Source organism: Ylistrum balloti, unplaced genomic scaffold, assembly GCF_031769215.1.
Source record: "Ylistrum balloti isolate Yb309-2 unplaced genomic scaffold, AGI_CSIRO_Ybal_v1 Utg369700, whole genome shotgun sequence".
Classification (NCBI taxonomy): Eukaryota; Metazoa; Mollusca; class Bivalvia; order Pectinida; family Pectinidae; genus Ylistrum; species Ylistrum balloti.
In genome coordinates, this window is record NW_026781931.1 from 50957 (window position 1) to 270347 (window position 219391).

The 219391-nt window shown below is 35.5% G+C and overlaps 9 protein-coding genes across 12 annotated transcripts in view; 5 read left to right on the forward strand and 4 right to left on the reverse strand.

The window, feature by feature from the left end:
* LOC132565182 (serine/threonine-protein kinase 40-like) overlaps positions 1-1891 on the forward strand; it is an 8217-nt gene extending 6326 nt beyond the window's left edge. Inside the window, exons 7-8 of the mRNA XM_060229812.1 lie at positions 1074-1193; positions 1457-1891. Of these exons, the coding sequence (XP_060085795.1) occupies positions 1074-1193; positions 1457-1775 (439 nt within the window). The 3' untranslated portion in view covers positions 1776-1891. The remainder of the gene's footprint in view (positions 1-1073; positions 1194-1456) is intronic.
* A 9979-nt stretch (positions 1892-11870) lies between these two features.
* LOC132565187 (large ribosomal subunit protein uL1-like) lies at positions 11871-15659 on the reverse strand (the record flags this gene model as incomplete). The annotated part of the gene is given in 6 exon segments (XM_060229817.1): positions 11871-12080; positions 12632-12804; positions 13132-13280; positions 14002-14154; positions 15573-15631; positions 15633-15659. Coding segments are annotated over 6 exon segments (732 nt in total), but the record flags the coding sequence as incomplete, so codon positions are not given.
* A 19-nt stretch (positions 15660-15678) lies between these two features.
* LOC132565174 (ubiquitin carboxyl-terminal hydrolase 47-like) lies at positions 15679-45306 on the forward strand. Of its 2 annotated transcripts, none has more exons than XM_060229801.1 (32): positions 15679-15800; positions 19278-19484; positions 20249-20374; positions 21174-21363; positions 22072-22168; positions 22382-22460; positions 22845-22911; positions 23465-23604; positions 23799-23888; positions 24120-24215; positions 24465-24562; positions 24946-25076; positions 26126-26268; positions 26651-26782; positions 28127-28203; positions 28531-28586; positions 28748-28860; positions 30721-30825; positions 31495-31702; positions 31916-32031; positions 32890-33009; positions 33823-33946; positions 34552-35349; positions 35644-35735; positions 35990-36070; positions 36967-37047; positions 38051-38166; positions 38969-39087; positions 39220-39350; positions 40035-40213; positions 40473-40544; positions 41363-45306. In XM_060229801.1, the coding sequence occupies exons 1-32, from the start codon at positions 15762-15764 to the stop codon at positions 41466-41468; spliced, it is 4329 nt and encodes a 1442-aa protein (XP_060085784.1). In that variant the 5' UTR covers positions 15679-15761; the 3' UTR covers positions 41469-45306. The 2 variants fall into 2 exon arrangements, with proteins under 2 accessions (XP_060085784.1, XP_060085785.1); XM_060229802.1 differs by having other exon boundaries at positions 26150-26268.
* A 260-nt stretch (positions 45307-45566) lies between these two features.
* On the reverse strand, positions 45567-73905 carry LOC132565172 (uncharacterized). Its single transcript, XM_060229799.1, has 20 exons — positions 73837-73905; positions 70863-71293; positions 70596-70664; positions 69855-69929; positions 69404-69521; positions 68967-69082; positions 68434-68647; positions 67377-67455; positions 62471-62646; positions 62079-62155; positions 61277-61419; positions 58963-59059; positions 58441-58645; positions 57896-58010; positions 57376-57523; positions 56675-56819; positions 52463-52602; positions 51290-51446; positions 50015-50161; positions 45567-48585 (listed from the first exon to the last, which is right to left on the reverse strand). The coding sequence occupies exons 2-20, from the start codon at positions 71240-71242 to the stop codon at positions 48151-48153; spliced, it is 3036 nt and encodes a 1011-aa protein (XP_060085782.1). The 5' UTR covers positions 71243-71293; positions 73837-73905; the 3' UTR covers positions 45567-48150.
* Positions 73906-74005: 100 nt separating this feature from the next.
* LOC132565183 (zinc finger protein aebp2-like) lies at positions 74006-138581 on the forward strand. Its single transcript, XM_060229813.1, has 6 exons — positions 74006-74334; positions 121389-121472; positions 126592-127148; positions 135974-136098; positions 137288-137355; positions 138412-138581. Exons 1-6 carry the CDS (start codon positions 74006-74008, stop codon positions 138557-138559), a joined length of 1311 nt encoding a protein of 436 aa, XP_060085796.1. The 3' UTR covers positions 138560-138581.
* Positions 138582-153121: 14540 nt separating this feature from the next.
* On the reverse strand, positions 153122-171722 carry LOC132565188 (protein piccolo-like). Its single transcript, XM_060229818.1, has 22 exons — positions 171713-171722; positions 170509-170573; positions 170135-170269; positions 169563-169654; positions 168799-168967; positions 168439-168569; positions 166786-166909; positions 165857-166015; positions 165381-165578; positions 164978-165044; positions 163940-163951; positions 161490-161538; positions 161017-161179; positions 159869-160190; positions 158744-159006; positions 158276-158355; positions 157517-157819; positions 155551-155671; positions 155012-155171; positions 154518-154601; positions 154309-154376; positions 153122-153370 (listed from the first exon to the last, which is right to left on the reverse strand). The coding sequence occupies exons 1-22, from the start codon at positions 171720-171722 to the stop codon at positions 153122-153124; spliced, it is 3024 nt and encodes a 1007-aa protein (XP_060085801.1).
* A 2551-nt stretch (positions 171723-174273) lies between these two features.
* Positions 174274-181895, reverse strand: LOC132565197 (charged multivesicular body protein 2a-like). Of its 2 annotated transcripts, none has more exons than XM_060229827.1 (6): positions 181807-181895; positions 179489-179687; positions 179031-179210; positions 178592-178722; positions 177909-177970; positions 174274-177542 (listed from the first exon to the last, which is right to left on the reverse strand). In XM_060229827.1, the coding sequence occupies exons 2-6, from the start codon at positions 179660-179662 to the stop codon at positions 177415-177417; spliced, it is 675 nt and encodes a 224-aa protein (XP_060085810.1). In that variant the 5' UTR covers positions 179663-179687; positions 181807-181895; the 3' UTR covers positions 174274-177414. The 2 variants fall into 2 exon arrangements, with proteins under 2 accessions (XP_060085810.1, XP_060085809.1); XM_060229826.1 differs by having other exon boundaries at positions 179489-179683; positions 181807-181856.
* Positions 181896-182086: 191 nt separating this feature from the next.
* Positions 182087-196484, forward strand: LOC132565178 (cold shock domain-containing protein E1-like). 2 transcript variants are annotated; one of them, XM_060229805.1, is made up of 15 exons: positions 182087-182141; positions 183157-183385; positions 183819-184053; positions 184394-184554; positions 184931-185094; positions 185321-185537; positions 185707-185870; positions 186018-186192; positions 186465-186608; positions 187757-187892; positions 189250-189371; positions 191026-191198; positions 192292-192715; positions 193658-193824; positions 194908-196484. In XM_060229805.1, exons 2-15 carry the CDS (start codon positions 183347-183349, stop codon positions 195056-195058), a joined length of 2472 nt encoding a protein of 823 aa, XP_060085788.1. In that variant the 5' UTR covers positions 182087-182141; positions 183157-183346; the 3' UTR covers positions 195059-196484. The 2 variants fall into 2 exon arrangements, with proteins under 2 accessions (XP_060085788.1, XP_060085790.1); XM_060229807.1 differs by having other exon boundaries at positions 187757-187865.
* A 3584-nt stretch (positions 196485-200068) lies between these two features.
* On the forward strand, positions 200069-211752 carry LOC132565189 (protein arginine N-methyltransferase 3-like). Its single transcript, XM_060229820.1, has 11 exons — positions 200069-200123; positions 201717-201964; positions 202208-202316; positions 202618-202816; positions 203064-203205; positions 204066-204253; positions 205049-205227; positions 206097-206284; positions 207464-207601; positions 208016-208103; positions 209037-211752. Exons 1-11 carry the CDS (start codon positions 200069-200071, stop codon positions 209144-209146), a joined length of 1644 nt encoding a protein of 547 aa, XP_060085803.1. The 3' UTR covers positions 209147-211752.
* Positions 211753-219391: the final 7639 nt, after the last annotated feature.

A 219391-nucleotide genomic window follows, 5' to 3' on the forward strand; every position in this document is an offset into this window, starting at 1 on the left:
TACTATCATAGATCAACTATTGTTTTGTGTACACCGTACTGGAGTAAGTCACCAGCAACATTGTACAAATACTATCATAGATCAACTATTGTTTTGGGCACTGATTGGATTCAAAAAAGAGTACATTGAATTTTATTTCTCTTGTTAGATATTTGTGTTCTGTCAGACTAATCAGACAAGTATTAGTTTCTGTTCTTCCTATTATTATAAATATTACAATTTATTGATTCCACACTCTATCTTGGTAAAGGATTTGTACACGATACAATATAATGTTATTCTTAGACAGTAGATGATGTTTCTCTGGGAAATGAACATAAACATTTATAATCACATGTGCTTAACAACTAAGCAGAATGGTGTGTGATGTGCTATATATGCACACAGTGATGAGCATTATGACATCAGTATTTAAGGCATAGAAATAACATTGGTTCACCAGAGTGGCAATAACTGTTCCATACTGAAAACTTCAGTTTAAATCAAGTTATTATAGACATATCTGGCATTAGCATGGATCAGGGTCCATATTCTCGAAACCGTTCTTATCCTCAACCATGAATTTTGTGCTCAAGCCTTATGTCTTATTTTAGTTAAAAATTAATGAATAAGGCTGATTTTGTCAAAGATTTAAAAAAAAATTGTAAGGACTTCAAGTCAAAGTTATAATCAGTGTTTATATTTGACGTTTGTATTGCTTTATATGATTTGGACGAATTGTAAAAAAGTTTGCTTGAGCACAAAATTTATGCTTGAGCATGAGAATGGTTTCATGAATATGGGTGCAGGAATGTACACATAAGCATTAAGTGATGCACAATATGATATGTTTGTCTGTAACTTCTTGTCATTTATAAAGGCTATAAATGTCATAGCAAGAGAGTTCAATCCTGACCTTCAAAAACATGCTTCAATCTGAAGTTATGCTTTTTAATTATGAAAGTTTGTGCAGTCAATGTGTAAACAATGAATTTTCACATATTGCAAACTGATGCATTATATTCATGACTTTGTCCCCAATTTCAAGGTCATGGAATTGGTGTTTGTAAAATTTGAATTGTTGTTTTTTATAGTGATGGGCGGGTGTCTCAGGATACAATAATAGTTATCCGAAACCTGATGGTGCTTACCCCAGAAACTAGAATGACAGCTACACAAGTGATGTCAGCCCTGCAATCTGTCATATCAAAATGGTAGGACAGCTTTCATATCTATTCTCTGGATTAAATAACCTTTCCTGTATTGAAGTCATGAAAAAAAATGTGTTTCAGTACTTGATTAAGAGTAATTGTTTTCTTGGTTTCTTTATAACATCAGACATCATACTCAGCTTACTGTACATTTTACTTAGGGCAGTTTATCAGATAGAGAAATTTAAGTTGTTTTGATCAGATAGAGAAAGTTAAGTCGTTTTAATCAGATATGAAATTGTATCAAAACCTGATCTTGTTTAAAGGCGTGCCATGTCCAGTATGTCAGGGCAGATACAGGTAGTTCCTGATATTGACACCTGTCAAGCAGTGGAAGAAGATAATGGTTCATCCAGTGCAGGACCCTCCTCAGCTACATCACAGGCCAGCGAACTGGAGCAAAGACTGAATCACATACACTCAGCTCACCAAGAATCCTCAAAACCCCCTCCTAAGACTCATCTCAGTCGACGTCGCACACCAAACACACATCCCCCTGTACGGCGGCTTAACACGGACGCCCAGCCTCTCACTCACACTGAGGCCATGTCTCATCACCAGCTCCTGTCACAACATACAACCTGACCCACTACACACCGACAGACAATAGCACACAACCTGACTCCACTACACACATACTACAACACATAACCTGACCCAATACAAGGGGAAGTAATAGGTCAGTCTGTTAGGGTGTTAACATAGCCCCTGGTGTAGATCTGACATGTGTAGTCCTACCCATGGTGGTTTGTATTTTACAGTCTATGCAGTCATTGTTGGGTAACACACTTTACAGTGTTTGCTCTGGTTAGCATGTAACTGGTCTTCCTTTCATTGTTCAGTGAAGTGACTACCAGCCACTACAAAGTGAACCCACCTCAAAATGTTTCTAGCTGCTCATGGTGTGATACACCCAGATTACAAAGAGACAACCTGACCCACTACATCTATAAACATATTGATCCTCCACCCCCATTCCCAGACACACTCACTCACTACCACTCCCCACTCATACTTACCTACTAAATGTTATTGTACACATCTCTAAACCTCTTCCCCACACATGTATCCTATATTTTGCAAGGTATATCTAAACAATACCTACCAGTACATTGTGATATGTCAGAGTATGTTTTCTGTCAAATTTGTAGACTTTTGTGCTTATATACATTGAAAAATGTGTTTTTTGAAACCAATGTGATAACTTTAATATTAAGTGAGATAATTGTATACTAGTGCATGAAATAGGTTTACATATATACAGGCTAGCTAACTTGTGATGTTGCAACCTTAGTAAGAAAACCTTGTCAATATCACATGTGTGATGTTGGAAATTTCTGTATTGGTTGTATTGTTGTGTTAAAGACTGCCAGTTCAGTGCTACTGTAATCTAATATGCTACAGAGTTTCTCTCTATGAGAGCAATCTGATGTGTTTCCATTGATCTGTCAACCATTTGGCAATATTGCTTAACTATGTGACATGGATATTATTTATTTCTTTGGTAAGTAACCATTGTATTGATTCCATGTTCAATGATCACTGTATCGGTGAATAAAAGGTAAATAGAGAGTAAACGTTTATTTTTACATGTTTTGTGAGAGGTCCAGACTCATATTTGACAGATTCAGACAAACATTGTTCCATTAATCAAAAATTATAAATACCTAGATCTGTAGTCTCGTTATGGACTGTAACATCTTGTTTAAATTAAATCATTGAGTGCTTTGTGATAATCTGGATATAGTAAACAGTGAATTATAAAAATTTCTGCACCAAGGTGGAGGTGATAGGTTGTATTCATGTTTTAACATATTGACTTCTACTTTCCTTTTTTGGGTCACATCTACCCACATCTACATTTGTTTTGGTTTGGTCACATCTACTGCATTTTGTTTGGTCATATTTACTTCCTTGTGTTTGGTCACATCTTCTTCCTTTTGTTTGGTCATACCTACTTCCTTTTGTTTGGTCACATCTACTTCCTTTTGTTTGGTCACATATACTTCCTTTTGTTTGGTCACATATACTTACTTGTGTTTGGTCACATATACTTCCTTATGTTTGGTCACACCTACTTCCTTTTGTTTGGTCACACCTACTTCCTTTTGTTTGGTCACATCTACTTCCTTTTGTTAGGTCACATATACTTCCTTTTGTTTGGTCACATATACTTCCTTGTGTTTGGTCACATATACTTCCTCATGTTTGGTCACACCTACTTCCTTGTGTTTGGTCACATATACTTCCTCATGTTTGGTCACACCTACTTCCTTTTGTTTGGTCACACCTACTTCCTTTTGTTAGGTCACATATACTTCCTTTTGTTTGGTCATGTTTACCAACATATGCTTCCTTTGGTTTGGTTACATCTAACCACAGAAACTTTTCATTTTAACCCTGTCAGTAGAAGCTGTGATACTTAGTTAATAGAATGTTGGACTACATAATCTAAAGTGTGGATTAGATTGGTCGGTTGTGGTTGTGTCCTTGGGTGAAACATTTTGACCTATTTGGATAGTATGTGACAGGCCGCCTGTATGTCATTAAGTGAGGTAGTCATCAGCTGTATTCTGGCTGTTCACAAGGCAGTAAATGCAGCAAACGAACTGTTCCCTTTGTTTGGTCACATCTATAAATGTAAACTCCCGGGTACTTATGGTTATCCCATTGTCTGAATAATTTGACCTCTTTAGATGTCTGATTTTTTTATTTTGTGTCTGATATCACGGCATGCTATGGGTTTAGCTGTCACAAAGACTTTACATATGGACTTTGCCTAACTGAGTAATGATCTTTAAGAAAATGGCAATTGTGCAAGGGAGATAATTTTTCTTGTTGTCACTACACTCCTTTGAAGGTATTTTCCTAGATGGTGGTCAGATTCATGAAAGAGGACTTCCTGGATGGTGAGCTCTTTGTTTTTGAGTATCTCAAGGATGGCAGACCTAGAGGAGGTTAGGCGATGAGCCCCTCGTAAGCTTATAGGATTTTGTGGTGAGGCACAATTGATGGTGCCCTATTACTAGGTTGTTATGAATTGTTATATCCATCATAATATTTATCTCAAGAACTCATGCATGCCGATGTGCTGCTCATTATAGTAATATCCTGATTAATGTTAATTTTATTCTGATAGTGAAATAAGTTACATTAAATTAGATAGATTTATCTTTGGGTGTTTATTACTCTGTATATTGGAAACATTACTCTGTATATTGGAAAATCCAGTGTTGATGAATCCACAGAACTACCGTATATGATGTTTGTTTTTAAAAAATTGAAGCACATATACTGTTTATTCATAGAAAAACTTTAAACTGTAAATTAATTTCCACCATATATTATTTTTGATCCTGAATGTCAACTTTTTACTTTTCCAAAATACAATTGTTTATATGTGCTATCACAGCTTAATTGCAGTTATCAGGGTGCATGAATATACATGTATATGTGTTACTACATTTCAACAGTTTGAAGAGGAGATGAGTCTGCATTCTGATTGGTTAATATTTTCTGTACACAATAACTTAATAATTAACTTATGATACAGTAATCATACTCTTCCTATAAAATATAGCATTTTTAAGGACATATTAATACATTAGTTTTTTTTTGCCTTTTTACCACATCTTTGAAATAATTCTACTATGTTGTTATATCTGTATTTAGACAACAGAGGGTTACAGGACATGGGAGAGATGTATCTACTATGTTGTTATATCTGTATTTAGACAACAGAGGGTTACAGGACATGGGAGAGATGTATAGTGTTCTGCACTTGCAGTTCTTCTTGTTTGTTTTAAAAGCTTATGATTCTCCTTCAATACAACTGATCTCCACATAAAGACTGTTTACAAAAACATGGATGTCATCCAAAATTCACTGTCGCCAATACAGTTTACTGTTATTTCTGAAGAACTAGAGGCAGAATCAATATGCATGCTACGTTTTAAAATGTGTCACATATTTCAGATGGCTGCCAGGAGCCATATTGAATTTTGACATTTAGGTGTGCACATGTTATTATTTATTATCTTGTTCTTTCAACTACAGGGCCATGTCTAGTTATCTTGTGACATGAAAGCCACAATTTAATCTTGATCATAATTTCAATACAGCCATCACTGCCATTTTTTCCACTAAATCTTTTTGATGAAAGGATGTTGATGAAAATGTGGGACATGCCATATTTCAAACTTGATAGAACTATTGAAACCCCAGGTTATTTTGCACTTGAGCCATTATACACAAATTTGCCATTGTTATTATTTTGCCCCCTTAGGATTACATAAAGGGTTATATAAGTGTAACAAATTTTCACCACCATCTGAAATTGGCCCTCCTTGCTCCAGGACGAAAAGGTGAAAATTAAACAGGGCAAGAACTTCCCTGTACACAGTAGTGTTTTTAAGGGCTATCTCTTTTTTAAATTCATGTTAAGTATTATGGAAGATATAGGTTTAATGAAAGGACATTGTTATATATGATTTTGATTTTTGCAGTAGGTTATAGGTCAATCTCTCAGGTAAAATTGTGGGTACCATTGGAACCACAAATCTCTTTTATTCTGATAATATTTTGTATACATATCACTGATGTTCATATGTAATTGTAACTTACATATATAATCAAAAACACAATTTCTTGTAATGGTGTTCTGGATTTATGTGCTGAAATCATTACAACCCTGATTTACTTGTAAAAAAGTATTTTCTTAATTAAAAACCTTAGGCGACCAGATTTAAATATTGCTTGAAGAAAGTAAATGTGCTAAAGACTCCTTAACTGTGTTTGTATATTATACTATACTAGGTAGATAATACATGTATGCACCTTCAACAAAGATTGTCATGGAGATAGGGCAATTATCTAACTATAGGGCAAGTTTTAATTGTGTATTAAACAACAGCATGTTGTAGGGGCCAGTGATGTACTGTTTTCTGTGTACAACCTTTGTATGATATTTTTTTTACCTTACTTTACCTAAAAATGTGCAATAGAATACCTGGTAGTATATGTGCCAATATTGTGTACACACAAGAATAGGTCTGCATGCACAAAAATACAATGGAAAGCAGAAGCCATTTACTGATATGTACAGGTAGTAGCAATTAAGATTTTTACTGAAGTAATTTACTGTTCCTTTACAAACAATGAGCCTAAAATTTGGAAAAAAACAAGAACAAGACAAAAACAATCATTGGTTTAGTTTTTTACCAATGGATGCATTCACTTTAATTCTTTTCATAGTTGTTAATCTTGTAATTTAAGAATTATGTATTTATGTATTTAAGTTTTTGTTACAGTCTGACAATTTTTAGAGAGTTTTCACAGCATTACATTCAAAATGTTCAGTCAATGTATATATTACAATGTGCATATCAAGTTGCATGTCACCAAAGAGATTATCAGTTGATTTATAAAAATTGTGTTTTACTCCAAATTATGAGTTCAAATTTCATGTTATTTTTAGGTTACCTGAGACAAATGACCTATTGCGATCACCTTCGGCGTTGTGTGTCCATAATTTTATGATCCCATCCCAAAGGGGCCTGACGATAGGGCCAAATAGACTCAGATTTCAAAAATCTTCTCAACACTCCGATTTGGTAGGACCAAATACTCCTCATGGAAGGAAGCATCTTAGATGATTTACCAAAATTAGGAATTTCATGGCCCAAGGGCATCACATTTTCCCGTAGGGATGGGGGTAAAGTTTACTACAGTTTATATAAGAAAAATAAATTTTTGAGCATAATTTTAGTAATTTCTGTTGGAAATATTTTAAACTTGGTTAGAATTGAGTGAAGGATGATGACTTGATATGCCCATGGTGATCCTGACTGACCTCAAGAGGGCTGATGGGCAGGGCCAGAGGAGATCAAATTGACTTACATTTCAAAAATCTTCTTCTCAACTCCCAGGTATTGTAGAATCAAATGCTCTTCATGGATGGAAGTGTCTTAAGGTACTTCAATTACCAAAATGGGTCTCACATTTCTTCCTGGGAAGGAGATTAACGTTACTATAATTTTTATAGAAAAATCACATTTTTGAGCATAATGTTGTTTATTTCCCATTGGAAATAACTTTCTAAGAATACATGACAGTTTTGATGGTATGCATGTATTGACACTGACTTACTACCATCAATGTCACAATTTTTTTTCATGATGGTTTAAAGCTATCTACCCTTTAACCTTTAAAATCAATATTGCTTATCTCAGGTGACCGTCAAGGCTGCTAGGCCTCTGGATTATGATAAACATGTATTATATATATCATAATTGCATGTGTACAAGTTTACACCATATATTGTATATATTCCATAGAACCATACTTATAAATGCAGATTAGAAATATGTAGTAAATTTGCGATATACAGTTTGTGTTTAATCTTTGGTAATATGACATCCCTGTGTATAATATATGGAAACATACATACAACCTGTGTAAACTTGTTATCTATCATTGAGACGTCTCAGGTTTTGATGATCAATCATGTTATGTTGCTATATAGAATATTTTATTTACTTGTTGCCATACACCATCTGTTTATGTATCTTACTTTGACCTCAACAGAATAAATTTACTAATGATAATAATGATGAAAATGTTACTTTATGTTCTTAGAATGAACCAGTAAAGGACAGAAATTGTGATATCTTTATTTCAATCAGTCAAAGAAATAGAAGATTCCAGACCTGTTCCTTCAAATTCACACCACATTTGATCCAAAATAGGATACAATGAAAAAAATGTGATCCGAAAACTTTTTGATGAAGGGAGACAACTGGAGTCTGCATGACCATACTTCAGCAAAACATTTATCACTCAGATATTGGGTGCCCGTGATTATGTAATGTATCAATATCCCCAACAATAATTAGAATGACATATAAATATGATCATCTTTCTGAAAGTGCTGTTTCATTTGGTTGTTTTGCCCTTTAGTCATAGCATTGACCAAATATGCATTACACAAAAGCATCACAAATGATCTGCACTTGTATATGCTGTACAATTTGCCATATATTCAGCATTTGTTGATGTTAAATCTGTGTGAGATAATAAATAAACTGGCATCACCTTTATTTATTGTTGACTTATTAATATCATTGTTGACGCATCAATCTGTTTTATGAATTTTTCGACTTGATTCAAATTTATCAGAAGCATCCTTGATGTCACACTCAGTATCATGAAGTCCTCAAAATGCTACAGCAGTCTATGACCCATGTTTTTTGACATAGCTTCATTTTATACAAATATATATATGTATGTAAATCATTATATCAAAATTTTGGACAAAAAATGGTCTTGAATAAGATGATCTAGATATCAGTATATTAATGCAGCTGATGAAATTTACTGAGAGCCTGTATAGCTGTTGCTGATTTGTCTGATTTGACCTCCCTTGAAGAAAAGCAAGGTAAATGAGTGTTATATTTCTTCACAAATATTGATCATTATTTTTATCTTGATGACTGGCAACGAAAGTTGGTTGATTCCATACCATCTAGTACACTACATGTTATCAAGACGTCACTCTTTAATCTGCTACTGGTTGCGTTATACAAGAACTTCCATTCACACATCTCTGGCACAATACATGTCAATATCTACACATCGCTTTGATCACAGCTAGTTAGTTTGCCCACCCAATTTTATTCATTTCTCGCCCACGATTACAAATGAAGATTGCTACCGTACAAAGTCGACTAGACTGGTAAAGTATAGTTCTCTTTAAAAAAAAGCTTTTATCATCTTTTATTGTCATAATGCATTTTTCAGTTTTGAAAAGTTGTTTATCTACTTGATACATCGTGTAAGTAACTAGCTCCTGAAGACCCAGTGCATGGTGGTGTCACTACAATGTAAACTAAAATACACAATTCAGTTTTTAAAACATGGTCTAATCCATTGCCTTATGAATAATTGTATATCATCTTGCCAACACTGCCATTTTTCCAAAGAACAAAAGTGATACAAGCCATTATTGTACAAACTAGCATGTATGAAACTTTGAATGGTTGGACGATGGGAGGCAACTCGAATTGCAAATGAAAGTCCAACCATTTTCTCTTCGACTGCAAATGGGCTTACAAGATGTGCATTGAAGTGGTCTTTAATTCTCACATATGGAATATGTTATTTAACAAGATATTCACATTTTCTTTCTTATTTTTTTAATATCATATACATTTATTTTGCAAAATGACAGCATCACATACTTCGTGAAAAAATTTCAGAACTTTTTATCCCTTGGGAGGTAGATGTGTTGGGGTTTTTTTTTTGGTGAAAAATGAGGTTCCAGGTTATAAACTAGTGAGGACTATTGATGCTCAGTGTCTATAACAAATATTCATCACACTTCCCAGTCAGTATTTGCATCCTTAATCGATGTTTAGTTGTTTTGCTTAGTATCATCAAGACATTACGACTGATCTTAGGTGTCCACTACCATATTTATTGTGCATCAGTGAGCTCCCTTTCATCATCTCGATATGCTGCACAAGAAAACCAGTACAAAACTCCATGAAGAAGTTAAGGTGAAAATTAAGTCAAACTGTCCATCTACAGCTCTGTTTAGACACACCCCGTGGACCATACCAGTAAGACAAGACTAGTTTGTTGACGTACCTCTTTTAGACTTGCCCTAATTTCTCATATTTCCCTTTATATATTTTTTTTATTCTGGCATAGATCAAGATAAACGTAACTGTGACTTACATTTAATCTAGAGTAGTAGGGAGAGTTATTTTTATCATGGATGGCCGACTTTCTTCCATTCTAAAAATCAAAATGGCACAAATAGGCAACCACCTATTCCTCAAGATATATAACTTTCAATTGCAAATGGCCATATATTAGCCTTTTCGTTGTTCTGACAAGTCAAAAAAATAAATGGGACACAACTTGCAACAATGTGAATCTACAGATAAAATTTGTGGACAATCAATCCCGAAAGTAAAGAAAAATTATCACATTTTCATTGTAAAAATCATAGATGGCAGTCTGTTGACCTTTTTGTAATAAAGAGACCCCAATTCCAATTGATACAACTAGGGACCTCATCTGAAATTTGGTAAAGATTCATCCAGTACATAATATCTCCAGAAATGAAGTGGTTAAAGTGTTAAAAAGAATATTCTAAAAAAAAAAAAAAAAAAGTGGCTTAAGCTTCAACCCCACCTCGAAACTCCAAACTGACAATAGGATATTAGATCTTTTTACCAGCGTGTGATGTTGAGCAAGGTTTTCTTTCCCGGTTATGTTGACATGCATTCAACACAAATTGCTACAAGTAATGTTAAATCCACATCAATTTTTGCAAGGGGAACAACTGAATGGGTAATTGTTGACAACTGGTGGTAAGTAGTGTTACTACCGATGAAGGGAAGGTGTGAACGACACACTTACTATAGTATTGAACAAAGTATTGATACTATTGTATTGAAGTATTCAAATAATCGAGTCAAGTATACAACGACCTCTGTAATTGGTCGGGGGCGGAGTTTAGACAACCTGAATAGTTGATCTGACACCCAATTTGTTCCGGTAGGCGGAGTTAATGTACACTATCAGTTACATAACAATTACTAAGTAATCGCTGGAAAAATGTCCGACGACGGCAACAGTACGCAAAATTTTCGACGAAATTATGTCCGATACGAACGGTATGGGGAATCCTGTTTTTGTACAAGGCGATGTGGTTGTGATGGATAATTGTGGATTCCATCACCATAGACAGGGAGAGCGCATTTTAAGAAATATGCTGAAAGAATATGGCGTGTCCCTGGTTTTTCAGCCGCTTTATTCCCCGGAATACAACGTAACTGAATATGTATTCAATGTCATGAGACAGAGGCTTCGTGCAAATACCCGACTTGTGTCAGAATTTCTGGAACTTGCAGTAGTAAATGCTCTAGATATTCCGCCCAACCAACTTCAAAGTTTTTTCACATGTTGCAGATATGTATAATTTTCGATGGAAAGATAAAAAATAAAATAAAAAATATATGGGACCACAGAATTCCTTTATTTTTTAATGCAGTATGAATTATCGGCATATATCAGGAGGTCCCAGGTAATTCGTAATTCTTTGTTACATATAATAGAGCTTGGGCTTAAACCGAAATATTTTGAGCCAACCTCCCCCCCCACCCTTTCAAAAAAAAAATAAATAAAACTAGTACAGAATGACTATATGAACTGTTAAGATGTTATGAATTCTCCGGTCCCAGTGATCTAACCAGTTGATATATATTTTGCACGCAAATTAGTTTAGTACCGAGTAACTTTCGTTTTCTCGTTGTACCATTGATGGAAAAGCAAGGTATCATTGGGTGTAGAACGAAACAAATGGGACAACCCAATTAGGTCTGATCTGAAGCCACCTGTGACTTGGACTCTTCCAATTAACCTCTCGCGACAGTAGAGTGTTTGTAAAATGCCGATGTCTGCACAGTATTTTTTCACCTGGCTCCACCCACAATCGATCTAGACTTGGCTCTGCCAATCAGAGAGCTTGTTGCATAAATTTAAGGAATTCGATTGGTGAAGTACTTCAGTACAATACTATCAATACTTTGTTCAGTACTACAGTACTTGAAACGTTCACACCTTCCCTTCATCGGTAGTAATAATTACTTAATAAAAACCCTCAACACAAAATTTGCCATCACAGTAGTTACTTTATTAGGACAACAGTCTTTAGTAAATTCTCTGAGAAGGCGTCATGCTTCCCTTGATATAGAGAGCACGGACATTCTGCCAGTTCTTCTTCAACAGCGACACCAGGAAGTTGATGGACAGTGTGATGTTGGAATACAGATCATCTGCACCCATTTCGACATGTCCAACACAAACAGCCAGACACAATACCTGTGGAAATAATGTCAAAATATCAAACTAATGTTGTAAACTATTATAACAAGATTAGTACTGGTAACCTCAACTGCCTTTGCAAATGTATATGACTGTGTTGATAATCTAAGCCACTTATTGGCCACAAAATTTTACCACCTGGCAATATTTCTGCAATTATTGGTTTGTAGGCTCTGGATTTGGTATACAACACATTCTCTTAGTATGACTGATGTAAACATTAAGGTATGCTCCAGAGACAAAATTTTAACAAAAGGTGTTAATTCTGTAATTAAGGGATTGCTGGCCCTAACATTGTGGTACTGCACACTGCCTTCATATGATCAATATATAAACCCCGAGTTTCATTATCCTACCCTAAATACAGCAAAGGTAAACTTCAAACAAGAAATTTCCATCAAAGGGAAATAATGTATTCATCAAGTTTCATGATCATTGTTAAACTGTGGGCAAAGTTATGCTTCAGATATTAAAGTTGCTGGGGAGCATGAAAAAAATATCCATAAAGTGAAGTGTTACATCATACCCATGAAAAACTGAAAACTAACCTTTTTCAACTGGAATTTGATGGTTGCTTTTGTTTCCTCAATTTTGGACAACAGAGACTCGTTGTGTGTGACCTGGGTGGGGAACTTTCCTGCTCTGTTCAAGCCTGGTCCCAAGATCCTAGGGATTGTCTTGATCAGCGAGTCAGAAGCAAGGAAGGCATCATACTTCTTGGCTGAAAGAAAGTTTTTTAAAATGAAACACTGGTTTTCACACAATACTTGCAATTATGTTTAGAAAGAATTCCTGCCTCAGTCTTATTCTCGTCATGGTTAATAAGACAATACATGCAAAATATTTGATCATCATAAGCAGGAATGACATGCTCGGCTTTTGCGTATAGCCAATTAATTTGCCATTTGTTACATACAGAAGGAACATGTGAAAGTCATAACAGCTAGAAACTGTTCCCTTCTTCTCTCTACATTACTTTACTATTGGGGGCAAACAAACTTTGATAACACCAACCCTGTAAATTCTCAGTTAATCAAATCAACCTTACCCAGCTTTTTCACTAGCTTCTTGTCCTTGTTTAGTTTCTTTAAAGAGTCAGAGTCCATACAAGGGATGTTGTTGGCGTTGGCCTGGTCACAGTGCACTTGATCTCCAAGAACACAGACCCTCATCTTGGGACGTGGCACATGCCTCAGTCTGTAAATGAACGAACCCAACATAATGAAAACATAAAAGATATACCAATACATAAATAGATGGACCCTTCAACTGCAATAGCTAATCCCTGTATCTAAAGAATCTTTTCTGATATACCAGTCCACAAAGGCTTGTCAACTTAATAAAAAGTATGAATCCATGGAGTGATTTGATGCAGGTCACACGACTGCTGTAGGCACAACACGTGAAGGAAAATCTTATTTGAACAGGCAAACAAAAGTTTTTTTCTGATAAATGAAGAAAAATATAAACATCTGTTATTCAACCTTGGACTTCTTAAATTTAAGTAGTAAAACTAAATCATTCTAATTCAACTGACCCTTAAAGCTGTCAACAAATCTGAAGTGACAATGCTTTCATGATAGGTAATGTATCAGTTTAAGCTTACATACCAAACCTCAAGCAGAAACACTTGTTCTGTCCAGCCTGTGTCAGAAGTCACAGAGACGGAATTCTCATATTAGTGGTGCATACATCAATGATCGGCCAAGAGGTAAACAATAGTACCAACAAAGCCTTCCCAGTTCTTTAAAGACCCTGGGTGGGGGTCAGTTTTAGAGAGGGTAAACATTAAGAGCATCAATTGTCGGTATTAAATCATTAACACCTTCCCAGTTATTTTGTGACCCAGGGTGGAGGTCCTAGACCTTGACAAGTTTGTTTTCCTTCTCACTAAAGTCATGATGGGGATAATGCATACTTGACAGTTCCAGAGAAACGCTTGTCCTTTTGAGGATCGTAGTTCTTCAAAACAATCTGAAGCTCAACAGACTGTGTGAACTTCCTCTTCTTCTCCTGTGAGGAAGTGAGGACCGCATTGATGGCCTCGTAAAGGTTGTCCCTTGATATCTTGCTGAAATAAAAAAGTCCCCTTTTGTTAAAGTTAAGTTCTCATTATTCAATTCTAGTGATGTGATTCGGAATGGAAATTTACAATCGATCAATCGGAAGGAGTACTTTGAACGTATATAGTATCTATCCTCACTACTTTTGGTCCAGCTCATTATCATCCGCCATTTTGACAACATGCTCTTACGCTATATTTTCGTACTTGTGTTTAAAAGTTGAAATCTTAAGTTTTCTTGATTTATGAATATACTTTCCTTTTCTAAAAACAAATGAAATCCAAAATTTTAATTTCCTACTGTAGATTCGCGTCAGTTTTTATTATAAATACTGAATGAAAACTATGAAACGTATGCCACATACCGGTTGCTTTTAGTACTGATACACTCCATTCATTATAATTGATAACCTGCACATGAACATGGAGGACAATATTTTCCCTCGTAAAGATGAGAAACCGTTTAGGTTTTTGACAATTATTACGATACAGAAGCTCTTCCGAGGTTCTTTAAATGTACCATACATCTAAAATGGGTTTCTCTAGACAAGTGGTTGGTGTGTTTTAAGTACAGGCTACCTTACCAGAAATTTCCCTTTAGATGAGTGGTAGTGTCCAGGTAGAGACCCAAGGGTTGCTAGTTCAACCCCCTCCCGCCAAAAAAAAAAAAAAAAACCAGGGTGTTTTTCATTACTTGTACACATCCCCCTCCCTTCCATTATAGTTAACAAGTAGTTAAGCAATTGTGAGCCATACACATCTTGTGGGAGATTTGCAACAGTAATCTGAATTGATAAATGCAACTTGGGCAAAAAAGGGGCTAATTTGAAGTGGTTACAGCTATTTCTAGAAATAAATCCATACCCAAATTGATAAGCCATGGGCTAGTTTGCGTTTGATACGAAAATAGAATTTCTCTGAAGGGAAATTCTTTATACTGCATGTTACATTAAATGCTTACATTATGTTATTTCTCACGTAAGTGATATTCTTTTTCACTCAAGTTATAAAAATATTCCCAAAGGAGAAACTGGGATTTTTAAAACGGCTTGCCATGCAAAGTTAAGAGTTGAAACAATTTAAACAATATTTAGCACCACTTTCATATACCAATTACATCTTTAATTCGCCAAACGCATTTTTTAACGTCATTGTTATTGTCATAAAGTTAACCATTGAAGTTAAGTGTGACTCTGTATTCTTGAATGCGTGTGGTGCAATGCACGTTAACCTATTTTATGGTACAACTATCTGGGCCTGTTCTGAAAATATTATCTTTTTTCTCAGCTTTAAAAACATCATAATCAACCATTAACATGATAAAGTAGAACATAAATATGTGTATTTTCAGAGAGTTCACTTTTTGATTATTTTCTTTATAAAGTAACCACGATTATTTCGGATTTGATCTCCGGTAAAATTTTCACCTCATGTTCGTCTGGAGCACCAACCGGAAAGGATCTTTAGGATCACGTTTGTGCTCACGTCACAGGCGAGATCGCGAGATTTCCTCTATTTCGGCAGCCATTACTTCTAATATCAATCGGGTAATGCTGTATAATCACGAATGATTTAAGAGGAAATGGTAAAATAAAGAGAAATAGGTACCATTCAAGATGGTAACTGGAGAAAACACTCAAGTCGTGCCCATAGAGGTAAGAAGAATGGCTTTATCTTGAATAAGAAAGTCTAGTACCTCTAGTAATATTCACTAAGAATATTTTAGTCATCTCTCACCATATTCTCATTGCACCATGTCATTGTTATTGTTGTGAAATAATGGTACAAGTTTGCTTCGAAAACTAGTTTACTTTTCTTTCCTGTTGCAAAAAATGTATTTAACTCAGCAAATTAGCTTTAATATGGTATCTAATTATTTCTGTCATGGATTCACGTCTTCAATATTTATTTTCGTGTGACACCTGAACTGAAGCACATGTGTACCCTGTGGATCTTATATTGTGATAGGTATTACATTGTAGTCTTCACCTGATACACCTGATCTTCGGTCTGCATTAGAAAAAACAAGCTTCTACACTACATTGATTTTCCCTTGTTTTTATCGTTGGTTGTGCATGACGATATCTCTGAGCTAATCTGTCATTTTTTTTAATCACTTTCACATATTTCGAAATAAATCTCTGCATTGACGTCAATGTTTACTTTCAAAATCTTATGTATATATACTTCCATGACTTCTATTCTCACAGTAGATAGTTCCTTACTACTAACAAACTGAACTTTTATATTTAGTCCTTTCCAATGGTTGTTTATCCTTGATTTAAATACATTCAACGTTGTTGTACTAATGATGTAATCTCTTCATTTGGCAAATGGTTCCAGCTTCTTACCACTCTCAATTCGAATGAGTGCCTCCCAAAGTCTTGTCTTGAGTGTTTCCACTAGATTTTGAAGTTATGCCTCCTTGTTCTGTGGCTGTCAATAATTTCAAACATTCTTTGTCCTGTTTCTTCAATTTCATTAAGGGTTAAACAGATTTATTGTAATGTTGTGAATCTGAGTTGAAGTAGCCTGTCTAGATGTGGTGCCAATGTAACAGAGGTCATTATTTATTTCAATGCCTCTGCTAGGAATCGAATTCGGAACCCCTGGCTTACTAGTCTGACGCTCTACCTTTCGAGCTAAAGAGAAGTCTCTAGTCGAGTGGTATATTGAGGCTAATATTTTACCAGGGTTACAATAAGTCCTTTAAAGATCTAACAAACTTAGTGGCACTTCTTTCATGTTTTCGATTGCTCCAACGTCTGCTTTAACAGCGGATTCCATGCAGGTACAAGATACTCAAGGTGTGGTCTAATGAGTGCCTTATAAAGTGTAATAAACATTTCTTTGTCTACTCGCTACATGTATACTGTACTTGAAATTAGTGTCTCCTAGAATTTTTTTCTAATCTCCTTGTTGTATTTCCTCACCATCCATAGTGTATCTGTGCCTTTGTTGTTGTGTCCAAAATGTAAAAATTTACATTTCCCAGAACTGAATTTCAGCTGCCACTTTTTAGACCAATTTCCTATGATGTCTAAGTCAATTGACATATGCTGTTATTGTTGTTACTTGTTCCATATAACCTGATATCATCCGCAAACAATTCATATCTGCCAACTTTCCCGATTCAGTCAGGAGTTTCATGATTTTCATTTCCCATCTCCCCTCGCAATCATCTGAATCAAAATTGTGGTAATCTCCCAATTTAAGAGATCCTGCTAGGTAGGTAATAATTAACCTTGCTATGGTTGTCAAATTTGTAAGGCTGACCACCTGGCCACATCATCAAGGCCTAGCTAGGTGAGTACACTCCCAATTATCTAGTTAGTGTCACCAAATTCCAGTTAATCCTAATTGACTGCTACGCTTGAAAGCACACTTGTACATGCCTGATTGTTCCGTACCTAATAAACATTAGACCATTGGTCAGAACTCATGGGTGGGCCCTTGTAAATGTTTGATTAAGACAAAATCGTTCTACAGATAATTAAGAAGTTATTGTGATGTTTATACTACCTATTCGGCCAAATAACATATTCAATAAGAAAATGGTTTGAAAAATGATCTTTATGATGTAACAATGAGCAAGCATACCTCAATCAATACCAATATTTCAACCACATCAGTCCTTAACAGACAACTAAGTTTGCACCATAAGTTAAAAAATCAGATCAAACAAATATTTCACTCACTGAAAAGTTAACTAAAAATTCAAGCATGTTTGGTTTTCCACAAAAACGTGATACTGATTAAACAGGAAGTAGTTACACTTTTGCAAAACAGGAACAACCAAATTTTAGGATTTGTAAGTGGCTACAGTTATTTTATAAATATATATTTCACAGTAAATACAAAACTTCAAATATCATGAACCATTAGATCTAGATTAAAACATTTTGAATTTTATGAAAAAAATCATTTAATTATCTTTTTTTGTCTATTTCTATTTTAATAAAATAACAGCTTAAAGTTTCATGAGTTGATTAACATTATTTTTTCCTTATTTAAATTGAACAAATTCTTTCACAGGCATCATATTTGGAAATACTATCCTTACTAACAACTAAACAGATAATTATCAATCTTAATATCTTTTATATTGTGTGAGTTAAATGAATACTGAGAATTTAAATGAATAAATTCAAATTTGAACCTTACTTGCGAAAAAAGCAGATACTTTTTCATTGTTATAGTCTAGTAGAGAGTGCGCTTTATCAACTTAAAGTTATATGTGTTGATTAAATATACATTAATTTTTCCTTTGAGTCAAATGTCGCAATGGGCAATATCATGGCAAGTCAGATATGTAGTTCATGCACTTTTCTCCCCCACGAGAATTGTGAAAAGTTGACAAGTATGACAAATTTGTCGTGAATTTAATAATTTTTGGTAGGTCATTGATACATAAAAAATTAACAAAGGTCCTAGGACACTCCCCTGGGGGACCCATCTGGTTACATTATGGAAAGAGAAGAAAGAAAACAAAGATGAAACATCATTATGTGATAGTAGGCTTATAGCAATTCATTACAATTTCACGATTGTCTGTCCAGAACACAAAAAACTAATTATACTGCATTAATTAGTCAAGTGATCCACAAGGGCTCACTGCTTATCACTCTAATAAATTAGCATAGTCTTATTCAGTTTAAGCAATTCTTAAAATTGTTTTATTCAACAATATCACAATCTGTGTGTCAAGTGCCCAAGCAGACATTTTGATTCAGCAATGTATGTTTCAGACATCAGACAGCCTGACATACAACAATATTCCACTCAAAAAGTTTTGGAGTGCTGATAAACTGATCTGTTGTGGCAACTTATCATTATTTAGAAGTGAAAGGGGTTGAATGATATAGTTGTATACATGCATAACTCTCCTGGGATTTAAGAGGGAGGGGAGCTTTTTATTTTTACTAAAATACACTATGATCTTGTTATGGTTTGCACTGGATAAATATGTTACAAAATGTGTATGAAACAATTTGTTTCGACAGTCTTATTTGATAAAATGTGATTGAGCTTGTATAAAATGTATTTTCAAAGCAATTTAAATGTTAAGAATTTTTTCCCTGTGAGCTAAGAGGATATCTCTCATATATGCATGTACACTTTTGATTTACCAGAATGTGTGCGTGGCAGATGAACAGAAGATCCTGTGTGTGGTCCGTGACATGGTGGATGTCAATTGCGCAGGCATCAAACACACACTTAACCTGCCTGCATCAACACCTGTGGCAAGACTTATTTCGGACCTGGCAGAAAAATTCTCTTATTTAGCAGAAACAATTTCAGTTCACTATGAAAAACAAGTTGGAACAGAAATAGAAGAGGTAAATAGAGAAATTTGATTATTTTTTCCCTTGTTTTTCTTTGAATTTCAATTGTAGCCCAGAAATTGCTATGTTAGACTGGTAAAGACTAAATCATGACAAACATATATTCAGTATAATTTGCGGAAGGTATGGCAAGTAGATGCAAAATAGCTGCCCTTTTCCCTTCTGTCTCTTTTTATTTGATAATATCAAACAAAGTGACGAAAAAAGCTAGATGAATTTATTTTTTCTCTGTCAGTAAAATGTAAAAGAATTAAATACTTGAAAAATTTCAATAGTCCAATGTTAAGAATCATTAGATTTTCAATTTTGAAAGAAACAAGTACAGTTGTTAATGGCAAGTGATTGACTTGTTGATGATGCTTTAGGGGAAGAGACACACTTAACTGATATTAACCTCTTGTTCAGGTTTTCTGAAAGAACTTGACCAAATTTTCACAGTATATGAAGTCATTTCTGCCACATTGAAGATGAAGCTCATTAACTATCAGTAGCTTTTGGTGTATTATATATATTTGTCATGCAATTTTGAATTTTCGTCAGGCAGTTATGTCTATGTAACTTGTTTGTGTTTTAGCTTCAAATTATACCTTTTTCATATTTTCTTCCAAGTTTATTTCTTATTGGCATTTCAGGTAAATACAGTTTCAACTAGATTGTGATCTCATTGTTAAACATTGTCAACTTCTATCTGTAATGGTGAAAAACTACCCCTTCAATCTTTATAGCTTGTTGTTTATTACCATATTTTCCTTTCCTAGATGCCTTTGGAGCACTTTCTGAACAGAACTGTATCTGATGTGTGTGTGGTAGGAGTGAGACGCCATGACTTTACTATTAACGAACGAGAAGGAATTACTGCCCGTAAAGTGGAAGCTTCACAACCGGTAAATTATATTGATCAGAGTTAAATTCCTGGGATTTTTAATTGAAGCATTTGAAGATTAAGGATGGTTTGTGGGCTATTGTAGTATGATGGGTCACAGTTGTATCCCAATTCAAGTTTCAAGTATTCTAGCAAGAAGTGTAATGTTGAGTCACTACAGTCATGAAGCTTTGTTTATTTGTTTTATTGTAGAAGTGTAGCTATGATAGAAAGTGTTATCAATATGTTTAAACCATATTTTTCATGTTTATGAGACCAAAAGGTTTAGAGAACTTTCCAAATAGTACTGGCTGTCAATATTCATAGAGATGCTGATCACTGAAGCTTCATTATGGAATACAAACATATACAAAGCCATACTTTTGTATACATATTTGGCTCAAAAGGGGATAAATGGTTAAACTTTTCCATAAAGTTTACATTATCCTAACCTGTTTCTTTATGGATTTTAGGGGCCAATAGCTCAGCATGGTTTCCATTTAGTAGATTCTGTAAAGTAGTGCATTAATTAACTGACATACTATTTCATTTCTGAAGTGAATACAGATTATAATGGACCATATTTAGTGATGTAGGTATGTAATATGATTTTTTTCTATCATTACTTACATAAGATATATTGTTAAAAGGTGAGTTATGTTGTTCTCCAATGACAGTTCTAGCTATTGTTTTAGAGTAACTATACACTGAAAAAAATCCCAACAAATAGTAATTGGCTTAAAACAAAAGTTAATTCATATGGCCATCAATCCATTTGAGAGAATGAATATAATATTCAACTACCATGCTTTCTCCTGCAGCAACAGTGTGTAGCCACATGTGCTACGGAAGCAGAATCTGAGGTTGCAGGCTCTTCAGAGGTAGTGGCCTCCTCTTCAGGCTACTATAGTGGTGGGGCCAGTGGCACTAGTTCGGGTGATGTGTATACATTTTCAACCTATTCAGACAGTTCCTACAGTTATTCTGCCGCTCTCATGAAGTCTGATACAGGTAAGTAATGGCTGTGATATTCAAACAATGTCTACAGCTATTCTGTTACTCTGATGAAGTCTGACATGATAAGTTATGACTGCAATTCTCCAATAATTTCACAGGTACCCTGTCTCTCATGATGTCTGATACAAGTAAATGTAGCTCTGATTTTCAAACAATATGTACAGCTACACTATTGCAGTCAAATGACGGCTGATACAAGTAAGTATGGGTTTGAATGATATGCAATATCTGTGGGTAGAGCTCTGCCACACTGATAAATTGTAGGAAAATTGGTTGATATAGGTGACATTTCCTGTAGATGTAGCCACTTGCTTCGAAAACTTCTCTGTCACTGTCATAAAGTCTAAAATATTAGGTGGTTAGCACAATAGTAAAATTCTTCACTACTTTACCACTCTAAATAAGTATTGTATGACAATAATCCTGGTGTGTTGTATTAGGTTTTCATACAGAAGACAGGTCACAGAAAATGCACATAAATTAAGTTAATAGAAAAGCCTTCATCAGTTTTATATAGCATTGAATTACATATGGTCTTCATGACATCATGCTTAGAAGTAGAAGTAGAAATAAGCTGAAATATTACATGGAGTATCATTTTTCTCACATAATTGTACTTTTAGCAGAAAGAGTCGAGGTTAGTAAAAAGATAGTTAACTGTTGCCCATTGGAGATGCTACAACACATGATTGTCTTTTTCAGGCTATGTTGGACTTGTTAACCAAGCGATGACCTGCTACCTCAACAGCCTTTTACAGACACTGTATATGACCCCAGAATTCCGTAATGCTTTGTACAGGTAAGTACAACACACATGAAAATGGTATTGAATACTTAAGCTTTATTTGAACCATTCTGGTGGAATACACATGTATTCTGGATCCACGTTTGATCAATATCTATCTTCATTTGTCCACTTCTATAAAACCTTTGAAGCTGGTGATAATGGAAATTCTACAATGATATTGCTTTTGAAATAAAGTGTTTTTTAAAACTTTTACTGTTCTTGTAGGTGGGAGTTTGATGGAGCACATGAAGAATCAGAAAAGAATATTCCATACCAGCTACAAAAGCTATTTTTACAATTACAAGTAAGTATATTTTGAATGACATTGCATGTATTTTTGTCTTTAGCCTCATCTTTAAAAATATCAGCTGGTGTCCTCATAGGTTATGTACAGAAGAATGTGTTCATGGGTTTAAAACTCATTTGATATGATACAGGATTTTTTTATTCAGTTGAACCCTGAACTCCATTTCCAAAATTCTGATGATTCCTATTTCTTAGAGATATAGAGAGTTCTCAAAATTCTGGTGAGTCCTCAAGGAAAAGCATGAGTCCCTGTGTCAAATAACTGAATTCCAATAATTACTGTATCTACTTCGATATTTCATTATATTAAAGAATCAGAAAAACTTTGATAAGCACACTTTGATTTGTTATGTTGATAGCAGGGTATTGTTTCTCTTGACAGACTAGTCAAAAGCGTGCTGCTGAAACCACAGACTTAACCAAAAGTTTTGGTTGGGATAGCAGTGAAGGTAAGATGGTATTTCAAATGTTTTGTTATCCCAGTCCCTTTATGTTCCTAGTGTTTCTCCATCTTATCATTGAACATGTGTCACACTTACCCATATCTATCTTTGTAACACGGGACTGTGTTCAACTTTAATGATGGCTTACTAGTTGCAATCTACCCGTGCGTTACATAACATATCAAAGGAAGAAAATTGTGTAAGTGAGAATCACAAGGTCTGGAAAGGAACATTAGCTTGGGAACCTAAGGCAACAATATAAACTAATTTGTACCGTGGTAATTTGATAAACATATGTAAAACTAAATGCACACTTAGGGCATCTTTGTGTCGGAGGAAACCAAATAATCCGGAGAAAAACCCACATGGTCAAGCTGTTGATCCTATACTATTATTACATACAATCTTGGATTGAAAGTCAATATTCCAAATAGATGCTTCCATGTTGTAATGTAAGAAAACATGTATGACATATACAGAGGTTTGTTGTTACTGTAAGAAAAAATTGATAGAGGTTGTGTATCTGTAGCTGGTCTTATGAATATATGTCTGCTTACAGTTTGGCAACAACATGACGTACAAGAGCTGTGTAGAGTGATGTTTGATGCTTTAGAACTAAAGTGGAGAAACACAAACCAAGCCAATCTTATTAACCAACTTTATCAGGGAAAGATGAAAGATTACGTCAAGTGTTTGGAGGTATTCAGTCAACTTTTAATATTTATTATAAAGATATTTTATAACCTAGAATTGCAAAAAAAAAAAAAAAATAATAAAGATAAGAAACTACCCTAAAAAATTGCCATAAATTATTTACAGATATTTATAAGTAGAGCATGTTGTATTGGAAGTAATGATATTACCTGTTTATCCTGCATGTGTCCTGGTTTCAGTGTACTAATGAGAGTGCCAGGGTTGACTCCTATCTGGATATTCCACTTGTCATCAGGCCGTTTGGGGCAACTACAGCCTATGGTAGTGTGGTGAGTACAGTATACCGGTATACAGGAAAACTACAATAAAAAGTCACACTTTGAAGAAATGTTTAAAATTTTCACCAGCCACGACTTAACCAGGTACCAATTGAAGGTAGGAGGAATTTACACCCCTACATTGTCTTTTAAAATGTGATCAAATTTCTGTTAAGAAATCAGAAACATTTAATGACACGTGTTTCATGTTCACTGTCAACAAGTCCATTTTTTTTTTGACAGGAAGAGGCATTAAATGCATTTGTTCAGCCAGAAACATTAGATGGAAGTAACCAGTACTTTTGTGAAAAGTGTAACAAAAAGTGTGATGCTCATAAGGTAGGGTATACATTACTGGAAATCACGGGCTCATATAGTTGTCTAAAGAATATGTCATAATTTTGATACTTATATACAGAAAACATAACCAATTATTTTTATATTTATAAGCAAAGAACAAATTTATTTTTTTGAATTTCTCTTTGAAATATGTTGTTAATGAAGTGTTTGAATTAAAAAGAGGAGCAAAGTAAATAATGATTGGTAGATAAGATTTTGTGACTCACTGTATCATTATTTCTTCAACAGGGCCTCAAATTCCTGTCCTTTCCATACCTCCTTACACTGCAGTTAAAGCGTTTTGACTTTGACTACACTACAATGCACAGAATAAAACTCAATGATAGGTAATGGTACACTGATATATTTGTCCATGATGATATGTGAAATAAAACATTTATTAAGTTATAGCTGATGAGACCAGTCTGTGATCTTTAGAGTCGGGGAAGTGTCAAGAGATGGGCTCTCATGACATTATTAAGGTTTTACAAGTGATTAAAATCTGTATATAACAAAATGTCCTCAACATCTCAAAGACAGGATGAAGTTAATATCTGACAAAAAAAGTTTATTGAACTTTTGTTTGGTTTTGCTCCTGTTATTTTATTTTTTGACTAGTCTCTGGAAAAAGCACACACCCCTTCTTTGACTTTGGTTATAGAATGACTTTTCAGGAAGTTTTGAATTTTTATGTGTCTATTTTGACTTGGCTTTCTTCCTCTGGTCATAGAATGACTTTCCAGGAAGTGCTGAATTTGAACCACATGGTAGAAAACCCAGAAAAAGATGAAGAGGACTTGATACCAGCAGCAACAGGAGGGAAAGTGTCAGATGGACCATTGGAAGATAGTAGTGATGAAGGTTTGTGCACACCAGTGGCCTCTAAACCAAGTTTTAATTTCAATTGGAAAGAATTCTGGTGATATTATTAGCAAAATTTTAGGTACAAATTGTATACTACATTACAACAAGCCCTTTTGAACACTCACTTTGTAAATACCATTATTAGGTAACCAAAATACTGATGTATTAAAATGCATTCATTAAATACCAAAACAAATAATGTAATCTATCGTCTATATGAAACATCAATTCCTGGCTTTTTTGCTTTTTACAGTAATTTTGTGAATCTCGAATATTTTTACCTGGGTTAGGGTAACACAATTTATGATTCTCTATTATATTTTTACCTGGGTTAGGGTAACACAATTTATGATTCTCTATTATATTTACCCGGGTTAGGGTAACGCAATTTGTGATTCTCCATTCAAATAACACTTTAATATATTTACCCAGGTTAGGGTAACACAATTTGTGATTCTCCATTCAAATACCACTTGAATATATTTACCTGGGTTAGGATAACACAATTTGTGGTTCTCCATTCAAATAGCACTTGAATATATTTACCCGGGTTAGGGTAACACAATTTGTGATTCTCCATTCAAATAGCGTTTGAATATATTTACCTGGGTTAGGGTAACACAATTTGTGATTCTCCATTCAAATAGCACTTGAATATATTTACCCGGGTTAGGGTAACACAATTTGTGATTCTCCATTCAAACAAAACTTGAATATATTTACCCGGGTTAGGGTAACACAATTTGTGATTCTCCATTCAAATACCACTTGAATATATTTACCCGGGTTAGGGTAACACAATTTGTGATTCTCTATTCAAATAGCACTTGAATATATTTACCTGTGTTAAGGTACCACAATTGGTGATTCTCCCTTCAAATAGCACTTGAATATATTTAACTGTGTTAAGGTAACATAATTTGTGATTCTCCCTTCAAATAGCACTTGAATATATTTACCCGGGTTAGGGTAACACAATTTGTGATTGAGTAAATCATCAATACTTCTGCCTATTGTTTTGAATAGAATATGGTTATACAATTCAGCTAGAACTTGCGGCGTGTTCACAGGCATTGATGTAGGAGCCGAGAGTGAGCTGGGATCTGTCCAAACACCATCTGATAACCAACAAAATCTTTCAAGTGAGGCTGCTGCAAACACGAAAAATGCCAAGGAGTCAGAGTGCACGGTATATCAAAGATTGGATCATTGTTGTTTGTAAAAAGAGTAATGTTTTTTTATGTTTATGTAAAGTAAAACATGCCTGCCAGTCTATGAGCTAGTATCTGTCGGTATTAATAATGATCTAAGGCATACACAGGTAGACAGTTTATTTATTAGAGTGATGTATAAAACCAAAATGTTCTTGCTCTGTAGACAAGGATAAGGATGAGTTTTACTTTAATGGTTTGTCATGTGTTTGTAGGGTCTGTATGTATTCTTGAAACAACTTTAATATCTCAAGAAAGATTGTCTGTAGGGTCCATATGTATACAGATATGATATATTTATGTGACTGCAAGGTCCGTACATTTATGTGTAACTAATATAGTATAATTGTTTGTGTGTAGGGTCCTTACGTGTACGAGCTGTTCTCCATCATGATCCATTCGGGCAGTGCAGCAGGTGGACACTACTACGCCTACATCAAATCATTTGTAGACGGACAGTGGTACAGCTTTAATGACCAGCATGTTTCCAAGGTGAGTTGAGACAAGTTGGGTGACATCTGTGTAAGGATATGCAGGTGTGAGTGTGAGCTTTATATTCATCATCAGATTAAGTTATACTGTATAGAGATTATTTGTGTGAGTGTGTGACCTTTATAATTATTCAACTTGCCACATCAGATTAAATCATGCTGTACCATGTTTGATTGTGTGAGTGTTAGCTTTTTTATATCAAACTTTCATCATCAGAATAATTAAGTAGTACAATGTATGTATGTGTGAGTGTTATATCAAACTTTCATCATCAGAATAATTAAGTAGTACAATGTATGTATGTGTGAGTTTGATTTTTATATCAAACTTTCATCATCAGAATAATTAAGTAGTACAATGTATGTATGTGTGAGTTTGATTTTTATATCAAACTTTCATCATCAGAATAATTAAGTAGTACAATGTATGTATGTGTGAGTTTGATTTTTATATCAAACTTTCATCATCAGAATAATTAAGTAGTACAATGTATGTATGTGTGAATTTGATTTTTATATCAAACTTTCATCATCAGAATAATTAAGTAGTATAATGTATGTATGTGTATATGTGAGTGTTATATCAAACTTTCATCATCAGAATGATTAAGTAGTACAATGTATGTATGTGTATATGTGAGTTTTATATCAAACTTTCATCATCAGAATAATTAAGTAGTACAATGTATGTATGTGTGAGTTTGATTTTTATATCAAACTTTCATCATCAGAATAATTAAGTAGTACAATGTATGTATGTGTGAGTTTGATTTTTATATCAAACTTTCATCATCAGAATAATTCAGTAGTACAATGTATGTATGTGTGAGTTTGATTTTTATATCAAACTTTCATCATCAGAATAATTCAGAAGTACAATGTATGTATGTGTGAATTTGATTTTTATATCAAACTTTCATCATCAGATTAAATCATGTTGTACCATGTATGTATGTGTGTACGTGAGCATTATATCCAACTTTTATTAGCAGATTACATCATGTTGTACAGTATATGTGTGTGTGTGAGTGAGAGGTTTTTACCTAAGAATTCCAGAGTAAACCTTGTATTATGTGTTTGTGTTTTGTATTTTATGAGGAGTTTGCTTAAAGTCTAATCCTTTGAATGAGTGCTGTGTTAATTTCATTATAATTAACTAAATATTACTTTACAGGCATAGACTAAGGTCAATGTCAGATTTTTTTCTTTCATCATCAGATTAAATCATGTTGTACCATGTTAAAATTCGCTGACTCTAATTAACTGTCTTGCTTTACTAATTGATGATAGTTTGACTTCTGTGGGTTAAATGTGTTCTAACATACACAGTGTGCTTTGTTAACAGATAGGATATGACGAGATCACAAAGATATATGGTGGTGCCTCTGTATCCCGAGGCTATTACTCAGCCACATATAGCAGGTAATTATGAATTTCTGTGTTAACAAATCATTACCCAGGTGGAGGATAATTTCTATTGGTCATAATCTTTAGTAAAACTTGACTTGATCCTAGGAGAGATTAGCTTATATGATAGAGTGTGATAGTGTTTAAGGCAATAACTTTGTAAAATATAAAGTCTTTCATGGCTTTGAGTCATATTGAATTTTACACGTCTTTAAGTCTGTTGTTGGTGAACACAGGGTTGAACTTAAAGACATATGCTATAATGAAAAGAATTTTTTGTTGACTGCAAAGTAAGTTTCCAAATGATTGAAACATGCTTTATTCTGTGCTCATTTGTTTCAGTTCTACGAATGCATACATGTTGATGTATCGTCAGATCGATAAACAGAGAAATGCTGGTGAGGAAAGACATTTTTTACTTAATGACATAAAATCATTTCATATCTAATTTTTAAAATTATCTTGTATTAGAAGAGTCTAGCATGAATGCTAGGTTATGCATTTTTTCCAACTGGCCCATAAACTATGTATTTAAGGTGCTGATGGTTGTTTCTTTTAGATTTTGTTCAACCAGATAATTTCCCAGATCATATTAGACAACAACTTCAACATCTAAAGGATAAAGATGAAGCAGAACAACGCCAAAAAGAACTTGATAAATCTACATGCAAGGTATTCTTACAGACACCTGTCTGACATTACACTGTTTGATAAATCTACCTGTAAGGTTTTCTTACAGACACCTATCTGACATTACACTGTCTGATAAATCTACCTGTAAGGTATTCTTACAGACACCTGTCTGACATTACACTGTCTGATAAATCTACTTGTAAGGTATTCTTACAGACACCTTTCTGACATTACACTGTTTGATAAATCTACCTGTAAGGTATTCTTACAGACACCTGTCTGACATTACACTGTCTGATAAATCTACCTTTAAGGTATAAAACATTACACTGTTTGATAAATCTACCTGTAAGGTTTATGTACCACCAACAGTTTGATTAAACATTACACTGTAAGGTATATATACCACCAACAGTCTGATAAAACACTACACTGTTTGATAAATCTACCTGTAAGGTATATGTACCATCACCAGTCTGATAAAACATTACACTGTCTGATAAATCTACCTGTAAGGTATATGTACCATCACCAGTCTGATAAAACACTACACTGTTTGATAAATCTACCTGTAAGGTATATGTATCATCACCAGTCTGATAAAATATTACACTGTCTGATAAATCTACCTGTAAGGTATATGTACCATCACCAGTCTGATAAAACACTACACTATTTGATAAATCTACCTGTAAGGTATTCTTACAGACACCTGTCTGACATTACACTGTCTGATAAATCTACCTTTAAGGTATAAAACATTACACTGTTTGATAAATCTACCTGTAAGGTTTATGTACCACCAACAGTTTGATTAAACATTACACTGTAAGGTATATATACCACCAACAGTCTGATAAAACACTACACTGTTTGATAAATCTACCTGTAAGGTATATGTACCATCACCAGTCTGATAAAACATTACACTGTCTGATAAATCTACCTGTAAGGTATATGTACCATCACCAGTCTGATAAAACACTACACTGTTTGATAAATCTACCTGTAAGGTATATGTATCATCACCAGTCTGATAAAACATTACACTGTTTGATAAATCTACCTGTAAGGTATATGTACCATCACCAGTCTGATAAAACACTACACTGTTTGATAAATCTACCTGTAAGGTATATGTACCATCACCAGTCTGATAAAATATTACACTGTCTGATAAATCTACCTGTAAGGTATATGTACCATCACCAGTCTGATAAAATATTACACTGTTTGATAAATTTACCTGTAAGGTATATGTACCATCACCAGTCTGATAAAACACTACACTATTTGATAAATCTACCTGTAAGGTATATGTACCATCACCAGTCTGATAAAACACTACACTATTTGATAAATCTACCTGTAAGGTATATGTACCATCACCAGTCTGATAAAACATTACACTGTTTGATAAATCTACCTGTAAGGTATAAAACATTACACTGTTTGATAAATCTACCTGTAAGGTATAAAACATTACACTGTTTGATAAATCTACCTGTAAGGTATATGTACCATCACCAGTCTGATAAAACATTACACTGTTTGATAAATCTACATGTAAGGTATATGTACCATCACCAGTCTGATAAAACACTACACTGATTGATAAATCTACCTGTAAGGTATATGTATCATCACCAGTCTGATAAAACATTACACTGATTGATAAATCTACCTGTAAGGTATAAAACATTACACTGATTGATAAATCTACCTGTACATGTATTTATTATTTTTAGATACAGTATTTGTGGGAAACTTTCAAACAGTTATTTCTCTTTTAGAATCATATCTGAATGTAAATGCAGCTTTTGAAATTGATATTTGATAGACAAAACCAATTGTAACATTTCATTTTTTTTTCAATATATGTTTTGATGTTATTTCCAGATAAAGACATTCTGCTACCATCCAGTTTTAAAGAAGAAACAAGAACAGCGACTAGAAGTACACAAAGACAAAACATTAGCCGAGGCCACAGAGATGGTTTACCATGTAGGTTGCTTTTGGTACACATTTCTAGGTGTTCATTTGTTCTGCAATCATATGTATTTACAAAATGGCCACTTTAGTGTAACCTGGCTGAAACAGTCCAAGTGGCAAAGAATTTTTCCATGATAAAACAAATTCACCTGAACCAGATTTTAGAATTGTGATATATAAAGCTCAAAATGCACAGTTTTGGAATTTCTTGTCAAACATAAAATAATTGACAAATAATGAAATATTTTCCATTTTAATCTGTACTGAATGTCATAACATTTCTAGAAATATATGTGTGCAGGGACCCTGTTTTATGCATAAATTTTCAAAACTGATAATATTCATTTAGTTGATTTCAGACAGGTACAGATGGACCTCCTCAAACTGTACAAATAATCTGTAGTCTGGCCTTGGTCCCAATTTGTGTGTTGATTTCTTTTGCAGGTTCAGCCAGTTAAAAAATTTTCAATTGCTTACTTACAAAAAGCCTTTGTTTCTAATCTTGAGGGTTGACTTCAATAGTGATAAAAACTTGAAATTATTTCTACATTTTAAACAAAATCTGAGATATTAACTATCAGTGATTGTTAATACAACCCTATCCACCAGTTAACCTTCTACATACAAAGGCACTCCTAGGTACACAGAGTAATGTGACCTTACTCTAATGTCCTCTTTCAGCTGTTTGAGTTAAGGAGTGCTCTACCATTGGATTGCTGTCGTCTTGTAAAGTATGATGAATATCAGGATACATTGGAACGCTCGTTTGAAGGGGAGGAGGATGTTCCTATAGGTCAACTCCTGGGAGGTGTCAAACAGACATACAACTTCGATCTTCTACTGGAGACCAAACGACCTGACCAGCAGTTTCACGAGTACAAACCTGGTGGTAAGCTGCTTTAAAGCTGATTACTCAATTTGATATGGCCAGGAGTGCTTTACTAGTAGTCATGAATGATTGTATCAATGAAAACAACATTCAGTATTCTATGAACATTCATTATGTTTGATTTTATTGTTATAAATTTCTGTGTAAGTGGAATGTTCGGACTTTATATATATCATGAGATTGCCTGAAATATGTCTTATCCATACTTTTCAGGAGTCACTGTGAAAGTGTTTGTAGTGGACATGGATTTAGAGGTCATACAGGAGCCTATCAGTGTTCGTGCCTATAGCCCACAAACTGTTGCTGAATTTAAGGACATTGTTTCTGAGGTAAGATCATTAATGTAAATACCAAGAAAATGTGTTACACATATTTGAAATGTTAACAGATATTCTTTTCTACATTATTTCCATTGATAACTTTTAACAGCTTGTTAATCCTCTACTCTTGTCTGATTAGGATTGATAGAATGCTATTTAAAGGTTAAAAGGGGAAAAAACATTCTTTCAAAATAAGGTGTCACTGAAAATTCCTGATCGTAAGTTGTGACTGGATTCCATACATTGTTTACATTGGAAGGTAGAGTTAGTTAATTGCCCCTACTCATTGTTGAGGATAAAGAGATATTTATATATAATTGTTTATTGTTGCCTCTCTTTGGAGCAGAGTGTCACTGTTCTGTTGAGGAAACTGTGCAAAATTTCATCTAATTCCTCTATGTATAAAATGGATGGGAAAAAAACCAAAATGACCAGTGTCAGGGTTTCCTGTCTTCTACATAATGAACCATTGATATATATATTGATATATATTTGAATTTACATTTTTCATCTAGAATCTAGAAAAGCAGAATTAAGTGGTTTAGGTTTAGAATAAGCATAACTGTACCCCTCAATCTGTGAGTTCCAAATTTCTCAAGAGATCAGTCTTGGTTCTAGTGTTTACTCACTGCTCTCTTTCAGATCCAACCAACTGAAATAGACCAGAAACTAGGTAGTGTGAATACAGCCAATGTCTTCTCAATTTCCATCAGGCTGTGATATCTCATGATCTTTATTTAGTCTATCAAAGTGGGTTTATTATTTATTTATTTTGTTAATTTTCAGTCACTTCAATATCAAAGACAACAGATACAGACCAGTATGGCCTCTTGATCTGATGCACTATTGCATTTTTTTTTACTGTAGGTGTTGGATGTACCTGTGACAAATATGAGATGTGTTTTGGAGCGGTTTCACAATGATCTTCGTTATCTGTGGATGCCACACAAAACTCTCAAGGCTGAAGGTTTCTTCAAGAGTAATAAGGTGAGTAGAATGAATAACTGAAGTGAGGGAAGTGTTAGTAAATGTTCAGTATTTAGCGTAATGTTTCTTTCCAAGTATTGTTTTAAACACAATATTTCAAAGATGTGTAAAAGCACTAGTTTCAGTTACTTGTGTTGAAAAGAGAATGGATTCTTTGATTGTAATGTACTGAACCTCAGGTTTATTCCTAAACTATGTACCTTTCTACCATTTCCCTCTGGTTTATTTCTAAACTATGTACCTTTCTACCATTTCCCTCTGGTTTATTTCTAAACTATGTACCTTTCTACCATTTCCCTCTGGTTTATTCCTAAACTATGTACCTTTCTACCATTTCCCTCTGGTTTATTCCTTAAATATGTACCTTTCTACCATTTCTCTCTGGTTTATTCCTAAACTATGTACCTTTCTACCATTTCCCTCTGGTTTATTCCTTAACTATGTACCTTTCTACCATTTCCCTCTGGTTCATTTTAGTAACATATACTGGTTTATTCCTTACAATTAACCTTTCTACCATTTCTCTCTGTGATTTATTCCTAAACTATGTACCTTTCCTACATTTCCCTCTGGTTTTCTATGTACCTTTCTACCATTTCCCTCTGGTTCATTTTAGTAACATATTTGTTTACAATTAATTGTGTCATGTTGAAGTCTTCTGCTAAGCTCTACATTGAACGTAATTTTTCACATTGTCCATGTTTGTTTAATCTTGATGATATGGAGAAATGAAGACGTGTGACAAGTAATTACTTTATACAATTTACTTTAAGTTTATTTTTTTAATATTTACCTTTCTACAAATCACCACAGGTTTACATTGAGTACTCTGGATTGGAGGATCCCAGTGCAGATCATTTTGTCAACAGTCGTTTCTACAATCTGTTGGATCGCCATCAGAATACTATCCGGATACACGTCAGCTTGCCATCTGTTGGTATGTCTTCTGAAAAATAAACCCAGTTACTCGTAGGAAACATGTCAGCTTGGCATTCCTGATAAATAAACAAGGTACACACAGGATATGTCTCGGCCTGCCTTGTGTCAGTATGTCTTTTGATAAATAAACCAAGGTTCACACAGGATATGTCTCGGCCTGCCTTGTGTCAGTATGTCTTCTGATAAATAAACCCAGATACACACAGGATACATGTGAGCTTGCCATCTGTCAGTATGTCTCCTGATAAATAAACCCAGATACACACAGGATACATGTGAGCTTGCCATCTGTCAGTATGTCTCCTGATAAATAAACCCAGATACACACAGGATACATGTGAGCTTGCCATCTGTCAGTATGTCTCCTGATAAATAAACCCAGTTTCTCATGCTAGATGTTACAACATTACCAGATAAGTGTATTTAACTGAAGACTTGATTTTTTCATAAATGTCCTTCAGATCTTAAAGCTTTTTGAATGTGGAATTGATTTTAGTCTGAAAATAATTTCAATATGATTATCAAGAATGATTATTTATATTTATATTGCTTCTTTATAATGATGCTGATTTGTTTTAAATATCTTCATCGTTTTGTTTTAAGCTGAGGTGACTGAGTTCATAAAGATAAGTCTGAGGCATTCTCATTTAATGGAGAGGGCTGTGAATTGTGGAACTGCCACCAAAAGCCTGGAGAACTTAACAGGTGATGGGGTAACGCCCAAATACACAGGAGGTCATGACCCCCTGGACATTGATGAAGGAATCAGTGATCGTGGCAGTGATAGTGAAGTAGACTTCAGGGTGAAATCCCTCACTTTAAAACAGTCAAAAAGTGATCCCTCCATATACCACAACAGTTGTCCAGTGGATGAACAGTATATGCAGCCACAGCGAAGTCTCGCACCTGGTCAAACTCGAACACTTAGTCTAACAGAACCAGGGTCTGAAGCTCGGGCCTGTAGTCCCATACTGGTACAAAATATAGAAACCGGGCCAATCACAAGGCTTAGTCCAACAGTGTCTGAGGGTCGGACTAGTAGTCCGGTCAACGGGCAGAGCAATAGTAGTCAGGACACCAGTACTAGTGCAGAATTCAGTTTGAACACAAATTTCAGTTCAGTAGCAGAGTTTGACTGTGGACGAGAAGCTGTAGAGCACAGTAACAGTGATTCAGAGCAAGTAGAGCCTCCATCACCAGGTGAACGCACCATCAGTGATATAGACTTTAAAAAGGAATCAGGTGAGGATGTATGTAGTGCCACAGAGAACTGGGATGCAGAAACACTGGATGTAACACCTTCGGATGAAACACCAGATGTGATGGTCATCAATGAGGACAATGTCAGGCGGTACTTCTTTGTGGTCAGTCAGGAGGAAGACATGCTGTCCAGACAGAGACGTAAGTCACTATTGTTTCCTGTTTTCCCTGCTTGTAATTGTGCAGAAGGTTTTGTTTAGGTGCTTGATTAACACAGAACAAGTATTCAATGGTAGTAAATTATTTACTTTTATTTCTTATACACACACTTGTGTGGTGTCTACAAGGAAGTCATATATTGGTGACTTGTCAGATTGTTTTATCATGTTTTAGATAATTCTGAAATTTGCCTTCTACGCTTAACGAGAGGGAAATGTACTTTTGAAAAAGTGGAATTGAACCTTTGTTATTGTGTGTTCTTTTTCTCTTTTTCAGATCTGACCGTGAGGGTGGACAAGAGAATAACCTTGGGAGCATTTAAAAAAGAACTAGAACCATACGTTGAAACAACAGTAGATAACTTTAAGGTAATTTATTGGAACACACTCATTATTAAGCAGTGTACAGAAATTATTTGAATTGATTCTGATCTTATTCTGACTTTTGGATAACTTAAAACTAATAACTGAAAAACCTAATTAGTTAATATATCACCTTTTCAGATTGTTACTTCAGGTTGTAATTAAGATCAATTTATCTGACTGAAAATGAAGATGATCTTATCCTACAATTGATAGTTTTTAATTAGAAATCCATATATGGTTATGTTTCAACATTTCAGGTGTACAGGGTTTATTCTAATAATCAAGAGTTTGAGAGTATACGGCTATCAGAAACAATGAGTTTCTTTGAAGATGGAAAGGTAAGTTATTTTGCAAACAGATCTGCAGTTCATATACAAAAAATCACATAAGCAAGACTATGGTGTCACTTTTCTGGCTTTGTTGTCATCAACATTTCACATTTTTGTGTTTAGATCTGTTTCTCAAAAACAGGCGTTCAAATTCAGCCGAACTTCTTATATAGCTAGATATCACATATTGGACACCTCAAGGCATTCCTTATTTACAAAATATTTTCCAGATTTTATAGACTGGCAACTCTAAATTAGGGATGCTGAGAAGCTGAATTTAATTGCATTTAGCTCAGTTTCTCATCCAGTACAAGTACTATTCAAATCCAATCTGAACTACAGTAGTACTGTAGTATAGATATCTAAACCCATCAATAAGATACATGAATCTTTGCTATTGTCTGTCACTGGTTGTTGTGCTTTGAACTTCTCCATCTTCTGTAAATTTTTGAAATTTCCAGTTTCTTAAGAACCACTGGGCTGATTCAAAGAAAACATAGTCACTAGCATGAATACCTGAAAGGACAAATTGTAGAGGCCTTATGTGTATTTTTTAGGTGTGTTTTTGGGACAAAAATGATTTTGAGAAATAAATACAAATTTTCTAGGGTTCTTTTCACTTCAGATTTAATTTAGTTATATTGAACAATTACTATAATATATCCTCTTTCTGCTTTGGAAGGGTGATGTTTTTGGGGTAAAAATGCTGTATTTGAGTGAATTTTTGGGGTTTGATGAATTTGCGAAGTTTTCGTGGTGTTTACATAATAAAGATTAACATGGACATTCAGTATTTTGGTTGGGAAGACATAATTTAAAAGTATTTTGCATTTTACCAACAAAGTGAGACAGACATATGATTATGTATAATTCTTGTGATGGTTGCTAAATTTATCTCATTACAGCTAAATATCAAGCTTGGACGAGCTCTGAAGCCAGGAGAATACAGAGTGAAAGTTTATCAGCTGCAGATCAATGAATCCGAGGTAGGTCTGAGCTACTGATCATTACATTTTTCTGTAAATCATTGAATATTGATTATAAATGTAATCAGTATCAGATTATTGTTAATGTGATGTACCGGTACTTTAATAATGTACTTTTTGTTATCAATTTGCAAACAAACTTTTATGCTCAATAAGATACAATGGTCATATACTCTGTCCATAAAATTTGTCTACCAGATATTTCATTATTTTTAGTTAGACTGTGTTAAGGTCTTGAAAACATTTTTCACATCTTGGGTTTTAGGATGATTCGGGTGCAGGTTCATGTTAAAACTTGGTGGATCTTAAAATAACTTGTATGATTAATTCCTAAATTAACTTGTATGATTAATTCCTAAAGTAACTTGTATGATTAATTCCTAAAGTAACTTGTATGATTAATTCCTAAATTAACTTGTATGATTAATTCCTAAATTAACTTGTATGATTAATTCCTAAATTAACTTGTATGATTAATTCCTAAATTAACTTGTATGATTAATTCCTAAAGTAACTTGTATGATTAATTCCTAAATTAACTTGTATGATTAATTCCTAAATTAACTTGTATGATTAATTCCTAAATTAATTTGTATGATTAATTCCTAAATTAACTTGTATGATTAATTCCTAACTTGTATGATTAATTGTAACTTGTATGATTAATTCCTGTAAGATTAACTTGTATGATTAATTCCTAAAGTAACTTGTATGATTAATTCCTAAAGTAACTTGTATGATTAATTCCTAAATTAACTTGTATGATTGATAGCCTGTTTTATCTGCATTTACATAAAAGTGAAAGAGAGAGCATATACCACTGTATATATGTATACATTTGTAGGTGGGAAATGTCTGAGTGTGAATATTCATTAACATAACATTAATCATCTGTAAGTGATTTGTAGTATTTTATTTATATGTAAAACACATACTTGTGATAATGAGGACTATAATAAATTTATTGTTTTTTTTATATAGTCAAATATTTATTCTCTTGCAGCCGAGTAAATTTTTGATTGATACAATATTTGCCAAAGGAATGTCGGTGCTGGAATCCAAGAAGTTGATTATTCCAGAAATTAAAGAACAATGCAGTATCGACCTTCCTCTTGACAGGTAAAGTTCAATGTCTTCTACCTGATGACATATCGGACCATATTCATTGCATTGTCATAAAATACACAGGGTGTAAGACATTTACAATATCGTAAACAAAGTGTCTACTTAGACCCCTACCATCCCCTCACCACACCTGTTGATTGTCAGGACCCTAAAAGACCCCTACAATCCTCCTTACCACACCTGTTGATTGTCAGGACCCGAAAAGACCCCTACAATCCTCCTTACCACACCTGTTGATTGTCAGGACCCGAAAAGACCCCTACAATCCTCCTTACCACACCTGTTGATTGTCAGGACCCGAAAAGATGCCTACAATCCTTTCTACCACATCTGTTGATTGTCAGGACCCGAAAAGACGCCTACAATCCTCCTTACCACACCTGTTGATTGTCAGGACCCGAAAAGACCCCTACAATCCTCCTTACCACGCCTGTTGATTGTCAGGACCCGAAAAGACCCCTACAATCCTCCTTACCACACTGTTGATTGTCAGGACCCGAAAAGACCCCTACAATCCTCCTTACCACACCTGTTGATTGTCAGGACCCGAAAAGACCCCTACAATCCTCCTTACCACACCTGTTGATTGTCAGGACCCGAAAAGACCCCTACAATCCTCCTTACCACACTGTTGATTGTCAGGACCCGAAAAGACCTCTACAATCCTCCTTACCATACCTGGTGATTGTCAGGACCCTAAAACACCTCAGATCAAGAAAGTTTTATGTTGATCACTTAGATTTATTATTAGACTTGTTTTCATGGGCAGATTTTGGGCATCTTGTGTATTTTTTAGATGTCGATTGCGTAAAAAGACATGGAAGAATCCTGGGACTGTGTATACTGATTCCCAAGTATACGAAGATGATTTACCTATCTTTGCCAACTGGGAGGTCTTTTTACAAATTCTTGATGGTAAGTAACACTTTCACAGAGTCAGTTTTACTCTAGTAAAATGATTTTGTTTGTGAAATTTACATTTTTAGATAGATAAGACCCAACATACATGAAAAGGTTATGATGCCTCTTTTGTTTCCCTCTTTCTAGGCCCGGAGTTAATGGTATCTACTTCACAGTTGTCAATCTTTGTTCGGAGATGGAAACCATCGGCCTATGAATTTGGTCCATTTGAGGAGATTATACTATGTCAGCAGACACTAGAGGAACTGAAGGAGAAGGTATACCTTTTTAGTGTTATTACGGTTTTTGGCTCACATTGACATAGTTTTATTATATCTCCATTTATCTAACAATATGTATTCTAGACCAATGCAGATAACCATACTTGAATGACTACTACATCCCAGTTTGTGTATTAGATACAAGTTGTGGTGTATTTGTTTCCGTTGACTTATTGTTAGAGCACCATTTTCAATGTGACCTTCTGCATTTACCTGTGTGTTATGTGATGTATATAAAAATTCCTAGACAAATTCAATTTTCATCAAACAATGCCAGTTTTATGGTAGTTTTAGCACTGTAAAAACAGTTAATTTGTGTGTTGATTTCAACATGTACTTGTTTTAGACCTTAGCGCTACCATTAATACTTTTGAATCGTGACCTTACTTGTTTGACGACATTTTACGTAAAGTTGATAGTCACACAATTCCACAGAAGTCTTGATTGATTTTACAAAACAAAAATTTTAATGTCACAAGAATCAACCTGTAAAATAAAATAGAAACTATTCTCTATATTATCAAATTATTGATTATAATAGCTTCTTTAGAATTCAATATCTTCTTTAACAAAAATGGCTTGATCTTTTAAAATAGAATTAAATTTTATTTATGTTGTGAAAATAATTCTATGTATTGGGTATATTATCACTGAAGAAATTTTGACTGTTTTCCTGTACAGCTTTCCGAGGTCAGCGGGATAGATTTGGAGAATGTGGAGTATGCTAAGGGGCGTGGCACATTCCCATGTGATATATCATTACTAGAAGTGCACACAGACCTGGACTGGAACCCTTATGTCACCACTCTCAACTCCTGGCCACTCTACATCTGTGATGATGGCAATGTCCTCTACTACAGGTCAGAGGCAATCAAACTTTTCATTTTAGTCTTGTTTCATTTCAGCAACTTGTGTTATGATCCTGTAACACACATTGCTTTTCTTGAAAGTTCAATAAAGCTTGGTAATGATGGTTTAATATGTTACTTACCGAGGTGCACCAGCAAATAAGTATGTAATGTAGACAGATGGCAGGAACTGTTTTGTGAATTAGTTAATTATTTGTTGGTAGGATAAATGCAGTAATGATCATAGAAAAATTGTTGTCATCTATTACAGAGACAAAACTGAGAAACTAATGAAACTGTCAGATGAGAGGAGAAAGGAATTACAAAACAAAGAAAATGCCAGGTGAGAAATAGTTATTTATTTAGTACATTTCCGAACTTTCCATGTAGGTAACCTGTTGATTTTAGGATACAACAGCCAAACTTTCCGTGTAGGTAACCTGTTGATTGCAGGATACGACAGCCAAACTTTCCATGTAGGTAACCTGTTGATTGCAGGATACGACAGCCAAACTTTCCATGTAAGTAACCTGTTGATTGCAGGATACAACAGCCAAACTTTCCATGTAGGTAACCTGTTGATTGCAGGATACGACAGCCAAACTTTCCATGTAGGTAACCTGTTGATTGCAGGATACGACAGCCAAACTTTCCATGAAAGTAACTTGTTACTGGCAGGATACGACAGCCAAACTTTCCACAAAAGTAACTTGTTACTGGCAGGAAATAATTGCCAAACTTTCCATGAAAGTAACTTGTTATTTGCAGGATTTGAGTGCCAAACTTTCCATGTAGTGAACTTGTTACTGGTAGGGTATGACTGCAAAACTTTCCATCAGAGTAACCTGTTACTTGCAGGATTTGAGTGTCAAAATTTCCTTGTTGGTAACCTGTTTATGGTAAAGTCTTCAGTACTAAAATTGTGTTTCAAGCCTTTAGATACACAAAGTTGTAGCAGTGCTCTTTCATTTTCGGAACATGAAGTTGCCTTCAGTTGTGAAATTTGTATGTGATTTCCAGTGGTAAGGCACTTCAGGATGCTTGTCTCCTACTGATATTGTTCATTTTGTTTTATGATGTAGGGAGTTACTGTCCTACGTTCATTTTTTATATCAAAATACTTGGGCAATTATGTAGCAGTTGTTTTGTTGCATGTTTCAGGTTGTCAAGAGGTTGTGGAAAGAGCACCTATTCACCACGAAAGGAAAAAGCCCTGAAAATCTACACTGACGACCCTCCAGTCAAGCAGTCCCAGGATTTGGATTAAAGTCAGTTACACTCCAATCCCGTACCTGGACTGAAGTGTGTTGTTATACAGATGACAAGGTGATTCAAGGATCTGGAAGTCCCAACAAAATGCGGTTGTAATTATTATACAAGTAACACATTAGTTCCACGATCATGACTAAGTGTATTGTTTCAAGCATCACCCTAACTTCAGGATTTATACTGAATAAGATCATATAACACAACAGTACCAGCAGCTTAACTTTAGGTGCCATGAGTACAAATAATTCCAGTATCTAGACTTAATTTTTATTATACAGGCAAACATCCTGCCACTATCAGGATCTTTACTGAAAGGTGTTGCTAACTCAAACAACATGTCAATCCAAAGATCTAGACGGAAATGGTTAATCTGTGATGTGACAATGATAAATTTCGGGTAATTGTTTAATATTTCTGTAAAATGAATTTTCAAACTTAGGCTTAAATGGAAAACTATGAAACCCTGAATATTGATGCCTTGTCATTTGTTTGGAAGTTTCAAAGTTATGGACATTAGTGAATGTGGACTTAGAAGTGACTGAATGTGAAGGAGGATTATTGAAGACCTGTTTTATATAATACAAACATGTCTTCTACATGAAACGTTTAGACATCACTGTTCTCTCTGGCTTGTGTATGTATGTGATGCTTGTGTATAAGTGTAAATGGACAGGTTGTATTTCTATTTTGTAGTGAAACACTAGTACCAGTATGTCAGATATATGATGCTTAAGATATCGTTTGAGTGGCTGAAGTTATTTCATTTATATGTGTATACAATACAGAAGTGTGATAAGAAACAAATTTAAAAGTCTTTCAAAAGATTGTATAATTAATTTGTCAGAGTGTTGCATATTTACTGTTTATTGCTAATAGCTTCATGGGAGATGTGTCCTTACATCAGCGTTTTACCTTCTTTTGTATGGAAGTCTGTGAAATGACCTGAGAATGTGTACAAAGTCATATACAAGTAACTTCATCAGGGAGCTATTTATTTCTATAGTGATTATATGTCTCATACTATTGTTTGTTCGGAAAGTATTACCGATGTGAAGTTTTTAAATGGATTTCAGATACATCAGATTAAAAATAATATTGTAAAATAGACTTTATAAAGGAGGTTAGGTGTCAACATTAATATCTTGGTAATATTCTGTAAATTTCATTGAGAATTTTATATGACCTGTGTTTCAAAGTGTATTGCATTGCAGTTTTTTACATGTTGAAGAAATAAAGTGAAAAATTTCCCAAAATTGAATTTTTATTGGTCTTACTCTTATGCTTTCACAAAAGACCAAAGATTTTGGAATTACGGAAAGAGATTTTGTTCTGATGTGAAAGAGTCAATGAAAAAATGGAGAGAATTTCACTTTTGACCTTAACTTTTTAATGGGTTTCATTTTCATGTCAGGTTGAAACTATGTTTGAAATCAAAATACTAGTTTACTATTTTCAAGGATAATGCTTCAACTTGGAAAAAAAATTATACAAATTTTACAGCAAATACCTACTATAGGATATTGGTATTTCAGTGTGACAAATTTTCAATCCATTGCCTGTGGACTATGTCGGCACTGATATGGACACAACTGTTATTAGTTTTTTTTTCTTGATTTGATGTTAAAAAAATTTTATCTGTTAAATATATCCAAAATTACTAATGATAAGCACTTAATGTTTGTGGAGATGTGATAGTACATGTGAATCTTGTACAGATTCTTTCCAGGTTAGCTACACATGTGAATGTGTAAAGGGACATAGTTTAACAATTCATCATAAATCAGGTCTCAAGAATTGAATGTTCACTGGTATCTAATGTGTAAATTAGTTTTGAAATTACTTTTGAATTAAAAATGGCTTTCCAAGACATTTGTGAGTGGACGAGTCCTGTAACTGATAACTGGTTAATACTGGTTTGTTTTGTCTGTTTAATAGAAGTCTTTTAGATATATAAAGTTATCATAATGTATACCATTGTTAAATGTATTTTTTAAGATTTATGATAAAAAATAGTCTCAATTCTAAGATCTTAGATTATTTAATTATAAAATGTGTTAACTAAAACCATTGCGTCCAACTACAGAAATATACTACTCCTTCATGTAGAATATTTGAATGCATGTTAATATTAAGATCACTCTGTAAAATTTATGACATATATTGCAGTTGTTGTTTCAAAGCATTGACAGATCCTCAGTTTAGGTTTTGTTACATAACTACTTGGTTGAGGATAAAAGAGAGGATTTCATTGGATGAAATTGTTTTTTGAAACATAAAACATTTATGTATTGGCTTGAAAACATTCTTTGACATTTGTAAACAATGTGACATCGATCACAGCAATCATTTTCATATATCATACATATATGATAATCTGTAATGTCTATTGTTGAGGTTTCTTTTCTAAATTGTTTCCATTGGTACAAAAAGTGAATGTAAATATATTCCAATGTCAAGCTGATACTGCTAGAATGTTGTTGATATGTTGCTCAGTGTAATCAACAAGATAGAGACTGTCCAAACCAAGTGTGTGATAGTGTCTACCATCCTGGTCTGTTCATCACCACTTTTCTTGGGTGACCTTTATCAGTAGACATTTTGTATGATCTAATAGGAATCCTTAAAGAATTGTACTGAATTTGTATGACAGCTTCATTTTCACGAATTATTGATCTTCAATCAATTTTTCTTATTTTAAGCTAAGGAAGATTCGTGAAATAGAAGCCCAGTTCATTTCTCTTCACATAGGCAGATACAGAAATACAGCACATATCGTCAGATCATCGAATTAACAGTATTTTCTTCTACATTGTTTTCATAATTTCACATGTAAATAAGATGTGAAGAAAAATTCTGAGCAAATACTACAGTGCAATAATTGCTTCTTTAGGTTCAACGTTGTGCGTGTCATTTATTTGAGTAGACACGAATTGATTGGGATTAAAGAGAATATACATTAATGACTGGATTGTAATCAATTTAAAAAGAAAAGTTATTTGCCTGAATGTATGTATTGCACCAAAATAGAAGGTGTTATGCTACCTGTGATTCTGAAAGTACTGCATAAGTAGATAGTATATAATAAATAGGTTATAAAAGACAGTAGATTTAAATATCTTTAGCCGACCACCCTACATGGAGACATCCTTCAAGGATAGTATCAACTGCCTAGTTTTGTATTCGTTGATCTTGATGTTCTATAAGGATAGCAGCGGTAGACAAATGTAGTGTGGATTGATCAAATATAGCTAATGGACAATTGACTGGATTTCTACAATCCTGATAATCAAGGATTTCTAATTCTCTTGGTGTTTATGTTATCTTGTCATTGTCTTCAAATACATGGAAAGATGATACCATTATTGAATATTTTTGAAAGTAGTAACAAATAACATTTATTTGTCCTGTCCCTTAATTAATAGGTCAAAAGTTGTTTGAATTTTAAGATAATGTAGATATTAGACTTGTAGGACTTGGAAAATGGTATTTTCCGTGTCACAGCTGAGTGAATATTATTACCAGGTTCGATGGTAGTGTTTTGAAGTGTTCTTCAACATAAATGTTGAAACAGGTGCTTTGCAAATGCTTTTTGTATATTGATTTTTTAAAATCTTCTGTTCATCAGAGTGCAAAATACCGGTCATGCTGATTAATGTGTTTCTGTAGAGATTTATGTATATGTACTGATGGTAAACAAATGTGGCGCTCAAAGTGTTACTGTATGTGGTTATTTTATCACTTTCATTTTATGTAATCCAAGTGCTGCAACAAAATACACAAAAGTGCTCCAACAACATTCAGAATACATTGATTTTTCAATAAAACCATACAATCAAGGTTTGCCTTTTGTATTTTGTTGCTGATCTAACAAAAAAATTGACTTTTTCTATAAAAAAAAAATTAAATTTTGCTGAGAGAAAATGTTATGGTGTGATGTCTGTTTACTGAGAATATTTTTTCAGGGATCTCTCTTCCTATAGATTTTTACTTGAATTCATATGTAAACAAGTGTAGCATTTCTTGTTAATGTAGTTGTTTTTATAGATATTAGTATGCTTTGTGCTGCATTATGAGGTTATAGAAAAACAAAATGATCAGCAGTTCAGTGTGTTTTATTTTCATAGAAAAATGTCAAATACATCCCCTTAACATGACATAAAAATGACGACAAAACTCATGAGAAGAAACAATCAAGAAACAACTAGGTCCAGTTCATGTCACAAATCACTGTACAGATACATTAACCGTGAAATCTCTGTCCTTTCGCCTTACAAAACAAGTTGGCCTTGTTCTTCATTACAGTTTTTGCTAAATGTTTACCTGTTTTCATAATAATGCAACATTGCAATAAAGGTGTGACACAAATTGGCCAATATAAAACTGTCAAGTTTAGACTAGACCAGTGAATCTGTTACATATTCCAGGTGTTCATCCTGCTGATAACAATGTTAAGGGCATTAAAAAGAGGAAGCAAATACAAAATGGGAAACACTTACCTAGAAAAGTTCTACTCCAGAGAATTACGAGTGCAGTGGATAAAAGTTTTTTCAAAAATTATTAACAAAAAAAATCTGTGATTACGTTAAAACTGGAATAGCATGCTATTCACTGACACAGCATGTGACTTATTCATCGCTAGCTAAAACACCACAATACACAGTATACACAGATCAAAAGGCAATTATGTTTTGAAAAAGCTGTTATAGGCAGTATGTTTCAGTATCGGCACCAAATTATTGCTGAAAACCACACTGAAGGTCTGATTCACAATAGAAAATCTGCCACACTGACACATTTACAAAACAACATGTTATTAACACATAACCTTGAAACACTATCAATAAAAGGCACCATAATGACAAGAGAACACTCGTACCTCTGATAATAAAGGGCAATTTGTTATCAATACCAGAGTCGACAAATCATTCCCTCGATAACTTCTTAACCAGAGCACACATCATTCTAACAACATCATTAACATTTATAAAGATAGCAACACTTACAGCTATACTATGACCCTATTACTGAAACAATTGACATGTACAGGTGTACAAATGACCCTATTACTGAAACAACTGACATGTACAGGTGTACAAATAACCCTATTACTGGAACAATTGACATGTAGAAATGACCCTATTACTGAAAAAAATTGACATGAACAATGTACAAATGACCCTTTTACTGAAACAATTGAAATGTACAGGTGTATAAATTACGCTATTACAAAAACATTTGACATGAACAGGTGTACAAATTACGCTATTAATGAAGAATTGGGAAGTAAAGCATGAACAATTAGTTTGAATTCCATGTTTGTATATTGACTTCTAAATTTTTCTAAGCAAGTGTCTGTAATTCTTGAAGAGGCAAGAGTTCAAAGATATAAACAGTCAAAAAATAATAAAAAAAAAAGCATTCAAGGTCTTGTACAGAAGAGGCCCAGCTCTAATTTACATGTTACCTTATCAGACCAAGGGTTGGCATGACAACAAAAAGAGTGTCATACAACAAGAGGCCAAATGGGCCTGCAGTGCTCGCCTTGTGTATATATATATCACTTAAATACCATGTCTCTAGACCGTTTAGTTCCGGATGAGTTGTTTAAATGAGTGCCATACCAATTAACAAATGGTGATTCTAGTGGTAATTATGACTTCAAACTGTGGATTTCTATCATATCTAGTTCCTCCACTACGTACCTTATAGTGACTGACAACAAAAATAAACAAGTTTTGTTACTTCATGATTGAGGTTTCTGAAAGAAGATATGAAAAAAAAAAGCAAGACACACCATGAAATGTCAGCAAGAAAACTGCTTGATAATAATGAAATGTGAAAACTTCCCACAGATTAACGAAAAGTGAAAACTTCCCACAGATTAATGAAAAGTGAAAACTTCCCACAGATTAATGAAAAGTGAAAACTTCCCACAGATTAATGAAAAGTGAAAACTTCCCACAGATTAACGAAAAGTGAAAACTTCCCACAGATTAATGAAAAGTGAAAACTTCCCACAGATTAACGAAAAGTGAAAACTTCCCACAGATTAACGAAAAGTGAAAACTTCCCACAGATTAATGAAAAGTGAAAACTTCCCACAGATTAATGAAAAGTGAAAACTTCCCACAGATAAATGAAAAGTGAAAACTTCCCACAGATTAATGAAAAGTGAAAACTTCCCACAGATTAATGAAAAGTGAAAACTTCCCACAGATTAACGAAAAGTGAAAACTTCCCACAGATTAATGAAAAGTGAAAACTTCCCACAGATTAACGAAAAGTGAAAACTTCCCACAGATTAATGAAAAGTGAAAACTTCCCACAGATTAATGAAAAGTGAAAACTTCCCACAGATTAACGAAAAGTGAAAACTTCCCACAGATAAATGAAAAGTGAAAACTTCCCACAGATAAATGAAAAGTGAAAACTTCCCACAGATTTATGACCTCTAAGCATTTTAATGGTCTTTAATAACCTGCAGTTAATCAGGAATTTAAATATGACAAAGTTAAGCTTTGATTCTTCGTTACTTCAAACAATACATTAAATATCCATGAGTCCTGACAACAAGACGATGACAGCTTCCAGTAGAGGATTTAAATTCCAGACCACAATCTTCAACTCATTATTATGACCTTTGATTTTATGACGCATGTTTGTGTGATAATGACACATTATCAGTGCCTGAAACGTCTGTGTGGAGGTTGATATGGTTTTAGTGGTAGGATGTTGGACATCATCCACAGAGAGGTGACAATCCCTGTCGTGGCCATGGCCCAACTGGTATAGCTGGTTCCATACAGAATCAGGGGAAGGTTCAAGGGCAACAAGAAAACAACCACCTGCTCTGATAGGAGCACTTTATTCTTCCACAGCACGCCTGACAATATGTACAAGACTGGCAGGTAGGCCAGCACCAGGCAGATCTCCATTACACATCGTAGAATGGTGATCCCATGAGCATCCCAGATCCTTGTCCTGAAGATGGTAGCTATCAACAACACCACAATAGCAGCTAATTTGGTTGGGACTGTCTGGTTCTCTTCTTTCAAACTGACCAGTATCTGTGTGTCCTTTTGTAGACATACCAAAACAAGACTCGCACCACAGCACTATAAGTAAAACAAGAGTATCAGTGAAACTGATGAATGCTCCCTGAAAAGGAGATTGTTGCACACAAGGGCAATAATTCTGTAATCAAAGGGATTGCAGGCCCTGAATTTCATTTACTTCACATATTCTTAGCATTACCAATGTTTAAGTTACGTTTCATTATCCTAGTTTAAATGCAGACCAGGTTATGCTCTAATCACAAATTTTGACAAAGGGCAATAACTCTGTAATTCAGGGCCTGCAGACAATGAACATTGGTGCACTGCACCTTGTCTTTGTGTGATCAATGTATCCATTATCCTAGTTTTAATGCAAGCAAAGCCATGCTCTGGACAAAGAACATTTAACAAACAAGAGGCCCAAGGTGCCTTAACAGTCACCGGAGGAATATATGTCAATAATCTGGGGATTTTAAAATGTTGCAAAAATGTAACAACATTTGTGCAGGACCAAGTGTTAAACATCTGTACCAAGTTTGAACATGACCTACCCAATGGTTCTTGAGAGGAAGTCCATAATGTCTTAGCCAAACAGAGGCCAGGGTGGCCATCTTGGATTTTGAATCGCCCCAAAAAGTTAAAACACTTGCCAGGACCTCGTGTAGAACATTCATATCAAGTTTCCCCTTTTCCCCACTCCTGGGGCCCCTATTGGGGCCAGGCCCTTTTTCTTTGCACACTTTAAGCAGCTTCTCATGGGGATGCTTTGTGCCAAGTTTGGTAAAAATCCATCCACTGGTTCTTGAGAAGTAGTCATTTAATGACGGTTTTTACATATGGCCCCTTTTACACCCCTTATGGGCCCCAAAGGAGACATAATCACTTTTTTCAATGTAATTTCATATGTCCTTCACTAAGGGATGCTGTCTACCAAATTTGGTTGAAATCGGTCAAAGTTGAATTTTCGACCCTTTTGAGCACCCCCTAGTGGGGCCATTTCTGACCCAATTTTTTTTTCATTTGCAAACTTTGTAGACCTTGCTATAAGGACCCTAAATATAAAATATGAATTTAATCTGACTGTTGGTTCATGAGAAGAAGATTTTTAAAGATTTACCTAATTTTACCCCCTTTTCCCCCCTCCTGCAGCCCCTATTTGGGCCACACCCTTTTTCTTTGCAAACTTGGAACGGCTTCCCATGGGGATGCTTTGTGCCAAGTTTGGTCAAAATCCATCCAATGGTTCTTGAGAAGAAGTCATTTAAAGAAGGTTTTTACATATGGCCCCTTTTACACCCCTTATGGGACCTAAAGGGGACATAATCACTTTTTTCAACATAATTTCATATGTCCTTCACTATGGGATGCTTTCTACCAAATCGGGTTGAAATCGGTCAAAGTTGAAATTTTGAAGAGCCCTCCATCTGATGATAATGACCTTAAAAGTTACCATTCAAATTGAAGTTGTTCTAACATACAATACACCTACCCAGACGTCGTGTAAGAATCCAGATGCTGGGGCTAACAGACAGATCAGTAAGAAAGACATGACAGTAGCTGCATTGCCAGCCATAGGTAACAGTGAAGCTTGTTTCTTCTCACCCTTATCTGTTGTCAGCGGTATTATCTCCTTATACTGCAAAACATACAAGTTCTTATCAAACATACAAGTATGTCTTCTTATCAATCATAGAAGTATGTCTTCTTATCAATCATAGAAGTATGTCTTCTTATCAAATAGACAAGTTTACCTTCTCATACTATCAAACACAGAAGCAAATCTCCTTATACTGTAAAATATACAAGTATGTCTTCTTATCAATCATAGTATTAAATCTCCTTATACAGCTGTATAATCAAACATTCAAATGTATCATCTTATACTGTCAACTGGTCTTACCTTCTGTAGAGACAGAATCTTGAGACACACACTGATAGTGGGACAAACACTGATAGTGAGGCTGTCTTACCTTCTGTAGAGACAGAATCTTGAGACGAACACTGATCGTGGGACAAACACTGATAGTGAGGTTGTCTTACCTTCTGTAGAGACAGAATCTTGAGACACACACTGAGAGTGAGGATGTTTTACCTTCTGTAGAGACAGAATCTTGAGACACACACTGATAGTGAGGATGTTTTACCTTCTGTAGAGACAGAATCTTGAGACACACTGATAGTGGGACAAACACTGATAGTGAGGCTGTCTTACCTTCTGTAGAGACAGAATCTTGAGACACACACTGATAATGGGATAAACACTGATAGTGAGGTTGTCTTACCTTCTGTAGAGACAGAATCTTGAGGCACACACTGATAGTGGGACAAACACTGATAGTGAGGTTATCTTACCTTCTGTAGAGACAGAATCTTGAGACACACACTGATAGTGAGGATGTTTTACCTTCTGTAGACAGAATCTTGAGACACACACTGATAGTGAGGATGTTTTACCTTCTGTAGACAGAATCTTGAGACACACTGATAGTGGGACAAACACTGATTGTAAGGATGTTTTACCTTCTGTAGAGACAGAATCTCGAGACACACACTGATAGTGGGATAAACACTGAGAGTGAGGTTGTCTTACCTTCTGTAGAGACAGAATCTCGAGACACACACTGATAGTGGGACAAACACTGATAGTGAGGTTATCTTACCTTCTGTAGAGACAGAATCTGGAGACAAACACTGATAGTGAGGTTATCTTACCTTCTGTAGAGACAGAATCTGGAGACAAACACTGATAGTTAAGTTGTCTTACCTTTTGTAGAGACAGAATCTTCAGACAAACACTGATAGTGAGGTTGGCTGCTAGAAAAAGCTTCCAGGCAGGGACAGCGAGGATTGGTTCTTTTTTATCTTTGGTGATGAGATCTGTTATCAGGGATACCTGAGACAGCACCATAAGTACAACACACCTGTAAATATGTAAATAAATCACACAACTGTAAGTGTAGCAAACATATATACCTGTTTAGATATCATACTTGTATATGTGTACACACCTGTAAATGTATCACACACCTGTTAATTTATCATACACCTGTAAATATATCACACTTAAAAACCGGAGGTTCATAGGTCTTTATGGTCATCTGAATACAAAACCTTTCAGCAGGGAGAAGACTTCTACTTTGAATGAAATCTTACCGAGAAGCTGTTTTCCATGCCGCAAATGATAGTTTTGGTGAGAAGTAGGTAACTGTAACAAGTGTTGCATATTTTTTTACAGTAAAGTTGGAGCTCATTCCAACTGGTGAAACTTGATAAAGTTTGAAATAGGTGTTGCAGAGGAAAACCATGCTTGTGCAATCATGTTACAAAATGGCCTCCCTGGCTGCTGTATCAAAGTTTCCTTAATCTTTCCTTAACATTCCCACCAATTTTTAGCTCATTGGCACTAGTGAAACTGGAGAAGAAGTTTAAAATATGTTTTTTAAGATGGTGGCCATGGTGGCCATCTTGTATTTCAGACATACCCTGAAAATAACAACACTTGGTCAGGACCATCTCAGGATCATTTCATGAAATATCAAAAGCTTATGCACGGTGGACAGCGCACGGCTGATGACGGCTATAGATCATCATGACTCGTTTGGTCAGATGACCTAAAAAGATTTAAAGGTGTCATACACAATATGTATATGTAATACACACCTGTAAGTTAATAACACACCTGTAAATGTATCACACACCTGTAAATGTATCAAACACCTGTAAATGTAACACAAACCTGTAAATGTATCACACACCTGTAAATGTATCACACACCTGTAAATGTATCACACACCTGTGGATGTAACACACACCTGTAAATGTATCACAAACCTGTAAATGTATCACACACCTGTGAATGTAACACAAACTTGAAAATACATCACACACTATTTAATGTATCACTGACAGTCTAACAAACATAAACAAATTTACTTACAATCTGATCATGTGCTGCTCAAATGAATATCCAAGATGGTTGGCTTTGAAGAAACATAGGATAGCACATGTGATGAACAATGAAGTCACAACAAACATGGCTGCTTTCATAAGTGGAATCTCCTCCTCTTCTTGGTAAAGCTTGAAAAAGAAAGTAGACATACATAGAAAGATTAGACAACACAGTAGACAGACATAGAAAGATTAGACAACACAGTAGACATACATAGAAAGATTAGACAACACAGTAGACATACATAGACAACACAGTAGACATACATAGACAACACAGTAGACATACATAGACAACACAGTAGACATACATAGAAAGATTAGACAACACAGTAGACATACATAGACAACACAGTAGACATACATAGACAACACAGTAGACATACATAGACAACACATGACAGCACAGTAGACATACATAGACAACACAATAGACATACATAGAAAGATTAGACAACACAGTAGACATACATAGACAACACAGTAGACATAGACAACACAGTAGACATACATAGAAAGATTAGACAACACAGTAGACATACATAGAAAGATTAGACAACACAGTAGACATACATAGAAAGATTAGACAACACAGTAGACATACATAGACAACACAGTAGACATACATAGACAACACAGTAGACATACATAGAAAGATTAGACAACACAGTAGACATACATAGAAAGATTAGACAACACAGTAGACATACATAGAAAGATTAGACAACACAGTAGACATACATAGAAAGATTAGACAACACAGTAGACATACATAGAAAGATTAGACAACACAGTAGACATACATAGAAAGATTAGACAACACAGTAGACATACATAGAAAGATTAGACAACACAGTAGACATACATAGAAAGATTAGACAACACAGTAGACATACATAGAAAGATTAGACAACACAGTAGACATACATAGACAACACAGTAGACATACATACACAACACAGTAGACATACATAGAAAGATTAGACAACACAGTAGACATACATAGAAAGATTAGACAACACAGTAGACATACATAGAAAGATTAGACAACACAGTAGACATACATAGAAAGATTAGACAACACAGTAGACATACATAGAAAGATTAGACAACACAGTAGACATACATAGAAAGATATGACAACACAGTAGACATACATAGAAAGATTAGACAACACAGTAGACAGACATAGAAAGATTAGACAGCACAAAAGACAGACATAGAAAGATAAGACAGCACAAAAGACAGACATAGAAAGATTAGACAACACAGAAGACAGACATAGAAAGATTAGACAACACAGTAGACATACATAGAAAGATTAGACAACACAGTAGACATACATAGAAAGATTAGACAACACAGTAGACATACATAGAAAGATTAGACAACACAGAAGACATACATAGAAAGATTAGACAACACAGTAGACATACATAGAAAGATTAGACAACACAGAAGACGGACAGGTAAAGATAAGACAACACAGTAGACATACATAGAAAGATTAGACAACACAGTAGACATACATAGAAAGATTAGACAACACAGTAGACATACATAGAAAGATTAGACAACACAGTAGACAACACAGTAGACATACATAGAAAGATTAGACAACACAGTAGACATACATAGAAAGATTAGACAACACAGTAGACATACATAGAAAGATTAGACAACACAGTAGACATACAGTAGACAACACAGACATACATAGAAAGATAGACAACACAGTAGACATAAAGATTAGACAACACAGTAGACATACATAGAAAGATTAGACAACACAGTAGACATACATAGAAAGATTAGACAACACAGTAGACATACATAGAAAGATTAGACAACACAGTAGACATACATAGAAAGATTAGACAACACAGTAGACATACATAGACAACACAGTAGACATACATAGAAAACACAGTAGACATACATAGAAAGATTAGACAACACAGTAGACATACATAGAAAGATTAGACAACACAGTAGACATACATAGAAAGATTAGACAACACAGTAGACATACATAGAAAGATTAGACAACACAAGATACATAGACAACACAGTAGACAACACATACATAGAAAGATTAGACAACACAGTAGACATAGACAACACAGTAGACATACATAGAAAGATTAGACAACACAGACATACATAGAAACATTAGACAACACAGTACATAGACAACACAGTAGACATACATAGAAAGATTAGACAACACAGTAGACATACATAGAAAGATTAGACAACACAGTAGACATACATAGACAACACAGTAGACATACATAGACAACACAGTAGACATACATAGAAAGATTAGACAACACAGTAGACATACATAGAAAGATTAGACAACACAGTACATACATAGAAAGATTAGACAACACAGTAGACATACATAGAAAGAGACAACACAGTAGACATACAGATTAGACAACACAGTAGACATACATAGAAAGAGACAACACAGAAAGATAGAAAGATAGACAACACAGTAGACAACACAGATTAGACATACATAGAAAGATTAGACAACACAGTAGACATACATAGATAGATTAGACAACACAGTAGACATACATAGAAAGATATGACAACACAGTAGACATACATAGAAAGATTAGACAACACAGTAGACATACATAGAAAGATTAGACAACACAGTAGACATACATAGAAAGATTAGACAACACAGTAGACATACATAGACAACACAGTAGACATACATAGACAACACAGTAGACATACATAGAAAGATTAGACAGCACAAAAGACAGACATAGAAAGATTAGACAACACAGTAGACATACATAGAAAGATTAGACAACACAGTAGACATACATAGAAAGATTAGACAACACAGTAGACATACATAGACAACACAGTAGACATACATAGAAAGATTAGACAACACAGTAGACATACATAGAAAGATTAGACAGCACAGTAGACATACATAGAAAGATTAGACAACACAGTAGACATACATAGAAAGATTAGACAACACAGTAGACATACATAGAAAGATTAGACAACACAGTAGACATACATAGAAAGATTAGACAACACAGTAGACATACATAGACAACACAGTAGACATAGATAGACAACACAGTAGACATACATAGAAAGATTAGACAACACAGTAGACATACATAGAAAGATTAGACAACACAGTAGACATACATAGAAAGATTAGACAACACAGTAGACATACATAGAAAGATTAGACAACACAGTAGACATACATAGACAACACAGTAGACATACATAGAAAGATTAGACAACACAGTAGACATACATAGAAAGATTAGACAACACAGTAGACATACATAGACAACACAGTAGACATACATAGAAAGATTAGACAACACAGTAGACATACATAGACAACACAGTAGACATACATAGAAAGATTAGACAACACAGTAGACATACATAGAAAGATTAGACAGCACAGTAGACATACATAGACAACACAGTAGACATACATAGAAAGATTAGACAACACAGTAGACATACATAGAAAGATTAGACAACACAGTAGACATACATAGAAAGATTAGACAACACAGTAGACATACATAGACAACACAGTAGACATACATAGAAAGATTAGACAACACAGTAGACATACATAGAAAGATTAGACAACACAGTAGACATACATAGAAAGATTAGACAACACAGTAGACATACATAGAAAGATTAGACAACACAGTAGACATACATAGAAAGATTAGACAACACAGTAGACATACATAGACAACACAGTAGACATACATAGAAAGATTAGAGAACACAGTAGACATACATAGAAAGATTAGACAACACAGTAGACATACATAGAAAGATTAGAGAACACAGAAGACAGACATAGAAAGATTAGACAGCACAAAAGACAGACATAGAAAGATTAGACAACACAGTAGACATACATAGAAAGATAAGACAACACAGTAGACATACATAGAAAGATTAGACAACACAGTAGACATACATAGAAAGATTAGACAGCACAAAAGACAGACATAGAAAGATTAAATATCACAAAATTAAAGATTTAAGAACCAAGCAGACATTTATCCTCGGCACTAATGCATATTCCAAATAAGCAATAGTGTGATTTTCACCTCAAGTCGAGGATCAGTTAAGATAAAAGAACATAACAGACAAACAAGTAAAGACCTACCATGAGTAAAGCTCTCACTCCAGGACAGACACCAAGTACTACAGAACACACAGCTATCTGGTAAAATTTATGAACAAAGTCTGTTCCTATGACAACAGCTGTCAGTAGGATACTGACCATCTCCATCCATTGGAACACACAATACCTGTCAACATTACAAGAATTAAAATACCAGTAAGATTATGTCTGAACAGTAGCACAAATCTGAATGGGCCTGCTGAAACTGGTCAAATGAATTATTACAGCTTCAGGTTGATTAAACAGTCCTACGTATATAACTACTATACTTTTACTTACAATAAAATAAGGATATGTTATTGACTTTCAGACCAAGTGACCTTATGGCATCTATCGTCTGTCAACTTTTTCTATAAAATTCACCGCTAGTCATGAACAGCTTGTGGGTAACAGATTTCCATCTTTGTTCAGAAACATCCTTAGAATTAAGAGTAACCAAGTTTGTATAATTGATGGGTCTCCACTCCCTGGAGCCTGCAAAGCAGGAGTGGGGCCCCCTAGGATATATAAACCAATTTTATTTTATAAAATCCCCCTCCTATAGCACAGACATTTCTCTGATTCAGTATCCTTGTTGAAGGGAACATAATTTTGTGTTAATCTATGGTATGGGCCCTTTCTTTAAATTTATGGTTTTAGTGATATAATTATCATGAATAGTGATAGAATTCCTTGTTACTGACCCTGTAAGTTCAGCACCTGGCTGTAACATGAGTATAAATAGGCCAATCATGATGGCCACAATGCCCATATGTCTGATGCTGACATTCCCCGACAAGTGAAGGGAGCCGACAGCAATCACCAAAATACCACAGATGATGAAACCAATGCCTGTAAAATATAAAACATATCTATATAAACAGAAAATGATGGGTGCCTGGGGGTCTATAAGTATAATTTACTGATATCTGACAAAGTGGGCGTGTCTGAAGTACAGGACTAAACCTCTACCCCAACCCCTAGCTGGGTATACTAACCTTCTGGTTTATCAGGCCTATAAATATAACCTGTATTAACTTGTATGTCCTGTAAAACTTTTACAAATAAAGTTGTGTTTTGAACATGTATCAAATCAGATTATCAATGTTTGTAGATAAAGTACTGTAACAAAATATCCCGAACTTGTGTGAAAATGTGTAGTGGAGGACATAGTGAAGAATTCTAAATAAAAGCATATGAGAAATAAGATCTATGCCTTTTTACCTGTAGCATCAGCACCACTGGCATTCTCCTGGAACAGGTAGGAGGCTAGGATCAAGAGCATGGGTTTGACATTGGCCATCACAGACAGGGACAACAAGGCCAGGTTTGTGAGGATCTAAGGGAGAACCAGTTCATGTTATCAAAGAAATACTCAACACCATGCCTACGTTACTTTATAAGTTCATGTTTGAATCATACAGAAAAAGGTATAAGTAGTTGTTTTATAGCAGGAAGCCTTCACATCTTAACACTAATCACTCTACCTATCATAAAGTTGTGCCTACTGACTCCTTTTGGTAATTGCACAAAACTAGTCAGTTTATTTCTTTGTTTTGTTTTCGTTTGGAAATCTGTGTTATTATTGCTTTATGATTCAACAGATTTATATTTACACTTTTAATTTTAAGATTTATACCACATACATTATAATGTAAAACTTACGAGGTTCCAAATTGATATTTTTTCATCCTTGTGACTGAGATACTGGTACATGGATACCAAGAACTGTTCTTAATTAAACACTGTAAACATGTATTAATACTGACCTCTTTGACAGGAGTATCAGGGCGCATCTCATTGACAAACACACGTGTGACCATGAAGATGAAACAGAATAGTGAGACACAGCTGATTGCTGATATTTGTTGGTACTGGACAAATATTGTGAGAAGGACAGCCAGACCCTTGGAGATGTGTGCAGACATACAGAAACAGGCCAGGTTCTGTGGCAGCCTTCGAGAAACTTGTAACCTAGAGTCAAACATATAAGACACACATGAATTCTGGTATAAAACAGGCCAGGTTCTGTGGCAGCCTTCGAGAAACTTGTAACCTAGAGTCAAACATATGAGACACACAAGAATTCTGGTATAAAAAAGGCCAGGTTCAGGGGCAGTCTCTGCGACACATGTAACCAAAAGTCCTATCATATCATGGAAATTCAGATTAAAAAATGATAATGTATAATGATAGATCTCTAATTTTAATTAATGTGAAGATTGTACAGAATATTTTCAGTTGTGATTCAGGAATATTCCTTTCATATTTGAAGAAACAAAGATATTTACCTCTGGATGGTGTAGGAAGTTGCGGTCATGGTAACAATAAACAAAGGCCAACCATACAGGTTGGCACTGAACAGGACCAGCTCACATTTTATAAATACTGTAACAACAAGAAGGCACATCCTACAATTTGTCTCAAGAACATGAAATAATCAAATGACATTGTCTAATTTTATATCAGGTTAAAAATATGTACATGAACATCCTGTTGTACAAACTTCTACTGTAAATGTACAATGTTTAACAGTATTCAGTTGTACAAACTTCTACTGTAAATGTACAATGTTTAACAGTATTCAGAATATCTTGTTGTACAAACTTCTACTGTAAATGTACAATGTTTAACAGTATTCAGTTGTACAAACTTCTACTGTAAATGTACAATGTTTAACAGTATTCAGTTGTACAAACTTCTACTGTAAATGTACAATGTTTAACAGTATTCAGTTGTACAAACTTCTACTGTAAATGTACAATGTTTAACAGTATTCAGTTGTACAAACTTCTACTGTAAATGTACAATGTTTAACAGTATTCAGAACATCTTGTTGTACAAACTTCTACTGTAAATGTACAATGTTTAACAGTATTCAGTTGTACAAACTTCTACTGTAAATGTACAATGTTTAACAGTATTCAGTTGTACAAACTTCTACTGTAAATGTACAATGTTTAACAGTATTCAGAACATCTTGTTGTACAAACTTCTACTGTAAATGTACAATGTTTAACAGTATTCAGAATATCTTGTTGTACAAACTTCTACTGTAAATGTACAATGTTTGACAGTATTCAGTTGTACAAACTTCTACTGTAAATGTACAATGTTTAACAGTATTCAGTTGTACAAACTTCTACTGTAAATGTACAATGTTTAACAGTATTCAGAATATCTTGTTGTACAAACTTCTACTGTAAATGTACAATGTTTGACAGTATTCAGTTGTACAAACTTCTACTGTAAATGTACAATGTTTAACAGTATTCTGTTGTACAAACTTCTACTGTAAATGTACAATGTTTAACAGTATTCAGAATATCTTGTTGTACAAACTTCTACTGTAAATGTACAATGTTTAACAGTATTCAGTTGTACAAACTTCTACTGTAAATGTACAATGTTTAACAGTATTCAGTTGTACAAACTTCTACTGTAAATGTACAATGTTTAACAGTATTCAGTTGTACAAACTTCTACTGTAAATGTACAATGTTTAACAGTATTCAGTTGTACAAACTTCTACTGTAAATGTACAATGTTTAACAGTATTCTGTTGTACAAACTTCTACTGTAAATGTACAATGTTTAACAGTATTCAGAACATCTTGTTGTACAAACTTCTACTGTAAATGTACAATGTTTAACAGTATTCAGAATATCTTGTTGTACAAACTTCTACTGTAAATGTACAATGTTTGACAGTATTCAGTTGTACAAACTTCTACTGTAAATGTACAATGTTTAACAGTATTCAGTTGTACAAACTTCTACTGTAAATGTACAATGTTTAACAGTATTCAGAATATCTTGTTGTACAAACTTCTACTGTAAATGTACAATGTTTGACAGTATTCAGTTGTACAAACTTCTACTGTAAATGTACAATGTTTGACAGTATTCAGTTGTACAAACTTCTACTGTAAATGTACAATGTTTAACAGTATTCAGAACATCTTGTTGTACAAACTTCTACTGTAAATGTACAATGTTTAACAGTATTCAGTTGTACAAACTTCTACTGTAAATGTACAATGTTTAACAGTATTCAGTTGTACAAACTTCTACTGTAAATGTACAATGTTTAACAGTATTCAGAACATCTTGTTGTACAAACTTCTACTGTAAATGTACAATGTTTAACAGTATTCAGAATATCTTGTTGTACAAACTTCTACTGTAAATGTACAATGTTTGACAGTATTCAGTTGTACAAACTTCTACTGTAAATGTACAATGTTTAACAGTATTCAGTTGTACAAACTTCTACTGTAAATGTACAATGTTTAACAGTATTCAGTTGTACAAACTTCTACTGTAAATGTATTCAGTTGTACAAACTTCTACTGTAAATGTACAATGTTTAACAGTATTCAGAACATCCTGTTGTACAAACTTCTACTGTAAATGTACAATGTTTAACAGTATTCAGAACATCTTGTTGTACAAACTTCTACTGTAAATGTACAATGTTTAACAGTATTCAGAATATCTTGGTGTACAAACTTCTACTGTAAATGTACTATGTTTAACAGTATTCAGAACATCCTGTTGTGCAAACTGCTACCGTAAATGTACAACATATTTTAATGATCTTACCAAAGGTCTGAAGAGTAATTAGGACACTGAAGATCTCCTGGCGACCATGAGTGGCTACATACGCAGTGGCCAAACACAAACAGGAGTTGACCAGTAGGAGTATATATATACTGGTCAGGGGTAAGCCAAATAAAAAATTAAATGTACATAATGTTAAGGAAACATTATACAGTGAAAAATTAACTTCTGCATTTTGTCACAGAATTTGTTTACCAGCAATGTTTCAAACACTTATTTTCGTTACTAAGTCCTACACTCTGACACCGTCAAATTTAACCATATCTGGATATCCTTAGATCATTGAACTTCATACCTTAGTTCAGGCATTCATCAGTCTTTCGAAGTAACATCCAAAGATGAAAGAGGAAAAGAAATACAGAGTTTCACAATTAATCAATTAGCTCTAGACTGCTACATGGTCAAAATAGCTAGCAAACAGTTCTGCAGTTCTTTCTCAAAAATACAGATTAATCATGAAATACAGTTAAACCTCACATGACATACCACCTATCTATTAATTTGATAGCTTTGTTCTGAACATGTCCTTATACGTCCGTTCTTATTCAACCCCCAATTCCTCAGGCCGTTATAGACACTGGGCGTTCATGGACATTAGGTGTTCTTGTATAATTGCTACCTGACAGTGTATGCTCAGCATCTGATTACTTGAATACCTCATATTCTTGGCCAGGCTTTACTGTACTCCTGTATGTGATAAAATACTCTTGAAATTTCACCAAAATCATCTGTAATTATCAATTATACAAGGAAATTTTGTCACTAATTCCGAAGTAAAGGATATGTGAGTTTCCATGGTAATTTGGCAGGCCAGACCAAAGAAAATATCAGTACAAGTCCAAAACATACAGAGGCGGCTGTCTGGAAAATAGAGTGATAGGAAATGATGAGTATGTCATTTACAGATGTCAACAGATTCCACATACTGCAACACTTATAATACATACATGTAGTTTATTGTTGTGGTTTATTAATAAAAGTGTCTTAAAGATAATTTCCAAATTACATGAATCATTAATTTTTAAAAATTGTGAAATTTGATTCTGACTAAATGTATGGATCAGCTTGTCATATCAAAATATCTTGTGAAATAACAGTAAAATTGACATTACATTAACTTTTACCGTGATATCCAGCATGTATACTTCCTTTGTATTATTATACTGCTTTGCTTACTTTGTATTTTTTGTAGCTGAGCAGTGCACCAAAAGAGGAATACATGGCAATGGCTGCTGGTAGCCAAGGCAGGAAGTGTGAAGAGATTCCAAGGTTTAGGAGAGCAGGATAACAGAGGATTGTAGCTACAGCACCACTGACCCACCGTACCTTTATAACATGGCTGTAGTTCATACCTAGGGAAAACCAAAGTTATATCACTGATCTGGACTACAATAATGAGCAATAAAAAAAAAAGACAGAAGGCACTTTACCTCCTGCAGTAGTAACAGTAGTAAAGCATCATGATGAGAAAACAGACCCCTAACAAGTCTTCAGGAAATCCCCCTCCCCACCTCTAATTTTACAGATCTGACAAACCTCTAACAGTACAGATCTGACAAACCTCTAACAGTACAGATCTGACAAACCTCTAACAGTACAGATCTGACAAACCTCTAACAGTACAGATCTGACAAACCTCAGATCTGACAAACCGCTAACAGTACAGATCTGACAAACCTCTAACAGTACAGGTATGACAAACCTCTAACAGTACAGATCTGACAAACCTCTAACAGTACAGATCTGACAAACCTCTAACAGTACAGATCTGACAAACCTCTAACAGTACAGATCTGACAAACCTCTAACAGTACAGATCTGACAAACCTCTAACAGTACAGATCTGACAAACCTCTAACAGTACAGATCTGTCAAACCTCTAACAGTACAGATCTGACAAACCTCTAACAGTACAGATCTGACAAACCTCTAAACCTCTAACAGTACAGATCTGACAAACCTCTAACAGTACAGATCTGTCAAACCTCTAACAGTACAGATCTGACAAACCTCTAACAGTACAGATCTGACAAACCTCTAACAGTACAGATCTGACAAACCTCTAACAGTACAGATCTGACAAACCTCTAACAGTACAGATCTGACAAACCTCTAACAGTACAGATCTGACAAACCTCTAACAGTACAGATCTGACAAACCTCTAACAGTACAGATCTGACAAACCTCTAACAGTACAGATCTGACAAACCTCTAACAGTACAGATCTGACAAACCTCTAACAGTACAGATCTGACAAACCTCTAACAGTACAGATCTGACAAACCTCTAACAGTACAGATCTGACAAACCTCTAACAGTACAGATCTGACAAACCTCTAAACCTCTAACAGTACAGATCTGACAAAATTCTAACAGTACAGATCTGACAAACCTCTAACAGTACAGATCTGACAAACCTCTAACAGTACTCTAAACCTCTAACAGTACAGATCTGACAAACCTCTAAACCTCTAACAGTACAGATCTGACAAACCTCTAACAGTACAGATCTGACAAACCTCTAACAGTACAGATCTGACAAACCTCTAACAGTACAGATCTGACAAACCTCTAACAGTACAGATCTGACAAAATTCTAACAGTACAGATCTGACAAACCTCTAACAGTACAGATCTGACAAACCTCTAACAGTACAGATCTGACAAACCTCTAACAGTACAGATCTGACAAACCTCTAACAGTACAGATCTGACAAACCTCTAACAGTACAGATCTGACAAACCTCTAACAGTACAGATCTGACAAACCTCTAACAGTACAGATCTGACAAACCTCTAACAGTACAGATCTGACAAACCTCTAACAGTACAGATCTGACAAACCTCTAACAGTACAGATCTGACAAAATTCTAACAGTACAGATCTGACACACCTTTATCAGTTCAGTTCTGACAAACCTCTAACAGTACAGATCTGACAAACCTCTAACAGTACAGATCTGACAAACCTCAGATCTGACAAACCTCTAACAGTACAGATCTGACAAACCTCTAACAGTACAGATCTGACAAACCTCTAACAGTACAGATCTGACAAACCTCTAACAGTACAGATCTGACAAACCTCTAAACCTCTAACAGTACAGATCTGACAAACCTCTAACAGTACAGATCTGACAAACCTCTAACAGTACAGATCTGACAAACCTCTAACAGTACAGATCTGACAAACCTCTAACAGTACAGATCTGACAAACCTCTAACAGTACAGATCTGACAAAAACCTCTAACAGTACAGATCTGACAAACCTCTAACAGTACAGATCTGACAAACCTCTAACAGTACAGATCTGACAAACCTCTAACAGTACAGATCTGACAAACCTCTAACAGTACAGATCTGACAAACCTCTAACAGTACAGATCTGACAAAATTCTAACAGTACAGATCTGACAAACCTCTAACAGTACAGATCTGACAAACCTCTAACAGTACAGATCTGACAAACCTCTAACAGTACAGATCTGACAAACCTCTAACAGTACAGATCTGACAAACCTCTAACAGTACAGATCTGACAAAAACCTCTAACAGTACAGATCTGACAAAAACCATTCTAACAGTACAGATCTGACAAACCTCTAACAGTACAGATCTGACAAACCTCTAACAGTAAACCTCTAACAGTACAGACAAACCTCTAACAGTACAAACCTCTAACAGTACAGATCTGACAAACAGTACAGATCTGACAAACCTCTAACAGTACAGATCTGACAAACCTCTAACAGTACAGATCTGACAAACCTCTAACCCTAAAAAACTGCAGATCATAAAAAACTCTAACAGTACAGATCTGACAAACCTCTAACAGTACAGATCTGACAAACCTCTAACAGTACAGATCTGACAAACCTCTAACAGTACAGATCTGACAAACCTCTAACAGTACAGATCTGACAAACCTCTAACAGTACAGATCTGACAAACCTCTAAACCTCTAACAGTACAGATCTGACAAACCTCTAAACCTCTAACAGTACAGATCTGACAAACCTCTAACAGTACAGATCTGACAAACCTCTAACAGTACAGATCTGACAAACCTCTAACAGTACAGATCTGACAAACCTCTAACAGTACAGATCTGACAAACCTCTAACAGTACAGATCTGACAAACCTCTAACAGTACAGATCTGACAAACCTCTAACAGTACAGATCTGACAAACCTCTAACAGTACAGATCTGACAAACCTCTAACAGTACAGATCTGACAAACCTCTAACAGTACAGATCTGACAAACCTCTAACAGTACAGATCTGACAAACCTCTAACAGTACAGATCTGACAAACCTCTAACAGTACAGATCTGACAAACCTCTAACAGTACAGATCTGACAAACCTCTAACAGTACAGATCTGACAAACCTCTAACAGTACAGATCTGACAAACCTCTAACAGTACAGATCTGACAAACCTCTAACAGTACAGATCTGACAAACCTCTAACAGTACAGATCTGACAAACCTCTAACAGTACAGATCTGACAAACCTCTAACAGTACAGATCTGACAAACTTCTAACAGTACAGATCTGACAAACCTCTAACAGTACAGATCTGACAAACCTCTAACAGTACAGATCTGACAAACCTCTAACAGTACAGATCTGACAAACCTCTAACAGTACAGATCTGACAAACCTCTAACAGTACAGGTATGACAAACCTCTAACAGTACAGATCTGACAAACCTCTAACAGTACAGATCTGACAAACCTCTAACAGTACAGATCTGACAAACCTCTAACAGTACAGATCTGACAAACCTCTAACAGTACAGATCTGACAAAAACCTCTAACAGTACAGATCTGACAAACCTCTAACAGTACAGATCTGACAAACCTCTAAACATCTAACAGTAAAGATCATAAAAAATTCTATCAGTACAGATCTGACAAACCTCTAACAGTACAGATCTGACAAACCTCTAACAGTACAGATCTGACAAACCTCTAACAGTACAGATCTGACAAACCTCTAACAGTACAGATCTGACAAAATTCTAACAGTACAGATCTGACAAACCTCTAACAGTACAGATCTGACAAACCTCTAACAGTACAGATCTGACAAACCTCTAACAGTACAGATCTGTACAGATCTGACAAACCTCTAACAGTACAGATCTGACAAACCTCTAACAGTACAGATCTGACAAACCTCTAACAGTACAGATCTGACAAACCTCTAACAGTACAGATCTGTCAAACCTCAGATCTGACAAACCTTTAACAGTACAGGTCTGACAAACCTCTAACAGTACAGATCTGACAAACCTCTAACAGTACAGATCTGACAAACCTCTAACAGTACAGATCTGACAAACCTCTAACAGTACAGATCTGACAAACCTCTAACAGTACAGATCTGACAAACCTCTAACAGTACAGATCTGACAAACCTCTAACAGTACAGATCTGACAAACCTCTAACAGTACAGATCTGACAAACCTCTAACAGTACAGATCTGACAAAATTCTAACAGTACAGATCTGACAAACCTCTAACAGTACAGATCTGACAAACCTCTAACAGTACAGATCTGACAAACCTCTAACAGTACAGATCTGACAAACCTCTAACAGTACAGATCTGACAAACCTCTAAAAGTACAGATCTGACAAAATTCTAACAGTACAGATATAACAAACTTCTAACAGTACAGATCTGACAAACCTCTAACAGTACAGATCTGACAAAATTCTATCAGTAAAAAGACATGGTAATCTTTAGGGAAAACCCTTTTCCCTTTCCCAAGAGTGTTCAGATCTGACAAATCTTGACCAAAGTTCCCATGAAAAATCAAACCCAACATATCTCTAGGAAAGCCTCTCCCACTCATCTAAATCCTTTGTTTGTACACCCCTAGCAAGTCTTCAAGAAAGTTTCCCCACTTCACATCCTCTGCATGTACAGACCTGACTGGTCTTCAAGAAAGCAAAACCATGCCCTACAATCTCCTTCTCTGAGTGTACAGATCTGACAATGGTTGACATGACCATCTTTACCACTCGGTAGTCTACAGAGATACTGGTATAAAGGTAGTAACTTACCTATAGATTCTATAACAGAACGAATACTCATTAATGTGGTGAGGAAGAAGGAGACAGCCAACAGAAACACTACATCTACCTGTAAACAGGTCAAAAACATAGTATAAACAAATGTGAATTTTTTTAGACTTTTGAGCAAAAAATTGTAAATTTAAAAACTAAACTTCATCAATGACTTCAGGATCTTGATAAATTACTACTGTTGCTTTAAAGATAACAGCGTCAATATCAAAATTTTTGAGAAAAGAAGATGTATACGAAGATAAAAGGATAAGAGATATGAGAATATATATATATATATATAATATATATTAATATATTTCTTGTTTCTGGTGTGTATATACTCTTGTCAGATTAACATCTGCGTTACTAACATCAGGGAATATTATTTAACTTACACATCTATCAAGACATAAAAGAAAGCGAAATCAAATCGAGATGACCATCCTCATTTCACTTGGTCCAACTGATAATGGAAAGCAACCTTGTGATTTTCATCATCAAATATCTGACAATCTATTTGGGTTAGAGTTGTCCCCCTTATACATTATTCACGTAATTGTGATCAAGTTTTCTCCTTTACATATCATACTTGTAATCATATGGTTTCAATGTAACATAAAGATTTCTGACAGAATTTTAAAAGTGAACTTAGGAAACCATTTCAAAGTAAAGTAGCATAGCTCCTTGAAGACCGTGTTGAATTACCAAAGACCAAATGTGAAATTTACAAGATCAGCAAGTACACTGAGAGATAACCATGTACACTGAGAGATAACCATGTACACTGAGAGATAACCAAGTACACTGAGAGATAACCATGTACACTGAGAGATAACCAAGTACACTGAGAGATAACCATGTACACTGAGAGATAACCATGTACACTGAGAGATAACCAAGTACACTGAGAGATAACCAAGTACACTGAGAGATAACCAAGTACACTGAGAGATAACGAAGTACACTGAGAGATAACCAAGTACACTGAGAGGTAACCATGTACACTGAGAGATAACCATGTACACTGAGAGATAACCAAGTACACAAGACTTACCATAAACCAAATATGAAATATACCAGTAGTGCTGAGCTGGTAAAGACCTATCATTATTTGAACTACAGTAGGTAACAAACAATACACTGTAGCTATGGCAGCCAACATCAAATGGTCAACAATATTTTTAATTGGTTCGTCATCCTTCACATCTGGTGGTTGTAGTTTAAAAGATGAATTTGTTGGTGTCATGAAAAGTTGTAAAAATATGAACCTGTGGAAAGAAATAAGAAAAGTTTGGATTTTTTTCTCTGCGTTTTTTTCAAATCCTAATGATTCATCATTCAAAAAGTTCAAGAAGTTCAAAGGTTAATTATTTGTAGACTAACAAAACTAGTGGATCACATCCAATGTATGATTGTTTAAATGAGTGTAATCCTCTATATATAGTGCTGTTTGTCTGTTATAAGGCTGGTTTTCATACTGAAATTAGTAGAAACAAAATAAAGTAACGAAAATAATTACAGCCATGTTTTGACTTCATCATTCATACTTCCAGTCCAGGATAAAGGTGAGATAAGTTTAATATTTACCCAATAGCTGTCAGCACAAAGGGTGTAAACTTGAGAGGAATGACTGTGGCTACTGCCCAAGTAAGAAGGCATGCTGACAGGCCAGGGTAGGCTGAGAACAAGAGCTTTTCTGTGACCTTGAGGAAAAAAAACTTTTATAAGACAAGGATGTGTTTTATCTGAAAAAAAATAGTTTCCGCAAACACCAACACTATCAAGTTAAGTATAACACCTTACTCTTCAAAACATATACCTAAACATAAAATGGTCCATTATCCTTGCATCTGTCAAATAATAAACTTGTAGTTCATTCTTATTTTCAGTTTTTGTTTATTTGTATAGATATTGGATCAGCAGATTTTCATCACATCATGTGATGGTTTTTTGATGATACTAAACATGTTGTGAAATGCCATTTTTCCTAAAAACATATTATCAGCATGAGGGACTTAACTCACCACACACATTTCAGCTTCCTGTTTGCGGAATATCGTGAACTGAATGATCATCCATGCCCCTGTCAGTAGGACGAAAGCATTGATGAGAGCCATCAACAGCATGCTCATAATGGACACCCTGACAAGAGAAGTAAACATGCATTTCTAATCCAACTTTTAACGAAATTTTACTATGGTTTCAGCTGATTTCCAACTTACTCTAACAAGAACATTCTATGAAGGCTTTGATTCACAGGTGAAGTTATCAGGTGTGTGGAAATATTTATTTTGAAACTAAGCTTTCTACTTCAACTTGAACATGTTAGCTAATGAACTTGATTTGTAACTATGTAATCAATATTGGCAGTGCCACATTTCATGCAAACACATGACAATGTTTTAGTGACTTTGGTCACAGACAAACGGTAACACCTATCACACTACATCAGCGCCATCTATACCTCCTACTTACCATAGAAGTGGAATGAAGGAGTACAGCACAAGGATATGACAAGGTATGAAGAGCACCATGAATATCACAACCGTTCTGTAATCAGAGTCAAATCTGTAAGCTCTGCATGGTATCGAGTGATGGACTTGACAACATTATGAACACATCACTCAATTTAAAATGAGAAATCAAGCTGGGACATGAGGTAAGTAAAATGACGCTCCAGACATAAAGATAAAATTTCAAATTAAACTTAATATCTGTGTGATCTAACCCTAAATACTGGTTTATGTTTTTTTTTATTTTTTCTGAAAATTTTTAAAACTAAAAACTCCCTGGTGCATTCTTACTGATTTTACAATATTATATTGTCCAACAAACTCCACGGTACGAATATGAGTTGTCATTCAGGAAAAGTAAGACTCATTTATCAAATGGCTTCATTTTTGCTGTATATCAAATTGGCCCACCTTATTTTTATGTCTTACCACTGTGACTCCAGGGGTGAAATCACAAAGCCCAATGACTTTTCAGAACAAATACACTAAAGATATGTCAAATCTTCAGAAAGACTCTGATCATTGAGTCAGCAACTTACTTCCTGACTCTTTCATCTTTATTTATACAAAAATCGGCACTTTTTTTCTTTGTGTAAAATGACTAGTTTACTGATATTTCTGTTAATATCTTTACCACTGATATAGACTAACACAAGAAGATTTGTTCATAAATGTGTGACTTGAACAGATAATTGATAAATACCTTTGGTTTTGTCCTCCATGGTCAATGGAAAGTAGTAATGCCACGCCAAAACTTGCAATGACTAACAACCTACAAAACAGTTTATAAGGTAATAGTAGTAGCTGTATACATAAAATTGAAACATCACATGAAAAAGAATCAAATGAATTATGGTTTTAGTTCCTTGAAGAAATTGCAAAGAAATCAACCTTCAAAACCTGATTTTTTTTTTAAATATTCATCTTCATTATCTTTAAGACCATTTCTCTTGACCTTGAATTAACTTACATTTCTCCACACACTGCTAATAATATCAGTAGGCATGGTATGGCAGCCACGCACACCTTTCTGTTGTAACGAAAATGTCCTGGATCATAGAATACTCTGTGTCTATGAGGTATTTCTTCATTATCCTCTGCATCAGCAGCATAATCGTCATCGTTTATATCATCGTCTTCCAAACTGATATCATAGTTGTCTTGGTAACCAGACCTCTGATGTACATCAGAGTTGTAGTCTGTTGCGCTCCTGGAGTTGTAGTCTTCTGCATTACTGGAAATGTAATCCTGTGTCTCGTACTGATCTGAGTTGTAATACATTGAGTCACCTCCGAAGTCTGCTTCATAGTCAGTGATGTCATCTCTCAAACTTAGATCTGGGTCCATCATGTCCTTTCAGGTGACACTGTACTGTATCAACATCAAGTTGAACACTCCAAGCTGATAAATAGAAAGTATACACTAATATCAATGCTGTCAGCTTCCCAGTCTTGCAATTTCATAGATTGCTTTCAATCACTGTTTTCATTTTATGTGCTTTGCTCTCCAAAGTGATCATTCAAATATAACTATCTTTCTTTTTAAGTTATGACATGTTATCATCAGGAATTAAACTGCCTTACTCTAACCAGAGATCAAGTACAAAAAGGCAAACTAGGCGGACATTGCACAACAAGCATGGAACTTGGAACAGAGCTAGACTTTTGATTACTGAAATTATTCTTATTTTGTATCTAACATTGTTTTGGTCAGTGTTGTTTCTTTATGAAGAAAATCTTTAGCATCAGTAGTTCTTAAAGTTTTGGCTGTGACTTTCCACAATGCCGTATTTCAGGCTAAAATAATGCAATTATAAATAGTGTATAAAGTCCCTGGTATCCCATCTTTCTTTGCACACAGATGCCAATGAAAGCTGGTCATTTCCTTTTAGCTTTGTCTGGTGAATATGCATATTTTGAATGTGAAACAAGGTCATGTGACACATGATGTGACAAGTGTTACTTTGGTGATAGTGATACGCTATTTACCTAATAAAACACCACTTCACAGGTCACACTTACATTTATTTACAAACGTTCAAAATAATTTAGAAGTAAAAACCTATTCTGTATAAGAAAAATAATGTGCTTTTTACTTTGTTTTTAATCTCTTTTGAAAGGGAAGCCATCACTGGACATGGCTATATGCAGTTGTGTGAACGGCCTTGTCCGAAATGATTGATAGCCCATATATAGAATACCTACACTTAATTGTTACTTTTAACTAGATTTTTACATGGATGATGGTGTGAAATTTAGTGATAACAAATGTTATAAAATGCCACAACCGATCATTATGTAACATACATTGTGCCACAGCATTCCACATGCCAATATACATTTGTTAACAATACCTCAGAATCAAACAGATGACCAAATCCAAATGAAAATAACTAAATTTTGTCATATTTCGATATATTCTCACTTACAATCAGAGTGACCAAATGAAACTGATTTTCATTTATCATAATATTTGGAGTAGTGGGAAAAGGGATAACCAGAGACGTCTCTAGTCAAACACACCTCTCAAGACATAGTATGCAAATGCTATCATAACATTTCTGTATGTACCACCGGTCAAAGCATGTACTTGATACAGACATTCATAATGAAAAAAGTACAGGAATCTCAATGCTCAAAATTCTTCAAGTCATTGAGTTTATATGCTTTTACTGCTGAATTGTCACTGGATTCAATCATCAATTAGATATCTCCATAACTCTTTTGTTTCTGTTATAATTGTTGACACACATGCACATGTATGGCACTGAGCACATGTGTCATGTGTACATACGTAAATACCTCTGTCACAAAACAATGTTATACCTCCATAATTCACGGGCCAAAATCACCAAACAAATATTGAACATTTGTTTAATCATAGGTAAAATTGAATATCACCGACACACAATCCTTTGATATGAATTTCCCACTAATTTGCTTTTATTTAAATAGTTTCATTTTCTCAGCTTTTTGTATAAGGATATATAGTGTTAAGTTAAGTTGGTGGTGCTATGTAGATTTTGATGCACCAGAATTTAACAAAAAGAAAATTCTGTGGCCAAAACAATCGTGCAGTAGAGATAGAAGTCCTATGACTAGTTTACAATAATGCTTACATGGGACATCTGATATCTATTGATGCTAGATTGTTAAGCCAGAATGAGGTATTCATTATTTCCTCACTTAAATGAATTTGTTAGCCCACTAAGCCCCAACTTAGGAGAGTGGGGCTGCTACATATCTACTACATCCTCCCTTTGACCACCTTGTTGTTGTAAATGTCAGTGCAAAACAAATCAGTAGACAAAGACAAAATTCAGTGTGAAAATGGGATTCTCATCATATGTTTCAGTGCTTTAAGTAACTGTTCAGAGCTTCTTGGGACTAGGCAGTTGAATATGAGACACTATAAGCAACTGAGCTGACTGACCAGTGTTAATTGACCCAGTAAGTCCAGATTTATCTTGCTATTACCTATTTATCCTCACAACTGCCAGTAAACACAACAATATTTACAACACCCCTCAACCAGAAGCAGGTACAACACTAGTCTAATGTGATGATGACTGAGTCACTGGTGAATGGCTAAATTGATATCCTCTACACCTTTTAAGAGTCTCTACCCATACTCCAGCCCCTCCCCGTAACTGTAAAATCCATACAAACACGCAATAAACTATGCTGTTTCTACATAGTCATCCGTCTTCATATTATAAAGCATGAGATCATAGGTGTATTCTTACATATTTACATCATTCATCTGAAATACTGTACATTTTGTGCCGGTGGAAGGGAAAAACACTAAGGGCATTTACGACAGTGAGATGTCACGGCCGAAATGCAAAATGTTGTAATTGTCGCGATTTCCGGCGTAAAAATGTGCATTATAGTGATTTGTTATCTGGAAGACATATCGGTGATATGTAGCGCTACCATGCTTACGTCATTTTGTCCTTGCAAGCTCACTATGCTTCATTATTTGTAGAAACGAGATTCAGGTGATCTGGGAAACCTGCCATGTTGGGGAAACCCTCTAAATGACGTCACTTTGCACGTGCGAAAAAGGAAATCCGCGCATGTTTTGGTGACGTCATGATGGAAGGTGTACAAGATGGCGGCTGTCGGGTGCATGGAAAATAGTGGGGATAATAACAGTGAAGAAAGACAGGACAACTGTGTCTCTGATCTACGTGAAATGTGCAAGAAAAATGGGTTGAATCACAAATTAAATTATGAAGATAAAACAGGTGATTGTATGAATGCAAAGGAGATAATTTTGGAGAAACTTACAAGGATCAACGGTACCAACAAACACAATTCATTCACGAAACCATCGATTCCAACACTTCGGTCGCGTGGGGAGAGAGTGTCCGGGGGGCAGGATTCGCCCCGGCGGACAAGGAGGTTGTCCAAGCAGGATCAGACTGAGCCACGAGTCACGTAAGTTATTCAAAAGCTTGTATATACGAGCAACCCCTCCTCGAGTTGCATGGCTTCCCTGGACAAAGGGGCTTCATTGGGGCACCTCCACGGGGTAATCAATTTTCCTGAGTAAATTTTGTTTATTTGTTGCTTCGCAACAGCATCATACAGTCGTCATGATTATGACAATATGTAACTGCAGACCTGATTAATATTTGTAGCTTTTGTTATTGTTGTTGTTACCTCTGATTTGTTATTTGCCAATTCAGTCGCTCCCTTTAGAAACCATGTTTGCTAATGTCACCGTGACCAGCTGTTAAAAAATGTGATTTATAAGAATAATTTTACAAATTCTGACCATCATTTAGGATTTATGATTTCTTTTGAAAAAGCTCTGTCAGTAGTGATAAGAAATGAAACTAAATTCAACACATACTGTTTTGCATATCAAAAATTTGATTTCATTGGTTTTTTTTCTTCCCCAATTTGAAATTTGATAAATGAAAACATGTGTCAACAGTCATTTTAACTTACAATTCATTTATAATATAATACAGCATTGAAATCTCTGTGTGAAGAAGTCTAATTTTCTTTTACATTGAAGAAATATAGGTTTCTGACATTTACATAAACATTTAAAACAATGTCAGTAAGGAATGATAATACCTTCTCTATAAATACCATTAAGAAAAAGTAAGATAAAAAGAATTGCCGACCAACTTTACATTTTATTTTTTCCATGGTTGTGGAAAAAGTAGTATTCTTATTAGGCCTAATCAGTATTTTAAATACCGTATACAGAAACGGTGAATGTAAAATTTAATTCAGTGATCAATAATCTACTATACAGCTAATTAAGATGAAACCAGTGAATGTTTTTGCTCTGTCGTAAAGAAATTAACATAGAAATGGTTAGCACCATAGACTCTTCAAATTTACTATATATACAAGATTTTTGCAATTATTAACAGTTAATAAAATTTAATTCTTTATATAAACCACCAAAGTTGAATCAAAGTACAGTGTGTAGGAGTATTTTAGGATTTTTTAGCTGGTGTCAGTGTCATGACCTCTGTGGTTTAACACAGGTTTAAAGGTGTGTCTGGTCTCAATAGGGGCTCACCTTTCACTGTTTCTCATTTATCATTTACACATGGTTCCGGTTGGCTGATTTAGTAACAACTTTTAACTTTCTGGCTAACTTTTGTATGAAAAATAGGATTTGCAAGGAAACGGAGAAAGAGATTTCAATTTCATCGTAATAGTGTCAAGGAAACTATAAAGCTTTGTCCCAATAAAGGGCACCACAGGAATTTGTGTGTATAGTGACTCATGATATTGAAATTATTTTATATAGTGTATGTCTCTTGAATTTGATGAATTTGATGGGGAATTTTACAAGTCATATTTCCTTATAGTTACAGTCTGTCTCATCCCATAAAGTTATGATAAAGCCAGATTAAATAACTGTTTATTAATTAAATAGAAAATCGGTAATTTTCTTTCATGCTATTATTTGTGATCATTACCATTGGAAAATTGAAAACATGTATAATGGTAAAAAGTATGTGGGAAATACAATACCATTAGAATATTTCATATTATCACTCAGGTATTTTTCATTTACCACCTAAAGTCCTCCACATTCAGATGTGAAATATTCTTAATAATAATAAATAGTAGAATTTATTTTTTTTACTGCATTTTTACTTAAAAGGAAGCTAAAATTTTAGAGTCTTTAAACTCATAAAGTTACCAATGATTATTGGGACTCAGAGTTCTGGTCATGACTTGCATTTTTCCTATGGGATTCACCTACATTTTCAAAGTTTATTATAAGTTAAGACTTTGATGATTTCTATCACACGACGGTCAGTTCAGGTGTATATGAAGCTCCATATACTGATTCTCTAGTATTACTTTATCTTTTCTCTACTTAAACATTAATTGGACAATTTTGATAGGTAATGGCCAGTAGACATGGTGTGGTAATTTGTTGTCACCTCAGGACACACGGTGTTGAAATTATTTCATTAAAATTGTTTAATTGCCAGGGATTTTCTAAGCATTTTGTAATGTTTTAAATATTTGTATTTGCAAATGGTGTGGAAATGTTTTTTAAGATATATTGTGCAAAATTTCTATGTGTAATCTAATTTCCTCCCCAAATATTGTATTATTAAGATTGATTAAAAATGTCTTCTTCTTTCTCTCTATAACAGGACACATTACTATGTTTTACAATCTTTAAATTATAATTCTGCTTTGCTTTACATGTATAACAGTATGAGTATATGCTAAGAAATACAATATCTCATGTTTTGAAAATGGAATATCAAAGATAAGAATTTTTGTGCTGCTGTAAAAATTGCAAAATAGAATAAAATACAAAAAAGAAAGATTGACTACAATGCTAAATTTGTACTGATAATACCAGCCAGGTAGATAGAGTATTAATGCTAGTATGTTAACATGCCATGGCCATATTAAGTTCACCATATGTAAAAAATTAGTTATGAATACACAATATAGATAATACTAGTATGGTATATGAAAATGTCATATGAATTAATGTTACATGCTGTATAGTTGTTTAATTTCATGGAAGATATATTTCGCAACTGTCTGGTTTTGGTTTCTTCACAGGCATTTAATTTCATGTTTATCAATTGGTATGAATGTATACCGAAAGAACGAACATTTTCTGAGATTTTAATTCACTATAAAATGTTTACTGCATATTGATTTCATGTTATGTTTCCTAACTGCAAGTATAGCAAAATTAAAACCCCATTAAATATTACCAACAGTACAGATAAGAGATAGAACATCAATCATCACCTCGGATTCTATAAACCTTTAGATTCCTACATATGGATTGACTTGCACACTATCATGATTTTCTAGAAAAACCAAAGATTTGATACCTGGAGGTTTAGTTATTAACTTCCTGAATAGTATTTCTACTGCCGTTATCACTATGTGGTAGACATGACATAACTTGTACCTACATATAACGATACTTATATTATATCTATGCATATCAATTAATTTCCTGGTCCATGTTGAAACAGTACTTTTAGATATGAATATCAAGCCCTGTTAAAAGAATTGTTGGACACATAGTTGTGAATGTTTCTTGGTAACATAAAAGAAAATGGAGGTTTTCAAAGAAAATAATTCATGAACGTTACTTTGTCAAGTTTCTACATACCAACTAGAATGATATTAAACGGTTGATTGGATTCTGTCTGATTCCAATTTCTTTATAAACCAGAATGTTTTTTAACATGTGATTGACTCCACCAGGGTGATGTTAGATAAATGACTCCTGTCCTGTTCCTATTTCTGCATAAACCAGAGTAATGTTAAACATTCTACTGACTCCTGTCCAATTCATATTCCTATATAAACTAGAGTAATGTTAAACATTCTACTGACTCCTGTCCAATTCATATTCCTATATAAACTAGAGTGATGTTAAACATTCTACTGACTCCTGTCCAATTCATATTCCTATATAAACTAGAGTGATGTTAAACATTCTACTGACTCCTGTCCAATTCATATTCCTATATAAACTAGAGTGATGTTAAACATTCTACTGACTCCTGTCCAATTCATATCCCTATATAAACTAGAGTGATGTTAAACATTCTACTGACTCCTGTCCAATTCATATCCCTATATAAACTAGAGTGATGTTAAACATTCTACTGACTCCTGTCCAATTCATATCCCTATATAAACTAGAGTGATGTTAAACATTCTACTGACTCCTGTCCAATTCATATCCCTATATAAACTAGAGTGATGTTAAACATTCTACTGACTCCTGTCCAATTCATATTCCTATATAAACTAGAGTGATGTTAAACATTCTACTGACTCCTGTCCAATTCATATTCCTATATAAACTAGAGTGATGTTAAACATTCTACTGACTCCTGTCCAATTCATATTCCTATATAAACTAGAGTGATGTTCCTGTCCAATTCATATTCCTATATAAACTAGAGTGATGTTAAACATTCTACTGACTATATCCTGTCCAATTCATATTCCTATATAAACTAGAGTGATGTTAAACATTCTACTGACTCCTGTCCAATTCATATTCCTATATAAACTAGAGTGATGTTAAACATTCTACTGACTCCTGTCCAATTCATATTCCTATATAAACTAGAGTGATGTTAAACATTCTACTGACTCCTGTCCAATTCATATCCCTATATAAACTAGAGTGATGTTAAACATTCTACTGACTCCTGTCCAATTCATATTCCTATATAAACTAGAGTGATGTTAAACATTCTACTGACTCCTGTCCAATTCATATCCCTATATAAACTAGAGTGATGTTAAACATTCTACTGACTCCTGTCAGATTACTATTTCTTTATAAACCAGGGTGATGCTAAACATTCTACTGACTCCTGTCAGATTCCTATTTGATTTAACAGTCACAATGGATTGTATCAACGAAAAGGAACACTGTTATACAGTCTATAGTCACACTCTCAATAGATAATTATCTTCAATTTGATGCCAATTGATCCACGACTCAATGGCGCAGACAACGTCAACCTGCCAGCAGCGTGGAGCCTTGTTGTTTTGTAAGATATGCCTAATGAAGATATGGATGTGTCTTGAATCTAAACTCATCAATATTTCTTGGACATGTTTTCCCCGAGTAAAGTGAATTGATAAAAGTGCACATTGAGATATTTCCTGTGTATCATGTTAAAATTGTTACCCATTAAATATTGTCCCACTTTTCACAGGCATAGATTTATGCATTTTCCATTGAAATCACTTTTTCATAGCTAAAGACTTGGCGACCTTATTTAGACAAATATAAAAAAGTACATATGTCACAAAGGTAATCATGTCTTCTCAAAGTGTTTTGAAGACAATGGGAAGATGTTTAGCCTTCTAATTAGCTTTGTTGTTGTAAGTTTAATAGACCAGCTGCTGCCTGATTGAGATGACCACACTGTATGGCTGTGGTGAGATTATACTTATATTATCACAGTGTATAGTCAGTCATCTTTTACACCATTTGTATAAGGAAATCTAGAATGGAATTTATATATCTAGCTTGTAGTTTACTTATGTGGAGCAAAATTAACATTTTATACATCAAACTGTTTTCATGAAAATAGATTGATTCAGGGACAGTAGGAAACTTTATCTTTTAATCTTTAGAATCTTACATGTAAAAAAATAGCCAGTTGGTGATTTATGTATTAGTGTAGATATTGTTTATTCTGCCTGTAAATGTATATTAGCCTGATAATTTACCATACATATGTAGTGATCACACACACGAGACAGTGCGATACATTGTGTCTAGACTGTCAAGTCCAATAACCTTTATTGATGCAGACCTATAATTGTAAGTGTATGCAGTCAGTCTCGTACGTACAATGTATGTCTTTTTCTTCGATCTTTTGTCTGCTTCCTCAGATACCCAGATCAAGCTGTCGGCAAAGAAATTGTTTGTTGATGCGCATTCATTTTAATATGAACCAATAAAAAAATAGTCGCGTCTTCAAGGCTGTTACAAGGTATGCTCGAGAGGTATAGTACAGATTGCAGGAATGGATATCCTACAGTGTCAATCCTGCCAAACACTCACTTTTCAAAACATTAATGAGGTAGCTAGGGAGGCATTAAAGGATATGATAGATCACTTGTTGGCATTTTTACTGAAACTGCTAAGGGTGGGCTTATTGCTGGATAAATACGGTCATATAACTTTTAACTATGTGGATCACTTGATCATCACATGATTGTGATGTTTTTTAATTAATGCTATCACATGATTGTCATGTTATTCAGTCAATGCTATCACATGATTGCCATGTTTTTCAGTCAATGCTATCACATGATTGTCATGTTATTCAGTCCATGCTATCACATGATTGTCATGTTATTCAGTCAATAATATCACATGATTGTCATGCTATTCAGTCAATGTTCCAATGTCATATTACATATTGCACTGTGTACTTGTAAAATATTACATTTCTTGACATTATTTAGTACTAGAATGGAAGTTTGTTAGACAATTCACTAGGCACATCAATGAAGATAGACATAAAGCAAAGAAGATTTTAAAAGTGATGTTGGGAAGTGTGTTCTTTTTCATATTTGCAAATAATTTTGATTGTGTAATAAAAAGGATGTTAAGTGTGTTTGATAGGAGCTTTATGGCACTTGTCGCAGTTTTTCAAACTGAAACAAATTTTCATCTCATTTGATAAGGTATCCTTTGAACTTGAGTTTATTAGATCCTATATATTCAGCTAGGTAAACATTAATCTTAAAAACCTACGATTTCTATTATATAAATCATTTACATGTAAATCATGTTTATCAATGGAACAAGAGGTCACTAACTGGGAATTATTTTTATTTGGTTTGATATTATATTGAAACAAATCCCCAAAATGCCACATTCAACAACTAGGATGAATATTGTTTTCCCCTCTCCCTATCCCCCACCCCTCTCCCCATCCCCAACCCCTCTCCCCATCCCCACCCCTCTCCCCATCCCCCACCCCTCTCCCCATCCCTCGTCCCTCTCCCCATCCCTCTCCCCATCCCCCACCCCTCTCCCCATCCCCCACCCCTCTCCCCATCCCTCATCCCTCTCCCCATCCCCCACCCCTCTCCCCATTCCCCACCCCTCTCCCCATCCCTCACCCCTCTCCCCATCCCCCACCCATCTCCCCATCCCCCAACCCTACCAAAAAAAAAATAATGAAACCAACCCAAAAGTGAAATTTTTGGTTTTACTGCTGGTCCTGATTGCTCTCAGATTACAGGACGATGGGGTTACTGAGGTTGCCAGAGGTAGTGATGTAGGTCTTTACTTGATTAATGGGCTGATTGTATTTTATTTACAGGTAGTACCTCTACCTGTTGATTATCGTAAAATTACACATAGACACGATAATCCAACAGAATTCCCACATGGAAACATTAACATGTCAAGTTAATAGGCTGCTCTCTGCTCCATATAACGTCTTGCATGCAACATCTATTTTAAATCAGTATCGACCATGCATAAATCTATACGTATTGGCTGACAGTGGAGATTGTGCCAGATAAAACAGTATCAGGATGATGCTTGTCTGAGGCAATATATAGTGTTTCTATAATGGTTTTCCATATGTTGAAAGTCTGTTTGATGTCAAAATGATGGCCTTTTGGGAAAATAAATGTTGCAGTCTATTAATTTATACTGCTTGTCCTGTCAGATAGATAGTCATGTTTCACAATAATTGTGTCTTAGATATTTTTAAGGAATACTTAATACAGTTGCTAGTCATCATATAGCAAATGCTTGTATCTTTTGTTGTATTCCTTGGCCACCATATTGAAGCCCGCAGTATGCTCAGCCTTGCTTGACTTTCGAGTTGTTTGCTGTGGTAGTTTTTGTTTGTCACAGGTGTTTACTAAAACTTTATAGACTTGCAGACTTGTAGATTTACTGTTGATAATCTGGGGTTCTGTTAATCACAATGTGAACATGTGCATATATATAATTGTGAGGCTTCTAGTTAATTGGTGGGATTCCTTTTCTCTAATTAAGTTCTGAAAGCAACACAAAAAGGTTGTGTACGTAAATAAAAGCAATGGATGAAATTCAGTTAACATTTGATTCTCCTAAATAGACGTTTATTCACATAGACACGGTTCCTTTTAAAAAGCTGTAGTGAAAAATAAAACCTCTACACAGCATACTCAAAATTGATTTTTATTCTAAAAATAAAACAGTTAATCGTAATTGACTTACTTTCAATGATTCCAAAACATGTTGATGGAATTTGAGATTATTGAAAAACATCTACATGAAATTATTTTTTGTCTAAACTTGTATATATAATCTTGTAGCATCAGGCATTAACTGTAATTTGAAGCTGATAAAAGAGAAATTTATAAAAGTTGCATGTGTATACTGTGGAACTCCTGCAACACCATTTTGTTCCCCCTGTATCAAATCTGATATACATGATATTTGTGTTACCTGTATTGAGCAGATCATATCACGATACTTTAAAGTTAAAATGTATTCTATGTACAAGATATTGATATTAACTGTACCAAGCAGACACACCCTGATACCTTAAAGTTAAAATGTATTCTATGTACAAGATATTAATATTAACTGTACCAAGCAGACACACCCTGATACCTTAAAGTTAAAATGTATTCTATGTACAAGATATTAATATTAACTGTACCAAGCAGACACACCCTGATACCTTGAAGTTAAAATGTATTCTATGTACAAGATATTAATATTAACTGTACCAAGCAGACACACCCTGATACCTTGAAGTTAAAATGTATTCTATGTACAAGATATTAATATTAACTGTACCAAGCAGACACACCCTGATACCTTAAAGTTAAAATGTATTCTATGTACAAGATATTAATATTAACTGTACCAAGCAGACACACCCTGATACCTTGAAGTTAAAATGTATTCTATGTACAAGATATTAATATTAACTGTACCAAGCAGACACACCCTGATACCTTGAAGTTAAAATGTATTCTATGTACAAGATATTAATATTAACTGTACCAAGCAGACACACCCTGATACCTTGAAGTTAAAATGTATTCTATGTACAAGATATTAATATTAACTGTACCAAGCAGACACACCCTGATACCTTGAAGTTAAAATGTATTCTATGTACAAGATATTAATATTAACTGTACCAAGCAGACACACCCTGATACCTTGAAGTTAAAATGTATTCTATGTACAAGATATTAATATTAACTGTACCAAGCAGACACACCCTGATACCTTGAAGTTAAAATGTATTCTATGTACAAGATATTAATATTAACTGTACCAAGCAGACACACCCTGATACCTTGAAGTTAAAATGTATTCTATGTACAAGATATTGATATTAACTGTACCAAGCAGACACACACTTGAAGTTAAAATGTATTCTATGTACAAGATATTGATATTAACTGTACCAAGCAGACACACCCTGATACCTTGAAGTTAAAATGTATTCTATGTACAAGATATTGATATTAACTGTACCAAGCAGACACACCCTGATACCTTGAAGTTAAAATGTATTCTATGTACAAGATATTGATATTAACTGTACCAAGCAGACACACCCTGATACCTTGAAGTTAAAAATTCTATGTAAATATTGATATTAACTGTACCAAGCAGACACACCCTGATACCTTGAAGTTAAAATGTATTCTATGTACAAGATATTGATATTAACTGTACCAAGCAGACACACCCTGATACCTTGAAGTTAAAATGTATTCTATGTACAAGATATTGATATTAACTGTACCAAGCAGACACACCCTGATACCTTGAAGTTAAAATGTATTCTATGTACAAGATATTAATATTAACTGTACCAAGCAGACACACCCTGATACCTTGAAGTTAAAATGTATTCTATGTACAAGATATTGATATTAACTGTACCAAGCAGACACACCCTGATACCTTGAAGTTAAAATGTATTCTATGTACAAGATATTGATATTAACTGTACCAAGCAGACACACCCTGATACCTTGAAGTTAAAATGTATTCTATGTACAAGATATTGATATTAACTGTACCAAGCAGACACACCCTGATACCTTGAAGTTAAAATGTATTCTATGTACAAGATATTAATATTAACTGTACCAAGCAGACACACCCTGATACCTTGAAGTTAAAATGTATTCTATGTACAAGATATTGATATTAACTGTACCAAGCAGACACACCCTGATACCTTGAAGTTAAAATGTATTCTATGTACAAGATATTGATATTAATGATACCTTGAAGTTAAAAATTCTGTACAAGATATTAATATTAACTGTACCAAGCAGACACACCCTGATACCTTGAAGTTAAAATGTATTCTATGTACAAGATATTAATATTAACTGTACCAAGCAGACACACCCTGATACCTTGAATGTTTTCCATTAAGTATTCCAAATTTCTCATTATCATCAACTTTAGAAATTGTTTAAATATCTGTCTAATCTGTTGAATTAAGTTTCAGTCATAGACTTTCTGTACCTGATATTCCAAATTCACTATGGTACATACTGAGATAGGAAATTCTGTAACAGCATGGCGGTGATCACTAATTCACTATGGTACATACTGAGATAGGAAATTCTGTAACAGCATGGCGGTGATCACAAATTCACTATGGTACATACTGAGATAGGAAATTCTGTAACAGCATGGCGGTGATCACTAATTCACTATGGTACATACTGAGATAGGAAATTCTGTAACAGCATGGCGGTGATCACAAATTCACTATGGTACATACTGAGATAGGAAATTCTGTAACAGCATGGCGGTGATCACTAATTCACTATGGTACATACTGAGATAGGAAATTCTGTAACAGCATGGCGGTGATCACTAATTCACCATGGTACATACTGAGATAGGAAATTCTGTAACAGCATGGCGGTGATCACTAATTCACTATGGTACATACTGAGATAGGAAATTCTGTAACAGCATGGCGGTGATCACAAATTCACTATGGTACATACTGAGATAGGAAATTCTGTAACAGCATGGCGGTGATCACTAATTCACTATGGTACATACTGAGATAGGAAATTCTGTAACAGCATGGCGGTGATCACAAATTCACTATGGTACATACTGAGATAGGAAATTCTGTAACAGCATGGCGGTGATCACTAATTCACTATGGTACATACTGAGATAGGAAATTCTGTAACAGCATGGCGGTGATCACTGATAGACTAATCACAAATTCACTATGGTACATACTGAGATAGGAAATTCTGTAACAGCATGGCGGTGATCACTAATTCACTATGGTACATACTGAGATAGGAAATTCTGTAACAGCATGGCGGTGATCACTGATAGACTAATCACAAATTCACTATGGTACATACTGAGATAGGAAATTCTGTAACAGCATGGCGGTGATCACTAATTCACTATGGTACATACTGAGATAGGAAATTCTGTAACAGCATGGCGGTGATCACTAATTCACTATGGTACATACTGAGATAGGAAATTCTGTAACAGCATGGCGGTGATCACTGATAGACTAATCACAAATTCACTATGGTACATACTGAGATAGGAAATTCTGTAACAGCATGGCGGTGATCACTGATAGACTAATCACAAATTCACTATGGTACATACTGAGATAGGAAATTCTGTAACAGCATGGCGGTGATCACTGATAGACTAATCACAAATTCACTATGGTACATACTGAGATAGGAAATTCTGTAACAGCATGGCGGTGATCACTGATAGACTAATCACAAATTCACTATGGTACATACTGAGATAGGAAATTCTGTAACAGCAAGGCGGTGATCACTAATGGACTGATCACAAATTCCATTTTTAACGACTGTACGTTCACCCAAACACATACTGTATTTTGGAAATCAAGATAATGACCACTTCAAACTTGTGTTGTATGTTACTATCTTGAATATACGTCAGTCTTTGTAATCCTTTCGCATGCTTTATATACATTACTGTAACACCAACGGATTTATAATTTATGAATAATGTAAAGTGAAAATTAACTGTGACAAATGTTTTTGTTTCCTATAAATTGGACTAAAAAAATTGAGCCTTTGTTTAAACATTTTTCTATGTTTTATAACTGTATACAGATGTTGTTTTAAATGTAATGATTTTCCATAAATTGCATTCAAAATGCTGTGAAGTGTGGACTGTCATTACAGTGGATGAACACATACCTAAACATTCTGAATGATATAAAAATTCATTGCATTCATACCACTGTAATTGCAACTAAAATGCTGAGGAACTTGTTGTACTAGCTTGATACTGGTAGTTTCTTGTAGTCATTTTATAAGAAGGAGTCATTTCCAATCATTTAATAACAAGGTGACGAAAAAAAATGTGTTTATGATAAAGTTATAAATCTTGAACCTCATCTTCAAACTTTCCATTTGCCTTGAACTTGATGTAAACCAGCAGAGATTTAGTGTAAACTATTAGAAAACCATTTAACCCAGTTCTAAATATTTTATCTTTCTTTTCTTTGCTGTTACCTACTGAAATACCAAATATGTGAACAAGATTTGGAAAAGGGAAGTGCTTGCAGCAACAAAATGTGGTATGGTTTGAAGCTAACTTTTAAAGTGAAATCCAGCTGGTTTGTGGCCTTGTAGGGAGTCTGTGTAAGTTATACCAGAGAGTCGCACAATCCTGGAATAATGAAGGATCACAAATTTTTCTTCTAAGTACAAGCATGGTAGCTCCTAGCATAGAAATATAGGACAAGAATCCACCTAGTCTGTCCAATGTCAACCAAGAAACATAATATTTTCTGTATAATTGGTTTCTCTAAATACGATTGAGATTGGGAAATGCAAGGCCTAATTTTATTCATATGAAGAAGACCAGAAATGAGAGATTAACAGATTGATACCATCCATTGTTTCATTATTCATACTTGTGTTAGGCTGTTAGTATTGTTAGATCAGAAGAACCAAGCATATTAGATTTTGACCGTCTCTTCACCTTGGTGGAAAACTCAACTATCTACCTCCTGCATATTTACGTTCTGGGTACACAAGATTTCAATGACATAAAGACTTATGTTTGATTTAACGATAAGTGTTACCATGGAGATGCTGTTGACATTGAATGATGACCTCTGTTACTTCATCCGCTAACAATAACAAAGTAAGTCAAATGTTCTGTTTTCTCTCTCACTCTTTTTTTTGTGGTCAGATGGAATGAGGCGAAAAATCACAGGAAGTTTTTTTTTTTATTCTTGTGTCAAAATCCTAGATAACTCTCATTAACCTGAACTGCATACATGTTTAATTTACTGTTTTCTTCTGTAACTATACACAGCACTGAAAGTCCTGGATCATTATTTAGATGAGGAAGGATGAGGATGTTATTAGGATCTAAGATTACCTTTTGTTTTGTCTTGATCTTGGTATGTGAACTGTTATCATTTTGTCTGTTTAGTTCAATATTTCCTACACATTTTCTAGAACCCAAGACGAGGGCAGAGGTAATACTTGTTTGTAAGTTCATATCAAAAACTGCTCAAGTGCATACTCAGGCAACATGTACTGTGCTTTGCAGTAAACATAGAAATATCGGGGTAAGTGTGTGCAATCCTTTCCTGTGTGGGACACACCATTGACTCCAGAGTGGTTTAGTCACGATACACCAAGCAGAAAATCAAGATAGCCCAATTAGATCTTACATGTTAGGTTAGTGGAACAATGTCTCCAGTCTGACTACTACCAGGGAGCCATTCCTTTTGTCTCTAGGCTTTTCTCAGTTGTTTTTTTAACAGGTGGAGTGAGGCGGAATCTGATACAAAAATTACCTGGAAAATATAACCATCTTCATTCAGGACAAGTTTAAGTTCACAGAAAGGGGAATACATCTATACATGGCAGGTGGAGTTAGAGTTGTGTCGATGAGGTGCAGACCTGAGGGGGATTTAGGTACAAAAGCCTGTCTGTCCAGGCTAACTACAGGCCTTGCCAGTATTTGCTTGCCTCACTGACCCAATCACATTGACATAGAGTATCAAAAATGATAGTCTTGGTGAAATTACAATAGGTCACCCAATGCAATGTGTCAGACCTTATTCACATGTTAAAGCAAATTACAAGTTATCCATATAAGTAAACCTTCATATCAGCACAACATACGTGAAATGTATGTTGAACAGTTTAGAAGTTTGCATTGTTAATTAAACATGCATGTATTCGTTATTTTGGAAAACTTTTGACAAGTTTATAACCACAAGGGTACTTGAGTTGAAACCTCAGTTGACACCTGTGTTGGTGTAGTGTGCACTGATTGCCACAGGCATGTGCATCAAATTGTCAACAGACTTATTGGGTGGTAGTCGGTGCTGTTAGATAACACTGCTTCGGGATCACACAAACAAGTACTTGCTTTTCACACTCCTACTTTGATATCACCACAAGTGTGTGTTGAACATAAGAAATAACATATAATATTAGAACACTTTTGATTCCTGCAGAATATGAATTAGTTTCTTCGGCCTGTCTGTAATGTTTGTAGCAGATGTCTGCTACTGCTAACACCAGACAGACTTCATTAAGAAAGTCACATGTATTGAAGAAGAATCAAGCCCTGCTAATAATATGTTGAAGTACAAATATTGAACCCTGTAGATGCAGACAGAATTATCTGCATCAAATATTAGTGAAATATGATAAGTATACTTCTAATTCAGGCATGCCGTCTAGATAAAATTCTGGTTTATTGTTATTTATCAAACATCTTTTAAAACTTATTTACTTCCTTGTCATCAGAGAAATGTTGAATATGTTTAGTTGTATGGCTAAATTGTTGTTTTTGGATTAATATAAATGTTGTTGTCCACAATGTTACACAAACAGTTCTGTTTGTTTCAAGTTACAGTAACATAATATATACCTTGTACAATATATATATTAACCTCAGCAGTCTTACTGGCAAGCATATTTTTCCAGCCACAATGATAACTGAAGTAAAGTATGATATCCCACCATTGCTGATGCTTGCAGTGTGAGACAAAGACTGAGATTGTCAAACCTAGTATGATCACAAGTGTCCTTGCATTGTGTCCTCAACTCTGGGCCAATAAAGCCGGATTAGGGAAGCAATTTAATGTTGCTCTGCTCTTGCACACTGCTCACATATCACTATGCAGAATAACCCTGTACAGATGGGAGCTCTATCTCAGGGTTTTCTTTGTCGGAGAGAAGTCATTTGTTTGTCCCTAAACTGTCAAATGGCAGGCTAAGGGTTAAAAACAAATGATCCAAGTTTTCAATGCTAATTGCATGCTCCTTGGGCAAATCTTTTGCTTCTGTGTTTCATATATAAACATTCGAAGAGAGTGGAGTAGGACGAAAGAATGTCGTAATGTTTCAGAAACGGACATTTATTGTCTTCCTCACTCACTTATATATACATTTTAAATTATTCACATTTGCCCTATCCCCGCTTTTACCTGTGTTTAGGACTGTTTCTTTGTCAGCTGTAACAAGGGAATCATATTTGGCTTTTTCACAGCCATTTATGAATTGTTACATTTACAATGGTAAATGCATACTATTTGTTTATCCTTAATATTGATATTTACAAATTCTAGTTCTATAATTTGTGTGTGACTGAGTTAAGTGCCTCAGGTAATTAAACTTCTATATCATCTGAGGATGGTGGTATGTTTTTAAAAATTACACAGATATTTCATGCTTTTCCATCCATGGTCAAAAGTATTTGACCCAGGCACTGGCAAGGTATTTACCATGTGTTATATTGCACCAAGCCAAATGCCTGTTATTTAACACATGCACTGATATAACATAAGCACTGATATAACACAAGCACTGATATAACACGTGCACTGATATAACACAAGCACTGATATAACACAAGCACTGATATAACACAAGCACTGATATAACACAAGCACTGATATAACACATGCACTGATATAACACAAGCACTGATATAACATGTGCACTGATATAACACAAGCACTGATATAACACAAGCACTGATAAAACACAAGCACTGATATAACACATGCACTGATATAACACAAGCACTGATATAACACGTGCACTGATATAACACAAGCACTGATATAACACAAGCACTGATAAAACACAAGCACTGATATAACACATGCACTGATATAACACAAGCACTGATGGTAAGATATTTTCTATTGTTAAGTAATGCACTGCGAGAAGACATTAAATTAGATTTTATTTTTACATAATTATGTCGTGAAAATAAAAAATCCACACAAACTATCACAACGGGTTGTCCAAGTTTTGCTGCCTTATAGTTCAGGAATCCTAATTTAACACTTTCCAGTGGATTTTACTGTAATATACTGCTTAGAAATGTTTTAATCTTCTGCAGTAATGCAAAACAGATTTCCTGACAATTCTGTAGCCAGCAGAGGACAGGGTATTGAACATTTTCAATCAAAATATATACATTCAGTATTTAGTTCTGCCAGTATGTGGACATCTATTTTTATCGTGCCTGGAAGGTTATGTTCTGTTGTTCATTTCTCATTTCAATTTGCTGTTTCTACACCAAACAACTTAAAAATGCTTAGTTGCCTTTTGGTCCTAGATCAGATGAGGTCAGGGATGGATTTGCTGATTAAAGTGTTGGCCTTGAAAACCTTGAATTTCTGAATCCTCTGCAAATCATTAATTGTCTCGGTGTTAATTTGTGTGTTACTTGTACTAAACTGAAAACGTACATTGAATCAGTTAAGATGGTGACATCATGATCTGTGTCAGTGACATTATGAAGAACTAATGTTGTAGTGTTAGATCTATATTCTGGCTTGTTTTAATATTATAGGTACACTGTATTAGCTAGTGTAGACAGTCTTTTAAATGTATAAAAGTTATGTCCATAAGGTCAACTGCAGAGTTGGATAACATTTTTTTTAACTTGAAATGCAATTGAAACTATTAAACTGGCCATTGTCAGTGTATATAACATCACAACTGATAACACAACCGTTCCTTCAATCAATTCTTGTCATTCAACATCTGCCTTACAACCTGTCGCTATCCAGCATCTTTTTTCACTAAAGTAACTACTAATGATGTATATTTTGTATTTGTAATTGTCAATCAGCTGTCTAGTTATTAGCATAGAAGGGTTTAGAAAAGGAAGGTTATTGACACAGATGTATTGTTCAAACAGATATATGCAATGTATCACTTTACATATATTAATTACAGTATTTTGTGGCTTATAAGCTACATCTGTATTTAAGCTGCAGAGCCAATCTTTACTGATTTTCTCAATTTGATCCACATATAAACTGCACCTTATGTTACGCAGTGGTAACATTTTCGTTGAGTTTGTTGATATAACAGACAAAGGAGGGCAATTTATCAAGATTATCGGTGAAATATTTGATAGCTTATGCAAATGAATTATACACAGATAATCATTTATTTTGTTGATGTTTTTCAAAAAAAGTAAAATAGAAAATATCAATCTCATTTGGCTTTGGTGCCATCACAGATTGACTACACACAGATAAATGGCCTGATGTAATGTACGGTTTACTAAACAATCTCTCCATCGGTGTCTGTACGCTAAATATTAATGGAGGCCCTTGCATGCTTACCAAATTCTTATAGTCCCATATTACATGTATTTCTTCTTGTAAGTTACACAGAGCCATTCATATTGTAAACAAGCATGGATTCTAGAATTTGACCTATATCCCGATGACCTATCAATCCCAGAATGCAAAAGGCAAAAAACTTCCAGTATGGCTTTGAAGCTACCGTGAAAGTCCAGAAGATGGTAATTGTGATTCATATTAAAAAGGTATGATTAATTAAATTCGTCCACATAAAAGTCACACCTGTATATAAGCTGCACACCTGACTCATAAAGGGTGTGGCTTATAATCATGAAAATATAACATTTTCATAGAATCCTGTCATGTTGAAATCTTCAAGATTTTTTCTGGATGCAAGATGGATGTTGCCACTTAGATATAGAGCTTATATATGCTTTTCATACTTTGAGCTGCATCACATGCGTTAAACAAGATGCTTATAAGTTGCTGGGTCTTCCATGCATCTGACAGAATGAGTTTTTGTGAGCTCAGATGTTATCAAAAGCAACACGCCAAGTCAGACAAGGTTTCCTCACAGCATGCTACATTTCATTTCTATCTGGAAGTGTTCCGCATATGCCAGTAAAGCGCCCAATCCTGCTATGAGAGGGTGTATAACAGACATTCCTGCTATCAGAATCTGTGCGTTGTGTCTATACAAACTTATGATAGTGTGGGGATGGTGTCGCAATCATAGTGCCAGGAAATTATTGGGGTCCGTTAAAATTTAACCTCAGCAATTATACACAAGGAATTGCCTTATTGAAAGCCTTCTCTTGATTCTGGACTGTTTTACCTGTAGTAGGTTTGGTATTGTAGCATTCTGGAGAGATTTTAACATGGTAGCTGGGATCGATGATAAAAGATGTGACATATGTTATGACAGAGGGTCAAACGGTTGATATTGTGGCTGTGATATTGGGTCAAAGCTAAGGTATTGTGGCTGTGATAGAGGGTCAAAGCTATGGTATTGTAGCTGAGAGTGGGTCAAAGCTATGGTATTGTGGCTGTGATAGAGGGTTAAAGATTTGATATTGTGGCTGTGATAGAGGATTAAAGATTCGATATTGTGGCTGTGATAGTGGGTCAAATCTATGGTATTGTAGCTGTGATAGTGGGTCAAAGCTATGGTATTGTGGCTGTGATAGTGGGTCAAAGCTATGGTATTGTGGCTGTGATAGAGGGTTAAAGATTTGGTATTGTGGCTGTGATAGTGGGTCAAAGCTATGGTATTGTAGCTGAGAGTGGGTCAAAGCTATGGTATTGTGGCTGTGATAGAGGGTTAAAGATTTGATATTGTGGCTGTGATAGAGGATTAAAGATTCGATATTGTGGCTGTGATAGTGGGTCAAATCTATGGTATTGTAGCTGTGATAGTGGGTCAAAGCTATGGTATTGTAGCTGTGATAGTGGGTCAAAGCTATGGTATTGTGGCTGTGATAGAGGGTTAAAGATTTGGTATTGTGGCTGTGATAGTGGGTCAAAGCTATGGTATTGTGGCTGTGATAGTGGGTCAAAGCTATGGTATTGTGGCTGTGATAGAGGGTTAAAGATTTGGTATTGTGGCTGTGATAGAGGGTTAAAGATTTGGTATTGTGGCTGTGATAGAGGGTTAAAGATTTGGTATTGTGGCTGTGATAGAGGGTTAAAGATTTGGTATTGTGGCTGTGATAGAGGGTTAAAGATTGGCTGGTATTGTGGCTGTGATAGAGGGTTAAAGATTTGGTATTGTGGCTGTGATAGAGGGTTAAAGATTTGGTATTGTGGCTGTGATAGAGGGTTAAAGATTTGGTATTGTGGCTGTGATAGAGGGTTAAAGCTATGGTATTGTGGCTGTGATAGAGGGTCAAAGCTATGGTATTGTGGCTGTGATAGAGGGTCAAAGCTATGGTATTGTGGCTGTGATAGAGGGTTAAAGATTTGGTATTGTGGCTGTGATAGAGGGTCAAAGCTATGGTATTGTGGCTGTGATAGAGGGTCAAAGCTATGGTATTGTGGCTGTGATAGAGGGTTAAAGATTTGGTATTGTGGCTGTGATAGAGGGTTAAAGATTTGGTATTGTGGCTGTGATAGAGGGTTAAAGATTTGGTATTGTGGCTGTGATAGAGGGTTAAAGATTTGGTATTGTGGCTGTGATAGTGGGTCAAAGCTATGGTATTGTGGCTGTGATAGAGGGTCAAAGCTATGGTATTGTGGCTGTGATAGAGGGTCAAAGCTATGGTATTTTGGCTGTGATAGAGGGTTAAAGATTTGGTATTGTGGCTGTGATAGAGGGTTAAAGATTTGGTGTTTTGACTGTGATTGTGGGTCATCTATCCCAATATGAATTTGAAAATTTGTGGGATTTCAGGTCCTTGTTTTGAAAAAATGTTTGATTTAGAGGATTTTTCTGACAGTGAATGTGACTAAGGATAAATATGAGCTAGTTATAACATCAAGTTGTCTGTTCCTATATCAGACAACCTCTAACAGGACTTCCTAATGCAGGATCATTTAGCTACAAGGCTACAGTTATTTTTTCTGGATAAAATTTAGAGGATTCTTTTTGTCTGTTCCTGTTTGATGGATTGTAGACAACCTCTAAAAGGACTTCCTACTGCAGGATCATTTAGCTACAAGGCTGTAGTTATTTTTTCTGAAAATTTAGAGGATTTTTTTATTTTAATTTTCCCAAGTGAGACCGAATTCTCTGAGGGAGGTAATAAATATGTATTACACTGTGGATTGACCTTTAGTTTTAATTTGTCTGACTTGTAAAACATTACTGGTAGATTGGCATATTGAAAAATGTACAAGATTATTGTGTCAAGGAGAAGTACAGGCAAGTAATGAATCTCTAACAATTGGAAAATGGAGTATAAAACCTGAATCCTCATTAGCTAAGTGAGCGTTAGCGCTTTTATCAGTTTGTAGAACTTAGATATTTGAATACTAGACTCATGCTTTCCTACTCGGAGAAAAAAAAAATGTTCAGAATGCTTCCGAGACCATCCCTCTATGCTAACAATATCTTCTGGCTGTTATATCTAAGGAAGTGGCAGACATTTTAGTCCAAGCCTTGCTTGGAAATGTATACAGTCATCCAAGGGAATAAAAGGCCTGCAACCTGTCAAAGTGGTTATCATTGTTTCAATGGCGGTACAACGCCACTAATAGGTACATTGCATGAGATCATTTACTTGCTTCCTTATTTTTCTTCTGAATGACTGAATAACCTGGAAATAAACGTTTAACACATATTTATGATAAACAGAAACAATATTTGTCATATTACAGAAATACACATTTATGTTAGGATTTCTTGAGCTGGGCATTCTTGAGGGAAAAACATATAACATATAAAGAAATAAAGAAATATGACAAGCCCTACCTTCCAGAGTACTGGCACAAATTCCTGTGTAATAAGCTTTACTATTTTTAATTATTTCCCTAAAAAAAAAAAAGAGTTCACTAGCCAAATTTTAGACAATCTACGACAGGTCAGCACTTTGCACAGGTTTTACTAGTCAAGCATTTACACGACCAAGATTGAGAAAACATCAACAAATTAAAGTCATATGTTATACAGCAGTTTCCAAGCGCTTCAGTGACTTAGTAAAATTTGCCCTGTCCAGAGTTTGGTGCACATGCACATGTTGCGGGATATCCAATGAACTGCAATGAGTTTCCGCTTTTTTCAGTTTTATTATCTTTTTAACATATTTTTTGATAGCTGAGAAGTACTTAGCGTTGTGCAACTTCAAAGTCTTCAGGTGAGTGCACTCTTTTCGGGTCACGTATATGTGTAATCATGTCACATAAAGGCGAGTTTCATTTAGGGCGGTCAATGTTGAAATGGAAACTGACAGGTTGCAAGGCTTTTTTACCCTGGGATGCCCATACTCATTTCCAAGCAAGGCTTGGACTACAATAATGGTCTCTTTCATAGAGATGCTGACTGGAAGATATTATTATCATAGGGTGTCTATCCGAAGCAGCTGGGAAAACAAAACTTTTTTGTTTATCTCAAAATTAATTCTTTTTAACATGCATTGTCAGCTATAAGAAATGGGATTATGTAAATTTGTCAATTTTGAAATGATTTTTCATGTACTGAAAAAGTTCTAGACAGTCCATACTGCTACAGGTTATTCTTGCTTTATGACATTGGTATAGCACCCTAACCTTTCTTCTGTATCTAGCTTCCTGGATCATACAGGCTATAAAAAGGACCTAAAATCAAATAACAGATTTGAAAAGCCCTGAAAAAGATAAAAAGGCCCTAAATTTAACAAAAATGCATTGATATTATCAAAACAAGTCTTGGCTTTGACTTAATGATCATAAAACAGTGTTTGCATATACTTTGTACGTGGTTTTTTCTTTCTGATTGTTGTTATGAAGTGATATTGTCTCTGGTTCTGAATTTGAGACAGCTGTTGCTTATATCATACTTTTGTAAAGGGTTGAACCCAGTACATGTAGACTGCAGTAATATATCTCTATAATGTTGATTTATGATTGTTGGATTCATGTTTGTCTTGGTAGAGAGACTAGGCCAAGAACTAAAAAGGAAGAGTAAAGAGTCTATGGTAGGTCAGAGGTCATACACACGTGACCCCCTTTATTAACATCACAATATATGTTTGCCCACATTTAGAGTAATTTAGAAGGAAATGTTGTTACTTGAGTGTGCTGATGAAGCCCACAGTTCTGGGTGAAACCTGTTGACAATACATAATTAAGGAAAATTAACTTACTCCAAGCTTGTTGTGATTGTCATCCTACTCAGTAAAGAAAATTAAATGTTTTAGTTGATATTAATGTGCATAAACTTAGATGAGGATTTTTTGGTTACTAGAGATCTTTTTGTCATCTATTTAAAAATCAGATTCCGGAAAATATGTTATGTATTGTTTCTCCTTATTCCTTGAGAAGGAAATTGAAGTATTAGATAAAATAATCAAAGTATAGGGCATCTTTTACATGGCGAGAAATGATGCAGTGTAGTTACAGCAACAATGTGATGTAATCAGGTGTTACTTATGCTATTTTCTGTCATCTTAGCAGCACTGTAGGTAATTTTTAGTATTTATAGTGTATTACATGGCATTAGTTAGTTTTATAGCCTGTAAAAGGAGATTACGTGATAAAGCATGTTTCATGACCAAAGTCCTTGCTTTCTTGAAACATCAAAGTTTTCGCTATCTTTAACCAGTGTTATGCCATTTCATTGGGATCTTCTATGTAAAAATCTGGATATTTAGCTTAAATGCTTGACTTGTTTTTCATTTTATGGTGACTTGGGAAGAAATGTGTATCGGTGACATTAATTTGTATCTATGCAGACTGGCCTAAGTAGCAGTTGGTTTTGTTGTGCAAATCAATACTGACATGAGCTACTGTCACAGACAGGAGCAGACGACACTCATTTTGTAAAACCCAGATTTCTCTTTCTTCTCAAATTTCAAGAAATTTTTGCTTGAAGATGAATTATTACTATGGCATGGCTGTTATTTTGTTGTTTCTATATTCTCGGGTTACACTTACATTGTCTTGTCTTTGAATTTCATTGTCTGGTCGTTGTATGAAACAGTTTGTTTTCTAGTTATCTTCTGGAAATGTGTTGAGGTTATTTTCTGTAAACATACATATTTCAGCTAATTACAAACAATGTAGTAATTGTTGTGCTAAATTGCCAAAAAGTGATTAACTTTGATTGTGTGAAATGAAGTATGTTTACAATTACACTGAATATAAACAAGAATTATATAATATACTTAAAATACATGCAGCAACTCAGTGAGATGCTGTTAAAGGTAGAAATAGAAACTCCAAATGCCATAACATGATAAAACAGCTATAGATGCAATAGTGATGCTGATAATTCTCTATTTCAAAACATAACCAGACAGTGTGTAGACATAGTCTACGTCTGTGGGCCTCTATGTAGTACACCTTGGTGACCCAGTAATCAGCTGACTACATGTGTCTAACTGGGTCATGTCTTTTTATAGATCTGTTTACCTACACAGATTTGTATATAAATAGAGAAGGAAAAGTTTACACCAATACACATCACACCGTTACATCAGCAGTATAAATACAGGTTACATGTGTAGTTCTAGGCAAGGAGTTTTCACAATTAAGAATATGTCAGACACCCTGTTAAGATATTATCTCAACTAGAGAGAATATCTCTGTAGATTATTACTATTGTGGTGTCTCACCTAGAGAGAATATCTCTGTAGATTATTATTATTGTGGTGTCTCACCTAGAGAGAATATCTCTGTAGATTATTATTATTGTGGTGTCTCACCTAGAGAGAATATCTAGGTAGATTATTATTATTGTGGTGTCTCACCTAGAGAGAATATCTCTGTAGATTATTATTATTGTGGTGTCTCAAAGTTAGAGAGAATATCTAGGTAGATTATTATTATTGTGGTGTCTCACCTAGAGAGAATATCTCTGTAGATTATTATTATTGTGGTGTCTCACCTAGAGAGAATATCTAGGTAGATTATTATTATTGTGGTGTCTCACCTAGAGAGAATATCTCTGTAGATTATTATTATTGTGGTGTCTCACCTAGAGAGAATATCTAGGTAGATTATTATTATTGTGGTGTCTCACCTAGAGAGAATATCTCTGTAGATTATTATTATTGTGGTGTCTCACCTAGAGAGAATATCTAGGTAGATTATTATTATTGTGGTGTCTCACCTAGAGAGAATATCTCTGTAGATTATTATTATTGTGGTGTCTCACCTAGAGAGAATATCTAGGTAGATTATTATTATTGTGGTGTCTCACCTAGAGAGAATATCTCTGTAGATTATTATTATTGTGGTGTCTCACCTAGAGAGAATATCTAGGTAGATTATTATTTATTAACAATGACTGTTACATGCATGTGCTGTCATCATTTTCAACATTTGTGGATTCCAGACTCCTCCTTTCTCTCTCGGTGTGTTTCTGATATAGATCTATCAGGTGACAAATAAACTGTCCTTAGAAAATATAAATATATGTGTCCTCGCAGTATCCTTAATTCAGTGATTCAAAATCCAGTTGAACATATGTTATGATTTTTGTAGGTGTAGTTGAACTACAGGGTTCAGTTTATTTGTTAGACAATCCAGAGGCTATTTAAACTAGTTAAAGTTATTAAAGACAAAGTGATAGGTGCTATACACCAGTAAAATAGACACTCCTGAAGTAAACTTAGAAAAACATATTACTTGGTAAGTATTACATCAGAACCCAAATCTGCCTTGTCATTACATTTAAAGTCAGACTTACTTAAACCATACAAACTCCTTTATTGGAGGGGGAGGGACATTAGGCACCAACTGCAAAATATACCATTAATGTTAGTGCTAGTGTTACTCCATTGCCTTTCAAATGTTTGCTGTCAGTGTCATTGCTGATGATCTACTGTTTTGAAGCGAAGGTTAAATGATGTTTTGACATTTTTGTCAACATGCATAAAGAAGCTAGCTTTGTTGTCTACATACAGGTAGCTATTCCACTGCCCTACTGACATTTCAGCTGAGCATGTGACCTTTTTAGGAATGAAACCACTTCCCAGCCAGTTCTTTCTACACATTCAGTCTGTTTACTTGAAAGCATATTTTTCTAATACAGTCATATAAGAGGAATTTTTCTTTTTTCACAAAGGGTTCAGATTCTCTATGACGTTAGAAGCTAGAACGTACTTTTCATTTCGTGTAGAATTGTAAAAGGTTTTATGTTTCTCCAATGCTTTTGACGGAGGTTTACATCTCTGCTGATGTTATGCCTGGATGCTAGGAGTTGGTTTTGAGGTTTTCCTGTTAAGCTATGCCAGGGCTATACTTCTACAGAAAGATATAAATGTACCAAAGTGATGATGCTGTAACATTAGTAGCATTGTTTTAGTACCTGTTATAAGAGAAATTCATTCATTACATCAAGTTATGATGATTGTTATATGTATTAATTGTATATATAAGAACAATACAACTATAGAACAGTCACATATCTTTGATGTGCAATTAATTCTATCTGAAGTGTGTTGGGAAAGCATGTCCATTTTGGCAAGAAATTATTTTTTCTGCCATGCTTTTTTGCATTTCTTCCTTGTCATTGCCAAACGATATGAAGGGAATTTGTTTTTCTTTGTCAGTTTTAGTCTTAAAGGTATCACATATAGATAATAGAATATCATTTCATTTTTGAAAAATTGTAAGCAAAATGAAAAAATTACAGTAGAAAAATTGTAGCCAACTAACAGATAAAGGACTGACAGTAGAAAAATTGTAGCCAACTAACAGATAAAGGACTTTGACAGTAGAAAAATTGTAGCCAACTAACAGATAAAGGACTTTAGCCAACTAACAGATAAAGGACTTTAAAGACCATTTGGCTTGTTGTATTGATTGTGAATATGTGTAAGTTTAAATTGGTTACAATTTTGGACTGAAGAACCTGTTAGTACATGCTTTGGACAATGTTCTTTATATGTAAGGTCTAGAGTTCATGGCTTGGTTGTTGAGCTAGGTATATATAGATATATGATTGCATGTTACAGGCATATTAACAATTGTCATGATTGTTACTCATGTAATATCCTTCCGGTTGGCTAGTACACTGAAAAATCAAGCATAAGGTTACACACAGTTTCAGGTGAAAAAGTGTGGTAAACGTTCTGGAAATTCATTTGCGTGGCTGTATAGTTCTATATATATTTTATGTCTGGATGAAATACATGTATGTCAAATATCTGAGTAAAACAATGTGATGTTTCTTTGAAAAGAATTGATTACATGTCATTTTTTTCATTTAATTCTTTTAGTTATAACTTGTTCACTGATAATTTATGTTATAAATGATAAACTTGATTTGAGAATATTTACCGTACAGATAAGAACATTATATTAGGATATATATGATATATATCTTAATAATGCATGTTACGCTGATCTATACGGACAAAGTGCACTGGTCACCACTTATAAGTCCTACCAAAAACATGCTGACTTATACATATGTATATATTTTATATTTGATGACCGTTCAACCAGAAGTCTGATGACAAGATTACAAATTTCCAATTACAACCTCATTACGTCAGCTTCAATGATTTAAATGGTATGATATGCTGTTTATGAAACACACTATTGCATGTTTTAAGGTAGAAAATTGATATGGTATGTATATGGAAATATTCCCATTACCAAACATGTATAAGGAATTAACATTGACACCTGTTTCTGGTAGTACAGCTGCAGCATATATTAGAGACAGCCATCGCTACTTTAATTCTGAAATCCATTTAGAGCTAAATTAATTACGGTGTCAACTTAATTTGTAACCCTGGGAAGTTAAACCAGTCAGGGCACTTTAAAATAATTTTGGCCTGGATTAAGGAGATATAGAATGATGTACGAATGTGAATCCTCCTGCAAATATTATTGTCAAAGAACAGTAATAAGTTCTGATAAATTGTTTATATACAATAAATATTATTTAGGCCTGCTGGAGAAATTTTAACAATTCTGATAAATGATTAAATGTATGATATTTCTGATGTATAATGAAATTCAGAATTAAAGATAATTTTGAATCGCTCATTATCTTGATTACCGCTTCCAATAGATTTTTAAAACCAACACAAATAATGTACTGATGTTATATATCATATGTTATTGTGAACATTATTCTAGATATCTGATCGGATCAATTTTATTGATTCTTATGGGAAGTCTTTCCAACATCAAATCTTTTGTCAAGACAGCAATCAAGAACTTCTGAGCAACCATACTTAATTTTATAGGTCAGTGGTTGTATGGTAATCAATAAATCAGTGATTTAAGTATCCATGATGATGGCTTTTCCATACATTGATAAATAATGGTACATGCAGGTAGACGAAAAATCTTGCATCCAGAAAACATCTTGCAGTGTTCCAAGTTAAAGATGTGTTTAAACCTGCATTGTCATTGTTTGAAAGATTTTAAATCCCACTAGATACTGGTAAAATTTCCTTTGCCATTTCTGCATGAGAATTAATCAATCATTTCTCGTTTATCTTGTGATCGATAATAATTCAACAAAATTTTAAAGCTCATGTTTTTTGTAACTTTTGAAAAATAACTAACTCGAGCTGAATAAATTCAATATACAATGACCACTCGTTGTGTAACCTCTATTTATACAAAACATTCTCACAAGTTGTCTGCATTGTAACATTGATAAAGACAGAAACTAGAGCCAGAATTGTAATGACACAAGTGTCCACTCGAAGAATCATTGGTTAGTGGGTGGTAACTTACCACTAAAGAAATTAATATGCTGAGGTATGTTGCTGACCAGTTGTATGCTGGACTACTGACCACTAAGGAAATTACTACGCTAGGGTATGTTGTTGCTGACCAGTTGTATGCTGGACTACTGACCACTAAGGAAATTACTACACTGGGGTATGTTGCTGACCAGTTGTATGCTGGACTACTGACCACTAAGGAAATTACTACACTAGGGTATGTTGTTGCTGACCAGTTGTATGCTGGACTACTGACCACTAAGGAAATTACTACACTGGGGTATGTTGCTGACCAGTTGTATGCTGGACAGCTGACCACTCAGGAAATTAATACGCTAGGGTATGTTGGAGGCCAATTGTATGCTGGAAGGCTGTTTCATTGTCTTCCTTTGTGTTTGAGTTCATTGGATGTGTGCTACATGGAGCTAGGATCATTGTACAACCGACCGGTCATTGCTATTGGGTATCACCATTATTGATCAGATTCAATTCAAACCTCTTCTTGATGACTTATCAGTCATTCTCTGTATTTAGGTAGGTGTCTTTTGTCTTATAGAAATAATCTTCTTTACATGCAATTTTATCCTGTTGAAAATAAGATATGAATTACAAAGATTGTTATGTGGAAAAGATAGCACGTAAAGATGAATGAATTAATATTGTGATAATACAAATTACAGTTGAGTGATAGAGGTCAAGACAGAAAATAACAGTAAAACTGTAAGTAAAGAGATGTAAATAGAAGTGAAAGGTGAAGGTCAGGATAGTAAGGAATGAGTTATCAAACATCGTTAAAAGAATTCAGAATGACACTTTCCATAAGGATACTGCATGGATATGTGATACTGGGTAAAACAGAGGTAGTATCCTGGCTCTACATCATAAATACTTTCAAGTTCCCTTTCACATTTTTTTCCTGTTTCTTTGGATGCTATCAAGTTAACATGAAGATCTTTATCTTTTGTCTGGCAGGAAAGATTGTGGATTTTTCACAGTTATGAGCAGGATTGATTAGTGCCAAATGGTCCTGGGTTTTCAGAGCAATTTAACCCCTGTCAGAACCTCAATCATTTCATACAGGAAAACATGGACTGGTTTTGATGGGGGTAATCATTTAATTCATATTAAAAATTTGTTGGAAATTTAATTTCTTTATGTGTTAATTAGTACATGTAATATGAAATGTGGAAAGAGATTTTATGGTACGTGTTTTAAACAGATGAGTATTTGACTAGTTGTCCTTTTGATGCTTGACGCCACTAATTAGATATCCTTAGAAATGTGGAGGACTGGAAATCATCAAAACTAAGCCAGTCTGGCATGTAGACTGACCTCTCTGCCACTGACCAGTGGCCTTAGAGGCACTTACAGCCAGACCTATATAGATGTACAGATTACCTTCAGATATATCAGGACAGCAATGTGGTCATTGAGAGGTATTCTAACTATGGATGTGAGGCTGGAATATGGCAGAGGAACAGGTTTACTATAAATACAAACATGGACTTTTGTGGTTTTCCTGAAGTCAGTTCTTCCCGTTGTGCCCCTCCAATAAACATGTGCAAGTCCTTTTTATGTGGTGTTATTAGCATGAACTTGCCTTTTTTAATGCTTATTTCCATGATGTTTTTCAGATATTAGCTGGCATTTACTACTCCGAATTAGGCACCTGATCTTACTTCGACTGACTGGTCGATCCTTTTCTTCTCAAACAGGTCTGAGAGCAACAGAGCTGTTTTCATCTTAGTAGTTGTTGATCTACAAGTTACTGTATTTATTCTGCAGTAGGCCCAGGCACCAAAACCTATCTCTTACAGTAACATATATGGATGGGCTTATTACCAGGCATGGGCTTATTGTCAGAAATAAATATGGTAGGTTACTTTTAGACTAATTTTGATTGCCATACATTATTTATAAAGACTGTTGAATGATTTTTTTGTAGATTCTGAAGATTATGTTTAAGGGTGTTTCAAATTCGTGACACCCTTGTTTCATATCATATCATTTATTTACCGAGTTGAGCCCACCTGTCTTGTATCATAGAGAGAGAGTAAGATGTGGCCTTGATAAAATTACTTCTCTGTTTTGATTCATATGCCATAAATAAACCTCAAGAATTATTCATAATTTTCATTTAAGAATTTAATATTACTAATGAAATATCATGAACATGTAAAGATTGGTTACTTATCACATGAACTAAATAGTTATGTGGAATTGCTTTCAAACTTGTTTATCTAAATAAAAAAAAATCACTTGTATCAATTTCAAAGAATTTCTTACCTATGAAACATGTGAAGCCATTATTTACATTAAGTTTTCCCTGCCTAGTGTGTCTGGTGGTATATATCAGACTAGTAGTTTTATTATTCCCTGTGGCTAAGTAAGGGATGGCTTACTCCGAAAACCAAGGCTACCATGCCAGAAAGTTTGCTTGATTTGTAATTGTCATAAAAAAACCCTATCATCATCTTAATATACTGATAGAATGTTCACACTGGCAGCATAGTATAGTATCCTGAACACTTCTAATGTCCTGTGGAGATAATGCATGTGCTTTAATACAACTGCTTTAATGAAAACTAAACTGCGATACAGTGACAGATATCATAGACACGTTGATGTGCTGAAAATCTGGAAATGCACTGAAGGTGTTATTTGTTGCTTGATTCATTTTGCCTGCAAAATCTAGGCCTATATTTCTGGACCAGACGTTTTAGTCCTGTGGGACCAAGTAACTATGTTTTGCGATCGCAGCTCATGTTCTTTGGTGTGTGATATGGATCCATCAGATTTTTGTGCCTAATGGCGATTATGGTGGCCTAAGGGAGCTGTGAATCTGGCTTGATAACTTCTCTCACATTGCCTAAGATCACTCCATACAGAATCCTAGAGGTCCTTGATGCTGTTCTTTTGATGGTTCATTTTCATACATAGTCCTAAGGTCCTTGATGCTCTGCAGTGGCTGGTTCTGCTCTGAAATCTCTGAATTGATGTCGCTAAAGCTGCTATGCCTCAAATAGGTCCACTAAAATACAGAATTGATGTCTTCAGACTCTTTCTTTGATTTAAACACAAAATTCTGAAAAATTATTGCTAGTTGTGGTCATGTTGCTGTTCCATAGTTAGAAACTGTACTAAGCTCAGGGCTTTACACCCTATTTGTGGTCTTGTTGCTGCTCCATAGTTAGAAACTGTACTAAGCAGTGGGCTTTACACCCTAGTTGTGGTCTTGTTGCTGCTTCATAGTTAGAAACTGTACTAAGCTCAGGGCTTTACACCCTATTTGTGGTCTTGCTGCTGTTCCATAGTTAGAAACTGTACTAAGCTCAGGGCTTTACATTCTTGACTCTGTACCACAAATAGTCCCACATGGTTGGTTGTTCTCAGACGATAGAGCTTCTTCCTGGCTCATTTTATAGTGTCATTTGGCTGAATCATGTCATAACCTGGACATAATATCCCACCTAGTGACATTTCACTGACAATTGGCTATCAGTAGGCCCATTGGTTTCTATTATCAACTTATCTGAAGCTGACTGTAAGGCAGAGAACTTAAGTACAGTTTCATACACTTCCAAAGACTTTGTCTGAGGAAGGGGACAGAACCTGTAACCTTCTTTATGTGGGAGTTCATATGCAATTTTCATATGGATCTAGACTTTTGTTTCTATACACTGTCTTTATGTCTCAAAATGTGGTCTTAGGATAATCTCCAGGTTTTGTTGACGAGGATTGGTCTTCAGGTACTCTCAAGTCTGTTGATCAGAATTGGTCTTAAGATAATTTCAAGACTGTACATCAGTGTTAGTATCAAGATAATCTCAATACTCTGTATTTTAGAGTTAGTCTTAGAAAATCTCAACACTGTGTTTCTATGTGTAATAGTTATGATACTCACTAGAATCTGATGGTCATGGTCAGTCTTATGATGGTTAGGAACCCAGTACTAGTCTGAAGGCTATGATCAGTATATAACTTCGCTTTCTATTGTCCTAGTCAGTTATAATGAAAATCGTCTTTCAATATAATATATTCTAAAAATAAACATTATTATTGAATGACATCTGTGAAAGTCGTTACTGTTTATTTTTTTCTGTATTGATCAGCATGGTCAATCTGATGTTTCCTGAATTTCGTTTTTACTGAGATGACATTTAAGAAATGGAAATTGTTTTGTTGTGAATGGTAATTAGATCCGGTACATTTTCAATGATAATCCCAGTATGGTTGAGTTAATCTTTTGATGCAGATTACTCAATAGCTGCTTGTTTGCTTTAAATGCTTCTTCTGTATTGATATCTACATATTTGATGTCGCCGCCAGGCAACATGGTTGATAAATCATTGAAGACATCAAGACAATTTTTACACAAATTTGAATGTTCATTTGTTTATGATAGATAATTGAAAGCCTCATATATGGCATGTAGCACATCTTTTCATTTTAGCGGTTGCTTTGTTCTTTTAACCAAACACACATCTAAAGATCACTTTTGAATAATTATCAGAACAAAGATTTTCAAACATGTTCAATAAGTGTCACATGCTTATCCAAGATGTCTTCCCCTTTCAATATGACGACCAGATATGCAAGATCTCAATGTGAGGTACATAGTTCAGACATTTAGATAAATGTCTGCATTGGCCATTAAATCTATTTTACTTGAATAATAACTCTTTAAGTATAAAATAAATCATTTTATTTTCTTTGTTGTCCATGGAGAATGGTGGGAAGGACTTACCTGGGTGCACAGGTGTTCGATACCTGAATGAACTACGTGACCCTTGAGTGGCCTGGTCGTGGTACACATGGTATCTGTTGTAGACAGAGCACCATTAAAGGGGTGGTAGGCTATCTGAGGGAGCAGATAATGACAGACCTAAATATAACTGGATTCCAGATTTTATTGTACTGCTGTACAAATTGACACTAGATGAAAAAAAAAATGAAACAGATAGGTGAAAAAAAGTATGAGGGAAAAAAAATTGTATATCTGACAGGTCGCCTTTAGAAGGCTTTTATCAGTATTGTAGGATGTCAGTGTGTAGTCAATCAATATCTCTTGTTTGATTTATTGTGAGATGGCAAATTTTCTGCTGCTGTCTGCTGACTGGAGGTGTTGAGCTGGCTATCATAGCTACAACAGGCCCTGTACACGTCTGCTTACAGCAGCACTTGGACCATTGCAATGCATCAGTTTGTTTAGAACATATCAACTTTGTGTTATAAACTAATTACATACATTGTTGCCTTCCACATATATGTGTGTAACCTTTGTTAGTGTCAGTCTCTAGGACACAGTACATCGCAATAAGGTGTGGGCAGGGTATGGCAGTCTCTAGGACAGTACATCACACTAAGGTATGAACAGGGTATGGCAGTCTCTAGGACAGTACATCACACTAAGGTATGAACAGGGTATGGCGGTCTCTAGGACAGTACATCACACTAAGGTATGAACAGGGTATGGCAGTCTCTAGGACAGTACATCACACTAAGGTATGAACAGGGTATGGCGGTCTCTAGGATACTACATCTCACTAAGGTATGAACAGGGTATGGCAGTCTCTAGGACAGTACATCACACTAAGGTATGAACAGGGTATGGCGGTCTCTAGGACAGTACATCACACTAAGGTATGAACAGGGTATGGCGGTCTCTAGGACAGTACATCACACTAAGGTATGAACAGGGTATGGCATTCTCTGGGATAGTATGTCACTGTAAAATATATGGACAGTGTAAGATGGTGTGTGAGCCGTGTACATCACTGTGAAGTATGCATGATGTATAACGGTCTTTGAGACAGTACATCACACTAAGGTATTGGCAGTGCATGACATTCTCTGAGATAGTACGTCACTGTAAACTATATGGACAGTGTAAGACAGTCTGAGAAAGTAGAATATGGACAGTGTATTCGTTACCATGTCACACATTGATAATGACGACACAACTCACACTAGATTAACATGGTCATTTTGTGTAGTGTTACCTGGTTTCAAATTGATAAGAACATGATTTTCAAGGCATATTTCCAGGGACAGTGATGATGACATAATGAATAGGCTGCACAACAATTTACAATTTGTTACTTTTAAATATGCGAGTCAAAATAATCAAACACGAGTCTGTTTTAGGGACAAGGGTATTTCAACCCTTGTGTAAGGGATTTGCTGCTGCATAACAGTTGAGATATCCATGTTCACTGGACAAACTCATGTAAAATTCTATTATTCCATAACACACATCTTCATGTGAAACAATCAAACCTTCAGACTTGTTCAGTGAGGAGTCCAGTTTTAAACAGAATCTGTGATATATCTTGATTACATCTGAAAATATCGGCTTACTTCAAAGTTCTCGAGAAAAATGAACAAAGTTTAATGTATAAGAAAAGCAAGTAATAATAAATTTTAATATGATCTGATCATTAGCAGAGAAATGAGATTTTAACTATGGATTAAAACTCAAAATCGTGAGGCTGAAGCTTATTGTTTGTGTTCAGGGATTTATTTACAACTGGTATGTGCCATGTTAACTTCACAATTCAATATAATGGTATCTCATCTACATGTTTAAAATCTGCCTCCCTAGACTCTGAAAGTGTCACTGTAGTTCAACTGCAACAATAATATCCTTTCTGTTCTCTCAAATATCGATGTGTCTTGGAATTGTATACATTAATATTGGTTTTCACATCTTTCCACTTGCAGTACAGTATTGTAATCTTTGTTTTAGGGTTGATTCTATGTTTTACAACGAGTCTATGTCTATAGTTGTTTCCCTATTACTATCAATTATGACAAATTACTCTATATGAGAAGCTTTATGAAAAGACGGTGTTGTAGATTTGCTGAGCTGCTAATTCCAGTGGGATATTTATAGCGATGTGGCCATGCTTTCATTTCCAGGTCACCCTTAGTGCAGCTGACGACTTACTGGGTCAGCGTTGGGTTACAGTTACCAGTATATGTTATGGATTGGCGTATTACCTGTGTAGGGATATGATTTTTAGTGTGTGTAATAAGTTATTATGCTGTGGATATGTTGCAAGACTGCTGTCTGTGATCGACAGACACTTACTCATGTCTCCGATGGTAGGAAGCTTAGGTAAGTGTCATCTGTGCTTCAAACGTAAAGTATGTGGCCAGTGACATCAGTCACTACACTACTCTTATACTACACTGATACTACATAGGCACATGTCTTACAGGTGTATCTAAGCGAAGCGTTCTCTATGATACAGGTATTAAAAGCACATATAACACTATTATAATGTAAAAATGTTTACATCAAACTTTACATAATTCAGAACTGATGACGATGAACTACGAGATACTTAATATCATGAAAACTCACAAAACAACTGATGCTGGGAATACAGGAAAGTGAGATCTGTATGATTTAATCTTAAACATGGGACGACAAAGAAGTATAGGACATGTTATACCATTTCTGGGATAGAGCCTCTTTTGACCACTAACAGCTGTATTGTTAGTCACTAATCACACATAAAGGTACTCAAGTGTGGGCTAATCAGGATCCACAGCACTCCTATACAGAGGATTACAGATTAAAAAGTAATCAAGACCAGCAGCATTTAGAGGTCCTAACCAGCCTTACCCCACTTCCTGCATTCCTTGCCATGCCTTTGTTGGAGGGCTTTATTGAAAATCCATCCAGGATAAAGATCATGAATAAATAAAATGTCAGTAAAGGTGTATTTATACAATAGTTAATGGAAAAGAAATAAATTCCTTTGTGGAAAGTATTGTGGAGGGGCTGTTGATATAGTCAGTAAAATTATCTATGTTCTTTTCTATCTTCTAGACTTTTTATCAGATTTTTACGAAGAGAATTTCTTAAATACATAGGAGTATATGCAGCCATGCATCTAAGAGAAAGACTTCGACAACTTAGGCCATTTTTGACTAGAACAAATTGTGCGACCATTTATTCCTCATGTAGCTTGGACTGTCATCCTTGTAGCATCGTGACTGTTGGTGCCATCACAGGCTGTGGTTTAAGATGAAAGGCCCACTATGGGATAAGGAGTCATTTTTGGTGTTTCACGGTCAATGTATGGTGCTCTTTATCAGAAACAATTTACATCAAAGAGACGAGAGTAAAACTCAGAAATTTTTTCTGGATCTCTTTGTAGAGCTGTTGATCAATGCTCTGTAATCATAAATATTTGATTATCGGTTATGGTTTCATAATTTGTAATATGATCATGATAATTAAGTTCTATGCAATAAAACATTATTGAATGTGTGATTGTTTGTCTGTAGTGTAAAGGTGAAACTTGTTGCTAAGATTGTCATCATCGTAATTCAGTGTCAGACTTTTGCAGGTCGCTATTATGAATTTTTATAATGTCAATCATCTGTCTCGTCATGCAAAATGTACACCATATATTGACTAAACATCAGAATGGTGGTCATGTTATCGGCCATTCATATACATATCAGTGATTAGATCTTGAAAATTATGCAATTAAAAATGTGTTATATTACTGTTATTATAGAATGTACTGTATTGAACTGTTATAGTTCTTAATGCTTATTCATCTTATTTGTTGAAGTACTTACACAGCTTGTGTGAAAGGGAACATGCCCAGGTTTAGTGTGGGTAAAATATAGTAATATATTGACTCTTGTAGCCTATCTGAACTTCTGGGTTGAAACAGAATAATGAGAGTTACACATGTTGACAGGCCTTCCCAGCAAAAGGGCATTAGCTTACCCAACTTACACAGGAAGTTCAAACATCTGGCTGAAGTGTTAAAACGACCCCTTAGAGTAGAAGTGTGAAATTGTATCCCACAACATATTGTAAGGCTTGTATTTACTCCTCTAATATCAAGATTAGTGTATCTATATGGATGTGGGGAGAACCAGGCCTGTGGTGGTCAGACTGACTAGGTAAGGGAAGAGAGGGGCCTGTGGTGGTCAGACTGACTAGGTAAGGGAAGAGAGGGGCCTGTGGTGGTCAGACTGACTAGGTAAGGGAAGAGAGGGGTCTGTGGTGGTCAGACTGACTAGGTAAGGGAAGAGAGAGGCCTGTGGTGGTCAGACTGACTTGGTAAGGGAAGAGAGGGGTCTGTGGTGGTCAGACTGACTAGGTAAGGGAAGAGAGGGGTCTGTGAGGATCAGACAAACTATAGGTGAGGGAAGAGATTGGTCTGTGAGGATCAGAAATAATATAGGTGAGGGAAGAGATTGGTCTGTGAGGATCAGAAATAATATAGGTGAGGGAAGAGATTGGCCTATGAGGATCAGACGTACTAGAGGTGAGGAAAGAGATTGGTCTGTGAGGATCAGAAATGATACAGGTGAGGAAAGAGATTGGTCTGTGAGGATCAGAAATAATATAGGTGAGGAAAAAGATTGGTCTGTGAGGATCAGAAATACTATAGGTGAAGGAAGAGATGGACTTGCATAGGTATGGGCCTAAGATTACTGGGATTCATCTGAGAAAAATCTGTACACTATTTATTTTTAAGTTGTGGGGATGAACAAAAATTGACTCCACCTGTATGTCTCTGAGTGTTTGATTGAATGCTTTTTTAATTAACAAGGTAGGTAGAGGTCTTGAGATTATAGGTTTTCACCTGACAGTTTGTACTGTATATATAGAGCATTTGTTTCTGTAGTTGATGTCAGGCAGCAACGAGACAAGCTGTCAGCAGGAATTAAGATGAAGAAATTCACTTTGATATAATTCTCAACTGAAAGATGAAATGCCTAAAGCATCTGCTCTATCTTTTGATAACATTGAGGCATTCTTTCTGGGTGTCCATTCTCTTCACTATTCAGAAGCTTAAGGACTTCTGGGGTTAATTCTGATAAAGATCTTTGATAAAAACCAGCACGGAATGTTTTAGCTATTATGTTACTTGAGACTTTCTACAGCTTTTTGTGTTTCAGATTCAAGGTCATTTGAGATCAATATTACATTTTAGATCCATTGTTGAATATATCTCATCACAGCTCTGAAACCTTTCAGTATAGGCTAACGGAGATGTAATCAGGGTTGAAAACCGACTGCTGTACAACACATGTTCATTAGGTATACTGCATGCGTTATGTATAATGTAATGAACAAAATAAGTGACAACATTATAAGAAAGTACAGGGATTCATATAGTTTATAATATCAGGAGTAAAGTAGAGGGATTCATATAGTTTATAATATCAGGAACAAAGGACAGGGATTCATATAGTTTATAATATCAGGAACAAAGGACAGGGATTCATATAGTTTATAATATCAGGAACAAAGGACAGGGATTCATATAGTTTATAATATCAGGAACAAAGGACAGGGATTCATATAGTTTGTAATATCAGGAGTAAAGTAGAGGGATTCATATAGTTTATAATATCAGGAGCAAAATAGAGAGATTCATATAGTTTACAATATCAGGAGTAAAGTAGAGAGATTCATATAGTTTATAATATCAGGAACAAAGGACAGGGATTCATATAGTTTATAATATCAGGAGTAAAGTAGAGAGATTCATATAGTTTACAATATCAGGAGTAAAGTGGAGGGATTCATATAGTTTACAATATCAGGAACAAAGAACAGGGATTCATATAGTTTATAATATCAGGAACAAAGGACAGGGATTCATATAGTTTATAATATCAGGAGTAAAGTAGAGGGATTCATATAGTTTACAATATCAGGAACAAAGGACAGGGATTCATATAGTTTATAATATCAGGAACAAAGGACAGGTATTCATATAGTTTATAATATCAGGAGTAAAGTAGAGGGATTCATATAGTTTACAATATCAGGAGTAAAGTAGAGAGATTCATATAGTTTCTAATATCAGGAGTAAAGTAGAGGGATTCATATAGTTTACAATATCAGGAGTAAAGTAGAGAGATTCATATAGTTTCTAATATCAGGAGTAAAGTAGAGGGATTCATATAGTTAATAATATCAGGAACAAAGGACAGGAATTCATATAGTTTATAATATCAGGAGTAAAGTAGAGAGATTCATATAGTTTACAATATCAGGAGTAAAGTAGAGGGATTCATATAGTTTACAATATCAGGAACAAAGGACAGGGATTCATATAGTTTATAATATCAGGAACAAAGGACAGGGATTCATATAGTTTATAATATCAGGAACAAAGGACAGGAATTCATATAGTTTATAATATCAGGAGTAAAGTAGAGAGATTCATATAGTTTCTAATATCAGGAGTAAAGTAGAGGGATTCATATAGTTTACAATATCAGGAGTAAAGTAGAGGGATTCATATAGTTTACAACATCAGGAACAAAGGACAGGGATTCATATAGTTTACAATATCAGGAACAAAGGACAGGGATTCATATAGTTTACAATATCAGGAACAAAGGACAGGGATTCATATAGTTTATAATATCAGGAGCAAAGGACAGGGATTCATATAGTTAATAATATCAGGAACAAAGGACAGGAATTCATATAGTTTATAATATCAGGAGTAAAGTAGAGAGATTCATATAGTTTCTAATATCAGGAGTAAAGTAGAGGGATTCATATAGTTTACAATATCAGGAGTAAAGTAGAGGGATTCATATAGTTTACAACATCAGGAACAAAGGACAGGGATTCATATAGTTTACAATATCAGGAACAAAGGACAGGGATTCATATAGTTTATAATATCAGGAACAAAGGACAGGGATTGATATAGTTTATAATATCAGGAACAAAGGACAGGGATTCATATAGTTTATAATATCAGGAACAAAGGACAGGAATTCATATAGTTTATAATATCAGGAACAAAGGACAGGAATTCATATAGTTTATAATATCAGGAACAAAGGACAGGGATTGATATAGTTTATAATATCAGGAACAAAGGACAGGGATTGATATAGTTTATAATATCAAGAGTTAAGTAGAGGGATTTACCATATCTTCGGGGTTATAAGCCACACCAGTCTATAAGCTGCAGGGCCAGTTTTTTTTAGATTTGATTCACGTATAAATCGCACTGGATTATAAGTCACACCCTTTCTTATAAAGTGGTAATCATTACATTGACCAAAGTTGGTTGATATAACAGACAACAGAGGCCAATTTATGAACATTGTCAGTGAAACATTTGATTAGGATTGCAAATATTTTATGCACAGATAATAAATCAGGAGAATGTAGAGGGGTCACGTATATATCAGGGGTAAAGAAGTATTCATATAGTTTATGGTATCTGGAGAAAAAATAGGCAGTGACATAGTTCATAGTGAGGAGACAGTAATGGAAATACACTTTTAGAAATATTCAGGTGTACTGTTAGAAATGTTCATGTAGGGGTCCATGTCATATAGATGGAGCTAGTGAAGCCACTACAACAATGGCATGATGGTGACACCGTCTTGTAGAGGTAAGGTAGTCACTTCAAACAGTGGTGTAACGGTGACAGTGACCTATAGAGGGAGCTGATGTAGCCACCACAGCAGGTGGGAGGGTGATGTGAGACTGTCCTGTAGAGGGAGCTGTTGTAGCCACTACAACAGGAGGGAGGGTGATGTGAGACTGTCCTGTATAGGGTGCTGGTGTAGCCACTACAACAGGAGGGAGGGTGATGTGAGACTGTCCTGTAGAAGGAGCTGGTGTTGCCACTACAACAGATGGAAAGGTGTGAAGGGAAGACTGTCCTATAGAGGGAGCTGGTGTAGCTACTACAACAGGTGGTAGGGTGTGAAGGGGAGACTGTCCTGTAGAGGGAGCTGGTGCAGCCACTACAACAGATGGAAAGGTGTGAAGGGAAGACTGTCCTGTAGAGGGAGCTGGTGTTGCCACTACAACAGATGGAAAGGTGTGAAGGGAAGACTGTCCTATAGAGGGAGCTGGTGTAGCCACTACAACAGGTGGGAGGGTGTGAAGGGGGGACTGACCTGTAGAGGGAGCTGGTGTAGCCACTACAACAGGTGGGAGGGTGTGAAGGGGGACTGTCCTGTTGAGGGAGCTGGTGTCAGTACAGTAGTGTTTATGTTGGGGCCACACTGTGTCAGTACAGTAGTGTTTATGTTGGGGCCACACTGTGTCAGTACAGTAGTGTTTATGTTGGGGCCACACTGTGTCAGTACAGTAGTGTTTAAACTTTGACCACACTGTGTCAGTACAGTAGTGTTTATGTTGGGACTACTCTGTGTCAGTACAGTAGTGTTTAAACTTTGACCACACTGTGTCAGTACAGTAGTGTTTATGTTGGGGCCACACTGTGTCAGTACAGTAGTGTTTATGTTGGGGCCACACTGTGTCAGTACAGTAGTGTTTATGTTGGGGCCACACTGTGTCAGTACAGTAGTGTTTATGTTGGGGCCACACTGTGTCAGTACAGTAGTGTTTATGTTGGGGCCACACTGTGTCAGTACAGTAGTGTTTAAACTTTGACCATACTGTGTCAGTACAGTAGTGTTTATGTTGGGGCCACACTGTGTCAGTACAGTAGTGTTTATGTTGGGGCTAAACTGTGTCAGTACAGTAGTGTTTAAACTTTGACCACACTGTGTCAGTACAGTAGTGTTTATGTTGGGGCCACACTGTGTCAGTACAGTAGTGTTTATGTTGGGGCCACACTGTGTCAGTACAGTAGTGTTTATGTTGGGGCCACACTGTGTCAGTACAGTAGTGTTTAAACTTTGACCATACTGTGTCAGTACAGTAGTGTTTATGTTGGGGCCACACTGTGTCAGTACAGTAGTGTTTATGTTGGGGCCACACTGTGTCAGTACAGTAGTGTTTAAACTTTGACCATACTGTTGTGTCATTGTTGCAATCTGTATTCCCTTACCATGCTTTCTGCGGGCTATGGAAAACATGGCAACCACTGGGGATTGCTTTTATTCAATGTTTCTTTCTCCCAAGATTTTATGTTAATTTGAACATTTATGTAATTGTTATTAGTCTAAAAGCATCAGATGATCATTGCATTTTGTGGGCCCTCATCATGGACGGAGAGACACATCAACCCACACGGGAGTATGGGAAGTGTGCCTCTACAATATGGTGCAAAATAGTCTGAAATGGGTTTGAGGGCCGGCTTTTATATAAGAGAGCCACACCTTCAGTTGTAACCACAGGGAAAGTTTATGCATTAGATAAATGCATTTTGGAAGAAGAGTATTTACACAATTTGCATAGATTACATTAAGAATAATGTCTGCCAGTATGACATTTAAAAGCATGGTCTGCTGTTTCTATGGGTATTAAATGAAACATCAGAAATTCTGCCATCAAAGAGATCTTACTTTATTTGTTAGTTTCTGTAAAATATAAAGTAAAATGTTGTAATGGAAAAAAAAATTTACCTTAGAGCTAGGTTTTCAGGTTACTTTTTAAAAGTCATTTGTACATGAAGCAGCCATTTATGCTGTATGGAAAAGTGTAGTTCCCTAGATATTTCCTAATAATTATTCTATTTTGTTTACAATGACTTTGGAATATTTAACAGATATGGGATTTTTTCAACATTTTTTTTTGCTATGCCTTGTCAATTTCCACAAGATTAGCCAACGACTACATGAGTCATATCCCTCTGGCTTGCTCTAAGTACTTAGCAAAATACGTTCTCATGCAATTATAAATGGCTTCATTTCATGCTCTGTGATAAAGGGTTGTGTTTTAGTACTTCATGCAGGGAACAGTTGGTGAGAGTTTTTCTTCGCGAAATCTGAGATAATAACTTGATATTCCTATTATACTGAGATTTTGTGTGGTCTGAGCTCAGGCTTTTTTGCTGAAATGGATTTGACCATGATATGCATACAAAAAAAATCTATTGTTGCTGAATTTACATACAACAATAAGGTATGGCTGCCACCTAATGACTTCTTTAAAGGTAGTCATAAAATGGTCTGCTGTACCTCGGGCCAGACGACAGTGTCAAACCAGATCTGGATTTCACTGAATTAATTTTACATTTGTTTAGATGTCATACTGATCAGCTTTTTTCATGTTGATTTATTAATGCTACTCATAACAGTAAACCTCAGCAGAAAATAATGGATGTTTGTTCATAGAATGTTTGTCTGTTTGTTCATAGAATGTTTGTCTGTTGTTTGTTCATGGAAGGTTTGTCTGTTGTTTGTTCATGGAAGGTTTGTCTGTTGTTTGTTCATGGAATGTTTGTCTGTTGTTTGTTCATGGAAGGTTTGTCTGTTGTTTGTTTGTAGAATGTTTTTCTGTTAAGCTGTGGAACATGAATTACTTTTATTTCTTATAGAACATTAGACTGTTGTTTATAGAACATTAGACTGTTGTTTATAGAACATTAGACTGTTGTTTATAGAACATTTGACTGTTGTTTATAGAACATTAGACTGTTGTTTACAGAACATTAGACTGTTGTTTATAGAACATTAGATTGTTGTTTATAGAACATTAGACTGTTGTTTATAGAACATTAGACTGTTGTTTACAGAACATTAGACTGTTGTTTATAGAACATGAGATTGTTGTTTATAGAACATTTGACTGTTGTTTACAGAACATTAGACTGTTGTTTACAGAACATTAGACTGTTGTTTATAGAACATTAGATTGTTGTTTATAGAACATTAGACTGTTGTTTATAGAACATGAGACTGTTGTTTATAGAACATTTGACTGTTGTTTATAGAACATTAGACTGTTGTTTATAGAACATTAGACTGTTGTTTATAGAACATTTGACTGTTGTTTATAGAACTTTAGATTGTTGTTTATAGAACATTAGACTGTTGTTTACAGAACATTAGACTGTTGTTTATAGAACATTATGCTGTTGTTTACAGAACTTTAGACTGTTGTTTACAGAACATTAGACTTGTTTATAGAACATTATGCTGTTGTTTATAGAACATTAGACTGTTGTTTATAGAACATTAGACTGTTGTTTATAGAACATTTGACTGTTGTTTATAGAACATTAGATTGTTGTTTATAGAACATTATGCTGTTGTTTATAGAACACTAGACTGTTGTTTATAGAACATTAGACTGTTGTTTGGTTGTGGAATGTTTATTCATGAAATGTATGAGTATCGTTGGTCACAAAATCTTTGACATAGTTGCTTTGTGTTGGAATGGTGAAAGTATTGTAGTTCTGAATTCAGATTGCTGAAAGTATTAAAAGTTGTGCCAGCTGTTCTTTCCTGTAAAGACTTGTATTTCATCAAATCCCTTGCCTATACTGTGCTCTACAGGATTAGGGAAACACCTACCCAGAAGTAAAATATTACCAAAAGGAGAGAGGGGGGCTAATTTTTTTTTAATTTGAAAAATGTGATTTGATTTTCTGTTTGCACACAGCATAAGACTTGAATAACCTATCTAAAAAAAAACACCAAAAAAAAAAAAAGTTAAACCAACCCCATGACTATGTGAATTGAGAGTGTTTGAAGTATTAGGTTTATATCTGGGTGGCCAATCGACAGTAGACCTTATGACACACTTGACATGAGTGACACACTTTCTAGGTGGCCCTCCACAGGGTTTGGCCTGTGATTAATCAGTACTGTTGATGTGTTATGTACTTTGATAAACATTTCTAGCATCAAAAACCCCAGGCCTGATATGTCACCCAATACATCATCATGACTTCTCACATTTAGTCTTTTAATGTTCTCTTTAAAAATGTTTAAATATTTTCTAATCATTCTCACCTTAATAATGTGATACAATTAAAGATTTGGTTTGTTTGATCAATGTTTTTTTTCCCCCCAAATTTATTTAAAATATAGTTGGATATTATCATGCTAAATTGTACAATTTGATTATAGTGGAGGCTTTGCGACTCCTGAAATAAATGCGAAAGACATATAATTTGTAGTTAACCATGCGGGAATGCTTCTTTTCTGTTCAATAAGATTTGGGCTTCATGCATCTTGTTCGGTGAATTGGAGGAATTGAAATTCACTGAGCTGTTATGCTGGTGAGACCTGCACATTTGTTCAGCTGAGATTTCTGCATGTGTCATGGCTCTCTGGGCATTTTGTTGCACCTGGAGAAGGAAATATCCAAACCAAACCAGTGCTTTGCAAAAGTGCCTTGTCTTTCTGTCTTTGTGCACGTTCCCCTGAAATGCGATTACTGCAGCAAGTTATAAAGGGACCAGGCAAATAGTTGTAGATAGGGGTCTGGCGGCAAGGTGCTCAGTTTGTTTTAATTTTATCTTCTGAGGGGTATTTAAGGAGGCACATAGGAAGTATATTGGACCAGCTGTTCCGGTAATGTATGTGCACATGTTTTAAGGTAATGCAAGCATGTACAACTGTCATTACCGTAAAGCTTCTAGTAAATCTTATGCTTTATTATTGGTTTAATGAAGCAGATAAATATCACATACTGATGGATTATAAACTCTTAACTTATACTGATGGATTTCGATAGATTATGTGAAATCATTAAATTTATTTTGAACACTCATCAAATCTTTCTCCAATAAGGTACAGAAATACATTGTGTTATCTTTTCAAATCCATTTTAGTAACAGAAAACTAAATGGAAAAGGTTATAATTATGAGGTAGTACAGGTTGTTTTATAAGGGTTGTAACCAAGCATTGCTTGTAAACTTTGAAGTCTCCTCACAACAGTAGTGGCCTCACACAATAGTACCGGCCTCACAACAGTAGTGGCCTCACACAACAGTAGTGGCCTCACAACCATCAGTAGCAGCCTCACAACAGTAGTGGCCTCACAACCATCAGTAGTGGCCTCACAACCATCAGCAGTGGCTTTACAACCATCAGTAGTGGCCTCACAACCATCAGTAGTGGCCTCACAACCATCGGTAGCGGCCTCACAACCATCAGCAGTGGCTTTACAACCATCAGTAGTGGCCTCACAACCATCAGTAGTGGCCTCACAACCATCGGTAGCGGCCTCACAACCATCAGTAGCGGCCTCACAACTGTAGCGGCCTCACAACTGTAGTGGCAGTTGAGACTGTTTATGACTTATAGACGTATGATTATATTTATAACAAATTTTATTGCATTTTGATGTAAAGTGGACGATTTTACAGCGGACTTTTATCATGAATTATTCAGGATGACTTGCGCCTCAATTGGAGTGTTTTGGAGTGTGATGGTGCTGTCACATGTGTGAGATGATAGGGCATAGGCAGCATCTTTTTCTGATGTGTCTGCAGCAGCCCCTAACACCCTATTATAGTCGACACACTCCATACCCCAGATGATAATTTCATTGACAGGCCTTTCTCTGTACACTCAATCATATAGTCAGCTACAGGGAATTTTTACAGACAGCTTAAATCTATTTTGATCAGAGTATTTTCATTTCACTGCTATCAACTTCAGATGTTTATAGCTGTAAAGGTGATTTTATGTAAAATCTAGAAAAATGACAGAATAAGTATACATGGTGGACAATTTGAAATTCAAAGGAAGGGACAGCATGTGATATTCTACCAAATTAAGAATGTCACATAGACCTTGTTCATATTCATACAATATCTTCAGATTTTGGTGGACATTAATTAGCATCAAATGGACAATCATCACTTCTCATCATTTTTTAAATAAAAAAGTTTGTGTACGAAGTATTTTACAAACCCTTCAACAGTTTTTTTAGGATTTTCATTTTCACACATAATATCATGAAATCAAATTCTGTAGTTGATTAAAATTTGATGGTCATAGGTCAATATCAAGGGGTCAAAAGTAAATACTTGACCCATTTTGAAATAAAAAGATTAGGGAGTGGAGTGTTTATAAACCTGCAGTGTTACATTCATACATGTATGATTATATAAAGATGAATCTCTAGAGCTACTTTCAATCTGGCTGGCTTTCAATCTGACATCTGATGAAAAAGTGCACTAAGTGTGGAGTATTTCTGCCGATTTCTGCTCTTTCATGATAATGTGTCATTACGTAATGGAAAACTCATTGAGGTATACTAGCAATGTGATTAACATGTAGAGGAACAGAGCCTGATTGGATGGTGTGGACACGTACATTGTGACAAGCATGCAAGCTTCTCTTCATCATTTAATCTGTAATCTAAAGATGAACAATCTTTACATTTCATTTGCAATTGCTGTGAATATGAATTTCATGCTTAAGGGTTATATGCGACTCTCAAGCATCTCATGGCTGTACAACACAAGTCTGAGGGTGATAAAATGTGGTTGTTTTTCTATATTTTTCATTTCTGAATTAGAGAACAGCCTCTTCATTTCCAGAAACATTTCCTGATTTAATAAGCAAGTGTAGATCACAAGTATTTCAAGCTTCACAAAATTCAAGACCAAATGAATCACATGATATTCTGGACAGTGTTTTATGATGGTTAAGGGGACAGTACATGGTTATGGGAACAGTTTTTGACAAAATTTCTAGCACTGTGTTTTATTATGTAAATACAACATTCACATTCATTATTCAATGAGCAGTGAGAGTGCCTACTGCCCTTACCAACAAATGTATCACAGCTGAGACAGGTATGTTTAACGTTATGACATGTTATAGACTAGCTATCAATCCTTGTATTTGTTTTCCCAACAGAGACTGTAAGGATGAAGAGCAGGAGACACCGCAGTGCACTTTCCCCTGTGTGGACCTGTTCTCCGACAAGAATGGAGTATCCAGGTAGTCTTATTCATTAAACATCACTATAGCAATGACTTTCGTAAAAAATTTCTCAATGACTTGTTGTAATTTGAAAATTAACTTAATAAGAAAGCTTCCTCTTCAGCTAGCATAGAATTGTCTAGTATCAGGTATGTAGCTTCTGAAAGAATAAAGAACTAGTAAGTTTGTTTATATATAAACTACCTTGACCTGCATTTCATTATTACAGGTAACAAATGTGGGAAAAGAATTTCATGGCCTTGCATTCTCATTTCATATTGTTAAAATAATTGACCTTGATTGATCTGTTAAGGTAACAGGGTTGAAATATGAGATCAATTGATTGGCTTCTTCTTGTGAAGAATTAATTATAAGAGGCCCAAAGTCATTTCATTGTTTCAGCTTGTCACTGCTGTCATGTAGCAGAACTATGATTAAGGCAGCCTTGAAAAATCCTTGAATTTGTTGTCAGTCTTGAAACAAATGTTTTTTGTTTGTTTTTGTTTTTATCAACTTGCAGTTTTTAAAAGCCTTTGAGTGGTTAAATATTTAAAAAAAAAAAAAAAAGAATTCTAAGATATTTTCTAAAGCATTTGAATATTAAATGTGTCAATGAATTTAAGTATTGGGCAAGTGGCTTGGACCCTTAGGCTTCATTGTTTCATGATCTTTAGAAAGATTTTCATATTAAATTAAGATTTTTATAGTTAGATGGCCATGTTCTCTGCTGATTGAGATTCCAGACGCATATTTAGTCATCATCTGTTAACGTCTACCAATCAATCCAAATCTGCCTTTAGCATAAAACATATTACATAATATTTAATGATTGTAAATTGGAAAATATAATGATAGCTTATCAGAACGGCTGGAAAGCTAGGGATGTTGTGTGTAGTATACTTGGTATCTAGGGATGTTGTAAGTTACTGGCGAGCTAAGTAATGTTGTGTGTTACTAGGGAGTTAGGTAATTAAATGCATTGTCCATCACTGTGTGCTGCACGTCATCCGTAAACTTTTCCTTAAAAACACTACTCCTGCATAAGGCCGAGGTGGATTTCAACCAAATTTGGTCAGAAATATCATTCGGGGTGGGGAATTATTAGTTACATTCAGAAACTTGAATCCACCCATTGGGACCTGGGGATGGGGCCCCAAAAGGGCAGTTAGACAACACTTTGCCCCAAATGCTACCCTTCCTGAATACTTACATGGATTTAATTCAGATTTTGTCTGAAGCATCAGTAAGGTGGGCAATTAATTCTTAAACTCATAAGTTGAATCAACCCCGAGGGACTTAGGGGAGGGCCCCAAATGGGGAAGCTAGTCAATATTTTGCTGCAGAATGCTACTCTTCCTTAGTACCTCAATGGATTTGAAATCAGATGATTTGTGAGACCACTATCCATTGATGGTCAGATGATCATTAAAGGCTGTGGTCTCTTGTTTTGTATGTTACTGTGTAGCTAGGTAATGTATGTTACTGTGTAGCTAGGTAATGTATGTTACTGTGTAGCTAGGTAATGTATGTCACTGTGTAGCTAGGTAATGTATGTCACTGTGTAGCTATGTAATGTATGTTACTGTGTAGCTATGTAATGTATGTTACTGTGTAGCTATGTAATGTATGTTACTGTGTAGCTAGGCAATGTATGTTACTTGGTAGCTAGGTAATGTATGTTACTGTGTAGCTAGGTAATGTATGTTACTGTGTAGCTAGGTAATGTATGTTACTGTGTAGCTAGGTAATGTATGTTACTGTGTAGATAGGTAATGTAAGTTACTGTGTAGCTAGGCAATGTATGTTACTGTGTAGCTATGTAATGTATGTTACTGTGTAGCTAGGTCATGTATGTTACTGTATAGCTAGGTAATTTATGTCACTGTGTAGCTAGGTAATGTATGTTACTGTGTAGCTAGGTAATGTGTGTTACTGTATAGCTAGGTAATGTATGTTACTGTGTAGCTAGGTAATGTGTGTTGCTGTGTAGCTAGGTAATGTATGTTACTGAGTAGCTAGGTAATGTGTGTTACTGTGTAGCTAGGTAATTTATGTCACTGTATAGCTAGGTAATGTATGTTACTGTGTAGCTAGGTAATGTGTGTTGCTGTGTAGCTAGGTAATGTATGTTACTGAGTAGCTAGGTAATGTGTGTTACTGGGTAGCTAGGTAATGTTGTGTGTTAATGGGTAGCTAGATAATGTTGTGTGTTAATGGGTAGCTTGGTAATGTTGTGTGTTACTTGGTAGCTAGGTAATGTATTTTACTGTGTAGCTAGGTAATGTTGTGTGTTACTTGGTAGCTAGGTAATGTATGTTACTGTGTAGCTAGGTAATGTTGTGTGTTAATGGGTAGCTAGGTAATGTTGTGTGTTACTTGGTAGCTAGGTAATGTTGTGTGTTACTTGGTAGCTAGGTAATGTATGTTACTGTGTAGCTAGGTAATGTTGTGTGTTAATGGGTAGCTAGGTAATGTTGTGTGTTACTTGGTAGCTAGGTAATGTATGTTACTGTGTAGCTAGGTAATGTTGTGTGTTAATGGGTTGCTGGGGATACTTTACGTTGTTAACATGGAATGCTTTATTGACAGAACTCATTCCACTGACTACCATGACTTCCAGGTGACTGCCTCTTATTAAGCTATGTCAGCAGTTCCCTGCAATAGGTTGTGGCCGGATACCACAAAGATTATTGCCTGTAATCAGTACATTGCCTTACAGTGATTTTATGAAACAAAGATGTAATGAACAGTATGTATTTAAACAGCATTACCTTAATAGATTACTATTAAATCTATTGTGTAATATGTCAACAGTGTGATGGGATATTGACCACATCTAGGTCACTAGGTCAGTGGTATACATAGAACTGTGCTGGTACTGATATCCTAGTGACAACCCTAGATCAGCTCACATGTAACATCTGGTTGTCAGGGACCTTGTGTGCACCCATGGGATTTGTATATATTGAAGGTTATGCTTTATGTACCAATACATCAGCACATGATTAAAAGATTACAGTCAGATTCAGTTCCTGTTTCCTTACTTACAAAAGTTTATATACAAGCTGATACATGATGAGATTAATGTTCTGATTACAAGTTTCCAGTTTTTCTAACTTTTCCTTGGTTTGGTAATGTTGTTATGTAGGATATCCATGGTTATACCCATCATTAGACAGACAACATAATGTACACATGTCAGCAAATTTTTCTAGTATAGAAACTTTGTTGTATTACAGACATTATCAGAAAATATAGAACTAAAAACTATTACAACGACTGCAGTATCCATCCGTCATCAATTTTTCCTTTTGAAAACTTCTAGTTTTGTATAGCTTTAGGAGTTTGTCTCAGTCTGATATCAGCCTTATCTAGACCAAAAAGTCTGATATTGACCATTCCTGGTCTAAAAGTCTGATATTGACCATTCCTGGACTAAAAGTCTGATATTGACCATTCCTGGACTAAAAGTCTGATATTGACCATTCCTGGACTAAAAGTCTGATATTGACCATTCCTGGACTAAAAGTCTGATATTGACCATTCCTGGACTAAAAGTCTGATATTGACCATTCCTGGACTAAGAGTCTGATATTGACCATTCCTTGACTAAAAGTCTGATATTGACCATTCCTGGACTAGGGTCTGATATTGATCATTCCTGGACTAAAAGTCTGATATTTACCATTCCTGGACTAAGAGTCTGATATTGACCATTCCTGGACTAAAAGTCTGATATTGACCATTCCTGGACTAAAAGTCTGATATTTACCATTCCTGGACTAAAAGTCTGATATTGACCATTCCTGGACTAGGGTCTGATATTGACCATTCCTGGACTAAAAGTCTGACATTGACCATTCCTGGACTAAAAGTCTGACATTGACCATTCCTGGACTAAGAGTCTGATATTGACCATTCTTGGACTAAAAGTCTGACATTGACCATTCCTGGACTAAAAGTCTGATATTGACCATTCCTGGACTAAAAGTCTGATATTGACCATTCCTGGACTAAAAGTCTGATATTGACCATTCCTGGACTAAGAGTCTGATATTGACCATTCCTTGACTAAAAGTCTGATATTGACCATTCCTGGACTAGGGTCTGATATTGATCATTCCTGGACTAAAAGTCTGATATTTACCATTCCTGGACTAAGAGTCTGATATTGACCATTCCTGGACTAAAAGTCTGATATTGACCATTCCTGGACTAAAAGTCTGATATTTACCATTCCTGGACTAAAAGTCTGATATTGACCATTCCTGGACTAGGGTCTGATATTGACCATTCCTGGACTAAAAGTCTGACATTGACCATTCCTGGACTAAAAGTCTGACATTGACCATTCCTGGACTAAGAGTCTGATATTGACCATTCTTGGACTAAAAGTCTGACATTGACCATTCCTGGACTAAAAGTCTGATATTGACCATTCCTGGACTAAAAGTCTGACATTGACCATTCCTGGACTAAAAGTCTGACATTGACCATTCCTGGACTAAGAGTCTGATATTGACCATTCCTGGACTAAGAGTCTGATATTGACCATTCTTGGACTAAAAGTCTGACATTGACCATTCCTGGACTAAAAGTCTGACATTGACCATTCCTGGACTAAAAGTCTGACATTGACCATTCCTGGACTAAAAGTCTGATATTGACCATTCCTGGACTAAAAGTCTGATATTGACCATTCCTGGACTAAGAGTCTGATATTGACCATTCCTGGACTAAGAGTCTGATATTGACCATTCCTGGACTAAAAGTCTGATATTGACCATTCCTGGACTTAAAGTCTGATATTGACCATTCCTGGACTAAGAGTCTGATATTGACCATTCCTGAATTGACCAAAGGTTCTGATTGTCACATCCTGTTATGTTCCAAACTATTGTTGTATTTTGAGAACGTCTGGATAGATATGGTTTGTATTTTCTCCATAGTATCTTAAGTTATGCACTTATCACATGGTGGTTTGCATAGGAGCAGGGGAATTCATGTCTTATAGATTTTCTAGGATTTAAGAGAAAATGAATATGACCAGTTTATTGTATACTATTGATTTAATATCTAACTATTAATGTGTCCAGTACAATAACAAGTCCTATCTCTGTTATGTTCTGTGTTTCAGTTTGTCAGAAGAGAAAGAGATAACAAGACTAGTGGAGGGGGGATGTGCATCAGAACAGGTAACCCCCGACACGTCGCGTTCGTGTACACCTTTATCCATCGTGGGGAGCTGTGTGCTCAGCCCTATAAGTAAGGACAGTCGGCCGGCAGACACACAATGTAGTTGTAAAGAGACTTATATAGCATGTAAATGGAAGGACTGCGAGTGTGGGCTTGAACCACCAGCCCTCATGGACCATATTAGGCAGTGTCATGTGGACACTCAGAGTGGTGAAACTTATGTGTGCCTGTGGCAGGGTTGTAAAGTATTTGACAAAAGTTCGTGTTCTAGATCATGGTTGGAAAGGCATATACTAAGTCACAGCGGCGACAAGCCGTTTAAGTGTATTGTAGATGGATGTGTGATGAGATTCACCTCCCAGAAAGGACTGGAACGCCACGTAAATAGTCACTTCGCAGTGCAGCAAAGCAACAACAACCGCACACAAAAGTCCCGAGAGGACACACCAACAAAAATGTGGCGACGCAAAAAGTTAAAACGACGGCGTCATACGGCAGGTAAGAATAATTAGCTCTTTTCAAAGTGAATCATTGTCGTCAATAAGAATTCAGGCACATCATTGGCATTTAAATCTAAATTTCTCAAAAAATGGATCAAACAGGTTAAGGCCAAATTGCTGAAGACTTGTGTTTTTGTTGGCCCATCCAGTTTAACCAAAGATCAGTTGTTGCAAAGATTTTTTACAATTTATTTTCTGTGAAAAGAGTGTAACTTGAGGTTTAAACAGAGATATCACCAGTGCAAGGATAACCAGGACACAGATGACCAATACAAGGATGACAATAGTATTGTGCTACTTTTGGTGACCATTGAAACACTGTGTTGATTACATTTGTCAAGTTGCAGTAGTTTTATGCAAAGATGATGTTTACTGCATTCAAAGTTTTGTTAATTACTAAAGAGAAATTTCTGTGTTGTGTACTAAATGCAGATCTTCAGTTTTACTGTGTTCTTCTTAGTACTAATGTGCTTGACCAAATGCCAGTTTTCTTCTCAGTACTAATGTAATGCTGCTCAATAGAAGATAGTTACAGGTCCTGCTAGACAAACTGACAATTTTCTGTTTAGTACTAATTTAGCTTCAATAGAAGATAGTTACGGGTCCTGCTAGACAAACTGACAGTTTTCTGTTGAGTAATGTTACAGTATCAATAGAAGATAGTTACAGGTCCTGCTAGACAAACTGACAGTTTTCTGTTGAGTAATGTTACAGTATCAATAGAAGATAGTTACAGGTCCTGCTAGACAAACTGACAGTTTTCTGTTGAGTAATGTTACAGTATCAATAGAAGATAGTTACGGGTCCTGCTAGACAAACTGACAGTTTTCTGTTGAGTAATGTTACAGTATCAATAGAAGATAGTTACAGGTCCTGCTAGACAAACTGCCAGTTATCTGTTTAGTACTAATTTAGCTTCAATAGAAGATAGTTACAGGTCCTGCTAGACAAACTGCCAGTTATCTGTTTAGTACTAATTTAGCTTCAATAGAAGATAGTTACAGGTCCTGCTAGACAAACTGCCAGTTATCTGTTTAGTACTAATTTAGCTTCAATAGAAGATAGTTACGGGTCCTGCTAGACAAACTGACAGTTTTCTGTTGAGTAATGTCACAGTATTTGTGCCTATTTGTAAATGTTTGTTGTGCCTTGTTATTTTGTGTTTCATTCTAGTTAGCAGGTAGTTAATTGCATATTTTGTCAGTAATATTAATATTTATATAATTTGACGGATATTAATATTTACTTTTTGAGTAATATTTTTTAACTAGAAGCAATATATTTGCATCATAATAAGGAGAAAAAACAACTTATCACATTGAATGAAAATTTGTTTAAATAACATAATAAAACAATAAACATTTATCACTTTGATTTCCCCACCGTGTCTTAAGAGCACTTGAAACAAAACACTACACTGTATATGACTATTTTTAACTATCACTTGGGATATCATAGTGGATTTTATTTGTTTTAGTACATTAAAGCTTCGTGAACATCCTGTTTAAGTTTTGATTTTCAAGAGTCATTTCCAATGAAGTTTATGTTTTGTGATCTCTGCCTAGTGTGTGTTCACCATAAATCTAATCACTCTCTTTAACTAAAGAAGTTAGACAGTTGTCAATTGGGTGCTGTACCATTAAGGTAATTGACATGATGTTAACATAAAATAACAATTGAGAAAAAAAGAAAGAAAATTAAGAGGATCACTTAAAGAAAATCAGAATGCCTTATCACATATCTGACATGATATTATATGTAAGACAGAATACCTTTATGCTAGACAAAATACCTGTCAGACATGTTACCTGTATGGCTGAGAGAATACCTGCAGATATGTCAGACAGTGTACCTGTATGTAAAACAAAACACTTAGGTAGTGTACCTGTATGTTAGACATACACAGGCAGTATATAGCAGAATATTAGAGAAACGTAATATATTTCAATAATTTGTCTTTGTGCATATATACATCATACAAGTGAGTGACCTCGAAAACATTTAAAAGGATTTAAAATATTCTCATTCCTTTAATCATTTGACATCTTGTGTGCAGTTACAAAGTATAAAGGGACATATAACAAGTTGTGTGAGACTGAATGTGACACTGTTAACATTTAAGACTATCCATGAAATACCAGAAATTGTCCATTAGAGGAAATTATTGCTAATTATTGCAGTGAGAAATAACCATTTTCTTCAACTAACAGGTTATTTAATGTTTTATAGCTTATCACTTCCATACCCTAATGTATAGTGTTAGACAATATAGCTTGTAACAAAGGTAATATAGAATTAAAGACCAGCTTGGTATAGTGTTAGACAATATAGCTTGTAACAAAGGTAAATATAGCTTTGTATAGTGTTGACAATATACTTGTAACAAAGGTAATATAGAATTAAAGACCAGCTTTGTATAGTGTTAGACAATATAGCTTGTAATAAAGGTAATATAGAATTAAAGACCAGCTTTGTATAGTGTTAGACAATATAGCTTGTAACAAAGGTAATATAGAATTAAAGACCAGCTTTGTATAGTGTTAGACAATATAGCTTGTAACAAAGGTAATATAGAATTAAAGACCAGCTTGAATTATCTTAACAATTAATGTTGAGTACCTGATTACAAGAATTTACTAATTTTTTATTTAAATACCTAGAATTTTTCATTTTAATTTTATATTTCTAATGCCACTTTAATAAGTTTCCTTGTGATTCTAAATAAGGCCCACATACATCTGATTGTAATTGACATTTTGATGTAGAAACTTCCTGCAAATAATGTTGAAGTGCATACACATGCATTTTATTATACCAAACAATTTCAAATTTAGAAGTGAAAGTACATCATGCTTTATATCGAGTGTTAAAACCCAAGCAGTGGTGTTTATGAGGGGGTTTAACATGACTGAGTTGTCACTTCTCTATCGATCCTGTAAACTGTTGGTGCTGGTTGAAATAACATGGAAATTGACTTCTGGCTGAGCCTTTTTTAAGGGCAGAATATTAAAGTGTCTGCTGCAGAAGTCTTTTTATGATGCTGTTTATAAAGTTATTTATATGGCTCCTGATTGGTGAGTTTATGTCACAGAGTGCCAAACCCTAAATCATCACATTGTTTCTAGACTTCAAATTACACGTCCATGTTGTCTGGTTCAGAGGAAGTTTGTGTGATTTGATCATTTGTTCAATCACTTGTGTCTTATTGCAATTCTTTCATTTCATCTGTCAAATCAACTGTCTGGTGTCTTCATTTCATTAGCTGTATCAACTGTCTGGTGTCTTCATTTCATTAGCTGTATCAACTGTCTGGTGTCTTCATTTCATTAGCTGTATCAACTGTCTGGTGTCTTTTTTTCATTAGCTGTATCACCTGTCTGGTGTCTTCATTTCTTAAGCTGTCTCCTATACTGCTAGTCACTGGAACTTCATACTTTGGCTATGGGTTCACCTCGTGTCATGTATCTAAAGACAGTCACTCTGACCTACATTTTGACCTTTGACTTTTCCAGGCTTCATCTGCTATATTAATCCCTGGAATTTCCCAGAATTGTCTAGTTTTATCTCTCTACCGATTGTTATTTGTTTTACATTTCATCATCTGTCCATTGTTTTTATTTGCTCTCTCTACAATTGTTTGTTTCATCAAGACATGTGTGTTGTCATTCTTCAAGGACAAGTTCAAGGTCACAATTAATCTGTTCAAATACTTGTATAATAAATGTGATCACAAGTTGAGAAAATCAGTGATAGTTTGGCTGTTAGCATTGTGCTGTATCTATGGTCAGTGATCTGTCATCTGTTGCCTACAGTCCTTTAACAATGCTTGTTATCGCTATGTCTTGAGAACAGGTAGATGGCTCTTTCTCAAGTTTCATGTGCTATTTGGTCTATAGTTGTGCTATTTGGTCTATAGTTGTGCTATTTGGTCTATAGTTGTGCTATTTGGTCTGTAGTTGTGCTATTTGGTCTATAGTTGTGCTATTTGGTCTATAGTTGTTCTATTTGGTCTATAGTTGTTCTATTTGGTCTATAGTTGTGCTATTTGGTCTATAGTTGTGCTATTTGGTCTATAGTTGTTCTATTTGGTCTATAGTTGTGCTATTTGGTCTATAGTTGTGCTATTTGGTCTATAGTTGTGCTATTTGGATTTTGGAACTGATAAGAAAGACAAAGTGGTTTCCTCCTGGCTATCTTGTGTTTAATAATGAAAGTTTATTATTGCTGTTTCATGATGACAGGATGGAACTTACTCAAATTTCATAAGTAGTTTCTCCTTGGTCCCTAGTTGTGAAATTTGATTTCTGGACTGATCAGAAAAACCAGATTGCTGGCTGGTCACCATCTTGTTAAAGATAATTATTGTTATATCTCTTTTAAGAGGAATTTTCAAATATTGTATAATCAAGTGGAAATAAAAGGAAAGAAGTGAACAATAGGAAAAATCAAAACTTTTACAGAACAAGCAACAGTGAGCACCAAGAACCCTCTGGGATCTCTTGTTAGATTAAGAAGACTTACCTTTAGATATACAGGTAGAATTTTAATGTAGAGTTACATAATCAGCACTGACAGTAACACCTCTTAATGACAAGCTGCACCATCATTATTATTATGATACATTCCTAGCAGACAAGTAGTGTATGACCTTTGAATTTGGCCTCAATTAATCACATGCATGTTAACTGCAGAACTTCCCCATTTGCACTTTTCTCTATAAAATCTAATAGGTGTATTACTGTCAAGAATAATATATTTATTGTGAATTTTCACAAAATGCAAATTTTGATTTTGTTTTTACAGTTATAATAAGATGATCTTAATCGACACTGATACAGAGAACCAATTCACTTATACAATATTCTCTAATACGATTCTGTCTCCAAATTATTAAAATATGTTTGTCTCAAGTGCTTTAGTGTCAGAAAACCACTAATATTTAAGAGTGTCATTAGCATAAGCTAACAGCTGAGAAGTTAGACATTTTGGTTAGTGACTGGTGTGGACCTACAGACAAGATGATGTCAACAATGTGTACAGTAACAGGTGTGGACCTACAGACAAGATAATGTCAACAATGTGTACAGTGACAGGTGTGGACCTACAGACAATATAATGTCAACAATGTGTACAGTGACAGGTGTGGACCTACAGACAAGATAATGTCAACAATGTGTACAGTGACAGGTGTGGACCTACAGACAAGATAATGTCAACAATGTGTACAGTGACAGGTGTGGAACTACAGACAAGATAATGTCAACAATGTGTACAGTAACAGGTGTGGACCTACAGACAAGATAATGTCAACAATGTGTACAGTAACAGGTGTGGACCTACAGACAATATGTCAACAATGTGTACAGTGACAGGTGTGGACCTACAGACAAGATAATGTCAACAATGTGTACAGTAACAGGTGTGGACCTACAGACAAGATAATGTCAACAATGTGTACAGTAACAGGTGTGGACCTACAGACAAGATAATGTCAACAATGTGTACAGTGACAGGTGTGGACCTACAGACAAGATAATGTCAACAATGTGTACAGTAACAGGTGTGGACCTGCAGACAAGATAATGTCAACAATGTGTACAGTGACAGGTGTGGACCTACAGACAAGATAATGTCAACAATGTGTACAGTAACAGGTGTGGACCTACAGACAAGATAATGTCAACAATGTGTACAGTAACAGGTGTGGACCTACAGACAAGATAATGTCAACAATGTGTACAGTTTAACAGGTGTCTAACCAGTTTTCAGACTGATAATGCTGTCAAAAGGTACAGTAACAGGTGTGAACCTACAGACAAGATAATGTCAACAATGTGTACAGTAACAGGTGTGGACCTACAGACAAGATAATGTCAACAATGTGTACAGTGACAGGTGTGGACCTACAGACAAGATAATGTCAACAATGTGTACAGTAACAGGTGTGGACCTACAGACAAGATAATGTCAACAATGTGTACAGTGACAGGTGTGGACCTACAGACAAGATAATGTCAACAATGTGTACAGTGACAGGTGTGGACCTACAGACAAGATAATGTCAACAATGTGTACAGTGACAGGTGTGGACCTACAGACAAGATAATTTCAACAGTGTGTACAGTGACAGGTGTGGAACTACAGACAAGATGATGTCAACAATGTGTATAGTAACAGGTGTGGACCTACAGACAAGATAATGTCAACAATGTGGACAGTGACAGGTGTGGACCTACAGACAAGATAATTTCAACAGTGTGTACAGTGACAGGTGTGGACCTACAGACAAGATAATGTCAACAATGTGGACAGTGACAGGTGTGGACCTACAGACAAGATAATTTCAACAGTGTGTACAGTGACAGGTGTGGACCTACAGACAAGATAATGTCAACAATGTGTACAGTGACAGGTGTGGACCTACAGACAAGATAATGTCAACAATGTATACAGTGACAGGTGTGGACCTACAGACAAGATAATGTCAACAATATGTACAGTGACAGGTGTGGACCTACAGACAAGATAATGTCAACAATGTGGACAGTGACAGGTGTGGACCTACAGACAAGATAATGTCAACAATGTGTACAGTGACAGGTGTGGACCTACAGACAAGATAATGTCAACAATGTGTACAGTGACAGGTGTGGACCTGCAGACAAGATAATGTCAACAATGTGTACAGTGACAGGTGTGGACCTACAGACAAGATAATGTTCAGTTACAGCCCTAAACCTCCTCCATACCACAAATCCAAATTTAAATTACTGTAGTGCAGGTCAAATTGAATTTACTCTTTTTTTTTAACACTCAAACAACATCTTATTGATCAAAGTTAAGAAAATTATCAAGTACACCAGTGACAAGCAAAGGCATTTTTTAGCTGATATGAAATTCTAATTCACTTTATAAAGGCAATAACATTCAAATAATGGAGGGTAAATATGATTAACTGTTTCTGTGTCAGTTTAATTGGGAATTCTAATGCAGTTTTCTTCTGTCTTGCTGTCAAAATAGGTTTAATTCCCTTTTAGAATGTAGATGTATATGTCCTGAATGCTTGTATGAGGACGTGCTACTATTTCTAAAGTCTTTTCTCTTTCCTCTCACTGCTTATTATTTAGGACTCTTGTGTTCTGAGTCAGAAAGAAATTCAATTTTTACAGGGCATCATAATACAGTGGTAGAGACCAATTGAATATTGATCCTAATACAGTGGTAGAGAAAATATCTGTCTTATTGTACACCTCCTAATACAGTCCCAGAATGGTAATATCCTTCTGTCTGTCTTATTGTACACTTCCTAATACAGTGGTAGTATGATCCTTCTATCTGTCTTATTGTACACCTCCTAATACAGTGGTAGTATGGTCCTCCTATCTGTCTTATTGTACACCTCCTAATACAGTGGTAGTATGATCCTTCTATCTGTCTTATTGTACACTTCCTAATACAGTGGTAGTATGATCCTTCTATCTGTCTTATTGTACACCTCCTAATACAGTGGTAGTATGATCCTTCTATCTGTCTTATTGTACACTTCCTAATACAGTGGTAGTATGATCCTTCTATCTGTCTTATTGTACACTTCCTAATACAGTGGTAGTATGATCCTTCTATCTGTCTTATTGTACACTTCCTAATACAGTGGTAGTATGATCCTTCTGTCTGTTTTATTGTACACCTCCTAATACAGTGGTAGTATGGTCCTCCTATCTGTCTTATTGTACACTTCCTAATACAGTGGTAGTATGATCCTTCTATCTGTCTTATTGTACACCTCATAATACAGTGGTAGTATGGTCCTCCTATCTGTCTTATTGTACACTTCCTAATACAGTGGTAGTATGATCCTTCTATCTGTCTTATTGTACACTTCCTAATACAGTGGTAGTATGATCCTTCTATCTGTCTTATTGTACACCTCATAATACAGTAGTAGTATGGTCCTCCTATCTGTCTTATTGTACACCTCCTAATACAGTGGTAGTATGATCCTCCTATCTGTCTTATTGTACACCTCCTAATACAGTGGTAGTATGATCCTTCTATCTGTCTTATTGTACACCTCCTAATACAGTGGTAGTATGATCCTTCTGTCTGTTTTATTGTACACTTCCTAATACAGTGGTAGTATGACCCTCCTTCTATCTGTCTTATTGTACACCTCCTAATACAGTGGTAGTATGATCCTTCTATCTGTCTTATTGTACACCTAATACAGTGGTAGTATGATCCTTCTATCTGTCTTATTGTACACCTCATAATACAGTGGTAGTATGATCCTTCTATCTGTCTTATTGTACACCTCCTAATACAGTGGTAGTATGATCCTTCTATCTGTCTTATTGTACACCTCCTAATACAGTGGTAGTATGATCCTTCTGTCTGTCTTATTGTACACCTCCTAATACAGTGGTAGTATGATCCTTCTGTCTGTCTTATTGTACACCTCCTAATACAGTGGTAGTATGATCCTTCTGTCTGTCTTATTGTACACCTCCTAATACAGTGGTAGTATGATCCTTCTATCTGTCTTATTGTACACCTCATAATACAGTGGTAGTATGACCCTCCTTTGTTTGTCTTTGAACACTTTGTAATATAATGATAGTGATGTTATCCTGTAAAAACATGTAAATAATGACAGTCCCACAGTACACTTCTTTTGTTGTGATGTTATCCTGTATGGTTGTATCAATAAAGAGATTTTATGATGATGGGATAAAAACAAACAGATGAATAACTGCTGTAGAAAGGTAAATGATTAAAAGAGATTATCACAGGTTTCTGTTTTACACAGGTGTGTTTGTTTTTCAGTACGAACGACAGACTTCTTCGACTCAGGAATCATGGAGCAATTACAGCAAGAGTTAATGAACTTCACAGAGCACACTCACATTGATCTCAACGGCAGCTCAAACTCTGTCACATTCCACAGTTCTGTAAGTAGTCACACCCTTTACTGAGTCACATTCTGCAATACTGTAATTAGACACAGCCCTGACTCTCAGATTCAACTGTTCTGTCAGTAGTCACAGCCCTGACTATGTCACAATTCACAGTTCTGTCTGTAGTCACAGTCCTGACTATGACACATTCTACAGTTCTGTAAATAGTCACAGCCCTATGTCACATTCAGCAATTCTGTCTGTAGTCACAGTCCTGACTATGTCACATTCCAGAGTTCTGTCAGTAGTCACAGCCCTAACTATGTCACATTTCCCAGTTCTGTCAGTAGTCACAGCCCTGACTATGTCACATTTCCCAGTTGTGTCTGTAGTCACAGCCCTGACTATGTCACATTTCCCAGTTCTGTCAGTAGTCACAGTCCTGACTATGTCACATTTCCCAGTTCTGTCAGTAGTCACAGTGCTGACTATGTCACATTTCCCAGTTCTGTCAGTAGTCACAGCCCTGACTTTCACATTTCCCAGTTGTGTCTATAGTCACAGCCCTGAATATGTCACATTTCCCAGTTCTGTCAGTAGTCACAGTCCTGACTATGTCACATTTCCCAGTTCTGTCAGTAGTCACAGCCCTGACTATGTCACATTTCCCAGTTGTGTCAGTAGTCACAGCCCTGACTATGTCACATTTCCCAGTTCTGTAAATAGTCACAGCCCTGACTATGTCACATTTCCCAGTTCTGTAAGTAGTCACAGCCCTGACTATGTCACATTTCCCAGTTCTGTAAATAGTCACAGCCCTGACTATGTCACATTTCCCAGTTGTGTCAGTAGTCACAGCCCTAACTATGTCACATCCTACAGTTCTGTAAATAGTCATAGCCCTAAGTATGTCACATTTCCCAGTTCTGTAAATAGTCACAGTCCTGACTATGTCACATTTCCCAGTTCTGAAAATAGTCACAGCCCTGACTATGTCACATTTCCCAGTTCTGTCAGTAGTCACAGCCCTGACTTTGTCACATTTCCCAGTTCTGTCAGTAGTCACAGCCCTAACTATGTCACATTTCCCAGTTCTGTCAGTAGTCACAGTGCTGACTATGTCACATTTCCCAGTTGTGTCTGTAGTCACAGCCCTGACTGTCAGTAGTCACAGCCCTGACTATGTCACATTTCCCAGTTCTGTAAATCAATAATGATTGCACTTGTATGTTTTATGTATCAGGTCCTAGCCAGACGGAGGGAAGAATCAGGCAAAGTCAAAGTACTACTTCATTGGTCACCAGAAGATATGTAAGTCTTAATATACATTACATCATTGTAATTCATGTAAGTCTACACATACACTACATCCATGTAACTCACATGTGTAAATATACACTACACCCATGTAACTCACATGTGTAAATATACACTACACCCATGTAACTCACATGTCTAAATATACACTACACCCATGTAACTCACATGTCTAAATATACACTACACCCATGTAACTCACATGTCTAAATATACACTACACCCATGTAACTCACATGTCTAAATATACACTACACCCATGTAACTCACATGTCTAAATATACACTACATCCATGTAACTCGCATGTGTAAATATACACTACATCCATGTAACTCGCATGTCTAAATATACACTACACCCATGTAACTCACATGTCTAAATATACACTACACCCATGTAACTCACATGTCTAAATATACACTACATCCATATAACTCACATGTGTAAATATACACTACATCCATGTAACTCACATGTGTAAATATACACTACATCCATGTAACTCACATGTGTAAATATACACTACATCCATATAACTCACATGTGTAAATATACACTACATCCATGTAACTCACATGTCAAAATATATATTACATCCATGTAACTTTCATGCCTGAACAAATATGATATCATTATAACTGCTTTAAGTTTAAAAAACATAACATCCATGTACCTCAAATGTCTTAACACACATTTGTATGAAAATGTCTGCATGTTTAACAAATATTTTATGAATGTAACACATGTGTCAAAACACGAAATACAGTTATATAACTCATGTTTGTGTGAACATACATTACATAAGTGTAACTCACTCATCTGATTCAATTGCTACAATTAAGATAAGTTATATGTAGTTTGTATTTCATTATACTGTCTGCAAATTTATACGGGGCACTTAAGAAAAAGAAAGGATGCAAGGGAGACTTGTTTAATGTTTGTAGATGAGGCAAAGATTGTTACAGCCTTCATTAACTCACATGCTAATATGCTTATCTTACTCAAACTATGTGTATCTTGTGTTCTGTTACATTGTTATGTGTTTACAGTATACCAGACAAATGGGTGTCAGAATCGGAGGTGCCAGCGCTACATACGTGTACCATTCCTGTTCGCCAACTACCTCAGGACACTGCCCTTGGTCTCCATCCCTCCCTGTACCGACGCCATAGGTACCGTAAGCACCGCAGGAAATGACCATTAGTCAGCTAGGCAGGCCAACTCACCAAAAGTACTTTCATGTGCAAAGACCAAAAGCCAAGACTACAGAGGACTTATTTTACACCAATACGAGACAAAGACTATTTTTATCACGAGCCTAATCAATAATTCCTAACCAACCTCAAAACCTGCTTCTTGTGCTACCCTCTAATTGTTGCCAGTAGGAAACAGAATTCACCAACTGTTGGCAGTAGAGGGGAGGGGACTTCCCCAATTGTTGATGGTAGAGGGGAGGGGATTTCACTAGTTGTAGGTAGTAGAGAGGAGAGGGCTTCATCAAATGTTGTTAGTAGAGGGGAAATAACTTTAACTGTTTGTGGACTTCACCAACTTTTGGTAGTTGTCGGAAAGGGACTTCACTAACTGTTGATAGTAGAGGGGAGATAACTTCACTAACTGTTGGCAGTGGAGGGATGGGACTTCACCAACTGTTGGTAGTAGAAAGAAATGGACTTCACTGACTATTGGCAGTAGAAGGAATGGGATTTTACTAACCATTGGTAAAGTTGGGATAGATTTTAGTTATAATTCACAATAGTTGAAGGCAATCCATAAATCTAGGACAGAATGGGACAATCAAGTTAGCAGTATTTTAAAGGCAACTACCAACTGTTGGTGGTTTTTACAGAATGGAAATTCACAACTTTTAAGGGAATTGACTGCCAACTGTTGATGATAGGGGAAACAGAAATATCCACTTTTTGAGAGGAGGTACCAACTGTTGGCAAAACAGGGAAGGAACTTTACCAACTTTAGCAGCAGAGTGAGTGAAAGTGCAGATTATTGTTTACTTAGGAATTATTCTAAAGGGAAATATATAAAATTTGATTCCTGTTAACCTCAGGGTTTTAATATTAATGGAGAAAATATGAAATGCAAAATGATTTTTGTATATTGTTATATCATGAAATGATAGATACCATTCATCATCAATGTCATCCTCATTGTCATTTAAAACTTACCTGCTGCAATAAGAACAAAAATGGCCGAGATTTGTAAGTTGTTGTATTAGATCAGAATGGAAGATTGTGAGATTGGGAAGAAAATGATGTAAAAACATGACAGATCAATATGTATAGAACTGTTGATGGAGTTACAACAGTCTGGAACAAATCATGTCAGGATGTTTGTGAGACAGAATCACAAGTATGATATAGACACATAAAACCATGAAAGACTGGGTCGTACAGAGTTAGTGAGTTGCTGCTAGATTAGTAGACATAGTGAGAGAATAAACACAGATTGAATTTGGAAGAAATAGTAAGAAAGATGAAACTGTAGAAATTTACAGTTGTGTATTATAAAAAGCAGATTTGTATTGTATAATGGTGTATGTAAGGAAACTACAGTTGTGATCAATGGTAATACCACCTTATGTGGTCAGGTCTAGAGGGAGCTGTATGGTACTACAGCCCCATGTGGTCAGGTCTAGAGTGAGCTGTATGGTACTACAGCCCCATGTGGTCAGGTCTAGAGTGAGCTATATAGCACTACAGCCCCATGTGGTCAGGTCTAGAGTGAGCTGTATGGTACTACAGCCCCATGTGGTTAGGTCTAGAGTGAGCTGTATGGTACTACAGCCCCGTGTGGTCAGGTCTAGAGTGAGCTATATATAGTACTAAAGCCCCATGTGGTCAGGTCTAGAGTGAGCTGTATGGTACTACACCCCCATGTGGTCAGGTCTAGAGTGAGCTATATAGCACTACAGCCCCATGTGGTCAGGTCTAGAGTGAGCTATATAGCACTACAGCCCCATGTGGTCAGGTCTAGAGTGAGCTATATATAGTACTACAGCCCCATGTGGTCAGGTTTAGAGTGAGCTATATAGCACTACAGCCCCATGTGGTGAGGTCTAGAGTGAGCTATATATAGTATCACAGCCCCATGTGGCCATGTCTAGAGTGAGCTATATAGTACTACTGCTCTTCATTAAAAGGGGACCTAGATATCTCTGTGGTAATGATCAGATCAACCAAGATTTAAAGAATGAGAGGTAACCTGTTAAAATCTAACTATAATTTGGTAATTACTTTTTAAAAAATGATTTACAGTTTTTTTTTTTTTTTTTTTTCCAAACTTGCATGCCATTTAGTTTAGATGTCTGATCGTGACAGTAGAGGTGAAAACCAAATACTGTGTCTGAAAGATTTGTATCATATAATGTTCGGAAATGTACAGATTTTTTCCTTGATTTTGTACAGATGCTGACTTGTAAAGATCTCAGTCTTATTTGAAAATTGTAATTAACTTGGTGTTGATTCAGTTTTCTTTAGTTTGAATTTGACTTATTGAATGAGCATATATAGCACTACAGTATTGGGTTGAATTCTGATATTTTTTGACAACTGTAATGAAATATATGTATTTATGATTCCTAATTCTACTGATATTATGGCTATGTATGACTGGACTAATGCTGCATGGTTAAAAGGATTTGTAATTATCGACCACGATCTGTGGTTACTGAATGAATTTACATGTTTCCTATGTAAATGAGCTAATTTTTAAGTTGTTAAATTTCCTTTGTTGTTGATGTAGCTTTTTATGTTGATGGTCGTTGTAGATATATTATTTTTTTAAATATTCTCATGTTTGTGAACCTGGACTGGAAGGCAATGGATTCAAGCCCTGTATTTTACAAACCTAGCATGTCATTATGGGTTTGAAGAACTTTAAAAATACTTTGAATGAAAATCATGAAATCTTTTGTGTTAACATTAATTCTTTTTTTTAATGATGTTATTGGTCAATTTCCTGTTAGAACACTTTGTTAACTGAAAATTTCTGGCCAAGTTCTGATTATAAGGTAAGGGAGGTTTAATGTTAGACCTGGTAATTTGGGTTAGACTTTCCTCCATCATGCTAGACCTGGTAACTGGGATTAAACATTCCTCTATCACTATTGTTAGACCTGGTAACTGGGGTTTGACCTTCCTCTATCATTGTATTAAACTTTGTAACTGGAGTTTGAACTATTGCCTTTCACAACAGGTTCCCAATCTTTCTCAGGACCCAAACTTAGGCTGTATATTTTATCTAGTTTCTGTTGATATAATCTGTATATTTAAGAAGTAGCATCAATTAATTTTTGTACATACTTATTTCTACTTGTTTCTTCATCTGTTAGTCATTTTGTTTGTTCCTTTATGTTAACTTCTATGCTTTTTACAGAATACCACACACTAGAAATGGTACACTGTTTCACTGGGATCACTGCACCAGCTGAGATACTAATCATGATGTATCTAGCTACATACTCAGTAGTTAATACTGCGCTATAGTTGACCTAGACATACACTTAAGTGCAACAATAAATGAACTAGTTCTACTGTACAATGCTTCTAAGGTGCTCAGCTATACAGGACAGTGCTACTGTAGGTGACTTAGCTATACAGGACAGTGCTACTGTATGTGACTTAGCTATACAGGACAGTGCTACTGTAGGTGACTTAGCTATACAGAACAGTGCTACTGTAGGTGACTTAGCTATACAGAACAGTGCTACTGTAGGTGACTTAGCTATACAGAACAGTGCTACTGTAGGTGACTTAGCTATACAGGACAGTGCTACTGTAGGTGACTTAGCTATACAGGACAGTGCTACTGTATGTGACTTAGCTATACAGGACAGTGCTACTGTAGGTGACTTAGCTATACAGGACAGTGCTACTGTAGGTGACTTAGCTATACAGGACAGTGCTACTGTAGGTGACTAGGCTATACAGAACAGTGCTACTGTAGGTGACTTAGCTATACAGAACAATGCTACTGTAGGTGACTTAGCTATACAAGACAGTTCTACTGTAGGTGACTTAGCTATACAGGACAGTGCTACTGTAGGTGACTAGGCTATACAGAACAGTGCTACTGTAGGTGACTTAGCTATACAGAACAATGCTACTATAGGTGACTTAGCTATACAAGACAGTGCTACTGTAGGTGACTTAGCTATACAGGACAGTGCTACTGTATGTGACTTAGCTATACAGAACAGTGCTACTGTAGGTGACTTAGCTTTACAGGACAGTGCTACTGTAGGTGACTTAGCTATACAGGACAGTGTTACTGTAGGTGACTTAGCTATACAGGACAGTGCTACTGTAGGTGACTTAGCTATACAGGACAGTGCTACTGTAGGTGACTTAGCTATACAGGACAGTGCTACTGTAGGTGACTAGGCTATACAGAACAGTGCTACTGTAGGTGACTTAGCTATACAGAACAATGCTACTATAGGTGACTTAGCTATACAAGACAGTGCTACTGTAGGTGACTTAGCTATACAGGACAGTGCTACTGTATGTGACTTAGCTATACAGAACAGTGCTACTGTAGGTGACTTAGCTATACAAGACAGTGCTACTGTAGGTGACTTAGCTATACAGGACAGTGTTACTGTAGGTGACTTAGCTATACAGGACAGTGCTACTGTAGGTGACTTAGCTATACAGGACAGTGCTACTGTAGGTGACTTAGCTATACAGGACAGTGCTACTGTATGTGACTTAGCTATACAGAACAGTGCTACTGTAGGTGACTTAGCTATACAGAACAGTGCTACTGTAGGTGACTTAGCTATACAGGACAGTGTTACTGTAGGTGACTTAGCTATACAGGACAGTGTTACTGTAGGTGACTTAGCTATACAGAACAATGCTACTGTAGGTGACTTAGCTATACAGGACAGTGTTACTGTAGGTGACTTAGCTATACAGGACAGTGCTACTGTAGGTGACTTAGCTATACAGGACAGTGCTACTGTAGGTGACTTAGCTATACAGAACAGTGCTACTGTAGGTGACTTAGCTATACAGGACAGTGCTACTGTAGGTGACTTAGCTATACAGGACAGTGTTACTGTAGGTGACTTAGCTATACAGAACAATGCTACTGTAGGTGATCTAGCTGTAAGCTATAATGCTTCTGTAAGTGAACTTTTTAAACATGTTGAAGAAAATGTTATTTGTAAACGATGTTTGTATATTTCAAAGGCCAGTGGATTGATGTTTTAAGATCTCAACTTTACTCAATGTTTTGGTTGAATCAACATTGGTTTATTTGCGTAGTTTTCATTTGTGAACTGCTGTAGCTAATCCATCTTAAACACAAAATGAGATTGTCCAGGGTGACCTCTTCATACTTTACATGAAATATGGGTTAATTGCTGAAACTTGGTTGTGTAAGCAGGACAATTCTCAGGATTTGATAACTTAATGTAAACTTCAGATTAAAAGGAATTGAACTACTTCTGTATGTGTCCAGTCTAAAAGACTATCGAAGCCATAAATAACCATACAATGTACAAATGTTCCAGTTTAAAAACAACAAGCTCAAATTTATTGTACTTCATATTAGATTGTCATATATAAATCAAATGTGAAGATTCTAGTCTCTTTTAAGTTCCCTAATCTTGAAAACCTCCACTAGTGTCTTCCAGATCAAAAAGAATATGGTAGATATATGTACCAGTCATTGATGTGTAGGTTATATCTACCAGCCATTGAAGTTATCTACCAGCCATTGAAGTGTAGGTCATATCTACCAGTCATTGATGTGTAGGTTATATCTACCAGCCATTGAAGTGTAGGTTATATCTACCAGCCATTGAAGTGTAGGTTATATCTACCAGCCATTGAAGTGTAGGTTATATCTACCAGCCATTGAAGTTATCTACCAGCCATTGAAGTGTAGGTTATATCTACCAGCCATTGATGTGTAGGGTATATCTACCAGCCATTGAAGTGTAGGTTATATCTACCAGCCATTGAAGTGTAGGTTATATCTACCAGCCATTGAAGTTATCTACCAGCCATTGAAGTGTAGGTTATATCTACCAGCCATTGATGTGTAGGGTATATCTACCAGCCATTGAAGTGTAGGTTATATCTACCAGCCATTGAAGTGTAGGTTATATCTACCAGCCATTGTACTGTTGACACATCTTTGGTTCTTATTTAGATACTCTATTGAGGTTTTGAGGTCTGTTGCTTACTTTCCTATCAGGTATGCAGGAGAAGAAAAACAATTCTTACAAAGGAATAAATTCATTAAAATAACTGAAAACAAGACTGACCTATATACATTATGAACAACTTTTGAATATCAGCATCTCAAGCATTTTCTGTGTGTGGGATTTTTTCATTGGAATAAGACCTGACTACAAGTAATTTTCCTTCTGTTCTCTGGATTTTGCATTGGAAATTGAACAGATAAAGATAAGAATTTACCTGTTTTATTTGTGATGTCCGTGTTCATGTTGGCATGTTTTCGTGCAGTCAGATGTGAAACTCAAAATTTGTTCTTTATAATTTTTGGACAATATACCTTGTCATAGTATGAAAGAAATTTTGTCAATGAATTATTTGTACTTGCATCAGTAAATCACCTCATTAAATACATCATTTTGACAAAACACAAATGTCTATGTTTGTTTTTGACCAGTGACTTTAAAGCATTATGTGTTTGATACTCAATGTATCACATCAGTAGATTGTATGTCATAAACAGTGTATTAACGGGAGATTGTATGCATGTCACAGTGTCTGCAGTAGATGGATGATGTCACTAGCCATACTTATAAAAGAATAACTTGGGTGTGGAAAGATTATGTTATTTGAAATTAATATAAATAGTAATTTAATTATGTATAGCTGTCTTTGTTTTCTTTACAAAACCTATACATTTGTGACAGCTGAATGTGTGTAAAAAGAAAAGTCTACGTTTCAGTAGCTACAAATAGGCCAGTATCTATGTTCATTTTTATTTTTCAAAAAAATATTTTTTCTCAGTGGAAAAATTTACTAAAAATATGTCATACTTTAAAATATACCTCATCCAGAAAAAAAAAAAGTTGTCATGAGACACTCTTTGGGAATGACTTCTGTCGTACAGTACATCTTGTAATACCATATCACTGTATTGTCGGCCTGTTTTAGGGGTCATTCCTGTCGATCATTGCTGTATAGTGGTATGTAAATGCCTCAGTTCCACGCTTTGTCAAAAGTTCTATGATCGTCCAGGTTCCTACTCTGGTGCCTGTAGTTTCATCGAGAAATCATCATTTCTTGTTGTCTTTCATTAGTTGATATTAACATTTTTACTGATTTTGTTATTTTTTATTAAAACCAGTTTTGTTTCTTTAATCAAAATTGACATATTTACTGGTAATAAACAATTCTGATGCTTTAGTTTTGTATAATCTGAAAAAATGACATAGGTTTTTCTAAAAGTAAAGACATTTCAGAATTTAAACATTCTTGGCATCAGAATTACATAATTCCACTTCATCTTTTGTTTTGAAAGCAGGCTCAAGGTTAATCATAATTTTTTCATTGTTAGAGATTGAATTATAGCAATACATGCCAAAGAGTGTATGAGAAATTCCATTTTAGCAGATTTTTTGACATGTGAATGGGATTTGTTTAAACATAACAGATGAATTTGATATTTTAGCACAGAAATGGAATTGCCTTTATGAACATGCTCAAATGTATAAAGTATTGTAATAGACTATACAAGGCATTATGAGATTACATCACATCTACTGAAAACTCAACTTATGTTGGAACTCAGGGCATGCCTTATTGGTGGTATGAATCAAAGATCTTATGAGAACTAGATTTTTACAGACTGCAAAATACAAGAGTTTGTGAGAACTAGATTTTCACCAACAGCAGAATAAAAGAGTTTGTGAGAGCTAGATTTTAAAAGCCGTATGGTGAAGAGTGTTGAACATTATAGTTTGTTAAATCTGGAACATTGTATCAGTTTCATTTGAGAACAAAAGCAAAATGATGAAATCAAAAATTTGTATGTGATGTTACTAAACAGTGTGGATGTATTCTCCAGTATTGTTCTCCCATGTCACACTTTATGATCATAGTCACTTCAAGCTTAAGTTGAAAATGATGGCAGATTTCTTGGTGTCCTGGAAAATTTTTAATTCTGTCGGAGAGATTTTCAAGAAGGAATTCCACAGTAAAACATTTCACTACTAAGTTTGGAGACTGGACTTACAATGCTCTGATTTGAAGGGCTAGATTCGTAGCAGGAGATTTTGTACCTGCTATTTAACTGACAGTGATATTCAGTGAGTAAACATTGTTACTGAAGAAGTGATCAAGTGCAAATTACACAGCAGTGTACACTCTCAGAATTGAAAGATTTTAAAACTGTTTGACATGTCTTGTGTGCCTCTTCATAATCTTGAGACTAGTTGTATTGACAACTCAGAACTTTCCGAGAAAAAAAGCTGTGATAATATGACATACAGCCAAGGATTTACTTTAACAAAGATTGGAACAACAGTGACCTGATTATTACTGACACACGGAAAACATTGACCCAACATTTACAGACACAGGCACAACATCAATGCAACTTGTACAGACACTGGGACAACATTTACCTGACTTTTACAGACACTGGGACATTGACCTTACTTTTACAGACACTGGGACATTGACCTGACTTTAACAGACACTGGGACAACATTGACCTTACTTTAACAGATACTGGGACAACATTTACCTGACTTTTACAGACACTTGGACATTGACCTGACTTTTACAGACACTGGGACATTGACCTGACTTTAACAGACACTGGGACAACATTGACCTTACTTTAACAGACACTGGGACAACATTGACCTGACTTTTACAGACACTGGGACATTGACCTGACTTAAACAGATACTGGGACAACATTGACCTTACTTTAACAGACACTGGGACAACATTTACCTGACTTTAACAGACACTGGGACATTGACCTGACTTTTACAGACACTGGTAAAACATTGACCTTACTTTAACAGACACTGGGACATTGACCTTACTTTAACAGACACTGGGACAACATTGACCTTACTTTTACAGACACTGGGACGACATTGACCTTACTTTAACAGATACTGGGACAACATTGGCCTTACTTTAACAGACACCGGGACAACATTGACCTGACTTTAACAGACACTGGGACATTGACCTGACTTTAACAGACACTGGGACAACATTAACCTGACTTTTGCAGACACTGGGACAACATTGGCCTTACTTTAACAGACACTGGGACATTGACCTAATTTTAACAGACACTGGGACAACATTGACCTGACTTTTGCAGACTCTGGTAAAACATTGACCTGACTTTTACAGACACTGGGACAACATTGACCTGACTTTAACAGACACTGGGACAACATTGACCTTACTTTAACAGATACTGGGACAACATTGACCTGACTTTTACAGACACTGGGACATTGACCTGACTTTAACAGACACCGGGACAACATTTACCTGACTTTTACAGACACTGGGACATTGACCTGACTTTAACAGACATAGGGACAAAAGTGTTCTGACTTCTACAAGCACCAGGTATATTTGCTGGATTTATTGTCCTGTGAACAGCCTGGGTTAGTTTAAAGCAGGGTCTCCTTGTAGTAGCTGGTGTCTTCATCATATAGGTGACCCATCTTATACAGTTTCTTAGTAATTATGGCTGTGTATTGTCCAAGGACACCCCCAAGACAGTACAGACTGTATACTTCTCTGCTACCTGTGAATGGTGTCTTGAACCACTCACCTCAGATCTAAATCCAAGATTACACAGGCACTCTGACCATTGACCCTGACATACACCAATTAAAAATGGTCCGATTTATGAGGTATCGCACAACAAATAGACAACATGTAAAATTATGTTGTCACTAGATATCCCAGTACACTTTGCTTGTTTTTGCGGCAGCATTTGAAACAGTTGGAAAAATATGCCAGGTACAGATCAAGACAGAGACTTGCAAGTAGAATTTTTAGCACAATTAGTTATAAGGGGCCAGATGTGTCTTCCCAAAACTAACTAGCTGAAAATTGTTAGTTTTCAGAATTTTCATATCTGAAAATGCTCTGTTATTCAGTACCAGGTTGAAATGCGAAAAAAAAAAAAAAAAAAAAATATTATTGGTTGATTGTTTAGCATTTCACAGGAAAATCTGAAACATTTTGAGTTCTACATATGAAATTATAACATTTTCCACAACTGGTAAAGGAGTGTTAATTTATCTCAGAATTATTCTATATCTCCTTGACTTTATTTTACTGGTAATTTTTCCGTTAATGTCCCAGTCAGAGCAGAAAATGTTTGTGAAAAAGAGGCTAGATTTTGTTGCAAAGTCTTGGCATTGTAAACATTGATATATGGTATCAGTGCTATTAATATATTTTATTGAGTAATATATTGTACATACATTACAAATCACAACTTAATTTGGATTTTGTGGTTCAATTTCATTATATGATGTTAAAAAAATTATTTCACAAGACCAAGTGATTTTAAGATGAAATATGATCACCAAGAAAATAGGTTGTTGCAATGTATTGGAGTGAAATCATTAATTAACAATTAATATGTGGTGATGGTTTACCAGTCAAGCTTACACTGGCTTCTTAACATACCAATTAAATACTTACATCGATGCTGATTGGTACCGACAGAAATATTCATGTACAGTAGTTTATTCTTTTTGATGACAATTATTTTTCCTGAAAGCCATGAAACTTTCTACACCTATCACTACAACAGGAAAGGAATTATGCCTACAGCCTCATTTTTAATTGTATTTAAACTTTTAATGTACAAATGTTTGAAATGAAACATCAGTTTAAGTATTAATTGTATTTTCCAGGTATCTGTTTTTCATAATCTTCAAAAGTAATAACCTTTATAATAGTGAGATGTTGAAACTGGTGATATAAAAATGTCTGTGATGGAAAGTCTATACATTTCCCTCTACCTTGTGTTGAAATTCATTTGAAAACAAAATTCTGATCTTATTAAGTTGATGTAGTGATTTCTGCTGCTGTCCTGTCTGTAGCAGCTGTTCTATCATAATATATAATTTGAGATCTCAATAAAAGTTTTAAGATATCATGATGTCATATAAATTACTGTTTTAACTGCCTTGTCAATCCTTTAAGGTTGAGCTCTCCCAGTGTCCTTGGAGTGAAAGATTGTAACATTGTGTAAGTGTTATTTCTCCTGGTTTTGCTGTGTAAAATGAATAGGGAATTGTTTTGTCTGTTTTGAGATATGTGCTTTGTGAAAAATGATATCACCTAATTGGCCATAAAGATAAAACAGATCCCCATTCAGCACATAAAATGTGGTACAGTTGATCCCATACATTGTGATATTTCTGTTTTCCAGACAAAATAACTGTAACTGAGACACTGTAAGGAGCAAAAAAAAAAAAAAAAAATGGTTTAAATTATTTCAAGTTTTTCAAAATGAAAAAGAGGCACATATAACTATCTGACTATACCAGAATCTGTATTTAATGAAATATCAGCTTGTTTTTGGTAAATGGAAGATCACTCAGGTTACATAACATGATATGGTCAGAACATCATATCCACTGCTGATGATATTCTGATCTTTCCTCTGTAACAATTGTTCACACCCTGTCGTATTGTTATGTAAGATTCCATAATTGAATGTTTTCTATCTTCTGAAGCAGACTTTCGTTTAGTCTAGAATTGATTATTTAGATGAAATAAGTGTGAGGGTAAATGTAATTTGGTTTTAATGATTTGTTTACATTGTCATGTCTCCTGCATGTCTTTCCCAGAGATGTCAGCTGTCTGCCTTAATTGTACATAGGGTGCTACAGTATACTGTGTTACAAAGTAATTACTACAGGGTAATACAGTACACAAAGTTATTATGTAGTTACATAAGGTTGCTAAAGGACCCTGAGTTACTACAGAATTACGTCAGGGTGCTACAGTGCAATGAGTAACTACGTAATTACATTTGGGTGTTACAGTGAACCAAATTATTATGTAATTACATTAGGGTGCTACAGTACACTATGGTATTATATAATTATGATGGGGTGCTAAAGTGCACCAAGTTATGTATGTTGCATCTAAATTCTGACTTGTATGGCACATATTTGTTCAAAGCTGTAATTTGTGTGATACATACTTGCATCAGTGAGTTAATAGTAAGCTACCTGTTGAAATAGAATGTTTGTATGGTAAAAGCATGCATCAGTGATGTACTTTGCATATCTGTATTTTGTATGGTACACCCCTGTGTCAGTGATGTGCCATCTATAACTGTAAATACCTTGATCCTTTGCTTGTGTATATTTGGAACATCTTGTAGCTATGTTGGTATGTAACATCCCATGGCAGTGTCTATATGAAGTATTTTGTGAATATTTATTTTGGTAAGGAAACATGCTGCAGAGTCTGTGTTTCTTGTTGTACTGGATTCATACTGTCATTCATTACATACATAATGTCCATTGTCATTTAAAACAACATCATCATTAGATAGATTGTACAAGTAGGTAGTTTTGTACAAATAAACAATCAACATGTCAATATTTGGTGTTTGTGGTTTGTGTGTACCATATATTAAGACAGGAGATCATATTATTGTCTTGCTTACATAATATTATTCGTGGTTCTGCATTTCAATACAAATAGTCTCAATTAAAAATGCCATGCTAGTGTCAATCTAGAGGATGTTTAAACTGGACGTGATACTGTAATATATCATCTTTATCTGGCATCTGTTAATATAATTCTATTCAGTCTCTGAAATCTGAGTTATCTCCTATCAGCTTTTGCCTAGTATTAAACCAACTATGACCAAATATATCCTATACATAGGGTAAGCTCTACATCAAATTATCCAGTATCAGCATCTGAAGTTTATATGAACAAATGATTTCAGATTGTAAGCATTGACAATATCCCCGGCTTCCAAAATAGACAACTAAGTAATTGGTGTACATTTAATGTGTTATGTATAATGTCACATCCTCATTCTTGGGTCATATCTATAAACTGAAAAATAAGTGTAAAATAAATTTACCAAGAGTGACATCAACATATCTAAAAAAATGTCTCGACAGCTGTATATCATTTTATTATAGATTCAACAATTCTTATCTACATGTATACTTAAATGTATTATTTACATCATATTTACAATTCTGTACCTATCTACCTTATAAACAAATAGACAGTTTACTATTTACAGTTTATTTACAGGCACAACTTTCAGCCAATCTATAAAACTGATTACTGAAACATGAATCCCTCAGCCTGTATAATCATTATCTTATAAAACTTATTGTTGATGTTTTGTATGATACAAGAATATCAAGTGATTAATATTGCACATGAAAACATCACAACTGGGGGGATATACAGACAAGTCATACCAATATACAGATTAAATTTACCGTAGTGTACTACATTAAATCTTATTTAAATATGACTGTAAGTTGGTCCATTATAACACTGCATAGCAAATTGATGTCTGGAGTCAGACTTCCTAAAAAAGAATCTGCTATATTTACATCAAATTATTTCTTGTTTATTCACATATCACCAATATGTTCCAGGCTGCAGTATCGTGACAATGATAGAACTATGTGAAGTATTGTGTTAAACAGAAGTCCTAATCCTGTAGGGTCATAGAGTACAAAGTTTGGTAGTCAATAGCAGTCATTATCACAGGTAAGCTTCTATACACTGTATAACATACTAATGATAGTAATCCTCCACATCATCAAACATGGTATATAAGGTGGATAACACTGGTATAGATGACACCAGTCACGATATACTGCACTAGATGGATAGTAAGTAAAAGAAAAAAAAACAACAGAAATATCACAGTGTCCTGCCAAATAGAAACTCAAACCTCAGTGAGATGTTCCACATACATCATGCCTTCAATGAGATATACCAAGCATCACACCTTACCCCTGCAGGAAATTGCTTGTTCTGGAGTTTTTAGTTTTCAGGGGTGACTGTGATGTTTGAGAAAGTAAATGTGGCCAGTATTTCACTAAGTTTACATACACATTTCCAGGTTGACCTCCCATTCTGTGTAACCTGGTACTGACATAGTTCATCACATTTCCAGGTTGACCTCCCGTTCTGTGTTACCTGGTACTGACATAGTTCATCACATTACCAGGTTGACCTCCTGTTCTGTGTAACCTGATACTGACATAGTTCATCACATTTCCAGGTTGACCTCTGGTTCTGTGTTACCTGGTACTGACATAGTTCATCACATTTCCAGGTTGACCTCCCATTCTGTGTAACCTGATACTGACATAGTTCATCACATTTCCAGGTTGACCTCTGGTTCTGTGTTACCTGATACTGACATAGTTCATCACATTACCAGGTTGACCTCTGGTTCTGTGTAACCTGGTACTGACATAGTTCATCACATTTCCAGGTTGACCTCCCGTTCTGTGTTACCTGATACTGACATAGTTCATCATATTTCCACATCAAACTCTTGTTCCATGTAACCTGGCACAGACATAGTTTATCACATTTCCAGGTTGACCTCCCATTCTGTGTTACCTGATACTGACATAGTTCATCATATTTCCACATCAAACTCTTGTTCCATGTAACCTGGCACAGACATAGTTTATCACATTTCCAGGTCGACCTCTTGATTTGTGTTACCTGGCACTGACATAGTTTATCACATTTCCAGGTCGACCTCTTGATCTGCGTTACTGGTGCCGACATTACTCATCTGGGTGGTACCAATGTCAGGTTGTTGCTGACCATCCATTGACCCTGTTTTGTCAGCTGTTGGTGCGGGTGTGATGGGGACCATTCCCCGAGTGTTCTCTGCCGGCTCCTGTTGTTGGATGTACTTTTCCATCAGCCAAGCTTGACCTCGGTTAAAGTTCCGACTCAGCTCAAACAGGTTTAATACTGACATTTTCTGAGAGAGTTAAGGAAATTCCATGACTTAAAAGGAAGATTACTAATCATTAAATCTATAAGTGAACACTATTCCAGTGGAGACGATAATACAATACAGGCACCACTCGAAGCATGCCCTAATTCAATGGTCAGTACAACATGTACTAAGTCAATATGATCAAACAACAGGCAGGACCTATGTAAGCTCTCTCTGGAGGTGACTAAAGTGAAGTAGATCATATCTAAAGGGGGATAACTCACACAAAAAAACACACACTTTTACACATTACACACAAACATTTACACATACAGCTATTAGATTATTAGAATGTATTATATAAGCTATCATCATAAAACCACATAGTTATTGGCAGACATTGACCAAAAGTCCATGTGCATAACTATATACACGGGACATAGCTGTCAATATATATAAGTTATATACTGAAAATGCTGTAGTTGAAGACGGAGAATTCATGTACACATTTCAATTTGATAAGACATATGCTGCAAAACAAAACTGATTAAACAAAATCTGCATCAATTGAAACTCATATTTCTTTATAAGAATGAAATTTTTACTAAACTAACATACACTGTAGTGTAAAAGGGCATAAAAAGATGTAAAAGATATTTTGATATTTGAACAACATAACAACATGATATAGAGATTAAAATGTCTGCTTTTACCAATAAATAAGTGAATATCATTCAGTAACATTGTGTTTGTATTTCTGTCACAGTCAGGACAGCCTTGTAGAAAGATGTTTACAACATGGTGATGATACTCAAAGAGCACTGATCATGCTAAAGAGACAGTAGAATATTGTAACCAGAAATATCTACAGTGAGTCAATCTACAGATATGGCATTGGTTATATAACTAGTCATCTAATGAATAACAGTTGTACCATGATATAGCAGTGACAGAATGGTCCTTAAGATTTCAAAGGATACAGATTTATTAGGCAAGGGAGGTAACTGGATCATAGACGGTGGCTGGGTCAATCGTAAGTCACTGGATCCTGTAAATAAAAATACCGTACATATAGAGGTTTTATTTTATAAACATAGCCCAATACAACAGCAGCAAAAGTTCTCATTCCAGCCTCAATGTTCATATACCATCAGAGATTTACAAAAAAAGAATGTTAATTGCTACTTACCATTAGGATGGAAGTACTGGTGGGCTCTAGGGTTGAACACGGTACCTCGTTTGTATGGCATAAACAAAGCAGGTAAACTCACGTCTGTAAACAAAAAACATTTAGTTGACAAAAAAAGCATGATATTAGTTTAATTTATAATTTAGCCTACAGTTTACACTTCCTAAAAAGAGGTGTCTGGACAAACTAAATTATCAGAGGGATTTTTGTAACAAAAATCTAGATAAAATACTAGCCTGTGACCTTATCTAAGTCCTCTGTAAAAGTCATTGACATAAACACAACAATAGCCTTTGACCTTTCACTCAGTCCTCTGTTAAAGTCACTGACATAAACACAACTCTAGCCTATGACCTTTCGCTCAGTCCTCTGTTAAAATCATTCACATAAACAAAACACTAGCCTTTGACCTTTCACTCAGTCCTCTGTTAAAGTCACTGACATAAACACAACCCTAACCTTTGACCTTTCACCTCTCTATCTAAGCCACTGACCTTTAAGTGCATCATACATCTCCTCTTCCTTCTTGCTGAGTTTGTGTTGACCAGCTAGCTTCCTCTCGATGTCCTCCTGGATCTGTTTAGATATTTTGTTGACCATTTCCTCCTTATGCTTGTTGGACTCTTCCTCGAACCAGGCCAGTCGGTCCAGAAACTTTCAAGGGAGACAGATACAAATCTCAAGTAGTCGGAAAAAAATCTTCTCCCAAGTTTGTGACAAAGATTTCAAGTTAGGATACAAATGTATATTAGGAAATTAAAAAGAAACGAATTCAACATTGTGTGAATTTTTAAGATTTGAAGATGGTTTCAATGACAATAATGGTCAAATATTTGCTTCTAAAGAAAGTGGTCATGTACAAGTTTACTGCCATATATCAGCCATATATCAGCCATATATCAGCCATATACCTGCCATATATCAGCCATATATCAGCTGCTAAAATTGCAAGAATTGACAAGAATTGATAAGGACTGAAATCATACAGATTTTTTTGAGTATGTTATTGACTAAATAAAGATATGCTACTCACATCCTCTGGTATGCCGGGTCCCCAGTGTTGAGGGGTGGGGCGAGATGGCCGTGCAGGTTTGGTACGACGTACAGATGGCATTGGCACAGACTTTCTAGCATCTGGGGCAGTCTCTGGTCGCCTAGAAAATTGCGAATTTCAAAGTGAAAAACAAAATTCATGGCATAAAGCAGACACTACCAGTAACTGATGGAAACATCTTATATCACTACTTACTCTTGGTATAAGTTAGACTAGACCTGGGGAGGAACTGGCATGATCTCCATGGTATGGAATTTCACCAGTAACTGCTGTTGATATAACTTACATTGGACTAGACCTGGGGAGGGTGAACATGGTCTCCAAGGTAAGGAAGCCCACCAGTAACAGCAGTTGGTATAACTTACATTGGACTAGACCTGGGGAGGGTGGACATGGTCTCCATGGTAAGGTAGCCCACCAGTACCAGCTGTTGGTATAACTTACATTGGACTAGACCTGGGGAGTATGGACATGGTCTCCATGGTAAGGAAGGCCACCAGTACCAGCTGTTGGTATAACTTACATTGGACTAGACCTGGGGAGGATGGACATGGTCTCCATGGTAAGGAAGGCCACCAGTACCAGCTGTTGGTATAACTTACATTGGACTAGACCTGGGGTGGATGGACATGGTCTCCATGGTAAGGAAGGCCACCAGTAACAGCTGTTGATATAACTTACATTGGACTAGACCTGGGGAGGATGGACATGGTCTCCATGGTAAGGAATTTCACCAGTAACAGCTGTTGATATAACTTACATTGGACTAGACCTGGGGAGGATGGACATGATCTCCATGGTAAGGAAGGCCATTAGTAACAGCTGTTGATATAACTTACATTGGACTAGACCTTGGGAGGGTGGACATGGTCTCCATGGTAAGGAAGCCCACCAGTAACAGCTGTTGGTATAACTTACATTGGACTAGACCTGGGGAGGATGGACATGGTCTCCATGGTAAGGAAGGCCACCAGTAACAGCTGTTGGTATAACTTACATTGGACTAGACCTGGGGTTGATGGACATGGTCTCCATGGTGAGGAAGGCCACCAGTAACAGCTGTTGGTATAACTTACATTGGACTAGACCTGGGGTGGATGGACATGGTCTCCATGGTAAGGAAGGCCACCAGTAACAGCTGTTGGTATAACTTACATTGGACTAGACCTGGGGAGGATGGACATGGTCTCCATGGTAAGGAAGGCCACCAGTAACAGCTGTTGGTATAACTTACATTGGACTAGACCTGGGGTGGATGGACATGGTCTCCATGGTAAGGAAGGCCACCAGTAACAGCTGTTGGTATAACTTACATTGGACTAGACCTGGGGTGGATGGACATGGTCTCCATGGTAAGGAAGGCCACCGGTAACAGCTGTTGGTATAACTTACATTGGACTAGACCTGGGGAGTATGGACATGGTCTCCATGGTAAGGAAGGCCACCAGTAACAGCTGTTGGTATAACTTACATTGGACTAGACCTGGGGAGTATGGACATGGTCTCCATGGTAAGGAAGGCCACCAGTAACAGCTGTTGGTATAACTTACATTGGACTAGACCTGGGGAGGATGGACATGGCCTCCATGGTAAGGAAGCCCACCAGTAACAGCTGTTGGTATAACTTACATTGGACTAGACCTGGGGAGTATGGACATGGCCTCCATGGTAAGGAAGCCCACCGGTAACAGCTGTTGGTATAACTTACATTGGACCAGACCTGGGGAGGATGGACATGATCTCCATGGTAAGGAAGACTACCAGTAACAGCTGTTGGTATAACTTACATTGGACTAGACCTGGGTAGTATGGACATGGTCTCCATGGTAAGGAAGCCCACCAGTAACAGCTGTTGGTATAACTTACATTGGACTAGACCTGGGGAGGGTGGACATGGTCTCCATGGTAAGGAAGGCTACCAGTAACAGCTGTTGGTATAACTTACATTGGACTAGACCTGGGAGGAACCGGCATGGTCTCCATAGTAGGGGAGGCAGTATTGAGCGGGACTAGAGGTGGAGGCTGTGGCTGTGCTTCCCGTCGCGTGGCACTACTTGCTGACCGACGACTTTCCTGAGACAGAGGACGTTGTTGGGGACGAGGGGCATGTTGTTGTTGTAGCAACTGCTGCTGATGGTACTGTATCTGTTGCTGCTGTTGTTGTTGTTGCTGTTTCAACTGTTCTTGCATCTGGAATCGTGTTTCCTCCATCAACTGTAAACTGTCTGTCAACTGTTGCAGTCGCTTTCTGTTCAGAATAAATATCATTTTATACTTTTTTACTAGAATAAGACAATTTTAATGACCTTTAATGATCTGCATAGTTTTAACTCTTAGGAAGCTACTGTTTAAATATCACAAGACGCTTTTTTCTCTACAAAAGATGTTTAGATCTTCTGACAAGAGTATCTAGTACATAAAGGTCATTCATTTCTATAAACTTGATAGCTCTAACATTATTTAGATGTCATAGTAGATGCCAAACAGATGTCCTATGATCAAACAGTACAACACATCAGCTCACAAACAAAGTATGATAAAAGTTCAAACCAGGGTCTGTAAGAGTTGATATTACAAGCTCTATTTCTGCTCTAGTTCTGTCTACCCTTTAACACTCTCAGACTGAAGCTATACTACACTGGTGTCTGAAGCTATAAGCCATTAGTTTGAAGGATCAGTCTTGTCTATATCTGTGTAGACCTACTCATACTCCTCTTGTATGTAACGTAAATCGTTGTTGTGTTTGTCCATCATCTCGTCAAATTCTCTCTTGGTAACCATTTCCTGAAACAAACAAGCAATCATAATTCTAGAGTTCGTCAAAACTCAAGATGGCCGCATGTCAGCAATCTTATTTTTGTGATCAGTCCCAAGATCAAAAGGGCACAACTAGGGATCATAGGGCACCTACATAGGAAATTTGAGAAAGATTGATCCAGCACTTTGATGGTGTGTGTGGAGATGCTGTCGATGGTGTGTTTAGATGATATCTACGAACAGAGATTTTATATTTTACTGTAGTTGGAAAATTATACAACATTCTATAACCTTTCTTAAGTTTCCAGGCCAATATGTCATGCTGGAAATGTCAAGCCATAATGAGGACACATCGTATAACAAAATATTATCTTTATCTAGAAATGATGATAATGTAGTGTTTGTTGTTACAAACCTCCTTTGGTTCAGGGGTAGGCTCCTTGGGAGGAGGTGGTGGAGTTGGCTCTTTAGGAGGAGGTGGTGTAGGCTCCTTTGGGGGTGGGGGAGTTGGTTCCTTCGGGGGTGGGGGAGGGGGTGTTGGCTCCTTTGGAGGTTCTGGGGTCAAGTGAAGGGCTGAACTAGCCTGATCCCTCATCTCTTTATTAAGATCTTCTTTTCTCCAGGTATCAAGGTCAATACCAGTCATGTCAAATACCAAAGAGTTCAAGGTCATTGTTCCTGAAATATTCAATGATATCACTATCATCACATAGAAAAATAAAAACCAGAAAATATAAACAAGGCATCGCAGATAATACAAATTCCCTGAAGATTCCATCTTAGCTTAAGCACTATAAAAAAAAATGGCAAATTGTGTAAATTTGATCAATTTGCTTCCAAGGAAAGAAGTCACTTGAGTATTGGCTAGGTTCTTCTAAAAATAGTAGAGGAGACTTTAACTTTGACCTTACAACACTTAAACTCCAACCTGAGACTCCTTTAACAACATTTGATGTTTGATCAAAATCCCTCCAGAAATAAAGCTGGTAGAACACTGAAAAGGATTTTCTAAAATATGTAACTTTTTTTTTAACTAAAACTTGTCCAAGATAATGTGGTCTTGTATAATTGTGCTAAGTTTGATCAAATCTGTTAAGAAATGTAGTTGCTTGGAGGCTGATAAGAATTTTATGAAAATTGTAATGGTGACCTTGACCTAGACTCGATATCTCTGAAACTTGAAATTGTCCAAGGTTAAATGGTCCATTATAATTGTGTGATGTTTGATCAATGTCCCGTAAGGAATAAAGCCGCTTAAGTGCTGACAATGATAAGTGTGATGTCACTTAAAGGAACATTTCTATATCCTTTCCTAACATTCATTGTGAGGGGTTATGTTATGTACAGGTTCCCTCTCTAAAAACATGGCAATATTCTTTGATTGTAGGAGACTGATTTGCACTAAGAGGATAAATAATATTTTGTAATTTGTAAATTCAAAGTCACAGTTGTGTAACATCATCTTTTAACCATGTGAACGAATTTGGAGATTTCTTAGACTTAATATCAGATTAATCAGTATAAAGATGAATTAACTCACCACACTGCCTATTGAATTCCTGAGGCTTAAGACGCTTGCCTATGTACATGACAAGAGGAAGTGTGCCACATGACGCGTGCATGGAGTCACCTTTAGCAGGATTTACTGATAGCAAGGGGAATGGAACAGCTTCAATATCTTTAACTAGTTCATTTGATACAGGTTCTGGCTGTTTCTTTACATCCTCTCCAGGCAGACTGATCTCAACATCATCAGACAGTGAGTCAAAGTCCCCTACATCACTGCGCCCTCCGCGGCCCCTGGGGGTAGTAGGGACATCATCATCTCCATGGGGCTCAGGTAGGTATACTTCTTTCAAATTCTGATGGGGAAATGGCCAAGATATCATCATTAATTAGGTGGGTTTTTTGTATTTACAAGATGTTATATCCAATTTTCTTACTGCCCTGCATCTCTGTACATCATACTATTTCTATTTTCTAGATTCGAGCATCACATCCAGAAATTAAATTTTCAATGTTCGTTATATTAAATCCAGTAATATGAGATGATGACATATATTTACATGTACATAAACAATTGAATTTTTAATGCTCTAAATACACAAAGGGCAATAACTCTGTATTTCATTGAACATCATGTCCAATAGTAAGAAAGAAAGAAAATCAAAAGGATTGATCCAAACAAATATCAATATTCTAAATATACAAAGGGCAATAACTATGTCAATAAGACAATGAATCAATATGTCTAATACACATTTACAACAACACCAAAATGGACAGCTTTTGGTAGACACATGTTGATGAAAATTGGGGAAGTTTACAGCCATCAGAAATATTCTCTCACTTTGTTCAATATGAAGATGGATGTGTTTGATGCTGGTTAGTTTGCCTGTTGGTTCTGTTGTTGTATACCTTGTTCTCATTTCAAAATGTAACATTACTTACTTGAATTGACTAAGGTTTACACGTTGGGTGTAGTTGATGAAGCAAAAGATGCTTACTCTTCGACAACACCTGGTCTTATTCTCCCTGTACTGTTTCAGGAGTCTCTGTGCTTTTTTGTTCATATTTTACCCTAATTTCATTAAATTTAATTTTGTCAGTATTTTCTTTGATGTTCTCACGATAGAGATTCAAGTCAAGTCATTGCTATCAAAGCAGACCAGAAGATATCAAATTTACCAATGCCTTGATATCCTCCATGTCTATGGTTGCCATGGCAAATATTTCCTCCTGGGGACCCACATGTACAGACACTTGTATGTTCTGAGGTTCCTCTTTGGTGGGTTTTGTCCACACTCCATCTGGAACCTCTTCTGGGAGGTCAAAGGACATCTCCTCAAACCTACAAAAGTTAAATTCAGATTTGAGGTTGAACAAGAAAATGTTTTTTTATCTACATTAGATAGAACAGAACTATGGGCTCTGTGTCCTGTTGTACAACAACAGAATCAGGGTATAAGAAACTTGAGTTTTAGTCTCAAACACAAATTTTCAATAAGTATGAATTATACATTGGAATTAAATCAATTTTATGTTTGAAAAATTGAATATGCAAATCAATTTTAGTAAATGATTTTTCTTCAAAAATCAGTTATATATAAGGTCTGTACATGTAATCAAACCTTTGACTTGAATGTAAAAACAAATGATACCTTGATTTTGTGGCCTTCTCTTCCGCTTTTTTCTTTTTCTGTAGAGAATCTAAACAAAATATTACAAATTGTAAAACTTTTTATAGGATTAGTATTGTCCATCTCACACCTGTCCAGTCTCTATCCAAAATTATCTAAACATTCTTGCCATGAAGTATTTTATAAAGTCACATACTCACTTTCTCTTTTAAAAACCACAGGAAACTATTTTAAACGGTACAACTCATTTCATACACAAGATATAAATGATAACAGAGTTCAATCTTTGTATCATTGAATTCACCAAAGTCTACATAGATGTAAGTGATGTTTTCAAAGGTAACAAATTTTGCAATGCTAGTATCTATTCAAATGTGCTTAAATCACGCACAGGTGAAACACTACATAGAACGAATTTGGTTTTTGTAAAGTATTTCAATGCATACAGTAAGAGATTTGATTTCATGCGGAATACTGAGGAAACGGGACTAAAATATCACCAGGTGTAACATGCTATCTATCATAAAACCATGACAAACATGCCTGCCAAGCAACGTCTGAATCAAAGGCGATACATCCAACACACAATGACAAACATGCCTGCTGAGCAACGTCTGAGTCAAAGGCGATACATCCAACACACAATGACAAACATGCCTGCTGAGCAACGTCTGAATCAAAGGCGATACATCCAACACACGACTACCAACAAAATCAGAAGCCAAATTCTAGCAGACATGACATCTACAGAGTCAATGAGAATGATTCATTTTATTCTTAAAAGACATAAATATCATAATGATAATAATGGTATATGATTAGGAACAGTCAGATATGGATTGTGAACCCACAGTACTGTTAGTCTTGTTCTGACCCCCTACCCTCTCCCCTCCCTGAACACCTGAACAATTCCTACAGTACTCCCTTCCTTGGTAATGACCCCCTCTACAATTCCTACAATACTCCCTTCCTTGGTAATGACCCCCTCTACAATTCCTACAATACTCCCTTCCTTGGTAATGACCCCCTCTACAATTCCTACAATACTCCCTTCCTTGGTAATGACCCCCTCTACCATTCCTACAGTACTCCCTTCCTTGGTAATGACCCCCTCTACCATTCCTACAGTACTCCCTTCCTTGAACTCTGAACTTCTCCCACTCCCCTTCCCAACCAATTCATACAATACTCCCTTTCTTGGTAATGAACACCCACCCCCTGCTCCTCCCCCCCCCCCCCCCCCCCCCCCCCACAACCTTACCTAACTACAGTGCTCCCTTTTCTTGGTCTGAACCAACCCCTCTTATCTTCCAATTCTTACAGTACTCCCTCCATCCCCATCCCAACAGCTACTGTACTCCCCAATACCTATATTATATTAGTAGTTAGTGGAGTGTACAAATTATATTATACACAATCACCAAAAAACAGGAATATATACATGTGTTTATCAATTAAAGCCTCATGTTATATACAGTAATCCTTGAGAACCTCCCCAGTAATATACAACTAAAGACCAAGTTTAACAGTTTCTATTCATGTTAGTACATTGTTAGAATTTTTAAATATAATGTTTAGTTTGGATCATGTTTATTCCCAGAAATGAAATGGATAAGGATACCAGCTAGAAATGTAAATGGAGTGGACCCATCAGGAATCTCCCTCTAAACTTAGAGTGGGGTAAGAAAACATCAGCTATCAAAATTCAAACTCTTAAAAATGTAATGAAGTGGTTTTTGCCAGACTTTTGAGTGAAAGTGTTACTTTTGAAATTGTTTCATGCCAATAACTAGTTCATTAGAATTAGAATTTTCAAAATGAGTGACTGATTTAACTACATCTCTTCTTGAAATGTTTTAATAATGATGAGATATTCTAATTTATCAGTCCAAATAAAAATAAACACACTTCCATCAAGAACAAATTAAGTGTAGACAGAATCTCCAAAGTTCTGCATTCTTGTATACACACACAGGTTTATACCCCATAAACTCTCAAAACAGTAAACTTTTAACTCCGTTTTTAGATTTTCTTATTTTTTATATTCTTTGATATTTTTTGTGTTAGTATATTAGGAACATTCATAACTTGCATGTTTTGCTGAACCAGAAGGAGAAAATACAAAATATATGTAAAAAAATGAAATCAACACAGTCGTTTGCTAACATTTTCAGGCCTAGTGGCCATCTTCAAGCAATTGTTTTAATTATCTTACCGATGCACAATGTATTTACAAGTTAAAGATATATATACACCCAAGTTTGATTGATGTATATTTATATAGACAGTATATAACAGATAAAATCACCAGACCATATCACCAGGAAGCCTGTAAACATTAGGGAGAAAAATGTTATTCTATATAGGGAACAGGTTATATAATGATGAATGAAGGAGAGGTGATGAAAAAGCTAAGTATGGCAACCCATATGGGAGGAAAACAGAATATACTATTGGTAGTATCTATGTACCTGATTCTGTTTCTGTAAATCAAAATAACAAGAATACAATGAAATGAGGATAATTTGTAAGAATGAAATACATGTTAAGGCACAGAGTTGCTGACATCTGTGTTGTGTCTCCAAAACAGAAGAGTTCTAATTTGTGTGACATTTATCTGCCTATTGGATTGTTGAAATAGAATAAAACTAGTATCACTGATTCCTTGTTCACATAAACATTTCTGTCTTTGATCCCATGCCTCTTAGTTATAAAGTGAAAAGCATAACAGTTGCATTTCATGTCAGGATATAAATGATCTGATTTTCTGTAACATTGCTGGAAAGGATTTCACAATATTTCAACCAACACACAAAAAGGATGGTAAACGGAAGGATATGGAGAAAATAAACCTAAACTTAACAGAAAATACTTTTCTTATATCCTCATACAGTAGGACAGGTGATTGAAATCTCTTTCTTAAAACACAACATGATACAGTCACCGACTTAGAAATACACATACAAATATATGTTTTATATCAACAAACACTTATCAATCTTAATAGGAATTAAGGTTCTGACATGTAACTAGTGAAGACACTTTGGTGACAGAAGCAATGAAACTGTAATGATTTTAAAAATAATTTAATTTACAGTCTACCACTATCAATTCATTTTTTAAAATTTTTAGTCCTCAAATAATTGTATTCTGACTTGAATTTAGGAAGTGGGCTTATTACAGGACAGTCAAATAAGATTTGTTTGTGATTCTTCTGAAAAAAACAATAGATAAAGGTGGGCTTATTACCAGACATGGCTTTATTACTGGATAAATACAGTCAAGGTTATAGATTGTACACTTAGTTCAATTTCCATGGTTTTTACCTCATATCCTAAAATAAGGTAATATGTTTTGAATGTACATAGTTTATCTTGTGTGGGGTATATTTTGTTGTCAAAATATTTTTACATACATTGTAAGAAGGAACATATTGAGTAACACCTTATAAACTTGAAGATTAGATTTGTGAGAAGTTGACAGGTACAGACAAGACACAATTATCTCACCTTGTAATGCTTTCCCTTTAGATCCAATGAGACCCTTCGCTTTTGGCTTGGGTTGTTCAGCTGGGGCCTGTGACAAAATTGAAGGAGATTTATAGAATACGAGATGGATTTAAAGAATGAAACATAAAAGCTAGGAGATTAAATGGATAAAAGATAGATTTATAGAGTAAGAGATAAAAGTCAGGAGAATTTTACTGAACTAATGGCTGTACAGTAGCAGAAATCAGAGACTATACGATGTGAAATAAGACATTTTATCTAAACTGGAAAGATAAAACCACTAAAAGATACCAATTATGGAAATTCTTCAATTTGAAAAAACTGAATCAATTTTGAAAATTTGATATATGAGTGGAAAGCCTTATACATAAATGTACAGATAATCATTGCTACTTACTTTGACCTCCGAATCCTCTGGGTCAAGTCGTGCTGTTTTGTGGGTTTTTGCTCCATATTGGATCATACATTTGATGTCCTTCTGATCCAGTCCGGTAGGAGTAAACACTCGCATAAACAGGAAGTTATCATACTGAGGCTCGTGAGTCCATGTAGACACCTCCTTCGTAGGTTCCACCTTCTCCTCATCGGCAAATCTCACTTTCTGTAAACAATCAGGTGACAAAAAAGGTAAACAGAGGACATCAGGTATCATCATACAGGCTTCTGGAACCTGTTTCTTTACAATCCGATCACGCCGGGGCTCAATAAAATGTGTGATTCCTGCCATTGTTTTTGACAGGGCTGATCATTGATGCTTACACAGTGATTGGTTTGATTGTAAGAATCAACTGAAAACCTAATAAAATTTGCTGGAACCTAAACTGTTTTATCTGTTAAAAGAGTTCTAGTTGTTGGTGCCCTATCTTGAGAGTTACCTACCTTTGGTGTTCCAACACGGCTGTTTGCACCTTCTGTCTCTTCTTTGGTCTCTTTATCTTCTTTTTCTTCCTCCTCCTCCTCACCCTCTTCTGCTGGTGTTTCAGCTTTTTCACTCTCTTCCTCTGCTACCCCTTCCTCAGCCTCTTCCTCCTCCAAATCCTGAAGACACAATATCACATCACTACAAATTTCTGGACAATGCATTGATCTAGATATTATGTATATTAAGTAATATAACCTAAGCATCAGAAATACCTAGAATCTTACTTCAATTTTCCACCCAATATCTTCAGAAATGGAGATTTTCAATTTAAATTATACCATTAAAGCTAAGTGATTAGTAAAATGGATACCTCTACATCGCTGTCACAGCTGGGTAGACTACATCAAACAAGAAATAACCTGATACATACTGATTATCACTGTTATTTAAACAGCTGGGCAGACTTAAACAAGAAATCACAAGATACATACTGATTATCACTGTCATTTAAACAGCAGGGTAGACTAAACCAAACAAGGAATAACCAGATACATACTGATTATCACTGTCATTTAAACAGCTGGGTAGACTAAACCAAACAAGGAATAACCAGATACTTACTGATTATCACTGTCATTTAAACAGCTGGGTAGACTAAACCAAACAAGACATAACCAGATACATACTGATTATCACTGTCATTTAAACAGCTGGGTAGACTAAACCAAACAAGGAATAACCAGATACTTACTGATTATCACTGTCATTTAAACAGCTGGGTAGACTAAACCAAACAAGGAATAACCAGATACATACTGATTATCACTGTCATTTAAACAGCTGGGTAGACTAAACCAAACAAGAAATAACCAGATACTTACTGATTATCACTGTCATTTAAACAGCTGGGCAGACTAGATCAAACAAGACATAACCAGATACTTACTGATAGTTTATCACTGTCAGCTCCATCATCATGTCTGTTCAACTTTATGGGCATTTCATCATCTTCACCTTCCTCATCAGAGCTCTCCTCTAACGCTTTTGAGTACTCTTGTACGTGTTCAAGTCTGTCAACAATGAGAGAAGTATGTTATGGTATGACCTGTGATGTCCTTAAATATCCTACCCTTATACCATGAAACAAGAATATTCCACATTACACTATGTAGGATAATGTCTCAACATCAGACCCTGTACAACTATGTCCCACATCAGACTCTGTACAACTATGTCCCACATCAGACCCTGTACAACTATGTCCCACATCAGACCCTGTACAACTAGGTCCCACATCAGACCCTGTACAACTATGTCCCACATCAGACCCTCAACTATGTCCCACATCAGACCCTGTATAACTATGTCCCACATCAGACTCTGTACAACTATGTCCCACATCAGACCCTGTACAACTATGTCCCACATCAGACCCTGTACAACTAGGTCCCACATCAGACCCTGTACAACTATGTCCCACATCAGACCCTGTACAACTATGTCCCACATCAGACCCTGTACAACTATGTCCCACATCAAACCCTGTACAACTATGTCCCACATCAGACTCTGTACAACTATGTCCCACATCAGACCCTGTACAACTATGTCCCACATCAGACCCTGTACAACTAGGTCCCACATCAGACCCTGTACAACTAGGTCCCACAGTATACCATGTATGACTATGTCCCACACCAGACCCTGTACAACTATGTCCAACATTACATCATGTACAAATATGTCCAACATTTTATCTTATACAACCATGTCCCACAGTTTACCTATCCTTTTGTTTATTAAAATCAAATGCTGGCCAGCAGTGTTCAATTTAGATAATTTGATTTAATTCAAAATATTTTACTTTTTACTTTCCTATTCAATCACAAGACTGTTAAAAAGGACCAGTAACATCGTGAAACCCCCAGTATCAGTACTTAACAACAGGACCAATATTCTATTAACATTATGAAACCCCCAGTATCAGTACCTATCAACAGGACCAATATTCTATGAAACCCTCCAGTATCAGTACTTAACAACAGGACCAATATTCTATTAACATTATGAAACCCCCAGTATCAGTACCTATCAACAGGACCAATATTCTATGAAACCCTCCAGTATCAGTACTTAACAACAGGACCAATATTCTATTAACATTATGAAACCCCCAGTATCAGTACTTAACAACAGGACCAATATTCTATTAACATTATGAAACCCCCAGTATCAGTACCTATCAACAGGACCAATATTCTATGAAACCCTCCAGTATCAGTACTTAACAACAGGACCAATATTCTATGAAACCCTCCAGTATCAGTACTTAACAACAGGACCAATATTCTATTAACATTATGAAACCCCCAGTATCAGTACTTAACAACAGGACCAATATACTATTAACATTATGAAACCCCCAGTATCAGTACTTATCAACAGGACCAATATTCTATTAACATTATGGAACCCCCAGCATCAGTACCTATCAACAGGACCAATATTCTATTAACATTATGGAACCCCCAGCATCAGTACCTATCAACAGGACCAATATTCTATTAACATTATGAAACCCTCCAGTATCAGTACTCACCCAAGCTGAGCTTTCTGTTTGATGGTTTCTATCAGGAACTTCCATCTCCTTCCATGTCCTTTGTTGCTCATTATCTTGGCAAACAATTTCTCCCAGTTCATTATTCTTTTCTCTCTTGCAATTCTTTTAGACTGAAAAACAACATATAGACATTGTAAACGAAAAATTCAGGATTTAAACTCATAAAAAAATTCTTCTTAAAAGGCCTCCCTTTCATTCAAATTGCTCGAAAGTATGGGAAACTGAAACTTTTGACACAAACAAGCAAATGTGTAAAAATTTCAGACTTTTTTTATCAGTTATCTTTAAAATTCCTTTTATTAAACATTCCAGTTCATTAATTCATAAGATAAATCTTACATGTGCATCCACGAGTTGAAGACGTTTGATGGCAATGTTGAGTTGTCTCTGCTTACTCTCATAATCTTCATGGAGTTTCTTTAGTGCAGTACTCTTTTCCTCCCAAGGGGTGGAGTACACATGCACTAAACGGACTAGTTCATTCACTGGCATATTCAGGTCACTAATACTGTAAATTAAAATGGTGACATCAATTTAACTGTAAATTTAACTTAACAAGGTCCATCCAAACTACAACCAACCTAAAGTACTGAAGCAATCCAATACTGATATTTCCCAGACTGGATACTGGTTGAAAAATTGCTGTGTAAGGCAAAAAGAAAATAAAACTGATGAACCGAACTTATCACTGATTTCAACAGGTATTCAGCAATGTAGCCAAATAAGGCAAGATGAAAAGTAAAACTTCCCATAACATTTTAATCTCATGCCATGTTTTGGATACGTAACCTTGGTAACATAATGGCTGTTTTTTTAAACTGATCTGGCTCTGGAAAATTGCATTTCACCAATCAAGACTAGTTAACTGGACGGCCTGGGTTTATCCTCAATGGAGGTATTTAGAAAACAATGACCAACTTTACACTAGTATCCATGTAGAGCCAAATTATGAACCAATAATCAACAAAAAGCCTTGCTCTTCAAGCATCACTTCTACTCATAAAACCTGATTATTTCCTAGAGTAGGAGTATGTTATCATAGTAAAATCCTTTCAAACCTACTTAGGTAGTGAAAAATTAAATTGGGTGTGTGCATGACTGACCTTCTGAATACTTTCCCCGTGATGGTGGCCAGTTTGATCAGCAGTGTTGGGGGTAAGGCATGTTTCAGCATCTCATCCTTCATATCCAGCAGCTGTAGACATTTTAACACATAAACTAATGATGTCATGTCAAATTGTGTACTACACACTAAAAGATAAGAATAAATCACAACTAGGTGGTAACAGAAGAAGCAAATATGAACCAATCCCAAAGAATGAGCCAGTGGATAATTTTCTTTTTTCCCACAAAGATCAAGTAATAGCAACAAGGACAAAGTCTCTGTTATAAATCATATGATTTTTGTACAACTGTCATTAGATTAAAACAAGTAAGCAGTTAACTTTTTAACAATTTTGATACTCTTCCCAACAGTGCAAAATAGGTCTGTCTGAGCATGCAGATGCTGATGTTGATGTAATTTATATATCCTATATGTACAAGTAAGATATATATAGAATCAATGGGGCCGGCCATCCTCTATTTTAAATGTATATTACACACACTAAATATAAATGCAGTGTATACACATACAGTAATGATTTATTCACAAACATAACGATAATGAAAATACCTCTCTTATGGATCCATGAACGAGTGCCATAGAGTTGAGAACCCCGTCACAGAGATTATCAAACTTGTTTGGCTCCCGTCTGGCTGACGGATCTGGTTCCTCATCCCCTGAACTGTCTGAATCATCCGAACTATCCTGTAATACAAACTTATATTTCTAAACTTTATTTCAAAACCGTATTAATATCAAAATCTACTGATCTCCAGCTAGGTGTAACTGACATGTATGATAGAGTAACCAAAATGCTTGTGATTTCCCTTTGTTTCATTTTATCGTTAAGGTAGCTGTCACAATACTTCACTGTATCACAGATCACATGACACTGCATCATCAGTAGCATTTCCTATCGGTAGATAAGCAGTGAAAAGTCCTACCCGTTTTGTGTTTTCCACTTCTTCCTCATCTTCCTCCTCGGCTAAAGCCTCCAGATTCAGTCTCCCTAGATGAAAATAAAAAGCAAATCAAGTTATTTCTCTATTGGTTTTTTTTTTTTTTTTAGCAAATCATTCCAGGTCCAATGTACACTATCACTGTTTTTTTTGTGTGTGTGTTCCACTGATAATGAAATTATAATAATTCTGTATTTGTATATCTTAGCATTATTTAGCATGTATAGACAACATTTGAATACTAAAACCCTAAATTCATTGCACTCAACACTTAAAAAGGTCCATTTAATGGTAACTGCATCAACATAAGTATACAAAGAAATGTAATAACAACAAACGAAGGTTTGATAAAGAAACACTAATCAGGGACAGAGACTTACTGTATGGAGTTCTCAGGACCACTTAATGATGGATATATATGTACATATAACATCAATATATATTTTATGTGAGAAGTTTTAATCAAAAGGTAATGTTTCCTGTTTTTTTGGGTTTTTTTTACCTGATTCCAAATCTGACATTTTATCATACAATGAAATAAATAAATAAATAACATTTGAGTATCAGACATTTCTTTTTCCTTGTAGCACTGACTAAAGCTGTTACAGATGCACTATATTTACTGTTACATTTGCAGTTTCATCCTACATGATGTAAAAACTCATTTTATTATACAATTTGTTTTGCCCCTCAATTTTCCATATATAACAGGGCACTTTCCCGTTTATTTACCAGTGATTTTTTAAGTATCTTCCATTGAAATTTTTGCCAGTTTAGTGGATGCTACATTAGCACCTCTAGTAGATTGTATAACAGTCGGTGGTGACATAATTAAGCCTCTTTGACTAAATCATAAAAAAATTAATTTCCAACCAAACAATGCTTGATTAATATTGCACGTGATACCTGTGTGTTATTAACTTCAGACATTGCTGATCTGTTGAATTAATTTGTTATTTATTATGCGATTTCATAACAATTACCCAACAAAACTACCATCAAAACTCATTAATTATTACTACTGATATGACAACACCACAAAACCACACAGCGAGATGAGAGTCGTCATTAATAATTTATACAGATGTCTCTCAATTAATCATAAGCTGTAAACGAGCACCTGCTGTATGCGACACTAGCGTATGGGAAATTAAGATGTTCTGTTCGTCAATATTAATAAAGCTTTTACCTCTATCCATGACAGGAAATTAGTATATAATCCAAATAACAGTCACAGTTCGACAATATCCTGACATGTATGCCTTTCCGCCGTGTCAGTAAAATCTTTAAATCAAGACCGCCATATTGTTTATAGAGCGGTTGCTACGCGTTGACGAGAGTCTCAGTTGAATGCGACTGTATTCGTCAGGCAAAGAGTTGACAAGTTCGACGCTTACCAGGAGCTTTATCCCCTGATAATTTTCCAATTCACATTGTTTCTTAATCCTAGGATTGTGAAAACACTATTTTTGTTACGAAAATTATTGTATAATAATGATTGAATTTTTTTCTTCTTTTTGTTGTTTTTTGTGTGTGTTTGTTTGTTTTTTTTGTTTTCCAATTAAACTTAATCTATTCCACAACAATAACAGAACAAGTTGTGTCAACGCAGGTGCATATTGCCAGGCAGCTGACCCAAAATCTATTCATGTTCAACCAGAAGTCTGACCACAGGATGACTTTAGAAGCAATTTTAAGAGATTATCCACCATAAACTCTGTTTTTCAGCAATCACCCACCAAACACCACTTTTGAAAGATTAGCTTAAAACCAGACATTATTCTTAAGAGATTACCCTACTGCCATTGAAACTATTACAAGAAATTACCCACCAACAATAGAAACTATTACCAACCAACCAAGAGATTACCCACCAACAATAGACACTATTACCCACCAACCAAGAGATTACCCACCAACAATAGACACTATTACCAACCAACTAAGAGATTACCCACCAACAATAGAAACTATTACCAACCAACCAAGAGATTACCCACCAACAATAGAAAATATTACCAACCAACCAACCAAGAGATTACCAACCAACAATAGACACTATTACCAACCAACCAAGAGATTACCCACCAACAACAGAAACTATGACCAACCAACCAAGAGATTACCCAACAACAATAGAAATTATTACCAACCAACCAACAAAGAGATTACCCACCAACAATAGAAACTATTACCAACCAACCAAGAGATTACCCACCAACAATAGAAAATATTACCAACCAACCAACCAAGAGATTACCAACCAACAATAGACACTATTACCAACCAACCAAGAGATTACCCACCAACAACAGAAACTATGACCAACCAACCAAGAGATTACCCAACAACAATAGAAATTATTACCAACCAACCAACAAAGAGATTACCCACCAACAATAGACACTATTACCCACCAATCAAGATATTACCCACCAACAACAGAAACTATTACCAACCAACCAAGAGATTACCCACCAACAATAGACACTATTACCAACCAACCAAGAGATTATCCAACAACAATAGACACTATTACCAACCAACCAAGAGATTACCCACCAACAATAGACACTATTACCCACCAACCAAGAGATTACCCACCAACAATAGAAACTATTACCAACCAACCAAGAGATCACCCACCAACAATAGAAACTATTACCAACCAACCAAGGGATTACCCACCAACAACAGAAACTATTACCAACTAACCAAGAGATTACCAACCAACAATAGACACTATTACCAACCAACCAAGAGATTACCCACCAACAATAGACACTATTACCAACCAACCAAGGGATTACCCACCAACAATAGACACTATTACCAACCAACCAAGGGATTACCCACCAACAACAGAAACTATTACCAACTAACCAAGAGATTACCCACCAACAACAGAAACTATGACCAACCAACCAAGAGATTACCCACCAACAATAGAAACTATTACCAACCAACCAAGAGATTACCCAACAACAATAGACACTATTACCAACCAACCAAGGGATTACCCAACAACAATAGAAACTATTACCAACCAACCAAGAGATTACCCAACAACAATAGACACTATTACCAACCAAGCAAGTGATTCCCAATCAACAACAGAAACTATTACCAACCAACCAAGAGATTACCCACCAACAACAGAAACTATGACCAACCAACCAAGAGATTACCCAACAACAATAGAAATTATTACCAACCAACCAACAAAGAGATTACCCACCAACAATAGACACTATTACCCACCAATCAAGATATTACCCACCAACAACAGAAACTATTACCAACCAACAAAGAGATTACCCACCAACAATAGACACTATTACCCACCAACCAAGAGATTACCCAACAACAATAGACACTATTACCCACCAACCACAAACACTGTTTTTTAGGAGACTACCATCAACCATAGAAGATATTTGAAGAGATTATTCACTGATTTTAGATGTTGTTTACTCTATTTAAGCAAATACCAGCCAACCATAACAGCTGTTTCTGAAGAAATTACTAAATAACCAAAGAAGCTGTTTTAAGACATCTCACTGCGACCATAGAAGCTATCTTAAGATAAATGATCTTCAGCTGACAAAAATCCAGTTTTAAATGCTAGTTATCCACTCATTTATGTGTGAAAGTTGTTTGGTCTGGGTTAGAAGTCATTTATTGGTTCTGGTAAAGAACATCTGTTGATTGCAGAATCCATTTCGTAAATAATCAACAAAGACTGGCAGATAGACATTCATAATTTTAATATTGAGTCTGTTACAATTACTTAATAGGCATTTATCCATTTATGTTAATTTATACAATCATTAATCAGTTAAATCATTCATTACTACTTTTTTAAAAACTAAGAAACTTTCCATTATTGTGTTACACTAAATCATTATAATACTAAGGAAGTATAAAATATATAGATATCTGATGGTTTACTTCTGAAGTGAACGTACCTGGTTTTTAAATTATGACAGAATTTTTCAAATGTACATTTTAAACGGGGGAAAGAATAAAAAAGTATAAAAAAAAAAAAACCAACGGAAACAGTAACATTATTCTTTGACATTGTGTAGTAATGGCATCATCATTTGATTATTTTGCAAAATCAAATTTCAATGTGCCTTGTACATCTTTTTCCCCAGGAAAATTACAGCAAAGTTAGTATCATTTACCGTTTTATTTGGTAAAAATAACCTTGTACTAAAAATATTTGATGTGATGAAATTGATACCTCCACAATTTTGCATGGAAAATAAATTTTGAAATTTGGTTTATGCTATATTTGAGGGAAATTCAACAGTTACAGAACTACCCCTGTCTGTTCAAAAACATACCAGTGTAATCTTGTCATGCTCATTATTTAAAATAAGTGGTACAAGTAGAATGAATAGAATTTCACAAAGATCTGGAATTTTCTGAAATTTTATAAAATATACATTTACCATGTAATGATGTACCATAATCATTTCTCATAAACAATATCAATATATTTCTATCTCAATAATATCCTTCTTTTTATGAAAACAAGCAGAAAAAGATATCTTGATTGTTTGTTGTCAGTTGAGGAAAGCCGCAATGGTTACACAATAACAATTTGAGTATATTTACAGAATAAAAAGATGCTGGTTGAAAGCCATTGCAATAATATCGAACAGAATCCTAACTCACATTAAATACCCCAAGATACAAAACTGAGATGACATGTTCTTAAAATAAAGTAGAACAGCAGTTATCTTTTCATTTGCAGAAATTTTCATTACGAAAGCAGAACAAAATCAGCAGCTGAAGCACGTTAATATCTTCTCTACAGCACGTTAATATCTTCTCTACAGCACGTTAATATCTTCTCTACAGCACGTTAATATCTTCTCTACAGTCTGAAGAGGAATTTTCTACTATTAATGCATTATATGTCTCATATCAGGTTAAAATACATGTCTGATATTGTCTAGTGATCATACCATACCCTACCAAAATCCTAACCATGTTTCTGTGTGTAGTAAAGATTAATTCAGTATAGATAATGATAATTCTAGTATATTTACCCCTGTTGTAATGACTACTTCAGTGTACACAATGATTCCAGTGTCCCTTTTTTCAGTGTTCATTGCCTATAACGTTTTGTACATTTGCTGTTGATTCAGAACTTTTGTTATTTTCTCAAGGAGACTATACAGGTTCTTACTATTCTGCATCTTCAATGCGATAACGAACTAGCATACTTTTGTTATCCTCATCAGATTTCACTGTTTTTTATTCAAAATTTCAAATATTTAATCTTTTCAACAATTGAAGACAGAGGCAATATTATTCCTCACTTAATGCATGTTGTTTTTTTTTTAAATCTTAAAATAACAAGGAATTGGCAATTTATCTCAGAAATACTCCGAAAGACAATAGTACAGATAAGTTTTTTTTTAAAACTTCCCCTTTATTTAGAATCTTTTTTTCAGATATGATATTGTCACTTGCTTAAAATGTATTGGTAACAACATGTATTACAAAGGAAACTTGGGCAAATTTCTTGTTTCAACCTAATTACCAATCTTCAACACTAATAAGTATAAACATATACAATACAATCAAATTTGTAAATATGATTCAATTGTTTATTAACTTCTGTAAAATATGGTATGTGTAATTGAATATATACTATGTACATGTATACATTATTTACAAATCATCAAATTTACGACAGTATTATATTCCATTAAATAAAAACACTCTGAGCAGAACTAATACAATGCAACGACAAAGCACAAAACTATAAATTATCCCATCAGTCATGAAAAAATGTTTTCTCGTCTGAATTAGGAAACACTTTTTCGTCCCCTCAGAATGTGAAACTCCACCATTCACAATAAAATGATTTCCTTTTCACACAGAGATATCCTTTACATGTTACACACAAGAGTATGATTATAATCAGCTCTGAGGCTAAGATTTGTGCCACCCCTTTGACTAAGATTTGTGCCACCCCTTTGACTAAGATTGGTGCCACCCTAGATGCTAAGATTTGTGCCACCCCTGAGGCTAAGATTGGTGCCACCACTGAGGATATGATTTCTGCCACCTCTAAAAGAATGATTTCTGTTGTCCATGTGGTTACCATTTCTCTCACCCTGAGAGTATAATTTTTCACTAGATTGCAGATTACAAATGACAATATCCATGGGTTTAAAACATATGATTGATCGGATGTGATATTCCCTATTATCAAAGGTAAGGCAAAGAAATATTAACCCTAGTGATGAGATCTTTGTATGTCTATCACTCCATTTAAAGCAAGGATTTTGTAAGACAATCAGCCCTTAGATCATTTTTTATGTCATATCCTCACATCAGTTGAAAAATCTATTTGTAATCCACATGCTCATCAAAGAAAGGTTATCAAATTTAGTTTATAACACCACTGGATACTTGCCAGTCAATAATACACCAAGAAATATACTGTAATAGAAAGTATATAATCAGCTGACAATTGTCACAGGAGAATTATCCATGTGAAGTACAGACAAAATAAATCCTTGTCTTTTGGATAGTGTCACTAGGTGGAGATTTCTGACAAAAAAATCACCCTTCAGACTGTCGTTTTCTTGTCTTTATCAGGAAGAGGAGAGCTCCATCAATCAAATCTATACATCACAAACTCACCGACCCATACAAAGCTCCTTTGGGTCATCATGTAGTTAAGATGTGATAAATACTACATATTTCTTGTTAATCAAAATCACTCTGTAGTTAACAAAATTGTTCCAGTTCAACTTCTGAGCTACATCTGGTTTTGTCTATGCCCTTCTCCTTACACAAACTTGCACACAACCATTCATGTTTCCTGTTACAGTCTATGTTGAAGTGTCTTGCTCACTAATTCCGTTACTGCCTCCGAAGGTTCTCTAGTCTAGCCTCTAGGTCAGCATCAGCATCACTCACTCCTGCAGCAGCTGCTGGCTGTTTGTTGGCTGGAGTTGTTGCACCTATGGACTTACCAGTTGATGGTAAATCTGTAAGAACAAACCATATATGAAGTTAAAGCTTGCTCCTAGAGACAATACAAGTATAAAGGAACTCATAGACATCTGACACTCAAAAATGGCTGAGTGTTAAACTGATAACGATACTATATCAACAAAAAGTATATTTACATGTTACCATTAATAATATACCCTCTAGTATGTTATTTCTTTTTTAGAAGTCAGTTTTTAAATTCACTACTTCTTATAAATTCCACATTTTAGGAATCAAATTTATATTCTCATCACTGACAGGATGTAAACCCACATGTGGTGAAAAGCTGTCTTATTACATCATCCATTCATATCAAGAAGTTTATATATAAAACACTGCGACATAAGTATCTAGTTTCTTACCTGATAGCTGGTCAGTGAGTTGTAGTCCTAACTCATCTAACACCTGTGCTACCACAGCATCTCTGTAACATCAAAATAACCATTTTTTTTTATTAAACATTACAATTTCAAAAAACAAAAATTTTATTAAATTCAATCTTCCAATTCTTCCAAACCACTTATCAAGACACATTTCTAAAACAGATTATTACTACCTTTTTCTTCATGGTTATATGAGTGAATCAGGTAGGTTTTTTCCTATAAGGATAGGGTTATAGAGAATCGTTTTGATTTTTTTCCTATAAGGATAAGGATATAGAAGTGGATCAGGTAGATTTCCCTATAAGGATAGGGTTATAGAAGTGGATCAGGTAGATTTCCCTATAAGGATAGGGTTATAGAAGTGGATCAGGTAGATTTCCCTATAAGGATAGGGTTATAGAAGTGGATCAGGTAGATTTCCCTGTAAGGAGAGGGTTATAGAAGTGGATCAGGTAGATTTCCCTATAAGGATAGGGTTATAGAAGTGGATCAGGTAGATTTCCCTGTAAGGAGAGGGTTATAGAAGTGGATCAGGTAGATTTCCCTATAAGGATAGGGTTATAGAAGTGGATCAGACAGATTTTCCCTGTAATAATTAGGTTATAGTACTGAATGGGGTGGACTTTCCCTACCTAGAAGTGGGTTATTGAAATAACACTTACGACTCCTCCTCATCATCTTCATCGCCCATAGCATCATCAATAGCATCATTCATCATTTCTTCTTTCATGTCCATCATTTCTGACTGCTTCTCAAATTCCATCATTATTTTCTGAATCTGGGGCAAATTCATCTGAGAAAAACAAACACATTTGTAAAAACAACCGTACTAAAGTCTAATGCATTCAAGTGCCAAGCTTGTTCAGGGTATTGATTTATTTTATTTGCAAATTTCATTTAGTTCTTAGAAAGTTACTGAGGAGAACTGTGTCATATGGACATTCACCTTGCATTAATTTTTGGGAAATACCAGTACCTTACTTTGTTTTAAAAATAATAAAACTAAATTTAAAAGGATCTGGTATCAATATGTTTATCACAAAAACCCTACATTGAGCTTATTGTTATTTATATAGGTGTCAAAAATTCATCACATGGTACCTGTTTGTTCATGGTCGCCATTGCTTTTGTAACCCCCTTCATCGCCTGTGCCATGGCATTGTTGGACTTCAATGTCTGTATCTTAAGTGCCACAGCTTGAATATTAGCTTTCATCAGTATGAATTTCTTCACATACCGTCTTGTCCTGACCAAGTCTTTTGCCATAATCTTTACAGCATCCTGACAAAAACATAGATAACAAATGATTACCATTGAACCTGAAATGTATGACAACCTACTTAAAATGATAATTCCTTTTCAGGAGGTGAAATAACTAACATTAACTTAAGAAACACATTGTTGTAAAATAAATTTTGATATAGAAAACTTCACTTATAGTTGATGTAAATCAATCTTAATTATCATCTGACTGATATCAGTAAGAAGATTCTTTCTAGTAATATTTTTCCACTTGACTATAATAATTGCAGTGAACAGACATATGCTGTTATATTTACCATCTGTCCAGCTTTAGCCATTTTTTTAATATCTGCAATGACTTTCTTTTCTTGTTGTTCCATCTTTGACCTTTCTCTATCAAGCTCTCTCATGGCTTTATTTAATGCCCGCTGATTCTGTCTCAGCATCTCCTCTGGGGTCTTTTTACGACCAAATAACCATTCCAAAGGCATCTTTATAGTTCTTCTTTCAATCTGTCTAACATAATTTACAGAGGACAATCACATTATTTGCCAGAATTTACAAAGGGCCAATTACATTACTTGTTAGAATTTGCAAAGGACCAATCCCATTATTTGTCAGAATTAACCAAGGACCAATCACATTATTTGTCAGAATTAACAAAGGACCAACCCATTATTTGTCAGAATTAACAAAGGATCAATCATATAATTTGTCAGAATTTACAAAGGACCAATCACACTATTAGCCAGAATTTACAAAGACCAATCACATAATTTGTCAGAGAATGTGAAATAATGAAACAGTCCCAGGTCAATTGACAAAGTTTATATTGCTTACTGTAAATGTCCTATCAACATCTTCATATAAGGATATATTTATGATTCTTTTGCTTAATGTATGGACCATATTAATGGTAAACTGTCTGTTTGTCAAACCACATGCACAAGATTGTCAACAATATAAAGACAGGGGTCCGGAAAAGCACTCGTCCGGTCGTCATGGACGAGTGAAAATTGTCTCGGACAACCAGATTTATCTTTGTCAGTCGTCCGTCGGACAAGTGCTTTTTTCCAGTGATATTAATGTTACAACTTAAATTTCAATAAAAATGTAAAGAAAATTTTAAACAAAGAAACATGTTTACGGCACTTCGAAAACAAAATATTTAAGTCTGCTCTCTAACTTTCGATTACACCAGAACTCCCATGACGTCAAATATTGCATTCGGAATACCTTAGTCATTTTCCTGTGGTCAAACTGATGTCAGATGCTCTCGTTCTTAACAGCACCTAGTCAGTCGGATGTAAACAAACACTACGACTTGACCCAAGTCGAGCAAAATGTCTGACGCAAAGCAGCCATCACTGCATAGGTTTTTCACTAAAACTTCAAATAAAATACAAAAAAGTCACATGTCATATCCTTGCTGATTAAGTCACCATTTCATAGCTGAATCTGGACAAGTAAATTTCCAATCCGGACGAGTTTCATCCCACCAGTCATGTGCCTAGTGGTTTAAAATATTTTTCCAGACCCCTGAAAGATCAGTTGTTCTATAGACGACAATTACGTGTACCCTGTACGCTGCTTTATTATTCATTCTACTAACTGACAACATTAAAGTAAGATAAAGTACAGTTCATGAGGATGTAACACTTACCTACTATTGATTATTATAGCATGTAAGTCTATATTTCATTGATAAATAGCCAAGGCTTCTACAAAAATAAGCAAGTTTTCATCTTTGCAAACAACTCCAGAAACCCATGATTGCCTAATTGTTGTCAGTAAAGCACTGATTGGCTGATAGCACCTTGATGTCAAGATTTCTGGAAAGTATAGGCAGCAATGGTACAACACCTATAGATGATGTGACATCACAAAGTGAATAAAAGCTGATGATGAGAGAGTGTTGACAGCATTTTGTTGTAAGCAGTACCTGTTTCTAGTTGGAGCAACGGCAGCATTATAGGTTATAATGCAGTGCTAACACCACCTTGTGTGATTAACAATTTTCAGCTGAATCTTCAAGAGCACCTTCATGAAGATGTGAATGGAAGTGTTTAATAAGAAAATTTTTATTTTGTGTATCAATATATCCTATCATTTGTCGAATATCTATCCTATAACTGTCATGTTTTTTGTTAAATTATATTTCAGGCCAATAACATGTCTAATGGTCACTGCACCACCTTCAGTGTAAGTAGTACCTTCAATGTTTGGAACAAATTGTAACACTGTAAGTACCACATCACATATTGAGCAAGGAGTAACAAATACCAGTTCAAGGCCACTGTAAGACAGTGTCAAGGGAGACATTCATGTAATCATATACTATAAGTAAATCCGAGATCTTGTTTTAATTTATCCCTATATCAGGTACAAGTAGTAATCACTGTTATGCATTGAACCAAACCATCTGCACGCCAAAAGAAATTAGTAAGCGTAGCTTTAAAAGTAGATGTAGAAAACTAGTAACTACTATTTGTTACTGATACAGACAGTTCCTAAACAACCACCTTGCATTGTCAACTTGATTTGGAGAATACCGGAAATAAGTCATATGTTTCTATTAGTCCTTTGTAATATGATCTGATTTGCTTTATCGATATATATAACAGTAAATACTTACCAAAAGTGAAAAGAAATCGATCAACGTTCAACTTGACTAGATACTTTCGTGACTGTGAGTCAGGAACTGAGGAAGAGTGTTGTTGATGTGTGTGACGTCATTGAATCATGTGTATAATCTCTAACAAATAAAAAGAAAGACATGGTAGTGTAAATAATGTCTTTTTTAAATTTTCTAGCAGACTATTTGAAATGTATAACATAGTGTATGAAAATATCAAGTAATTAACGTTTAATATGGTATTTTATTTGTTTTATGACATTTGCAGACAAAAAGCACTTTGTGTGGTAATGGAGTAAGATGGCGGCTTTGTGGCAGTGCTGTGCAAAAAAGGGGTAAAAAATCTTTCTATGACAAAATTTCGTGCTTTCAGGAATGAGTGTATGGTGTAGGGAAAAGAAGAAAGTTTTTATGTAGCCAGATATTGGCCTTTTGGTACATTTTCTGACTTGTATATTTCGAAATTCGAACGTAAATATCTTCAATATTGTCGCCTCAGCAATTTACAGCTGTTCTGCGTCTTTTAATTTTTGCTACAACGAAGTAAAATTTTTTGTCATACAATCATTACACCAATTTTCGAAAGTTTTTAAGATGAATTAAAATGGGGTAATATGTTATATTAGCGAGACAGAAACTTTAAAATACCATAGTCTACCTGAGTTCAGACGTAAGAAGTTCTTGACACATTGCCATAGGTCTACTGTAGTCATGGGCATGGCTATATTGCGTCACTGACTACATTACCTACATATATTTTACAATAGATAACAACATACCCATAAATATCATTGAATTGTATATGCTCCATCCCAGAAATGTCTTTACTATTGTTGTGAAAGTGCCCCACAATTTACTTATTGGATACAAAATATCAGGTTTGTTTCTGGATCATTTATCTTTGACATCTTAAACTTACAACATTATTTCCTGAACAAGTTAAGTATCCTAGTTTCTTCATATATTATGGCAGCCATAATAATCATTTGAAAAAGCGTCTTAAAGAAATAGTGACATTGATAAAGCATTGAAAGTATTCATTATCATAAAACCAAAGTACGCATGTGAATTTCAATGCTATAAAAACCTCTGAAAATAAAAACATTTTTATCTCATACAAGATGTATGCAGCCATGAAATATAGAGACATAATGGAAATGTTCTTTTGCCTTTTCAGGTGAGAAGTAGTGAATTACAGGAATTGCCTACCAATGTGTGAAGCTTTATAGTTACCAAACAAATGACTAAGTTGACACAGCAAGTCACTGGGTTGGTCTTGTAGGGGGCAAATATGATCAGATATGAATGGTTTATTTTTATATCTTAACCTGCATATTTCCTTCTTTTCAGCATCCATTAAAAAGTTCATTTGTTTTTGAACTGATCAAAGACCCAGGAACTCACTACAAGCAATTAAAGGGAATCATCCCTTTTGCCCGACTAAGAACACATTGCACAGACTGCCCATCTGGGGACGCTGACAAAGTAACATCACATAAGTAACAAGTCAACATCGGAACTTTTAGAACTATCAACAAATATGTCAGCTGTAAGAAAAATGAACAGTCCTCAGTGGAAGGTAATAATTAGGACAGATAATAGTGATAATCGTAGAAATCTTTTAGTTACATACACATGTTCATAATAGTCTATTAGTTTAAGACTTTGAACTGGATACTTGCTCAAATATTTACATATTAAGACATGAAGACCTAAGACACCATCACCAATCAAATGCTGCATCAAGTAGAATGAATCATTTCACCAGTACTAACATTTGTCATATGTTAAAATGAAACAGTCTTTCATTGATGTTACAGTGCAAATAAATCTGATGTCATTTTCACAGTTCAATGTAAAAGTGTGACTCCAGTGAAACTGATTGAAAGTTTAAATCGGCTGGTTACAATGACAATCATTTCTACTAACATCTTTTTATCACCTGTTGGTCAAACTTAAGGATGAAGTAGGAAAATATGTGAATTCAGTGTTTCATTTCATTGCTGTTTCAGAATTTCCAGCCGCCCGCACAGGATCCTGCCATTCTATCCTATCAGCAAGGTTCAAACATTGTTAGTCCTATACTATCACCTACTTCACCTGCAAGTACGAGCAACATCAGAGAAACTGGGTTTATAGAAAAACTGCTACACTCATATGGATTCATTCAATGTTGTGACAGGGAGGCAAGGCTGTTTTTTCACTTCAGTGAATATGCCGGCGACATTAACACTGTGAAAATTGGAGGTGAGTCATGATGTTGGCAGCTATGATTAAAATAACGTTGAGGATTTTAAGGTTGATGTAGAGGATTTGAAATAATAACATTATTGCTTTAGTATCATTTTGTAGAGGATATGATAGAAGCAAACAGTCTCCATTATAAGATATAGCAACACTTTTGGAATAAACATTCCAAATTTCATAAGTACATTTCTTAAAAAAATATTTCAACATCTAAATTGTATTGGCATTGAAGGTAAGATTTTCCAGGGTATTTGTCAAATTTATGATGAATGAGATGTTGCTGGTAATGTTTCATGTTGTGTCATGTTTTCAGCTAAATGATTATTGTTTTCATATTCAGATGCTGTAGAATTCCAAATGAGCTGTGACCGCCGAACAGGACGCCCCATTGCATGCTCTATAGGTAGAATAGATAAGGACGAGGTATCATTTGAGGTGCTGAGTGAGGAGAGGTTTACAGGATCTATTGTGCAGGAAGCAAGACCAGTTAAGAACAAAAACGTATGTCATGCTGAAGAATAATTCTCACCAATGTTCTGATAAATTTAAGGGTTGAATTGGTGAGCTTGAACACTTCTGAGTCATAAATGTGCTGGCATTAATCAATCTTTATACCTGGTATTTATGAAATAAATAAGACAGGTAGTAGAAGTGAAAAATACCCCTCCCTCACTAGGACTGGAGTCACCAACACTCTCTGAACTGACATCATAATTTTAGGCTGCATGGAAAATTCCACCAGTCATGACTTGTATAATGGAGTGTAAGCTCGTAGCTTATAAAAAGTTCCATAAATATCAGTTGCAAGTGAGCTCTGCACACCTCAGTCCCCACTGATTTGTCACAAAATAGTGATTTCACTGTGTTTGTTTGACAGGGTTGTATAAATGGACAAGCAGATGGTCTAGGACGAGTAACATATGAACACAACGGTGAATGGTTCTTTTTACCATATGGACTTGATGATGTAGTTGAAACTGGAAATGCTTGTAAGATCAAAAGTGGAGACACTGTCACTTTCTACATAGCTACAGACAAAAGGTTTGTACTATATTTCTTAAATGACATGTCAGCAAAAAATGGAAAAGAAGATGAAAATCTTCAATTATTATAAAAGATGTTAAGTGAATTAAATTGAAAGCAAATAAAGGTACAGCTTTGTAACAGTTGATGGAAGGTTATTATTGTTTGTTACAGAATATTGATCAGACCCACTCCATAGATGTTATAATGATATAGAATTCAATTTAACGTTTTTTACACGTAGAAATGCAAACATACATGCAAGGAAGTTGGAGGTGATGGCAGTCCCTGCAGTACAATCACGATGTCAGGGTGTGGTGTGCTCAATGAAAGACTCCTTTGGCTTCATAGAGCGGGCAGACATGGTCAAAGAAATCTTCTTCCACTACAGTGAATTTAAGGGCGACATTAACGATCTTATACTTGGTGATGATGTAGATTTTGATGTGCAGACTAGAAATGTAAGTAATTTCTAAACATTACTTGTAAATGTGATTTAAGATCGTAACTGTACAGTATACTTATCAAAAGAAGAATATATTTTTACATGTTTTACCAAGTTTTAGCAAATGTACTGTTTCAAGGAAGAAAAACGTTTTTATTTTAATTATTTATTTTGTTTGTTTGTAGGGAAAAGAAGTGGCAGTTAATATCTCTAGTCTTCCAGAAGGTACAGTGATATTTGAGGATATTGGTCTGGATAGGATTGTTGGCAATGTAGTCAAAACCCTTAAAAATGGCCGCAGACAAAGTGATCCACTAGGGGGAAGAATCAACTTCGAGGGTCCAAAAGGGTATGTTGCAATACAATTTCATATCTTTTCAATACAAACTTAGAATAGAGGCCATTGATTACATTCAATTTATTATAATCATAAATGACTAACTTTTTGTTAGTATGTACTTTGTTTGATATATATTGTTGGCTATGGACTTTTCAGCTTAACAGAAATGCCATTTGGGGACAAAGATCAGGTGGGAGACTACACCCTTTGTCATGGAGATCTGGTCGAATTCAAGGTTGCCACAGACCGACGTGACAAACTACAGCGTGCTACATCCATCTGTCTTCTTGAGAAAGAAACATTTGAACAGAACAAAGAGAAACGGGAAACGGTCTGTTGCATTGGATATTCAGAGTGATAATAACAATAAATATAGCAATGATTTGCCTAGTGTTTAATGTTGGAATGTAAGATAAGGTTTTATAATTTTAGTATCTTGGCTATAAGCAGCTATCAGTTTTTCTTTTTCAGACCTAAATCTAACATTCAGTCTGATTGATTTGTATGTACATTAACTGTCATTTTGCTGAAATTTCTTTTCCTAAATGTGAAATGTTAACTTTGACTTTGTGAGTACATTGACTATTACTTTTCATTACACAGGGTGTAATTGTTAGCCTGAAGGATGGCTATGGCTTTATTCACTGTGCAGAGAGGGACTCCCGCATGTTCTTTCACTTCAGTGAAATGTTGAATGGAGAAAAAGAAGTGAAACCACAAGAAGAAGTTGAATTTACTGTGACTCAGGTAAGATTAACATCTATATTTATGGTGTTTCAGTCATATCCATTTGAGGGGGACATTTCTGCTTAAAGGGATTAAATGGTTAGATTTCGTTGTTTTTTTCCCATGCGTTTGATTTTTGGTTTGTAATACTTAAAATTAGACTCTTCACAAAATTATAACACACTTTGAGAGAAATTGATAAAGATCATCAACTTCAAACTAATGCTAGTGGACACTCGTTTTTGTGTCTACCACCCTTCGCTGCTTTGATCGGAGGTAGCCGAGTTCATCACATTACCTTTTGGAGCCTCTTTTTAATGCACTGTTTTGGTATGAATTCTTGTTTAACTTTATACGCATGACAGAGAGTAATACATGAATTTGAATTAATCTGAATCTAAAATTCCATGTACAAAGACATTGTTTACTCTCTCCGAACGACCGGTTTGTTAGTTCACCTGGCCCGATATTTCATGGTATCAGTTTAAGAATTACAACCTTTGATAGCAGGGTTATGGCCCTTTTTTCTGTTTTAGTGTTATGGAGTTATACGTCACAATACAGTATTGAAATTGCTCATTATCACAAATTTGGAAATTTTACACATTGATTCCTTCAACATTTCTGGCAATCTTCAATTTGTACAAATATTGTTCAGCAGTAACATGCTACTAAGTTTGTAGACTACACTTCTAGTCTTCTTTATTCTTAGATTAGCTTTAAGGCCCAATTACCTTGTGTTTGTTCATTTACATAATTAATTTTATACACACATTTTTAAGTTCTCCAAATGGATTTTTAAAAATTAAGTATATACCAGGTGACTGCTGCAGGCCTATTTGGACTCTTGTTTTGTATTTAAAATGGTTAGGATATACTTGAACTTACTTCTGTAAATGGTCTTGCTTGAATCATATAGACAGTAGTTCCAACCCACAGACCATATGATTTACACCTATGACGAAATAAATACAAAAGTCAAAACCCAAGTCTCAAGGTGCACATGTTTTTGCTGGTGTGCAATACCAACCCAATTAGGGAGGATTTCACTTTGCATGATGTGTTATTATCACCACAGAACAAATGGAACCATACTTATCGAAGCAAACTTTATATCATATTCTGTCTTCATATTCTAATAACTTCCAAATTTAACATTTTCTTGACAGGACATATCTACTCCGGATCGACTGATGGCCATTCGTATCAAATATCTACCCAAAGGCAGTGTCAACTTCACACATGTCCGTCCAGAGAAATATATAGGCACAATTGAACGTGAGCCTGCTTTACAAACAAGTCCAAGTACGGTCATTCACGGACATTTCAATATACTGACAACAGATCTGCATCACCTGCTATTAATGGGCTTGGTATTTCCTCTCACTATATATCACTATCTCAACTTCTTAGTTGGTGTAAGATTTGACCTATAATAAACATGTTCACAGTAACTAGAAATGTGGTGGTGAAATAAAAGAATAGTTTAGACCACCTGGACCAAAAGTGTCAATGTCTTATCAAGTTTCCAAGATGACTACCGTAGCGATTTACGTTTTAACTTCTAGTAATCTGCTGAAACAATTTAAAGAAGCCTGAACTTATATGTTCGTGAAATTGGTGTTACCATGTGCAGTATATTATGTATACAAATATCTTTCTTAAAAAAAATACATCTTGTAATATTATTTCAAATGATGGATAAGGTCCTTTGGGCCTCATTATTGGATAAACACATTAGATGTGAATGTAATACCAAGCCCTTTTAGCATATTTATGTGTTTAATATCTGATGTCTTCTATTGAATTAACCTTGAAGGATTGCTGCTGGGAAATCTTTTTTTATAAACCAATTTCATGTTCTGAAAAAGCCTTTTGTAAAAATGTTTACTCCCAAAAAATTAAATTGATATGTGATAATTAACTAACCAGAAATCCTCAGTGTCTAGGTAAACAGAAAGAGTACATTCTCATGGGCAATCCATTCACTGCTCCCATGTAGATGGAATGAAGTCAGTATATTTTATTAATATATTTTTGTTTCGTTTTCCTCTGTTACCTATTACACAGTCCCTTGTATTGTTTTGCATGCATATTATTCATTTTCCATCTCATTACAGTAGTAGATTGGAATTGATATGCATGCAAGTCAAGAGTGGACCATAATTTATATCCATATTTATGCATGAAAATTAAAGAATTCGTGTTAATGATAGATATTGTTTCAGTCATTCCAAACAACTGCTAAAATGAAAAAATACAATTGTTTAAAGTGTTTTCCTTGATTTTTTGAAAATATTGTACATGATTTAAGGAATCTTTTTATTAAATTATTTCAACTTTCTTTTATCTTTTATTTCAAGAAAAGGGTACAATTTTGATATCTTTTAAGTTATACTAGAGAGGTAGATGGAAATTTCATTGAGATTTATTCTAAAAACAAGTTATTTTTAGATCAGCTTGGCCAATCAAACATTTAAAACTTTTAATGCTGTTCAGAATCAGGCAGTAGATATTAAGTGTACTATAATAAAGTAGCAAGGAATATTCAGGTTAAAGTTGTATAATAATTTCACATCCTTCAGAAAATTCACACGGCATATGATCCAGAAAATAGAGTAGGAATATTGACAGTAAATATATCAAATTGCTTTTCAAACAGCCAAGAACAAAGATTCAGACTGTGGGAACATAATTTTCGACTTTGAAGGAACTATCCAGCAGGTACCATATCAGCTGAAGGACCTTGTTGATCCCAGGTCCCCACCCAGATATGGTGACAAGGTAAATATATAACCACAGATCACCACCCAAATATGGTGACAAGGTAAATATATAACACAGATCACCACCCAGATATGGTGACAAGGTAAATCTATAACACAGGTCACCACCCAGATATGGTGACAAGGTAAATCTATAACACAGATCACCATCCAAATATGGTGACAAGGTAAATATATAACACAGGTCCCCACCCAGATATGGTGACAAGGTAAATCTATAACACAGGTCCCCACCCAGATATGGTGACAAGGTAAATATATAACCACAGATCACCACCCAGATATGGTGACAAGGTGACAAGGTGAAAATATAACCCCAGATCATCACTCAGATATAGTGACAAGGTAAATATATAACACAGATCACCACCCAGATATGGTGACAAGGTAAATCTATAACACAGGTCACCACCCAGATATGGTGACAAGGTAAATCTATAACACAGATCACCACCCAAATATGGTGACAAGGTAAATATATAACACAGATCACCACCCAGATATGGTGACAAGGTAAATCTATAACCCCAGATCACCACCCAAATATGGTGACAAGGTAGATATATAACCCCAGATCACCACCCAGATATGGTGACAAGGTAAATATATAACCCCAGATCACCACCCAAATATGGTGACAAGGTGAATATATAACCCCAGATCATCACTCAGATATAGTGACAATGTAAATATATAACACAGATCACCACCCAGATATGGTGACAAGGTAAATATATAACCACAGATTACCACCCAGATATGGTGACAAGGTGAATATATAACGCCAGATCATCACCCAGATATAGTGACAAGGTAAATATATAACCCCAGATCACCACCCAGATATGGTGACAAGGTAAATATATAACCCCAGATCACCACCCAGATATGGTGACAAGGTGAATATATAACCCCAGATCATCACTCAGATATAGTGACAATGTAAATATATAACACAGATCATCACCCAGATATAGTGACAAGGTAAATATATAACACAGGTCACCACCCAGAGATGGTGACAAGGTAGTTTTATAAATAACTCAGAATGATGACCAGGTAAGTATATAGCCATAGGCAGACTTTGTGTTGAATCAGTCTCTTTATCCTTTTGAATTGTTGAAAATGGAAAAGACTTTGTACCATACAGAAGAACCCCAACTAATCTGAAAATCTTGCCATTTATTAAATACCTAGTGCAAACTCTGATAGGTCCTCACACAGATATAGTGATAGATAAATTAGCATTCTATCATTTAAAAGATTGACACCATTTTCACTTTGAAATTTCAAATGGCAATGTAATTTTTTTAACATGGTACATGTACTACATGATTCACATACTGTGGACAAGACTGTAAATGTAATGTATATTTAAAAAGAAAGAAAAAGGTTAAACGTTGCCTAGGATTAATGAAAATAATTTGGGATCTCAGGTTTTGTCATTCCTAATATCTTGTTGACAAGAGACAGTAACATTTATTCTAATGAGGAGACTTAGTAAAATATTTTTGCTGTGATGATGAGCATTAGCTCACAAATATTTTATCATATACAGGTTTGTGTTGGAATTCTGAGGATAAAATATTGTGTGTTGATGGGAAGGAAAAGTATGTAATCTTTATTAAGATAAAATACCACTTGCTTTACAGGTTGAGTTTAACCTTGCCGAGATCAAGAGGAACAATACTAGAGGTGCTGTGAATGTGAGGGTGCTATTTAGAAATGTGGCCAGTAAATGTCTTGGGTTTGTAGCAACACTCAAAGAGAACTATGGCTTTATCGAAAGTGCGGATCATGAGAAAGAAATCTTCTTTCATTTTAGGTAATTATTAAGTGACTTGACAACTTTTTCAAATAGAGATGATATTTTGTTGTTAAAACTAAAGAACAATTTTCAATTGTGTGTTTGCTATGATTAATTTCAAATAATGAATGGATTTAACCAAGTTTATTAGCCTACCATCATCATCACCACCATCGTCTGTGGTCTGTCGTCAGCCCTTAAACAATTTTTGTTATCACTCTTTCTTGAGAAGAACTGGATAGATCTCTCTCAGACTTCTTATGTAGGTTTCCCTTGATCCCTAGTTGTGTCTATGTCATTTTGGGATTGAGAAGAAAAAACGAATTGGCCAACAAGCGACCAGCTCTGATTTTGACTTTGAAAGTTTGTTATCACTATTTCTTGAGAGCTACTACAAAGGACTTTCTCAAATTTTATGTATAGGTTCCTTTTGGTTCCTAGTTGTGCCTATTTGAGTTTGGGGCTGATCAGAAACGCTAACTGGTCAACTGGCAGCCTTTTGGATTTTGCTCAGTACAGACTGTTATTCCTATTTCTGAAGAAGTACTAAATTGATATCTCTCAAATTTCATACCTATGTTCCCTTTGATCTTTCTTTGTGCCCATTTAATTTTGGGACTGATCAAAAGAAACAAAATGGGTTACAGGTGACCATTTTGGATTTGGCAGGTAAAGATTATCATCACTGTTTCTGCAAAGGAATGATCATAATGTCTTATAAAGAGCAGAAACAGAGAAGTGAAAAGAAGGGGGAAAAATCCAACTTTAAAAGGGCAAATAAAGATCAAACCATGGTGGGCACCAAGATCTCTCTGGGATCTCTTGTATTAGATTGAGAAATAAATGTATAGTAGAAATGTTCAGATCAATTTTGATGAAGTGATCAGACAATTTTAAGTTACAAGTTTTATGATTTGAAACAAGTGGACCAAAAAGAAAATTTTATATATATATTGAACTCGTTGAAGATATATGTTATTTTCTTTACTTCCATTACATTTCATTTGATATAATATTGTATCAGGAAATAAAGCAAATTAAGAAAAAAAATTGTCAGAAAGATCTATATCGAACTGATTTTTGAACTCAAGATTAATTCATACTTTTGTAGCTCTTTTGATGGAGATCCCTCAGAACTGGACCTGGCTGATGAGGTAGAGTATACTGTCACCAGAAAAAATGCCAAAGTGAGTGCAGAAAATATCCGTAAAGTAGCTAAGGGCACTATCCCTATGGAAGAGGTCTTGCGAGACCAGGGTGTGTTCAAGGGAAAGATTATTCGACCAATGAGAATTGTAAACCCAGAACAAGAAGAGTACAGTGGGCTGGTGCAAGTTGACCCTACAGAGGAGGGTGCTAAGTCAGTCTGTTATCCTTATGGTATCACAAGTCTGGCTGACAAGCGAGACTTCCTTCAAACTTCAGATGCTGTCAAGTTCCAGTTGGCTGTTGGTAAAAATGGTGTCACTCGGGCTGTCAACATTGCAGCTGTCCGCAAGTACATCCGTGCAAGGGTGGATTCTGTGAAGGGACAGGTAGGTATATTCTTTGACTGGGAATGTTAGTCACAAATGTTTTTGAGACTATTGATCATACACGGTTAGAGTGAATAAGCAATGAATATATATTTTAGCAAGCATGGTATCTGTCAATTGTCAAACAACTTCTTAATCATTTGGTGTTGGTTCATGATATTTGACTGGTAGGCGCCTGGGATGAAGCAAAAGAATTTGTTTGTATGAAATGACCATGACCTATATTAGGCATTAAATCATTACTCCAAGGATGATAATCCAAGGATGAAGCGTGAAAAATTTGAAAAAAAGAAATCCAAGGATGAAGCGTGAAAAATTTGAAAAAAGAAATTACCTTGATCCTTATTAATTGTCAATGTGATCAAAAAGCCTAGCATCATGTGAGGCCTGAGGTTTGTGATAAGAAATGAATCTGAGCCCATACTCAGGGCTACATGAGCCAAATTTGTTCAATACTCCAGAGGCTTCTTCTGCCCATAAAGTGATCCATCAGTTGTAGACAAAATTTATGTTTAGCTTGAATTATAAGTTTACAAAGTATGTGTAAATAGGTTGAGATCAGATCCATTTTGAACATCATTTATGGGAAATGTTAATGTATTGATAAAAAGCATTGAATACCAGTTGAGTAATGCAGGCTCATTGGGCATCATCTTGTATAGATACAGCAGTGCTTGCTGCTAGGTAATGCTTATTTGTTGATTTAAGGATTAGTCCAGTTTAATAACAAACAGTAAAACCCTTTATAGATAGTAACAAGAAAAATGTTGTCCATTATGTATTTAATTCAGGTTACTATTTAATAAAGTTGAAAAGTCTGAATCAGATGTCATAAATTGTGCTATAAGTTACAGATTTTTCAATCTTTACTTGTGTTGAATATAATATCCTGATGTGTTCTTTAGGTCTATTAACATGTGTTTTTTTTTTTTTTTTTTTTAGTTTGGCTTCATCAACTATGAAGCAGCAGAAGAAGGGAAGAAGCTTTTTTTCCACATGACAGAGGTTCATGATGGAGTGGACATTCAAGCTGGGGATGAGGTGGAATTTGTTGTTGTACAAAATCAACGCAACAAGAAATATTCAGCATGTAGTGTTAGGAAGATCACGTAAGTTTGTGAATGAAAATACACAGTTAAGTGAAGAATTGTCCTGTTTTGTATATCACTACCTTCAATCTTAATTCTGTCTTAAGATCACCTGGTCTGAAGTGACCTGATGTCATAAAGCATCCTTTGGGGAATGAGAACAAATTTTGTATAAATGGTGAATCTTGGGCCCCTGGGGCAGGAGGGGCAGGCCCAATAGGGGAAATAAAACAAATTCTTTAAAATCCTACTCTTCTTGTAGGAATGATTAGATTTTGTCAAAAATTGGTTTGAATCATCTTTTTGTGAAGTGGAATTAATTCTGTATAAATGGTTGATCTCAGGGAGGCCACCTAGAGCAGGGGCTCAATGGAAGAATGAAACAATTTAGATCCCCATCCCATAAACAGGTATAGCATTGCTATAGTTGTGATGTAAGGACTTGCCCTTTGGTGTGGCCTCACCCCTCTTGACTTAATTTCTGGGTGGTATCTTTGAAACAGTTGAAATCCTCACCCTATAACAACATATACATAGAATTACTTGGCATAAAGAAATACAAATTTGTTATGTAAGAATTGACCCTTGGGTGTGGTACATCATTATTTCTTGGTCATATATTTGATATAGTTGAGATACCAACCTGATAACCATATAACCTCTTACTAGGAATCAAAAGAGAAAGACAGTATAAAGATGTAAGAATTTACCCATCATAGACGTTAAGTGACTGAGCTTTGATTTGGAAATGTTTGAAATCATCATGAGGAAATAGATACAAGTACACGAAATGCTTTTCTTTTAGTTTTAATTAATCAGTTGCAGCAAACAAAACCAGGTGAGCAATACAGGCCCTATTGGTGGCTTGTTGATATCAGGTATCAGTTGAAATGATGCTCATAAAAGCAGCATGTGTACAGGACAGTAAATCAATTGTGTATCATTATAAGATCTGATTATTACATTCTACCGTTTACATTAGATGCTTGGTTTACTGTAGTCTTACTCCTTTCTCTAAAGTCACATTTGTAAAGAAATATTCAGTCTACAGTTTGTAGACATGGTAGACTGTAAGTAAAAGCATGTTTCCTGTTAATTTTGTAGGAACCGACAGCGTCCTGAACGTTTGGTGAGTAGGCTGAAGAGTATCAACGATGATATGGTTAGTCCTCGCATGGTTGCTCTTCGACAGCCAAAAGGTCCCGATGGAACAAAGGGATTTGCACCGCGCATTCCACGTCAGCCAACTGTGTAGCTTTGCATTAATCCTGCTTCATCACATCTATCGCCGCCTTTTTGAGAAAACAAAACAACAAATGCCATACAAAAAAAAAGACAATCTCCTCCCATCTCCTCTTTTCAGTTTATCATATTTCCATTAAAGAGGTTTGATTTCAGATGTCATTAACTATTACCCAAAGAAACCTCTGCATTTTCTTTTTTTTAGTGTTTTGATTTTAAGGAAAAGATCCTGGACTTTCCACTTCCTTCATAATTTCTGTATTAGGAATGTTACCAGGTAAATAAGAATTGTTGCAGTTTAGAGAACAAAGTGGTGTTTTCAGAATATACTAGTATGATTACATCTTTGGATGGCAAGCATTTAATTTGCATTTAGCTGTTTGGAAATTTGTCAATGTAAGCTAATTACAAACATGTATTGGACCAAAAACATTTTGTTGATTGTCAGATTTGCTCTAAAATATATTTACATGTTAAATAGTGAAAACACTGTTGATTATATTATTATTCTGAAGAAAATATAATTTATAGATTTATTTATTTAACAAGCATGAATTCTACAACCTGTTAACGTTCATTAATTACCATCATTATACTATTCTTGATAGCAGTGTGATATCTCCACAATTGTGGTGAAAGTGAGTGAATGTGTATGATCAAATGACCGTATGGATGGATATTTTTCTATTTTAAAACATCAGTGTAAGTCAAGCGAGAACAATATGTGCAACCCAGATGTATTTGGTCGATTTAGAGTGTTCAAAAATCTTTTTCTTGACGATGATATTGCAAGTTAAGATAAAGCAGCGTTATGAACAAAAAAATATAATTGAGAAAATTACTTACGGCATCTTGAAAGTGAGAAGTTTTATCAAACAACATTTCTGATATCATTATCATCTGTAATGGAAGGATGACCCAAGTTCAGTTTGTAGCCATTATTCATTAGCCTTCATTAAATTCATGCTAGGGATTATGCTTAAAAAAAAAAAAAAAAAGAAAGAAATGGTTGTCTTTTTTTCGTTATGAACTGAAAGGATTCATAATCCACATTTTCAACATTGGTATTTGTTGTAGTATGCTGTACCATGTTGTCAAAATGTATGATGTTCTGGGTCGTCATATGACTATGTTGGAATCATGCATGCTATAAAACAGGCTTCGATACTTGAGTAAAAGTTTGTTACAAGTATGTCAATGATGAGACATTTGATTGGTAACTTGATCACTGAACCACAGTGACTCAAATGTTAAGTTTGTCTCACTCACAGGAAGAAAGCAGTCTGAATGCATTGGTAACTTCATCACTGAAACCACAGTGACCCCAATGTAAAGTTTGTCTTACACAAAGACAACAGTCTGAATGCTTAGGTAATCCAGGAACACAAAAACAAAGGGAAAAAAATAAAAAAACAAATAAAAATGATGAATGAAGCACACTACTGGTCTTATCTTGTAATTGAAAAAGCTGGTTAGGAGACCTTGTCTACAGCAGTAACACAACACAAGATAACTGGTTAGGAGACCATGTCTATAGCAGTAACACCACACTAGATAACTGATTAGGAGACCTTGTCTATAGCAGTAACACCACACTAGATAACTGATTAGGAGACCTTGTCTACAGCAGTAACACCACACTAGATAACTGATTAGGAGACCTTGTCTATAGCAGTAACACCACACTAGATAACTGATTAGGAGACCTTGTCTATAGCAGTAACACCACACTAGATAATGGATTAGGAGACCTTGTCGTCAGCAGTAACACCACACTAGATAACTGATTAGGAGACCTTGTCTATAGCAGTAACACCACACTAGATAACTGATTAGGAGACCTTGTCTACAGCAGTAACATCACACTAGATAACTGATTAGGAGACCTTGTCTACAGCAGTAACAGCACACTAGACAACTGATTAGGAGACCTTGTCTATAGCAGTAACACCACACTAGATAACTGGTTAGGAGACCTTGTCTATAGCAGTAACACCACACTAGATAACTGATTAGGAGACCTTGTCTACAGCAGTAACACCACACTAGATAACTGATTAGGAGACCTTGTCTATAGCAGTAACATCACACTAGATAACTGATTAGGACACCTTGTCTATAGCAGTAACACCACACTAGATAACTGATTAGGACACCTTGTCTATAGCAGTAACACCACACTAGATAACTGATTAGGAGACCTTGTCTACAGCAGTAACATCACACTAGATAACTGATTAGGAGACCTTGTCTACAGCAGTAACACCACACTCGATTGGACTGATGCCATTGTTCATGAACTAAATACTCCAACATTTCAATGCATTCCTGTAATGGTAGTTAAGTCAGAGGCAGTGTTTTGTCTTGGAATGAGAATTTAAAGACATTCTCAGGAGTATTATATATATGATGTGAATTATGATTTCCATTTTTTAATATATACAGTAAAGTGTTATTTCACTTCACTATTTCAATAGTACTTGATGGATCTGTCTGATTCCATTTGTCCATAGTTGTGTTGAACTTTGAGACTGATTGAATAAAGAGATGGCAATTGCCAGCCATTTTAAACTTTCATCATTTTATTAGACAATATATTGGTACATTTAGGAGTTCGATGAATCTCCATTTTGTGCAAGGACAATAAAGCTGCATGGCATGGCAGATTTAAGAAAGACTGGAAGATAAGAAATTGGTGACAGGAAAATAGAAACTTCTTCTCTTCACACTTACCTATTTCTAATGATAAAGGACTTTATTTACAACACCTAGATATGATTGATTTTGAATGACCTTTGATCTGTTTATTTTAATGTTACTGGCTCACCAGTAGGTAATGAAGAACAGGTAAAAGAACTAGTGAGGATTGCACAGGACTCCTGGCATGGTAATCAAATTAATCCATCCTATATAGATGTCTAAATTGAAAATCAAAAGATAGATAACAGAAAATTTGCATTTGTCCATTTGTCTTCCATATCCTTAACAGCTGTCATAGGAAAGTGAGACACCAAAAATACAACATCAGGGAACATGGGAAAGTTAGGCATCCAAACCATGATTACGACACAAGATGAGACAAGGTGCCATAGCCAAAATTACAGGAAATGTACACCGAGACATCATAACCAAACTTACAACACCTCTAGGAAACATGGGACACTAAGACATCATAACAGCATAAGACCTATAGGTAATGTATTGCTCTGAAGATGGATATCTACCCAAAGGATGTCAGCGAAACCATTTGCACAAAGGTATCCTTCACCTAAGATTGTGTCGGACCAAACTGTTCCAGAATCCTGTCATTCCTACAGAAGAAGGATTTTGAAGAATTTGCTCCATTTTCCATATGGGGGGCCCCTCTCTTCCTATCCAAGGGGCAGACACCCACTGTTTATACAAAATCGATTTCCCATGCAAGAATGTTTCAGACTAAAATGAGACAGGGTTTAGACATTCCAAAAGCAGGATTTTAAAGAATTTGCTCAATTTCCCGCACTGAGCCCCACCTCTCCTTACTCAAGGGACTGCGATCCACTATTCACAAAAAATCAATTTCCTCTTTGCTTAAGCATGTCGTAGATGAAATTTGCACAGAACCCAGGCATTCCTACCAGAGAACTTGCTCTATTTTCCTTAGTTGGCAAACTCCTTGTCTTCACCCAAAAATGCTTTTACCAATGTTTGTCAAAATTTGTTAAGTCTTTCATGACTTGCAGTGTTTGAAGCAATCGTTGATGGATGATGGGTGCTAAATTATGGCATAAGCTCACCTTGGTCCATCAGACCAGGTGAGCTGAAAATTACAACACCTGGAAACATAGGACAATAACTCATCATATCTTAATTTACAACAGAAAAAATGGGACAATGAGACACTCTAACCAAGACAATTACAAGAATCTTGGCGTCTCCAAAACCGAAAAGACATGACCAAAGAAGACATTACAATCAAAAAGATATCAACATAAATGCAACTGAACTATAACTACACATATAAAGATGCAAAAGCCATTACTGGCCCCATCCACTATCAACGTTTTTGCTGTACAACCAGATACTAATATCGTGAAATGAAGGGAAATAACTTTAGGAAATCAGAATACATGAAACCAGGTTATTTGAAGGGTTCTGACTGTCTGCAAGTTTATTTTCTCTCTTGGTCACAACAGTTTGTAGGATAAGCCAATCCTGCTCAAACAGTTCTTGTTGGCCTACATAGTCATGAGATGAAGATATGAGGTTTGTTGTTTGACACTCCTTATGTGTAGCAGTTTGTTTTTTCTCAGGAAGCTGAGCTGACTTGGTTGTGTCATTAGGTAAGACACTTCACCTTATTTACTCTGGAACGATGTGATGGGTATCCCATATGTTGTTCAGTGAGGTAGCCATCAGCTTCAACAAAGAACCTTGCTTCGAAGTGCCCCTGGCAGCTCACAGGGTGATTTTATCAAACTAACAGAAAAGAAATAATTCAGGATATTTCCATCCCATGAAAAACAAAGAAAATATCAATGATGTATGAATGCCTAACTTCATTCAAAACAAAGCACAACACTTACTTCAAAACTATAAGTGGTGGTATTTGTTTTAACAATTTACTTACTTAGCGATAATTTCTGGTACAGGATTTTTGGTCCTCTACACCAGACTCCTTATTTGTTTGATCTGAATGTGTTTCTCTCACGCCACCTACGATGTTTATATTGCCTCTATAGTTGTCATAAAGGAGTTCTTGGTCTTCCCAATTCTTGTCCAGTCTGTTCTTGAATGCATTTATAGATGGTGCTGTCACAATATTTGTACCCTTTACAAAGACTGGCATTACAATAGCCTATATATCTTCAAAAACTAAAATCAAATGGATTTGTAAACATGACCTAATGAAGGAAAGATGTTAGCCCCAACGGTACTAAGATGCCTATATCTTGAAATATTAACATTCATGCAGGTCCTCTGTGCCTCTTTTCACTAGGAATACTTCTGACGTTTTCATTATTGTCCCCTAAAAGTCAAGAAAATGGATAGCTCAAAAGAGATTCCGAATGTAAAAACAAAAATGGCTTCCAAATCAGGTAACACGTGTGTGAGCACTGGAATCGGACGTTTTATATGTGAAATATAGCTATTATACTTCTTAGATATCTCTTTCTAATCTCGAACCATCGTAGGTATCTAAAGATGGAAATGGAACAACTACTTTGTGATATTGTTATCATTAATTACGATACAATCGCTGACGATGTCGTTCGTTTCAACAGTTGTCTGGTAATATCAGCTGTCCGAATAATTCTGATGTTCTATGTCGACTTTTTATATCTATCTGGAGTGGATGTCTTATTCTGATGTTCTGTCAACTTTTTATATCAGTTTGGAATCGATGTCTTGTTCTGATGTTCTGTCGACTTTTTATATCGGTCTGGAGACGATGTCTTATTCTGATGTTCTGTCAACTTTTTATATCAGTTTGGAGACGATGTCTTACTCTGATGTTCTGTCGACTTTTTATATCAGTTTGGAATCGATGTCTTGTTCTGATGTTCTGTCAACTTTTTATATCGATCTGGAGATGATGTCTTATTCTGATGTTCTCTTGACTTTTTATATCGATCTGAAGACAATGTCTTATTCTGATGTTCTGTCGACTTTTTGTATCAGTTTGGAGACGATGTCTTACTCTGATGTTCTGTCGACTTTTTATATCGATCTGGAGACAATGTCTTATTCTGATGTTCTGTCGACTTTTCATATCAGTCTGGAGATGATGTCTTATTCTGATGTTCTGTCGACTTTTCATATCAGTCTGGAGATGATGTCTTATTCTGATGTTCTGTCGACTTTTTATATCGATCTGAAGACAATGTCTTATTCTGATGTTCTGTCGACTTTTCATATCAGTCTGGAGATGATGTCTTATTCTGATGTTCTGTCGACTTTTCATATCAGTCTGGAGATGATGTCTTATTCTGATGTTCTGTCGATTGCTGATATCGATCTGGAGTCAATGTCCTATTCTGATGTTCTGTCGACTTTTTATACCAGTCTGGAGTTGATGTCTTATTCTGTTGTTGATATCGGTCTGGAGTCGATGACATTGACTCCAGACTGATTATAAAAAGTTGATTGAACAGAATAATTTGGGCTAATTAGAATATTGACCACAGGGACATCTATAAGTTTGATATGATAAATAAATCTAAAGATTTGATATATTCAACTGGAAGGAGTAAAGAAAAACACCCAGTCATCACTTAGGTTTGAACTAGTGACCCTTCGGTTTCTAGTTGGATATATACACTAAAACAGTTGTCAACTCGTGTCTGAGAGACTAGCTCTTTAATGGAGGGTCAGATGTTAACATCTTCAGTGGTCATGTTCATGGTAAGGACTCAGCGACCTTAATGGAAGGAAACTGAAGAGAATAGACTCTGGGGTTTTCCATGGAAACTCTGGTCCCCCTCCCTCCCAAGGAGTTAACAGGCAGGCTGATTCCCCAGAGATCTAACAATTTCCTGCATGTACCTATCATGATGCAAATTCTTCACTTCTTGTTCTGTAAAAGATTATACTACATCATTTCTATTCTAACACAAAACTTTCCAATTCAGTTGTTTCACAATGAATTTTGAGACCATCTTATAACTAAACTTATACATTTGTTTTTACAGAAGAATTGGATAATTTTGATGAGTTTGAAGAAGACTCTGACAATGAGGAAGAATGGGAAGAAGAAGAAGAGGACATCAAAGAGGAAGAAGATGTTCTATGTCTGTTTAGCCAGCAGAGATTTTCTACGGTGGATGAAATGTTCAAACACTGTCACTGTGTCTATGGATTTGACATGGCTTGGGCAGGACGTACCTGGAAGCTGGACAGTATACAATTTATCAAATTTGTCAACTATGTCAGGACAGAGGTAATTTGGATGAATCTCCTCTTTTTGTGATTCATTTGTGATAAATAAAAGGATGATAAAGATCTGAAAAAAAGAAAACAAAATACTTTTGTATGTAAAAAATTTGGTTTATCTCTTAAAAACGAAATTTTCTGAAAACAGCATCACTGAAAAGTGAAGCTTACACTGGGCAAGGAATTACCATAAAATCATTATTTCTATTTTTAACTATTTCACCAATTTCTGATTTGTTTGTATTTATAGAAACCAAGCAGTAAGGATTTACTGAAATATAAACCTGGTGATATACCTCCCTGGACATCTGATTCCTACATGAAGCCCCACGATCCTGATGATGTTCTGTTACAGTTTGGTAAGGAAAAATCATACCTTTTGGAGTATATATTTAACTATTTCTTTTATCTTAAAACAATAACAAGATTTGTATCTGGGTTATGGTAGAGTCAATAAGACTAGATGTATCATTCCCATGGAAATATCAGGCATTACAGTATTTCAAATATAGAATCAATGCAGTGACATCTTTCTGATTAGACTTTTAATTGTTGATATTTGGAAGTAAAATCTTCCTATTGAAGCTTCGTTTTAAGTAAAATTGGTAAATTACATTCTTGTTCATAATTTCTGAAAACCTTATCTTTCTCTTTTTCCAGATATAGAAGATATGCTAGAAAATAGTCCACTGACAAATTCCATTAGTACTACACAAAATGGAAGTGGAGGAGAGACCAACATGACTTTGTCAATGTCAGAGTACCATGAACTTTGTCAGAGGTTAAAGGTTGCTGAGGAAAGGTCAGCAAAGGCAGAAGAACAGATACATGAATTAATGCAAAATATGGAGAAAATGAGGTGAGAGTTACCATACTAGCAAAACATATTTGGTTAAGGTCACCTCAATCATCTCTTTAGAATTTTCATTTAAGCCTCAGGTTTTTTTTTGTTTTTTTTTTTCTATATAAAGAAAATAATTCAAATATAATTCTTTAAAAAGGTTATCCTTTAAAAGGATGGAGTTCTGTAAGAAAAACTGCTGTATCAGCTCCATTTCAAGATAATTTTTTATTAGATTGTTTTAATGATTTTGAAATGTTTCCAGGATAGTAACCAAGGATATTGTAATGACACAATCACAAGAGCCAATCAAACAACAGAGTGTTATAGAGACCCTGACAGAGGACGAGGACGATGCCTACTTTGGTTCATATGCACATTTTAGTATACATGAAGAAATGTTAAAGGTAAGTAGTCATTAAGTCGGAGTTAAGAGATCATGTTAGTAAAGGTAAGTGATCAAGTGATCAGTCGTCAAAGGTAAGTGATTGTTAAAGGTAAGTGATCAGTAATTAAAGGTAAGTGATCACATCATTAAAGGTAAGTGATCAAGTGATCAGTTGTCAAAGGTTAAAGGTAAGTGATCAAGTGATCAGTCGTCAAAGGTAAGTGATTATTAAAGGTAAGTGATCAGTAATTAAAGGTAAGTGATCAAGTGATCAGTCGTCAAAGGTAAGTGATTGTTAAAGGTAAGTGATCACATCATTATAAGTGATCAGTCATCAAAGGTAAGTGATCAGTCATTATAAGTGATCACATCATTAAAGGTAAGTGATCAAGTGATCAGTCGTCAAAGGTTAAAGGTAAGTGATCAGTCGTCAAAGGTAAGTGATTATTAAAGGTAAGTGATCAGTAATTAAAGGTAAGTGATCAAGTGATCAGTCGTCAAAGGTAAATGATTGTTAAAGGTAAGTGATCACATCATTATAAGTGATCAGTCATCAAAGGTAAGTGATCAGTCATTAAAGGTAAGTGATCAGTCATTAAAGGTAAGTGATCACATCATTAAAGATAAGCGATCATATCATTAAATGTAAGTGATTAAGTCATTAAAGGTGAGTGATCAAAATCAATAAAGGTAAGTGATTTAGTGATTCAAAGTAAGTGATTAAGTCATTGATTGATTCTGTTTAAGACATGTAATATCTTAAATTAGTGTGATAGAATAGCACAGTGATTTATAATCATAAGAAATCAACTTTATTCGACTAAAATGTTCCTTTTACTGATAAGGATTGGAATAAGATAAAATTATACATTATTTCAGGATAAGGTACGAACGGAGAGTTACAGAGATTTCATGTACCAGAACACTGACTTGTTTAGAGACAAAATAGTATTAGATGTTGGTTGTGGTACCGGTATACTTTCCATGTTTGCTGCGAGGTCTGGGGCCAGACAAGTGATCAGTGTGGACCAATCAGATGTAGTCTACCAGGCCATGGACATCGTAAGGTATGTAGCATATTGCTGGCTTTTACTATTACTTATTTCATGTAATAAATAAGGATGTCTTTATGAAAATGTTATTTGCTCCATTTTTCTCCATATACTGATGGCTTCAGTAGAGTTGGGGCCCCAAGTTGTGTCAGCTGGTGCAACATGAAATGATTATTGCAATGCCAATATCCCTATTAGTAAACAATACATACAATCTCACAACATCTTCAAATGATTTGAATGAAAGTGAAAACAGAATAGATAGAGTGCAAACTTTCACTTATCAGAATTTTGGGGGTGGGGGGGTCATGATTTTGTGTTCTAACTACCTGCATAGTCAAACTGACTGGAAGTTTACCATAATTAATATGTTTTGGAAAAAAATAGCACTTCATGTGTATAGTTGTGGTATTTTCATAATCCTTTACACTTATAAACGAATATTGCTCAAAGAACATTTCACAGGAATTGAAAACTCATGGTTCTACCAAACTCAAACTCACTGTATAGCCAAAATCTCATGGGATGGAAGGAAGATGGGGTATTATCGTGGTTATATTGAAACTTTCACCGTAAAACAACGACCAGAAAATGACTTTAACAATGGGTTGACAAAGAGTGACCAGCTTTGTGTAAATGCTGTAGGCCTATAATGAAATTGATGGAGCAGACTCATCAGTAGTGTTATCTTATCCCCTTGGGACACTTTTTCTACCTGTGGTATGCTTGATTAGCTTCAATTTACAGATAACACTGATGGTCAGATTTAAAATTGTATATGTTAACAATACTTTTACATGTTCTTAACAGAGAGAACAATTTGGAGGATCGTGTTACAGTGATTAAAGGTCGTATAGAGGACGTGGATTTACCTGTGGATAAAGTTGACATTATCATCTCAGAGTGGATGGGTTACTTCCTGTTGTTCGAGTCCATGTTGGATTCTGTGCTGTATGCTAGAGATAAATACTTGGCACCAGGAGGAGTAGGTCAGCACTCTCTATTGTGTATTTCACTAAAAACTAAAAAAAATAAATTGTGTCCCTGTTCAGGTTTTTTACTTATTCTAATTTACATTATTAATCAAATAATATTTTAATCTTATACAATTTTTTCTTGAGCACACAATCATTAGCTGTTGGGCTATACAAATCCTCCCCCATCCAAAACCAATTCTTCTAAATGGCTATTTCTTGAGAAATGCAGAATGGATCCTTTCATATGAATGTTCCCTTTGTCTTCAAGTTGTACCCATTTAATTTTTGGACTGATCAGAAAACAAAATGAATGACATATAGCTATATTGGATTTTGACAATGAAAGTTTGTTATCACTATTTCTTGAGAAGTACAGTATGGATAATATATTTTTGGCCCTGATGACCTTTTATGTGTTGACGGACCGTTAAGACTGTAATGATAATAAATCTTAGATTTTATACATAGATTTCCGTTGGTCCCTAGTTGTGCCTGTCTGATTTTTGACCAATCAGAAAAACAAAATAACTTATTTGAGATCTTCTCAGAACATGTTTTAGAGGTAAGCTTATCTGAGATATCCAGTTAACTGATTTTTATGGCGACCTAATTTGAGATCTTCTGTAAACAGGATTTAGAGGATAACTAATTTCAGTGTTTTTTGAGGTCTAAATTTTGACCGCTTATTGCAGTTAAACTATGGAGGGTTTCATTTATCAGTGTGCAAAGCTGTTTGTATTTCATATTGTACTAAGATTTAGTGCTCAAAAACATTTATCTCCAGAACATGTATTTTATAATTATCACAACTTATTACATGAAAATTTCTTCAATTAGGAAACCAAATTAGTCACTAAATCGCTCCCCTTTTCTCCTGATAGTTCACCCAGATAGATGTAACATCAGCCTTGTGGCATCCTGTGACCCTGATCTCCACAGTAAGCATGTCACTTTCTGGGACGATGTGTATGGGTACAAGATGACTTGTATGAAGTCAGAGGTTGTCAAGGAAGCCAGCGTTGAGGTTGTGAAGCCAGAGAAAATCATCACAGATGCAGTCATTGTTAAGGTAAATAAATGATATCACACTCAAACACACTTCTACAATAATTGTAGTTATAAGACAGCTAAATAAATGTTTGATAGAGGGATAACCAAGTATGTTCATACGTTATGATGACTTTGTATCTTTATGAACTGTATATCAGACCAGACAACACTTTGACTTTACTGTAAGCTGACTTTCTTCTGTGTCTACTTACTATTGTGGTATCCTCATAATGTGTTCACTGGCCTCATTCCTTGTCCTTTGTTTTACCTGATGTTACCTGTAACATTTATCTAATAGAAGATTGATGTATGTACCTGATTTTATCTGTAATGTGATCTACAGAAGATTGATGTATGTACCTGATGTTACCTGTATTCTGATTTAACAGGAGATTGATGTATGTACCTGATGTTACCTGTATTCTGATTTAACAGGAGATTGATGTATGTACCTGATGTTACCTGTATTCTGATTTAACAGGAGATTGATGTATGTACCTGATTTTATCAGTAATGTGATCTACAGAGGATTGATGTATGTACCTGATTTTATCTGTAATGTGATCTACAGAAGATTGATGTATGTACCTGATTTTATCTGTAATGTGATCTACAGGAGATTGATGTGTGTACCTGATGTAACCTATATTCTGATTTAACAGGAGATTGATATATGTACCTGATGTTACCTGTATTCTGATTTAACAGGAGATTGATGTATGTACCTGATGTTACCTGTATTCTGATTTAACAGGAGATTGATGTATGTTCCTGATGTTACCTGTATTCTGATTTAACAGGAGATTGATGTATGTTCCTGATGTTACCTGTATTCTGATTTAACAGGAGATTGATGTATGTTCCTGATGTTACCTGTATTCTGATTTAACAGAAGATTGATGTATGTACCTGATTTTATCTGTAATGTGATCTACAGAAGATTGATGTATGTACCTGATTTTATCTGTAATGTGATATACAGGAGATTGATGTGTGTACCTGATGTAACCTATATTCTGATTTAACAGGAGATTGATGTATGTACCTGATGTTACCTGTATCCTGATTTAACAGGAGATTGATGTATGTACCTGATGTTACCTGTATTCTGATTTAACAGGAGATTGATATATGTACCTGATGTTACCTGTATTCTGATTTAACAGGAGATTGATATTACCTGTATCTTATTTAACAGGAGATTGATGTGTGTACCTGTAGACTGGAAGACCTACAATTTTCCAAGCACTTTTCTCTAACAGCTAAGGAGGATGGCCAGATCTGCGCCCTTGTCAGTTACTTCGACATGTTCTTTGATAAAGACTGCACCTCTAAGGTAAAAAAAAAGTTAGATTGCTATACAAGGGAGCACTTCCTTTTAAAAGATTGTGTGTTCTCATCCAACCATCATCAGATGGATAGCTGTCCAAATCACCCTTTGTCCATGGTCCATTGTTTACCTAATCATTCTGAAACACTTCTTGTTGTCATTACGTCTTGAGAAGTACTGTCAACAGATCGGGTCTTCATTGAATTTAAAATATAGACACTATTTGGTCCTTTAACTAGAAGCATTGGAAAGGTCTTTCTCAGATTTAATATGAAAGTATTTCTCGTTACAACAATATTATTACCTCATGACTCATTCACGACAAAGAATTACAATGTAAGTGGAAAGTCTGAGTTGTTGTCACAGTTATGATTATGGTAGTGGTAACTTGTCTTCTAATATAACACTTCTGTTTTCTAGGTTAGTTTTTCCACTGGTCCAGCACATACAGCAACACACTGGCGACAGACAGTGTTTCTTATAGAGCAGCCTTTCAGTGTAGTTCAAGGTAAGCACATCAGTAGATATCAAATTGGGGAGTAGATACACCAAGTTACATAGCAAGTAGATATCTAATTGGGGAGTAGATACACCAAGTTACATAGCAAGTAGATATCTAATTGGGGAGTAGATACACCAAGTTACATAGCAAGTAGATATCTAATTGGGGAGTAGATACACCAAGTTACATAGCAAGTAGATATCTAATTGGGGAGTAGATACACCAAGTTACATAGCAAGTAGATATCTAATTGGGGAGTAGATACACCAAGTTACATAGCAAGTAGATATCTAATTGGGGAGTAGATATACCAAGTTACATAGCAAGTAGATATCTAATTGGGGAGTAGATACACCAAGTTACATAGCAAGTAGATATCTAATTGGGGAGTAGATACACCAAGTTACATAGCAAGTAGATATCTAATTGGGGAGTAGATACACCAAGTTACATAGCAAGTAGATATCTAATTGGGGAGTAGATACACCAAGTTACATAGCAAGTAGATATAAAATCTTGTAATGTATTTCATTGATTTTGGCACAGTCATGTATTTGTAGACTTGGCCAAATTAGCGAGTCTAAGCCTAGACCAAGACACATTGAATTCTACAATATTCTCATCTTTTAATATACAAAGAAGATCCAAGTCTTCCACAATGTTACTCCTACACTTCCAATATAGAAGTGAATAGACAACTGTGTTGGAGGAGTATACTTATATTTGAGTGTCTGTCTTTCTGTTTGTAGATGGAAATTTCTCCTGAATTTCATAAAACTTTGTATTTATGATCTTAAGAGTTATAACCAAACTTGAGATTTTAGATAAAACTCTGTTTATTTGCTGTTCATTCCTTTAAGTGAACTTATGATTGTCAGTATGTCACAAGACTTAATTAAATCATTATTGTAATATATAAAAAAAAACATCTTGTTTCAGGTGAAGTGGTACAAGGGAAGATAAATTGTAAGAAAAGTAGGAAGGACCCTCGTTCTTTGGTGATATCATTGACCATTAAAGACTTCACACAGGTGTATTTAATGGACTAATTACTTGTGTACCAAAAGACCAGAGTGTACCTACTTATAATCTCCAGGGATGACTAGTGTACCAAAAGACCAGAGTGTACCTACTTATAATCTTCAAGCATGACTTGTGTACCAAAAGACCAGAGTGTACCTACTTACATCTGCAGGGATGACTTGTGTACCAAAAGACCAGAGTGTACCTACTTATAATCTCCAGGGATGACTTATGTACCAATAGACCAGAGTGTACCTACTTATAATCTTCAAGCATGACTTGTGTACCAAAAGACCAGAGTGTACCTACTTATAATCTTCAGGGATGACTTATGTACCAAAAGACCAGAGTGTACCTATTTACATCTCCAGGGATGAATTGTGTACCAAAAGACCAGAGTGTACCTACTTATAATCTCCAGGGATGACTAGTGTACCAATAGACCAGAGTGTACCTATTTACATCTCCAGGGATGAATTGTGTACCAAAAGACCAGAGTGTACCTACTTATAATCTCCAGGGATGACTTATGTACCAATAGACCAGCGTGTACCTACTTATAATCTCTAGGAATGACTTGTGTACCAGAAGACCAGAGTGTACCTACTTATAATCTCCAGGGATGACTTATGTACCAATAGACCAGCATGTACCTACTTATAATCTCTAGGAATGACTTGTGTACCAAAAGACCAGAGTGAACCTACTTATAATCTCCAGGGATGACTTATGTACCAATAGACCAGCGTGTACCTACTTATAATCTCTAGGAATGACTTGTGTACCAAAAGACCAGAGTGTACCTACTTATAATCTCCAGGGATGACTAGTGTACCAACAGACCAGAGTGTACCTACTTACATCTCCAGGGAGGACTAGTGTACCTATAGACCAGGGTGTACCTTAATACAACTCCAGGGATTACTTATGTACCAATAGACCACAGTGTACCACAGGGGATGATCATCCATGTCTTCATCACATACTTATTGCAGTATTATATTTCTCAGGAAGAAGATTTCAACTTTTGCAGTAGTAAAATCAACATCAGAGGTCTAGGTACTGGCGATTCAACTGTAGTTATCTCCCTTCACTTCGATTCATAACTTGTAAAGTTCTGATTGGGGCGGAGACCTTACAGATTATCACATCGACTCAGGGGTCAAGTTGTAGAGTTGCATTTCAGCAACATTTCATTTTTTTCACTTTTTTCCTGTGGTTAAGTCTTCATCATACATGTTTATTTCCCTAATTGAATTGTGCATTTCTTCATAGCTGGTCTATGATGTGTTGGTGCTTGTTTTGTTGTGTTGCATTTTTAATTTAATAGCTGAATAAAAAATTCTTCAATTACAATAGATCAGGAGCTTTTGATTTTGCAATAGACTTCAATGAGCAATACCTAAACTGAGAAACTCCAAAGATTGAAAGCTGACTGTAGAAATAGGACAAATAATTGGGACATCTTCATTCTGTAATTCTCTCATTATAGTTGCATGTCTTACATGTACAGCTAAAAAACCTTTTGATGATACTGACATTGATTTGTAAATACAACATCTCGAGCATCAATTGAGAAAGACTGGATTATACTGATACAGTACTTGACAGGCTTGCGTCAAGGTGTGTCAGAAAACAAAATAAGATCACTAGGTGTGCTTTTTTTGGTTGAACAGAATTCAGCCAAGGCCTAAGTGAATTAACTTCACACAGCCCCTACATCTTACTTTTGTATTGGGTAAGTTAGATTGCTATGACAGTATCCCAATGGAGGTTTGTTCTCACTGCTTGGTTGGTTTTGTTGATTTAATTTCAATGTTGATCTTTCGACACAGGTAGCACAAATGATGCTCGATGTATAAGATATAAAAGACAACAAAAGAACTTTTGTCATTTTAATTTTTTTACTTTTGAGTATTTAGTTGTTTGTATACAAAGATTAACAGCAGTGCAAAACTAATGTATGCGACAGGAATCAAACTCTCTTGAGCATGCACCAAGGGGAGACCACTCTTTTGTTGTGATATTTTTACGTCAGTCTTATTAAGCAGAAAACCATACTTAATTTACAAAGAAAAGTTTTTTAAATTAAAAAAAATTCAGTAATATCTTTGAAATTTAAGACATACTTTTTCATTTTGACTAAATTCTTGTCTTATTTATTATTTTGTTGTATCTAAGACATTTCCAATCAGTTCAATTTCCTGCACATAAATTTAACCATCAATGCATACTCGATACTTCAGGGGCTATGATCATATATCCTCTATACAGAGAGTGATAGTGAGTGCAACCCCCTTGGAGTATCATGGATGTCATCAATTTACATTGTAGTGTTACTTATAAAAATTAAGAGATCAAATGCTTCTGTTATCAATATGTACTGTGTATATTGTCAAATTGAGTAATACTTCTACACAAGGATTGTACTGATGATATCAACTTCTCCAGACAATCTGCTGAGAACCATGAGGCAGACATAGTAATCACCACTGTTATATTGATGGGTGATGAAGAATAGGATCGGACTATCAGAATTATCCTTACAGAAATATTTTGTAGAACCATTTCATGCTTTCAAATTTTTTGAGGAAAATGCTGTACAATGTAAGTAAAGGGAAAATAAATGATTTCTAGCGAAATGTAATTTGATTTTTTGATTTGAGAAAGTTAAACAGATACAAATTATTTTCCACTTAATTATTTACACATGTTTAATCTTCCAACAGAAGACTAGTCATACTTGACCACCAGAACATCTTATTACTATCAACACATGTAATGAATTAACATTCCAGTCCTCATTCCAAGGTATTTAACAGGCTTTGAACACCCCTTTACTCATACAGGACATGGAACACTCCCAATACCAAGGTGTTTTACAGGACTATCACACCCCTGTACTCTTACAGAAAATAGAACATTCCCAATACCAAGGTGTTTTACAGGACTATCACACCCCTGTACTCTTACAGAAAATAGAACATTCCCAATACCAAGGTGTTTTACAGGACTATCACACCCCTGTACCAACACCTGGAATGCCCTGGTACTCAAGTGCTTCACAGGATTTTGTTTTTGTAATTCCTGGTATCAAGGTACTTTAAAAGAATATGGAAAAAAATGTTTTTGTAACTACTGAAACACTTTCTTATTTCACCAGGTTGATTTAAAACAAGGTGTTAAAAGACCTAACAATTTTCTGCACTATTTAGAGAGAAAGAAAGAAATACCAGGATATATCAAATAAATAAGTTTTTAGTAGAAAATGTATAAATTCTGTACAATTATATACTAGGTACAATTTATACACAAAATTTCAATAGAAAAAAAGTAACAATATACGCATACATAATACATGGCCACTTTCAAACAAACACATTTAAACTCTGAATGAAACAACAGAACAATCTATGGATGGCATATGAAGATGGGTTTTTTAATGTACAAAAACATGAGAACTATATGAGCAATATACTTTATATTAAACTTACTGGAATGTTTACCATGAAATATGTTTAAAAATCAACAGCAACTATATAGAATATATTATTTTTAAAAAAAGATTAACAAATATGCAAAATGGTAACGTGCAAATACTCACGACTTCATATTTTATGTTTACTATTTTTATATAGTTTGGGTACTTTATCTCTCCACAGTAAATATCACTTGAAGAAACTGCAAATATATATATGTATACACATATATATATAAACAGAAAATAAGCAAATACCATATTTATGTAATAAAGCTATTCAAAAATATCTAAACATGATAGAATTTCAGTCTTTTTATGTTGTATCTATGGATTGTTATTTTTGTAATTCTAGGCAGTTTCTGTGATGTGAGAGAGACCTAGGGAAAGCTTATAATCATCAAACTTAAAATATCTTCACGAAAGAATTAGGAGACTAACATCAAACTGCACATCATTTACTTTGTTAGAGACCATAAGAAAGCAACCCTTTATTGCATAGATACCACTACGTTAGTAAAATATATATTTTTAATGTGTAAATACTTTTTATGTATTGAGAACAGGATAAGGGGATACACAAGGATCATCACACAGCTTACTGGTCAAGTCGGGGCCACAGTCAGGGGCTCAAGGTGGTAACCTGAATATTGCATTAACTAAATATTGATACACAAGTATAAATATAAGGTCAACATAATTAAGGAGGTTTTCCTTGTTAGGATGATGTCATTATTAGTTAGAAAATTCTGGTCAAATAGAGCTGCTAGCTTAGCTTGTTAAACACACAGCTAATGGAGCTTTTGTAATTTTAATTACCCTGTTTTGCAATGACTATGGATGCGATATTCTTAGCCTTCATGTTAAATCACAAAATTACAACATAGATTGATAGAACAATTTCTATGTATGGAAGTCACTCAATACAAATAGCATATCAACTTTTCTCACACCATAAGTCTGGGATTTCTACCAATGGAGGCAAATCCTTTAAAAACTACCACTCCACTGAAAGGTTACCCTGTGGCAAAAATGACAAAAACTGATGCTTCAAAGTGTGAAAAGCTAAATAATAATTCTATGGCTTTCCTACGGTCTGCGATAGACTTCCAAATACTTAGCCAATTCTCTTTGAAACACACTGCCCAATTATCCAGACAATGTTTTGTCCAATTATCCTACCACTGTTCCACTGTCCCATTAACCAGAGAGTGCTCCCAGGAACACACTGTCCCAGTACCACACAACACTCCCAGAGACACACTGTCAATCTATCTCACTAGTGTCCTTGAGAACACACTGTCCCAGTACCACACAACACTCCCAGAGACACACTGTCAATCTATCTCACTAGTGTCCTTGAGAACACACTGCCCCAGTACCACACAACAATCCCAGAGACACACTGTCAATCTATCTCACTAGTGTCCTTGGGGACTCCCTGCCCCAGTACCACACAACACTCCCAGGGTCACACTGTCAATCTATCTCACTAGTGTCCTTGGGGACTCCCTGCCCCAGTACCACACAACACTCCCAGGAACACACTGTCAATCTATCTCACTAGTGTCCTTGGGGACTCCCTGCCCCAGTACCACACAACAATCCCAGGAACACACTGTCAATCTATCTCACTAGTGTCCTTGAGAACACACTGCCCCAGTACCACACAACACTCCCAGAGACACACTGTCAATCTATCTCACTAGTGTCCTTGGGGACTCCCTGCCCCAGTACCACACAACAATCCCAGAGACACACTGTCAATCTATCTCACTAGTGTCCTTGAGAACACACTGCCCCAGTACCACACAACAATCCCAGAGACACACTGTCAATCTATCTCACTAGTGTCCTTGAGAACACACTGCCCCAGTACCACACAACAATCCCAGAGACACACTGTCAATCTATCTCACTAGTGTCCTTGAGAACACACTGCCCCAGTACCACACAACAATCCCAGAGACACACTGTCAATGAGAACTATCTCACTAGTGTCCTTGAGAACACACTGCCCCAGTACCACACACACTCCCAGTACCACACAACAATCCCAGAGACACACTGTCAATCTATCTCACTAGTGTCCTTGAGAACACACTGCCCCAGTACCACACAACAATCCCAGAGACACACTGTCAATCTATCTCACTAGTGTCCTTGAGAACACACTGCCCCAGTACCACACAACAATCCCAGAGACACACTGTCAATCTATCTCACTAGTGTCCTTGAGAACACACTGCCCCAGTACCACACAACAATCCCAGAGACACACTGTCAATCTATCTCACTAGTGTCCTTGAGAACACACTGCCCCAGTACCACACAACAATCCTAGAGACACACTGTCAATCTATCTCACTAGTGTGAACACACTGCCCCAGTACCACACAACAATCCCAGAGACACACACTATCTCACTAGTGTCCTTGAGAACACACTGCCCCAGTACCACACAACAATCCCAGAGACACACTGTCAATCTATCTCACTAGTGTCCTTGAGAACACACTGCCCCAGTACCACACAACACTCCCAGAAACACACTGTCAATCTAACTAACTACAGAACTAAGGGAAACACTCACCCAGTACAAGACAACAATCCCAGGAACACACTGTCAATCTATCTCACTACTTGAGAACACCTGCCCCAGTACCACACAACAATCCTAGAGACACACTGTCAATCTATCTCACTAGTGTCCTTGAGAACACACTGCCCCAGTACCACACAACAATCCCAGAGACACACTGTCAATCTATCTCACTAGTGTCCTTGAGAACACACTGCCCCAGTACCACACAACAATCCCAGAGACACACTGTCAATCTATCTCACTAGTGTCCTTGAGAACACACTGCCCCAGTACCACACAACAATCCCAGAGACACACTGTCAATCTATCTCACTAGTGTCCTTGAGAACACACTGCCCCAGTACCACACAACAATCCCAGAGACACACTGTCAATCTATCTCACTAGTGTCCTTGAGAACACACTGCCCCAGTACCACACAACAATCCCAGAGACACACTGTCAATCTATCTCACTAGTGTCCTTGAGAACACACTGCCCCAGTACCACACAACAATCCCAGAGACACACTGTCAATCTATCTCACTAGTGTCCTTGAGAACACACTGCCCCAGTACCACACAACAATCCCAGAGACACACTGTCAATCTATCTCACTAGTGTCCTTGAGAACACACTGCCCCAGTACCACACAACAATCCCAGAGACACACTGTCAATCTATCTCACTAGTGTCCTTGAGAACACACTGCCCCAGTACCACACAACACTCCCAGGAACACACTGTCAATCTATCTCACTAGTGTCCTTGAGAACACACTGCCCCAGTACCACACAACAATCCCAGAGACATACTGTCAATCTATCTCACTAGTGTCCTTGAGTACACACTGCCCCAGTACCAGACAACACTCCCAGGATCACACTGTCAATCTATCTCACTAGTGTCCTTGAGAACACACTGCCCCAGTACCAGACAACACTCCCAGGATCACACTGTCAATCTATCTCACTAGTGTCCTTGAGAACACACTGCCCCAGTACCACACAACACTCCCAGGAACACACTGTCAATCTATCTCACTAGTGTCCTTGAGAACACACTGCCCCAGTACCAGACAACACTCCCAGGAACACACTGTCAATCTATCTCACTAGTGTCCTTGAGAACACACTGCCCCAGTACCACACAACAATCCCAGAGACACACTGTCAATCTATCTCACTAGTGTCCTTGAGAACACACTGCCCCAGTACCACACAACAATCCCAGAGACACACTGTCAATCTATCTCACTAGTGTCCTTGAGAACACACTGCCCCAGTACCACACAACAATCCCAGAGACATACTGTCAATCTATCTCACTAGTGTCCTTGAGAACACACTGCCCCAGTACCACACAACAATCCCAGAGACATACTGTCAATCTATCTCACTAGTGTCCTTGAGAACACACTACCCCAGTACCACACAACAATCCCAGAGACACACTGTCAATCTATCTCACTAGTAGTGTCCTTGAGAACACACTGCCCCAGTACCAGACAACACTCCCAGGAACACACTGTCAATCTATCTCACTAGTGTCCTTGAGAACACAATGCCCCAGTACCAGACAGCACTCCCAGGAACACACTGTCAATCTATCTCACCACCCTTCTTGAGAACACACTGTCCCAGTACCAGACAACACTCCCAGGAACACACTGTCAATCTATCTCACCACCCTTCTTGAGAACACACTGCCCCAGTATTAGACAATAATCACTCCATATTAATCCAACCATTGTGAATGGAGGACAAACTTTCCCGTTATCCACACAGTGCTCCCACAGACACACTGTCAATTTATTCCACCAGTGTTCTTGGGGGACAAACTTTCCCGTTATCCACACAGTGCTCCCACAGACACACTGTCAATTTATTCCACCAGTGTTCTTGGGGACACAGTGCCCCATTATCTAGTTGTCTAATTACTAACCCTGACCCTGTAGTCTGTACACTGTAAAGTTTTACTGTGTATGAAGACAGAGGTCTAGGTAATTAAGCGTTGAATAAATATTCTCCCCACTCAGCTTCCTAATTATGCAAATTGTAAACAAGTGTAATGATATATATGTAAACTTGAGATTCCACATTTACAAGTAAACTTTAGCTAAGCACCATAAAATATCAAATGCAGCATAGGAGGAAGTTTTCTGTTTACACAAGTTTGATATATGTTATTTATCTCTGATATATTATCATGGTCAATACAATCTACAATACAATTACAGCATCAACACCACAATGCTTTTGTTATATCACTTCAGTCACAGGCATAACTTCATTCTCATCCATGATGAGTTCCGAGACACAAAATATCTTTTTTTTTCTTTTTATTGTGATGAGTAAGTTAGATTTTTAGGAAATGATTATGAGATGATTTGGGTTAAATTAAAATGCAATTATATTCAAGCACTTAAACAAAAATATATAAGTAAGGTAATTAGTTGAAGTTGCCATGTACTTAGTGTCAGATATACCTAGGGGAGATAACTCATTCTTACCACATGGTATAATTATAGATTTTCATTTCAAAAGTATGATAGGGGCCATTGTTCTTTTCTTTAACTGCACCTTCTTATAGATTTCTTACAATATCATTTGGAGAAGATTATTGCAAGATGTTGTCTCAGTTATTCAGAAATTATCTGTAAAATACTGAAAAGACTTTAGTATTCAATCCCCATTTCAATATAAAAGTTAATCTTATTACTGGGAAATTATAATCTATAACACACAGAAGGAAAAAGCTGTATCTTATCATAAATATTTCATACACATTTTCAGACAAAGCTTTCAACCATTTCTTGTAAAACCTAGACCAAGATAAGGGTATCATTTCCAATGAACTATGTGTTAGGATCCTTCAGCAGTGGAACGATCAGTAAAACGTCAGATCAAAATGACTCCTGACCAATCACTTTCATGTATCATCCTTCCCAGGAAGACAAACCAGGAATCTGTCACTCTATAATCCTGAGTGATCTTACTCAGATGAATGATGATTTCACAAAACTCGCTCTTTGAAGGATATTTGATTTTAATTGTTATCTAGGATGGACTTCTATCCAACTTTAAATTAGATTATCAAGAAATATTATACCTTAGATACCCTGATTTGGTTTCGTAACTTTTGAAAAAGAAATGGAATATTATATGTATACAGCATAGATACCCTGATAGCCCTCTTCTAATGTGTGATCAGTGATAGCTTTATGTTAAAATAAAGATCAAGTCCTTCTAAATCAGTTCGTACTGACAAAGAATGATGTGATTTATTTAGATGACAATAAGATTTGGTCATGTAAAATTGTAAATTATTAATAATGAAATTATACCATACACCTTAATATTGCACAGTCACAAACATAATATAGAAATCCGACCCAATGTCGTACAGATGTACAGTAGCAGTGGACAGCCCAGTTTGTGTACATGTATTGCACTAGTGTATGATAAACAAAAACATCACACAAAAATAATATCAGCTAAGCCTTTATCACATACTAAATCTATCCTGCAATCAGCAAGGTGGAATGATGAGGGTGGGGATGGGGGGGGGGGGGGTCGGATAACATGTAGTTCTAACTTTAAGAGATGGGGGTGGGGGTGGGAGGGTATATCGCATCACATTGGCATTAATACTTATTACTAGACCTACTGCCTAGTAAGTATAATACACTGATCACATTGATTTTGTCACATAGAATTAGTTACTAATATTTGCAAATTTAATTGGTAAATAAACTACATTTTTATCTCCCAGAGATGCTTCCCTTAATTTCAGTACAGTAATAAGCTTGACAGCTGAGAATTTACAAACTGATTCACGAGACAGAAATGGGCCTGGATGTAGTAGGGAAAAACATAAGAAATAAACTCATAAACTTTAAAACATGTAAAAGTAACCTAGAATCGAGTCTTGACACTCGTTATACACACAGCACAGACAAAGACAAATTTAGAGTTCGGATTGTAATATTGAGATCAGTTTTTCATCATTCCATGAGATGAATTAAGTTTATGTGCATCAGATGACATTTACAGCATGTATATCATAAAAAAATTATTTTAAACGTATGAAATGAAATGAATTAATTATTTATCACATATTATTTACCTTGTTTTATATGAAATTGAGTTTACAGATGTTTTTACCTGATACAAAGTGTACTATATGAATGTTATCAAGTAAAATTTC

What these genes read in the sequence shown, in the direction of transcription:
- LOC132565183 (XM_060229813.1), top strand. Translation starts at nt 74,006, where the DNA reads ATGGCGGCTGTCGGGTGCATGGAAAATAGTGGGGATAATAACAGTGAA. An exon ending in ACGACGGCGTCATACGGCAG is followed by an intron (nt 127,149 to 135,973) that starts GTAAGAATAATT and finishes TTTGTTTTTCAG; the next exon opens with TACGAACGACAGACTTCTTC. An exon ending in CTGTCACATTCCACAGTTCT is followed by an intron (nt 136,099 to 137,287) that starts GTAAGTAGTCAC and finishes TTTATGTATCAG; the next exon opens with GTCCTAGCCAGACGGAGGGA.
- LOC132565172 (XM_060229799.1), bottom strand. Translation starts at nt 71,242, where the DNA reads ATGATGGACCCAGATCTAAGTTTGAGAGATGACATCACTGACTATGAA. An exon ending in AATTACTCTTCAGACCTTTG is followed by an intron (nt 59,060 to 61,276) that starts GTAAGATCATTA and finishes TTGTTGTTACAG; the next exon opens with TATTTATAAAATGTGAGCTG. An exon ending in GAGTGAGAGCTTTACTCATG is followed by an intron (nt 52,603 to 56,674) that starts GTAGGTCTTTAC and finishes TTCTTTTTCAAG; the next exon opens with CTTTACCAAGAAGAGGAGGA.
- LOC132565178 (XM_060229805.1), top strand. Translation starts at nt 183,347, where the DNA reads ATGTCAGCTGTAAGAAAAATGAACAGTCCTCAGTGGAAG. An exon ending in TGAACAGTCCTCAGTGGAAG is followed by an intron (nt 183,386 to 183,818) that starts GTAATAATTAGG and finishes TTGCTGTTTCAG; the next exon opens with AATTTCCAGCCGCCCGCACA. An exon ending in ACAAAGAGAAACGGGAAACG is followed by an intron (nt 186,193 to 186,464) that starts GTCTGTTGCATT and finishes TTCATTACACAG; the next exon opens with GGTGTAATTGTTAGCCTGAA.
- LOC132565189 (XM_060229820.1), top strand. Translation starts at nt 200,069, where the DNA reads ATGGATAGCTCAAAAGAGATTCCGAATGTAAAAACAAAAATGGCTTCC. An exon ending in CAGATGCAGTCATTGTTAAG is followed by an intron (nt 206,285 to 207,463) that starts GTAAATAAATGA and finishes CTTATTTAACAG; the next exon opens with GAGATTGATGTGTGTACCTG. An exon ending in ATAAAGACTGCACCTCTAAG is followed by an intron (nt 207,602 to 208,015) that starts GTAAAAAAAAAG and finishes TCTGTTTTCTAG; the next exon opens with GTTAGTTTTTCCACTGGTCC.
- LOC132565197 (XM_060229827.1), bottom strand. Translation starts at nt 179,662, where the DNA reads ATGCCTTTGGAATGGTTATTTGGTCGTAAAAAGACCCCAGAGGAGATG. An exon ending in TGGCGACCATGAACAAACAG is followed by an intron (nt 178,723 to 179,030) that starts GTACCATGTGAT and finishes TGTTTTTCTCAG; the next exon opens with ATGAATTTGCCCCAGATTCA. An exon ending in GAAGATGATGAGGAGGAGTC is followed by an intron (nt 177,971 to 178,591) that starts GTAAGTGTTATT and finishes TTGATGTTACAG; the next exon opens with AGATGCTGTGGTAGCACAGG.
- LOC132565188 (XM_060229818.1), bottom strand. An exon ending in CTGACAGTGATAAACTATCA is followed by an intron (nt 166,016 to 166,785) that starts GTAAGTATCTGG and finishes TTGTGTCTTCAG; the next exon opens with GATTTGGAGGAGGAAGAGGC. An exon ending in TACATACAAGAGGAGTATGA is followed by an intron (nt 157,820 to 158,275) that starts GTAGGTCTACAC and finishes TATTCTGAACAG; the next exon opens with AAAGCGACTGCAACAGTTGA.
- LOC132565174 (XM_060229801.1), top strand. Translation starts at nt 15,762, where the DNA reads ATGGTAACTGGAGAAAACACTCAAGTCGTGCCCATAGAG. An exon ending in TCTCATGAAGTCTGATACAG is followed by an intron (nt 21,364 to 22,071) that starts GTAAGTAATGGC and finishes TGTCTTTTTCAG; the next exon opens with GCTATGTTGGACTTGTTAAC. An exon ending in CCAAGGAGTCAGAGTGCACG is followed by an intron (nt 26,269 to 26,650) that starts GTATATCAAAGA and finishes GTTTGTGTGTAG; the next exon opens with GGTCCTTACGTGTACGAGCT.